The 288,358-nt window shown below is 36.7% G+C and overlaps 1 protein-coding gene across 1 annotated transcript; it reads left to right on the top strand.

Annotated features, from left to right (window-relative positions):
* Nucleotides 1-56,246: 56,246 nt before the first annotated feature.
* LOC145983682 (uncharacterized) lies at nucleotides 56,247-235,258 on the top strand. Its single transcript, XM_083116739.1, has 7 exons — nucleotides 56,247-56,277; nucleotides 57,395-57,511; nucleotides 115,787-115,836; nucleotides 141,041-141,083; nucleotides 193,553-193,585; nucleotides 222,831-222,955; nucleotides 232,143-235,258. The coding sequence occupies exons 1-6, from the start codon at nucleotides 56,247-56,249 to the stop codon at nucleotides 222,878-222,880; spliced, it is 324 nt and encodes a 107-aa protein (XP_082972865.1). The 3' UTR covers nucleotides 222,881-222,955; nucleotides 232,143-235,258.
* Nucleotides 235,259-288,358: the final 53,100 nt, after the last annotated feature.

Genomic DNA, 288,358 nt, shown 5'->3' with positions numbered 1-288,358 from the left:
AATTGCGAAATCATTTTCCGAAATCTGAATCTGGAAGAGAATCACCCCAATTCTGATACGACATTATACGGAATCCGACACACCTTCGTGTTGCTAGAGTAATACAGGATATAATTGTAAAGATTAGTGAGAATTCCAGGTAGGAATGTGTTCTGTATTTTTCACAGGGGGGGGGGCAAAGCATGCTCTTAGGGGGGGCAGTTTGACCCGTGTCGCTTTGGTGTGAAATCCTCGTATCGTTTGTCGCGTGTCGCTTTGGTGTAAAATCTCCTTGAGGAAACGGTGCAGTCAGAGCTTGTGTCCCTACTGTTCGAAAGGCTGCATTGATTTCCGACTGCTCGCTTTCAAGCGACATTTGTGGTTTGTCGCCTCCGTATGAAATATCTCTCAGGATACTATTTATATTCTAATAACATAGAAAAATAAACTCTAATACACAGTCCAAGACCTGACGTCCGGAATCACATTGCGATGTTTCTTCTTGTGTTACGCATGCTATTTATTTATTAATTGTATTTTACTTTTCTTTCCAAATTAATGCCATTTCGTGACTGCAAATCACTCCACAAATATAACTGTTTCCATCAATTCACTTACCGCCTTTCTACAGAAACAAATCTACACAATATATTCCAAAAACTAACTAAGCCGCATTACTTTCATAACAAAATTAGCACCTGGGTCGATCGCACTGCCATCTACTTGTCATCGTCTCGGGGAACCAGTTTCTTGGGTCGTTTTCCACACTACGTTATTCAAGGCGCTGTACCTAAACTTTTCTCTGGAAACACAATTTTATCAGCGCAGGACTGCATGTTATTGTTGTCGCGGCGCTTATCAACCCAGCCTGTTACTAGGGCTCGACATTGCATAGGAAAAGGGGTGGAGAGTGAAGGGAGGATAGATCACCACTTGGTTGAGGTATAGTCAGGTATAGTGGAGTTGCAGTTATTTGCATCAGTCAGTTGCTAGTGGGATCAAGCAGTGTCTGTTCCTGCCGTGCGTGTTGTGCAAATCTTTTAACGTGAAGAATACTGTTTATGCGTGTTCGCGTGTTTCTTGTGTTCAGCGATGTCTAGGATGTGTGTTAATTCACCAAACCTTTTCTGTTGTGTGTGTGGTGAGTTTACGACGAAGTCCCAAAGACATCCCATTTTCTCGCTTGTCAAAAAAGCGTACGAATTGTATTTTGAATTAAAGGTAGATGAGGGTAAGTGTTGGGCACCACAGAACTGTTGCTCACGTTGCTCCCGCTATTTAAGAGGTTGGTTGCATGGAACCCACCCATCTATGCCATTTGCCGTACCACAGTTGTGGAAGAAACCTAGAGACCACATAACGGATTGCTACTTTTGTTTAACGAAAGTAACAGGAATCTCAAGTAAATCAAAACACACAATTTCATATCCAAATTTGGAATCTGCAATGAGCCCAGTTCTGCATTCTGATTCTGTCCCAGTTCCAAAACCACCAGTGGAATGGACACTGGAAGATGAAACAGACGATGATAGTGATCACGAAGATCTTAATTACATGCCATCTACATAACAGCCCCAACCACAGCCATTGTCACAGGTAGAATTGAACGATCTTGTAAGAGATCAATATTTCAAAAAGGGAAGCAGAATCACTTGGGTCTCGTCTTAAAAAAAACAAAACTGCTACAACCAAACACTAGTATATCATTCCGTAAACGACAGATTGGTTGTTCCACTTTTTCTCGATGGCAGAGTCTGGTATATTGTAATGACATAAATGGGCCGCTTACAGAATTTGGAATGATTCACAATCCGAAAAAATGGCGCCTATTCATAGATTCCTCAAAAACTAGTCTCAAAGCTGTTCTCTTGCTTAACGGAAACGAGAAATCTTCGATATCAGTGACCCATTCCGTTCAGTTAAAAGAAACCTACGAGAACATGAGACTACTTCTGAAGTATATTGGCTATTCTAGCCACAAATGGAAAATCTGTAGTGATCAGAGTTCTGGGGCTTGTGCTGGGAATGCAGACTGGTTACACAAAATATTTGTTTTTTGTGTCACTGGGACAGTAGGGCAAGGAAAGACCATTATGTAGTGAAACAGTGTCTATTGAAAGCTTCAATCCGGCTGAAAAAAATGTGTCGCATGAACCCCTTGTTGACAAAGACAGGGGTTACCACCGCTCCATCTGAAATTGGGCTTCATGAAGAATTTTGTGAAAGCAATGGACAAAGTTGGCAGGGGTTTTCAATTTTTACTGTCCAAATTTCCTGCGACTAGTACTGAAAAATTAAAGAAGGTATTTTCAATGGGCCTCAGATTCCTTGCTTGATGAAAGACATAACCTTTGAAGAGTTGCTGACAGATACTGAGAATGCAGCTTGTCTTGCCTTCAAAGATGTATGCAACAATTTCTTGGGTAACGTCAGGTCTGACAATTACAGGGAACTGACGGAACACATGCTGGACTGTTACAAGGCTATGGGGTGCACATGTCTTTCAAAATACATTTCCTACATTCTCATTTGGATTTTTTCCTGCCTAATTTCGGAGATACGAGCGACCAACATGGTGAGCGATTTCACAAAGATATCGCTGACATGGAAAGACGATATATGGGAAGGTGGTCACCAAACCATTTGGCAGATTACTGTTGTACACTCCTACAAGAATTTTCACCATCCACCCATAAACTGAAAGTTTCCAGGACACGTTTCTAACTTGTAGGTACATTTGAAGCTTTTTGCAGCTTTCTCGTACTTTTTTTATGTTTTGTAATACAAACAATTAATATTGTTCCATGATCTGGTATTTAATCCAGCTATAGGATCCTCCTGTACTGTAATGAAGTAGTTTCCAAGTGTCGCGAAAGTTGCTACTTTGTTTTTCATGAATTACAATATATTGCTAACTATATGAAATGTAGGCTAAGTGGTACATGTGGCATATCTTTTCCAGAAAAATTGGTACGTGATGGAACATTCCTGATTTCATTTTCGTAATCAGCGTATTTGATTTAGAAAAGAACACCTTCTTTCATCTCGCGGCAAGACACAAACTAAATGTCGCGCGAATCTTTCGCGGACTCTAAATATCCTGTAAATTATGCAAAATTCGAAATTTTCTTCTATTTTGTACCAGTTTTGTGTGAAAAAACTGCATTTTGTGATAACATGTAACTTAATATTGTAGTGGTATTGTCGTCGTCTTGTAATCAAAGAGTCCCGGGTTCAATATCCAGTGGAGGCACATTTCACATTCGTTCGGATCTCACTTTAAACTGTAGGTCCAGTCCCGATTAGCTTATTTGTGCATAGAGTGGACTTAAAACAACAATTCAGTTCAAACAAATCATATTCTCATGTAATTCTTGAATATTTTAAAGCAAAAATCTTGGCAAATTGATGTATATAATTAAAGTGGAATTATTATTATTATTATTATTATTTTTATTATTTTGAACAACTTTTAATTATTACAGATTTCAAGCATCGGTATCGGTATCGGTGGGAATCGGTGAGAGTTTCAACATCGGTATCGGTATCGGTATCGGTTCAAAGTGGTATCGGCTCAGCCCTAAGAAGAAGTAGTACGGAAACATATACTGTCATTGCCTCACTTTTCACTTTAGTTACTGGAATGAAATAATACACAAGAAATTTAGAAATTTATGATTAGAAAGAAAATTGACTAACTTGAATGTATGCGTATTTCTATCCTAATTTTCTTGTTGGAAAGATTGAAATGAAAATTTACACCTTTTCCTGTGGATGAGTAAAGCATAAGAAAACTTATAGTTTTGTCAAGAGCACATTTCTAATATAATTTTTTATTCCCAATTTGCGTAGTGTACGTCGCCTTTTGACCTATCTAGTTTAATCTCAACGCATTTTTTTTTTTTTTTTGCGTAAGTTAGTTTTAGGCTCAGATTTGCTAATCGGGGTTGGATCTACAATTTAAAGTGTGTCGCAGTGGTTGGCACCTCGCGCTACGACGCCAGGGGTCCCAGGTTCGAATCCCCGCCTGGGCATTAATGATTGTGAGTGTCAATTCATCAGTTTCATCATATCATCACTCATTCCCATCTTCGCACATTAGCCAAAAGTGGCAAAAAAGCGAAGTAAAATAAAGCGAATCAATCAATTTAAATTGGGGACACAACTACTGTGCTATATTCTAAGATATGCATTCACCGAGTATCTAACCAAAGACCCCTTCAGGTTAAGTTTGACGATGAGGAATAATGATATTTTCATTCAAAGGAATTACTCGTGGTTTTATAGCGCGTTGCGCTAACCATTTCACCATAGAAGCCGACATGATAAAATTAGCAAATCGCGTATATTTTTACATTCTTTCATCGTTTTGGAGCTCTTGAATCGACAAAGTAACTTCCTTATTGTGACTTGAGAAGTGTTTTATGTGTGAACTGCGAACTGGAACTGAAGATTCACTACAAGAAGGCCTCGTCGGAGTCAGACGTCCGAGAAAAGGTTCACTACTTGACACTCTTACTAACATATTTTGTGCACAGCTCGTGTGAGATCTATCTATTTAAAATTTAACTTAATTTTAACATTATTTATTTCCAAATGCTTGTGTACTATTAGCAATAATAAGTGACTTACATTCCTACATAAACCCCTTATGAATCAAGTAATGATCCAATAAAAATGCAATTTAAATTAAATATGAAGGAGAAGCAATGATTATGTTCATATCGTTATTTTAATCTTCAAAAATTAAGGATCATTATTCAACGTCTCTTTGAAGAAATATGAATGAATAGATTAGGTTATTTTATATAGTTTTTCTGCCACTTTTGCTATTCGCGACCTTGGGCATCAGTGATAATATGATAAAATTGATGAAGGGACTCTCACAAAGAACACCCAGACCTGGATTCGAACCCGGGACCCTTGGCAATATATTGCACTTTAGTGTCCATTACGCACTGGAGGTCGGATAATACCAACTGTCCCCGTACAAATAAAATGAACTCAACGCCGTAAATGAGCAACACAATATCATAGATAAGCTCTTTCATAATTGTTGATATTGCACCTGATCATGTTTCGCATGCGATGCATACACATAGTTAATCGGTTTCAGAGTTTGATCTTCCCGTTAATTTGAATGCTGGAGTCGGTTTAACTTTCATAATGGAAAGTATTCTGTTGAAAGAGAGAGAGAGAGAGAGAGAGAGAGAGAGAGGAAGAAGTTTATCAGCAAATCGATGAAAGGAGCTGAGAGGATGCTGTAATTCCTTCACAGTCAGCGCATTAGCATCAATCCTGCCATTGTATTCTGTGCAACGATCTGATACCATTCTTCAAACCAACAACGCGAGATGAATTCAATAGTAGGAATGCACCATGGCTTGTATGACATATGACTACTTCCTCGCATGAACATCTAATAAGATATATAAAAAAGCACACTTGTTACAATTGGCAATGAAGAAGGTAGTTTTCTTGTTCAAGCTAATCTGAGAAACAAAAAAAATCCAGGATTCTAACCGAGGGGATGTTCGCCCCAATTTTATCTTCATCATTATCGTCTAAGTTCATTTCAATAAAAGTACACCATACAAGAACAAATTTAAAACAAAATTATATGGAATATTGTAAGGATCTTTATTTTCACCAGATTCTTTGCATTTAGCTCTAAAGGAAGATTGCAATAAATTCAGTTTGATGGTGTATTCGTCGATTAGGTTGATTGCTAGTAAATACAGTCGTCTGCAGAGAGTGATTGTAGAATGCTTCTTCGTCAATATGTAATCCTGAAACGTCTTTAAGCCAAGGACTATGTGCAGGGCTGTTCTTTCTGTAACTCGGGTAGACTGTCGACCGGTATTTCGTCAATAATTCCTCTGTATTTTCCGAAGGTTTCATGATTATTTAATCTCTTGATACATTTGTAAATTTGCTGAGACAGAAGATGGTTATTGAAAACCATCAAAAATTTCTGTACGCTAATGAAATGTTCTGATCACAATCTCTATTTATTTCCACTTCGATTTGAGGATACACCATAAGCGGATCTAGAATTTTATTCTGGAAGGGGCACAGAATTATGCTGTAAACGCATGGAAAGATATAACACTGAAAACATAATGTTCGGATTGTACCTCGCCTCCGTTCCCCTCCCGCTAAATTCGCCAAAGTACAAAGTAACCAAAAAAATATTATATAAATTAACAATGTACTTAAATAATAACAACCTGTGCTTAAATATCTGCACCAGTAATCCACACTATTCTACCATATTCGAAACAATAGTTTGGAATTACTAATTAATAGAGAGTAAACATAACAAAACAATACAGTAGCGTTTTCTTGCATTCAGTTAAGTTAGAAATTGCGGCGCACGGAATGGGACATCCATCCTGTGCTCGATCTGCAATGCCTAGAAATACTGAATTTGTAGTATCTGAGCCCAGATGATATAGCACAAGGGTTATGAACAATATCCAGTTCACGTTCCTCATGCACTGCGACTATGTGCAGTAATAAGCCTGGTGACATTATTCTGCATAATATGAAATTTCTCTATGTCCGAGATTCGGAGATGACCCCATGTCAGTGCCGTATATAGAAGTGTGAGACGTACCATAATGTATCCACACCTAAGCGACTCTTCAGTCCCAGTGTGGAATTTCGAAAAACTGGCTATGGACTTGGGCTTTGGCTGTCACAGTTGCTATATGCAGATGCAAGTTCAGTTTTCTGCCCAAACCAACTCCTAGATATGTAGATACAAGATCCATGTAGATGTAGAATTTTCGGTGGTTGTGTCAACGTGTGAACAAAACAGCCGCATTCTTAAGTGAATTATATATACTTCATGCGAACGTAAATGATACGAAAACGATCTGCATCCCACTGAACACACGTCTATGTCGCACCTATCGGAGTGCCAGTACGTACCATTTTCTCGTAAGAGGCTATCCAAAATATCCATTGCAATACTCAACTTATCCAGGACTGTCGTGGCACGGCTAATTAGCTGTAGACTAAACTTAACTTTCTAAATGAATTCCCGGAAATCGAATATTTCTTTAATGAAAGTCCAAATGTGCTTAATTTGCTGGCATCTTTTTAAAAATTTGCAGCGGTAACAAAACTCTGAGAAGTTGGCTCTAATTTGCGGTCTGGTTGCATAGTCAGGATTCATATTCATAAGATGATAAATCACTGTATTATACTCGTTCATAGTAAAAACAGTGAATGTTTAATTAAGTAGAAGTATGGTATAGACCTATTGTTGGATTAAGTCTAAGTGCCTTGAAATGTTGTGAGAGGGCATGGAAATTGATAAGACTGAACACATGTATGGGAGATGGTCCCAATCGATGGGTCTCCTGAATAGAATCTCGTGTGGTCGTATTGTCGATCTTATTACTAAGAGTATCCTAAGTTTAGGGTCCTGTGGTGCACTAACTTAATTATTCACCGAAAATGGTATTGGATGATACGAAGGTGGTGGGTGCCTTAGGCGTCTTCTTACTGAACCAAAAACCATCAGGAGCCTCACCAGATGAATATCCACTATTATGGAGCCTCTTATTAGGAGCACTAGATATAGATTCAGTCGTCTGGAGTGTGAGATCCGTAATATAAGGTCTTGTCTTGGTCTATGTTCCATACGAAAACGAACTAAAGGAATCGTGAAGTTATTCACGAGAACGAAACATTGGAGCAGTTGATCGTTGTCATATTTGTGGTCCATGTATGACGATGAATGTGCTCCGTCACCAGTCCGAGGTTGAAGGAATTTGGGAGCTTTAAGTTTTGTTTTTCCATTCCTGGAGTTCCGGAAAAGCGTTCAGCTAATCAGAAAACGTCTAAATTGGTACAGAACACCCCACACATATTACCTGTGTATACTGCGATTGCTCGGGTGTTGTACTTGTACCCCACGATTTTTGTCTTATCTCCGAAAGGAATAAGTTAAACTTTTTATATCTCGTCGTTCATCCATCGCGATTTCTCCCGCATACTCGAATCTGTGCTTTCGTCTTATTGCAATCCGTATACAATCTTTGGATTGTAGCCACATATTCAGGTCATTTATATGCAACAAGGTATCAATCACAATGGCAAAATCTGTCATCCACTTCGGATCCTTGCTTTGCATCAAATGCTGTATTTCGGTCCTTGAGTCGAAGACTATTTTAAGAACCTTTCATCTGCTTAACCAACGCACATTACCATAATAAACCACATCGCCGTGATCCGTTTCGCACTCTTGGGTCAAAACTCTTGGAATTGATGATGATTCAATCTTCTTGCCCTAAAAAAGTTGATGAAAGTCACAATAACTTTCTTGACATTTTCAAATCCAATAGTTTTGGCACATAAATTCTCCTGTTGGAGAATACAATGCTTTGGCTGGTAGATGGCAGCATCTTACAGTTCTCAATACCGCAGTATAGCTTCGTGGCCCGCGAGTGTCATTGAAATTGTTTTTGTGGCCCGCACTGTTTGACGAGTTGAAGGAAGACCCCCTGCTCTAGAGTCTATAATGACTCGCACGTTCAATGGACCTTCTCTCGTTTGATTTTTATCTTTGAGGCCACCAGAAGGTTATGACGTATCTTGGAAAGTCACCAGCATGGACTTTCAGAATTTTCGAATCCTTAGTGCTGTCGACACCATCACCCTCACATGGCTCAAAAAAATCCTATGTCGCGGGGTGTGGAAGCTTGCACGGAGTGATATATACGTGGAATGACATTTGCAAGGAAAAGTTTCTTTGCAAGTAAATATTTCCACGTAGAATCACATTTTAACACAATCTCTCACACTTTAACATTTCTCCCCATAAACAAATGTACATCTAGGAGATTAGTATATGATCTTTTCGGTTGATTGATTGATTGATTTAGTTTAGTTTACTTCGCGTTTTGTGCCTCTGGCTAATTTGCTAAGATGGGGATGAGTGATGAAATTGATGAATGGACATTCACAAACAACCAAGCCCAAGCGGGATTCGAACCCGGGACCCTTGGCGTCGCAGCGCGATGTGCTAACCACTCGGTCACAGGGTCCGGCATGATCTTCTCGAATTTATGAGCTAGCTGTATGGTATTTTCTTGCAACTTACATGAACTTCGAATCCATTCCTTTAAATCGGCTAATTTATTGAACATAGACTAGTAGTGGATATCGCAAGTACTTACAACAAACAGAGGACAATCTGTCACATAAAATGGCTACAAATTGTTGTTTTATTAGTCAAATTAGATATATTATACAATGAGAGTTCATACACATGTAAACCAGAACGACAGAATAAACATATACATGCGTATCCGTTGCATACGCTGTTCTTCTAGAAAAAAAAAGAAACAAGATACACAGACCATAGACTATGCACAGACTAACAAAACATCGTAGGCTACATGCAGTGTCTCATCTCTTGACTTTATGTGTGTCGTTGCTATATACCAACACACCTCCTCAATGACACAATAAAGTATGTAAGTTTAAATAATATTCAAGTTATATCAAAACCCATTAATCTACAAATTTCTTTTGTTTTTACACTTTGTAATGTTTTTTTCAAAATATCAGCAATCATAATATCTGTTGGACAATACTTTAGTATTATTTCATCATTGTGGACTAAATTTCAAACAAAATTATATTTTACATCAATATGCTTTGTTCTAGTGTTTACCTTTTCACGTTCAATCATTTTAATACAGCTTTGATTGTCTTCATACATTACGATTGGTTCAGTACAATCATCTTTCATTTCCTTGATTAATTGTTTAATCCACTTTGCTTCTTGACAGGCTTTCAAAACAGCAATATATTCTGCTTCCGTAGAAGATAAGATTACACATGTTTGTTTCTTACTCGCCCAACTTATTACTCTACCTTTGTATTTAAATAAGTATCCACTATTTGCTTTTCTATCATGTAAATCATTTCCTCAATCTGCATCTGCATACCCAATTAATTTACTATCTCCTTTTTCTTCTTTGCATCCAAGTTTTAGTTTGTACGACTTAGTCCCTTTCATATAACGTAGAACTCTCTTTACTTCAGTCCAGTCTAACTGTGTTGGCTGTGTAACCTTTTGACTCAATAATGATACACTTGGAGCTATATCTGGTCTTGAATTCACACATATGTATAATAATGCGCATATTGCTTTACGATAGTACTCATTATTTGTTAGTAAGTCTGATGTATTTACATTTTTCAAATATCCAGTGTCTATTGGAACTTTCGATGTCCTTGCATCTTCCAGTCTGAACCTTTTTATTAATTTCTCAATGTAGTTGGCTTGATGAATAAGAAATATTCCTTCTTCATTCCTTTCAATTTGTAATCCCAAATAATGATTTAGTTTCCGTAAATCCTTAACTTGAAATGTTTGGGACAAAAATTTCTCAATATCAGCAATTGAAGATTCATTTTCACTTGCAATCAATACATCATCAACATAAACTAATATATACACTAATTTTCCACTTATTTCTTTTGTGTACAAACAAAATTGACTCAAGTGTCTCATTTAACTTATGGTTCCATGATCTAGCAACTTGTTTCAAACCATAGATAGATTTCTTTAATTTGCAAACAAAATATTATTTAATTGGTTCTTCATAACCCTCTGGTTGTTTCATATACACTTCTTCTTGTAGTTCCCCATATAAAAATGCTGTTTTTATATCCAGATGCCTTACTTTCATCTTTCTTTCTCCTGCAATGGTAAGAAATACTCTCAGTGTTGTTTGTTTTGCTACAGGTGCAAATATCTTATCATAATCATCCCCAAACTTTTGTGAGTATCCTTGTGACAACTAACCTAGCTTTATAACGTGAAACTTTTCTTTCAGAATCTTCTTTTATTTTGTAAATCAACTTACTTCCTATTATCTTCTTTCCTGCTGGTAGTTGAACTAGATCCCATGTACCATTTTAATTCAGCGAGTACATTTCTTCTTCCATAGCATCCTTCCATTTTTCTTGGTTAGGTCCCGTAACTGCTTCTGCATATGATTTTGGTTCTTCTTCACATCTAGTAATACACTCTTCATTATTATCAATAACCACCTTTTGTTCAAATCTTGCTGGTAACTTCCCTTTTATAGAGCGTTCAGATCTCCTTATGGTTTCTGATATCGGTTCCTTCTTCTCTTCATGTTTCACTACAGCTTCTGTATTTGACAGTTCCACTTCAACTTCATGTTCAGTATCCTGTTCATTTTCATATTCACTTAAGTTTTCATTCTTTGAAACTGGAGTTGAATGGTTTGGAGTTTCAATAAATACATAAACCCGGTTAATGGTAATTCTATTTGTAGTTACCTCTAACAACCTATAACCTTTTGTATTTTCTTCATATCCCACCAATATAATTTCATTTGATTTTACATCCAACTTCCGTATTTTCTCCTTTGGTATTAAAGTATATGCAATACTTCCAAACACTTTTATATGTCCCACATATGGTAATTTACCATACCCTTTTTCATATGGAGTCCCATCAACAGATTTAGTTAATAAACGGTTTTGCAAATAATTAGCAGTGTTTACAGCTTCACCCCAATATCTATTATGCATTTTTGCATCAATCAGCATACATCTGGACATTTCCATTAAGCTACGATTTTTTTATTTCAGCCACACCATTTTGCTGAGGTGTATGAGGAACAGTCGTTTAATGTACAATCCCTTCTTGCTTAAAATATGTTTACAACTTTGATGTCATATATTCACCTCCCCTATCTGTACGTATTACCTTTGGTCTTTTATGAAATTTTATAGTTACAAATTTAACATATTCCTGTATCTTTTCTTCAACGATACTACATGTTACAGGCCCATTTCTCTCCTTTCCACACTTGCTATTGTCTGTGAAAAGATTCTAAAAAATATACTTCTGAAATTCACATCCCCTTACATTAACCCAGCACAACACGGCTTTCTTCCAAATTCTTCATGCCTTACCAATCTGTCTTCTATGCAATCCTATGCCATAAAAGCAATTACTAATCGTAATCAGTTGGATGTTGTGTACTTTGATCTGTCCAAAGCTTTTGATTCAGTAGATCACCATTATTTACTGCATAAATTAGCTAACAGATTTAATATAACTGGAAACACGTTAAAAATAGTGAAAGACTATCTAAGAAATAGACAGCAACGTGTTATACTTCCTGGAACTAATTCTAGCTGGCTTCCTGTTATATCTGGTGTGCCGCAAGGAAGCGTTCTTGGCCCTCTGTTATTTGTATTATATCTGGATGATCTCACAGACCTCTTTAATTCCCCCATCTCAAGCTGATGATTGCAAGATTATGAGAAAAATAAAACAGCCATCAGACATCCAACTTCTCCAAAATGACATAAATAGATTCTCTGAATGGTGCAAGCGATGGAAACTGACCATAAACCCTTCAAAATGCTCCTACATAACAATTTCATTGAAGCAAAACATCCTTGAAGGTAATTATACACTAACCGACATCACTCTAACAAAAGAAGCACAACACCGAGAACTAGGTATCCTCATAGATTCTAAACTAACTTTCGATAATCACATATCAACCATCACAAAGAGGCAATGCGTATGCTAGGCTTACTTTACAGATTCGCCGAAATAAATAACCCGAAAGCACATTCCATTTACTTCAAAACTTTTGTGTCCCCCATTCTAGAATACTGTTCACCCATCTGGAACATGGCTGCCCCTTCTCATACCTCCAAGATCGACAGTGTTCTCAGCTTTTTCCTCTCCATCGTTCGATATAGAGTGACACCTACCTAAGAGAAATCTGCTTATAAACGTAAACATAAATACTCCAGAATCACGTAGATACGTTGCAGATATGAAATTACTACATAAGATAATTAATGGAAACCTAAGATGCAACATCCCACTCCACGAACTCTCCCTCAGAGTGCCTAGACACAAAACACGGAGCAAGGAAACTTTCCACACTGCAACTCCAAGACTCTCACTCATTCAACGTTCACTATTTCATAGGCTACCAAATCAGTTCAATGTAATCTCAAACCAAACCGATATATTCAGTTCATATCCATCTTTTATCACCAACATAGAAAAAATTGTATATAAGTAATGCTTTTGTGAAACACATCTGTTTACCTTGGAACTGTTTCGACTTGTTTATGTTTATATTTATTTTTTGTTTATTTTATTTTATTTTATCTTGCTTCGTGTGTTCATTTTAACACTAGTGTACTGTTTTACTGTTGTTTCTTTCCGGTTTAAAATGGCTTCTGCTGTAGTGGAAATTTCAATAAATAAATAAATAAATAAATAAAACTTCATATTTACTTTTCAGCAAATACACTACTGTATACCTACTATAATCATCGATGAAAGTTAATACATACTTATTTCCACTTGGAGTTTCTGTTTGCATTGGATCACATACATCGGAATGAATTAATTCTAATATTTCTGAATATCTACTGTTAGTTATCTTGGGACAACTCTTACGAAACATTTTACCCTTTAGACACTCTTCACATGTTTTTGTCATTCTACATTCAGTTAAATGCATGCCCCCAATTAAGTTTCCTTCATTCATTTTTCTAATGTCTACAGGATTTCTGTGCCCTTACCTCCTGTGCCAAACATGAATACATTCATCATTCACCATGTGAACTGTTTGTGAAACTTGTTGCGGTCCAATATCAATACATAATTTATATAAATTATTATCTTGTTTTGCCACAGCAATAATCTTTTTACCTTTACATATTAAAAAATTGTTATTATTGAATTGAACATTCAAACCTTTTTCTACTAGCTTATGTACAGACAACAAACTACCGCATAATTCCGGTACAAACAATACAGATTTAACAGTAATCTCTTGATCATGTTCAGAATTAGTACATTTCAGAATGCCTTCTCCTAAACCTTCTGCATCCAATGTGCTTCCATCTGCTAAATGAACTTTACCTTTTAAATTTGAATCAATCAAGCACACTGAAAAATTGTTTGTTACTTGACATATGACAGGTAGCAGCAGAATCCACATTCCAATTTTGTGAACTTAGATTTCCTTCACTTGCTTTAAATCATACACAATCACAAACATTTTTCTCTTCTTCATCACTATCGTGATCATGCTTCATATAACTTCTCACTTTATTAACCTTATGAGCATTTCTTTGATATGCCTTGTACTTACCACAATTTCTTTTAAAATGACCTGGTAATTTACAAAAGTAACACACACCTTTGTTCTTTGAAGACATCGTTTTTAGTGCCACTTCCGGTTTATCACTGTAAGTACCTTGCACTTCCTTTCTTCGTTTATATTCCCCTATTAGCTTACCTTTAACAAGTTCAAGTGTCAAATCTTCTTCAGGTCGAGTTTCTAGTGCTGTAACAAAGGTTTGATAGGTGTCTGGTAGACTGCACAGCAACATTGCAACCACTAAATGTTCTGCAAAAACTTCACCTAAACCAGTAAGTTGATCCACAACATTCAGCATCAAGTTGATATGTTTTTCCATATCACCTCCTTCATCCAGTTGCATTCGACACAGTTTATTAAGTTAAAACACATTATTGGTCAGCGACGACATCTCATGATATTTCTTCAAAGCTTCCCAGCAACCTCTAGCTGATTCAAGTCGACGCACGTGCACGAGTTGATTATCTTCTAGTAACAATCCAATCGTTGCTTTAGCTTTTCCACCCTTCTTAATCCATCTGTATCTGGATCCCCGGATTTCTCACTAGTCACGACATCCCATAAATCTTCCTTTATTAATAACAGTTCTACCTTGTACTTCCAAGTCTGGTAGTTGCTATTATTCAACTTTGGAATCGCAAACTTCACAGTGCCATTTTGTGTAGATTCGTAATCCACTACGCGCCTTACATGTGCTTTTCAAAACTAAATCCGAACTTCACGCACATTATATCCATGACTGGGCCCATAACCTGTTGTTTTATTAGTCAAATTAGATATATTATAAATGAAAGTTCATACACATGTAAACCAGAACGACAGAATAAATATATACAAGATACAATATACACAGACCATAAACTATGCACAGACTAACAAAACATCGTAGGCTACATGCAGTGTCTCATCTCTTGACTTTATGTGTGTCGTTGCTACATACCAACACAAATATAGAACGTAGCACAAATCAAATCAAACATAAAAAGTTATGGAACAGAATACCGATCCGGAACAATGAAGTTCTGAGTGTATAACAAATTACAAGATAGTGAACTACATATACTATATGGGGATGGGTGTAATGTTGTTGCCTGCAAATGGCTTGAAAATAGCCAAGATTGTGTTAAAACGGGCTTAATCAACTTGTTTCTACTTCTGGAGGCAGCGAGGGCGCTCGTGCGGTGGGAATTTCCTCATACACAAGCAAAGAACATTGCCTCCTGCCTAGCTCATCACCTTCTCCCCGTCCTCTTACAACCTTGCAGTGCCGCTGCTCGCTCTGCAGTCCACGCGGGAGCGCTCTCCACAACTACAGCGGCTCGACCAGGTCTTTGTTAAAGATAGCTTTGTGTTATTTCTTACGTTCCAACAAATTGAAATTTCTTGAACGAAAGATTCGAGAAGAAGAATGAATATCCCTATAGCGCCGTTCTTCTGTCTTTAGCAACTCACAGCTTTGCGCAAGTGTCATAGTAGAGTGGCATTTGGACATTTGCATCAACGTCGGCGGTGGCCATGGGGAACAGGCTCACTAGTATGGTAAGTATCCGTTCTAACCAAACTTTTGACTCACCCTGTGCATACATATAGTTAGGAGCTGACTAGAACAGAAGTCGTCCAATAAATCTATAAACATGATTGAGTGATAGTTTTTCCTCTCGTAAATGAACAAGAACAGACAATGCAGTTGGCCATTGTCAAAGATAGATTTCGTTTGTTCGAGGCCTGTGTCATTTGCTGAGAGAACAATGACGTATTCGGAGACTGTTGTGTTCTCGGAGGTGATTAAATTCGATTGGCATACTGAATATAAAGTGTAAGCCAGTTGGGAGGAATCGAGAGATTGTCATCTGTCGGTTTCGAACTTCACGGACTGATTTAAATGCTATGAAAGGGAACACATTTATATGAGTAGCAACTAGACAAACATATGCTTAACCTTAGGAAGGTAAGTTATACCTTGGTTGAATTTGAGTGGTTTATGCGGCGTAATACTAATGAACGGATGCCACTCCTTGCCACAACAATGGTGTTGTGATAACACCCATCAGTGGCATGCCCAGGAGAGCTTGATGGGTGGGTATAACTAGAGCCAAGATTTTTTTCCGTTAACAGGTTGGTAGCCTTTATGGGTAGGTGTATGTTTCTGGGTGTTACAATGATTATAAGTTTATTCTCTTCTATATCGACTGTTCGACTGTTCTTAGTGCCCTTAAGGAATAAAACAAGTATTTAAAAAACTGACAAATAATATTTGAAGTGTGAAAATGTGTTTCTTTTTTCTTTTCTTCCTCTTTATTAATAAGGCGATGTTCAACTGCTGGCTGACTGCTATACCATTTAACCCTTGTCAGTATCTACATATATAATAAATTATAAAAAGGTAATACAATAACTAAATGACGTAATCTCCTTGTACTCAAGGGGTCCCGGGTTTGATACCCGGTGGAGGCACATAGTGGTTCCGATCCTTTTTTAAACAAAACTGTAGGTCCTGTCGCGATAAGCCTATCTGTACATAAAGTGGGCTTAAAACAACAATTCAATAAATTAATAACTGAAAGATAATACACACATAATTAAAAGTAAATAAATATACTTTAGAGCGATTAAGGTAATTCAATCTAACATATGTAGCTTTACATAAACACATTTATGTTTACAAGACATATACACATGAAAGAGTAAGTTATGATAATAATATTAATGCTATTTATGTGGTAGGGAGAAATAAAAACTTGAATTTTCTTGGTAGTATATCAGTTTTATGTTACTTATTTCGTGCTACTGTGCTTCTGCGCATTAGCATCTCTTAGTTTGTTTTCGAAACATTTGCCATTTATTGCTGATTTTAAATTGGTTGACAGTACATTCCTTGCTTTCGGGACCGATACTGAAAAAGATGGCTCATACATTGTGGTCGAATGGTTGGAAATATCAATTTCATCATTTCGGCGCGTTCTATGACCATGCAAGGAAGTAGTTTTCATATAAGTATACTGGTTTATGCTGATTTACACACAGGAAGGGATAGAACTCCCTCTGGCGGCTAGAGCTTACATCAAATCTTCAAATAACCTGAGAGTAAAGGACGATCGCATTATTCAAGTTATCGGAAATGTGCATACACGGCGGCTATGTGCTACTCCCGCCATTCAGTAGGAAGAAGGGTTGCTATACGTCCCGGAATGTTATCGTTTGTCCCGGTGTCCCGTAAAGTTACTTCGGGACGCACTAATGTCCCGGAATCGGGTGGGAAAGCAGAAATAATTAAGACTATACTTTCATTAACATTATTTCTATTTAAACATGTGGGTGTAATTTTAAAATTAACTCACTTTGTATGTAACCTATACACATAGAACTTGTCACATTGTTGATTGCATCCAGCATCCAGCATCCAAAATTATGATTTTCAGTACCACCATAGAAAAAAGTGTAATTTTTAGTTTTACAATTCCCTTCTCCTGGCCACCTAACTTCCTGGACAGCTACTACATCTAATTTATACTTAACTATCTCATTAACTGTACACTGAAATGCCCCAGGCCGGTAAAGACTCAGAACATTCCAGGTCCCTGGACTAAGGACAAGATCTACATTAGGAATAAGGATATTAAATTAGGCACCTGGAATGTTCTGAGTCTTTACCGGCCTGGGGCATTTCAGTGTACAGTTAATGAGATAGTTAAGTATAAATTAGATGTAGTAGCTGTCCAGGAAGTTAGGTGGCCAGGAGAAGGGAATTGTAAAACTAAAAATTACACTTTTTTCTATGGTGGTACTGAAAATCATAATTTTGGAACAGGCTTTTTCATAAATAATAGAATTATCTCGGCTCTTAAAACAGTAGAATTTATTAATGATAGGATATCATATGCAGTTTTACAGGGTAGGTGGTGTAAAATTATTTTAATAAACATACATGCACCAACGGAAGATAAAGATGATAATACTAAAGATGATTTTTATACAGAGTTAGAACAGGTCTTTGATAAATTTTCTCAGTATGATATGAAAATTCTGTTAGGTGACTGTAATGCACAGATTGGCAAAGAAGAGACATTTAAACCCACGATTGGTAAAGAAAGTCTTCATGAATTAAGTAATGATAATGGTATAAGATTGATCACTTTTGCAACCTCAAAGAATTTAATTGTGAAAAGTACCACTTTTAAACATAAAGATATCCATAAATATACCTGGTCTTCTCCAGATGGTAAAACTCATAATCAGATAGATCATATTCTCATTGATAAGAGAAGGCATACTAGTATAATTGACGTTCGTACACATAGAGGTGCTGACTGTGCCAGTGACCATTATTTAGTAATTGCTAAATTAAGAGAAAGACTCTCAGTGATAAATCATAAGCAACAAAATCTAAAAGTTCTAAAATTTGATACAGGAAAGTTTACTGATGAAAGAATTAAGAAAGATTACCAAATTAAACTGTCAAATAGATTTGATATTTTGCAGGATTTAAATGATGATGAAAATATAAATGAAACAGATGTAAATAAGAATTGGGAGCACATACGTAATGCAATAGAATCAGCAGCTAAAGAAAGTATAGGATACCATAAACCGAGAAAAAGTAAGCCATGGTTTGATAATGAATGTCATAATCTAATAGAAATAAGAAATCAGGCTAGACTTAGGTGGTTAAATAACTCTGATGATACAAATCTAAACAATTATAATAGAATAAAGCGAGAAGTTAACCACACGTTTAGAAGTAAAAAAAGAGATTACTTGAAAAGCAAAATTAACGAAATTGAAACAAACAGCAAAAATAAAAATATCAGAGATTTATATAAAGGTGTAAATGAGTTTAGAAAGGGGTGGCAACCTAAAGTAAACTTGATAAAAGATAAAGACGGTGATTTTCTAGCTGACCAAAGTGATATTCTAAATAGATGGAAGAACTACTTTAATGACCTTTTAAATGTCCATGTAGGAGATAAATCAGAAGTGAATGAAGTACACACAGCAGAACCTTTAGTTCCAGAACCTAACTTGACTGAAGTTAAAGATGCTATTAAAAGGCTAAAGAATAACAAAGCACCTGGCATTGATTTAATACCAGCTGAGTTAATTAAATATGGTGGAAATTCATTAATATATCAAATTCATAAATTAATTTGTTTAATATGGAATAAAGAAGAAATCCCTCAACAGTGGAAAGAATCCATAATTGTTCCTGTGTTTAAAAAAGGTGATAAAATGAACTGCAATAATTACCGTGGAATTTCTCTACTCTCAACAACATATAAAATATTATCTAACATTCTTTTAACAAGACTAACCCCATATGCTAATGAAATTATAGGTGATTATCAATGTGGATTTAAACGTAACAGATCAACTACAGATCAAATTTTTCACATCAGACAGACACTTGAAAAAAAGTGGGAATATAATCAAAATGTCCATCAGCTATTCATTGATTTTAAAAAAGCATATGATTCAGTCAAAAGAGATAAACTATATAATATATTAGTAGAGTTTGGAATACCTAAGAAGATTGTTAGGATGATAAAAGTATGCACCAGTGAAACAGAAAGTAAAATTCGTGTGGGTATTAATATGTCTGACAAATTTACAATTCATTATGGGTTAAAACAAGGAGATGCATTATCTCCATTGCTCTTTAATTTTGCCTTAGAATATGCTGTTAGGAAGGTAAAAGAAACTAAAGAAGGACTAAAATTAAATGGTGTGACTCAGTTATTAGCATATGCAGATGATGTAGACTTACTGGGGGATGATGTGAATACAATTAAGAATAATGCTAAAATATTTTTCAAAACTGCTAAAGAGATAGGTTTGGAAGTTAACAAAGAGAAAACTAAATATATGCTTACAGGCCGAAACCAAGTGTTAGGTAATAATCAAAATCTAATTATTGATAACAACTCGTTTGAACCAGTTTCCAAATTCAAATACTTAGGAGTAATATTAACAAATGAAAATTATATTAAAGAGGAAATAAAAAGTAGGCTTAATTCAGGAAATGCATGTTACTTCTCTCTTCATAAACTTTTGTCTTCTCGTTTAATATCTAAGAAACTAAAAGTTAAAATATACAAAACAGTAATTTTGCCTGTAGTATTATATGGATGTGAAACTTGGTCCCTTACATTGAAAGAGGAACATAAATTGAGAGTATTTGAAAATAAGATCCTTAGGAAAATCTTTGGACCTAAAAGAGATGAGGAGACAGGTGAGTGGAGAAGGTTACATAATTTAGAACTACATAATTTGTATTCGTGTCCAGATATTATTAGAATAATTAAATCAAGAAGACTTAGGTGGGCAGGCCATGTGGCACGAATGGGAGAGGAAAGAGGAGTTTACAGGATTCTTGTTGGGAAACCTGATGGTAAGAGACCTGTAGGAAGGCCAAGACGAAGATGGAGGGACAACGTTGAGATGGACCTAAGGGAAATCGGTAGGGATGGAAAAGAGTATATAGATCTTGCTCAAGATAGGGAAACATGGAAGGCCTGTGTTGCTGCAGCCATGAACCTTCGGGTTTAAGAAGGCTAGAGAGTTAGTTAGTTAGTAAGAACATAAATTAGCTTGAAAAATCCACATGAAGGAGCCGAAGAAGTCCGTCTACGTCTACTTAACGTAAATGTTCGTTACTTTTTAATTACATTCTTATCTATGAATCTAGTAGGTGTGTAAGGTACAAAATAGTTTTCTGAAAATTATTTTTAAGTCTTGAATTTTCGACTTTTGTTTCAAAAACGTGTCTTCTATAATCACGCTACAAGGCGGTTTTTATTTTCTTCTGCATCGTTGGAATCCTACCGCCCTTTCAGACGGAAACTTTCAGTGTATAGTCCATACTAACTTTGGTGTACAACATACCACCTTGTCGGGTTCAGGCTCCACACCAACAGGCTTGCGGTCGGGGCTGTCCCGGATTTTCACTTATGATTTAACATGGAATTTTGGCTTTTTTTTTATTAGTGCTTATTTTCAGTATTTTTGCAGTTTTATTGCATTTTTATCGTATTTATGTGTCAGAAAACTAATGAACGTAAAATCGATCTTATACTTCGGATCAATTGTAAAAGCAAACGGGCATAAGATGTTGGAAAACGCCTACACAAAGTCTTTAGGTGTAGTGTGTGTAGCTTTCAAGTAAAAACAAAAGTACTACAATAGCTTTTAATTGTTTCCCCCCTTAACTTCAATAGTTGAAACCATAAAATACTAGGCTATGTGGAATTATTGAATTACTTTGACAAGTATGGTGAATCGCTTGTATTTCACAAAAAATCCAAGCTTACATTGTAATATATAAACTACCTTTATTGTTTTTTTTTTTTTTAAAAAATAGGCCCTCTTCTTATAACTTTAAGGTCACTTTATAGGTCATTTTTAAAGAATGCTTAGCTCATCAAATCCAAGCCCTGATTATAGAGGAAAATGCATAAAGTGCAGTGATTAGAGGCAAGAGACTGAGGTGGATGATTCGCTCATTTTATATTTCAAACGTTCCGATGGGACGATAGCTTAATTTTAGAACAAAACAACGATTTGTTGTTAGTTTTAGACGAATAGGGAAGGACACCATTAATTCGGTCATGAGTAATTGTGGTTTGTTTGTTAAGTGTTTGCAGAGGATTTTAAGATAGCTAAGGAACGTGTTAAAATGTTTATGTGACACGTCTCGACCGCTATGTTTGAACAACAGTGGGAGGAAATTTTATTAAACACTAGCAGGTGTGTTGTATCGTTGGTGATATTTTAGTGGTTTATCTGTTCTGCTGAGCCTCTGTTCATAAGTGAACGTAAATATTATTTCAAACAAACAATAAATGCAGTTAGTTTCAGAACAGTTTAGATTTTTAAAGACAAGTTAACTTTAAAACACTTCAGCAAGCTTCATCATATTCCCAAATAGCTTCGTACAAAATGTATCATGCTTATGTAAATAGAGTCTCTTGGAAACGATGTAACAAGTATTATTTGAGAAAGTTAGAAGAGAGAATTTCAAAAGATTTTCTGCTTATTTTTTATTGGTTCATTTGCTTTATTTTACTTTGTTTTCTGCCATTTTTGGCTAATCGCGAAGATGTGGATGAAAGATGATAAGATGGCATTTGTGAAAATTTGTTGTCGTGTCCAAACATATATTGGACAGGTGAACACGAGCCTCGTAGAGTATACTGGCTGTGAGTCTAGACTTGGTGCATATACTTTGTGCATATGAGTCCAAACTTAGAACCTCGTTAGTTTCCAGAAATATGATTTGAAAACAATAAATGAAAATGATGTATACCTATTTATAAAATATGCTCCTGTTCCTTACAAAAATTATACGATATTTTGCATACACGGCAGAATGACGGTCATTAATATAATTTTTGGTGTTAAACTTTGGGTGAGAGATTTTTCAATTTAGGTTTCTCAGTATTCACAATGCGAAAAGTTAATGCCAATTTTATCCTCCTCTTTAGTGCCTATTATCGTATTTTTCTTGTAATTTTTTATGTATCTTTCGTGCGAAGCCTGATGTTAGTACATCAAAATACATAAATTCCCAACTAACGTCACCCTTTTAGACATCTAGATTGTGCTTGGGTCTCCGAGAGATGTAAGTCCCCGCCAAGTATTTGACGAAATGTCGGTCACATGAATCAGACGGCCAATGAAGTTTAATTATTTACTGCCTCAACCTGTCCGATTGGCTCTTCTGCTGGAGCATCTCGCGTAAGAGGAAAAAGTTGTATCTCAGGTACTATGATGGAAAAAGCTATCCATTAAACCAAAAGTTTGTTTGAAGTCCATTTTTTAAAAAAAAAATATAATCTAAATGCTAACACCCATCAATGCACAGAAGTTATTTAATTCCTGTACTACCTACACTATCTATACCTAATACCTAATAACGTAGCATAAACTATTGTAAATTAGCCTGTTTCTGAAACTCAATAAATGGGTTGGTATCTTTGTGTTCTTTTTCTTTTTCTTTCTTTTATGTATATGTGTATAATAATTATAAACAATAAAGGGCAAAAATAAAACGGGGGAACCGTATAACCCTTCGCGGAACTGACGCCCTGGATTTAAATATTCAGCCACCAGGGCATAAGCGCATGCCCCTGAATGTATGCGGGTGGAGGCTGGGCATATTCGGGGGCCCCCTCCTGAATTTAAGTCCATATTATTCTCAGGTAAACCAATCGGAACTGAACGTATAGTTCAGAACAACTATGCAATGTGCCTCCACCGGGGATTGAAGTCCACACTTAGCCTACTACCCACTAAGAACGACATATGTGGTAATGCTGTGGCCTTTGTAATTAAGTGGTACCTACATCGAACTCAGGACCCTGACCTCGCAGTACGGTACCTTAACCGATGCAGCACGAAGGCTGACACCTTGTAATCAAGAGGTTCGATCCCCGTTGCAGAAACATTGCGCATTGGTTCGGATTCCAATTTAAATTGCAGGTCCAGGTTCCGATTAGCCTATCTGACCATAAAATGAGCTTCAAAACATTCTTTGATATGGAAGCCTCAGGAATCCGTGTACGTTCACCTCAGTGTGCCAACCTAGTTGCTATCCATCCATCATTTCTGAATTGTACACTTGATCACAATTTTTTACAGAAAAAAATATTCCCATGGAGAGAGAGAGAGCAGACATGATGAAAGATTGCGAAATATTACCTGATAAATGTAAACAAAGGAACAAGGCCATTTCACTAGCTACCTGTTTCCTTGAGTTACTCTGTTGTTTATGATGTCTCCTGTCTTTTTTAAAATATACCTGCTGCTTGCTTGTCTTCGCGCACTCTGTAAACGCTGACCTTGAACCTGACACGCGTATCCGCCCAACTCTGGATCCCGGATTTCCCCTCGTCAGAGTAATGTTCAGTTTCTGGATTTCCTTTTATTTTTGTCATCATCACAACGCTTCTTTGCATAACAGCCTCGGTCCCAACAACATGCATTTTCCACCGATTATTCGATAATATCTATTCTATATAACAAATATCGCAAAGGGCATGCGAAATTTTAAAGTTCAGAACCATTAGTGTTATCGTTCCTGTCTTGTTTTACGTATTACTGTTTAAAAATTCATAAAACTTACTGGCATCCTAGTTGTCAAATATTGTTTTAAGTTCACTTTATCCCCAGAGAGGTTGATAGAGACTGGACCTACAGTTTTAAGTGAGATCTGACCGACTGTTCCACCGATGATCGAACCTGGAGCCCCTTGATCGCAAGGTGACAGCATCAACCTTCATTGTGTATCGGTTAGGGTACAAGATTGCGAGTTCGGGTCCTGACACCGAATCTGAGAATCTATTTAATCAAAATGTGAGTCATTCTCATCGTGGGATTGGAATACTATTGGAGAGCTCAGCGCCGCAATTGCACATCATTAGAACATTACAGTTATTAATCTAGTGCTGTTTCGCATATTTTATTTTAATTGATTGATTGATTTAGTTTATTTTACTTCGCGTTTTGTGCCTCTTGGCTAATTTGCGAAGATGGGGATGAGTGATGAAATGATGAAATTGATGAATGGATATTCACAAACAACCAAGCCCGAGAGGATTCGAACCCGGGACCCTTGGGTCGCAGCACGAAGTGATAACCACTCGGCCACAGGGTCCTGCATATTTCCTTTTAAAAGAATCAACTAATTACATTGTCTGTTGAAAAGTTTGTTCCCAGCTCCATTTCATGCACTAAGGGTCATCGGAAATGGAATGGACGTCTTGTATTTTTCCATTTTGTTGGATTGTTTTAATCAGTTAATAATGTTCCTTAAATTTATATCTATTAATGAAACTGTGTAATTTCGTTAAAATTTCTTGCATATATATATATATATATATATATATATATATATATATATATATATATATATATATATATATATATAACTATTTCTGACTTTTTATACCATCTTCAAACAATAAGAGAAATACAACATTCGTAAAATCTCACTTGTAAGATTGTTTGCTATATTTGCTATAAAATTAGTGGTATTATTTGCCGAGTCCCTATACATGGGAACGCAATGTTCGTCCTACATACTATTTTTTTTCCTCAAACAGACGGGTTCGATACGCGGTTGAGGCACATAGTGGTTCGGGTCCCACTTTAAACTGTAGGTCCAGTCCCAATTAGCCTTACTGTGCATAAAGTGGACTTAAAACACAAAATCAATCCTCAAACAGAGACAAACAATTTATCTTCATCAATATTTCTTCCCGTCATCTGAAGACACTGATGTATCATGCGGTGTAATTGTTTAAGGTATTTTTATACATTTTTTAGGTTAATCGCAATTAACCAATGATTAAATGAAAGAACAAAAGCAAAACAATGCCGGAGGGAAACTTGGAAGACGAGGTCATGGATCAAAAGTAATAAGTTAATAAGTTCAGGTAAGTTTTCAGTCTGGTCTGGAAGAATGCAAATTTAATATCAAAATTAATTGTATAAAACGATAGAGATAGCAACATTCTATAAAAGAAGAAACAAAATGAGAAAAGGAAATATAATATAAATTGATAAGCATTAATGTTTACTAGATATACTAGGAAATACACGAGTGTTGGTAGCAATGGAAGATATTTATCGCAGCAAAAGGAAAATCGTAATTAGATGATCTACCTTTTAAAATTACGATGTGTACCCTGAAACATATTGATTAACACACAGACTTAAATTATAACAATTTTACTAAGATGTGATGAAATGCTGCATTCTAATTTCTAAAAATGCTAATTCTAAGATGAACTTGATACTACACATGAAACTGCGCACTTTAGAGTCAACTGCGATGGTAATAATGGAAAGCAGCTTAACATGATCTTTTTTACGTCCTAAGGTTAACCCAATTTCAAATTTCGACCAATAACAATTCAGAATCACATTAAATGATCCAAATATTGAAGAATTATGCATCACTGACACAGATATGAGAATCTGATAAACTATGTTTTTACGTAAATGGGATAGTAACTGATCAAACTCTACTTACTGACAGGAATAAGATTTTATGATACCATGCACTTCTTTTGGTGATCATTTTCGGTGTGGCTGACAATTTTTTAACATTTAAAAATCACGAAAAGTGCTCATTTAGTAGGTGTCAGATTACATGTTTCTGTGCACAAAACATTCAAATATGCTCTTATGTTTGTTGTTTGATTTGGTGTTTGAAGTCCACTTTATGCACAGTAAGGCTAATCGGGACTGGACCTACGTGGGTATCGCCTATCGAACCCGGGACCCCTTGCATACAAGGCGACGACGCTACCACTGCGCCATCGGGGAGGCCCTCTTATGTTTGTTGTACAGAGACAAAATATGTCATGTTTTTGGTGTTGTCAGCTTAATGTGTCATAACTTACGTAACTTGGATTTCTGTCCGCCATATTGAAATGTGTTAACTGATTTCGTTATATTGAAAAATCTGACCATTTGACCCAGTTGTTTAACAACTACAAATATTTCAACTAAAAACGAAATTCACTGCAGTTACTGTACTGGCCATGACGTGGGTGATTTTCTTCCTTTCCACCCTCATCCCTCCTCAATATATTTAAGTCATTATTACCAAATTATAATTTAAGCCATTTCTAAGAACTGAAATGAGTTCCATTCCATAAGCTATACTATAACCATGTAGTGCAGACATAATTTTTGAAATATTAACAGAATTTACAACTTGCACAAAAAGGGGAATGTCGGATAGTAATTCGCCATCTTAAGCGGGTGTAGATCAAATGCGCCCAAATGCAATAGGAATGCATCCGTCCAAGATATAATAGTGGATATATATACAAATATAACCGTTACCGAGTACATTTTGAACGGCACATATATTCGTATTCTATACATCGAGGTAGGTTGATATAACTTGGTTCAGTTTTCAGACTCCACCATGAGGGTCTCTCCAATAGTGTATAGTTTCCTTCGAAATACGCTAATATTTGAATTTCAGTACTGAAAGATAGTTTACAAATGTATTTCAATGAGTGGACATTTTGAGCTGGATTAGTGGTTCAGTGAGCTAAAGCTTGGGTGTTTCTTTCTGTCGGTTATCCCCAAAATGTCATCAATTCAGGACTCATTCTCATCGTCGCGCTTAACAAAGAAAATTAGATAAGGAAATAAAGTTTCAATAGCAGAGTGCGGTACAAATATATAATCAGAAAATTGATATATTTTCTCCACTTGAGAAAATATTGTCAACGTACATAACACGTACGTACTTAAAATACTCTTTGATAGGGTCCAAGTTCGAAATTTTGTAAACTCAGAAGTAAAAAAAAAAAAAAAAAAATTAATGGAAAACAATTAAGAAGATATGCAGGTGGATACACTTTCCTCAATTGTTTTCCACTAGTTTATCCTCCATGTATCGATCTGAGTGACGGTTTTTTGTACAGCATCTTTGTGCCTAGGTGCTCAATAGCTTAAAATGTAGTCCAATGCCTATGGACTAAGGCTATATTCATCTCTACACCTTCTACAATGTAAATGATGAAGTGTCACCTCCTGGATTTTTCAAGGTTTAGTGGTTTCTCACTTTCTAGAGGTTAATTCTAACGGGAAAGAACCCTCAAATAACAGCACCATAAATGACGTCTTAGTCATTTATGGTATCGCATACACGGAAAACAACTTTCCACTTAACCTCTTGATAATTTCCACAGATAACTAACCCGGTTATGTTGTTGATTTCTCGAAACAAAAGCTAGTTCAAGAAGTATATATTGTTGTTGATGTCATGAATATAACTGTTTCCTGAATATATTCCATTCCAATGCGTACAGTTTCAGGTATATGTATGTATGCATGTACATATATACACATATTTGTGTAACCAGAGTACTTATATATATATATATATATATATATATATATATATATATATATATATATATATATATTATTAATTGATTTCACCTAAACAAAGAGCTTTGCGATTCTCTAGTTTATTCTGGCTGTTCCAATGAAGTTTCTAGGTGCGTTCAGTTCCTTCACATGCTTAGCTTTGGATATACACGTAGGGTCTTGTTTTTAGAAAGCACTCAAGTACCAAACTTTCCTTCTCGCAGTACACCATGGAAACAAATTTGTTTCAGGCTAAATAGGCTCTGATCGTATGTGTAGAGTGTGCCGTTTTTATTTCTGCCAAGTCCCCCTACACAACTTGTGATTTCATCATAGGCTTGGTAAATTTTAGTCCTCTTAAGCATTAGGTATTACTTCTTGATCTGCTTAAGAGTAGTTTTAAAATAACCTATGGTATTTTACTGAAGAAAACCTTCTCACGACGTTCTTCATGGTGTAAGTACTGTCCTCGCATAAAACGAAGAGCGGAAATAACTGAAGTTCTGACGGCCAAATATAATTTTAATATGAAATGAAACCAACTTAGCTGATCTTAAACATCCTTCTATGTACTTGCATGTCTTGATCGCTTTTAATCTCTTTTGGTTAAGACGAGGAGGGACAATTACGCACTAGTTGTGCATTAATTTCGATATTGTCGGATTGGGCACTGCTATTTAAAAAAGAGTTTAGTATGCAAGGGAGTATGAATTTCTCTCCATGTTGCAAGTGGAAACTGTTTTTCAAGTTGATTAGTAAGCTATACACGATGTTTGAAAAATATGATTAATAAGTATTTACAGAATCCCAAGTATTCCTTATGGGAAATCGACTTCAACTTCAAGTTACGGATAATCAAATGGGAGTTTCGACTTTTCCTACTACTATGACATAGTTCAATGTGTCCTTTTTCGGTCCACGTACTTTTCTACGTCATTGGAAGTAGAACGAATAAAATAATGGTCCCATAAACCTAATGCATTCCTCCTTGCCTCATACGGCCATCCTGGCAGTGTTGCCAAACCTGATGTACATAAAAGAGCTACATTTCACCATTAGAGCTAAAGATGACTTTCAAGGAGTTAGATTAACAAAGTCTGCATAAAGTGCCTCGTAGGGTAATTTTAGGTGCCAGAGGGGTGGGGGCACTGCTATTAACGTTAGCTTTAAAGCTAGGTAAAAAGGCGAGACATTAAGATATCATTCAACATATGAGGTGTAAGGGGTGACCTTTTGAGAAGGCACAAAAGTGTCAACCTCACATTCTTTTAGTACACACCGGTAACTGATTTTTGCAGGCCAACGAGACTCTGGCGTCTGGACCTACGTTCAGTAAGAAGATTTTAGTCGTCTGAGACAAATGTGTGTAAGGGTCTGGTCTCCGTACAATGTCACGGGTGCAAAATGACCTCCGTGTTGACGCACCCACAAATTTTATTTCAAGCATATAATTTAACATATGGAACGAATTATTTTATAATGTATTCCCGAAAACATGATCAGTGTGGAATGCCACGTAATTGTAGTGCTGGGCCTCCCCGATGGTGTAGTGGATGTCGACTTTGAATTCAAATGTTCTCTGGCGGAGTCATATTTCACAGTGGTTCGGATCCCACTTTAAACTGTAAACTAATTAGTCTATTTGAACATAGAATGTACTTTAGAAACTTTAACAAATTGTAGTGCTCCTTGAATTATATCAAGGTATAAGAGGTTAGTCTGACAAGGAAGGGACCGAAGTGTTGTCACACATTTTCGTTTTCTATGTAGTGAGTTGGATAGACGATATCGAAACATACGTACCACAAAATTTAGACCTCCTATGGACAATAAGCGAAGGAAGTATGAGCCTCGAAGTATAGACTCTATGAATAGTGACAAGAAAAGGATTTGCCTACATATTGATCAAGCCATCGGCTGAATGTTTTAGACAGACACGAAAATGGCTCCAGATTTTGTATGCATCGGTCAAGTATCTACTCTTCAGGGAATATTTTGTTCTCTCCTGTCTTGATGGTGATGGAGCATAAGAAGAACAATGTATTCTTCATTATCAACTAACGATGTAGTTCGTTAGAAGTGACACTTTACCTCCTTGTAGCGTTGTATCATCGCGGAAATTGTTATCAATTCCCTCAACAACAACCTTTTCTTTACTTCAAACATATAATTTTAATCTGTTCAATCGATTGATTGATTGCTTTAGTTTATATTATTTTTTTTATTCCACTTTTGGCTAATCGCGAAGATGAGGATGAATGGTGATCAGATGAGATGTATGCATCACAAACGTATAAGGACGACACAGAGGTTTTTCTATCTGCAGGTCTAGGCGCCAGATCCTTGTTAGCCTGCAAAATGCAGTCCAGAGTTTACTACCTAAAAGGGAGATTGACATTAGGGTATCTCTTGAAAGGACCACCTCTTACACTCCATAATCTGTTCGAAAACTACAGGTTCTTTCTTCGGCATTCCACTCAAATACCGAAGAAATCCGCTAACAACCAAAGGATCACAGTCTGTTTCATTGAGTATAATGAACATAACAGCTCGCACTCGCAACTAATATACAAATAAAACAATCGGTTCCCTATCTTGCCTTCTCTTCCTCCGATATCCGTGCTATTTCTAAGTGAAAATCCCTTCACGTTAACCAAACTTTTAGCTAATGGATATGCACATTTACGTAACTCTATAAATACACGTAATAACCCTATAAACATGGGCGTATATATAGTTCATGTAAGGGGGGGGGGTTCAACTTTTGGTATGATTAGGGTTGCTATATTTCGTAAGTGAAAATCCGGGACACTGCTGACCAGAAGCTTGTTGGGGAGTGTGTGTGTCTGTGGGGGGGGGGGGGGGGAGGAGTGCTGAACCCGACAAAGTTGTGTGTATGTACAGTGGGATCCATGAGTATTACCGTGCAAATTTTCCATCACTATGTTCGTCCACTTTATTTGACCCAATATGAGCTTCAGGAATTAAAAGAAAACTGAAAACAAGCTGTGGACAACTTCTGCACTCGCATGCATAAACACCTATTGCTTAAAAACACATAGGATGGAAGAAAAAAATTATGAAAATAGTCATGGACAATTTACACGGTAGTACTCATGAATCCAACTGTACATATCCATTATCATATTATTTCGAAATTTTAAACTTGCAATTTCTTTTCGGTGCCATAATGAACTAACCTGCTATTTCATAATGTCGAAACTTTATTTGAGAACTGCGGACTGAACAGTGTGGGCACCCAATCACTGACTGTTTACAGTAAACAGCTTACTATGCATTTCCAACTAAAATTCAGTGATGCTAGCAGACGGCGGCGATATCGTAAAGTCAAATATCTTTGCAGCATCTTCTTGTAACTCGATAACTCTTGCATCATCGAGAGGGAGCGGTTCAATGTGGAGTTAGATTGTTAAAATGAGTATTTTAATATTACGCACTTAATTTGAAGAAAGCATAGTCTTAATAATTTCTTCTTTCCCACCCGATTCCAGGACATTTGTGCATCCCGAAGAAACTATTCGGGACACCAGGACAAATTATATCATTCCGGGATTGTCCCGGAAAATCCGTGACGTATAGCAGACTTAATAATGAACAGGCTATCAAAATCCTATCTATCAACCAGGTCATCCAACATTTTGACACACTGTTCCAATGAATGAGGGATAGCCATTTCACATTTTTGGAATAAGTTCTTGCAATTTTGCAATGTGTTGAATGTGTTCAGAGAAATATGAGATCAATTCTACTACAGAATGGTCCAAGTACAACGAAGGTTTTACCTTGTAATAATCAATTGTGTTCTCAGCTGGTGCATTAGGCCTCCCCGATGGCGTAGTGGTACTTTTGTCGCCTTGTAATCAAGGGTTCGATACCCGGTGGAGGTACTTAGTGGTTTGGATCCCACTTTAAGCTGTAGGTCCAGTCCGAATTAGCCATACTGTTCATAAAAGTGGACTTGAAACACCAAATCAATCAAGCAGCTGGTGCATTATTCCTTGAGATTTGACGACTGGGTGTTCTAGGTCTCTTATTTCTTCATCATAGTGTCTAAGTACAGTATGTAACATTCTTATTCGTACACACGGATTTTCAAAGAAAATGCTTTAATATCTGAAAGGAAATACACTCTTTTGAGATTGTTTCTTTACAATTCAATAACTAATATCATTAGGAACATAAAATCTTACCCAAATTCTTTATAACCAATGACAATAATAAATTAAATGAAACTGAAAGAGAAACATGCCATTTTTGTACACTTAATAATAATAAAAAAGTATATTCAGAGCAAATTGACTGACAGTTCTAATACTTTGATACGTATCCTTTTTCTTTAATTACGGCTTGACACCTGTTCTTCATAGAATTAACCAGTTTCCGACATGTTTCAGAGCTTATTTTATTCCACTCGGCTTGCACAACAGATTTCAACTCTTGCTTGGACTTGACGCCTGCTTTATGGACTCGCCTCTTCAAAATTGCCCATAAATGCTCAATGGGATTTAAGTCTGGACTTTGAGCTGGAGTTTGTAGTAGTTTGGGCACATTCCATATTAGCCAATTCATGTTAACTCGCTCCTTGTGCTTACTGTCATTGTCTTGTTGGAATCTGTAGATAGGCGGCATGTCCATTTCTTGGGCACTCTGCTTTACATTGTTCTTCAATATGTCCAAATAGACAAATGCATCCATGATACCATCAATAAACTGGATGGTACCAACACCTTTGGACGACATACAGCCCCAAATCATTAATTACCCACCACCGTGTTTAACTGTTGGAACTGTGTTAATGTGATCATTGTCTTTATTTGATTTTCTCCAGATCCTATTTATCCCATCTGACCCGCATATATTAATCTTGGACTAGTCTAACCATATGACACTATCCCAAAATTCCTGGTCCTTGTGGATGTGCTCTTTCGCGAATGAAAGTCTATTCCTGCGATTCACCATATTTACATACGGCCTCTTTCGTGGTATTCTGCCATGATATCCATGCTTCCACAAGGCATATCGGACAGTTTGATCGGACATCATCTTGCCAGCAACATTTGCTACTAACCGTCGTAACTGAGGAACACTTATTCGGGGGTTTTCTCGCACTCTTTTTAAAATAAATCGTTTATCACGTTTATTCAACCGTCTCTCCTTTGGTTTTCTCGGCACATTCTGTGTTGAACTTTCCTCTCTAAATTTGTTTACTATGTATTGAACTGTGGAATGTGATTTATTGACTGTTTGTCCAATTTTTCTTGATTGATTGATTGATTGATTTTAGTTTATTTTACTTCGCGTTTTGTGCCTCTTGGCTAATTTGCGAAGATGGGGATGAATGATGAAATTATGAAATTGATGAATGGACATTCACAAACAACCAAGCCCGACCGGGATTCGAACCCGGGACCCTTGGCGTCGCAGCGCGATGTGCTAACCACTCGGCCACAGGGTCGGGCTCCAATTTTTCTTAACAAATAACCTCTAAAGGCCAAATTTATAATAACATCCTTCAGATCGGAACTAAGTTCCTTCACCTTGCCCATTTCGAACACGCTGATAGATAGACGATAGGCCTACAACAATACCTACGCCAGCGTTTCGCTTGACTGGGAGCGAGCCTGCATGTTCAAACTTGTTGCAAACTTCACGAAATCGCCCGAATAGCGGTGACGCTGTATGCGAGGAAGATTGAAACTCTTGCCTGTACGAATAACAATGTTGCATGAAACAGCGTGTTTTTCTCTTTCACACAAATTATATGATCTGTTTATACACTTTGAACATACATTTTTATTGACATTTGTTGGTGAAACCTTCATTAACATTAATTTCCAGGTACATATGAAAATGATTATATTTACTAGTAGATATGACATTTTTTTCTCGGAAATTCTATGTGTACGAATAACAATGTTATATACTGTAAGTAGTACGTAGTTTCTCTGCTTTTTAATAAATTTCATTAAAGTTCTCAGAACTCTCTCTTATTATTATTATTATTATTATTATTATTATTATTATTATTATTATTATTATCATCAATGTCTCTGTTAGAATACTGACATGTTCACAGTACTTGAACAGTTCATTTTGATGTGCGAAACATAATCTTGCACTGCATGAAAACAATTTGGTTAGTAGCCATATTGGAAAATGGCGGACAATGAATGTTTTCACGAAATAAGGGAAATATAATTCATAACAAGCTGAAATTTCCTGCACGAATTTTTATTCTTGTTTTCAGTGTTTCCAGAGAAGACAATGGTGAAGATGTCGATGATCAACATGACAACGATGAAAGCGAAGAACTCTTTGATTCAGTCATGTCTTTTGTGGTGTGTTACCTACAGGAGTGCATTACCATAGTGACAATCTGATTTAGTTTGTGAACAGAACGTTACACGTGAAAACAACAGCCTGCCTTATGAGACGGCAAATATTAAAAAAATATTGCCATGCCTTACATATCAAACCCATTTGCCAAATTCCAATCTGTTACAAGACAATTCCATTCTCATGCGAAATATTTAAATTACCCGCCGTGCTTCCAATATGGCGCCGTTACCTACCGCGTCAATGATCTGCAGAAAACGTAACATATTGTAATTGATGTTAGTCGAGTTAGAAGAAAGATATATATATATATATATATACAGGGTGGCTCAATAAGTCACTTAACACCCTCAGTACAAGGCTACTGCGGCATGGAATTTGAAATTGGCGATGACCAATCGTTATCTGGCCAAGGGGGAACCACATTAACGCCACCCACACGGTCGGCGGCCATCTTGATGTCCGCCATCTTGAATTCAACTTCAGAATTTTAAATGGGAAGGGGGTCGTGCGATATATCAAAATGGGCTAGAATTTCACGAGAAATGCAATGGTGAAGCTTTTTTTCGACGTATCTTTAACCAGTAAAAAGTTATGACTGAATTCTTGTACCAATTTGCCCCTTTTCGAGGTGTTAGAAAAATGCCTTAAAATTTGTTTAGCGCTTCGGTAATGCATCGAGACCAAAGTGACGTCTATGGAGAGACGTTCGCATGCCATTGCACATTATTTTAATCGGATACATCCATGAAGAGCTGTGCATTATGAATGGTTGTCGCGAACAATTGACAGTGTGACGCTTCCATTGAATTAAAAGTCCTTCACAGTGACAAGGCTAATGTTTATGTTCATAAGGAAGTTCATAAACAGAATATGTGACCCTTGTCATCTGATAACTAACTTTGGACAAAAACTGGTTCATAACGTTCCCATAAGTGTTCTGGTGTTCTTCCCTATTGAAAAACTCTGTAAAAAGTACCTTCTTCCATAAGCAAGGATGAAAAAAACTGTTTATTTAACAAATCCAAGTAGCCCTAAGCATTTAAGGTTCCGTTGATGGAAAATTGACTAACCAATCGTGTTCCACACAGCACGCCACACCATTAACTTACCAACACTAACCATTCAGCTTTGATCTGTCGAAAATGGGTTATCAGATAAAAATCATCGAATATTCTGTTTATGAACTTCCTTATGAACATAAACATTAGCCTTGTCACTGTGAAGGACTTTTAATTCAATGGAAGCGTCACACTGTAAATTGTTCTCGACAACCATTCATAATGCACAGCTCTTCATGGATGTATCCGATTAAAATAATGTGCAATGGCATGCGAACGTCTCTCCATAGACGTCACTTTGATCTCGATGCATTACCGAAGCGCTAAACAAATTTTAAGGCATTTTTCGAACACCTCGAAAAGGAGCAAATTGGTACAAGACTTCAGTCATAACTTTTTACTGGTTAAAGATACGTCGAAAAAACCTTCACCGTTGCATTTCTCGTGAAATTCTAGCCCATTTTGATATGTTGCACGACCCCCTTCCCATTTAAAATTTTGAAGTTGAATTCAAGATGGCGGACATCAAGATGGCCGCCGACCGTGTGGGTGGCGTTAATGTGGTTCCCCCTTGGCCAGATAACGATTGGTCATCACCATTTCCATGTTGCGCGCTGCAGTGGGCTTGTACTGGGGGTGTTAAGTGACTTATTGAGCCACCCTGTATATCCAACAGCAATATATTGTCAATTAATTCTTTAGTTAGTGAAATTTGGAATTTATCCCCCATTTTTCAATATGGCATACCTAACGGCAGGGTGATCGCCGGGTACTTTTGTTATGTTGTTACTAATGTCACTAGGATGTTATATACCAAATTTCAGGTTGTTATGAAATTATAGTTCATTTATTTCGTGAAAACATTCATTGTCCGCCATTTTCCTTGTTATTACTAATGTTACTAGGATGTATATACCAATTTTCAGCTTCTTATGAATTATAGTTCCCTTATTTCGTTAAAGAATTCATTGCCCTCCATTTTCCAATATGGCGGACTTAGCAAAAAGGTGATTGCCGGTGACTTTTGGTACGATTGTACAAATGTTACTAGGATGTTATATACCAAATTTCAGCTTCTTATGAATTATAGTTCGCTTATTTCGTGAAAACTTTCATTGTCCGCCATTTTCCAATATGGTGGACTTAGCGTACGGGTGATCGCCGGGGACTTTTGGTATGTTGTTATTAATGCTATAATGACGCTATGTACCACATTTAATCTTGTTATGAATTAGTTCCTTTATTTTTCCTATTTTGACTGCACTATAGAACAAGTGGGGATATTTCAACTGTGTTGATACTTTTCTGTCCATCTTATGTCAAATAACTTGAGAATGTTACGGTGTTTCCCTGATTTTCTTGCACTGCCTATTTAAAAGCCAAATTCCTTTAAGAAGACTCGAGGAGAAAAAATATAACTAATTTGACAGTCCCAATTGCAGTTTCTTATCATAGAAATTCCGAATCTATCAGGAAATTGCAGACATTTGGCCTGCAGTCAGATGTGGTGTGTGGAATTACATAATTTTCTTGTCATCCGTATCCCGTACTATACGTCTCTAATTTTTAGAAGATTAAAATAAGTGCGAAGAAATTTTTATGAACAAGCTGATAGAACAGGTAATCTGGTAATTTTACTGGACCTAGGGGGGAGGGGAGGGGGGACCCGTTGAAACCCCCCTTAAATACGCCCATGCCTATAAATATATATATTAATATATTTCAAATAAAGCCATCTCAGCGACCAAGCGCCTTGAGTGATCGACTCATGGTTAGACTTGAACCTAGTACCCGAAGGTACTAGGTTTCAAATTTAATCACAATTCATCCTCACCGTCATGATTAGCCAAGGGTGGCAGAAAGGAGACATAAAATTAAAAAAAATACACTTTAAATAAATTATTTTAATATTTGTAAAAGGGATATAAAATATTCGACACCACCCTAGTTATGATTAAGGCGAGGAGGAACAATTTCCTCGAGGTCTTTCTCGCTGGGTCAGCTGCCGATCACTGTTGCCAACTTCGCTCTTTTGGAGCCAGATCTGGCTCTTTCGTGCATTTGTTTTTCTGTGAACTGTGGCACCCGCCCTCTGCCCCACCATGATGCCACCACTGGCATCGGCCCATAAAGACCAACCTTTGCCATGAGTGTACATTTTGCATGTGACGTGATATTCATATATAGGCTGCGTCACCCACCCCTCTTTCCTCCCCAGGTATATTATAGCGCTATGGCTAAGGTGAAGATGACAATATTATTATCCGGGAATCCTTTATTTTCGATTTCATATGAACATCATTGGATTATTGAGACGGGTGATGCCGCCAAATATAGGCGGTGAAAACTAAGAATACATTTCCATCAGTACTATTCAGGGTCAAACATGTGGCATTTTCGGCTACCAATGATGCTCATACCAGTGTACAGCCTAAACGGTGCATGATACATTGAAAATGAAAACACTTTAGATTGAAACTTACCTATCTCCAACAACTTTCCCCTCTTTCCATTTTTCGCTATGTGCACTTATAACGGAGTTACCTATGGGACCGGACGTTTGAATCACCCTGTATTTATAATAACTGCGAATTTAAACATTAGATTCATGTACGTTAATTCAAACAATATTGTATTTAATTTCTGTTAGACTTTTACTTTTGAATATCAGGAATTTGTCTATCAAATTATGTTATCATGCATTTCTTAAACTACTCTCCCCTACCCTAAATCTAACATAACACTGGATCCCATTGGTGACCCATTTTCAAATTTTGTACAGTTATTGAGTAATAGTGTATGTATGAGATATAATTGTTTGAAAAATATTAAAGACCCGTTTTTGAGAAAATGGCTACCAAAGTTTTCTTCACACCACCTTCAATTGTTTTTCTTACCCTGACATAGGCATGCAATAACTCGTGTGAAAGAGCCCTTCAAGACCTTTCCAACGCTTTTTGAATCTCCTCTATAGGTGCTCTGATTGCCGAAATATTGCAATTTAAAGTTAACAAGATGTTGGAAAAAATTGTCAAAATCACACAGTTTGCAACACTGTAATTTCGGAATGCAAAGTTGTAGATCCCTATCTCTTGTTATTCTCCTACCTCATGTGGCCCTTTCAGTGTACCAAATTTAAAATGAATAAAGAAATGTAAGGTTGAGGACCTTGTTGATTTCAAATGGAATGACCCAATAACAAAAAATGCTTAAAAGGGTTTTCATACTTGCATGAGGACTATAAATAGGGGTTGAAAAATACAGGTCGCCCGTTCGCCATGGTGCCTGAAAATTTCCACCTGGCGACTGAATTTTTAAATTCAGTTCTAAAATTTCTTTTTTCGATATCGCTTATGGAAATTTCCATTACCTTTTTATTTTTAATAAGTAGTTAGTATGTGCTTTTTAATGTTTGTGCGTTTCCTATCACGTGTATCATTAAATCACAATAATAAACATGCCGTTATAAATTCTTGCACTGTTGTTGGCCGAATTTTATAATTTGCTGCGATATGGTTCAGGCATCATTGAGTTCTTGTTTGAAGTCCACTTTATGCACAGAACTGGACATACAGTTTAAAGTGGGATCCGAACCACTATGTGCCTCGACCGGGTATCGAACCTGGAACCCCTTCATTACAAGGCGACGACGTTACCACTACACCATCAGGGAGGCCCGTACAGTCAGTCTGTTGCATAGTCAGTTGAGCCTTCTTTAGGAAGGCCATTCCAGCACAATAGTTAATAACTTTTAATCCAATCTTGTATTAATTAACAAATTTAATGTTTTAAAATCACATTTCATAGCATTTCTTAGTTGGATTCATAGCTTTCTTACAGCCTTCATTTGAAAATATATATAGTATATATATGCTTGCTTCTGAGAAAAAAAGACTGAAGCCTGAATTATTTTTACTTTCGTCTGCCCCTGACTATAGATATTATAATGTGGTTTTGGATGAGTAGAGGTCAACGTTTCTTCGAAAAAAAAAAGTCATACTACGTACATTTTATAAAGGAACATTCGCTACCTCAAAAACGACCAAGGTTCTTTCCGGTACAATATAGTTCGGGGGAGAGGGGGCGGTTTACCTAGTAGGTTCAGTCCCAAAAAGCCCAGCTGTGCCTAAAATGCACAGAAATTACACTTTGCCAAAACTTTAGTACTTCTAAAACATATTGTTTAGTTAACATTTGTAGATCTTTGGAAAAAGCGGGCCCTATATAATATTGTAATGTTTCCCTGGCAGAGTTGACTTTAGTTCAGCTGATTTCGGCAATTGAGTCACCGAGATTTAAAACGGAAATATCATTATGATCTCATGTGGAATTATGCAAAGACAAAGTAAATAAATACATGACTAACAGACTTTCACAGCATCGAGGTTGGGGGTTGATTATTTCCACTTTCTTTATTGCAGACGGCCTAAGTGAAACCTCGGGAATAACAATGATGTTTGTGGTTGTCCTCTTTAAATTCATTCCATGTTCATCATCCGCCCTTTCGTTGAGGTCATCTATGCTTTTTATATACATTTTACTCGTTTTATCATGGTATATTACAACAACTTCAGAGTTTTTACAACTTACAAACGTGGACACGTATCACCGGGTCAAGATATAAATAAACACACTTCCTCTCCCTTGGAGGCAGACAGATTGCTACTCAATCAATAATACTACATTTATATACTAAACTTCTCAACGCACCTGTCTTTTGAAGTTTGCTAAGAGGCTTTTCGTTGGGTGACAACGGTTTGTCCCCCATTACTGTCTACTGGCTGCAGAATATCTTTGTATGTGCGAGAATGAAACCAAGACAGCGTTTTTCATCTGATAAAAGTTGGCTATTTCCAGCTGGAGTTCAAATGATTTGATGACATATCAAGGAATTAACTTACAAGTGTGAGGTGAACAGTACACCCAGTATGAGAATTGATATTCTAGTTAAGAATCACGACGATCGAGTATTTGAGTTTTTTTGTCCACTTCTTGCACATCTAAGCTAATCGGAACTGGACCTACAGTTTAAAGTGGGGTCCTATCCAATAATATGTACTTCCACCCGGGTATCGAAGCCGAGACCCCTTGATTACAAGGCTACGATATTACCACTACGCCATCGGGGAGCTTTTGATTGATTGATTGGTTTGGTTTATTTTACTTCGTTTTTCTGCAATTTTTAGCTAATCGCGAATATGAGGATGAGTGATGATATGATGAAATTGATGAAGGGCTTACAAAGAACACCCATCCATGCCTAGGTCAGGAATTGAACCCGGGATCCCTGGTATCGCAGTGCGCTTCAGACATACGTATCAAGCGAATAATTTCAACCTGATTTGTTTATTGATAGGTTATAGTAAATATCTTGTTTATTGCAATTGCAAAGCGAATATGGGCTTCCCTGATGGCAGAGTGGTAGAGTCTTCGCTTTGTAATCAAGGGGTCCCTGGTTCGATACCCATGGAGGCACATAGTAGTTTGGATCCTATCTTGTTTTCTTGTTTTCGAATATCATTGAGACCATCAAGCCAAAATAAATATCAATATATGAAAAATATGGCCTGACTGTGAAAATCCCTTTTGGATAGAAGAGACCGAATTTTGAACAGTGGAAAAGAACGCTCCTGAAGTGAGTCCCCTTAAATTTAGTACAATTAAAAACGGTAACGGCATGAATTGTAGTGATGTAAGCTTAAAAATAATACATAGAAAACTTTGGAATAAAATAAAATGTTTTCTGAATGTTAAGCACAATGTATTATTCCAAGAAAATTTTAAAAAGAAGCAAAGAACTTGAAAGCAAGAGGAAACTGGAAAAAATCAAAGGCATGTTACACAGAGTAATCTCAAATATAAATGTCTGTGATGGCTAGAATTTGGGCGAAAACGTCTCTGTGCTTGTTGCCCAACAACACAGGGGCCCACTGTAGGAACGGCGTGGAGGCTCACTTTATGAATACAAGCGGTTTTTTTTTCTTTTACTTCAAGCTAATTTTTTCTCATGCATTCCCGTCAATTACTTACCAATTACATGCAAATATATCTCTTATACTTAGAATTAAGTATGGAGAAGAAGTGACGCACGTACGTCTCAAGTGGCCGAAGTACAGCAATTTAACGTGGGAGTAATAAAAATTTCCACTGGCACAAATATGACTCAGGAGCTGACTGGAGAACAATAGACGCAGTAATCAACATGGATGCAAGTACTACATACGACAACACTAACGTAAACTGTCAGTTCTATGTATTGCCGCCAGTACCCCGTGGCGGAGTGGTTAGCACAGCGCGCTAAGGCACCAGGTGTCCCGGCTTTGAATCCCGGCCTGGGCATTGGTGTTCTTTGTGAATGTCCCTTCATCAATTTCATTATTTCATCACTCATCCCCATCTTTGCGATTAGCCAAAAGTGGCAGAAAGCAAAGTAAAGTAAACCAAGTAAATGAATCAATATTGACGCCAGATTACTGTGTATTTTAGAGAAGTAATACAGGGATTCTACTTTAAGGACCTGGGCCCACATTTGGAACACTTCCTCTATTATTAGAAAAATCTGTACCGAACTTGTGCCTCAGATTTTATTTGAACACATTACAGAAAGCTTTCCATGAAGTGAATGTCTCTCCCTGCTCGGTGATGACGTGTCCTGTGCTTTGTCTGCATTCTGCTGCGTATGGGAAAAAATCAGCGAAAAGTCAGTGAATGGATGGAATTTCAGTCCACCGCCGCACAATGAATAGTAGCCGGGAAGTGGCCAAGGTCGAGGGACGTTCAGGGGAGAATTCCTGTCGTTTCTGATTCTTTACGTGTAGTTCGTTGCATCAGGGCCGTAGGACGGAAACGCTACCGGCAGAGCCAATGGAGGAATAACTCGCCCAACTATTTGGTGTAATCGCGTGGCCCGTTTCGTATGTAGGCCGCCGCCTCTGTTTTTCAGCTGCTCTGGTTCTCAGTTTTCTGCCCCGAAACGGTGACGCGATGTGTTTCGCACAGTTCCTTTGTTTAAGTCTTTTTCGTGTTGTTTGGTGCACGCTGGTGACGAGGGTCCGGCATATTTCCATATTGGGCAAGTTTTCTCTTTCGCCGATTGGAAGTTTATCGATCCCTAAGCAAATTTTGTGTATTTCCACATCACAAGGAAGTTTTGTGGTCAACGTCACGCGCTGCGAAGGTAGAGGCCCTAGGTCCGAACCCTGGTCAAAGCATGAAACTATCGTTGCGTTTTCGCCATCATCAATTCACCGTTCATCCTCGTCGTCACAGATAAGACAGGAAGTAGAAAAGCAACGTAAAATAACCAGAACAGCAACAGTTTTACTTTGAACTCCACATATGAAACTCTAATTATTTTCAATGACATATGGTTATAAAATAAACTGAGTCAAACAATTCGAAATTAATGAGCTCCTCTCCTTTGATGATTATAATTTGCTGATGAAAAGGAGGTATCTGTGTAGTGTACCTTTTATACTTTGGTGTACAATTTAAATGTCGTTAAAAATTATGAAACTCTGCCTACTACTATAATTAAATTTATTCATATATTATTTATTTACTATACATGCAGCATATAGCATAGAATTGAATTGAAAAGTATATCGCCCAATACGTCTGTATCGTCACCCTTCTCCTTTGAACGGCCCTCCTCGATGTGTAGTGGCTAACACCGTCGCCTTGTAATTATTGTAATTAAGAGGTCCCGAGTTTGAAACCCGTTGAAGGCACATTGCACTCAACTTTAAAGTGTAGTCCAGTCCCAATTAGCCTGCATGAACATAATGTGGACACAACAACTACCGTTTCTTGTTGCTAAAACAAACTAGGACAGGACAGGTCACACTTATCCTCCCAACTCTCCTAGAACTTCCCGTGATATCGGTTGGCAGGGAAGAAGGGTTAGCTTCTAATCTTTGCGGATAGAATACTAAAGAAAAAAATACGTTAAAATAGGAGTGCTATGCCAAAAATTACGAAACTCATCCAACTTTTATCAGTACACGACATCCTTCAATTTGCTTATTTATGTTAAAATCAATTCAGCAGATGCACCGAACGTGTAATATAAAGAAAAAGTGATTGACAAGCAACTATTTAAATACATGTGAAGATGTTCAGCAATGGTAATCGTTAGTATACTTTGAAGTAATGAAGTGTTTCGGTACCATTGTCATTAGGTTTAATTCAAAGTAAACGGAATGGAAAGTACGCACAGAGGTCGACGGCCCGTTCGATATTGCGTACAGTGGTTACGTCGACGCAATCATCTGAAATCGTTGTTCGTGAATGTCTGCTAGAACTAATATACTTCCGCTCTTCAAGATATGCGCCCCAGAAGCTTCTTTGCAGATGGACTTAAAGATACACTGAGAGTATCTCAGCCATAACACGAGTTGTTTGGACTCAAAATATTTTCATTATAACTGAACTCATTCGTTCCATATTGTACTTACCACTAATTTTACTTCATATCTATGCATATCAAGGTGAAGACAATTTACAAGAATTATTTTACAGAAAGCAGTACGGCGTCTTGTGAACGTGTGCTAGATTCGATTCCGCTAAGGGTTTAGGGAAATTACAGGTGCATTGCTGATTAACTTACATGAAATTGATTTCATGGAATATTGACATTTTTCCTTTTACTATTTAAATCCAGAAAAATAGTAAAGAACTTGTTCACACAGTTTATAAAATTGATTAATGGATGGGTACAATGTGCCAGATGCAGACTTGGGTCTGGAAGATGCCAGTTATTCTCGAACCTATCGAACCTAGTTAAGTAGGTAATAAGAAGGAGAGATTTTGTAGTTTGCAAATGAAAGTAATGATGAAATTCCTGCATCTTAGAGAGGATGTAACAGTGGAGAAAACGAACAGATCCATGCATACATACTAAACGTACACTGAGAAATAATAAAAACATACTGTAGTGCTTATTTTCTTATATATATATATATATATATATATATATATATATATATATATATATATATATATGTATATATATATATATGTATATGGGGGATGAATAGAGAAATTTGCTCATTTCGATGCTTCGAATTTTGGAGAATGTCATTTTCTAACTTAATATATGTATGCAACCACGTGACAAATATTTGCAGTTGACACTGACATTTGTTTCTGTCAGATAGAGCAACATATGCCGTGATAGATGAGGGTTCACACGCATTTTGCAAAATCAAAGTTCCTGGCTTTCAAGGTATTGTTATAACTTTCCAGACTACGGTATAATAATTTAAATTGCTAATAAATAACAGTTATACTTCAACTTTGTAAGTTATTCAAATGAATCAAGTTTGTACAACATTTTTGAAAATAAATGAAAAATAAAATTAAAGAACTTATTTATAAGCAATATTACTCCAAAAGGAAGATTGTTGGGAAGAGAAAACGAAATGTGTTTTCGGTTATCAATTATTGCAAGCAAAAATAGTTTAATTCCCCTGACTTTTCCAGGTTATGAACGCTTTTAAAAATTTCCTGTGTTGTCAATGGCCTTCTCACTCCTAGCCTGCTTTTCCTGACTTCTCTAGTTGTCCAGGATTTTCAGGTCAGTGCGAACCCTGTACATGAATTATCTGAAGGGAACGGCTAAGATAGTCACTTCACTCTGGCAGTGTGTCTGCTGGCATTATATTGTTTCTATGGCGTACTTTCGATTTTAGAATCTTAATCGACAGTAAAAATAAATACCAGTGGCAACCAAAAATCTATTATATGAGGTTGCATACATGTGGGATAGAGAAATGCCATTTTCAACGGCTCGTAACAAGGACTTTTTCGCCTTGATGTCTTCTACGCACTGTGAAAGTCAGTGTTGTACGGTCACACCCTGTGTATTTATGTTCACGACAATTAGAAGTAGAATAGAAGAAAAGTTGCAGTAAAATTAATTCCGATTGACAGAATCTCGTAAACAATATTGTAATTTTCGGAAAAGTAGCAGTAATTGTTATAAGGGACATTTTTTTGCCAAAAAAATCTCTCGACGATTCTGCTGTAAAGTGGATTCCCCTATTTACATTATATTCATTAACCCTAAGCCATTGATTGGCAGAATAGACATCAGTTGCAGCCAAACCCTGTTGTTGGAGAAAGAAAACAAAGTAGTTTTATTATTATTATTATTATTATTATACTTCTGCTCAGTGGTAGCGATAAGGGACAACAGACCATGCGGCGCGGGTCCTGCTCAGGTGCGGGTGGAGAGCTAAATCCCTTATATTGTTAGTTTTGTGTTGCAGTCATTGAGTAACCTTTGTTCCCTCTATACAAGGAAACCATTCAATAATCGAGAGGTTCCTATTTGTTGAGTGTCAAGCAACTGTTTTTGACTCATAAAAAATTCAAACAATTTTAAAAATATACAGAATATCCTACATCAACAGTATAATGTGTATGGTGGCGCAAGAATCTTCCTTTATAGCAAGTAGAGTCTGAGCCGAGAAGAAAAAAGTCGGGACATGCATTAAAAGGAATGAACGTCCCGACCAAATTGAAACGTTTGATAACCTTGCATCTATGGTTATAAAACTAAAATTATCAAATATTACAGACTGCAGACTTTTGGAGCATGTCTCTCTCCAGAAACAACCCATTCATTTGTGCAAGGACAAAATCGAAATTATTGTAAAATTTGAAAAATCATCAACGCGATTTTCGTAGGTTTTACAGGTTCACATTAAATTTTTTCATAGCTCGAGAGAGAGGGGCATGGCCCCCATGCCATCCCCCTTGGGTACAGGGCTGATGGGGAGGCCAATAGCCTTAGACCTTAGCATAAAGGTCCAATTGGTACAGTGTACTTTAAAATGAAAATAGGGATTTATTAATATCATCTGCTTCAATTCAAGTATGATAAATAATACGAAGTCAATTTCTGGATAAGAAATGTGGTCCTGTAATTCATGATGGTTCTCTTTTGACTGTTGTTAGACTCAAAGTTTCATGTGTGAAGGCAATTAACAGTGATATCCTTTGTAATTTAACCAAGAAATCGATGCTTATTGTTTGTAATGACATCTTCATACAGGTATATTGAATTAGATGAATAAGAATAGACATATTTAAATGCACGACGCGCAAATATACACCGCAGATGACATCTTAATAGGAAAAATTGAATGCGAATATGATGTGGCATTTGAACGAAATGTACTGAAGTTCGAGTGAAAATTATCATAACCACATGGTAAGAATTTGCCTTAATTATACTGTTACTGGTAACTGCATTGTTCAACTAGAGGCTTATTTTTTTTTTTAGTTTGAATAATTGCATTCAGACGGGCATCTGCATATTAATTCACGTAAGTCAATGGGGAAAGCCCGAAGGACGCCATTTGTATTAGTCTGCGCTTATACTGCCGCCAAAGCATCAAATATAACCTCCATAGCAATGAACATCTTCGTTTCTTGTCTTTTGATGGGTATGTGTATGTGATTCTTCTTTGCAATATTCATACATCATTCGTCTTTGTGGACTGCTAACGTTTCATCTTCATCGCTTCATAATGTTTAAAGCATTTTAAAATAATTCTTATCATTCACACCCAATTGTTTCGACGTGCCTATTTTTTTTTATTTTGAGCTCCGGTCTGAGCATGTGTTTTTCTTTGTGAGTGTTTGTTCATTAATTTAATTTCATCATCATTGCGATTGGCCAGAAAAAGAATTGTGACACAATTTATTCCGTATGTAACGGATGCTGTTATGCTATTGCTATAACATGGATCATAATTACAAGTAATATGCTCTTAAATTGATCTCACCAATCATCTGTCATTCCTAAACACGAAGGATTATCGAAGCATCAATACAAGCCCTTCCACCTTTCCTCATCCTAAGCAAGGTGAAACTGATCTTGCTTATTTTCTTCCGATATATTGCTGCGGGAAGGCACCGGAAATGATTTTTTACTTCTGATGTTACCACTGCTCTTTTTATATAGTGATATGTGATCTGCAAATTTAGGTTTCTTATAATGGTAAGATTTGGTCTATGATAATACACCTAACTCGACATGTGTTATGTGACTTCTACCTGAAGATGAGAGTGACGTTAGCTCTCGAAAGCTTGGAATGCTTTCCGAAACTCACCTGGAGAGAATCTGTTCATCATTCGACGCCAGGAAAGCTTCAAGACTTACTACTAGTAGGCTAATTCAGCTTCCCAACTTAACAGCAATTATGAGTATGAATGATCAACTGATAAAATATATCAGAAAACACAATGCTAACCCAAGATTGATTGATTTAAAATTTTTGGATGCGTTGGCACCAGTGGCGTGCCCAAGGGGGGGGGGGTTGGTGGAGGTTATAACCCGTCCCTTTGGCTCAGTACTCCTAAAAAAAGGAACATGAAAGTTAGGAAAAGATGGCGAAATGAGGGCTGACTACCAGAAAAAGTGTACATAACCCCTCCTTTTCGAAAATTCTTGGCACGCCATTGGTTGGCACGTATGGCCATTCTGCACCCTTCAGTATATACGGGGAAAATCCTCTTATCTAAAACCCTTACCCAAGATTCAAACCCAGGGCAACTGACTTCTTTACACATTACGTTAATTACTACACCGCGGGGAATGGTTCCCAATAAAATAGAGTCTAGAAATGTAGTTCAAGGGAATATGCATACGACTGAACATCATAAAGCGATTATCTCGGTTGTTATGCGTGATTGTTGTCGACAGAGCATCGTAGTTTTTAGTGTCCATCGCAAGGGAGAGGTGCTGAGGTGGACTTGCTCCCTTTGAGAATTCATTTCATCTGTCACAAAACAAAACATTTGATCACAGGTGGTAGGGGTACTCTTTGTACTTAGCCGTGGTTTAAGTACGGTTTTTTGGCTGATTTGTTGAAATTAACGTTGCCACTGGATTAACAGCGAATAGGACGTACGGTGGACGGAAAAGGGACAATTAAGTGCAAGGATATGTCGGTGCTCTTCATTTAAGTTACGTTCTATCTCATGGAGAAATTAATTTAAATCATATTTAATTATTAAAATTTGTAGTAATGTCTCTTAATGCAGAATAATAAGGTGGAGTGCAAAATACAGAAAAGATAAGGAAATTTTAAGAAAGTTACAAATCGATAAGGATGGAAAAGATTGTGTTGTGTTGCTGCAGCCATAAACCTTCGGGTTTAAGAAGGCTAGATAGTTAGTTAGTTAGTTAGTTAATACACCAAATATTAGTGTGTTTTTAGATTACAATGGGAATCAAAGTTGAGTCTCGTAATAATATATCATAGAATTCGAAATTCGGACATGACTATAACACCTAACAGTACGGACAACAACGATTGTACGGGACTCCTCGACAGCACAGTGATAACGCTGTCGCCATGCAATCAAGGAGTTCCAGTTTGGTTCTCTTTCTAGAGCACATTGCACAGTAGTTGGTTCCACTTTAAACGTAAGCCCAGTCTTGATTAGCCTATCTGAGTATAAAGTGGACTTAATACAAACAAACTTTAACAACTTGCGTAAATAAATCTTCCGGGAGTAAACTATGGCATATATCACTAACATTAATAAAATCTATCAATATCCCAAATACAGATTAAAGATTTACCTACAGCCAAGTAAGAATTTCCAAGGTGGATTATCCGAAAAAGACTCTTGAAACTTACTACGAACAATTTTTGAAAAGGAAATGTTTATGTTAGAAATATATAGGATTTCTTATTACAATTTTGATATTAATACAACTATCATTAATATTTCCTACAACCTTAGGAGAACGTTCCGTATTTCTTCTGTGTGATTGATGAGGGCAATAACATGGATATTAATGTCATGGATTATTATTTTTTGGTCAGAAAAGTCAACGTTTCAGTGAAATTTGTTATTGATTCGAAGTGTAGTTATCGAATGCATGATCCAGCTACATAAAAGTTTCTCAACTTTGATTACGCATTGCATATTGCACCCAAAGAATTTTCTGGGTGTAAAGTCTGTTCATTTTAACTCTAGAACTTCCAGGAGGTTCAAAAATGTCCCGGGATCGGATGGGAAAGCATAAATCAAGATAATATTTTCATGAACATTATTTCTATGGAAATGTGTTGATGTAATTTTAAAATGATCATTTTATAAAACAATATAACCGTTCACCGATTCCTCTCAATAATACAAGAGTTCTCGAGTTACAAGAATGTGCTGCAAAGATCTTTGACTTCACGATGAAGCCGATCAATACACATGAAGACAACAATTTGTAATACTTCTATTTTATTCTGTTTGCAGTTCTGAATTTCAGCTGATTCTCTCCCATTGTGCATTCATTGCTCGGGCGCCTATGTGTTCAGTCTGCAGTTTTCAAATAAAGTTTTGACATTGTGAGGCAGCAGGTTAGTTAATTATGCCACCGAAAATGAAGTGCAAGTTTAATGATAGATTCCGAAACGAATTTTTATTTATTAAGTAGTGTAAAGAATATGATGACGGAACTGTCCATAATAATTATGGTGTACTTACATACTACTTTGTTGGGTCCAGCCCCCCCTCTCCAACAAGCTTCCGGTCAACAGCGTACCGGATTTTTACTTATAAAATATAGCAACCCTAGACTATCAATTCTTAAGAACAACTTCTGAACTAGTGTGGGTTAATATAAAACAGCCCTGCTATTACATTGAATCTCCAATGACCAAATCGAATTCCAGGTCGTAGAATAACGTAGAACTTCAATCAGTCAAACAAATATGGCGGTCATAAGGTCATTGCACATTGTCAAGACACTAATCAAAACAATTTTGATGTATTTTCCTAGCAAAGGCTTTTGGTAGTTTTCATTCGTTAGCTCTAGATGCAATGTCATTACACACCATTCGATGCACTAGCACGACTAAGAATTCTAATTGCAAAATTTGTTACGCCCAGTTTCATATTCCCTGCGGATAATCTATTTTAACTTCTCATGCTGAAAATGTGTTACCAATGAACTGTAAAATTAGTTTTATGATAATGTTTTCGCACTGGAAACGTTTACTCTTCTCCTTGACCGAATTGGCAATTGCAGTTTGCGGTCATGGTTATTCGTTCAGCGGTTCTCGTTGGTCTTGCTTAAATAAAGCTAACTTCTAATGCGGTGCAACTTCAGGGGGACCGAGCAGAAATTGAAATGACCTTTAGAACAGTGGTTTTCAAACAGCGGCCCACTGTCTCAAATATGTGACTCATATAAGCAAATCCGTTGACGAAAGTTTATTTTATTCACTTGGAGATGCAAAATTTCAAAGAATACCATTTTCTTCTCTGCTTCTCATTTTTTGTGGTGTTCATTGTTTGATTCCTTTCTTTCATGTTCCCTATTTTAAGAATGTGGAATTTAAGAAATTTTACTGACAGCAATGTTCTAGCTTCACTAATTCACCTGAATGTGGCGTCTCTTTTTGTCAGAATGTGCGATTCAAGAAAGTTATTAAAAAAAAACATAAACCAAAATGAATTAATCTGCTAATTGATACTCAGAATATTTGCACAGGAAAGCTCTAGAATACTCTGAATAAAATAATTGACATTCCTCTTTTTTAAAAGTTTGCCACACACATAAATTATTGGTTGCAATTCCACTATTTTCCAACTGTGTCATATTTCATACCACAAATAAAATGTTATGAAATACTCTTTACTCACACGTATTCTGATGAAACAATTTATTTTCGAATAAATGCAATTAATATTTTAATTTCACCTGTATATTAAAATAAAACACAGATAAAATACGATATATTTATGAAAATCCTGGCACTTTATCTTCACTCTAAATCAAAACTCATTAAAATCATCATACTGGTTTTCGAGATACTGAGTTTTGAAGAGATTTGATTTGATTTATTTTATTTTACTTCTCGTTTTGTGCCTCTTGGCTAATTTGCGAAGATGGGGATGAGTGATGAAATGATGAAATTTATGAATGGACATTCATAAACAACCATGCCCGAGCGGGATTCGAACCCGGGACCTTTGGCGTCGCAGCGAGATATGCTAACCACTCAGCCACAGGGTCCGGCTTTTGAAGAGATCGATGCAGAAATTACAAATGGCGTCAGCGTCATATCTACATTAGGCGAACATATGAATGGTGTAGATTCAATGTGCAAAGTATGCTGCTTTAATCCTGTATGCCCTAAAAGTAAATGACAACGGAATATATTTTTAGTTTACAATAACATCTCTTGAACATCTCACACTGTAAACATGAAAGAAAGGTCTTTGTGTAGAGAATATGATAACCTATATTTCCATTAGCTTTATATCATAAAGCACATAATTTATACATATATATATATACACACACACAATTATTTGTGCTCGAAGCCAACTTTTCGTTATGTATAATAATTAAGAACAAACTATTTCAAGCTTTCTCTTTTGATTAGTATTCATTAAATACTATCATTTAGCAAATTATGTGCTCTTGAACTTTGATTTTCTTAACTTTTTGTATACATTTTCCGTTTTCAAGACATATTTTGTTTTCATTTGCAACGTCATTTTTCGGAGCTGTTCTATAAAGATCGCGGCGAACCTACAGATCAGGAAGTGGTAGACTTTTAAAAATTGTCGGTATCCTCGAATATTTCTTATTCCGAATAAGTTGTTTTTTCGTGTTGTAATTAGTTACTTAGATAACGTTAATTTTACTAGACTATGAACCACTACGCTGTAAAGGCATTCCCTACATTTTGTATAAAGTGTATTTCTTTGAAAGAATTTCAGTCTATAGGCAACGCCTTTTTAGAAATCAAACCCACGAGATTTTCAGTAATACCTCTCGGCCTCTGTGGGCATCTTACAGAGCCAGAGGTCCCAGATTCGATACGTGTTAAGGCATAGATGCACAATTGTGTTTGCCCCATCATACAGTTACTCATTTTTTTTATATATATATAAAACCACGATTTAGTCAAGAGGTTGAAAAGTGACATAAAATTATAATAATAATAAAAAATAATATTTGTTCCACTTGCTTTTCTGTGGTTTACTTAGGTTAATGAAGGAAAATACTGGGGTGGTACCTTCAGCGAATTCACTGTCTCATGAACTTCTTTCTTTACCGACTTCATTGGCGGTGGTTAATACAGCGCGCTAAGACGAAAGGAGTCCAGGGTTCGAATCCCGGTTTGGGTATGGATGTTCTTTGTGAGTGTCCCCTCATCAGTTTTATCTTATCAACATTCGTCCTCATCGCGACGCAAAAAACAAAATCAAACATCCGCTTTTCTTCCTTTACTTCGAAACTTCCCAGACGTGGTTAATCTAATGAAGCATGTAAGTGACTAAGTGACTAAGTGATTACTTGAATCAACGTATCCACTTATCGAGGAATTCCTTCTACTAAGCAAAGAGTAGGCCTCCTGGTTCGAATTACTTGAATGGGGAATTTTTCGTTTGTTTTTACAGCTATTTTATTATCTTGCGATGTGTATCTTTGCGGTCTATATATATATATATATATACACACATAAACATGCCTGCAGCAATTGGAGATAAAATATCCCGTACGAAAACGATAATGGCATCTGGAGTGTAAAGATAATGACTGTTTCTGAAGATATCCAAATGCCACTCCCACTTCCAAGTAGTGGACTGCATTTTGAAGACTAACGAGGCTCTGGTGCCTCAATTCAGAGCCAGTATAATCAACTGTAGGGCTTGTGTTGTGTCCTGTCCATATGTGTTTGTTACTGTCAATCATCAATTTCATTTTATTGCCATTCATCCTCATCTTCGCGATTATCAAAAACTGGAAGAAGAGAGAAGTAAAGTAAAGCAAATCAATCCGTCAACGATAATGACATCTGAGGATTTATAAAGGATTAGTTCAGTCCATGATAACAACATAGCTAATTTGTACGTACCATTGGGTTAATGATGAGTGGGAGTTTTGATGAACTTATAGGACTTTGGCGACTTATACGATGGAAGATAACCGACAAAAGTGTATGGAAGTGTCCTGAACCTTGTTAGTAGCAATTATCTGGATGGATTGAATGATGCCATTAAAAAACCTCAGCTAGAATAGGTTAGTAATCTTTGAACGTAACTTTTACGCAACCAAGAATTTTCATATGGTTTTAAATTATCGACAGCATGTTATCAGTCCCTAAACTCCTCCCAAAACGCCTTCTTTTAACACTACAAAACAGAAAGGAAGAAACTTTAGGTACTGATTCAAATTGTAATTGTTTGCACGATTTGTAGTATAAATTGTTTAACGGAAGAACAGAAACCGAAAATAAAAGTGTATTGGCCCTCCTCGGTGGTCGAGTGTCTTGAATACTGCACACTCACGATCTCACCACCGATGGTCTCAGATTCTAGTGCTGACGGCGGCATGGGTGTTCTTTGTGAGCATCCCTTCATCAATATCATCTAATCATCATTCATCCTCATCGTCGCGAATATACAAAAAGTTGCAGAAAATCGTCTCTGGATGAGAACAATACAAACACGAAAAAGAATTTTGGAACCGGACGAAAAATTAGTTTTATGAAATGTACTTCTTGAATTAGCGATTTTCTGTACACATACATAATCAATTTTTCTACTTGTAAGGTAATAGCTTGAAACGAAAATAAATTTACGAAAGGATGTGCAAGGAGCAAAGTAAGATAGAGTAATTTTACCATCCCTAAATTATTTTCCCTCCATGGCTCGGGCCGAGGCTTAAATGCCCTCCATCTGAGCAAATCTCTTCCTACATATTTTTATTCCGTGTGAATTAATTCATGTCAGATAATGCCGGTAACATTAATCAATGTAGTTTTATAAATGAAGTAGTGTTTAAATGAAGTTTGAATTATGGATGGATTTTACAGTTTGAAAGATATTATATCATCATTCAATGTCGTGTGTACGATTCGTTTCAGTGGAATCTATTTTTCGTTTTTTAATCTTTTTTGCGATTTTTATGTATCTTCAATTCTTCCACTATACAATTTTACTGCAGTTGTAACTTACTTTGGACATTGATAATGTCAGGATAGTGTAATCAAGTATTTTTATTGCATGTTGTTCTTTCTACCACTTTTCGTGAAGAAGGGACACTCAAGAAAACCATACTCAGTCTAAGACTCGAATCATTTACCTTCTGTGGGGAGATTGCGAGGACAGTTCAAAACTCTCACCCACAAATGTGGCGTAGAGTGCCTTACAAAATGGACATTTTCATACAACACGTGATGATAAGCATAATATTATTTCTTGGTTCCGGGACATTTGTTCGGAACAAGTTCGATAACAAGCTTTTAATATATCATTGCAGCCCTCTAAAATGTATCTTCGTCAGGAATCGAAGTAAGGATGCCATTGAAACACTTAAATATTGGCTATCCTTTTCTTATTTAACTCTAGAATATCAAACCTTGTGTGAGAAACATAAACACAAAACCCTCATAAATTTTGCGACTCAATTTTATATTTTTTAAAACTCTACTTATAATTTTTATATTTGGTGCTATTAGTTTTTATTCTTATCATTTAGGAACATATATTTTGATAGATTTTTTATGGCCATTATTTACAAGAACTATATTTTCTTATGGGTCTTGGAGAAAAATTGAAAAAATAGGGTTTTTCATTTATTTTTAAAAAATTATTAAGAAACTTTTTGTTTCTTTGATAGTTAGTTAAATATTATAAAACGTACATAATACATTGTGATACTAATCCACAACCAATTTTACAAATAGAAATCAGTTAGGTACAAACTTGAATATTACAGTTTGAAAATATAGAATTTGGAAAACGCTATGCTTGTAAGAAGACAAGGAACCTTTGCAGGGCTAGGATGTATATTCAGTATGATTATGAGTATAATTCTTCTAGTCCTTTTCTAATCATGCCATTTTTTTGTTCTTCATGTTTATCTGCCCTGGGGTGGATACCGGGTGGAGACGCATAGAGTTAGGATCCCACTTTAAACTGTAGGTCCAGTCCCGATTAACTTTTCTGTGTAAAAAAATAAATAACAAACTCATCTATATCTGCCATGAGTTTCTGTTATCTTCCTTTCGGCAAACACATAAAAATATTATTTAAAACATAAGAATATACAAAGAAGCGTAAGAAACTTTCGTTGCCACAAAACCCTCGTAATAATTAAGACGTACCCTACCATACCAACGAACACGAACAGCGTAGACGATTGTCCGACTGTTGATGGCCTCGTTTTAAGAAGCTAGGAAGATACTAGGGCGGGGGATGTGCGAGGTAGCGTGGTTCACTCTAGACAACTACTTCGTTTGTGTGATATCGTAAAATTTACAAAGGTTTTGTGTTCTAGGGTTAATGTCGCTTTCTGTTAATGAGGATGTTAATGAGGAAGAGTGATTGCAGGAAGTAAATGACGGAACCCTAGGAACGATGTTGCCATGTGGACGTGATTTTTCCATTTTCACCATCCATCTTCATCGTCGCGATTAGACTAAAAAAGCAGCAAAACGACCTAAAATGAGAAAAAATTTAAAAAAACAACAACAAGGAACCCATTTCTTCTCCGAATACAAACCCAGACCTTTTGATTGCTCTCTTTCTCTCTCTCTCTCTCGGAGAGAGAGACAGACAGAGAGAGAGGGGGGGGGGAGATGCAAGTTCACAAGAAAAGTGCTTCACCGCCGATGAGACACCTTAATCACTATCGTTTCTATGGTTCGTTGATATAATTACCGTCACTTAATTTCACCATTCGTTTAACAACGACGGGAGGTGAGAGGTGGTAATGGAAGAAGCGTTCGTGGCCTTCATGAAAGGTACCAACCCAGCATTCGGACAGAGTGACTCAGAGAAACCAAAGAAATGGCTTCGGTAAGGATGTCCGTCCGTAAGATTTGAGCCTTCGACCTCCCGAATACGAGTCCGTAACCTTAACCACCATCGAGTCAGAAGTGCATCATACTTGTTGTTATTCTTGTTATAGCGACAATTAGAGCTAATGCTGAATTGAATGAAACGGCGAGAGAAGGGAGGGGGATAAAGAAAGAATCAGCCGGATAACCCTGACTTCGTAGTCAAATTATAGAGATACGCTTACACTATATTTTCAAGGTGGACAATTATGTATGTTACGAGTATATATACACACCGGTTGAAAAATTAAGTCAACTTCAGAGTGGGCAAAATACTGACTCGGTGTGGGCACCGCGCATCCTGCCTCCCTTTTCTATGGCCCTGCATCGTAGCACATTATGCTAAAAGAAGCTGGCGAGTTACTAGTGTAAAATATGCCAAAGTGGAACCAGAGGGAACATCTGGGTAGTTGAATGTTTAACGTCATTGTCCGGTAATTTAGGTTGGGTTTAAGTTGAAGCTGACCTAAACCATAGTCGTCCCGATGGATATCGCTGCAAAAACAAACTGAGAAACTTGAAAATCACTTGGGTGCTGGCTAGGGTAATCGTTTATTTTGCATCCATTTTTCACCGTCTTCTAGCTGTCATTGACCTAAATGAAAATATATGCCACTAAGAAACAAAAACAATGGAGGTATTTGTTGTTGAAGGCGATGAGTCACTGGCTCAACTATCAACACAATTTAAGGTAAGTAAGGTAATATTTTATTGCAGAACTGAATATTTTGCCAGCAAATCTGCAGCAAATTCCTTCTTCCCGTCTAATTGACATCACTGGTTTTGTTCCAATTGTTCCTCAAACCACGTGACCAGCGATGACGTCAGAGTAGTCTACTTCTTGCCGCTTCGCGGCCAGGTGGTGCGGTGGTAGTGAGGTAAATTGTCAGGGGAGGAGTGATTTCACGAGCAACGAACCCTGACAGGACGCTAATTCCATTTCCTCCGCTGCCTTGCTCATGACGTGTACAGGTGAGGGGGATTCTCTGCCAGGTATAGGAGAGGTGACATTCAACGATAGCAAGCCAACGAGTATGGAACACGCTTCCCATTGACTTGTTGCGACTAGCTGTTAGGAGTACACAGTTGGTCCCTCCCCTACCACCGAGGCTGACCGACTTCTTCACCCTGGGTCCAGGTAAGTGAACAAATCCAGCAGCCACAACAGTTAGTCTCGATCGTCCGCGACTATTGTGTAGAAAGTGATTCTTGAGAAACCGGTTGGTTGGCAGGTGTCGATGGATGGTTTTTACCAACCTGCCCAAAACACCGCACCCCTTTGTATGTATGTGGGCATGTTTGTTTTGCTTTTCAGGGTCTGAATTTAGACTTACTTCTCTTGCCGGCCACGTAGTACAAAACAAGACGACACGAATATATTTCGAAACCTGTAATAAACGACAGTTTTCTCAAGGCTCTTCAAGTTGCTTGATAATTACTTCTTCACGTGATTCAGATTTGCATGTTGGAGGTCAGCAAGAAATTTTTGTATATAACTGGATAACTATTAAAGGACATTTTATTCAGTTTATGCGGGAGAAAAATTCACCTTTTTTAATCAGTTTGTCGTAGTTGGTTCAGTGGCTAGTAATCTTGATTTTTGTTAATGTTTATCCAGTGCTTGCGCTTGAATTACTAAGCATTTTCGCAGATTCCAAGCAATTTTGTAAGTACAGAACCGCTTACATTCTGCTGACAACGCCTCAAATGTTTGTTTCATAATTAATTGACATATGATCACAGAGATTTGTACTTCCGTGTATGATGTATAAAATGTTTCATTTACAGAGCCCCAACCTTGTTTGTTTTTAAGTCCACTTTGCACAGAAAGGCTAATCGGGACTGGACCTACAGTTTAAACTGGGATCCGAACAACTATGTGCCTCCACCGCCCAACCTTGTAATGTCATTTCTATAGATCTAGAAAAACAGATGATTTGTAGTAAAACTTATAAAATTGAATTAGCCTAAAGTTATCATTCTTTCGTTACATGCAGTGTGGTGTTTGAAATAAAAAATCCAATGTAGGGGAGGGGGGGAGAGTTTCAACAAATTATTTCGATGCATACTGTATGGCATGCTCCCGAGGACTAAAAAGTTTGCAACAAGAGAAGGGGCGAGGGATTGCCTCTCATCCCACCTACAAATACCACCCTGTAAATGTAGGATGTATAGTCCCCTTTCTCTCGCAAACTTACTGTTAATTTGTTTGTTTAGCTGACCGAAAGCTATTTTCCTACTCTAAGGAAAAACATATAGGGTTATACCGGCAAAGACAACTGTCATCCGCTTTTTTCATAGCTAGTTCTTTCAATAATAATGAATGCTTTATTTTTTCTCATTGAAATTGATCTGTTAGCTAAAATTTCCTTTCCACAGATACCATCCACAAGCTCGTATATACTTACCTATTATGGCGAGGGAGTTTTTCGAAGAGGGGGCAAGCAACCCCCTCCCCAACACTTTCAGTTTAAAATTATCGTATTCCTGCAAAGATCTCTACCAGTCTTACTTGTAATTAGTCCTTTATACTAATTAACACAAATTATTCTGTCTGAAATCGAATTATATAATTTAATTACATCCATTCCCCATCCGGATAGTTTTTCGTTTTTTTATTTGTTTTTTTTTATCGAACATTTTGTTAATCGTGACGAGACGTGACGTTAAAAATGAAATCGTGAAAAATTAAAACGTGTATACTTTTAGGGTATTCACCCGAACTGAAAGGGAAAGACTTGAAAAAATTGTATTCAGGGTGAACGGCCTGAGGTTTGAACAAGCTACTTTCCGAGCGCAAGTCCGTTATCCAAACCACTCACCTGCCTCGAACACTGAAATCGTTTTGAGTGAATGCTTACTTACGTCTCCATAGCATTGGTTGAAAGCTATTTTTACGAGCAATGATGTGGTCATATTTAACAGTAGAATCTGTCAGCTTGTCTTTTGATATAACTGTACGTACATGCAAGGGGTTAGTTAATGCATTGCAAGAGTCTGACACATGCATTCAACTGGTCCGTAGCCAGAATTTTGTTCCTGGGGGCAGGGGAGCTCATCCCTAATCAGAAGCCCCCTCTGAATGCGTAAAAAGGGGGGTAGAAGCCCTGAAGATGAATTTCTTAGTATATTTCACTTTATGGTAAGGAAGTAAAAATAATTACCGCTATACACTATTTACATTAGAAATTTGTAGGATTTCGGGGAGAGCTTCAGCCCCCGTGCCCCTCCCCCGGCCACGTGTCTGCTCCTCCCCTTTCTTTCTCCCGTTAACTCGTTCAAGAAAATCGACAATTTGCAAATTTCCTTATAATTGACTATAAAGACAACTAAGTCATGTGCACACTCAATAAGCAGCACGTGTTTTTTTCCCCTCGTTGTTTACAAAATAGTTTTATATAAATATATATTTTTATGGATGACTTTATTCGGCCTTGTTTTTTATCGTCACACAGATCTAACCTCTGGTACCTAAGCCAACATTACGTGTCCCAGGGAGGGGGAAGGGTTATTGGAGCTTATAGTCCCTTCCTTCAAAAATATTACAAACATCAGGTAGATAGATCTAAATATGACCAAATAAAGAACGCTGACTGCCAAAATTGAAGCCTTCATTGGGATTTATTCCGCTCCCCCTACTTTATTTTTTCTAATGCACATCATATTTTATTAATTTCTTAATATTTTGATTTCATGGTTAGATGGGGTGCCCTGACACACACACACACATGTATACATAAAGCTTGCTTTTGGGCAGAAAACATACAATATATCAGTGGAAAATTCTTGAGACTTTCTTTACGTTATTAACTGCAATGATTGTGCATTATTATTCCGGTACACTTAAAACATTCTTCCGTTTCATTTCTTGATTACCTTCAAAATATTTTCAGTAAGTCATATTATGTTACATTAGACATTAATAGCCATTTCAGACCCCCTCGTTGTTGGCTTAATGGTCTCCATGTCTAGCATATATCCAGTTATTAGCCTGGATGAAGCAAGGGAAAGAAACAGAAAATATGATACCATTAGCAGACACAGGTCAGGGAACTTCGGACAAGGGACATGGAGGGCTGTATTGGCTTAGCCAGAGGGGACATCGGCAAGCAGTCAGGAGGGGCGCACCCTATTTTGTAGTATCAACAATTAGCCGACTCAGTTGGCAAGTGCCTTGTGTGGTCACCACGTCATCTTGCCACCCGTCTTGATCTCGAGTGTTCTTTCGTGTTTGTCCTTGCATCCATTTATTCTTATCATCATCCATTCTGTCGCGCTTAGCCTATGGATGTAGAAAAGAAGGAGAAAATTATATTTGTGGATTGAATTTCAGGAGAATTCTACCCTAAACATTTTGGAAAAAGTTTATGTTGAGAGTTTTCCATACGGGTCTTTCTGTTGTTTTTTTTAAATTACTTTGTTGTAATTTTTTTTAGGTTCTGACTATAGAACTTTATAAGAGGGTGTGTGGCTAACTTCCAATATAGGTGAGAATTCTATTGTCTTGTCTTTGCCGACGGGGTAGTGTTAATGGATAGCTTCCATTATTGTTGTTGTTAAAATAATAACAATAATAATATGCATATTTTTTATTTTTTGTTATTTTACGTCGTTTTTCTAACTTTTACGTTAATGATGACTAATGTATAAAAATGTCTTCCGGTAACATTACTGTTAGCTACAAAATGTATTTACTTCTTTATTGCTGTCCCTTTCAAACAATAAGGTTTATTTAATTCCCTTCACTGAAACCCACAGTAATCCGTCATATTTTCTTAGATTTGCTATAGTCATGTTCATTTTAAGCGTAAAGTGTTCATATTTTTGGAACAATTTTCAACACTATGAACTCAAATATTTACAAATTGTAAAAATATGCTTCCTAGCAGTTTTACTAGCGAAAACAGTCACTACTGTAATTTCGACTGATCTGCATGTAGGAATTGTTGCCCAAGAAGTGGGCTTAGCCGATCCGTTTATATTTTTGTGTGAATTCGGACAGGAATATGATTCCCCCGTTAACGACGCCTGTGATCTCAAAAGTTTCAATACACAATCTTACTTAAATTCTCTTATAAATTGGTTGCTATTTCCATGTCTAAAGGTGACATATCTAGTAGCATGCTGCTTGGTTACTGATAACAAGTTCAAATGGCCCAAAAGCTAATCATGAGGTGAAGCCGAGGGAGCAAATACCTCCTTTCTAAAATGGCCAATACGCCCCTGACATAGAGGCTTGCGGAATGAGGGTGAAATCCGATTCTATGTGCAAGTATCTGGAACCTCACTTCAGAAGTCAAAATCTGTTATTTCTGGACCATTATTAGGTACATTTGTTATAACCTAATTTTCACTTTCTTTTTTGACAGACAGGAGAGGGAGATTTCGGAATAAGTGTAGTTCCACTATAATTTCACTACGTATATTTGTAACCTGTTAGGTTATGTTGTAGCATTCAACGAATGAAAATAGCACATTATTAATATTTAAAGTTGTTGCATTTTGTAATCAAAAGGTACCAAGTTCCTTGAACATCAGGATAGCACGTAGTTTTAGTCTCAGTTTTTGCCATTTACTAGGTGTTCTGCCGCTGAGCACAATGTTTTCCGCGAAGAACGTTTTTGTTGCTTTCAGAAACAGTGGCGTCGCCCGAGGAGGGGGGGGGTTATACCTGCTCATTTTGACCCAAATTCCAGTTTTTAAAAGAAGCCAGATTCATGAACTAACTACCAAAGTAGGAAGCCACGATTCCCCTGTCGTTTCAGTTAATCCCCTAGGTAATTTCTGGACATCAAATATGCCTTGTTGTCTACCCTATGAAAATATTCTGACGTCGGTACTTTTCCAACCTGTGAATTTAGATATATTCTGAGGGATCTTACATTATTAACTAATCTCTTGTGCTGAGGATGAAACAAAAATTCTAAAGGCTGATAAGAGTTTATATTGTCTGTCATTACATCACTAATTCATAGATCTAAGACCTAACTGACTAATGCATTAGACTATTCCTGCATATGTGTGTGAATGTGTGTTTTTCCTGCCAAAACGCATTCCTAGAGCAACGCATGGTTCAAAATAAATTGTCTTATTTTTGAGAACTTCCAGAGCAATATTTATACATGCGGTGGATTTTCTTCCGATTTCGTAAAGGTGGTTGACTCTTCGATTTTATTCTTCAGCTCAATATAAAACTCCGATTCTACCCAACCAACTTCTTTACATTTTTTTTTCAAGTTGTGCTTATTTCCTCAACTCGAACGTCTTTCCACAAAGAATGATATGTTATTCAACTTTATTGAGGCTTAAGCGTTAAGAACTTCACCCAGCTTCTAATAGATGGATATCTGGGGGTAGGGGAGGCCGGAGCGTGGTACTCATCACATCATAATCACAAATGGTAGAGATTGTGAATGTGGGGCCCTACCTCCACTTTACCACATGTGTCTTCACGGCATGTTTCAGTGTCCAGGGGTAGCTTTATCTTTTGTCTTTATATATGACACGGAAGATGTAACTTCAAGCATGCTATTGTGAAGAATCTGTATTAGTTATATTTTACGTATGTTATTTTCACATCGCTCTGAGATCGTATCAATGAATATGAATGGCAAATTGATGAAATAGATGAAGTAACACACACAAATGCCTTATTATTCAGGATTCGAATAAAGAACCCTGGGTCTGCAGCGCCCTACTCCCTTCACCATGTTGGCTAGCTACAGCAATCACACACACATACAACCGGATGTGCTTTCTTGCTTGTTATTTTTTACATTTTACTGCTATACAAAAATGAATTTTCATTGTGTGATTCGTCGAGATTAACTCAAGAGGTAGAAACGTGACGTAAAATAGCCGAACTACAAAGAAAATGTTTCTTTATTACGTGATGTCTGAGAAACTGGAATTGTGAGTTTTAAAAAAGATTCTTAACTAAATTGGAGTCTCATGTTTGACAGGTTAGTTTCCTAGTCACAAAATGCCTTGGCTGTTATAGTTTTAATAGGGACTTTATGGTAAGTTTTGCATGCCGTTGTACGCAAATGAATACAGCAAACTTGGGCGTTCTTTGTTGATACAAGAACCTTCGTTGACTCTGTGCATTTACAGACTATAACAGTGCTCTGTTGGGCCTGCTGGTGGTGCTCTTCTTAGTCACGTATTAAGTTCGACGTCTCGTGGAATGCTTTTTGAGTGGCGTGCTGTTTTAGTACATACAAAATCATGAACATCGTAACGAAACACAGCGAACTTATACGCAAGAACATTCAAAGTGTCTGTAAACAAAATAATTGTAATGGATTATCATCAACCTCTTCGGTCTCTTCAGATACATTTTTACGCTTTAGAATTACCAGACTCTGCGTTGTATATACATGGTGTGGGGGAATTCCAGTATCTAAGAAGTAGAATCAGAGAGACCTTGGAAGTTTTATGTTTCAACTTGGTTTCAGCATTAATAGTTTCTTCCTCTGGCTTTACTATCCTCAGCCAGTCTCGATGCCGTTGCTTGGTCATTGGTCTTTTTCTTTTCCCGAAAAGTCAACAATATAGCTTAAAGACTCCGTGAGAATGTTCTTTCGATTGGGTCCATGAGCGAAAGTTGTCATAAGGTGTGCTGAGACGACTCTTCTCTGAAAATGTAAAAATACCCACATAAGTGAACTTCAGCGCCCTATATTATTTAAATACTGGAACTGCAAAGTGATTTCGCAATGCAGCGGTTGTCCTCCTCAATATGTGTACCTTTACTGGTATTCTCTCTTTACAACAATATAACGAATGTGTTTCTTTTAGTTCGTGGAATTGTTAAGTTCTACCATTGTTGCTGGAGTTTCCAATTATTAAAATGCATTTCAATGCTTCAGCTCGTTGCCTAATGAATTTGAATGCATTTCGGGCCCTCCACCAGCTTGGCTTGTGGTAATTACCATAGCATTTTTATGCCGTTAAATTCATCACTAGAGAAAAATAAATTGGTGAACCATAGAAACGCCAATTGAAGAAATAACAATTTTGGCGACTTCTTTTACACCCACAGTACTGTCGTGGAAGTTACAGAGGGAGAAGGGTGCCACACAGCAAATGACTATCGAATGGTGGGTAAATTTAAAATTGCAAATTTTTCTCAGTTAATCCAAAGATCTTATTATCTTGCAATTTCAGTTGTATTTCATTGCACATGCAATGTTCTCAGTGCCTAACTAAAGTGCTTTTAATAAACGGAACGAAGCAAGTGTGTTTGTGTTGACTAACTCCTCCATGTTTGTTTTGTAGGTCGCACCTAGCTTCTGTCACTGCGCGTGGATGAATCAGTAGAGCGCTAAGAGGAAAACAGTAATTTTGTTCCGAATGACGTAAGGCATCATTTTGTTCTCTAATTTGCCAAAACGTCTTTAAGGAACTTGTTTACCAACTGTGCCTCAGAGTATTAGTGATCAGAGCTATTTCGAGGTTGTTGATTTTCTGTTTTTCACAGGAGCAATTTATGATTTTCCTCACTTCACACCGTGGAATTTCTAAATTACCGATCTCGGTTTGAGACATAACTTTAATTGAGATGCACATTAAGAGCTGCCTTTTATGAGTTTCAGAAGCTTATTTTGTGAGATCGTAGGTTCGAGGCCAACGTCAATTGCACTGTCCTTTTCGCGGCGATTGTTCGAAAAATGCCTCGTACTGAAAGGCTAGGATTAACGATGGGCAGATTTTAATTTGAGTATTCAGTCTTAGCTTGACTTATACTCGAACGCATTCCCGAGAATATCGCTTCGATTTTAACTATAGTTTTCTCACACTGTGGTGTAGTGCAGCGATAAGTCGTCGGCCTGTAATCAAGGAATCACGGGTTCGAAACTCGGTGAAGGTACACAGAGGTTGAGTTTGCACTTTAGACTGTAGGTCAAGTCCCGATTAGCTTATCTGTGCCTAAAATGGACTTCAAACAGAAACGTAAACTGAAGTTCGCACTGCAGCGAATATTAACTACTTGCTGACTTTGAGGGCCTTCCCGGTGGCGTAGTGTTAACGTCGTCGCCTTGTAATCAAGGGTTCTTAATTCAAATTTTGCCTTCATGCTATACATTTCTTCTTTATCATTAATTGGTTTAAACTCTCTATAAGAATGCTGCATCTAGTTACGAAAATCAAAATCTGTGCATTAAAGGAATAAGAGAAGGTTGCTGTTGGTCTGGAGAGATAGTTCTACCAATAGTCTTCATGATACATTGTATACCTTCATCAGCCATCCGTTTCGTCAGGCTCAAGTGCCTTTGAACTTGAAGAGTTCTTCAGACCATTGTCTCGTCATCTTTCTGCTCTTTTGGGCTTTCATTTTATTTCTCTTGAGACCTCAGAGATGTTCCCTTCTCCTCTTGACATGTGACACTTTAATTCCCCTATTCAGTACTCTTCTCTTGTTATGTGGTTAATTACATATGATCATATGACATGTAAGTTAAATTGTGTGAGCTAGTGCATTTAGTTCGCATGAAGATCAGAAACGTATATTCGGTTAATACATACTCGTCTACTTAGTAGGAAATGATAAAGATGAGTTAATTCGTAAAGCAAACAGCACAATTTTCAGTGAAGTACATGCCCATTATCGTTTCTGAGCTAGGAAATTATGTTGGAGTATTTAAGATTTACAATTATTAGTAGATTACTTGATAATTTGTAATTGCAACTGTAAAGAAATGATTACGCCTTCCATACTATTAAAATTATGGAAGCTGTATTCAAGATTCTTACATGTTAGATCTTTGATTCGCATGCTCTATCATTCAGTCTTAAACTGTGTGCTCTGTTGTCTTCAGGCGTAGTAAATAATAATTGAAATATCCGAGTTAAAAAATTACCAAAAAATTATGGCAGTTAGTTTTTTATAATCTACATTATCATCTTAGCTAGTCTAAAGGTTCAGATGTTCTCGAATTGCGAAAAAAATTACGGAAAAAGAAAAACGTTCTTATTAGCGTAACGTGACGGAACAAATTATATGTCATGATGTGTTTAGGATAACACGTTCTGTATAAAGTAGAGTAACAAAGAAGCACTCTCTCCATTATAATGTAATGTGCAAATATGTATTCCGTAGTACAGTTATACTATTTCAATACATGAACTATGCTTTCCTGTTCTATCATCAAATTTTGAGTGATGGCTTCTAGCCCTGAGTGATGACATCTGACTCCAGACCAAGGAAGACGGAGGAATTGAAATAAAAGATAGACAGACTATTGTGATCCAACAGTATTGAATCAAGTTCGGCTCGACATTTTACTGGTTTCACCTCCCCTTAAGTGTCATAATTCAAATCTTTACATAGCCACTATTAATGAATCGCTAGAAAAAATATTATTAAACTAATCTTCTCGTTGCACGGCATTGAATTTTCATAGGACAATGATATGAATGCTGCTAAGGCCTCCTATATGTCTAACACTTTAGTGTACTCAGTAGACTAGATGGGAAAGGTTGTTCACTTGCTGTGCAACACCTGTTTCTTCGTAGACTAAAAATTTTCTTTCCGAATCCATTACAACACAATTCAGAGCCGAATGCACTCGAGACAGCTGGTTTGAGACTAGTTTTTCCACCTGCCTTCGCTGGGCTGCATTCAATGGCTTCTGCCTGATTGAGAAGGCGTTTTTGTGGAGTTGCCGGCAGGTGCTGATTCCGAGCATCATATGTAAAGGCATGATTTGGGCTACATTTGGCTACTGAGCACACGACATGTATTTCCATTTTTGATAACTATCTCGTTGCTATTGGCAATAATTATTCGCGGAATAAGACACAATAATTTTCTTTGCTGTTTCTTTCTTTCCTTTTTTTTGCGTTTAATACTCGCACTAGGGACTACCTATCTGTACTGTTAGCACGGAGAGATGAAGAGGGCACAAAGGAAAGATGAACAATACCAACCTTACATAAAGTTATTTACTTGAGAATTCCAGCGGACTTCATGTATTTTACGTAAAATTTAAATTTTGTACACTTTTCATTTTTCAATTTGGAAACTACTTAACTCCGCTTTGATCTGCTCAGTGCAGATATATTTGTGCTTCTGTCTTATACTTGATGGTCATCTTGTACTCCGGCGGAAGCTGCGAATTTATTAATGATAATTTATATCAAACATTAGAAGCACCGTTGAAAACACCCTTTCTTGGTTTACACTTTGCTGGTGTGCCTGCATACCTGACCACTGTCTGCTCGTTGAAGAGCAAGGAAAAAAGGTAAGCATTGGTGTGTATGAGCAAAATGTCGAATTATGGTGTATGGTATATTTGCTGTAATGTGTATTACATTGCAAAAGCAAGTCCGAATTTATTCATGTTTGTCTGTTCTCGTACAGATGGCGCGTTACGGAAATGGATTTATTCGTATGTGCATAACTGTAATACTAATGCATATTGCAAATTGAGGACGTGTGTCTGATTGAAGTTTTAACCGTTTTCTGTTATGCAATAATATCATCATAGTGTGAAATGAGTGTTGTATAGCGTTACTGCACAGCCAAATGGAAGTATATCAATTTGAAATTCAACATGTAATTACGTTATAAAAATGTTGTATTTTTTACATAATAACGTTCTTTAAAAGACATATTTTGAGCTGTCATATCCAACGACAGAAAATTTGAACAAAAATATTATTAACAAGAGAAATTAGTGCACCTCTAAAAACTGTAAGAAAAAAAAGTGAAGTACTGCTGTGCGTCTGTTCAGCAATGTATACGTATATTGCTTATGTTCCGGTTTAGTTCAGAAGTTTATTAGCTTAACTCTACCACAGAGGACATGTGCACTATATTTTAAAGTTATGTAATATATTACTTGGCCCTTAGATTGATAGATGAATACAGTTATTCACCAACTTAGCAATGACGTGCTTGGCTTCTCCTATCTTGTCTGAGGATTGCTGGTGAAGCCTGTTACAATCTCATCAGTTTTGCAATGAGAGAACTCGAAGTCTCAAAACATATTACACTAGTCCGTAGCATTTAACAAATGAGTTGACGTAGACTCAGTTAGGTTGATAGAGGGTAGGCAATAGAATAGTGAACATGAAGGAATAATCGACATTATTCCACATACGAAATGGTGCCTTCGTTCGTTCAAGATTTTGGCTTGAAGAGTAGAGGGTGAATGTGGCGGTAAAATAATGAAGTGGAAAATGTTCATACTAAAACAGAACGCATACGTGAGTCCTTTTACAGTGGTACCGGTGTACTTTATGGTTGAATCTCTGCCTGTTCTTTCCGTGTAGGTTCGTAAGTCACATTAGTAGTCCTTCCCAGACCTCAAACTTCTACAATGGCTTCATGCCTTGCTTCGTGAATTGTAATGTCTACTGAAGGCTGCTTCTGCATGCCAAAGGTCTTGCTCAGCAGCAACCAACAGCTGCCAAAGAAGTTTTTAGCCATGCTTTCAAATATCTAACTAAGTTTATTATAAAATGTCTACACATAATATTTTCTACAGATAACTTTTGGAGAGAAAACAGCATTAAAATATTTATTATTGAAAGGTACCGCATTTTTTAAAAAAGGAAGTTTTAGAATTTATGTATTCCAAACTAAATTTTCACATTTTTTCTTACTTATAAGAAAATATGATTAATAATAATAACAAATAACCCGTGGCGGAACAGCCCGTGAGGGCCAGGGCGTACCTACTAACTGCTGGCCTCACTCTCACATGCCTCAGCAGAGGTGGTCGATTATCTAACCACTTACTAGGTGACGTGGTCAGCACGACGTGGCCACAGGTCTCATACACTGGCTGGCCTAAATCTTAGGAGAAAAGGTGAGACTCGAACCAGCGCGCATCCCGTAGCCCGAGCCCAAAGCCTGACTGCATTAGATCGCACGGCCACGGTGCGGGACAAGATTCAATATTTGAGTTGCAGTATGACTCATTTGATGAAGATAGTTGAATGATTGGTTGAATTGGGTTATTTTACATAATTTTTCTTCCACTTTTGGCTAATTGCGACGATGAGGATGGTGATGATGAAATTGATGAAGGGACACTCAAAGAACACCCATGCCGAGATTCTAACCCGGGATTCCGGCGTCGTCGTAGCGCGCTGTTCTAACTACTCCGACACGGAGTTCGGCGATAGTTGAATGAGTTGAGATATATCTAAAGCAAACTTTCCACCCACAAGGATTTTCACTAATATCCGTAAATCTACCGAGAAATATAAAAAAGTTTGTAAAATAAAGAGAGATTAAAAACTTAGATTGCTGCAGAAATGAACCTTCAGATTTAGCAATATCAGAGAGTTTGTTAGTTAATTTCATAACCCCTTGGTCATATAATGTGACATAGACTATCATTATTTAACCCTGCCCAGTGTGCCACTTTACCTGATCGGGACTATACGAATAATACCCAATTCTAAATCACGATAGTTGTATCAAAATAAAACGAATCCTCCTTAAGTAGTTGGCCTGTTGATTTAAAAAACAAACATCACTTATTTGTAACGATTAAATGAACAGCCACATAAGCATAATCGGTCAGCGGAAGGAGTATACCATTAAAATACCATTTCACCATACGCCCGGAGTGACCAAGAAAAATCATTGGGTCATCCAACTGAAATTCCACTAAAATCTTAGCTGTTGTGTTAGATGCAACAATCTGTATCTGCATCAATCTATTAGCGAACTTGCGACATATCAAAGTACTGATTATACGTAATACTCATGATAAATATCCCGCAAATGCAACTCCAACTTGTTTATACACATTTTTCTAATGTACGCCTTCGAGAAGGAACAAATGTATGTGCAATATGGCATGTCATATGACCTTGTGCACCAGATACTTATCACGTAACCTATTTTCTCCTTAAAAATAGTAATTTACGTGCAGAAAAAGTGACACCTACGAGGCATAAAGTCAGTTGGAAAAAGCCTTGAAATGACATCCAATATTCGAAGCCTGTAGCAGCATGACTCTTTCAGTAGTGTTTTATTGCATATTTTTGCTAGTGACCTAGTTTTTAATCTTGTGGTAATGACGCTTTTAATACATCATGAGTATGGAATTTAATGTTACTAGTTTCCCTCCACTATCCATGAATAAATAATCTTCCAAACAAAAATATTGTTTCTTGAAGTTCTTGATTGTCCTTTAGGATGTCACTCGTTGGTCTTATGGAATCAAACTCTTATTCTTCACGATTAAATATAGCATTAAGCGATCAAGAAATGATTGCAAAATACAACTTTCACTTCAGTTTTAAATTACGACTAAGTAAATAAACCATCACAAATAAATACAAAAGATACAATACTTGGTCAATAGAAACTCTAAGATATGAGAATGTCGGCACTGTTTAGACACTCAGCACACACGGAAGAAAACATAGACATGTGGAATTTGCAATTGAAGGAGAATGTCCAAAGAATAACTAACATTGATAGTTCTGGCCGTGTTTCCAGTCTTTCTGCGCTGGTTAGTATCTTAGAATACGCGGAGTAAATGTGTCACAATTTATTATCCCAATTAGCCTTACTGTGCATGAAGTGGACTTAAAATACCAACTCAACTCTTTTGGGGGGTGCAAACATATTACTAATGAAGGAAATGATATTTGTTTCCAATGTCCGGCCCCACTATTTCGTTATTTAATTTTTGATAAACTAGTCAAAGTTTGTTACAAACCCACTTTATGTTCAGATATAGGTTCATCTGGCCCATACATTTAAAGTGAGATGCAAACTACCATATATATGCCCTCACCAAGAATCAAATCTATTCCTACTTGATTACAAGGTCGTAACATTAATTACTACACTGTTTGAGAGGCACTTGACCAACTAGTGTCCACTGACTCACACGAATGGGCGGAAATAAGTTTTTGTTGCATTTTCTGAAATGTATATTAATTCATTTTAACTGTGTGAACAGTGTATTGGAGTTTACTATTTAAGGAGTCGTTTCTCTGTTAAGATATATACTGCACCTTTTGTTTCTGCAAGATGAAAGGCTAAATTTTGTTTGTTCCAACTGGTACACGCAGGTTGTGTCTTTGTCTCCAACCGAGACGCATTACCCTTTCTTCAGTGTTTTTTTTCTGGCCCATCCGTCACGATATCCATCCAAGGACATATAATTATTGAATATTTGAACCTCAGCGACTCTCAGCACTGGGTTCTTCACTACGCTAAAACCTTGACTATGGCGCCTGACTCGGTACCGGAGGCGGTCGTCAAATTTTCCTGTTCCTGAAACCATATTTCAAATGGATCTAACGACACTGAATCTTTGGGCGCCGTAAAATATACAAGATTCTATAGTTTTGATTTTTATGTTTCCCTTTTGCTTTCTCCTGACGTCTAAGAAAAGAAAGGGATGCATGTTCGCAGTTTTTGTAATTAATTCTGCGACAGGTGGGACAAAGGTAGATCTTAACCGGTTTTCCGTAATTCATTTCATTCTGTCTTAACTAGCATCTGCTCCAATTTCATTGCCCTTGTACATTGCCACGAAGTACATACCTGGGTGTTCGTTTTTGCTTTTTGTTGATGGACTGAAATTTGAGGGAGATGTGTCTATTGCTTGACCTGATGTCTAGCTGGTGTTCACAATCTGAGAACTGTAGCATGTTGACCCTTTTTCTCACTCAACAATGGAAAAACTTCGTGATGGTGTCCTCTTCTACAGTCAATTCTGTGTCTTAGTATGCTTATGAAGCAATTCGATGATTTTTCTTCAAGGTTTTTCAGGTATTTCGATTTTGTCTCCTTTGGGTTTCATAACCTGATGACTGAAAGAAATGACTCATAGCAAGATTCTGAAATGTACGAAGTAAACGTGCTGCAGGTTAGGTTGTGCTCTAGAAATGTTGTTATTGTTGCCATTGGCTAAAATAAACTACGATTGCTTCATTTAATAAACGTATAATTTAATATTTGTACCATTAGTTTAACAACAACGGGAAGCTGAGTAGTACATGTGAGGAAATAGGATGGAAATGTCCGTTAGCTTCGTTAAAGGTGCCATCTACCACTCACCCGGAGAGATTGAATAATTAAGAGGAAAACCTCATAGGGTTGTCTGCTATAATACAATACAAATACGAATGGTAGCTAAATTCTTTAGTATGTTAATTTTCTCCTAAAACAAAACAAAACCAGATATGCATGCCTAAAGAGCGACAATCGGGGAGAAATCTACAGAGAAGAAGTTGGGAACATCAACAATAAGTATCGTATTGATATTTGGTTTTAATGTTGCTAATCTGCCTTTTTATTATGTGAAGCAACAAACGTAATTTCCTGACCGAAACTCGAACTCACAACATTCAGAGACGAGATTCTTGACCATCGAGGCGGCATTGCCATTTGCATAACTGTCCGTGGAGTATATTAGTATCTTTGATTCTAAAATTTTCTTACGTTAATGTTAATGATTGCCAATTATGAAAAAATCTTTGCATTATGTATGGAAGGGAAGTTAAACTGTCAACAATTCCCTCATTACGTATGCATTGTTAGATGATTTTTGAGTACTCTTAGGTTTTGTGGCAAGGCCATTGAAGTTGAAGGTTATGGCACAAGAGGTATTACAAGGAAAGAGGAAATTGTCTAATGTAAGCGTCACAAGATTTCGTAGTATTGAACGATGCGTGCTTTGTTGACAGTGACATGGTTCAATGGCCAGAAGGTGCGCATTGAGGAACAGCACACGAAATTGCCGCGGGCATGCAGCGAATGTGAGTGTGGTCAAACGAGCCGTTGCCTCCAAGCCAAAATAAGCATGCATTCGCCGAGGCAGACATCATAGTACAGTTACCATTCGTAACTTCCCGATTAAAACCTCAAACCGATGTAATTCTGAGAGAATATAGAGGAAACTGGTTTTGCCTCTTTGTTCGAGAAATTCCTGCACAAGCTTGTTCTGCAAAGAATGGAGCAGTGAATTTGATAGGAGAAAAAGAGCAGTTCAAGATGAAGGGCATTTCTCTCCAACTCATCGAGCACTGGAAGAACTTGAGGATATGTATGTAAGTTGATACTCGGAATGTAATGGTAATAGTCTATGGGCCAAGTGGCCAAAATCAAGAATTCGGTATAATTTGGGGGTACTAATTTTCCTTTATGCCACAGTTATATGGGTGTGTAAGGATACCAAAAAAACATGATTGCCATCTCAAAATGGTAGCTAATAGAAATGGGAGCCAATCCAAGATGGCGGATGTCGACATTTGACAAAACAATCATATCTCTGAAACTAATGGTCCGATTTCAATAATCTTTCTTTCAAATGAAAGTTTACGATGTGTTCTATATTTAATGTTATCTTAGATTTTTCGATAGGAGCAACCGTTAAGTTGTTAATCACAGATTAGTAAAGAAAAATGTAATTTTTACTATTCATTTTATGTTTATCATTAATTTATTATTAATCTAGGCATCTGAGATGAAAATGTCCCAAACAAAAATTGTAGCGTAAACGCTTACCTTTAATTTGACATATTACACTTGTTGGTTTTCATCTCATAATTCATATAAAACGAATGAATTATGCAGTGTGTGCACTCTGCAGCGAATTCTTCTAGCAGGATGTGCCCTTAGTCCTATTTAACTACACCTATTGTAACTGGTATTGACTATTGAATAGTATATTTCAGTTATATACATGCAATAACATTTAATAATAATAATAATAATTGTTATTGTTAGTATTGTTATAATAATTATTATCATTATTATTATCATCATCATCATCAGTTGTTGTTGTTGTGCATGCATTTTGTTTAAATGTTACCGATGTTCATGGAAGAATGTTATTGATTGATTGAAATTAAAATTTTGGATGTGTCAGCACCTAGGCTATTTGCAACCGTCACATTATACGGGATCAAGCCCCTTATACAACGTACACAAAAATCACCATGCGTGTCTCTAAAATCTCTTTACCCAGGGTATAAACCGAGGCTGTATTGGGGCACTCAGCAGCAAAACACAGGACAACATGCAACGATACTTAGCACATAGCGCTACGACGCCAGGGGTACCGGTTTCGAATGTCGGCCTGGGCATGGATGTTTGTGAGTGTCCATTCATCAGTTTCATCATATCATACCTCATCCCCATCTTCGCAAATTAGCCAAAAGTGACACATAAAGCAAAGTAAAATAAAGCAAATCAAGCAATCAACATGCAACCACACAAAGGTAGCATCCCCAATGGCTTAATGTAACGTCGTCACCTTGTAATCAAGGACTCCCGTGTTCGATACTCTGTGGAGGCACATAGTGGTTCGGATTCCACTTTAAACTGTAGGTTCACTTCGGATTGGCCTATCGGTGCATAAAATGGACTTAAAACAAAAACTCAAATCAAACAATCTTACAAAGGATTATGCTGGCCGTAAGTGCAATCGTCAGGGCCCAGTTGGCCTGCAAGATTGCAGTTCTCGATCCACCAAACGACATAAACAGTTTTGTACATTGCTGCCGTGAGCAGAATTTGTGATCGAGAAAAAAATGCATGATTTATCGGATGAAAAATTTCATGGTATGTATTGAGCCAATTTGACTAATATCAAGTCCCTAAGAAGACTAGAAGCAGATCATCCTACCACTTGTTTCCTTGAAGTACTTGCTCATCAAAGCATGCTGAAACACGCTTGAAACGGATACTCACAGATGATTATGTAGTATACATCAAGAATTCTGTATCGTGTGACAAATACAGCAAATAAAAGAGAATATGAAGACCAAAGGAAAGATTTACTGAAGTTACTGAGCTTAGAATTCATAAGAATCTGCATGGTACTGCAATTGAGAGAAGCGAGAAAAAATCATCGCATTCCAATTAAGGGAGATCCTAGCTGCAGAAGCATGTTATCATAAATCTTATTACTTTGCCTACACTAAATTCAGACCAGATAAACCCGAAAATATTGGTGAATGTAGTGAAGCAAGAAAATCGACTTGTAAAGAGCTATGGTATTTGATATTATCCAAGAATTCTTTGATTCGAGGGTTGAACCTCGAAGTTACTTTTTTTCAAAACTAATTTAAGTACAAGTGGTAGGATGATAATGATTAAATAAAGTCTGCCAAGAAAAGTTTCCGCTATAGCGTATACCAAGAATTTGGTTCCTCCTAAATTTATCCCAATTTTGTATTAGACAGGAAAATAATAATAATAATCGTTTATTTTAAGTGTTGAGCACAGTATGAAACCTAATACAGCACTAAGTCAAATACAAAAGTACAAAGTTACACGAATAAAATACATAAGCTGTAGAATAACATAACATAACAAGTTAGCATATTTACACTTCAAGTTACAGTTTTCAATGAGATCTATTATATCTCTGATACTAATAATTGTTTATTGTTATATAATATTGTGCAATTAACTGTGTATTGTTCTAATAATAATAATGATCATATTTATTGAAGTGAAGGTTCGATTAAACAACCACTATGTTATACAAAATTAAAAAAAATGAATACATATTTATAAATAATGAATTCTACTATAGTGTAAAATGTAACTAATTTTAAATGTGATCGTGAATGTCACCAATTAGCTTAGCGACTCCGAAAACTATGGATTCGACACTCTTCTAGGTCATTTGTGGCATTTTATTTTTCACCCCCTCTCACCTTCCATGCCGATAGGTGATGAACTTGGAGTTGAACCGCATTGGGAGTGTCACGAAAACTATGGATTCCATTTTCTATTAGCTACGACTTTGAGATGGCAATCATGGTTTTTTGGTATTCTTACACACCCATATAACTGTGGTATAAAGGAAAATTAGTACCCCCAAATTATACCGAATTCTTGGCTGGCCCATAGACTATAAGATAACCTAGAAATTTGTCTTAATATTACTATTTTATGATTTCCAGTAACGTACAGTTTTGGGTTGTAACAATACTATTAACTTCCAATTGCATCCTTACACCCCAGAAGTATCGGTGATTCTATCTGAAAAACACAGTGGCAGAAATCTGACATTTTATGAATATTTATAATTTCTTATCTGAAATTCCACTCAAAAAGTCCAAAACAAGATTGTCTTCATTTGTTTATTTGTCGAAGCAACTGGCTTCGAATATCTTCTTGGGCAAAATGGAAGATAAAATGTACAGAAGTGGACGGCGCAAGTTTCTGAATATGAAAAAGGATGTCCGGATATGATGTTAATCTCAAATTTTGGGTATAAACGAGTTTGGACCTCAGAGACCAAGTGGCAGCAAAATTCTGAGTACACTGTATGCTCAATGTGTAGTTGTTGTGCATACAGATTGTTTAATTTCTTTTTGAGTTTTCAGTTTAAATCTGAATGCCAGTAGACATCAGGAAATTGAGGGAGGGTGTGATTCAGTCATTTCTCATTTTTTGCAGAAATGACTTCATCCTCGGTGACACTGCAAAATGCCTCCGAGGCTTTGTGAAGCACCATACACATAGTTTATAGCGTCTAGTTGTGCTCCTGAACTATCATGCGTTCGTTGTCCCATCACTGATTTTTTCCCCTTCTACTTCACTGAGTTTTGCCTTGGAATTCATGCATTGTATATGTGGAGGAACTTGTTTCTACATATGATTTGCCCTTTCTAGTTGACGAAGTTAAATGACTTGTCATTTATTTATATTTAGAATAACAGTCACCTCTATGGTCGTGTTTTGAATTCATGATCACGCCATCGACGGTCCCACGTTCGAGTCCAGGTGTGAATGTGGGTGTTTCTGTGTGAGCGTCTCTTCATCCATTTCACGTAATCGTCATCGAGATTAGCCTTAATAGGCAGAAAAGCGACGTAAAATAAGAAAAACACATACAATAGAAGTAATTGAGAAAGTTCGGGGAACAGCTGAGAGTCTGAAGTTGACCAGCGACTTGATTGTTACAATGGTCAACAAAACAATATTTTAAGTTCGTTTTATCAGATTAGGGATACAAGTTGTTTTTGTTGAGTTGAGTTGAGTTGGTGTTTTAAGTCCACTTTATGCACAGTAAGGCTAATCGGGACTGGACCTACAGCTTAAAGTGGGATCCGAACCACTTGTACCTCCACCGGGCATCGAACCCGGGACCCCTTGATTACAAGGCGATGACGCTACCACTGCGCCATGGGGGAGGCAATTTGTTTTTGCATAGGCCTACTTTGCAATACTGTAATTAGATTTTATAATTAAATTTATTTACGTTTTTAACATTATTTTTTTTGTCTTTATGAAGATGCTGCTACTTAGCATAAAGTGTCAAGTTATAGTAAATATATATTGGATCTGGAAATGAACTAAGTAAATGCTAGAAGGTGCAGGTAATATTATTATTGTTTTTGTTGATCAGAAATTTACATTACATATGCTCTGGAGTAAACATGGCAGCTGAAAGGGACACAAAATCCTGTTAGTATTGTTTCTTTAGTTCGGGCTCAAGTTGAACTTCCAAGAATGCTGAAGGTCGCCCCCCTTTGTTTCCCTTTCTGCGTACTGGTTTTCCTGCAAAAGGTCAGCTGAAGTAGTCGCACTGCAGGTTGCGTGTTATCAGTTGAGTGGCAGCTAACTACGCAATACACTTCCCTTAACGTCGACAGTCAGTGCCCCTATTTGGGACACCACAATCAAACTAATTACGCAAGAACCCCTCCCTTCCATATGCACGTTAGTGTCCTTTTTTGGTTTGTTCTATGAAAATTCTAGAGTAGATTTAAACCATTTCAATCCAATTTTTCAAAATCATCAGCTTTTGATTGAGTGTTCATTATTTGTGGAAGGTATTTTCGACACATTACATTTCCACGTATGCTGCTGGCTCTTGTCGTGTAGTTGCTGGCATTACACGCCACGACGCAAGAGGCCATAGCTTCGAGTAAAAAGCTTGGTCACTTCACCAATTCATCACAAATGCTTATTGATGCGATTGTCCTAAAGGGAAGAAAAAAATACAAAAATATATGTCGATCTCGCTTGATAAAACATAAAATATAATGAAGAGAAATTTCACTCGGTAGTTTACTAGTTAGCTAGCAAGAATACATTTTACACGCAGATCAGGTGCTTAGCTATTGACTAATCAACTTGTAGATACTTTATGTCAGCTTCAGTAGTCAACACTTCCTTCGTAATAGGGATAGCGGGAATCACCAAATACCCACCCACCCCTTCGTATTTCATGTATTTGTATGTATGCAATGTATGACTATTTATCTTTCTTTTCACCCTCACTAATGTTCAATACCAGCTGACCTGCCTCTCCCTACATACTCCGAGTGTTCGCCACTGTTTGAGCTTAGGAGTTCTTAATCAAAATAGAAATAAACAAATTTACTCACACAATCACATGTTTTGTTCATTAATTATAGTCCACAATCAAATGAACAAACATTAAAACTCTGGATGAACCTATTTCATTTTGTGTGTACAATGCATTTTTCTGATTATCAGAAATAAATTGCCGTTGTTAGGAACTTACATCAAAACACTCTGAAATTCCTAATTCCTACAGCTTACGGCATCTATCCTGGAAAACAATCTTCTATCGTGCATTGCTTTTGATTTTTGCCAGTACTAACTTGTGCGTGTGTATATATATAAAAATAAAGAATATACCCTTTCGGCATTATAGTGCCAAAATGTAGGTCACACCTTTACTTACTTGATTCATGCACATAGAAACAAATTTTTAACTTTAATTTCTTTCAATGCTCGAAGCGATACTGAGGAAGATTGAAATAATGGGCATTCTTAATAGTACTAAGCAGTCTTATATTGGTCTGAATTATGACATTAATCTTACGAATGTGAGGTAAGATATTTCACAGTTGCACTGTTTCAAAGATACTTTGTCAGACAAATCAATTACTTTCATTAAAGATTCAAGCAGAGTTACAAACCAATCGCTGATATTTAGGCACCAATAACAAAGTGGCCAAACTCAGATTCAGAAGCCTAAAGGCAAATGCCAAAAGCATGTAAACGGGAAGTATTTGTACTAATTTTAGGACCACGTAAGATGAGATGAAATAATAATTACTACAAGCTGAATTAATTTAAATATCCCATTATATTTGCATTGCTACTACACTTGCAAGAGAAACTTTTGATCAGCATAATGCTTTGAAGACCTTCTGATATGTCACATTTCAATAGTTGACAGTGTGTAGATCATATCGAACTCACGTATAAAATTGATTGGCCAGAGAAATGTAAATGAAAGTGTCCAATAATATTAAATATACTATGCTATTTTAAGATTCACGGTAAGATGAAAATTTTCCACCATAGTAACTACATAAGGATCAGAATTGCATAGTAGTAAAAAGTAGCGACCTGATCGCTTATGCTAGGCGGCATACTGTCGACTACGGACAGTTTATTTCGAACCTGCATACATGTCTCTCCTGTCTAATTACGATTGGCATTTGATTCCATTCCCGATGGCGTAATGACAACGCAGTCGCCTTGTAATCAGTGGTCTCTGGTTCTAGTCCCAGTGGAGATACATTGCACAGTGATTCGGATCCTACTTTAAACAGTAACTCCAGTTCCGATCAGCCTATATATGCATAAAGTGGACCTAAGACACATTTTGCCGAACTTTTGTAACAGAGTAGTCCCAGGTAAGGATCATGACGTTCATTCATTCACAAAATAAGAATTTAAAAGTCAAATAAGTATTGATAATATGTTTTTTGTTGTTGTTTGGTTCGAGAACATTGAATGAAGACATTTTCGTGCTACACTTTGTTGAAAGATGTGCACATAAGTATACAAATTCTCCACCCCCCTCTTTCTTTGAGGACTCCCTTTCCCCTTCCTAGAAATTTATTATTTATATCTTTCAACGTAGACTCTTACAAGCTGCAAATTATTATGGCGTCTCTGCTGAATTGTTATGTCAAGGATATGGTCCAATAGTTTTCTCGCGGCCTGCCAGGTGAGAAATAGCGCTGCAGGCTCCTCGCCCGGCCGCTATGGCTGAGGGCTACAGGAAGTCCATCCACCCCGCGCTCCCTCCGCGTTCCTAATCACCATGCAATGAGCTCGTTACTTTTCCTTTGAACTTCCGGTCTCTAAACAAAGACTTGCTTCACTTCGCCGAGCTCATACACGCACACACACACGCGCGCGCGCGTACACGCACTGCCTGACACCCACTCACACTTAAGCAAGCATTATTTTCCGCGCACTCAACACAAAAAGTCACTATTTGTAGATGCAGGCATTTGCTTTCCTGCATTAGCACAGCAAGAACCTGTAACTTTCCGCAGGTTTGACTGGAATGGTGTGCCCTGAGAGTGATAAAAGGCGACTACTTCTTTCGGGAACCTATGCTCGAGCATAATCCTCCTAATGACCAAGCTGCTCTCATAAGAGCGCTTTGTGTTCACTGATTTACTTTTCCAAACATGAACAAAACTCACCGCATGCTCAATATTTCATAATAAAAGGGTGGGAAATAACAAACCATTATTTTTTTTAAAATTCCACCCTTTATTATAGAAAAATTTAGCAGACGTTAAAAGATTTGAACTTTGTCAATGTCGACAGCCAAGTCATTTAAGTTTCCTCTCCTTTCGAAAAAAACGCTGATATTCCTTGTCTGCTTACATGGACGACCGCAGGAATTTTTCCAGGGGTGGCAAAGGAGGCATATTTTCCCCCATAATAGTTATGCTCCCTCAAAAAAACACTGCTTCGGTCTGAAATTTTTATGATCCTTCAACACCCTTATAATAATTTACATAAATTACTGTGACTGAAATGAAATTATGTGTGAAATATATACTTTTTTAGATAGACATTCATTTTCTAGGGTGGAGGGCGTGGCTCCCCTTTCCCCCTTTCTGTACGTCCATTTCTGCTTATAATGCCTTCCAGAGAATTCACGAAATCTTATTGGCTACATAAGCCTATTAAATTATTGCGAATATCTAGGCAACAGCGTAAGCAAACCATACGAATATTCACGTGAATGCTCTACAAGCAATTCTAAGCAGATGTAATTTTTGATAATTTGAAATATCATAGTGGTTTGTCGAAAGGAGAGGAAATTTCTAAAACGGCTTTGCTGGCGTCGGCCAATATGCTAATTGGAACTGGACCTACAATCCTTTATGCATCAATTGTGGGACAATAATTATTACTTTCTTTCACTTCAGATCCAAGAAATGTAATATAAGCGTAGTTGAGCGCTCTCGTCTAAAATAAACACTTCTCCTATATGAAGAAATTAGAATGTAGAAATGCTCATTAATGTCGTCGCAGAGCAAGCTGTCCTTTTTCCCACAATTGACGCATGCGTTCAGGAGACGCCTTACGAAAACCGGAGAACGTATTCATAACTCACCTTTCTGATAAAATCCCTTCATCTTCATAGTTTTATATTTTTGTGTAATGTGTGTTCACCGTATTTGCCGACATGGTGGACAATTTTCGACCTTGCCACCGAAGCTCTCGGACTGAACATGTGTGTTCTTTATTAGTGCCCCCTCATCACCTCATCACTCATACTCGATAGTCAAAAATGGCAGAAAAGCGACTATAACTAACAGAAATACAAAATTTTCACCCTTTTATGTTAATCCCGACAATGAGGATGAATGATGATCAGGAAAAATATATACGCCTAAAGAGATATTAATATGTAATGGATGTCTCAATTTTTGGTTTCTTTTATGCTTTTCAAGCTTTAAGTCGACTTTGTGCACAGACAGGCTAATCGGGACTGGACCACAGTTTAAAGTAAGATCCGAACTACTATGTGCCTCCACCGGGTATCGAACCCGATACCTTTGGTTACAAGGAAACAACGTTATCACCATGCCATCGGGTAGGCATTCTCCGTATCTTTCTTACGAGTATTCAAACGTATGAATATCACAGATCAGTGAATAGGCAAGAAAGCTGTACTAGTTTTGATTAGTCTATTAATTCTGCCCATAGACTAGCCTACTTTTGACGAACTGCACATCCTAAAGCTGAGTACTGTAAATGTGCGTGTGTCTTAGCAAGTACAACTTGAAGACAGATTTTTTTCCCTTGTAAGCTTATGCCATAATGATAAAAATGCATAGTGAAATAAATACACGTAGCCGAACTTCTCGCAATTAGCCTGCTCAGTTTTAGGTGCATGCCCACCACGCAGCGAGATGCGTCAACCATTGCCACTTCCGTAGTGGCGTCGCAGAGGCGGAGTTTCCACAGTAAGTCTGTCTCCAGCCAATATGGCGTCCGTGTTGCCAGTCAATATCGCTCCGAAGCGATTTGCAGCCAGTCACGAAATTGCCTTTCGCTTCAGTTGCCAGGCATATTGTCGCCGTGCTCTCGTTTCTTCTCACGGGAAGTTCAATAAAACGAAGTGGAGCCTTTGGAACCTTTGAGGTCTCACCCATCAGAGTTACACTCGCAAAAGAGGAAGCTTAGAAATGTGTTTACCCAGAACGTTCGTGTTTTAATCTTAGTTTTATATATGTGCTTGATGAAGAAAATCCTTGTTTTTCAGTTCATAACGTGGGGGGATTGGAAGAAAAACAGTTGAACTGGAGCCAAGCATTTTTATAATTTTATTAAGTTTCAATAAAAATGGGACCGAGACACTATTTGTAGTTTTACATCGCTTTTCTACCTTTGTAGGATGATCACGACGAGGATGAATGATGAAGAAATTGATGAAGAGACTCGGAAAGAAACACTGTGCCCATGCCGAACCCGCAACCGTAAATATTCTTTTCTCTCTCTCAACATTTTCTCTTTCCTTTAATTTTTTTTACTCGCTCATTTCTTTCTATAGTCAGTCCTATACGCTTGTTGAAGTAATTGGTTTTTCGAGACTAGTCCCTCCCTCCTGGCTTCGATTCTCTACGGTAAACATTTTGTGGTTTGGATTCCACTTTAACCCTTAAACAAGCCAAGGTTGTTTACCGCGGTATTAACCTTAATGCCGGAACACTATTTCAGCTCGAAATTTTAAATTATGCCCTGCGGTAACTATGAATGCTGGAGTTACGAATCATGCCTCGATTTGTTCAGAATAGATACGGCTGTAAGGTTATGCTCATAGTGATCTCTTATGTTCTAAAATTTAAAAAGGAAGGAAGAAACTACGGGAAAACTAAATTTATACCAAAAATAAAAAAAAAAATCCTCCGTCCCAACTGTAGGGTTGTTGTTTTAAGTCCACTTCATGCACAGATAGGCTAATCTGGTCTCAACTGTAGGGTTGGAAACCATCACGTATTAGCTGCCATATTGTACACTCTCGTACAAAGAATTGGGCACTTGTCATTTTTTTTTTTTTTTTACTTTCCGAAAAGAAATAATTTTGAAGCCCGAAAACACACCTCGTATGTGGTAAATAAAATTTAATACCCCGGGAAGTAAGAGCAATATAGTTATGAATCGTGTATAGTTCTGTTCACCATAGACCAAGCTTTACTGTCGTTCTCACAAAGTGCTTACATGTTCCATTAAAAGAAGGTGATGAAGAAATTGGAAGAACTACTTTTTTCACAAAACAATTCAAAGAAAATACTGGTACTTGAGGGTTACAAACAGTACCTAAATACCGAATACTATTTACGATAGGTTTTCTACAATGAATACAAAGTTTTGTCACTTGTAAATTTTCCGATATATACAGTGAACTGCGTATTTGAAAGTTTGGGACTCCCTCACCCCTATTACGCCAGCGATGCAATTAGTCATGTTACGATTTAAACCTCATGAAACAAACCAAACATGAAACTTCTGATCATTACCTGAGGTATAGAATTCTCCCAAAGTCGCTATTTTATTACGTCACCTTCCGGGTCAATTAGTCCGGACTTTCCATTTTAAGAGATAAATTGTAAATCCAGTGCGATTAGCCTACCCGAGCCCTGAACATAGAATGACATACAAGAATGCTTACATCCTATCCCTGTATCGTTTCCAAATTCAAATTATGTTCCTACCGTATGAACCATTGTTTCGTCCCAATCTGTGATCTTACCCATCTTGATTAAATAATACGTGAAATATTTTTTTTCCAAGAATCAAGTTACTGACAAGGAATGATGCTTAAACTGATTTCTATGTGCGTTTCTTGCCTTTCAATTGTCAAAATGTAATTAAGATCTATTTGGAATATAAGCAGCGAACGTACGAATTTTCATATTTGCGAGTACATTTAGAGCTTTGAAATTTTGGACGGAAGGGAATTTTGGTATGGAACTGGACCTACAGTTTAAAGTGGAATCTGAACAACTGTTTATTGTGCCTCCAGCGGGGAAACAACCCGGGACCCCCTTGACAACGGTGTTACCAATACGCCATGGAGAAGGTCCTCTAGAAGGCGTAAGAATCAATCCTTTCGGATCGCTTGAACTCTCTGCATTGATTGTCTGAAGTAAACAATGCCAGGCAACTGTATTGCTCTCTTCGAGTTATTTTTAGTAGTGAGATGGAACGTTTGTCTTGTCGTTCATCGAATGCTTTGGTCACTATTGATTCAGTTTTGTTTATAGTTCATTAACGTAACATTGAAAAGCAGGTTGAACAATCCATCTGGGTGATAGAATTTGAAGCATTTTGTTTGCTGAATCGAACGAGTAACGAGATGTTCCTATTGATTAACATCAATGCTCCAGTTGCCCTCTTTCATGCATTTCCATCGTGATATCAGTTTTCAGTGAGTGAAAAGTGGTAAGTCTGTACGATAACTTTCCATCTACCTTTACTGAAGTTCGATTCTATTCCGTGCTGTTTCTCGCATCGCTACGACAGTCTATTCATCCGTCTTTACCAATCTCGAACCTGGTTCCTCAAAATGGATACAAGTTTACTATCTAAATAATTTATACTTAAACTGTTGACATTACGCATGATATGCTATATTCAAAACTTAAGTAGTATGGGAATAATAAAAAAAAGCCTGCTAATATGCGAAACTTGGTCCCTTACATTGAAAGAGGAACATAAATTAAGAGTATTTGAAAATAAAATCCTTCGAAAAATATTTGGACTTAAAAGGGATGAGAAGACAGGTGAATGGAGAAGTTACATAATTTAGAAGTACTTAATTTGTATTCATGTCCAGATATTATTAGAATGATTAAATCAAGAAGACGTAGGTGGTCAGGCCATGTGGCACGAATGGGAGAGAAAAGAGGAGTTTACAGGATTCTTGTTGGGAGGCCTGATGGTAAGAGACCTGTAGGAAGGCCAAGACGAAGATGGAGAGCTAACGTTGAGGTGGACCTAAAGGAAATCGGCAGGGATGGAAAAGAGTGGATAGATCTTGCTCAGGATAGGGACAAATGGAAGGCCTGTGTTGCTGCAGCGATAAACCTTCGGGTTTAAGAAGGCTAGAGAGTTAGTTAGTTAGTTAATATGTAACAATTTTCGTTAGGTTGGATAATTTTGTGACAGGAAAACCACACGTTGTATTTCAGATATTATTATATGTTTCATTTTTTAATTTTCCACCTCAATACGTAGCTATTTTATATATGTATAATAAGAATGTAATCTGATTCGTAATCATTTACATTTACAAAGTAGTCCAGTTTCTCATACTTGGATACAAATGTCTACCACAATTGTTTTCGCTGCACTTATTGATTTAACATGAAATTCTTTACTTATGATTACAGGAAACAATGAGATAGTTAATTTGTTATTTCATGCGTCTTCCTGAAAGTTCATCTTAAGCAGTTTCTAGCGCAGAAAAATTACGTTCGCTTCGTTATCAACCCGCCCATATAAGCTTGTACAACTAAAACCACTATTGCAGGAAGTCCTGGGCTCTGATAAGCTGGTTCCAGGTTCGATTACTGCCAGAGGCGTGGACTTTTTTCTACCTCGTTTGTCAATGGTAACCGGCAATGAGCGGTGACAAGGCGAGCGAAAATTCCATAGTAGTTAGACTCGATTCTCGGTAGGAAAGGAAGAAGAAAAAAATTCTGCAGAAGTACAAATCGCAAAAACAGGTTGACCAAGTCGTTGAATGAAACTAGTTCCACTAATGCGACCACGAAACTCCAAACGGTCATACGGGTCAGCGCGAAACAACAAAGAAGCTCGGTATCTTCGCGACAAAATTGCTACGTCTGCCCTGGTAGGTAGGAACCACACGAGATGCTGTTCCTTAAGACAGGTGGCATGTATGATGGTAATCTGTGACCTGTTGTGTAAGTTGTTCGGGGTAGGGTTGATGGGGAGCCAAGATCCTGCCTTTTTATTTCACTTTTGCAACCAGGCACTTCAAACAAAAAGCTGTGTTACATTCTATTTGTTCTTTCTGTATTTGTCAAACAGTGCATATCACGAGTAAGAAATATGAAATATAATTGATATGAAGAAATTGTAATCTGTTCGTGTGTTTCGTTCATTTTACGGCACATTAATACGATTTAGGTTGATCGTGGCAATGAGAATCGCTCCGATAGCAGAGTGGATATCAAAGCGGGGCCTCCCCGATGGCGCAGTGGTAGCGTCGTCGCCTTGTATTCAAGGGGTCCCGGGTTCGATACCCGGTGGAGGCACAAGTGGTTCGGATCCCACTTTAAACTGTAGGTCCAGTCCCGATTAGCCTAACTGTGCATAAAGTGGACTTAAAACAACATATCAATCAACCAATCAAACCTTATAATCAAAGCGACTAGAGTTCCATTCCTGGTTGGGACATATTTTAATTCTTTGTATCCTACTTTAAACTGTACGCCCAGACCAGATTAACCTGCCTGGATGTAAAGTAGATTTAAAAGTTTACCACGCTCGAAAAAGGCTGAATTATGGTTAAAAATATTTGAGAGAACAAACACACACTGTTCGGAATTGAACCTAGAACCTTCGAAGCACGGGAGACTGATAATGTAACGTTTTGGGCACAATTAAGAAACAAATGAGATACAGTATCGGCTTACATATCCAAGAAAGTTTGCCGTGGGATTTTAAGAGGTTTAAATTTTCTGGGACAAATTTTGTGAAAATATCTTTATGTTTGGAAGATAATGAAGAGATGAACATTGTAACCCCTCCCGCTTTACGTGCTACAATTTCAGTTAATACAACTTTTTCAGGTTGGTCGAACAATAAGGATGAATGATGAAATAGGTGAAAGAACAGACACAGTCTGGGAATCGAGCAGAGAACCTTCGAACATTCAATGCACTCTGATATCCTCCGAGACCAATTTATCTGAATTGAGAATAACACTGTTATTTTTTTTTTTAAAATGCAGTATCGCATTAGGCACAAGAAGCAAATGCTAGTTCCTTTCCCGTGACCATCTATGTATCCGCATGAGGGCCTCCCCGATGGCGAAGTGGTAGCGTCGTCGCCTTGTGATGAAGGGGTCACGGGTTCGATACCCGGAGGAGGCACATAGTGGTTCGGATCCCACTTTAAACTGTAGGTCCAGTTCCAATTAGCCTTACTGTGCATGAAGTGGACTTAAAACACGAATTCAATCAATGTATCCGCATGAGGTTTTTGTCACTGTTTTAATAATCCATGTATGTGAAAATTGTAAATGTGACGATAAACATGGAAACATTGTGCAACATATTTATGTTTATTCATTTTGTAATGGTGAGATATTACGACGTTGTGTCAATTGCTATTAATATTTGTAACGTCAACTTACATAGAAATGTAACGTTTGATGCATTGGTTATGCAGTGCGATGTAACGAGACATTTGTTTCTACTTGATCAGCACAACACCTAACTCATGGTGCACTTCCCACAGGGTTTGCATACAACTAAAACGACCGTGAAGACTTGCAACACCAGCAGACATCATACATGGCATGAAACAGCTGTACGTGTTTAGGTTTCACAATTGGAATGACTACAACTTAGCTTGCTGTTTTTTCCCGAGTGTTCGCCTGTCATTCTGTTGTACGAGGTAGACAGAAAAACGAGATGAAGTGTTTCTCATTGTGCCAGCATAATTATGAATAGATCTTCATTCATTGCTTTTTATATGTATGTTCTGTATATACACCTTACCTGTCCGCTACTTTCATATTATATATATATATATATATATATATATATATATATATATATACATAAACACATATATAATTGTGTACCTATGTTGTTTCGCGTCACTCATAATCATAACGATGAGAGATCGAATGGTAAATAACCACAGAATGATACCGGCATGTCAGTTTATGATCAGTGTGATATTTGAAAATTTTACAGTGGGGACGAAATTCTCGTAACTACTCTTGAAGCATAGGGGTATTGCATAAATTATCTATAAAGGTTCTCCCCCCACTCTCCAAGTTCCAAAAATTAGCAACCAAGGGGATGAATTGTCTCCTTTATACCCCTTCAAATACAGCCCTGCTTATGAAAATCATTAAACTGACATAAATTCATATTCGCTACTTTAAGATACTTCTCAAACGACTAATGATTTAATATTTCTTCTATGACGGTTGAGTTATTTCTTAACTCTTGAAAACAACAAAAGAAAACTCTGATAGTGTAATGGCTAACGCTATAGCCTTGTAAAGAAAGACACCTCAGTCTCAGGACTTACTCATCAGGTAAAATTTGTACGTGAGGATGTAACTTAGTCTGGCAACCCATTTTCCTGATGTTGGTTAGTTTCTTATGTACGGTCGCCGGCAATAAAATAGGGACACCTAGATCCTGATTAGTGTTGCCCACGAGACGAGACTTGGGCCTGTCTCGTCTCGTGGAAATGCTGTCTCGTCTCGAAAATATTCGTTTGTCTCATGACACATGGTCAATCTCGTCTCGTCTCGAATTTTTAAAAGCCTGTCCCGTCTCGTCCCTTGGACAACACGCGCTTCTCTGCAAGGTGTTATGTGTGTTGCCTAAATCTAAGGCGGTGTTAGAAGTTGCCATTAAAACTTTGCTATTAAAGTCCACTTATCGCCGTAGAGTGACTGCATACGTACAATTAGTTTATACAGAGATCCTATATTTCGAGATATAATACTAATGCTCTGTTGTCCGAGTATACCTCAGCAGCGAGTGCAGTTACCTCCAATGATGCACATCCGCTTCGTGTTTGCCACGCCCAAAATTCCCTAGGGATCCTCCCTTCTCCCGGAAATTAACCAGGAGTGTTCTTCCTCAGAGGAAGATGCGTTTCCTTTATATTCCCCGATAGAGGGTGAAGTAAAATACGAGATCATGAGAATGGCTGAGAAAAAGATCACTTAAATACCAAAGAAAAATTACACGTAGAGTATCAAGACAAGACGAGACGAGATTCGCACTATCTCGGTCTCGTCTATAGTTGTAAGTACCTGTCTCCTTCTCTGTCTCGTCTCGAATTGTAAATGCCCGTCTAGTCTCGATTTATAGACATCTCGTTGCAGCACAAACGTTCACAGCATAAGAAGGCATTAAGGTAAAAAAAAAAAAACTTTCCTAAATTGCGTATTTTCGTTTAACGCCTCATTTTGACACTGCAAACCCTCGAAAACGGAATTTTTATCCTGAAAATATATCCAACCGCGGAACACAGTTTCACAATCGTCACTAATGGATTGACTTTGTACTTACTGTAAACAAAATACATGACTACTGCATAAACATCAGGCAGATATTTGTTTAGTATGTCTGAAGCGAACAGTAAGGATATTTAGTTCAGATATTGTTGTCAGTATCGTAACAGAACGAGACCGAGATTCCCGGACACTAAGTCTTGGTCTCATCCTCAATTTGCCAGAGTTCGGTCACGTCTCGACAAGTCACGAAGAGTTTGGTCTGGTTCTAGCCTAGATTTTTACTAATCTATTGCGGTCTCTGTTTGTTCTTGTATTTCTACACAAGACGGAGACGAAACCAAGAGTTCTCTCGGTACCATCTGTAATTGTATATTATGTTGACAGAAAAGTATGAAACCCGATTGAATTACATAACATATTTTTTTTAGTATTAACCCTTATACTTTCCCACACTCTCCATTCACTGTACAATGAAATTTTCTCAAGGGGTAACGAATTTTCAGTAATGGGAAAATATGCTTCTATCGATCTAACAGGAAAGCGAAAAAGCATGGTAGAGTGCGTCAGAAAGCGTATGTGAAGTCAGAACGTGCAGTGTAGGTGTACATTGCAAATGAGAAGCATATGTAAATATATTTTGTTCAGAGTGTTTGGACGCCCTGCACAACATGGTAATGAACGTCATTGGTCTGAAATGTTAATTGCAACCTATATCTAACGACTAATAATAATTGAATTTGAATTTGAATTTAAAATTTTGGGAGCGTCAGCACTTAGGCTATTTTGCTCCCGTCACATTATACGGGGGCCAGCCCCTTATCATTACAAAGAACAACTCTAACGTTGCATAATTAAAAATCTTAAAATGTTCTGACTTCTGTTAAAAGCTGAGGCTATAAACGGGCACTCAGCACACACAAAGACAAAAAACAGGACAACACACACAATATTATACTGGCCATAGTGCCAGTCGCCAGAGCCTCGTTAGTCCTTAGTCCAGGGTGCACTACGTGGAAGTGAGGTTGACATTTGGGCGCCTACGTGGAAGGTACCCCTTACACCCCGACTAATAATAATAACCCGTGGCACAAAAATCAGAGAGGGCCAATTATATTTTCCCCTGTTTCCTTTTAATTAATAAGAAATATATAATTAAAAATCTCTTATATCATAGAAACCATGTCTGTCTATTTAGAATAAAGCCTTATCTGTATCTCCTGTCCTTTGCACCGTGAAGAAAGACTCCACAAATTCTTGAACTCAACCATAGTGAAGGTGATATGATTGATTGATTTGCTTTATTTTACTTCGCTTTTTGTGCCACTTATCGCTTATTGGCGAAGATTGGAATGAGTTATGATATGATGAAATTGATGAATGGACACTTACAAACATCCATGCCCAGGCCAGGATTCTAATCCGGGACCTCTGGCGTCGTAGCGCGATGTGCTAACCACTCCGGCACGGGAGCCGGCTGATCAGCACCATTGGGCACTCTCTCCCCTGGGAGGGATTGCCCCCAGATTTGAGAGGCTGGACGAACCCATGTAGTCACCTCATTGTCACCTGAGATCATCCAAACTTGGAATCGAAACCTGCTCTCCCACCTAGCAGCCAGATGCCCTAACGACTTGTCTACCGCGGCTCTGACTTAGTATAGTGATGTATAATCATAGGCGTAACTTGGCAGGAACACTCTCCCCACAAACTTTCCAGGTTTATTAAATTTTACATGTTAGGAGTATTTATTTTTAACCTTCTGAAACTTGAAGCTCATGTTCTGTCCCCATAAATTGATCGTCAGGTTACGCTGCTGTGTATAATCACTAAAAACAATTAATGCGGCATTTGTCAAGAAGAATAGGAGGCAATATGCACCAAGTTGGTACTTTTACTGCATGAAAAATTAAGTTTCACAGTTAATTTCTCATTTTTTCTGCGTAACGTATAACGTAATGTGTAACGTACTCTTATATCATGTATACTACGAATTGCAATATAATGTCTAGTACAACGTTGTAAATCGTCTTGTACCTCTTGTAGCCAGAGCGACCTGTTATTGTAATACGCATATGTTTAATTGCTACGTGTTGGAGTACTAACTCTTTAGCTTAGAAGTGTTTAAATCTAGGTTCGGGAAATTGCCCACTGAAGAAATAATTACATTTTTCTTTTTTCCTGCCTCATCACCTTGTCTGGAATTGTTTATGGTGGTATTTGAAAGAGTGTTCAAATTTTAAAGCTTCTATAAATGTTACATGCCTAACCAAGGCACTTTAATGGTGCTTTCAGTCTGGACAGCTTTTTGATTCATGTTGAATTTAAATGCAAGTAGCATGATGCACTCGTGCGCTCAGTAAGGAAGCAAATTGTGCAATTTCCTGGCGGAATGAAAAGAAGAAGATGGGCCCAGAGAAACACAAGCTGGCAAGTCGAATTGTTCTCCGGATGATCCGAAGAAAGCTTGCACTTTTTTGCAAGCCAACGAGCTTCCCTTGCATTGTGAAGAGGCAGACTATGGAAGAAGGCTGCAGAAGCATTTTCTTGCTCCATTCTTTGTGGCTGTTTCTTCCCTTTCTGTCTATCTGGTTTCCGTTGGGATGCCACGCTTCGCTGAGCAGGCACATCCTCCTGAAGGGTCATTGTTTGATCCACGCTGCGTCTCGACATGGTGGTTTAGCAGTGTCCCTTTCGAAATTCCTCCAACTTGTAAAACGTTTCCAAATATTATCTGAGAAAGCAGGCGTATTAGGCAGGTTTGTTTTTCCCTTAGTTTTAAATTCAAATGTGCCAGGGCATTGGACAAAGCACAGAATGGAAGGGACCGTTGGATAGTTTTCCTCCATATTTAGTAAAGATTTCTTTGTGAACAACGTGAAGCGAAACTAGTTTGGTCTCAAGAGGGTAATTTGAGTGTTATGAATGTGCGATGACCAACTGGGTTGGCAACATTTGTGTTTTTTAAAGCAACAAATAAAACAGTCTTTTCGTTTTAAACACGTTTTAAATGTTTTAAGCAGTGTTTTAATCAAGATCAAAAATGTTTAAACCAATAAAACATAATTTCAAGAAGACTTATTTTTTAAGAATAATGTTTGATAAGCTATATGTTAATCATGGAAGGAAGGACTGTGTTTCTAGTTTAATAAAGTAGACACTTGACTAACTTCTTAAAATACCTATTTATGCTACTTGTAAATCTCGCATGTAAGCTGTCCGAGAAGGTTCGACTATTCCACAGTAGTAGCTACTCTATTTTCCGAAATATCACATTTTATTGTGAATGAAACAAAGTACGTTGACATTAAGAACAATGTACGATAAGTGCGGAACAAAACTGTTTCAGCCATGTACTATTCAATTATAAAAGTGTTTCAAACTCTTGTAAAAAAATAGTCATGTGTCTACCAACAATAGGCAACTTGCTTAGAATGAGTGTTTCTATCAACCTTGAAGCCAATTCGCACAAGGAGTGTACATTGTTGAATGGATAAAGAGATTCTTCGCTTGATTCTCCTAGAACAAACATTACTCGTAAATTCAGAAGCCTACCGAAACTTGATTGGTCGGTACTCGTTCAGTGTACCTCCCTATTTTTTCCTTAACATACGTCGCTTTCTGCATCTATAGGCTAATCGTGACGATGAGGATAAATGATAAAATGGATATACGGACACTCGTAAATGAACGCCCGTATTCACACCAGGACCCGAACCTGGAACCTTCGGTGACGAGATCGTGAGTCCGGGACTCGCTGCGTTCTGAAACCGAGGCAACTTTCAGCGTACGTAGGTAATCTTATCTACTCTTACGAGTGTTTTCTATTAGCGTGGATATTTTACCTAGTTTTTCTATCGTTTTAGGTTGGTTGTGCCGTTGATAATGGATGAAATGGAAAGAGAACAAACAGGAAGAAACATCTTTACTTTAACCGAGAATTTAATTAGCAGCGCTCCTATGATTTTCCTTCGATACCAGTTTTCACGTAAATTTTGTCTGTAAGTTTTACGTGACGTTTTCAGTCGAATGTTAACATCTATCAGGAATTACCGTGATCATAGCTACCTTATCCAGGATTCTAACCTAGGGACTTTTGCTTCATGCGAGTAGAACGCCACCCGAACCACGCTATTTGATACAATGATCATTAAAAAATTAATAACTAGAGAGCACAAACAAGCGCGTGCCTTAATCGATTCGTACACGTTGTAAAAACTGAGAACAGAATAAGAGGTTAATACGAGTTATCATGATCCAAACCGCATGCTACAGCTTATTTCATAATTATAAAACATTTCATACCTTGTATTAACTATACCTGTTTGCAAGATGAGTTGTGGTTAGTATATGATTTGACAATGCGGTGGTCTTTGTTCGCTACCCTTCGACACGTGGCATCTGAGGATGAATGCTCTTGTTACTCATTCTCGGCGCGGTTGCTTCTATCCAATTTGACAGGTGTTTTTCAAAGCAATCCTCCCTGAAACCAGACTTGTCGTAAATTTGTCACCTGCTTAGAAAGAAGCTGGTCGCGTGTTGTAATAGTCTTTCTATTCAAGTCCATTGGTTGGTGGTTGATGGGTGGGCTCCCGCCACCCTGATCCGATCAGCCTATTCAACAGCGTTGTAAAGTTGGAAGGTGGCAGCCCATTACGGTTCGCTCTTGCTTTGCTGGTCAACTAATCCCCTGTTTTCCAGAGATCTTCCACCAGATTCTAGCCCCCTTTTTCATTCCCTTCTTATTCAATGAATGCAACCATTTCTGCTTGAAAACATCTCTAAGGGTTCCTTATTTTTTTCTTTCTTTCACTCCTCTTGTTCTGGATGATGTCAACCCTACATGCAGTTAATTATGTGTAGCAACAAATCTCCAAGATAGATGATACATTCTGCCAAATGGAACCGTGAGAGTGTTTATTTATAATACATAACATTTATTCATAAGGCTCGACTGGACCGTTGGCAGCCGTAAGGGCGATTTTTAAAAAAATGTTCCTCTTCATTCGAAAAACCGCTGTGATATTCCAAAATATGAAAAATTTCATACGCTTAGAATTCCTTGTAGAGCATTGATGTGAGTTTTCTTGTAGTTTGCTTTCGCTGTTATCTAGATATTCTCAAAAGTTTAGCGATTACTTAAATCTATTAAATTATTGATAATATCTACATAACATTGAAAGAAAACTACACGAAAATTTACATCAATGTTCTAGATGGAATTCCAAGCGTATGTAATTTTTCATATTTAGAATATCACAGCGGGTTTTCGAATGAAGAGGAAATTTTGAAAAAAATCGCCCTTACGGCTGCCAAAGGTCCAGTCGAGCCTTAAGAAGAAGCAGTCATGTTATTTTTAATGAAATGCTTGATCTATTATTAAATCTTTGAATGCCTTATCACATAACTATGATCAGATCACTGTTCGAACGGATTGGAGGACGGAAAAGCTCGGATATTTCTTTCTTCCCTGTGGGTTTTCTTTACCAACTTTCTTTTCCTTTCTACTTTTTCTTTACCGGCGAAAGAGCATTCCCCCTGAGAATATGTGTACTAACATATTTTATATTATTATTATTATTCAATGTAAAATTAATTTCAAGATGGGAGAGTAATAATGCCAGATCTTTGTGAAAAGAATGGCAATGCTGGCAACATAAGTTGCACAATATTGTACTGTAAAGACACAATTTTAATATAGTTGTATTAAGTAGGCCATAACACTTGAAATGTATCTAAATATGTAAATAGTGTGTATAATGTTTCTGAAGTTACGCCCGTCTACATTTTATTCACTTTGAACACTGTACACTTACGTTTTTGTTAAAAGACTGGATATTTATCACCTAGCGAGAGAACATTCCAACTCTGAACGGTTGAAACACCATTTAAGCTTGCTCGAGTTACTTGGTCAAAACTGCACAAACATATAATAATGCCACCATAAGGTAGTTTTATTTCATATGTATTCTCAACTATAGTTGATTTATATTTTATAAAACAAACAAATAACTATAATGTAAAATCAAGATAAATATCTAATGCAGCCACAAGAGTGACATTGCTAAATTACACGAAGATAAAAGCCCCCTTTGAAGAGTAATATGTTCTGCTTTCAGCAATGAAAATAATATTGTACGTATTAATTAATATTGGATAATAGTATTACTTTCTGAAATCTTGTAACTTAAGGTCATGACACATTTTGCTCATCTACACCATTTCTGAAAGTGCTTGGATTATTTTTTCCTCCCGTCTTGTTAATCAATGAGATTCGTTAACACCAGTATTTATCTTTTAATTGTCTGTTTTTTTTTAGTAAATTCATTTTAACCTACTACTTTTACTTCTAACATATTTTCACCTCATTAGGATGACTATCAACAGGTATCCTGGGATCTTCAACTTGCCCTAATATGTTCAAATGTTATTTCTTGCTCTGATCATTCTCCTGAAACCCCAACGGAATTGCAACTTTATATTACACGTGACCGGGGCGAGGTAGTGGAATGTAACAAGGATTGTGGCTAAACCAGACCGGATACCCAGCAAGAGATAGCGATGAATAGTGCTAGTCTTCGAGGCTTATTTCTCGGCTGCGAAACATGTCTTTTTTATATGGGTTTACCCACTGCAACATACTCTGTAACCGTTAGTTCTTTGTCTTTGAATGCTGTTGTGTTGCTGCTGAAATCTGTTAGCAAAAGTACCAAGTTTCTTTCAAACTTCAAACAGATAATGTGGAGTGCTACTTGTACAATCTGCTTTCCGCGTCCTTTACAGTGGCACCAAAATATTTTGCGTGGCTTTTCTACTTTGTATGCTATTCGTGATGATGATATTGGATGAAATGGATGAAAGTGTGTCCACAACTCATGCTGTCTGGCTTATTATAGAGACTTTGTGCTTTTGATACCAACAGACAAAATTAAGGTGGCTGCGTGTTCTTAAGTATCCATGCTCTTGACTCTTTCCTTGAATTATTTGTATGGACTATTTCTCGACAAGTATACGAAGTATGTGTTCTGGTGTCTAAATCAGATTTTATACCAAATAGGATTTAATATGTGACAGCCAAATAGGCTGTCACATTTTATACAATAGGCAAATATCCATAACATGTTCATTCATTTTCCGCAACGTAGGGTTCACGAACTAAAACAAAAGCAACGAATAAGTACCCTCTTCTCCAGCATAAGTTCAATTTCATTCCCTAAAACACAGAAGGAAAAGAAACGATACTTAGCTGTAATCTTTACGGCTTTACGAATTACCATATTAACTGTGGAAGAGTATTTACTTTAAAACGTTTTAGAAACAAGCAATAAACTGAAATTTTACATTGCATTTTCTGTAAATCGTTATAAGTTCCTATTTAAGTAATGTTATTGAATATTGGAATACTTTATTTGCATGCTTACTTTTTTTCTTTTCCCCTTTTTTTGCTTTTACATTCGATAGGAAAGCAAATTAGGTACTAACGAGGGTAATAATCCTTGACATTTGAGTGATTTTTTTAGGGGGTATTTTCGTCATTCACTGCTATGGTTACACGTCTTATTACCCCAACCCATTGATATAATATCAACTTTTTATGACAGAAACGCTTATTGTATAAAGTAACAAAGTTATATGTGCGAGGGAAGTTAGCAAATGGCAGATTAAGTGATTCATACATCAAATTATTTTTGGGGGCAAAAATGAAAGAAAATTACGAGGAAAAAATAAAATCCAGCAGAAACGTAAACACAAAGATTTGACCTGGCATGTTTGTTGATATGTACAGTCACCGACACTAAAAATGGAACACCTGTATCCTAAAATTCTCCCTTCCCTGCAATGCGTTCGTTATGTGTGTTGCCTAAATTTACGGCGATTAGTGGATTTTAATAGCAAATTTTCAATAGTAATTTCTACCACTGCCGTAGAGGAAGGCAACACACAATACGAATCGCGGGAAAGCGAGAGTATTTCAGTATATAGGTGTCCCATTTTTATTGCCGGTGACTGTACAACTGAACAAAATGCAAGTTCATATTTTAAAATAAACATGTTATGAAGATGCATATTATTTGTATTATTTTTATCTTACATTCGCTTTTATGTCCCTTTAGTCTATTCTTTGCGAGGGGGATGAATGGGTGATGAACACTCATGCCCAGATCAAGACTCGAAACCGGGACCTTCTGTGGCGGGATCTTGGGTCAACGATTCAACGTGTTCGACCACTAATGCAGCCATTTTGTTTTGCGTTAGAAGTTCCCAGTTTAGAAGCTGGTTCAGCTTTCATGCGAAATATATTCTACGCGTGCTCTTTTCATCATTAAGGTATCATGCGAAGTTCACTTCCAGCAGCTTTTGTCCAATACAGGTCTTCCTCCGAACGGAATTTCCCTGTATTGACTGTGAAATATTAATGGACATATTTTTCTTTGTTATGAAGCGAGGCTGTCAGCCTCCTGTTGAGCCACAGCCCGAACTTTATCTTCCTGGAGTGAAGCAGGCCACGGTCGAAGGGTGGAACAAATTGATTGCTGTTTGCGGCAAGACAAGGGCGAGGGAGGCTGGCTCATATTGTTCTCTCTCTGACCCTCACCTGAAACCCCTGAATGCAGTAACCGTAACAGTGATCAGATGATGATTATGATGACCATAATAGTGTCGAGGAAGGGCTTTCGCTTCAGGACTAATTATTAATGTATTGAAGGGAAAGTGTTCGTTCGACTACGATGAACAAGGCGTGTGTGAAAGATAATGCTGGGTTATTGTAAGGATTTCCTGTATAGATTTCATTCAGCTTGCTCACCTACGTGACATATGAAATTATGAGTTGTGCTACCATGAGTCTTTGCCGACAATGCTTGACCATAAAAGTTAATATGGCATCAGTATTGTAATTGCCACCTCTTTACATAAAGTATATGAAACTGGAATATTTGCAAAGTGTTCATTCTCATTTCTATTTCACTTTTCTCAATACAAAAAAAATCTACTGTTGTTCAGTTACACACAAACTTTAAAATAATAAAAGTTTTACATTTTGCCATTCCTGGCTAGTTTCCTTGAGTTTTTGAGTGAACTGAAAAGTGGTCTGTGAACAACTTGAAAAGCATTGCTTGAATATAACTTACCATTCAGCGTATACTATGTAAGGTAGTTTTTAACGAAGATAAATTGTAGCACTTAGCTTGATGTGGTGATAAAAAATTACTAATTTGCAAGTTACACGAATATCTTTCTGATAAGACATTCCTGATTTTGTCGTTTTGCAAGTGTGTTGGGGTGCATGCATTGCATATATTGTGGATATTTATGCGACGCCACCGTCTTTAAGACGGTCGAGAATGTTGGAGACAACTTTGACCTTGGCGACTACTAAATGTGTTGTGTGTGACAAGGCCTTTTATATTAACTTTTAGCCTTCTGTAGCATGTTTATGGCTACTGTTTACGAATAAGTTTGACGAAGCTGTAAACGCTTGTTTCTCAATGTTGCTTGTGAGGGAAAGGTTTACCGTGATCTTCTCGAAGTTCTTTGTAATGGGGAATTGTGGTTCATCTAAAGTGGTGGGTTGGGATTCCACGTTCAATATTGGCTAGCGAATTAGAGTTTGGCGCCATCCTGACGCTTGAATTCCAATTCACTCTGGCGTAACGGAAATTTTGTGAAGCTTGTTTTAAAAGCAACCGTGAAAGCTTTCAACCCTGGCAATCTTTCAACAAATGCTTTGCCTGCACCAAGATTTAATCTTTAATTACCCTAAAAAAATCGACATAAAAGCGTCTTATTGTTTAATTTTGTTTATTATGCAACATCAATTTAATCATATTTTTTCTCATTGATCAAGCACCAAATCTAATGAAATCTTGCTACATTTGGACCTACTTTGTAATGTATAAGCACCAGTTACAAGGATAATCTTCGAACATGTTTAGTTTTAATAGGATATTTTAAAAATTATTAAACCTTTAAGAACAGACAAAATACGGAGGATTTCATGGGTTTGATGAGTTTTTAATATTTTCGCACTTGTTTTTCTGGTATAGAAATAACAATAAATAAAGAAGAAATGCCAGAGGAATGGTTACATGGTATCATCTGTCCAATTTTTTAAAAAAGGACACAGGTTGCAGTGTAGTAACTACAGACCAATTACGCTTCTAAATGTCACATACAGAATCTTTGCAATTCTTCTACAAAATAGGATCTCTGAAATTACAGAAAATACACTAGGTGAATACCAAATGGGCTATAGACCAAATAGATCCACACTTGACAATATATTTATATTACGTCAAATATATGTATGAAAATTTTCATGAGCATAATATTGAACTGCATAATATATTTATCGATTTTATGCAAGCCTTTGACTCAGTAAATAGAAATTACTACATGTTTAAAGAAATTTAATGTCTCGAACAAATTAATAAGATTAACAAATTTGACCTTGCAAAATACCACAGCCAGAGTAAAAATAAATAACGACCTGAGTGAGAAATTTGTGATTAACAGAGGACTGAAACAAGGATATCCATTATCAGCAATTTAATTTAGCATAGTCATGGAGGCAATAATTCAGAAGCTGGAAATTAGAGGCAACATTTCAACAAGATTAATACAGATTTGTGCATTTGCAGATGACGTTGTAATTACTGCAATAACTAAGCAATCAATGGTTTACTCACTTGTGAAATTAAAGCAACAGGCAATGAAATATGGATTAATAGTGAATGAAAATAAGACAAAATATATTAGGTGTACAAGAAGAAGAATCCAAGAACAAAAAGCAGATATAGGTACAATGCAAATAGAGCAGGTTCAGTCATTTAAATATATGAGGCCAATAGTAAAAGGAAACAATTTAATCGAAGAAGAAATCAATGAAAGAATTGCAGCTGGAAATAGAGCATACTATTCAAATAAGAAGATATTCCAATCTAAACTAGTTTCCAGGAAAACAAAATTAAAACTGTACGAATCCATAACAAGACCTGTTGTTACATATGGCTGTGAAACCTGGGTGCTCAAAGAGAATATAATTCGGAAACTGATGATATTTGAAAGAAAAATATTAAGGAAAATATATGGCCAAACAAGACAGTCTAATGACATATGTCGAATAAAAACAAATTAAGAGCTTGATATATTAATAAAATATTAGAATATAAGAAGATACATCAAAGCTCAAAGACAGCTGGTTGGGTCACATTGAAAGAATGCCTGAAGAAAGAATTGTAAAGCAAATTTACAACTGGAAACCTATTGCTACAAGATCCCAAGGAAGGCCCAAGACCAAATGGATAGACGATGTTAGAAATGACATAAGATGCATGAAGATCCAGAACTGGGAAAAGTGTGTGTTGAATAGAGAAGAATGGAAGAATGTAATTTAGCAGGACAAAGCCCATAAAGAGCTGTAGCGCTTCAGAAGAAGAAGAAATAACAATCTGTAGGAAAAGGTAATTGTTTTGGTGTGATAATTTCAACAATTTACCCTTTGAAGCATACTAAGTGATTTTTTTTCTAGTACGTGATGTCATCCAATTTATTTACTTTCTCTGTGCAGAACTTCTGTTCACCGAATATCTTAAAGATTTTTTATGAATATCCTTGTAAACAATTCATTTTTGATCCTTTTTTCGATTAAAGTAAACTTGAATGCTATTTATTGAAAGTATATTTGACAGTAATTTTAGTGATATTTGTAGAACGGTCCACACTGGGACTGTGTTTTGCTTTTGATGAATTTCAAACATTTATTTGCGCCGACTGTAAAAACTCACATTGGCTTTAGCTCTAAAATGTCTGTTGGGTTAAACCATTTTTGAGTCAAAAAATTGCCAAAGCTAGCAAATATGTGTTAAGATAGGCTAATTGGGACTGAAAGACCGTTTAAAATGACACCCGAACGCAGGGGATAGATTGAACCTGAGACCCCTTGATTGCCACTTTTAAGTATTTAAAATCTACTCTGTACGTTAATTGACACCGCACTCTACACAATGTACCATTTAGTAAGGTGATATTTTGTCCAGCATAGACGATTTACGGATATCTAGTGTTAACGATTTTAATTTTACATCTATACAAAATGCTCAACTACACGTTTTACATGATTCATCACTGAAATTCACTATTTTGGGACGTTTTTTCACTGTGTGTACTATTTTTCGTGCTAATGCATTGCTAAAATATGCTTCTCGACAGTTAATGTACTATACGTTTTAATACATTTATGTATTCAAATTCCGTTTTTGCAAATTGACAGGCTACCTGTTAAATTTTAACGATAGAATATTGTGGAATTTAGGTAACTTTCTAACAGTGTGTCCGTGGCTGCTCGGAATCTCTGGGGAAAATACAGAGGTTGAGGTACACATATGTGCACTACAATACTGAACAGTAAAAGGGCATATTTGTACTCATAAGAACAACAGAAGGACTGACTCGCCTGTAACTTTGGCAGTGCAAGTAACGAGGGCGTAGGTGTTGCAGGTTATTTTGTTAGGGTTGTTGATCTTGAACAGATTTTCAAGGGAGAAGAGAGAAGGGACATAGAATGTGAACCATGCGAATGGTCTAACGACATCACGCAGCAGGGAGCTCATTTTTTCTTATTTCTTGTAATTTTGCGCCTGAAGACGTTGGTTGTGTCTTTGCGTGCAGCAGACGTTTCCAAGAAGCCTAGGACCGTGGCACAGTTGCGGCGATGCCTCTCCTTTGGAGGCTTCACTTCCTCAGCCGACAGACTGTGTGAAGCAGCTGCTGCGGCAGACACCCTTATGAGCATCTGTGTGATGAACGTCTACTTCAGTTGCATAAAAAGAGACAATGCGTAGTAATTCAAAGTATCGGAAGTACTTCGCAGCTGCGCATATTTTCCCCTTCCGCACATTCTAGCCCTTAACCTAAGGGCCATTGTGCCTTTAATAACTGGGAAGCGAAATCTTACATCAAGTTTCAAAAATAGATAGCCTTTTTGGTTTATGTGCATGATGAAATTTGAACACGATTAATAAATAATGCAGATATTTTATTTTTTCCTTAGTTGGTGCGAGAAAATGTATTATTTTTTTGTAATTGGATTCGGAAAAATATTTTCCTTTCAAGAGCCAAGAAATAATCTGCTGCTTACAAAACTTGGTTATTTATAGGGGTACTGTATTTCACTCATTCCTCGATTAAAGTGAACCCTCATACTAATTCCACCTCTATTTTGTTTCTTGTATATAATAGTAAATTGGTAAATAGTAAATCATATCTACCAGGTCTTGCCTTAAATTTCGTTTCCTGGAATGTAATAGATGGTTATACTAATTTGGTTGTTCATTCAACGAAACAAAATTAATAATTCCATAATTTGTAATTTCAAGCTGGTTTAGATGACTTGTAAAGTATGCAGAATTGCGTTTTGGCTCTATTTGCTCATGTTGAAGGCACGAATAAAGTATTCTGTACGTTTAACAAAATATCAGTCAATTCACAAATAACAAAATAATTAAATTATAAAATTTCAATTACAGACAAGTTTAAAATCTGTTACCAACCAGTCCCTAACTTTTCTTGTTGAATGTCACACGCAGCTGTATTTTCAGATGTGCGTTTCATTGACTTAACCGAGGAGAGCGAAAACGAACATTTATATACATTTGAATTCTGTAGCGAATGAGCTTCAATCAAATATTCTGCTGCCAAGCCCATGCAATAGCAAAACTTTTTATATTCCCTTTTAGTTCTTGTTATTGCAGCATTCCAACTGCCTCCACTTGCGAAACGACGATTCCTTAACTAGTTCACTGTTCCCTTTATTTCTTTTCTTCAATTCCTGTACTCCGAAATGCATTGTTCACAAGTGTGTTTGATGTGCTTATTTAGGAATGCTCCCATAATCTGGAGTTTTTCTCTTCTCATGTTGCCTGTGTAAATCGTTGAACGTATTTCACTTGGACTTTTATTGCGTAACATATGACCCACTAAAACTGTTCTCAATCACCTTGTTATGATTGGTTATTTGCCACTTATTACCCAAACCGTCATCAACCTCAAACGACGCATAACAGCTGTATTTCAAACCCCTCTGCCTACCGCAAAACATGAACTTAGTGATTTATACGTAAATATACCTGCGTAAATCATAGATGCCTATTTTACTATGAATGATGGTGGTTGCGTAGTTTCGTAATGTTATCCAACCAGTGATGTTCTTACAACTGAAAGTGCTCATGGACTCTTGGAGAGGATACTACCTCTTGCAATAGCTTTGCACATGTTTCACATGTCATGTCTACAGCGTAATAAATTAATGATTTCTACTCTACAACGTACTGGCTAATGATATCGTCTTATAATCAAGGACACCTGGACTAATTGGACTACCTTTTCTTGGTAGTTTTTCCATGTGCAAGTAATCGCAGAGCTCAGCTTATGGGATTTTAATATTACTCAAAGCGATTGAGTATCTCACTTCTTTGTACTGAACTCGTGAGTACAGTCACGGACACTTCCGGGTTGTAGACAGTCTATGGAAAGTTAATGTTATCGTTACATCCCAGAAGTATCCGTGACTGTACAATGACGTCGCACCACTTAGGCGATACTGTAATTTCAATGTCACTTTTACCAGCGAATTTCTCCATTGAAGATCAAATTCTAATAATTTGAAGCAAAGTAAGACATTTTCGTGTAATTTTGCGAATGACAAACTACTCTTTGAAATATATATATATATATATATATATATATATATATATATATATATATATATGAGGGCAGTTTATTAAGTTGACAGGATTTGAAAGCCTAGTTTTAAAGAGCATGCTGTTTCGGTGTCCGAGCGTGTTGATTGTTTAACTCGCGATCGCTCCTTGAAAGGTTCAGTGTTATAGTGTTATAGTACTGGTCACTAAATGAATGTTCCATTGCTGTTCTTTCCTTCATCATTCGTCCTCAGCTTTACGATTAACCTACAGAGGTAGGAAGCGACCAAACCTTATAAATAACCTGTGTAACATTAGAATACGCAGTATATCGTTTGGTTATGGGGTCTTTTACGATGACAAATGGTCTCATGAGTAGCATAACTTGCTTACACAAGCACTGCCCTTACCCGAGATTAATACTTATAAACAATTTAACATTTAACGTTCTTGTTAATATGTCCAGTATAGATAGATGACGCCGGTTGTTGAGCATAATGGCCATATTCCTGTTGCTAGTGAGTGGTGACTAACATTTGAGTTATCAGGATAGCATATGTTCAATCCGTTTTCTATTTAACACGTCCTCTGGAATAACAGTGATAGTTTATTGTTCCGGTATATTTAAATAACGTAATACTTACATTAATTCAACAAGATAGTGCTTTTTTCAGTTTAACAAGAAAACTGAAGGTCATCTCGCTTTTCTGTTACACACAAACGTCACAAGTTAATTCTTGTAATTGGGGAAGGAAATACAATTTAATATGTTAGAAAATACTTGCGAAATTTATCGTGCAGACAGTCTACTTTGTTGTTCATGGTTATGGAACAAAATCTCACACATTGAAGAACGTGAAATCTTCGTTATGTAACATACTGTGTGGAAGGGAAACGAACGTCATAATAGCACTGCTTTATTCGTTGATCGGACTACCGAGCATTAGAAGTCCATTTTTTTAGGATCTCTCGGTAGAATCCGTGATCTCGATATCTACGCTCTGCTCTAAGAATGTGACCACACCTAAAACCTGTTCGTGTTACTCCAAAGTTGCGTGCTCAGAACTAGAATCATTGGCAATTTGAGGGGCAAATTACCTAGATTGGTTGGGAAGAGCTAAGGAGCTGTTTCTCTATCCTACTCTTCTTCAGAAGAAGAAAGTAGCTAGGCGAGTCGGAAGCCTCCGTTTGAAACTGTTTTGCACCGCTATAGGTTATTTTGGCTCCGTTGTTCGTGACCTTCCTCTTCTTCCCCCACTTCTGACGTAATAGTCGGTTGAACGTTTTTTCGAATTCCAGAAAGGTGCAGACAAACCTTTCACTGTTCCTGAAAGTACTAAATTTATATCTGAATATTGTAGATTATTTTTACCTGGAAGGATGGCTTTTTATAATATATCCATTTTAATACTTGTAAACATTGATTGATTAATTTGGTTTAGTTTACTTAGATTTTCTGCCACTTTTGGCTAATCGCTAAGATGAGGATGAGTGATGATATGATATAACTAATGAAAGTACACCATGCCCAGACCGGGATTCTAACACGTGACCCCTGGCGTCGTAGCACGCTGTACTAACAACTCCGCCAAGGAGGTCGGCTACTGGTCGGTTACACATCGGAACCAGGTCAGAATTTCAATCAGGGATCAAGTCAATCAAAGGATACGAATAATTTATGGATGGGAAGCTGCACTACAACACGATAACGTTTCAATAAATGTAAATCGAGTCAGGATTTTGCAATTTGTACGCGAGCCGTTTTGAATTTATATCTAGATACGAACTACATAAACACTTATCCTTCACCAATCCCTAACAAATGGCAAAGTTTAGAGACACACCCTTTATGATATTGTCTGATATCTAGTTAGCTATGACGTAGTCCGCTAATTTCGTGTGTGAAGTTAGACATTTTAGTTTGATATGTATTTGGAAATAAAGGATTGTTTCTTGTTTGTGGGAAAAGTAATGTTGACTGTTGTTGATTAATTGACCTATTTGAATCAAACTTAATTTGGGTTATTTCAATGACTTTATTAGGTAATAATCACAAATATTGCCATGGCAATCAAGTGGTAGAATGTGAAAATAGTAAGTTCTGCCTAGTTTATGAATTACTAATCTAGTTTTTGAAACAACTCTCTTTTACTTCACTTATTCTGATGAAATATTACTTAAATTACATCTAAAATCCACCATCATAAATATAAGGTTTTTTCCTTCTCTTACAATCAATCTACTAATCGGCTCGACCCCTCCCCTCTCCCCATCCGTTGCAACGTCCGTGCTTACGAATAAATCATTGAAACGAATAATAACAAAACAAATGCATTAGAACATTACAACCCCCTTACACAAAACGTGGACTTTAATATAACTGTCTGTTCCGACTCTAGGTACAATTGAAAAGTTGGATGGTAATTTTAAACTTAGAAAAATATGTATAACATCTTTCACTTTTGAATTTTTTAAAATTTGAATATAAAATTTTGGGTGCGTCAGCATGTATACTATTTTGCACCCGTCACATTATACGGGGTCCAGCCCCTTACCATTACAAATAACAACTCTAGCGTTTCATAACTAAAATCTTAAAATATTGTTACTCCCGTTAAAAGCTGAGGCTGTAAAGGGGCACTCAGCACACATAAGGACAAAACACAGGATAACACAGAATTATACTGGTCATAGGGCCGGTCGCCAGAGCCTCGTTCGTCTGCAAAATGCAGTCCAGGGTAGTACTACGTTGAAGTGAGGTTAACAATTGGTTGTACTACGTGGAAGGTGACCCCTTACTTTCACTTTAGATGCTCCACATAACTGCTGGAGGTCGGCACCGGTTGGAGGAAAAAATAAACGAAACTGCTTTCCGGGTGACGCTCCCGGCACATTCATTTGTGCTGTACTAATCGCAATTCGGACGACGTACGTGAATCGAAAAATCCCCGTTCCTGAATCATCCTTGGAATGAGTGTCCAGGCCTTCATCGCTCCTTTTCTCCTTTCTGCCGTGTACCCAACCTACCTAACCTCTCGGTTTCATCCCATCGGAAGTGCAGAAGCCTGTTCTTGTCGGGTCGGTTGTTTCTCGCTGCAGGTGATGTTGCTTCCGTCTTAATTGATGTCAAAGAAGAAATTATTCTACGTGTCTGTGTATTTCTGTAACAAGTCTCTCTCAAGTTGACCTAAACATAAAGCTACTTCAGTCTTGTGCATTCTGCACATTTCTCTTATGGGAGTTCCCGATTTTCTATGTACATTAACCACATTTAGATATCTAATTCGACGTTTATGCATGACCTGCTATTGTGCCCAATATGAAAGATCATTTTAAGTTTTGAGTTGTTTAATCTGTAAAAACGAGATTGCCTCCCCGATGACGTAGTGGTAAAGTCGTCGCCTTGTAATCAAGGCGTCCTGGGTTGGATGGAGGCACAGGGTGGTTTGATCTCTCTATAAAATGCAGGTGCAGTCCCGATTAGCCTATCTGTGCGTAAAGTGGACTTCAACCTCAACTCACACACAACTCTGTAAAAATGTGATTGTCCACTTTAAATTGTAGGTCCAGTCCCGATTAGCCTTACAGTGCATAAAGTGGACTTAAAACACCAAATCAATCAATCAATCAATCAAATGTGATTGTCTGCGACGTTTACCGCTCCATGTGGTAATAATAGACACTTGTCTTTTATAAGTAAAGTCTTTTATGTGATACGTCACAGTGGCGTATACTCCATGTTACCGCGTTTATCACCGGTAAATCAACTTTTCTGATCTATTGTTAAGTATATTAAGCTTAAATATATGGAAAATTGCTTATTATATCAACATATTATACAAGCTTCTAAACCAGAATTTAAGTAAACTATTTGAACTACTGGCTTACATACGTCACTGATCGCCGGCCCCCGTGGCGGAGTGGTTAGCACATCGTGCTACGACGCGAATCCTGGCATGGGCATGGATATTTGTGAGTGTCCATTCATCAATTTCATCACATCATTACTCATCACCATATTCTCAAATTAGCCAAAAGTGGCAAAAAAGCGAAGTAAAATAAAGTAAATCAATCAATCAATCAATCAATACGTCACTGATCGTTGTATAACGCACCCATCTGACGACCGAGTTTTCTCCCTGGTTGTACAGTGAGGAGGACGAGGGAGCCGAAGAAAAAGTGGACGGGTGTTCACCGCTACGAACGGCGTTGGCAGAAGAAAACTACCCGTTTTGTGCCGCGCTTGGCAAAGGCAGTGTTGCTACGTGAAGGGAAATTTTCCTCGGTGCATTGAAATACAGGTCCAGTTTTAGGCAAAAGAGGGAAATTTTATGAAAAATATAGAAATTGCTGGAAAACTTGAAGTTGCTGGACTTCTGCTTTTGTTTTACTTGCATCCTTACATTTGTATTTTATTTCCATTATATCTAATTAATCTAGATGGAGTGTATAATATTTTATATATATATATATATATATATATATATATATATATATATATATAATAAATAACAATTGTTGCGGTAAACCAGGTCAAAGTTTCAGAATGCTGGCTGGGTGTGCTTAGTGTTTCTGAAGAATCGAAAATTCCGGTTTCACTTGAACGACCCTCGTATATAGGCGTTAAAGAAACGTACGAAAGATACACATCACTAGAAAGTTCTTTTAATGTAATTCTAACATTCTAATCCAGATAGCTCTGAGCTGTTCCATCGTTTACCTCAACACTGAGCAGTAGTTTAATGTCGAATACCCCTTTCAAGGAAAAAGTATCAAGAAGTAACAACAATAATAATCCAGTTACATAAATCTTGAAAAAAAAAACAAAAAACAACTTTTAGGTGGCGTTGTAAAGACTCGAACAGAAAACAGAAGCTTTGTGTTTTTGAAAAGTAGCATGTTTCCTTCAGAATATTCCGGAGGGAGAGCATTTTCCGACTTGTAACGCTTTATCCTTCACCTCTCCCTTCCCAAAGGCTATCTCTTTCGCTTAGTCACGACAGGGCTATGCGGGCTCTGCACTTTCCCCTCCCAAGCTAACATAACCGTCCGTTGGAAGGGGAAAAGGACAGGTAATTGCTCTCGGAACGCCTCGTGGCTTGGTTTGGTGGACTCCCCTCACTTCCAGTATTCCAAGAGGCACAGTATTTCATTATTTTAGTCCTTCCCTTCGCCAGTTGCTCGTGCTTTACACAAGCTTATGTCATTTTAGCTCAACAATGAATCGAACTTTCCACGAAAAAAAGACGTGAGGGCGCTGATTTTACTTTTATTTATTGACACATCCGATATTAACTGTGACAAAAGAATAAAAATTGCGCTGCACCAAAAACGAGCAACGAAAGAGTACTGAGAAAAATGTATACGTAATATGTAGAATCATCAAGTTCGGAATTATGTAATCTCGTGCCCATCAGAACCACTAAAATAATTGTGGTCTGCAACGACTTAAGATTTCTGTACTTCCCACACTCATACTGTCAGCCTCCATGGTGGCCGATTGATTGATTGATGTGGTTTATTTTACATTGCATTTCTGCCACTTTGGGCTAATCGCGAAAATAAGGAGACGAAGGGACAGTCACAAACACTCATGCCCGGGCCGGGATTCAAACCCGGGACCCCTGGCATGACCGAGTTTTTGTTTGAGCTTAAAGTTTACTTTTGTGCACAGATAGGCTAATTGGGACTAGATCTACAGTTTAATGTGGGATGCGAACCGTACCCTCACAGGGTACCCCTTTGATTACAAGGCAACGACGTTATCACTATGCCATCGGGGAAACCCCGCCTTGGTGGCCGAAAGCGTTGGGTTTTCACTCAAGATCTCGCCAACAAAGGTTCCTTGTTCGAGTCCTGCACTAAATACACATTAACTATCCGCGGCTAGAACGACAGAAAGAATCGAACCCACAATCTCATCATCTGAAGTGCCTGCTAAACGACAAATCTTATCACGAAGGTGTGACAAAACAGTTATTATGCATGTAAAACATTCTTTGTAGCTAATCAGTGGTGATTTATTCATTCTAGTTTTTGGACTTTTAACCACTGTTATTTTTTAAAAGATATACATACTTTCCGAGAACTAGAGAAATTACGCAAAAAACTAGGTAAAGCCCAGAGCCACATATGATTCCTCATTGCATGCCGTCAGTCCAATATCATACCGAAAGGCTTAAGACTGATCCCCCCCCCCCCCCCATCGGATCACCTAGGGCTATCCGTATTGCAGATAGGGCCAACCAGGCTCTAGTAAGGGAACGCATCAATTTTCACAGAATGAACAAAGAGAGACTTCTCTCTCAAATAAACCACATCAACAAGAATTTATTGCATTCTCTAGAAGATCAAGACTACAAACGAATAACAAAATCAGTCCAGAATACACAAAAGAAAGTTATTCACAAACAAAAGGAAAAATTCCAACTACTAACCAGACAAACAAACAGACAGACACAAGAAACCCCCCCACCAAACCACTGTTCAGAACCGTTCAAGCTACACATTGTCACAAGAAGAGGAAAGGGTACTAAGTAAAGGCTTCAACTTTGCTCTCCCACCCAAGAAATTACCTGTACTAGACATAATTGCCTCAGTAGAAAATGCCACTGCAAAAATGCAACCGGAACAAGCTGAGGAACTCAGATGGGAGATCAGAAAAGCCATCGAAAAACCACCACAGCTCTCACACAATAACATCACTCAACAGGAGATAACAGCCATCACAAACCTCAAAAAGAGCAGAGAGATTACAATACTCCCAGCAGGCAAAGGCAACTGCACAGTTGTACTCGACACAACAGCATACCAAGAAAAACTCAAACAGTTAGTTAACAATGATAGCTACACCCAACTAAAAAAAAGACCCTACTCCAACAATAGAAAGAAAGGTACAAGCAACTGTAAGAAAAATGAAGAAGACATACCTGAAAACATAAGAAAGAAAATCAATCCATATTACAGCAAACCTCCTCACATGTATGGACTACCAAAAATTCACAAAACAGACATACCACTTCGTCCTATCGTTAGCACTAGGGACTCACCATGCTACGACCTGGCAAAATGTCTACTACCAGCACTCAACCCCCTCGCAGGAAACACAACAACACACATAAAACACCACAGAACATTTCATTCAACGTATCCAAGGGATACAACTTACTGGACATGAAATTCTGGTCAGCTTTGACATAGTTAGCCTGTTCACCAACGTACCAATAAATGAAACATTGCAAATCATACAGGGGAAACTCCTAGAACGTGACACCACACTAGGAAATCTAAAACCCGAACAAATAATGGAAATGCTCAACCTCTGCTTGACCACTACATACTTCCAAATAGACGACATATTCTACCAACAGAAAGAAGGCATGGCCATGGGATCTCCTCTATCTTCTATAGTCAGCAATATCTATATGGAACATTTCGAAGAAATAGCTTTAACCACACACCACCTCAAACCGTCCACCTGGTTCAGGTACGTGGACGACACTTTTGTAGTCTGGTCACATGGGGAACACACGTTGCCCATCTTTCTGCAACACCTAAACAGCCTAAGACCCACAATCCAATTCACCATGGAACCTTTACCTGAGGCTGCTTTCCGTAAATTTATTTTACCGGTAAAGAAAGATTTATCAAAGGAAGTATTACATCGTTTATCGGAAATAATGGGAACATGGACTTAAAACACCAAATCAACAACAATCTATATTTCGAAGAAATTTACTTGCTTGATTGATTTGGTATTTTTAAGTTCATTTTATGTACAGTAAGGCTAATCGGGACTGGACCTACAGTTTAAAGTGTGATCCGAACCACTATGTGCCTCTACCGGGTATCGAACCCGGGACCCCTTGATTACAAGGCGAGGACGCTACTACTGCGCCATCGGGGAGGCCCCAGAAATTTACTTGCGTTTCTTCACAAATCATTCTCATATCAATCTCGAAAGCATTATCAGCAACATGTAAATCTAACCAGAATAAGCTATGGAACTCTTAACTTAACCAAATCTTTGTTTAGGAATGACAATGGAGGGGCATAAAACATACAACAAATATCTTACAAGTAGATGTTATTGTAGTACAGTACACAACTTAGACACAATCTTGAAAGCATATCAAGTGTTGTTGAACTTCTCGATTCAGAAAAGCCGATTGCACATGTCCATTAAACCTCCATTTTCACACCTTCTTTGTTCATAATAAAGATTTGTGACACTCAATAACAGATCGTAGAAAGAGTCATTATCTTTGACATCTGGAAAAGATTAACGTATGAGATTGTTGTATAGAAGTTAGTATTATATCACTACTAAGCCCCACAACACACCAGCATGGTTCAATTTCATGAAATGAAAAGATTCCATTCTTTTGTGTCTTCGTGTCAACGCCAATAAAACTAGATAACGAACTGCTACATAAAATTTCCCAACATTTTACAAATACGAAACTTTTAATATTAAAATATATTTTCATACATTATTGTTTCTACAGCGATGGTACAGTCTGTACGTCGTCTGACTGCGACGCGGGAGACATGGCTTCGATTCCCGGGATAAGCGATCTCAGGTGGGAATTTTTCAGACCATGCCCCTGGGCAGTCTCTGATAAAATCGGTACCTGGGATCAACCCTGGGGGAGTAAATGCGGTCAGAGCGAGCAGATGTACTGTAGCGTTATAAAAGAGGCGGCAGGGAGGGAGGAAACTAGGCACGATGCTTCGCTTCGACGGTCGCTTTTGTGCAGTGGGAAACCTGTGAACCTATTCTTAAGTAAGGGCCTCCCGTATGGCGCAGTGGTAGCGTCGTCACCTTGTAATCAAGGGGTACCTAGTTCGATTCCCGGTGGAGGCACATAGTGGTTCGGATCCCACTTTAAACTGTAGATCCAGTCCCGATTAGCCTTACTGTGCATAAAGTGGACTTAAAACACCGACTCAATCAATCGATTCTTAAGTAACAATGCAGCGTGTCTTTGCAATCATGTTAGAAGAAGCAGGATGCGGTTCCGTGAATAGGTGGGCGCCTTCCCCAACGGCTTTTAATAACTCCGAAGGCAAGCAGTCCTCCTACGCTCTGCTGCTTACTGGCCTTGAGGTGCAGTGTGCAGATGAGAAGCTCGCACAGCATGCAGCGCTATTTGACGTCCACAAGTGCAATCTAGGTGCTCAAGCCTGCTTTACTTTCACAGAAGTGTAAATTGTGTTAGATGCTTATATAACAATATAACATTGTTATATTTCCCTTGATTCCAATTTACATTCGAATATCATTTACACTGCGGAAGTCGACACGACCTTTGCCACAGGATTGCTGTTTCGATCAATCAAGATCTCTCATACCAGTTTTACCTTATGGGCACGTGTTTTCTCGTGTGTTCTGCCCTCTTATCAGAGATAAGCAAAGTTCGTGTTCAGTACCATATGATATTTTGAAGTGCTTACATGCAAATGGGCGAATGAAATGCTAGACGTAACTTGGCTTTTTTTCTCTGAATGTGCTTCACATGCAATGGAATGCAATACAAGCCTTCGTTTCCTAAATCGCGTTTGGCCTAAGCTGTCTTTCCCGGCGACCGGGGTCCGCGACAGTGGGTAGAGTCGGCTATTAAAATTACAGTTTTCATATTGTGTACTAACCTTGACTACAGAAGGTGTTGAAAATGATGTCCCTCTGCTGGAACACATTCCTGGCATCTCCGAAGGAAATTGGCATTTACACGTACAAGTTCGTCTACTGTAATTCTCCCGATTTCTCGTACAACACTCTCTTTTAACTCACGGATGGTGTGCGGATTGTCTTTGTATACTTTATAAATAAATAAAATTCGCAGGCTGACAAATCGGGGGACCTAGAGGGTTTTTGAAACACCCGTTTCTTGTGAGAGGCGGCGGATAGATTTCCAAGGAGACTGTTCTAACCTTTGTCCTATCTCATCGAGTTTTTCCTCAGTAAGTACTTTTGTGTTTTTCTTTCCACTTTTATTTAGAACTGAACCTGTTACTCTAAACTTTTTTACGAGGTTTAATATAGTGGTCCTATGTGGAACGAGAACACCAGGAAATTTTGTTGCAAAACGTCGTCGCACTTCTCCACAATTCCTCTTTCCGAAGTAACACTCGAAAAGATAAATCCTTTGTTGTAATGTAAACTTTTGTGGTGCCATATTAAGCCACAATCTTCAACACACGGACACGACACAACACAATTTCCGAGGGAGGATTATACTGGCGTCTGTCTGCAACATGAACAGAAAGGGAAAGAGAGCGAAAGCAGGGAGAGCGAAAAAAAAAACAGACTGTAGTGTGCGACTGTCGCGGACCCCGTTCACCGGGAAAGACAAGCGCTGACGCCGGGCCGCTTGCCGCCGAGTCTCGTAGCGAATGTCAGGGAATGCTCTGTAGTTAACTGTATAATGCATGTCAATTACATAGATGATTGTTTTTACCTTGCTTCATTTTTCTCATGCTGAATACTGTAAAAGTGTTTATGTATTTGTCGTGTTCTATTGAATCAATTCAAATTAAAAAAATAACTATGAATTTCAATCAATGATATGGTGCTACTATATTAACAATTCTTTCAATGCATTGGACAGATCTGTAGTATTTAAAAACAATAATTCTACAGCACTCTAAACAAATATGCAAGTGAGTTTCCACCAAAAGTAGCGCCAACAGGACACTCCTTTTGGTGTTAATGCAGAATTGGCGATGTGTCTTGTTACACGATTTGCTGTCAAACCACTACAATTTATGAGACCTCTTAGGAATTTTGTTACGCCAATTACGACCAGTTTTGGTGGAAACTCAGTTACATATATTTTTTAAGTGTGCGTATGTATTTAATTTAATGTACGTAATTATTCCACGAAATGAGAATGTTTGATTTAAACAACGTAAAGAATTATTTACCATTCAAGAATAAAGTGGACTAAAATTGGTAAACGCTGTAAGTGCCACAATAATTCAAACACTGTTTACCACGTTAAACTGTGAAATGTTCCATGCTTTATAATGTGATAAACGTAAAATGTGGCTGGTAGCTCTCTAAGTAGTTCAATGGGCGTGTAAAGAGGTCACTAATGTGCACGTTCTTACGGACTGATGTGCGGAACGATGCGATTTCACAACACTTTCGCTTTTGGCACTACAACGTTTACCACTTTTAATCCTCAAATATGTGTAATATTTTAAACTTTTAATTCTTTTTTACAGGAGGAAGTCTGCAACGGAACCTAGGAGTTGATTTTTTACTCTGTAATAATGTAAGTACTGTTATTGTTATTAATTTATCTCTGCCTTGCTTGTTTCTGGCCAGGTGGTCTGCACAGCACACTTCAAAACCAAATTGCCTTAGTTGGTATCCCTCACAAGCATGTCTGTTTGTTTGTTTGAATTGATATTTTAAGTCCATTTTATGCACTGATAGGCTAATCGGAACTGGACCTACAGTTTAAAGTGGGATCCGAACCACTGTGCTATGTGCCTCCGGGACCTACAAGCACGTCTGTGAATACCCTATCTTCGAATTCAACATTGTTATTATAATTTTCAATCATTGTTGTCATCACGGTGTTAAATGTAAACACACAAACATCTCAAACCATTTCTAAGTGTACAGTCGGCAGCAAAGATAATAAAATTGTAGGTAAGTTCCCAGCAACGTGTTCCTTCACTTCGTTTTATGCAGTGTGAAGTTCAAGAACAGAAACAAAAACAATGAAACTGCTCCAGCATCAGGACAAGATCGTTTCTTAAAAACACACAATACTATTTTAAAAATTAAAAGATAACGAGAGAGAGAGAGACAGAGAGAGACAGAGAGAGAGAGCGAGCAAGAGAGTAGCGATGGGCAATTTACTTACCATTATATTTAACGTCGACTGTTTTGTCAAAGTTATAAAATGTCCCATTTTATTACCTGTCATTAAAAAGTTTTTTCTCTTTCCATTTGTAGTTATTTGTAGTAAATTTAATTGCTTCTTGAAACTACTTGCTTTTGGCATCAGGCATTTTTATACTGCGCAGTATTCTACAAAGAAACGCATGGAAAATTTTCAATCCTTACTATTCATTCACTTCTGTGCATATACCATGTGCGTTTGCACAGAATTGACGAATTTATAAGCTAGCTATCTTCATTTTTCACATTTTCTTTCAAGTAGTTAAACTTGAAATTTGTTTATTTCACGGAAATTAAGACGGATGCAATAATGATGAATGAATGATCTCTTCGGACAACTCTCCTATAATAGTATAATGCTGTTACCCACACAGATTACACATTTTCCATTGGCATTTTGATTCACTCTTCTATCACTGGTGGTTTCGTGGAATGAAAAGGCTTGCTGAGGTACAGTCATCGAGATTGTAAAGATTCAATTGAAAGTTAATTAATTGTTAAAAGCCACAAGTGTACTTGACTAGATAAATCAAAAGATTTTTAACGGATACACTCTGTAAGGAAAAAATAGCGAAACTTGTTCGGATATGGTTTTCACAAGATTCATTAACCAACACCACCAGTTCTTTTCTATTTTCTTTTATTTTTTTATGTTTCAATGCAAGAGGCTCCCTCTGGTGCTACTCTGTTGCATGTTGGCGATGCGAACTTACCGCCTGCACAATGCACCTCAAAAGCAACAGGGTAGCACCAGAGGGAGCCTCTTGCATTGAAACATAAAAAATGAAAATAGAAAATAACTGGGGGTGTTGGATAAATGTTATCGTTTTCGCAAAACCACCTCCCGTTTCTTCTGCAATGATAGGAGGGAGTGAGAGAGAGACATCACATGACAAGAGGTTTTGCAACAAACGAACACGACCGACGATGCCTCCTGCCTCTCTCACTCCCTCCTATCCACTCCCTTGCAATGCTTCAGCACCCCTGCTCGTTCTACAGTTTACTAATGCATTCGAGAACGCTCCTTCACAAATATGGCTGGTGGACAAATCCTGCTTTTCTTATTGTTTTAATTCACTTCAAAATCTTGTGAGAACCATATCCAAGCAAGTGTCGCTATTTTTTCTTTACAGAGTGTAGTTCGGGTGTCTTTGTAGATGATTCTACGAAAGCATTGCGTACCACAATTGACCCTTGTTTAATTAATGTCAAACCTCTTTAGCTCGAGTACAACCCCCGACAAGAAAACATCAATATCATCTAACCCCCCAACCTGCATCTACAAATATGAAACAACTCTTTCTTTCACTTTAATGTAAAACAGCTTTAGCTTTAGCAAGTTAGTCTCAAAATTGCGAATGTTCCAGGCACTGAGATCGAGTCCTCAAAGGTGTAGTGTGGCCTTGCAATCAAGGTGTTCCGGGTTCGATTCCGGGTGAAGACACATTGCACTGTGGATCGAGTCTCACTGTAGGTCGGATCCAAGTTTGCCTATCTGATCATAGAGTGGACATACACATTTGCAAATAGACTTTCTAGATAGTATTAGCGCAACGTGTTGAAAAACCGTTGATGCTGGAATCGACTTCTTGAACACATGGGTCATTTCCTCAGTTCTTATCTTCGTGATTACCCAATAGAATACGAATGTAATGCAAAATGAACTGGAACACGAACGAAAGAAACGTTTACGTTCAAACGATGGTGCCTTCTTCCTGATACTATCTTACTGTTAAGAGTATTTACTTGCTTCCGTCTATGAACGATGGCGAAATGCTGTGTGTAAAAGCTGAAAGCAAAACCGTTATATGGGCAATACGATTTGCATTCGTTAAGAACTTCTCTGTAAAGGGTCTGACTCACCATTACTACGTTTCTGCCAACATCATTATTGAAGAAAGGTTTCAGGATTCTTCGTCGCACGCTTTACAAGCGTGCTTCACGACATTTGGTGTATTAGTTGCAAATTCTGCTCCGTAAGAACAGGGTAATTTCCCTTTAGCACATTTTTCTAGATTATATTTAAACATACATTGCGTTCAAAGGAAATATAAGAAATTTACTTCCAATTCTCTCTGTCTCTCTCTCTCTTTTCCCCTTCCTCCCTTGTTTCCCTCTATTCTCCTTCTCTCCTGCTCCTTCTGTCTCTTTATTTATCCCTCTCTCCTCCCTTCTCCCCTCTTTCGCTCTCTGTCTCTATTCTCCTTCTCCCTGCTCTTTATCTCTCTCTTCTCTTTCTCTCCACTTTCTCACTTTGCTCTTTATCTCTCTTTATTCTCTTTCTCTCCACTTTCTTACTTTTCTCTCTCTATTCTCCTTCTCCTGCTCTTTATCTCTCTCTCTCTCTTCTCTTCTATTTCTCTCCACTTTCTCACTTTTCTCTCTCTATTCTCCTTCTCCCTGTTCTTTATCTCTCTCTTCTCTTTTTCTCCACATTCTCACTTTTCTCTCTCTATTCTCCTTCTCCCTGCTCTTTATTTCTCTCTCTTCTCTTCTCTTTCTCACTTTTCTCTCTGTTCTTCTCTCCTACTATTTTCTGTTTCTTCATGTCTCTCTTTCTCTTCTTTTTCTCACTTTTCTCTCTCTGTTCTTCTCTCCTACTATTTTCTGTTTATTCATGTCTCTCTTTCTCTTCTCTTTCTCGCTTCTCTCTTCTCTCTCTCCTTTTCTTTCTTTAATCTCTCCATCGTATTTTCTCCCTTTCTCTCTCTGTGTTGTGTGGTGGTGTACGCCACTCCCTTAGTGTAGTAAATTTTAATAAAGCATCCCCCGCTAGGATAATTTAAATAGGCATCCTCTCACCTAGTCACTGTCTCCATGTTGATCCATTCAAGCATCCTATCCTAAGAATTTTTCAATTGGAGCACTGGTTGTAAAAGAGATTGTGTTTTTTTTAGATGCCTTCTTCCTTCTTCCACACTTTTTGCAAACATTCATCGTTATGAGTTTACACCGTAACACTCTCGGCAAGCATTCGAAACACTTTATATTCATTTTCAGGAAATATTTCTGACGCCATTTAATATGGTCAGTTGCGATCCAGACTAGTTTCTGTGGTGTGCCAGAAAGTAACTCAAAAAGTGCTTTCACTTCATAAGATAAGTGTTTGAAGATAAGTGTTTGTGTGCCCTCTTCGTCTAATTACAGAACAGGCTGCTGTGAGACAGTTGCGGCAGTTAATACGAAATCTTCTGGTTCTTACAACGAAAAGAAAATAATTTTAAAAGCTAAAAAGTCTCAGTGCTGAGTAGTTATTTCTTTCGAAGTGCGTTTTTCTTTGAGGGTCTCCAAACGACCGAGTTGGATAAGTGGCTTGTTCTTCTGTGCTCCGGATTACCTACCCCAAGTGAAGTTTTCCTGAGTTAGAAGGTAATTTCTGATAAGCTCTTTTGAGAAATACATCATCACCTTTCTTCTCATCTCATCTCATCTCATCTCTTCTCTTCTTATTCTTCTCTTCTCTTCTTTCTTCCTCACTGTTACAACTGTGGAACTCGATGTCATTGAAGAAACAAAACGACTCACGCCATTCCCTTAAGTAAACATGTTTGAAGTTACTGTACGATTACAACCTTTTTCTATTGGGAATGGTTCATGTACATGTATTCGTTCCACATATGTCCACCTTGAAGCGGTTAAAGGTAGCAACAAGAGAATACATTTTAAATCTCCTCACGTTGTTTAGGAGACAAATGTGAAGATCTAATTGCCTTCTTGTGCGATTAATGGCGTTTCAGAGAAAGCAAGATTTAAACTTAATTGATTTCCGGTTACTACCAGTCCGAATTATCGTACATTTTATGCACAAAGGGTAATTAAGATAAGTATTTTGTATTTTTATGTCTTACATCGCTGTTCGAACTCTCTAGGTTAATAACGATGACGAGGATGAATGATGAAATATATGGAACACAAAGGGACGGCCATGCACTGGCATTGGTTTAAACCTAGAACCTTCGGTGGATCAACCGCATTAGGAGTTGCTTATTGTCGTCAGATAAGTGTGGATTTAATTGTAGTTGACTGTAGTTCGCTGTGGTTATTCTGAAAAAAGTAAGATCTCAAACTACTAACTCTCTGGCATTCCTAAACTCACAAGGTTATTGCTGCAGCAACACGAGTCTCCTGTTTGTTCCCATCCTGGGACCCAGACCACCATTACCAATTCCCTCCAGGTCTATCTGTCATTCCATCCTCGTCTTGATCGTACTACAGGCCTATTATCACTTGGATTCCCAACAAGAATCGTGTCCGAAATTCTCTTGATTTCATTTTCCTGGTGATATCAGGGGATGATATTTTATTATAATGCAGCCTTCTGCACAAGCCTGTCTTTTCATCTCTTGTAGCTCCAACTACTTTCGTGCTCTTATATTTTCAAAAACTCTGAACATCCGTACAAAATTGGAACCAAATACAATCTCGGTGGTTGTAATAATCCAGTTGGGAGTCAGTGGAATTGTTACAACTCGGATTGCCCGTGACTGTACAAGGGAGGCTGCAATCATTACGAACACTATCATGAAAAATCCAAAATATTAACCAAAATATTAAGATCTAATTTATTTGAGAATCTACAATGGTTTTGTTGCATATCTCATTTCTAATATGCCATGTGTAGCTAATTATGTTATTGCAAAATATGGTAATTTCTCGCTTGTTGTCAGCGTTCAAAGTGATGAAAATGTAGATAGAGAAGGCGAGTTTCTCTTTTCACATGTTAGTATTTTTATGAAATAAATTCAATATTAAATTCGTAGTAAAAGTAAATTAAAATTCTTGCATTATAAAAGTATTACAGTTGCAAAGGTGTAATAATTAGGGCATATTTCTAAAAATCCTTCTTCCATTAAAATACTTAGCTGTGATTATGATTATAACATCATGTTTTCACTAATGGTTTGAGATGCCAGTAATGATAATATTTCTTTCCCTCCACAAAATTAAGTTTTACTGCAAACGTTTGGTTAAAAAATATTCACATAGAATGATAGAACATTTTCCTCAAGACTGGGAACAAATTTAGAAATCTAGAACTTGCCGGAGAGAACCTCAACAATTCAAAATTTTCTGGTTGAATATTAATTCTGACATACGCTGCACTAATTTTCGTGCCAAGCAGGAACTTCCATATATGGTTCTTGCAGTTGTCCGAAATCGCAACTGATACCATTATCCCAATGCATTTTTAGAATTGTACAGTTCAATAGTAGTGCTGCGTTTTTTCGGCACGCAAAAAGCAAGTCGTGCATTTTCTACGTCAAATATGCTATTGTGACATCAAAACTATTCATATTTCCTACCAAACATTTCTTATCCCATTTTTAATTTGTTAAGCATGCGAAATAATGGTAAAAGAGGAAATCACTTTGTGTTGAATGATAGCTGAAATGGAGAGGAAGCAATTCAGTGCCGTTCAGCACGCACGTATACTGTATATCATGCTCATCCGTTACAATATTTTCAACGGATGAGCATGGGTTGTGAAATTTTGCTTTGCATTATGATCAAGAAAGTATCACATGAAAAATACTACAAATTAATTTGTCCTCCAATATTATTAAATATTAAATTAAATAATATTATATTAAACACAAATAATTAAAATGAGAATGGGAAAGAGGAGAATAATATATTTATTTGAACTTGACAGTAAGGCCTCTAGGATCCTGGCAGAGGGATATAAAAGAGGGTAGACAAGAGTATCCTACGAAATATTAAATTGTTAATTTCAGTTATTTTACTGCGTATAGTAGCAGAGAAATGTATTGTTAACTTATAGGATGCCTATAAAGAATTGGGTTCCAGTCGGAAAGCACGTAATTATACGGAACCCAATATGACTCAGATTATTTGCGTTCTATAGTCTAATATAATTGATTTGATTCTCTTTTCTGCAACGTTTGGATAATCGCGAAAATGAGGATGAATGGTGATAAGTTGAAGGGACAATCACAAACACATAATGGCACAGCACAACACAAGCTCCACGGAGGATTGATTATACTGGCTCTGAGTTTAAGCGCCAGATCCTCGTTTGTCTGCAAAATGCAGTCCAGGATGTACTACCTGGAAGAGAGGTTGACATGTTGATGTCTCCACAAAGGGTTAAAGAGCCGTGCTCGTCTAGTCGGATCCCGGGTTCGAATCCCGGTTCGGACATGAATGTTTGTGTTTGTCCAAATGAGAATTCTGAGAATATAGAGAAACTTGGCACATGTTAAAATTTGAGAAGAACGTGAGAAACGGGGGATACTACAGATGAGAGGAATTATTTTATATCTTAAAAAAAGTCGGTAGGGCGTCTGACTGGCACGCGGTAGACCCGGGTTCGATTCCTTGGGTGGTTGATCTGAGGTCGGAATTTTTCCGGCCTTGTCCCCGCATAAAGCGGCTCTGTGGCTCAACCAACCTCAAATCAATGGAAATCCTGGAGGGTAAAGGCGGTCGGAGCGTGGTGCTGATCACATTACCTTCAAAATGGCCGCGAACGAGAATGTGTGGGTACCCAACCCCCACATCCCACGGTGCTGTATGCACGGGGAACTTTATCTTTTTACAAAGGGTTACCCCATACAACACAATTGGTACAACTGAATAACGGCTTATGGCTTCAAAAAGTATTAGTTTTTGGTAAAATATAGATATTAGAATACATCTAATTTCATATCATGTTGCTTATTAGAAACAGACATATCTAAAGAAACTGGGCACTTTTGTACCGAATTCCTATGCAAAATCATTGTACTTCATAAGAACAATAATCTCATTGGTCTGAACTTTGCAAACATTATTCCAAGTTAGGGAAAGATCGTAGAAGCTGAATGTAATTGCAAGATAATTTGTTCGAAAAGTCATTTTTGAAAAGTTAAGAAAAAATTGATAAGTAAATCACTGCTGTTTAGATCATAGAACGGTTTTGATAGAACTGTTCATCAAATGTCCCGACAAAACTTAGTTCACAAACAAGCTCGCCGACACTTGGAAAGATAACCACTTATTTCTGAAGTAATCTTTCCAACAATCTTAGAAAGTTATTGATGATTTGGTACAAGCATGAATCCTTTTGACTCTTTCGTGTATGAGAAGAGCAATCTTGCTTCTTCTCCGTAATACTGTTATCTCGCTCGGGTCGGATGACCTTTTCCGTATAAAATCCAATGACTTCCCCGAAGTTTTACAATAGCAACGAATTAACTTTTGTTTCGGGCAAATTGGTCGAAAGATTTTTGTCAAGATGACCTTACATTTTCGAGTGCATTGACCCGAAACTTAAAACAAAAAAAATAATAATAAGGTTTCTTAGAGTGAACCACGAATAAAAATGTTTCGATCATCTTCTGAGTGTCACAACCGCTGAATGGTTGGATATCTTCCCTCGTTAAGATAGATAAAGAAACCAGATAAATTCCTTACATCATACTTCGATTATTTTTAAATGGACGGAGGAAGATCATCTTTTGTATTTCTAAAATAATTTTGTGTGTACTTTACAATACAGTTAGAACAAATGGTGTAAAATGTTGATATGTAATTGATTAATGTGAAGCATTTTTTGGAAGGCTTGTCTGTTCCGTGGCTTGGGTTGTAAATGACATCGAATGCATAGTCAGTTTTACGTCTTAACATTTGTATGTACTTTTTCTTTTCTTTCAATTCTATGTAGCTTTTCTACCACTTTCGGCTAATCGTATCGACTCATAGCCCGAACATCAACCCACTGAAGAATCCTTAGCAAATAAGATTAGGAAAGTTTACTTTAAGTCCACTTTATGCTCAGATGGGCTAATCGGCATTAGTCCTAGAGTTGAAAGTTTGTTTCGAACTACTATGGAACACCCATCTACCAGAAATCAACCCCCCCCCCCCCATATCCCGGACTACAAGGCGACAGCGTTAGCATACACAATCGGGAAGACAAACGAAGGAGGCATGGAGTGAAGCTTCTATGCCAGATCTACTCTGCCAGCCACAATATGTCGCATCGTTCCTGTAATACTTCCACTTTCATCTGGGCGTTTGAGAATAATACCATTGGTAATACGGGATGTCAAGTGGCACAACAAAACCGCATTTCTCAAAGGAAAATCGCCCTGGAAAGAAAAAACACAATGACAAAATGTGCTTCGCAGATTCTGTGACTGGGAAATATTTCTCAATGCACTATGCAAATTAAAATATGCATTGGTAGTCGTTTAATGGATACTAGTCCAACTGCAATACTTCTTATTGCTGTAACAAAGAAACCGGTTTAGTTGCCAGTAAACGGAACTGATTTTATGTTTCTTCTTAGATGGGTTCGCTTATTTGACTTCACGTCCTTATTGGATTATATTGACTGACTGATTGATTGATTTAGTTTATTTTACTTCGCGTTTTGTGCCTCTTGGATAATTTGCGAAGATGGGGATGAGTGATGAAATTGATGAATGGACATTCACAAACAACCAAGTCCGAGCGAGATTCGAACCCGGAACCCTTGACGTCGCAGCGCGATATTGGATTATATAAGTACTTTCTCATACTATTATCGTACTTTCGAACGATGAAATGGCTTTAACATTTTCACCCCCCACAGACCTTGCCAATAACATTTTGCAGATAAATGACACTTTTTATTATTATATGGCCATCGTCTCAATTCTGATAGACATTTGGACAAATATCATTTTATTTTTCATATACCAGCTCTAATCTCTGGTTCTAATCTTACTTTTAAAGTATATAATTATGTATGTATACACACATACATATTTTGCGTACAATGTTTTCTTTAATACAATACAAGGGAAGATCTGGCACCTTAAGTATATTTCATTATCAGCACACATTGCGTGAGATATAAGAATTATTTCGAATTTCGGATTTGGAGAAAAATGATTGATTGAATTGTTGTTTTAAGTCCACTTTATGCACAGAAAGGCTAATCGGAACTGGGCCTACGTTTTAAAGTGGGATCCGAACCACTATGTGCCTCCACCGGGTATCGAACCTCGGACCCTTTGAGTACAAGGCAAGGACGTTACTATCACTCCATCGGGAAGGTAGAAAATTAGTTATCTACATTTGGCATGCAATGTTTTCTTTAATACAATACAGGGAAAGAACGTGCACTTTCAGCACATTTCAAATTTCGGATTTGAAGAAAATTGGTTAATATTCTTTGTTGACCACCAGGACTCACTATTATTGGAAGTCTTGCTTCCTTTTGAACTTATGGACAATGGTTCGTAACCCCCTAGTGAGGACTATATTAACATGGCACAAAATTTCCAAGTAACATTTTTATTCTAGCTTGTTTTACCGTTACTTTGGTAACGATGGTTGAACAAGTACAGCAAATAGTTAATGACAACTCCCGTCTTTGCGCTGGATTGAATCTTCGGGCTACAGGGGTTGCCTTAAAGTGTGTTATTATCATATGGGGAGACTTATTCAATATATACCCTCCCCCAGATTGCATTCTCTTGATTTCTATCATATGTAATTTCACTTTAGTACAAAACAAAGTAAACGTTTAGATTCAAGAGATCGGCCTTGTCTGGGAGTTAGTTTCTAGTCGGTCAAACAATTATATACTTTGATAGAAATGGTATGGTTAAATTTGAAGCATATAGTGTGTGGTATTTCAAGTGACGTGCAGCACAAGTCGCCACTCTCGCATTTGTCGATTTTCTTTTTCTGACACAGTATTGAACTTGCCCATGCGACTGAATTCACTCATCCATATTGAACAGTCAGACGATGTACACATATTTTTCTGTAAAGCTGTTAAACTTAAAGTGTATCATTCATGTTTATATTTATAGCATTTTACCGACCATGAAACACGTAACTGGAATTGATTTTACGTTACTTGCAACAGAGCTTGAATGAATTATATATATTACATACCTGATAGATCGTTACTTTCGATATTCTTCTGTTCATATGCGAACAAGTTGAGCCTGAGCTATTCAGAAATAGTCACAAGAGGAATTAGTCTTTATATGATTTTTAATGTTAACAATTTCAGTTGTGTGTATGCTTGGTGTAACTATTGGGAGTACGGAAATTTGGGAATAATTCAGGGGAAATCAAAATAAAGATTTGATGTAGGAAGAAATAAAGGTGTGGTCTCGCAATTACGAATTATGTTTAATTGCATTTGTATCTTCTAGGTAACCACGCGATAAGTGGGAAATATTGTAATATATAAAATAACAAGTTTCCAAATATTCCATACCTTTCAGGAAGTATTAGTAAGGCCTGTGAAGTTATATCAAATCCTTAATGTAAGAAGTTATTTCTGTTTTCGCATTGTCAGTGTGTCTCAAAACTTTTTCTAACTACTTACCATACTGCATAACAAAACAAGTTTCCTTCGATGCATAAAATTCAGAAAGCGTACGCCCCATTTCAACTGTAATCTTAGCACCATATGTTAGTAATAAGTACGACTTATTATTTCCAGTTCCTCGTACTTGTATACATCTATTTATAAATTATGACGTCTGACAACGTGGCAACTTAGTTCACACTATTGTGTAAGAGCCTGGAAAGAAGGATGTCGCCGTTATGTCGGGTCCCGCTACCCATCTGCAGATAATTGGTTTCCGTGGAAGCTAATGGACAGCGAGGAATCTTTGTATTTGAAACTTGATAGTCGAGTTAAGTTTGTAATTGATACCTAAAAAAACTTTGATTTATTCAATAATTATTTCAAAAATAATTCTGTCTACCTGCCTCCGCTTTTATGTCACTGTTGTATTTCAGGTAAGAATGCAAATCATATATTTGGGCATGGGTTTTCTTTGCTCCCCGAGTTTTGTAACTGACAACAAGGATTGTTGCATATTGTATGAGCAAATGCAGCATGACTTTTCTTTCGAAGCTACGTGAATTATTATTTTAATGTATGCATGCATATGTATGTCATTTTAAATAGTAGCAGCTGTGACTGTAATGTGTGTATGTGTACTGTAGTACCATTAACATTACATCACTGCCCCCTTTTTTCTATTGCCCTATTTTCTAACGTCGCTACCTTGTAAAAAAGGGGTTCCGTGTTCGATACCTGGTGGAAGCGTATTGCATAGTTGTTCGGACCCCGCTTTAAATCAAACTCATACTATTTTGTCCTATTTCTATTTTTCCTTATTTACTTGGGCATAAATCTATTGACGTGCATAAGAAGCAAACAGTCTTGTTCCTGGCATTCTCATACGATTTAAGGCAATCAAGCAAATGTGTTTATGCATAATACTTATACATAACGACTAAGTTAAAATTTAAGACTCACTTTCATATGCATACTGCAGAAATCTAGCCAACCAAATATTATGTATTCTGCTCACTTACTACTAATTGTTTTCATCGTATTTGAAAGTGAGACAGGTCGACATCCTTCATAAAATTGGAATTGTTAGTTGATGGCTACTAACCTTTATAATCAGGAAATCCAGGTTTCGATGCTGAATTGTGCCACTCAGTCTTTCTAACTCCAGCGCATATGAAACAAACCAAAATGTGTAACAGATGAGAAATGAATTGTGGTGACAAGTTTCACTTTTTACCTCCAAGGGATGTGTACCCCATAATATTTCACGTAAAATATTATGATTTCATTTCATTTATAACAATGCAGTTGATACTCCTCTCTCCTGCTAGAATGAATTTCATTACAAGGCCCTTTGATGCTGTATTAGCAGAGAATGGCTCGCTCACAAACGTGAGGAACTGTCCTGGTCTTTTGAAAAGAAAGACACGTGTTTTGGCGAGAGGGAAAAAGTTTCTGGACTGGATGTGCCCCAATCCAGGCAGGAAATTAGTATGGCCCGAGGATAATCGAGCTAGATTGCAGGGTAGGCGTCGTCGTCTGACCCGTTATTGGGCAGAGAAAATGGGCAAGTCAGTTCCACCAGGGACAGCAGTTGAGGCAAATATAAGACTCCAACTCCAAAGGAAGATACACCAGACAGGTAGAAGGTACAGCTGTTCCTACCATTTGGAACCTCACCTGCTGTCCAAAACTTCGTAGGCTTTTGTCCAAAATGTAATTCGCTCACTTTTCTAATTTGTCTCTAGGACATGCCGCTTTGACGAATAGTCAGATTTCACTTGCAAACATTTTTTGGACTCGAATTCGATTGGCATTCTTGGGATTCTACTCTTAGACATTTCTTCTTGCCCTGTGAATAAGAGACAAAAGTGTTGCAACTGTCCATTCGGCTCTGTAATGTATGAAATAAGTAACCTGCATGATAATTATATCAGCATTGCCATTCACACACTTGTATGCTAGCATGATTTAAAATTGTTTTAATTTCGTAACTTGATACTGCCAAAAGAAAAGTGGAGAAAAATGACTGTCTGCAAATTGTGTGCAGCTAGTTTTGTGATCGAATGTAGTTTAGAATAATCTGTGATCTTCTCAAAATGTAATAACAATTTTTGGTCCCTCTTTAGAAGCTTTCGAATTATGTTTGTAAACATTTTCACATTCATACATGATACAATTTGTTTTGCGAAATAATTCAATCCTGACCTGCTTTCAAGTATTTATTAAACTTAAAGGATTATCCACCCCCCAGTCACGATAATCTTTGGAGAATGTCAATAACCATGTTACTGAGCCTTAATGTACCTGAGCTTGAGAACCAAAACTAATGAGATTAAAAAAGCCTCCTGTATAATGTATGCCAAGGGTCCCGGGTTCGAATCCCGCTCGGGCTTGGTTGTTTGTGAATGTCCATTCATCAATTTCATCATTTCATCACTCATCCCCATCTTCGCAAATTAGCCAACAGCCACAAAACGCGAAGTAAAATAAACTCAATCAATCAATCAATCAATACTTGCATTCAAGTGGAATTGGATTCCTATCGTTGTTATTACAGTACTTTGTTTGTTGAAATGGCAATATTGAATTAATAACAGTATACGTAAGCATAGAAGACTTATTATAATGTCTTATTAACATGACCACCTGCCCAGTGACAATCTTCAAATTTTCTCTGTAAACGTATGTCTCGTATCGTACTTTGTGGTAAAAATTGAATCCTCACTTAGCACTTGCTAATCCTTATTTATATGCAGTAATCATTACTACTGATACTTTTACTACTGTTTTTGAACTTCTTCCTCTGTTTTGGTTTAATCCAAATTCCAAATATGTGCATGCAAAACTCTTGCCGTACTAGTACTTTCAAACAACCCGAGCGACGAGACTTTCGAGAACTACGATTCTCATGTCCAGACCAGTGTTGCCAACAGCACGAGAGAAAAACGGGCTAAATCGCACCCAAAATGGAGCTAAAATTCACATCCAAGGGGCTAGATTTACAAAGGTGCGGCTGCGCACTGAAAAAAAATCTGGTTCTTAATTCTTGGGTGTTTTGGTGCAAAATTTCTGAAACTCAAGAACCACAACTAATCAACTGTCAAGATGAGGGGCATACGCTCAAGTAAATTACATTTTCTTAATTTAAATAATTTATTTCCCCCGTAAATTGTGGTGCAGTAGATTACACAAAAGCATTTCACATTTTCGGCATATTCCTCTATATATATGCACACGTACACTCACACACACACACACGGCCGCACGCACAAACTAGTCTCTGGGCAAGCTTACTGTTACGAACGATTCGTCGATTCCGCACCGCACTTCTGTGAACTTTCAAGGACCAGATGCAATGCAACTGAACAAAGATTCGCATTTTCTGGAATCGACGTTATCCGTAATTCGCCTCGGGCTACACAGCATACCAAAACCAGAAACAAGGGGATAAAGTGACAATGTGCACTTGCTACCTGCTCCCCAGGAGGGTCGGTTAAGTGAATTCTTCTTTACAGTTTACTGAAATACCAAAAAACATTTCATTACTGAAAGGGCTAGATTTGTAGCAAGATTTCTCTCTGTAGGGCTAAAAAGCCCTTTGGGGCTTTTGCTGAATTTTGGGGCTGATTACGTACTCAAAAGGGCCAGTTCTGGCCCCAAAAGGGCCAACTTGGCAACACTGGTCCAGACCGATTCTGGCTCTCCCAACATACAGATACGCACTTTCTCTGTGTATCTCATTTTACGATCGTAACTAATAACAGCAATTTCAAGTGGCGTTGCCATTTCTATCAGTGGATATGCAAGGTTGCGTATCCCAAGTGGTGTTCAACTGCTTTGTTAACACGTGGATTTGCATGTTCGTCTGAGATGCAAAAATACTATCCAACGTTGATGTAATTATGGAATTGCTTTGTCCAAGGCAAGCGTGTTCTTCTGTTTTTAGAATTCTTTTTGGTTTCTTTTGTCCTCTAGTATTTTTTCCTGTGTGTTCTACTATCAAAGAAACCATTCTATCCTTTGTTTCAACTTTGCAATTGACTGTTACTCTGAAAAAAGCTTGTCATTATTGCTCAACCTGTACGCTGCTTACTTTAATCATCTCATCACAGAATCACTTTCCATTCGTAACTATTGTATGTTTCTACAATAGCAAACAGTATAATACAATCTTATGGTAAACAATACTTTTCCTACTACTTCCGCTTCACTCATCTATTTACGTATACTCTCACAAATACTTATATCATTTTCGTTTGTACGTAAATGCAAAATGACTGTATTTTAAGATAATTTGCGGAAACTTTCAGGTTATTCTACCAAATTATTTGCATGTCACTATTAATATTGTACATTTTCCATTAGTATCGTATTGGATTTTTCAATAACCAAATCGACGAAAATGTATCTTGAAATTATTTTTAATTCGCTCTAACAGGAACATTAACAATTGCCACCATATAATGTTATCGATATTATTTACTAAATGATTATCACGTGTTATTCCAGTTCACAGGATCGATTTCTGGCGGGACACATTTCAGTACATAATATTGCTTGATCCGATTAAATTCAGCAACAATTGTGGAGGATGCGTGGAAAATATGCTAATCCATAAAAATTACTTTCAATCTGTTCAATTCTTCGGCAGTGTTAACATTTTAAACATTTTGTCATATATTCCTACACAAAACAACAACTCTTACTATTTTTTGTAACTTTCCCACCAGTTATTCCGGGATTATTGTTCCTACCCACAGCATATCATTTTCTTTCCTTTTGTTTCTTTCGTCATGTAACCCTTGACCCAATCTCATTCTCATTATACCAACCTCGTCTGGGAAGGTAAGAGAAAATGCTTTTGCGACGTTGTCAATGTTACCACCAAAAGATTGTTTCAGCGCCTTGTCTTTCTCCCTGAAGGACATTTCATCTGCTTCAACATTCTTGCAGTAAGGAAATAAGTACTTTCTCACAGAACCATATTTCATGAGCTGTTTCAGGGTTTCCATATTTTTAGAGCAACGTCGTTGCAAAATGTAGTTATTTTTTAAAGAGATCCTATGAGATGAAAACCGCTGCAATAATTTCCTCGACGAACCAACCGGGTTAATTTCGGAAAACGTGTTGAATGAAATGGCATGTGTCTTGTGGAACAAAATGATAAATACCTTTAATTAAAAAAAAAATCAAAGGTTTGTGTTTAGAAATAAATGATGATGGAGCCAGAAATTTTGGCATACGCTACAGGTTTTCCCCTAAATCTTAGAAAAGACTCCACGATGGCATAGTGATAACGTCGTCGCCTTGTAATCAAAGGGTCCAGGGGTCGATACCCAGTGGAGGCACATAGTGCTTCGAATCCCACTATAAACTGTAGGTGCAGTCCCGGTTAGCCTGTCTGTGCATAAAATGGACTTCAAACAAAAAAACTGAAAACTACATCTTAAAAGTTTCCATGAGGTGATGCATATCATTGGACATCACCAGGTTTGGACTCCGTGTGAACAGATCAATAATATATGTAAATTTTTATGTATTGATATGATCAAAATTTCAGGCAAACAACTTGCAAACTTTGTCTACTTGATCATAGCCTAGTGGTGTGCTCCGGGATTTAGATTCAGATGTTGCAAGTAGGATAAATTGACTTTTAACTCGTTCTTATAAGGAGCAACTGTAAAATTGTTATTCTTACTATTGTATTTCAAGAATTGTAGCTGCAAATGCTTGTACTTTGCAATGCTGTTAAAAAATTCAGAATGACCATATCAACCTATGGTTATTTACCAACGTCATTTCCAGGACTTGAGCCTTCTGAGCGTATATGCCTGGGTTAACATTTCGCATTATATGCAAATTCACAGTATGCATGCGTTTAAATGTATTTCAAGAAACAAGACATATTAGAATGTGGGAACTCAATCTTTTCAGTGTGATATTTATTATTAATTTCGTATTTTTCTTCTTGTTCACGTAGACGTAGTACGTCGCAACGCCACAGGAATGTATTTTGATTTATCTGTTTGTTTGGGTTGGAAACATTTAGTAACCAGAAGTCATCCGATTCCAGAGTATTCAATAGCAATTTTAGAATACATAATGATAGTCTGAGAGAACACTTTTCGTCACAGTCTATTGGTTCTTGAGCTGTTCCTGTATGTACACGTTTCCCGTTGTGAAACGCTACCTCTACGTATATGCAAACTATAATTGCATGCCAATCTAATATGACCACTTAACGTTTTGCATTCTCTTGCAGAACCTGTAATTTGTTGATCGGATGATGCCTGCTACGCATATTTAGAACCTCGTTGTTCAACATTCATCGAGATTTGTAAATATGATTGATATTGTTTCTGTTAAGTGCGGCTAGAGATTTGGAATTATTATACCACTTGTGAGGAGTCAAATACCTGTGATGATAAAGTTCTCCAAGGTTTGAGAGTAGATCATTCTTCATATTCACCAAATCTTATTACAAAGTTCATTTTTTCTTGCTAAGGAAAGATTTGAATTTTATGGCATATGAATACTCATGCTATTTGGTATTTAAATCAAGAGTCATTGACCGCTTAGCTTCCAAAACATTGTAGAGAATAACGATTAAACAAAGAAAGGAAATAAGCACCAATGCGGAAGCGGAATGGATAGATGGTGGTGGCACGCACAATAATATCGATTTTTGAAGCTACTAATCTTCGTAACACTAAAAGTGTACCATTCATTCTTTCTGTGCATTAAACACTACCACGAGCTCTGTTATATATCTGAAAGCTAACGGAACATTCATGATTCTGTTGTAACATGGACAAAATTTCTACTAAAATGATGGGATTCATCGATATGCCACCTGTACAAAGACATAACCAATATGCAATTTAATCTTGTTACAAGCAGCTAATTAGGATCTCTTGTACTCTTGAAACCCATATATTCCCATTGGGTCGTTTTCGACCCATTGCACACTTCAATATTCTTTTGTTAACTGTTTATTTTGTTACTCATTTATCTTTCTTATTTATGAGTTGGAATTAATGTGCATACTATAATTTTCATAATTGTTCAAAGTGGATGCTGATTTTTCAAAATTATGACGTATGCAGTTGGCGTTGAATTTGGGAGCACACTGATCGTGGGGAAAGCTATAATACTATTGTCAAAATGAGATTAAGTGCAGTTTTATTTTCTCATAATTTATCAATTTTTTTTACTATATGATTCCTAAAGAATGCTAATTGCTGTTTTAAATTACAGTTTTGTGACATGTGTTCATTATCTCAAACAATTATGTGTTTTCATCAGGTGGGTCGTTTTTGACCCAATGGGAATATCGTTGTTAATGGAGTAAGCACATTTTATGTCTGGTCTTCTGGAATTCTTCACTTTATTTTACTATTTTTTTTTAGGTTTGTAAGGTTTGCATACATACTTTATACATTATATCAATTTATGCATAATAGACCGTGCAGTCTAATGCGTAATGCTTTGGGCTCTGGTTCGAGTCTCCTGGGGGGAGTGTAACAACTTTTCTCCTGAGATTTCGGACTGTGCATGGGACCAGTGGCCACCCACCATTGTGAGGAAATTGGAGAGCTATGAATGACAAGCGTAACATGCTCATGGAAACCTACAACAACGACTGGGGGTTCGTCGTGCTGACCACACGCACCCTATAACTGGTTGGATGATCTACCACATCGGGTGAGTGAGTAAGTAGGATCATGGGGAGTGAAGTCGGTAGGTGGGCCCGGGCCCTCAATGGACTATTGCGCCACCGGTTATTATTGTAATTTCCAAATTTATGAATTATTATTTTATTCAACTTGAAATATACCGTATACGTATTTTTGTAATTTTTTATCATGAAGAAAAAATCATGTTACTCACTTGTACAAGAACATGTGTTTGTTTCTCTTTACTGACAGACCTCTGTCGCTACGCTAGCTGAGATAATTTATCACTTTGAAGCGGAACCACAACATAGAGAAAATACTATTTTAATTTGTCCTCTTGACGCATGAGTGGAAACTGATACTGACAACTGATAATTTGTCTCGCCTCCCAAACTGATAAGTAGACGTTCATCTGCTGCTGGAAGGAGAGTACAAATCGAAATGCATGATGTTATTGGATTGAAAAATACCAACATAGGTGGTGTTGATCGATTAGACCTCAACTTGGAGTACTCTATACACTATATATGAACTATATGTACCTCAATAAGAGGTAAAATGTTGTACATTCCATTGATTTCTTGGGTGGTAGAGGTGGCTGTTGTAAATTCTGTTGCTAGCTCAACATGCAGGCTACAATGGAGATATGTTACAGTTTAGAAGAAGTGTTGCTACAGTGAACTTGGCAGGATATGGAATAACAAGAGATTCTTCGAGTAGGCTTTCCTCTGTAAGCACATCCCGAGAGCCACCATCTAGCATAAGGTGCTTCAGAATAAATCACATTATCAAAGAGAAGGATATTTCTCTACGATAAATGTTCTAAAAATTTTCACAAGAAGTAATGTACTCATGAATGCGAATTTAAGCACTGTTTTCGTCGCTCCATTAATATATCACCGCCGTCATCAAAAATTCCAACCACAAAGGGTGGAGCTGTTATAGCTCTTTCCTTAATGTCATCTTTCCTCACATTTATTCCACTTTTCCACATTCCAGTTTGCTTCTCTGTATGTTGTAATCTAAAATTAAAAGTAACATTGATTCCATTCTAATAAATTCGTTCCTTCTAGAGCACATTGCGTTGCTTCTCATAACTCTTGTTATTAAGGCCTCTTTGCTCGTAACCTTCCTTTGTCTTTATGTTTGTCGTGTGAAGAAGACCAATTACAAAACCTCTATAATCATAAATTTGTGTGTCCTGATAAGTCATATGCATATATCAAGGGATTACGTCAGTCTCTCTGGGGAGAATATATTGGATTTTGCCCTTTAACGCGTGTGCTTATGGGAATTATAACAGTCGAAAAGTAAGACGCTATATTTAATGTGATGAAACATTGAAATACACTGAAAGAATGAACGTTGAACGAGTTTCTCGAAGTAAGTACACAATAGTATCCATTCACTAAACTTTTCTTCATCTTGCTCAGATTGTAGTCAGATTCACTGACTTTTCTTTCGTGGTGTGTGCGTGTGCATCATATAATTGATGGAATGGCAGGGAACGCCTTGGAGCAACGAAAGCGAGAATTGATTATGTGGAATTCAATTGTACCAAATACAGTCAATAGAACCTGTTAGCTCAGGATACGAACGAGTACGTTACAGCACTTTGTAAGCAGTTCATCAGTATATGGAAGACGTTCCTGAATCTGGATTACGTGAAAAATCGTTGACTGATACCTTTACGTTTCCTGCCATGTCGCTATGTCGTCGCCCCCCCCCCTTAAATCGTGTTGGGAAAACTAAGTATTTGCGAATATTGGAGAGTACATTGTAAGCTATCTGGAACTGCTTACAGCTTGATCAGGAGAGATTACCCATGCTTATGTTGAGTATAGCTTACATATAAAAGTAAATATCATTCCATTACGATTAACAGGAATTAATAAAGTGAAGACAATTAATTTTTGATTCGCAATACAAATATACGTAGTGCTTAATTCTAGACATGTACATTACATGTCAACGAGCAGTAAAGAAGTTGTTTCTTCGGGTTTCAAAATGTGTTCAGAAAGAAAGACTTTGAAGGGAGAGTTCACTTAGGTAATACAAGTTAAAATAGGTGTGATTTTTAATTGTGAGATTAACATGGGTTCTAATGAATAGCGGGTATGGCAATTCTTAGGCGCATGTAACTATTTCCATTTTGACAAACATTTTTGTTCCCTGTTATCATTGTAATCGTGACGTTTTGGCAAGTATCAGGTTGGTAAGTCACTGGCATAATCACCTCATCTATCAAATTCAGTCGTGTGGTGATAATTAATTTCAATTAACATTTTGCAAAAACGTGACATCGTTAGAACTCTTACGATTAAACCTACCAACGAACATCTATGCTCCTTTTTCAATATATCGCATACTAAAATAGTTTCTCGCTTCAACGCGACGCTCTTTGTCTCGTCTGCAATACAATACACCCATTCATTACTTGAAAGCAAAAGGGCATGTGTACCCGTATTTTAGCTGGAATGGTAGCAGCGTAACAACTTTTATTTCTCTGACTGAAAATTTAATTGGGAATGACTAGTAGTTTAGCAGTTCACCTTGCCTCTGGCCCTGCGGCTCATTCGGGGCCCGTCATCAATGAAATCCTAAGGCCTCTTGGTGTACACGCACTCCTCAGGCACTGGACATTTTGTTGCGGTGCACCAATACAGTTACTATGATCTCGATTTTTTCTTTTGCAATAGACTCATCCTAAGAGCTTGGTAATTAAAATATTTTGTTCTCGTGAAATACAGGGACAGGTATAGTAGAATAACTAGGAACATAAATTCTTGACTAGTGTACATTGGAAATTAACAATCGGATACAGTGTGCAAACTTTTGTTAATTCCTGTAATAATAGGATATAATAACTTATATTTTAAACTCAATATGCTATCGTTCATATTTCTGTGGAATCTAAACTGATAGATTGTAATGTGTGTCGGGCCTTCCAGATAGTGTAGTGGTAACTCATAATCAAAGGTTCCCAGTATCGATTCCTCGATACCCAGTGGAAGGACATTGCATCGTGGTTAGGTTCCCACTTTAAAACTTCATGTACAGTAGCGATTAGCCTGTATGAACACGGTGGATTTAAAACACTATTGGCACGAAAATACTGTGGTAAAGAAATAGCGTGGAACATATCAGTTTTAAATTAACCGAAGTCGCCTATAACACACGCGATAGGTTTGGAGCTAGAAACTCCAATGTTACATTGCGAGGGTAGTACACTAGGAAGAGGTTAAATATTCCCCTGTTAGGGAGGACACCTGCAAAGATAATCCTCGATTCTGTTTTAACATTTGATATAAAACCTAGACTGGGCAGGTGGGGATAGACTCCGCATTAGACTTAATTGCCGTGGCAATTGATTGATTTGCTTTATTTTACTTTGCTTTTTGTGCCACATTTGGCTAATTTGTGAAGATGGGGATGAGTGATGACATGATGAAATTGATGAATTGACATTCACAAACATCCATGCCCAGGCCGAGATTCGATCCCAGGACGCCTGGGGTCGCAGCGCGAAATCCTAACCACTTCGCCACGGGGGCTGGCCCGTGGCAATTGAAAATTAGTATGTTCAGTGTAATTAGTTATTCTTAATGACTAGTTATTAGCATAACCCAGTAGACTTCTGTACAGAGACACACATCGCGCTACAATGCCAGGGTTCCGGGTTCGAATCCTGGCCTGGGCATGGATGTTTGTGAGTGTCTATTCATCAATTTCATCATATCATCACCCATCCCCATCTTCTCTATTTAGCCAAAAGTAGCACAAGAAGCGAAGTAAAATAAAGTAAATCAATCAATCAATCAATTCTGTAAAGACACACTCCCCTGATTGTTCATGGATTCTATGAATGACTTTGGAGCGTGGTGTTGATCGTACTATTAGCGTCCTAAGCTACTATTCTAATATCACGGAGAGCTTAGCTCGGAAATGTTTCCCTACGTTTTAGTAATTCATTCATCCGTCTAACACTGTAAAATATATATATTCTTCTTTATTGTTACCTGCTACGTGCATCATGCTCCTAAAGACTCTCATCCGATTACTATTAATTACATATTTGAATTTGATTACAGTATATTTATTTGCTTCAGCCCCGTCCTTTTCAGTCCATTTGAATCCACACTTGCTACTTTTTGATTAGTAATGTCCCTTGTGCGATGCAGCCTTTGCATCGCATCCATTACATGGGTGGGCAGACGTAAAGAAATTTGTTTTACAGATCGCCAGACATTAATTAATTTGTACTCTGATACCTGGCAGGTGCTGTTTGTTTGCGGAACTCGGTACAGCTCTTCTCCCTGTGTGATGGTCCCATCTTGTTTGCATGCACAACTAGGCAGCGGCGTTGCCACATTGCGAGGTGAGGGTCAAGGTACACCAACTGGCTCTCCTCACTTTGCCCGTAGCTGTTTTTCCGTGCAGGCGCTCCCGCGAAACATGAAGCACTTATTATAGCAACTGCCTACCACCACAAATCCAATTTCGCCTCGGACTTCTCTCTCCCGCCCGCCTTGTTCCTTCCAGGGTCATTTTCTGCTGTCTTTTTGTTCGTGTTTGGGTAAGCAGCTTCTCCCGGGGTCATTGCGAAGTGCAGCACGGATTTTACGGTAGAAGACATCTTCCAGTAAGTAACGTAGAAACTGGACATATATTTCAGTTTTCCACGAGAAACTCGCAGATTTGTACGTCGCCGCATTCGTTCGTTATGCTAGCGCAAGGTAACAGTGTTTCTTGACCATTCGTGGGTCTAAAGGTGAACTTAATACAATGTTGGCAGGTCAGGAATTTTTTTAGAGAGGCCCAGTGCTAAAATCATCCCGATTTCTGTTTCTGATCTGCGCTTCATCAGTGCTTTCTAGTTTCACTTATCAAATAGTGCAGTTACTCATCCATTTTAAAAAAAATATATATATTCATTTACACCTTGTCGTTTAGTATAAAGATGAAATCTTATAATTAAGACGAAACAGGTTGCGTTTATGCGAATGTTTCAATTTCTATTTCGGTACTTTATGTCGTTTCTCCGTGTCTTTGCATTAATCGCGACGATGGGAATAAACGATGAACTGATGAAATAGACGATTAAACAAACACAATTGCACACCTATGCCTTATCGACGAATAAAACTTGCTACCACGGACCTCGTAGCGCATTATGTTAACCACTCTGCCACAGAGGCCGGTGTAATTTTGTCCTCTTTATCCAGGCAAACGCCTAGATGAAATATGTATTTCTTATTTTTGTTATTTTACTCCGCCCTTCTTCTACTTTTGGGTAATCGCGACGATGAGAATGAGTGACGATTAGATGAAATAGATGAAGGGACACTCACAAAGAGTACCCATACCCAAGTCGGGACTCGAACACGGAAATTTTGGTGGTACCGGGTAGACACGACCATTGAAGATTGTTAATTTTTCTGCTTCATTATTTCCTATATCTGATTTTTCTATCATTTTACGTCTAGGAGCTATTAATGCACCCCCCTCGGTGTGTTAGAATCAAGATCCACGCCGTGAGGATCATTATATTATATTCTCATCGGTAGAGTTCAGATATCGGCCACACGACGGACGTTAATTAATTTGATATTGTATCGTAGTGTTATTGCTCTATGACCATCTACCTGTACCCAATATAAACTGAAACGTAAACGAAAAATCTGAAATATGTGTGTACACTACCTTTATGCTTTATTCGTGCACAATTTTCGTCAATAATTAAATACCGCGGTAATGGTAAATCCTACGTCCAGTTACACGTTGTTTCTTTTTTCACGTGGAGAACTTAAGAAAAATTAATTTCTCCTTTTAAATTCGCCTGAAACAATGTGATATGTATGTCCAAAATGCAGCATTCTAAATTTCCTACATTGTGGCATAAAAGCAAGACACGCGAGACACACAGTTATTCAGGGAGAAGTCAACCAACTCAAGACTGAATGTTGAAGATTTACTCTTTCCCAAAAATATATTGTCCTTTCTCTTTCGATTATTTTACGTCGCTTTTCTATCTCTTGGGTTCATCGCGATAAGAACGAAGGACGAACCACTGAAATTGATGATGAGATAGACAAACACAGCACGTGCCTGACCCAGGGTTTGAACTTGGAACATCCTGTTTCGTAGCGAATTACACTGACCACTCCACCACGGAGGCTGGTGCATTAATTCTTTCCTTCCACTGGCGTTATTCAAAGTGAATTTTCGAACCCGGTATCACATTTAACTTAAACTTGATAGTGACTACTTTGTACAGGTCAATGGAACTTTTGCATTTGTACCTCCAGTATTATGGGATCATATCCGCCCAATCAAAATGTGTAAATGCATGAGACTTATTGTCATGTTCAAATTTATGTACACCATCAGATATATATAAAATTAAAGTATTCAATAATGAATACTTTAATGAAGTTAAAATGCAAAAAGCGAACTGAGACATAATGAAACGCCAAGTGTTCTCGGTTTTTGTTGTTTTGTATTCGACTATGAATTATATTTGTCAGATATTTTCGTAAAATTCTATACATTTTCCTCTTCTTTTACAGGATTGTCTGCTGCAAACAGCACTACCTTATTTTCCACAAAAAGGTAAGATATAGATAATTTTTATTGCATTTGTAGTACACTACTTGTAACATGAGTAGAACATATATTGGAAAAGTAATTTGCTTACAATATGTTCTCTGCAAACATGAGAAATGAACATGCCAAGGCTCGTTTGGAACCAGGTCGAATGCACAAACAAAATTTGCATGACTAGAAGAAATAAGGGTCATAGTAATAAAATAAGAAAATACGAATTAGACTACTAATGCAATTGCAATACTAGTAATAAACCAATCAACCACAATAAACAATAGCAGTACAAAATGAAATTGTTTATTTCTTGTTCATCCTTTCTTTTTCCAAGGATAAAATGTTATTTAAAATAAATATGTAGTATTAAGACATTCCCGCCTAACTTAATGTCTCTGGACTAGATTCTTAATTCTAATCCAAGCAGCCAGTCGCTGCATACAGGAATGCTAATACGAGCTTCGCGTGCAATTCATGAGGTCCTCTCCGCCCCCTCCCTCTTAGTTACCTTCCTCCCACTCCGGCTGTTTCAATATGGCTTCCGTGGGACGATAAAAGCCAGAGATCCATTATATACCTAACTGTCAACTTTCCTCAACTTCCCTACATTTTCCGTTACGAAGACCCCCACCTTTTCTTTCTTCTTAGTGTATTCAGTCACGGAGAGACTTTGTTTAGTGTGTTTGTAAAAAAAAGATACCTTGTACGAAGATTCACCTGGTCTATGTGGTGCTTGGTTGTGAACGTTTAATGAAAGGTTAGTAATGTATTTACATCAATTTGCACAACGTAACCCGTTCAGTGTTTTCGGCTCACTCTCTTCATTTAATTTATTTGAAAAGTATAAACACAATGCTATATTAACTGCATTACAGTATGTTTAAAGTTTCCCTCATTTTGATTTTTAAATTGACATTAAGAATACGACTGTAGAATTCATTTGGAAATTTGGAAACATCTTGAGAGCAACTTGATCACTACTATTGTACATTGTACGGTAGCTGGGGCTGATCTTGTGGTCTCTCAAGCAACACGGAGGCTGGGGATGACCTAAGTTGGACACGACCTCCGTGAATGTATTAGTTAAAATCGTTCAGGAATGTATTCTCCGTTTAAACTGTGCCCTATTTTTCTGTGAATATGTTTTTCTAGATAGGGTAGAATCAGACATGACTTCAGTTAAATTAGAACTGGAAATAAGATGGCAAGAATTATATCCACGACTTGGAGAAGCAGTTTTCTTTTTTATGTATTCGAATTTAGCATCTTATGTATCTTATGTGCCTTAACTGTAGCACCCCCATTCAAAACGTCGTACAATTTCCAACACTGTCTAAAGTTACAATGTGAAGTGAGCTATATTTATTGGTATTTTGAACAAATAATGTGTAAGATACGCCTTGAAGCTTTCCTGACGAGTGATGATGAGAGCATACGTGGGATCTCGACCAGACAAGTTTAATCCTTAAAGATGAGAGTGATATTAACTCTCGAAAGCTCTGAAACCTTCCCAAAATTCACCTTATCGATATCCCGAGAAATTCCTTCATCAAGACGTAGAATGTCTGGTTAATGTGTAAGTAGCGGTAAGTTAAACAACATGTTTCATTTATGTGTAACTACGTTAAGTGAAATATATTTTTGTAGATTATAGAAATATGTAGATTAGTGTGGTTGCATCTATTTCTCTTAATAGAACACGAGACGGAATTCAGAATTCAACTTGATAACAGTGTTATACTATATAGAGTTGTTCTTATTTTATGGAAGTCTTATTTCTGTTTATGTGTTACGAGAATATGTGTAAGTTTTGGACGCTACGACTATGCCATTAAGAAACATCAATTTTTATTTGAAATAACGAAAGCACGCGTACTCATATACACAAAAAAATCTTCATGGGAGCCTAATGCGAGTACTCACGCAAAGACACGTGCATATTAGTGGTGGAAGAATCATTAGTGTCGCTGTCATAGTGCGGAACTGAGGTTGGCCACGCCCAGCTTAAACACGCCAATGGGCTGGGTCATCTTCAGCGAGCGCGAGTAAAGAATATACCTTGATAACCAACTCTCCTTCTGGTAATTAACGTGGTACCAAGTTTCTGGAAGCCCGTCGACTCGGAAAAAAGGAGTCATCGTCCTTTTAGGCTGGAAAAAGGTAATGCTCCTCCGGTTGGCGACAAGGTTCCCTCGGTACAAGCACAGGATATCCTGTCTCGAGACGTTCGCTGTGATAAACCACCTGAAACACTCGCATCAACTCGCCAGGTAAAATGTTCACGACGGGAACAAGAAAAATCACCAGAGGAAGAAATACAAATGATATCTGGAAAGTCAACCTTTATAACAATTAACTTGTGGAAGTAATTCCTATATAAAAGAATGCTACACTCTGTCTTCGTGTGGCGATTTTAGATCTTAATATTTAATATAATATTTGCATGGAGGAAAATAAAATCTTGATGTCACATGTTTTAATCCAAACAAGTGATTTATCCCTTGCCACACTGCAGAGAAATTCAACTAGATTTATTGGTGCATGTAATTCCGCGTTGGGAATCACTGAGTCATGTGACTAGGTTCAAATAGAACAACATAACACCTGATCAAAACATTCACAGCTTCATATGTTTGTATATCCTTATTGGTGAGTATGAATAGAAATTTGTAACTTAAACCGAAATTCCATACAACTATATTGAATTTATGCAACATTTTATGAACGTGGGATGAGTTTAAAATTATGGCATATCCATATGTTTTGTATGAGCTGCATCCCTCGCTATATTCGCAAAGCATTCGCGTGTAAATTGCAAACCCACTCCTTACCAGTTATAATAATGACCAACCCTTATTTGCACTGTTGCTGCATAATAACACCTTTCTTGTGAAGAAAAATCTCCATAGTTTCACATTGCTGACAGTCGCTCCCAGTTTTACGGCCAGAGGGCAGCACTCGTGTTGACTGATGCCAGCGAGTATGTAAATAGCAGCTTTGGTAATTGGTGGGTATTGATTCCTTTCTTCATCGATAGATGCCAGCAACGTACACGGCTCTTAATCTATTCTTCAACCTTGATCTATAGATGTCAGACATAGTTGAGCCTTGTAAAACTGGCTTGAACAGCTTCAAGTTTGTTTTAATATCTGACGTTACGTAAATATTTATTCCAAGCAGAAATTCAAAAAGCATCCACGTCAAATCCTGATCTCACATGTAAGCGAGGATTATTTTGAGTTATACTTTTGTCTTTTAATGGATTGTTAAATTTTATCTCTGTGTCACATTGGATTTTAAATCGTATTGAACTTGAGGTCTTAACGATCAACTACATATATTAGTGATAAAAATGGATCAAACGACTTTCGAGAAGATAACTTGCAATTTAGAGTTCTCGGTTCGATTGCAGGTGACAGGCCACACATTTTAGTGGTTCGGATCACCTCCAACTGGTTCTTTATATTAATGAAGGATGCGATTGAAAAATTTCCATGAGATGAATTTATTATTATTGTTGTTGTTTTTATAACTGAGAATTCCAAGAATGTAACAAAATTGCTGACTTAGCAGGAGTGTCGAACCTTCTACTCAAAAACCAGCTCGGGTTGGCCTAAAATTTTGCTGTGTTGTGCACCATTTGAAGTATAAATTATTGTTTTCAAAACGATATTTGAAAAATCACTTACAGTTTTAACCATTTTGACGAGAGTGACGTAAGATTCATTGCATCATTTGAGTGCAAGTTCAAGTTTTAGGTCTCGGCATTTCTTCCCCAGCTTCCGCTCCAATGCAAAGTGGCCGGTTGATCTGCTTCTGAAGCCCACTACTCCTGTCCCTGTAATAGAGTCCCGTAAAAATTTTAGTTATGATTTGTGTAACCAATGGATCCTAGTAGAATACATGTAGGAGAGTCAAAAAAACTTGGGTAGACATCACCATATTCTGGACCGGGTGTTTTAGACGCCATTTTCCAAAATGGCCGACAGCGACAATATTTTGCTTTTATTTCCGCTCCTGAAACCGTTAAAGTCATAATTTTGGTGTCTAAATATATGTTTTGAAGGGTGAGGAATCGAATAAAATGGTCCCTGAAGTTGTCTGGTTGTTATTTATTTCAGAAAAATATATATATAATAAAATAAAGCACACATCAAAAAAATTATATTCCAATGAAGCACACCTGATAATTATGAAAACTCTGAACTTAAATGTTTTTTACAAGTTATTGCAACAATCTGCATAATAATATGATAATTTCTTATTTTTCTCCTACACTATCTTTTACATTCTTCGCCGCATTTGCAATACTCAGTGCATGGTAAATATTTCATACGGCACTTACATCTACTAGTAGCACATGCTTTACAAGTACACTGTATTAGTAGCTCAGAAGGCATTTCATGAAGGCAGATATCAGGCTTTAGTACGCCATTTGCATCTTTTCACCATCCATAATCGGTTGGTTGCAGGGTTCCATCAGGAAAGTAGCTTCGTGAAAGTTTTAAGCATTTCTGCAGAACAAAAAAAAACATCTTCTCAAATGTCTATTTCTTATTGAGAAAGATGAGGGTGGTAGCTCAGATATGTGCTTCTGTTTGTGTAATGAATAACGAAGCTTATCAAATGTCTTATACTTAGAGGATGGATGTTTAACTTGAACACGATATTCCTCTGCTTTATCAAGTGCTTCTTCAGACAGAGTATTTTCTTCTGCAAATCCAATTAGTAATGTTTCTGGTGATGTTTTCAGTGAAGATGGCTTTGTTCCTATCTCGCTTGTAACATCACTACCTGTAACGATGTGTGCCTTAATTAAAGTGATGCAAAGCGTAGCTCCCAGTTATCTCCCCAGCGTGTGTAGAGGCACATAACGCAGTTTGTCACCCACTCCCACTTTAATCCACATTTCTTCCAATCCTTTCGTGAATAATTCAAATATATATCGAAGGACGAGAACAACTACATCAGTGTCATTAGATTATACTATGAGGCATTTTATGCCTGACTGAACAGCATGGAATATATGGAGTATCATTCTGGAATCTGCTTCTTCTACAAAAGGTCTGAAGGTCAGAGCAAATTCGAAGTTCCTTGTTCATAACTATGAAGGCATCTCTGGTATCATTGTCTCCTGTGATGGTTCCACTTATCACTGTAGTGGAGTTACTCGTTTTGGCATGTTCAATAAAACCGGTAGCAGCGGACAATTGAAGCAGCTGTTTGTTTTTACTTGAATACCAGAATCTGTCCATCTGTATAGGGATTAGTATCCCATTCGATTGACATCATTTCAATTGGATCAGCAGGTCTCCGTCTTTCTCTTTCACCTTCGTTTAGTGACTGCTCGATGTAGCTGTCAAATACAAAATCCACTCTTTTAGTTCCGTGGTATTGAGTTGCATTCATACATTAGTCCAGACTTTATCAAATATACTTTTAAAAGTTCCCATACACTTAGTTCTGAGTTGGCGAACTTGTAACATAAAATCAACTACGACAGCAGTATTCATGACTTCACGTTCTTGAAAACAGTAAATCAGTTGGATCTAGTTTTTTCTCCAATGTGAAATGTGAAACAGTAGATACTTTACAGGTTTGGTTGTGTAGCCATTATCATCTAATAACATATTAGTTGGCAGCAGATCATATTTCAAAATATCTTTCATTGTTTCTCCTCGTGCTTTAGCTATGTGTATACTTCTATCAGCTGCAGCAATATTATTCTTTTGGGAAGCAAGTGTTGTCTTTGATTTCGGAGCAGGCACTACGGTTTCACCCATCATTGTTGGGAGTCTTACCTTCGTGATGACACAAGAAAGTTTTGTAGTTTTCTTAATGAAACGTTCACTTCTGAATAGTTCATCAGTCTCTTCTTCACTTTCATCGGGCGGATAGCATCCTCTCTAGGTACACATTGTTTACTGATAAAATTATGAAGTTGGGTCTGGCTGGATGTTTCATATGGATTGCCTCTACTGTTCATAAATTCAAATACTGCATTCACAAACATTAACATCTTGGAACTCAAGTTTCCTGATAATTCATGACGAAGAGTTACCTCACTGTAACTGGTATCAACAGCACCAAGTATTTCTCGGAAACAGTTGCTTATTCCTAATACCTCGTGATATACCAACTCCCATTCAGTGACACACATTTGTTGCTTTGTTTGTCTAATTATTCCTTTAGAGCTCTTTCGAGATCGTTGGATAGTTTGCTCCAATTTCATGACCGGTGACACAGCACTAAATGATCGATTGGTTTGCCTCACTACAAAATGGCATGTTTGAAATTTCTGATACACTTCAGGATGCTGTTCCTCTAACCATCGCATTTCTCCAGATACCATGATGCATTCCTTAAATAGTTAATACTGTCAAATTCACAGAATATAGGTTGAAGGTTCTGAATATCTTGAAGGTGGCTATTCCAATCGCCATCTCTGTGAGACGCTATGAGAAATTTCAACAAGTTTACAAGGTAAAGGAATGTATCCTAGTATTGGCACATTTCGAACTTAGTGGCACATTCATTTAAAATTTCTGAAAGTCATTGTACAAAACTGCTAAGGTTGCTAAAAGTTCATTAAACTCTGTTGGGCTTGTTTTCACATTCTTAGTTGAAATACTTATTTTCAATTTCTGGGCTTGTTGAATGGTAATAGCATATTTTTCTTTGGGGTTACATTTCCAAAATGCTGACCATTTCATCTTCAATATAGCTTCTTTAAGAATCAATAAGCCCTTGAGCGATCTGACATAATGACTTCCATTCATTACTGATTCTGCAGTAACACCATTCCATTCATTACTGATTCTGCAGTAACACCAAACACTTTGCACTCAATAAGTGCATCCTTTGCACCATTGCCACACAGATATTTTTCAAAAATGTGCCGGACGATCTTTGCGCAATGGAAGTTTCCAATCATTGGAATGATGTCAGGAAACTCAGAAGGGCTACTCATCATAATATCAGCAATGACATGGAATACACCCTCATCTGAAAATACTGGTAAGGCTGATTGTTTTAAGTGTGAGCAAACATTCTGCAAACTTTTCAATGATAAGAAAACTGTAACATGTTCTGTAACTGGCCTGGGGATGAATGGAAGAAATTCCACCTGCATGAGAGGTGGTGTAGCTGTTGATACCAAAGCACGACATCCAGCCCATGTTGGAACAATTAGATCATCAGTTGTATCTTCAGGAATCCCGTGTTTAATTAAAGTGATTGCAAATAGTTTCAGCATGTATCTTTTCAGTGCTCTCATTACAGAGCAGGTCTTCCTTAACTTTGAAACTTTCATGAAAACATGGTTTGCTGTCTGGTCTCTTGTAATGTAGAACCCTTTGACATGGTAATTCCTTTCGTACGTAGCGACTTCGTTGAATAAGATTACTCTGAGATATCCTTAATTTGACTGGCAGTTTTGTTGGATCTGGACAAACAAATCTAAAGAAAAAAAGATTTTCTGAAATAAATAACAATCAGACAACTTCAGGAACCATTTTATTCGATTCCTCACCCTTCAAAACATATATTTAGACACCAAAATTATGACTTTAACTGTTTCAGGAGCGGAAATAAAAGCAAAATATTGTCGCTGCCGGCCATTTTGAAAAATGGCGTCTAAAACACCCGGTCCAGAATATGGTGATGTCTACCCAAGTTTTTCTGACTCTTCTACATGTATTCTACTAGGTTCCATTGGTTAGACAAATCATAACTAAAATTTTTACGGGACTCTATTACAGGGACTGGATTACACGTCACGTGCAGCGACGGCCAACCGTCCTGTTCCGACTGCCTCCATGCATGCATAAACACTCCTGGTCTGCTTGAGTTGCATCCTAATGTAAATTGACAATCAGGAAGTGGTTTATTTGTTATTTTTATACCTCGTTTCGACCGATGTGGATTACTTGAAGAAGCCAAACGCGTTTCTTATGAAAGGTAAACAGATGTAGTCAATGAGATGCGGATAAGTGAACACGTGCAACGAGCGTAACTTTCTTTTTTCTGCACCAACAAGCTCATTGATACATTTTTTCCCTTCCTGCGGCCTGCACAGGAGCTGTGTGATCACGGTCTAACCTTGTGGTTCCGGGTTCATTTCCACATCAGGGCATTGACAAGTTGTGTGGATCTTTCCTGAAATTGCATCTCTGGCAATTTATGGCTAAGATGGAGGCACATAGTGGTTCAGATCCCTCTTTAAATCGTAGGTCCAGTCCCGATTAGTTTATCTGTGCGTAAAGTGGTCTTCAAACAGCAACTCAACAACAATAACAATTTATGGCAAAGAGAGAAGATGCTACAATGACCCTGCTCTGATCAAGTCATAGGTTGTAGTGAGCACAGAGTGTGCTCCATTTTCGTATGAATCTAATGATTTCTCGTTGATATGTAGACCTTTATACGAACTGCAACGTACATACAAACGAGCATATTCGTACCTGCTCAATTTTTGAGAACGTCTACTTTTTTCATTCATAACTAAATGTGAGCACATGTTCACGATTGGAATCAATATTCACTGAACCTGTGTGAGAAGTTTTAAGTCTTGAGTTGGTGCTCAGTTTTATTCATACAACCCAATCCGATGAAGATCACAAATGCAACCTTCCTATTCACGAAGGTAAAGAAGCCCTCTGTGCACTGAACCGCACATATAATGGACTGCATTGCTAAAAATGATTAGGTAGTTCATGAGCACGTGCTCTAGAAGTGTGCATGTGCTCCCCTTTCGTTTGCTGAAATTTCTCCCTCATAAAATTTCCAAACTATCAACTTTTCATAGGTATATTTACATACGCGAGAGTGTCGAGAAGTGTGTATATATGTATATATATGAAGTGTGTATACATACTTGCATATATATGTGTGTGGGTGCGTGTATCGTATTTTTCATATATTTATTTAATTACATCCAAGTTTGGAAACATACTCACTACTGGAGCAGGCACTGAACCTTTTTTACACAAAACAGAGTACGTACTCCAATAGTACAAGTGCTCAGTTTTATTCATACGACCATTAATAAAGGAGGCCTCCCCGATGGCGCAGTGGTAGCGTCGCCGCCTTGTAATGAAGGGGTCCCGGGTTCGATACCCGGTGGAGGCACAAGTGGTTCGGATCCCACTTTAAACTGTAGGTCCAGTCCCGATTAGCCTTACTGTGCATAAAGTGGACTTAAAACACCAACTCAACTCAACTTAACGACCATTGATAATAATAATAATAATAATGTGTAGATGACTTATACTTGATCGGACACAAAATAAGCACCCTGAAGTAATAAGAGAAACAATGGCTTCTTAAACATAAAAATGTAAAAAGTAAACTTCATATCGAAATTTAACAGAAAGATTTAGTGAATCAAATACAAGTATGAAGAATACAGAGGAAAAACAAAGTCCACTCTTTATCTTTTTACAGTAATGCAATATGGACGTTTACTTTCGATACTGATCTATGGAAGGTTATGAGTAAATGTTCCTCAAAGTAGGCGTGTGGGGATGTAGTATACCACCCATAGAATAAAATGGTATCAAAATCTCAATTTTCACCAAAATTGGACGTTTATTGTTTTACCCCTGATCCTTCATGTGATAATTAGCCACAACATTTTGTTAAATTTTGAATGCGTTTTTGTACTGGGCACCGTTTTCATTATGTCGTCTGAATAGAGTTGATTTTGCCTATTCGAAATATCTATATAAACATGAATATTTCATTCAGTAGTAACTGTACCGGTTGAATTCATTATAGTAAATACTGTGGTGTGGAGTAGTGCGTAGATCTATAGTTTAATAATCATCACATCGTATATTGCGACACCTGTATTTCATGTTGAGAATCAAAGAATTCACCTTTTTCAATGCAGGTGAAAATGTTGGTTTTATATTGTCTGTAATATGACCGAGGTACAATGATTACATGTATCGGATGTTTTTAAGCTGACCATACGAAATCACATTTTTCGCATTGTTTCCTTCTTTCTATTTCGATGTCTCCTTTCCTTTCCTACTTCTTTGGTTATTCGCGAAGATGAGTACGAACGATTAACAGATGAAAGTGATGATGGGATAGACACAGTGACACACCCTTGTCATACCCATTGCTCGAATCTGGAACAGTACATTACCCTGACTAGGTGAAAATTTGAATAATAAAGAATCAAAAATGGAAGAAAGCTTTTGCTGAAGTCAGCAAATTATATATTCGCCATAAATTGCTAAAGAAAACCACGAATTACTTCTGCCTGAGTGGGCATCACTAGGTTTTAATGAGAAACTTTTCAAATCAGGCGTTATTTATTTGTACTTTTGTCCGTGTTCTTTCATTATCCGTATTCTTTCATTATAGGCGTAGAATATCAAGGAAGGTGATGCCAAATTACTGCACATTACTTTGAGCAATCTTGAACTGAAGATTACATGCGAGTAACATAATTCCTTTGCAAAACGAAGTCGGTAATGAAAATACGTATTCTGGTTATTTTACGTCAGTTTTGTACCTAAGTTTATCGCAACGATCAAGATAAATGATTAGATGAATTTGTTTAAAGAAAATACTCCAAGGAATGTCTATGCCCCATCCTGGAATCAAACTCAGAATCTTCGGAGTTGAGATCCACCTTCTACCATTGATAAAATTTGTTTTGCGTTTGCTACCTTGTGTGAAACTGTAAAAGTTGAGTACGTTTGAATTTTAATCTTGGATTGAGTTCACCGACTGATTATCAACTGCAAGAACCTAGAGGAAAATTCTTGGTGAAAATTTATTAAACGTGTAAATAGAATACAGCATAATCGTCCTCATTTCTCTAGTTCTCGAATTTTGAAAACAAGTATTATTTTACAGAACTGTCACACGTGTAAGGAAAAGGCATTTAATTCTAGCGTAGCGTAATTTTGACGCTGAAATCAACGATGCACAATGATAACACAATTTAAAGCTCAGCAAATGCGGATCTTTTCACAATGTGTGAGCCTAATAATTTTCTGCAATTTTGGAAGTTGATTAGGTAGTGCGGTCTCTGTTACTCAGGTTCCATTCTCAAGCATATTTTCATTGCACTTTGGATGGTAAAAAAAAAGATAATAATAAATAATAACTTTCCGTAGAAAAAGGATTGAGTGCTGGTGTCTTGTGTCCGAAATGCACCTTCGGTAATGCCCGACTTTCAGACGCGATTTTAGACCCATTCTTTGTGTCATGAAACGACGATATATTCTAAAATACTGGTTACGTTATTTTGAGAGCCCACGTCCTGCACATGATGAATCTTGGAAGCAGACCCACCTGGAGTCCCAGGGCTAATAATACTCTTCAGGCCACCCTATAACAATTTTAATTATAATCTTCAAGCGCAATTATGTCAGTTTGTAACGTAACTATGAACGTTATATATTTTCACATTTGTTTATCAACATTGTCCATTACGCCCTTAATAATTCTTCTACTCATTTGATTAATTTGATTTTTAAAATTATTGTGGATGCTTCAGAACTGAAGCTATTTGCACCCTTCACTCAATTTGTACTGCCAAATTTAGATTAAAATCTCTTTACTATAACGGCTTCTGAACTTACGAATAACATTGTATAACATATCTAAAAATTAAAATCATATACCATTTTGATAAAAGCTCAGTCCGTATAACGCCACTCGATCCAAATATGTACAAGACAACACAGAACTACATACAGGAATAGCTATACTGACAGTGGATCTATACGCCAGAGCTCCGTTAGCCCAAAGTAAGTATATAATATAGTTGAGAAAGTAGCGCAGTCTTCCCTCCCGAAGCTGAAAAAAGACGGTCGTGGGCGTTCCCAACCCTGACGTCACTCACGGGACAGAACTGACGCTGTCACAGACCTTTCCGCTTGTTATAGGATCTGCATTTGTGTGAAAGTGCCTTGTGTTTTCTTTTTCTGTAGCTCTTGTGTGATAGTGGAGAATTTTTTCAAGAACAATAACATTTCAGGAAAATGCCGCGCAATTGTGCTGTTGCTTTGTGCCCGAACAACGCAAGGAATACAGTAGGACAGGCACATATCTAAGCAAAAGTTTTCGGTTTAAGTTAGATAAAATAAATCAATCAAGATGGGGATCAGGTGGCTCGAGTCCCCTCAGGTAATTTTTCAGTTTACACTACATAAAATTAGGTTTTTATCTTCTTGAATAATGTGACGATAATTTAAGGAGATAAATACTTATGAAAGCAAGACGGAGAATTACCCTGTTGTTGATAATATTGCACGTAAACTTTACTTGAGCTTTCAGTGTCGTCGCAGTGAACTTTAGCACTATGTAGAGACTTGTCAGTATTTGGAAGCTGCACAACAAAGGTAGCTCCACACGTAGGGCGATTCGTTGTAATTTCTAATATCTGGAAGACGCGAGAGGGAATGTTCTTGAATAAGATTAGTCGAACTACTGGCAATATCTATGAATCGTTTATCTGCGGAACATTCTAGAATATAATGAGGATAAATATGCGTTAATTAGAACCATTCCTAAATAGATATATTTTGACCGGACCTTGGATCAAATGAGAAAAATTGCGATGTTTCTGACTTCATTGCCTTTTAAGTGTTCAATTCAAGGACTTGTTCATGATTTATTTGATCGTGTACAAGGCGCTTTACTTCAGTCTCCAATATGAAATCATAAAAAGTTCTGGGGACTTTATTTCAAAAAATGGTCAGTTGTCATTTAGCCATCTTTTCCTGTCTTTGACGTTCAAATGGGCTATGACTCCACCAACCTTCCCTTGGGCACATCACTGGAGATAAATAAGTAAGCATTTAACCATATTGGGAGACGAAACATTAGATGTGTTGGGAACGGAAGGGTTTTCACTGTGCATTAATTGTTTCGCGATCCAACTGTATTCTAGATTTAGGGGATAGTTTCTCCCCATTTTCTTGCCTCCACACTATGTCCTCTTAATGCTAAGCCTTGTCTATCAAGAGAAAGTAAACTTTCCTTGCAAACCCCCCAGTTTTAGAACCAAATTGCCACCACTGGCCTTAAACATAAAATACCCCTTAAAAAATGGTGTTCACCCACCTCTCCGAAAGGAATTCCTGGATACGTGCCTGGGTGTAAGCTATTTTTCGTTCCTAAAGGATCCGATTACGTGCAAGATGTGGGTTTCAAAGTGAAGAGATTAGATCCTGTTAACACCAAAACAGCGACAGTGTGCTCATCACATTTTCTGTATGCCGATTAATTACGGAACTTAAAAGCAGAACTGCTGAGTATTATTACCTGTAGACCGCAGCTTAATAGAAACGCTGTATCATGTTTAAATTTGCGTGGTTGTGTGGTAAATTGTAGTAGTGTTCAATAGCCAAATGGCATAATTGATCGGAGTTTACGTGCCAATAAACGTCAGATTCGAAAGCGAGCAGTGGACACACTTGAAGAGTAGTCTCCTCGCAAAAGAATGTGCATGGCACATAATTCAGAGACTTTGAGTACTGGAAATATACCCAATCTCTAACAAGATAGTGTGTTGGAAACTCTGAAAAAGAAATTAAAATGTGCCGAAGAACAAATAAAGAAACTGCAAACACTGCAGGATGAAAGTGCTAAAAAAGTAACTTTTGGATTATAAACATGAAGTTGTAATATCTCGGCCCCAGTGATTTATCCAACAACTTCGCCCTAACACCCCACACAATGTTTTAAAAAGGACAACTTTGTGGTAATTTTGGCTCTAAGTATAACTTTTCACCCCCATAAACACGAATTTACACCACTCAAATAGAAAATTCTGAACAAACCTCTCTTCTCCACCTCCGAAGCCGGCTTTCCCGCTTTTCATTACATGTAATTCTATTGATAGTTAACTTTCAGCTACACAGTTTACTAGATATAGTCTGCTCTATACATATACATTTATTTATATACACACGCCAGAACATTCATTCGATTTTATAACGAATTTATTTCCGAAAACACGGAAGAAGTATGATTTCCTATGCCGTTGCTGGTGCTCGTCTTTGACATGTCCCGTGGCTGACGTCAACCGTGGAGGTTTACGAATGGTTCCGAACTTTTCCGAATGCCAGACTGCACCTCCCTGCGTTAGCCTGCAATAATGTAGTTTCTGGGGAGCATTACAAGGAATAGATTGATATCTGAGTGAAGAAAAAGTCACATGGGCCTGACAATGGCGTAATGGTAACGCCGCGACATTGTAATCAAGGGTTCCCGGGTTTGATCCCGTTGAAGTCACATTGCACAGTGGTTCGGGTCCCACTTTAAACTGTAGGTCCAGCCAGATTAGTCTACCTAAGCATAAAGAAGACGTAAATTAAACTTTTTACAAAAAAAAAAAATGCCATCTATTTCACCCTTCCCCACACGTGAGCAGAAGAGAGCACCTGTACACAGATGACAAAACAAATTTCAAGATATCCCAGACAACATCCCTCTTTATTTCCATCTTCACATGATCTTCTTATAACTGAATGGCATGGCACCTTCATTGAAGCTACCTCCGATTTACCTTTTCGCATTTATTCCATCGTTCTCTTATTTACTTGTCGCGATTACCAACCGGTACAAATATGTGTCCTTAATTAAAAAGCAATGTTTTAATCCATAATTAGTAGTGAAAGAACATCAAACATTTGCGAAGATGGGAAGTGATGATGTGATGAAATTGATGAATGGACACCCAAACATCCATGGCCAGGCCGGGATTCGAACCAGGGACCCCTGGCGTCGCAGCACGATGTTCTAACCACTCCACCACCGAGGCCGGCAAGGAAAGAGTTAGATATGAAGTCCATACAGCAGAGCAGAGCCTTCCCAATGGCGAGGCGTAGCACTAACATACGTAGTTGCCTTATAATCAAGAGTCTCGAGTTAGATTCCCGGTGGGTCTAGATTGCACAGTGTTTCGGGTCCAACTTAAACTGTAGTTCCAGTGCCGATTAGCCTATTTGAACATTTAGTGGACTTTAAAAATTTAATTGAATTGACTTTATTGCTGGTCTACCATCTAATCCCATGCTGGTCTACCAATCAAACTTACAGCGAAGTGGCACAGTACCATCTGAAGGTACAAATATGCAACATGTACTTATCTTTCTTGCATTCGTCACTCTTGCAAAATTGCAATCGACTTGGTTAGATTTATCTCCCCTGACATCTCCTTAAAGCCATATAAGAATTTATAGCTTGAACTTATAATTCTAGTCGCTCTTGTATTGTGGAAATCGACACCTCTTCGATTTTTCAGTTGCTAATTTTCTTAAGCCTACTTTCTTGCCTTCTTAAAACACACTTTCGAATATCTCCCTTTACGTAAATTCAACTTCAACTTTTTATGCGTCGACCAAGTTGCAACACTGAACCGCAAGTTCTATTAGGAATATTAACGTTCTCTTTTCGTTCCCTCGTATGTAAATTGGTCTAATTTCAAACCTCTGAGCCATGCCCAAGGGCGTGAACCAGTTGCGAGTTCTCCTGCTACCTGCTTTCATGGTAAGCAGTGGTGGTATGTCAATAACTGTAATTCTATTCTGGACATTTTTCAGTTATCTGAATCCCGTTCTAAATCGTAGGCTGAGTCCCGATTAGCCTTCCTCTCCTACCGCTTAAGCTTTGTTATACTTTCCTTCAAGTTTTACTATGATATAATGTCAATGGTTGTATCATATCGTAACACTCACATACATTAACCATTTTCACATTGACACTACAAATTTTTACCTCTATGTTATAGGATGCGGAATTACCTAATATTCAATTTTTCTATTTTCCGTCCCTTTTATGTCACATTTGGCTAATAGTGAAGATTAGGATGAATGAAAATTTGATGAAATTAATGGACACTCATAAAGATACACCCATGCCCAGGCCATGGCTCGAATATGTAACATCGTTTGCTCAGATGTTGTAAACCTTTACAAATACCGTTTGAAGTGTGAAGAGCGTGTGCGAAAATGGAAACATTGCAGTAGTCCTGCAATGATCAGATGACTGTGCACAGCTCTGGCGGTTTAGATATGCGGATACAGTGAACCAGTAACTAGTTGTAAAGGGTATTGCAAAACACAGCTAAATACTTATCATTTGGTTCCTCTCTTTGCCCCTTCCTTTCTCCCTCAGCGCCTTTCACTTGCACAAAAAAGGGTTATGGGAGTCACCTGACCTTTCGACTTTCTAGCTGCCTGGGTGCAATGAGGTTGCTTCCTTGCAGCAGTGTCTCTGCTCAAATGTTCGTTCTTTCAGTATGAGCGAAATGCGTAAACCAGAGTAATGTTTGAAATGTATCGCAGTTATTCTTGGGCTGAGTATATTTTTCCCAACTGTCAAATTTTCACTACTGTACCACGACTGTTGATTTACTTTGCGCTAAGAGGCTAATCGGGACTGTATCTCAAAGTTCACATCCGTCGAAGATACCATTCCTGCATTCCGACCGGAGTGATTGAGGAAAAGTATGTGAATTATGTGATGCTTGATTTTTATTATATAACTTTCTCTATCCAAATATCATTGTAAAGTACTGCGTAAAATAACGAAAATTAAGAATCCAATTTTGTAACTGCCGGTAAAATCTACTCCAGCATCAATAAAGTTGCAAAATTTTATGGAAATTTAAAACGTTTTGTGTATATTTATTTTCTTTCTAAATTTTTAGCAATTTAATATTTTCCCTCTTTTAACCCTAGGAGTACCGCAGAAAAATATAGCATTTGGTACCATCTGGGTCTCTTAGACCCAGTATTAAAAATTGTGGAATTTACTTGGGAGAAGTAAAACAATAAACAGATTTGGATTTAGGAATATTTATTTTATGTGATTATGTTTTGATTTATTCATTTATTGCACTTTATTACGTTTTGTTACAATTACAGTTCTACTATATTCTGTTTTATTACATTGTCATTAGTTATTTTATTTATTTCAGTTTTGCTACGTATTCATATGTTTTATTACACTTTATTCAGTTTTGTAACATTTGTAACATTATTCTTTTGTTTTATTACAATTTTAATTTTAATTTTAATTGTTTCTGGTTTTATTACACTGGTACAAGATCTACTGCACAGTAGGCAATTTATTTACAAATCTATGCACTTCCCTCAAACAAAATGTGAATGTTGCATGCATACGGGTTTCTTACATTTTGTGCAGATGTGATTGGTTTTCTTATCTGCTATCCACTCGCAAATAGACCATCTCCTTCGCTTCTTCTGTATTGCTGGGGTGGAATACGATTCGGATCAGCAGAGGGTGAAGCACCAGCGATGTGAGCAAGCTGTTTCTCTTGTTCGATAAGGAACAGTCGACGCTTGTGTGATTTTCCACTGTAGTAGTCCCCATTCAGTGACACCCACACAACAAAAGCGTTGAGGGCACTGATATCTATCATATTGTAGAAGATCACCATTGGCCATTTTCTTGTCATTCTCTTCACAGAATAGCAACGAGCCATTTGGTCCATAGTATCGACTCCTGCCTTGGTGCTACTGTAAGAGAGGATGATGACCTCTGGCTTTCTCAATGAGTTGCTCTCATCGATGTTGCCTTTGGAGTGCACGGTGCTGAGAACAACCACTACTTTGCCCTTTTTGGAACAGTAGGATGAAATCCTTCTGAAATCCAAATACTGTGGTATGGGGGTCACGTCCTTTGGTTGTGACAAATAGGAAAATAGTTTCAGGGCAACGAGCGCCATTTCCCCAGCGCCATCTACATATTCAAATGGAAAATATCAGTGGGTCTCAAAGACCCAGTTGGTACCAGTTGGTATTATATTCTGTAGAAGTCTACTGGCAAACTCAAACACGAAGATAATCTCAACACTTAATCTTCACCGAAACTACAACAAAGTCACATGACCTCATAGTCCCTGCAAAATTCCTTGCAAAAGTATAGACATATGAATTCAGTTATGGGTCTCAGAGACCCGGTTGGTACTCGGAGGGTTAGAAAAGCACAATCATCTTACCGGTGAAATTAGTTCGATCTGGCGATCAAGGCCATGCATGATGGAGCCAGTATGCCTTTTGAGAAGATACGTGAAGGAATGGAAAATTACGAAAAGTAATTTTATTCCTTTGAATTAAGATTATTTTTAAAGTAATTTTCATATATATGTATAATGTGTGTGTGTAATATGTTGATCAAGAACAACCATGGAGGTTTGGGAGTAGAAACCAAGTCCACGTACTTAAATTGTTCCATATTCTTCCGTGTAGATATTCCTGAAGAAGTAAACTAACAGCTAAGTAAATGATACGAATTAAAACAGTACGTGATTTTTTGCTGCGTCATATCTTAAAAATATTCAGATTTTCTTTACATTCGGTCCGCTTTATTAATACATATTTTAAACAAGTAATTTGTAACTGAATTATTTTTTAACTTCCGTTAAATTTTAGTTGTAATAGAAAAGAGAAGTCTCTGATTTCATATTTTCTGTATGGAACAGGAAAAAGAAAACACGGGCCACGTTCTCACTGCACCATTTTCTCCTAGGTATTGATCACTGCAGGTCCCGACTGGGCGTGGTTTCCCCTTTTACTGGGCTCCCTTATTGGCCGCACGAAAATCTCTCTCTCTACCAAGTCTTTTCCGTCTCTCCCTCCCCCGTTCGGTTTACCTCGGTCGACCTCGAATGATCTGGCAACTCTGCAATGTGTTGCAGAGGCCGTGTGAGGTCACGGGGAGCCAATGGTGTGGCGAGAAGGTGGAGCAGGAACCATGCACTCGTGTATTGATCCACACGAATTCCAACGCATGCACCAACCATGGGTCCTCATAGAAGGGAAGTTCTGAATCATGCAATAAATGAAAGATCCTACAGAATATTTTAATAAACTTCGGTGATGATGTAAACTGACAGTCATTTCGCATAAAAACAAATAAAGTATACCTTTTTTAAAATTTTCGGAAGTCCAGATCCGTTTTACCCTCTCTCTCGTAAAGCATGTCATATCCTGAACTCTAGGCAACCGAACTAACTCTATTGTGTTTCCCGGTTGCGGACATGTTAGGAGCGCGATAACCTTCCTATCCGTTTGAAGAACGCACCAAAATTGCGAACGTTTCGCTTTTCTGACTAAGACAGGAAAGAGACAAATTCTTTCTACAATTTCACCAGTCAGCGAATTCTAGAAGCATAGTTTTCTAGTACTCCTGAAGCAGCAGCCAGACATGTTGACTTCCCTCAATGGCGGGCATTGTCTTGTATTCAAGTAATCCTCTCTGTGCATGAAGTGCACTTGAAACAAAATTTTCCAAGTCTGTTCACTACACGATGCATGTATTAATAATAATATTTGCATTCGGTTAGTGTCATCTGGTAGTTAGGTAGCGTTATAATCAAGAGGTCCTTGTTTCCATTTCCATCAGAATTGTCCCCATGAGCCTCTGTGTAAAATTTTAAAACATGGTCTTATAATTGTACCGTTTTCATAATTTGGTAAGCAACGGTATTTGTATTATTGACATAGTATTTGTTACAGTTGGCATTATTATTGTCATGCCACGCAGAAGTAACATGTGAATGTTCATGTGAGGTACCAGAGTCATCTAAGACTAAATGCAAAGTATTCACCAATGCTAACAACTGAAACACAAGTAAGAAAAATGTCAACCATTTTAAATATGACAACGCTAGCGGCTTGTAGAAGAGAGAAAAATGAACGCCCGTGTAATATCTTGTTTCTCGTCGCAATATAATACTGGTCCTTCCACCTACCCGCAGGTGTTGAAGGTATTGCAACTCTTCAGAGAAGAATTTCATGGCTCTAGGTTGAAGTCTTCTAGGTGCCATAAACTGCAACTTGCGAAGAAGATTCGATCCTCTCAAGAACCATTATTTCTTCTGTGTGTGTGTTGTCTGAAATCTCTCTTCATTTTTCCCATGTTGCTATGATATTCATTAATTTACATTTTTCTTAATTACTTTGCAAAAATCAATTGCAGTGAGGTCAGGTAGGGAAATTTATTATGACTCTTAAAGGTGAAGTTAATGAACAGAGGTTAATCGAGACTACTGGACCTAGAGTTTTAAGCGAGACAAGGACTATTGAAATTCGAGTCCTCACCAAAATAGAACTTTCCAGAGATTTTTTTTAGAGCTAAGTGATTACTAAAGTTTACTAAACATTATCATAGTATCAGTATCCATTGTCCCTTGTATCGGGCTTCGTAGACATTAGCCCGCCAGATCTACTGGAAATGAAATCTCGAATCGCTTGGACAAGGGGAAAGAGTGGTGCCCTTTTCAGCTGCGCACGAACCCATTTGTTTACATGTAGTTGATAAAGGAAAGGAAAGCTTAATTTTGAAAATGGAAGTGTGTATCGTGTTTCAGATTAAATTATACATTTGCTTTTCAGGAATCGTACCATTTATATCTCGTCCACTTAATTTAACTTGGGACAGTTTTTTTTGTGTGTGTGTAATTTTAGTGCCCCACATAGCCTAATGGTTACTGCCCTCATCTGTGCTGTCAGCTGCTCAGGAGTGAGCCAAGATATTTCGTGCCGACGACAGAATCGACTTTCAGATAACGTGTCACCAAATACGAGCAGCCTGACGGGCGTCGTTTATTATTTGTACATAATGTATAAACACTATACATTTCTGTAATCATTACTGAGAGCATTTATCTTCATTTTTCAACCCGATGGTAACCTCGGCATTATACATTTTAGAGAAGAAATAACTTTATAAGAAGTGAAAATCTAGTGTTTTCAATCGGCGCAATGAACAAGCGAGCCATGCTGGGGTGCCCACCTTTGAATTAAAATAAATTCTAAATCGTATCAAGCGTGTTATTATAGATAAAAATACCATTTCCAATTTCATGTAGACGCAGTAGAAGAAATGAGATATTGAATAATTAAGATAACGTGACTTTTCCGTACTTTGCCGGACAGGAAAATCTTAAGGAATAGTTTTCTCTAAAGTCTACTTCTTGCATAGATAGCCTGATCGGAACTGCATCTAAGTCTAAAAATTTAATCAGAAATGCTGAAATCTGTCCCCATCGAGAATCGAACTCTGGATCCCCCGATAACGTTAGCCACTGCACACTCTGTAAGACTAATTTGTCTTGTCATATATTTTGTTTGGAAGCCTGCAATTGCTAGCTATTCTACAGCGCTATCCTATATCGATATACACGCAAGATAACCCTACTCAGAAGCAAATTTAACGGGTCTAAACAGATTTCCCCATTGGTGAGGAGACTATTAAATGTCAATTGAATATTCTCTTTTCTCGAAATATAGGAGGCTATTAATACTAAATTTTAAGGTAAAAGTGTCCTAGTTTTCTGTTAAATGATTATTTTTAATGAAATGTCATACGTCCCAATTTCATATCTAGTTGTTAGGGAGTTATATTTAATGTAGCTTTCGCACATCGCGCTACGACGCCAGTGGTCCCGGGTTCGAATCCTGGCCTGGGCTTGGATGTTTGTGAGTGTCCATTCATCAATTTCATCATATCATCACTCATCCTCATCTTCGGAAATTAGCCACAAGTGGCACAAGAAGCGAAGTAAAGTAAAGCAATTCAATCAATCAATGAATTTAATGTAGCTTTCATTTTGATTGAATTTATATTGTAATCTCTGTGGAGAAACAATGAAAATTTAAAAATAAGCTCAGTGCTTTAGTGCTTCACCATACGATTTATCTTGTCGCGAGTGTACACTGTTGCCAGAGAACTATGCAACGCTGTAACGCCAGGATCTGTATTGCAGTGCCTCGCCTCTGGCGATCAATGTTACCTGCCAAGTAATAACACGTCGCATTCGCACTGGTACTTGAAACATACATTTTTCATTGATTTGAACAATCACGTTTGAATGGACCCGGCGAGGTGTAGTACCTTTGTTTCGGCGCTGTCTTACCGCGAAGTCGACAGTCGCTATTCTCTTCGGGTGCCAGTCACGTGACGTGAACAAATGCCGATAGAAGCGCCGCAGTGGCCACCAGGTGAAACCCCCACACAAGTCCATGGGATGATGAACGGAACCCACGTGCGAACCGATTCACCTGATATAACGCAAGCTGGCAGCGACGCATGCGCAAGGCAGGTGTCAAAAGCCGGGCAGAGGCAGCTGCCAGTCCTATTGCATATCGACGTAACGTTTTCAGAGAAACACAAAGATCGTGAATTAGTTGGGCTCGGTATCTCCAAGTTCTGCGCTTCGTGTCCCTAGAAGAAGCCTTTCTAGGATCGAAAAGCAACGTCCGAGGTAAGTGTTGAATATGTGTTGTTTATTCACATAAGCAAGTACGTGGTGTGGCAGTTATTTTATTTCCGCTTTTTAGTGACACATGGATTGTAATATTCAAATTAGCTACCCAGTTTTTTTGTTTTTGTGCAACGATGACCTCGACTTCGTTTACGTTAATGCATTCCTAACGATTAATGTTTCGTATTTTATTGGCACGAGTCATGCGATATCTAAATATAACGTATGTAAATTCCTGTCCAACGTTTTGCATTTCTCGTCGTCAAGTAGAACTTGCGTGAGCAAGAATAGCGGGTAAGTTGATGATGTTGATATTTTCATGAAGGTGATCAAATACGAATGACGCTACTTTTGCCATTACGTCACTGTTAACGTCATGAAGAATTCTCAGTTTGCCGCAGCTGACGTAATAATTTGTAAGCGATATCGGCAATCGACTGCCTCGCACACCAATCGAGAAAACGAATAAATGCAATATTATTATCTACGCCAACAGTTTGAGTTATCCGTTGTTGTTACTCGAGAATGCCCTTTCTTTCTTTGCGAAATAGTTTTAACTATCTAAATTGTAGTGGCATTTTGTTGCACACACATACAGTGTGTACAGAGATAATTTGAAATAGCTAAGATATTTTATTGATGTGGAAAGATTCTGTAAATCTATTACACGATGATAAGATACTGAATGTAATGTTCATTCAGTGTTGGACGGCAGGAAAATACTTTATAAATTTCTTCCTGAATGATTTTCTTGCACTTAGCTCCCCTAAATATCATGAATTCTGACAATGCAACGGGTATTTCTTTTCTTATAATATGTGGCAATTTCGTTATATACAACATTTACCATTATTCTGAGTCCATGATTGCAATGCGTTATATTTGTCTTGTAATTTGTTTGTGCCTCGTGTGAAAAGTCATGTCTCAACATGATTCCACTGCATAACTAAAAAAAAGGTCAATTGAATGAACGGTAGAAGCCTATTGATTCTTGTGCTATGAATATTCTTTAAATGACTAGCGTGACGTGCTTTAAGGCTAATATAGGCCTGATGGCCATTTTCTGTCAAATCAGCTTTAGAAACTGTTTAGGCAGCCATATTATAATGGCAGCAGCGCCTTGCCTGAAGACTAGAACAAGAGGCTAGTTCGTACTGCTCGTGTTACTTAACATTGTGCACTGTAGAAGAGCCTATTAAAATCTATGTTGACGTTATAAAGCGATTCAAAGTACGTTCCTTTGTTCTTACGGAAAGCTCTCTAGCCATGTTTCTTTCCATCTGGACATTATATATATATTCACCATAGGTTATCGGGTTGAATGTTTTATTTTTAGTTTTGTATGTATAAGATAAATCGGCCCACAGTCACTTTTAATTGACAAAATAATTACTATTTATTTGGTATTTCACATTATGTAATTCTGCCATTGGATAAACAGTGGTGATAAGAATGCAGATACTTTTGTAGTGAGCTCTGCTCTGCCTTTGGTGCGTTTTCTTTGTAATTAAGAAATTACCAGACAGCATAATGTTGGTATGGCTGAAAATAATATTGATACATATAGGTAGGCCATTTATCCACACACTCCAAGCCCCCATCCAATTTCCTCAACACCTAAAACGTTTCACAAAGGACCAACGTACGGTAATTTTCCTCTAAATTTAACATTACACCCCCCTAAACACGAGCTCACACCCCCAGATGGAAATTATGAATAAACCCCTAATATATAATAAAAGAATCGCCCCCGACAACGACCACATTGTATGGTCTTTTGGTTTTCATTTAACGCTATGAAACCAACAAATATACGACAGACTCAAATTCAGGACTACGAAGTACCTGTGATAATATTATCTTCCTGGCTTGTTGAGGTCATTACTCTTGAGGAGTCAAGGTTTTCACTGTTTATGCCCTGGGGAATCTTTCGCTTCCCGCTACGGACAAAGTGCCAGTGCAATTGAATTGCAAAAAGTCGTCACGATCATCGTAATTGCTTGTATGGACCATTCAAGACTATCCAAAATTATCACATTGCTTAATATTTTTTCTCCCGTGCTAATTCACTCGAATAATCAATTCTTAACGTGCGATATATGTGGAAAATACGTTGTTATTGTCGTATAGCGTAAGAATATCTCGCAGTAAGTAAGGATTTTAAAATTTAATCCGCTTCTCTCCTGTTATATGTTATTTCAAATAATTGTTTTCCAGTAATAGTTATTTTTCTATTCCCTACTTGAACCATTTTCTTCACAAAATAATTTTCTCAAAAGACCACATAATTAATGTAGGTACAACAATATTTTCATATGTGGGAACATTTCCGCAGATTTTAAAATTGAAGTTCATAAGCACTATGATGTAGTTTCTAACAATGTACTGCAATGCAAAACTTTCAGAGGTAGAGCATAATGTTTTTTGTGCTTGTTCCATCAGCCACTTCGTAAATTAATCTTAGTCGTCGTCTTAATTAACTCGTGAAAAATGATGAAAATATATTTTTTTTATCATTTCTCAATTTCAATATATTTCTCAGATTCACGTGATATTTCCGAAGGAAGAGGTTAGAGTTTAAGAAAGATAATTTCTTTCCTACTCATAAAATAGGGAAGTGATCCATCGGGTTTGGCACATACAGGATGTATCGTATAAAGTGGGAGTTGCATTTTTGGCCGCGGAGGAATTCTGTTAACAAAATCTCTCAAAAAACCTGGTCGAGATAAAAAAAAAATGAACACTGGCTGTTAAGAACAGCAGTAAACAGAGAACCTTGGAGAAGAAAACGGGCGATAACTGAATTTGAGAGAGGACTTGTTTGGGGCCACAGAAACATTTATATTTTTGAGGGTCCCTTGTAGAATTTCCCTTAGTACACATAAAATCATTTTTGTTCTTGTTGGTGGATACTCTGTATAGTTGTAGGTTTTGCGCTGTTGCTTTCTGCATTTCTGTGCGTTAAATTATAAATTAAGTGTACCCATAATATTGTCTACGGCTGTAAATCAGTACGGACGAAATTTCAGTCCCATATATATCAGGGAACTTCGTCTCTTAAATATTTACAATTCATCCCTTAGGGTCATCTCAGTGGATTTATTCGTTAAATTTTGGGTTAGAATCCAGGCGTGGATATGAGGGCGTTTGTTCCCCCTTCTATTTCATCTCATCATCGTCAGCTTTGCGATTAAATTAAAAGAGGTAGAAAACAGCATACAAATAAGAAAAATGAAGACCAAGGATATCACCCTTCATTTCTGTCACATTGGCATATTCATTTATTTTAAAAGCTGAAAGAAAACAAATACAAATGAACAAGCCCGTAATGGCAAGTTCAAAGTTATGTGATATTTAACTTCCACTTATGGCACAAAGTTTGGAAATACCATCCGCTGGAATATTCAAATGCCAGATGCTGAGATGATTGACACGTTACTTGATTTGTTGATTACTATGTTGACATACGAAAATGCATTAACAGTAACACAGTATATTTCCTCTACATAACACTTTTATAATGAAATCCGTCATTGTTTGCCATTATTATGAATTGTTATTATGTCTTCAACTAGAATTAAATTAGCGACTGTTCCCACAAAATGTATCGCCTTGATGTTAATCAATAATGTCTATAATCAAATAAGGCGTTTCTAGTTCTGGCTCTTGTGTAAGGCAATAGGAGGATTCATAATGAGAAGACAATTATGTCGAAGTAAAGGCTTGCAAAGGTTCGTGTACTGAAGTAATTCGAACCCATAACCTCCCGAATTAGTGCCCTACTCATATACTTAAATTACATAGCAACTAATATTAACTGTATCAATCCGTCAGCTATCTGTAATACTTCAGAGCATGAAATACATTGGTTCCCTCCAAATGAAAGCAGAGTGGAAGAAAAACTTTTAAGACATTCCTATGCTGACTTTGTATTAGATTCGCGTTATTTTTTTTTCTTTCCTACAGCTGGTTATTTTACATCCCATATTTTTACCGAGTCTGCAGTATTTAAATTGGTTGTCTTAAATATTAGACCATTTCATGCTATTCCTCGCATATGGGGTATTTAATAGAGCAATTTCACGTGGGAATAGATTATTACATTGAAATCTGTAAAGATATATTTCAAGCAGTCAATCCATCACCATGCTTATTTTTGTCCTTTCGTTACTCGTGGACATGTTCAGATTACTCTTGTGACCAACTGAATCCTATTAAACTTGAATTATATCTATGTATAAGGTCAAAGTGATGTTCGAATCTTATACGAAACTTACAGATGAATTAGCACCGTTAGCATGGATGCACAAAAATGTTAACATTATATTTGCCAATATAAATAAATTGTTTGAACTTAAGGTCATATTATTCTCTGCAGTTTGTATTTAATACTAGAATACTAGATATTATTATCTACTGGAATCTTTCATTTAATTAATTGTATTACTCCAATTGAAATTGAAAACACAGTACTTGCGATGGTTAGTTTCTGTAAAAATAATTTTGAATATCTTTAATTGAATTCGTACTTTGATGATTAACTTTGTCATTGTCGAAGTACTCTGATTTCTGTGTCGTTGTTTGCGTCCTCTTAAAATTTAGTTTTTTCTATTCGAAAAATCCTTTCTATTTTGTTTATTTAAGTCATTTTTCTACCTCATCGTCACAATGAATGTTGAACTGATGAAATTATGATCAGACAAATACAATGATACATCCATGCCTAACCAAGTGGTTCGAACCTAGGACCGCTGACTTCACTGCGGAGGTCGGTAAGATTTTTGAAGATGTATAAAGTACTCTGTGGTTTACTTTAATGTCACGTTGTATATACGTATGTAAAGGAATGAAGCTGGAGCATAGTAATGAAGAACACTTGGTTTCATTGGTTCAAATGGATGATGAATTAATGATTATGGTAATTGAATTAAATGAAATAGTATATTACGAATGTGAAAGGATTTTAAAGTTCAATATTTGGGGAGCACTGTTTATCATACAGTTTATATTCAATGGTTAGCTAGCTTGTGTTGGGTAATAAAGTTTTCGTTTATTCTTCAGAAGCTACTCAGGAACTGATTTGACAGTTTAGGCAGACGCTTTCCTGTAATCCAAAGTTACTATTATAACTACTGCCAAATTGCTGTGTTGAAATAGGCTCCCTTCCTAATACTCGATAAGCAAAAAGTGAAAAGAAAAAAAGTGGAATTGTCTTGTTTGTGGCCACGGCAACTGACAGATGACTGCAGTAGGTGAATTGAAAGAATACCTGGCCGGGGAGCTCCAGAGGAAACAGACTTTACAGCTGACCCCATGGGCTTGCAGACACCTGGCATGCGGTGCTTTGGAGGACCTGCGGGTAAGGCAGCTGGCGCGGTTCGTTTCCTGCCTCTGGTCTGTGCTCTCGAGTACCAGACAAATTTCCAAGTCTGGAGACAAGGCGGTGTAGGATTCAGACACTGAACCGTAAACTAATAATGCAAAATAAAATTTTCAATGAGTGTTCCACTGATTAGACCAACGCTGTGTTCACCTCAAAATATGCGTTTGCAAAAAGTAAACTTGACAGGGAAAAATCTCTGGACCTGGGAAACTTACGTATTTCATAAATTTAATATCCGGAAATAGTGCATTGCTTTAGTTTACTTTCAAAAGCTGTAATTTGTTTGGTTATATCATGAATTATTCTTTCGTGAAAATAACCTTATTTGGAAATTCTTCAGCTTATTCGGATCCTACTCTAAAAGTTCTCGGGGTATTTTTCTTGCCTAGTTCAGTCTAGTAAATAGATTGATTGATTTTATTTATATTATTTCGCTTTTCTGCGAGTTTTGGCGAATCGCGAAGATTATGATGAGTGATGATATGATGAAATTGATGAATGGACACAAATAACACCCATGCTCAAGCCGGGATTCGAACCCAGTACCGCTCACGTCGTAGCGCGCTGTGATAACTTATCCGCTACTGAGGCCAGCCTAGTAAATAGAGCAAGAAGAAGAATGTTATTGAGATGGTGACACCATCATACTTGAGAATGTGCACGAAACTTCAGAATCACACATTATATGTGTCTTCATGACATGGTTTTAAGCAAGAACACTGTTTCGTTGGCCGTGCGCATTGAATGCTTGACTCATGATCTCGCTTCCTAAGGATCTTGAAAACGGGGGTGGGGGGTGAGTCAGTGAGAGTGAGTGAGTCAGAGTGTCTCTGTGTCACTTCACGAATTTAATCTAATCATCATCATTCTCGTAAATAAGTAGAGCAATGTAAAGTATGCGAAATAAAATGTCGAAATACAAATATAAAACAAGAATATTTATTTTAACATTACAATAATCGGCATATCTTTAGTTCTCCAGACTTTTTTAAGTGATGGTTCCAAACGAAGTACAAGGTGCGTATGTTATGTGCCAAAGCAAGACAATAATTAGTTATGAACTGCTTTTCGCTGCAGTCTTCGTTGGTTTTGACGTCATAATCACTTTGTATGACGAGGCAAAAATATGACGTTAGCGACTAATCTTCGCTACTACACTCGTTCTTTGCTAAGGCAGAATAAAAGAGTAGTCTATGTTTGCCTTGCAAGAGAACCTAATATTTTATGTTTTCTTTTTATTTTCTCTTTGTTATTCTTCTCTCGAAAATTCATACTGTCAGGCTAACATTGTTATTAAGAGCGTTGCGATTTGCAATGAGATGTTCCAGCTTATAATTATCATTTTTTTCAACACGTACTACTTTCTCTTAGTCTGCAAAAGACAACGCCTTGTATTTCCAAATATTTTATGTGATTGTGACCACCAGTGTTGCTAATGTTCACCCTTCTATCTTCACCGTGTTACACTGTTGGAAGTTACAGTAAATTTTGCAATATTCTACCGTTAAAATTTAACAGTCTCTCTTTTAATATTTTTTTAAAAAATTACGTAACTCTTTTTTATTCACATTTAATTATTTTATCATGCAAAAAGATAGATAATGTTCATAAATTGCAGTGGAGTGCGCCATAAATATATTTTTTTAAAAACTAAACTTCAAAATTAGATTAACTGTGTAATGACCGTTGATACTTTAAAAACAGTAATGGCAATTTTTATGGTACTTGAATGGCAGCGGAATGTGGCGGTCTTAGATCCTCATTTCACCAGTCAACTGTTTACAGTGTAGGCTTGCATTACATGCTGTGCACGAGCGAAGGCTTCTAGTGTAATCCAAAATTTGGGAGGGGCCTCTTCGATGGCGTACCCCACTTTAAACTGTAGGTCATTCCCGATTAGCCAATCTGTGCATGAAGTGGACTTAAAACAAAGACTCAGTAAAATTTAGGAAAGAGATTTTCTGAAGAATAGGAAGGGGAATTTCTTGAAATTACCTGTGAATGCCTTGCAGTACAAAACAAATCGTAAAAACTGGAATGAAATTCCTTTATGTACAGTGGTGAATGCATTTGGCTGTTTTGTTTGCGATGTGCGTGCACAATGAAAAATGTGAAATGTTAAACAGGAACCCGTCGGCACTCTTCAGCCAGTACTCTTCGTATTTGAGTAGCACCTTTGGGTCGTATGTGACTGTGAGAAACCCGAGAATTGAATGAGAAGCTTACAGCCTCCTGAATAAATTACAATAGGTATTAAGAAAAAAATGTTTCTTTATGTAGTGTGCCCCTCAAAGCAATTCTCTTTCGTGCATAGCCACTGAACAGTTAGTTGCCTTCGCTAATTGTTGGAATAGTGTTTCTTGTAATTGTCTGAATGTTAGTGACAGTAGTTCTTTATTAGCGTGCAATCTCAATTAGACAATATTCATTTTCTTGTTCACTATATTCCTATTCTGTCTACGTCTTAAGAAAGAACCACTTCTAACGTCTCAACAAAACGAGCTAAAAAAATTCCCCTCTTAAAAGGTCGTGTTAGCATTTGGGCTTGTTGACTATTAGAGATAGTTTTGTCTCTTATATCTTTAAAATTTAGTACTTGAATAGCATAGAACTTATATGAACTCTGTATATCCGTCTGATATTGAATGTTGTAAAGTTTCATAGTGTCCAAGTAGTAAATGTTACATAGTAGTTGAAAAACTATCTCTGATAGTCACTAGAGCAATGTGGAAATTTTCATAAAGTGCATCAGACAATGGATAATCCCAAATTAAGATTGCAAATTTTAAAATATTTTCTATTTAAACGCATTAAATCGCATTTAAACTAACCCATCCTCGTGATTAGCGTGTGTGACGAATACGTTCAACCCATATTTTTTAACTCTTGTGTTTGAAATTGTCCTGTGTGAATGCATGCATAGGAACCAGAAATTGTAGATGTCCTTGTTACTTCGTTAATTTAAGCAACAGGACTTGTTCTGTGTCAAATCAATTTAATTATGGTACACTGATATACCAGTTCGTTAAATCTGATATGCGATAGACGACGTATGTGTGGGTGGCAAACATTTAATATGCTACTGGTTTCAGTGCCAATGCTTTTTTTCAGAGTGGGATTGTTGTTTTTAATAGCAAAGAAATATGTGTCGTTACACACGAAGTTTACGATTATTAATAAAAATAATACATTAAATGTGTTTCGTATCTGATTGTAAAGTTGTGCCAATGGTTCGTAAAAAGTTAAAACCAGATGTATGTGCTTTTTATGTACATAGGCTAATATACACGTTCACCTAACGGTGCAAACTTCAGATGAAATTTGTGGATCTTGCAACACGTTGAGCCATAAATACTGAGTAAGAAGAATACTTGCGAAGGGGATTCAGTTAGTACAATATGACGCTGCAATTTATATTTTCGGTAACTGCATATTGTTCCTGCGTACAATTGTTAACTTTTTATTAATACAAAATTGGCTCGTAGAAAATTACTGTTGTTTTCGTTTTAAATTGGGGGATTGATTAAAAATATATACTTTACATTAATTAATTATTTTCTTACATACATTCAATGAATTTCAATATCCTCTGTATATATGTCATTGAAAGTGAACATTTTCAATCACATGATAGTTCTGCAAACATATATGTGTAAGCAATGTGCTACAAATGTTCGACTCCAACTTAGATTTATGTACCTTACTTAGTAAAAGTTAAAAAGATGTGCGCTGAATACAAAATCTGTTTATCCCTAGAGGTTGGGAGAAAGGGGGACGGCCATTTTCCTTGGCTCAGGGTGTAGAAAATGGTGTTACTGAAATAAGTAGCATGAGATCCCCCCACCGATGTCTGCCCAACGATCAGATTTCCAGGTAATAGACACGTACTCTCCCCAGAGGGAGAGCCGACCTCCGTGACGGAGCGGTTATGACAACATGCTACGAGGTCCTGAGTTCGAATCCTGACCTGAGGATGAGTGTTCTCATTCTCATCGTCGCGATTAGGCAAAAGTAGAAGAAAAGCAACGCTAAATAACTAATACCCAGAGGGAGAGTAAGGAGATTGTTCTTGGTATTGTGTTGTTGCAAAAGTAGCACCAGCCGGCCTCCGTGGTGGAGTGGTTAGCACAGAGTGGGGTCCCGGATTCGAATTCCGGTCTGGGCATGGGTGTTCGTTCCGACTGTCCCTTCATCAGTTTCATCATATCGTCACTCATCCTCATCTTCGCGATTAGCCAAACATGGCAGAAATTCGAAGTAAAATAAACTCAATCAAACAATCTGCACTATTTTCCCCTCTCCTGCCTATTTACCGACCAATTGACAAATAACTTGGATTATGCTCTGTACATAGTAAAGGTTAAAAATCAGTGAAAATTAATTTTTATAATTGTCAGTCTATCTTGACCCACAACCAGTACAAAAATAAAATTATGTGTATTCAATATAATAAGCATGAAATTACCTTGCCCCCTTCCACCCACCCACCACCTTTCCCCGAGAGAGAGAGAGAGAGAGAGAGAGAGAGAGAGAGAGAGAGAGAGAGAGAGAGCTCCACCCACGAATATGGCGACGGTAGCTAGAGATGGATATAAAGTGAAGCTAATACGTTAAATAATAAGTCTTAGGAAGCTGTCTGAAAATTGTTATCTTATTCGGAACATTTTTCAGCAACTGGCCGCCATTTTCCCATGTTGATGGATTTGCAGATGAAATGAGTTGAGTTAAATATGAAGTTTATATTATGCTGTTCCCCCAATTTTAACTCAATCGGAACACATTTCACTACTTTCCCTAATTTGCTGGCAGTGGCTAGAGATGAATGTACATATAGTCCAGCTAATATGTCAAAAGACAAGTCTAGAAAACTCTTTCGGAATACTTTTCAACGCTGTTTAATTCGATTGTACATTCTGCTTTTTTCAACACGGTACCATATTCGCCAGGGCTAGTATATTTAATGTCATGCTTCCAGGAAACTATGTGTCAAGTTTCATCTCTGCCATTTTATCCCATTAGTTTGTCTAATTTGCCTGTACTAGTGTATTCACCGTTTCGAAAATACATCGCACCTTTTATTTCTTCCTCTTTCCTTTGTTATTTCATTAGTCAATACTAGGAGCTTTGCGTACTGTTTTTTCTCAAAGAAGCTTTGTTGTACCACGCAAGTACTTAGATTGGAATCCCCTATCAAGAAAAATATAATTTAAATAGGACGAAACGAGGGAATAGACACTCTACTAATGAATTGTAACATGGAGCTTCTTTCTTAGGTATAGAGGATGGAAATTGACTTCTGTAAGGTACGGCGCGTCGTTTCTATTGCCACTTTGACTTGGCAGTTAGAACGTAAGTGAGACTGATAGGCTCTTGATAGGGAATCCATATCTGCTCCTGCTCCATAGTTACATTGCAACACATCTGGAAGTGGACTCACTGCAATGCAACCAATACGTGGTTAAAAATAAGATCCGTAAAGATACAAATAGAATGGTAATCTGGAAGCACACATCTTGTAAATGACATTTAATTAGTCGAAATTAGATCTTTTGACTCGAGTGAAGGATAATGATGTGAGGCCTTTCCTACCTTTTTTACCTCAAGAATTTATTGAAAATTGCTCAGAATTAAACCCAATAACTGAAAGTGGATTTCTCTCACGAATATCCCACAAAGTGCTAGAAGTCTTAAATTTCCTGAAATTTAATAATTTCTATGAGGTAGATACCTTCAGAATTTCTCCGTGGAGCAGTAGCTCTTGGACGTCCAAGACTTAGCTTAGACGTTTCTTGATGGTATGGTTTCGGGGAACATAAAATAAAGATACTTTTAACAAAGAACGGATTCAATGCTTAATTTATAAATTAATAAATAAATAAATTTAGATTATGTATAAACTTTATTTTGTTAGAAAATGCTACTTTTAATGTTCAATATATTACATTTTTCTGTAACATTTTTTTGTAATAACCATCAACCCCTCCCTGATAATTGTGACTTATCATAAAAATAATTAATTGATAGTTTTTCAAAATAATTGTTCTGCTGTTTTTGGTAGTTTAAAATATGGAACAAATTCCAATGTTTAAAGCTTCAAGGGATGGAATGTAATTAACAATCCTTTTTGATATTTTTTCATTGTTCTTGTGTTGCAAAGGACTAGTGTAACTTGCATCTTGGTTTGAGGCTTCTATTTTTATGTATTTTTGAAATGAACTTATTGTGAATTAAGGATCAGCGTCAGTTAATCGTAAATCAACGAATCTGATTGTGTGGAAAGAATTGCAGCACTCTGAAATTAGATTTGCACTGCTCCCGAGTGAGCACCTATTAATTATGCAAGTTTGAGTCTGGACCGGTTTGTGGATGAACACTGCCATGTCAAGGATGCATGTTCTTTGTATGCTTGAGGAATAGAATAATGTAGTCATTAGAGGTTATAAATGTCACAAACATACTTCAAACCAGTACTTTGGTGCCTCCAGCTGTCACATATCTTCTGCAGCCACACATTTTGATTTCGCATCCAGTAGTTTGAACATCAATGTCATTCGTATGAAGAATCTCCCCCGTTGGAGGCGTTACACACAAATGTCGGAGTAACTAGTTGCAAGGTAACAATTCTTCTTAACTCAGATTCTCAAAAATGTGCTGACGTGCAAAGTAAGCAAATATTTTTCTTCGCGAGCATATTCTATTCTGTCTTGTTAAGCGATTAACTTTCTCCTCTTGCAACCTGAACCGAAACGACAAAAAAAGAAATACTGAATCCTTCATGTGTCAATACATTAAACGTTAATTAGATTTTGAAGTGAAGACTAAAATTGGTAAACGCTGTAAGTGCCACAAGAATTCAAACATCGTTTTCCACGTTAAACTGTGAAATGTGCCATGCTTTATAATGTGGTAAACGTGAAATGTGGCTGGTAGTCCTCCAAGTAGTTCAAAGGGCGTGTAAAGAGGTCACTAGTGTGCACGTTCTTACGGGCTGATGTGCGGAACGATGCGATTTTCCGACACTTTCGCTTTTGGCACTTGCAACGTTTACCACTTTTAGTCCTCAAGTCACCAAAGGCAACTTTAGATAAGGTAACTTAATTTCAGCACATTGCCATGAATACTTTCAAATATCTGCAAGAAATAAGTGTTAAATAACAATATCGGACAATAATTTTACAGATAAATTTTGAGTAAAGCAGGCAGTGCACGATTTTTTGTAGTCATTAAAATGTGTTGCCATCATCAATATATGATTACCTGCGTAGTTCTGTACACTTCATCAACACAAATACTCAAATTCCCGTTTTTTCTTGTTACTACTATTTCCAGGGCCCTCCAGTAATGTTAACTTTTAATGCAAATATTGTGTAATAGATATGCTGCAAACAGGCCGTAGGCAGAATTTTATTTCGGGAGATCATCCCTTATCAGCAGCCGCCATCTGAAGGTGAAAAATGGGGGTATAAGCCCTGAAGATCAATTTCTCAGCATACTTTAATTTATTGTACGAGATGTATAATCTTTCTTAGAAACTTAAATTAATTACCACCATTTAAATTAGATATTCGTAGGATTTTGGTAGGTCTTCATCCCCCCGAGCCCCCCCCCCCCTGGCTACATGCTTGGTTGCAAATGATGATGTGTTGATACTTTTGTGTGCAGCACAAAATAGTTTCTGTCTTTGCGCTATGTTTCTTCCGCTCTGTATTTTGGCGAAATCTTTTTTTTTTAATATTGAATTGGAAGAGCTGTTATATATATATATATATATTTTAAAAAATATGGTGTATATTTATAACAAATATGAAAGTGAATATTTTCACTCATAGTAATCAGTCACTTATTTTTCAATAACGATGTAGAAACAATTGCGAGAATAAATTTTTGTTAAGAATATAACCAATACCATGTGCACCTACGATTAGTTTTCAACAGATAAGGTAACATTTCAATAATTTTAAAATTGTATTTTATTAAGCCCGCGTGCTAATAACTATACTTCAAAACCAATAAAATGAATATTAAATTCTCATTCAACCAGATTGTTATTTTGTTCTCTGCAAATTTTTAAAATTTGCTTTATGCTTATATTTTTTTGTATAATTCATTTAAAAAAATCATGGGTATCAATTCTGCATCTTTGCAGCAAGTTGAATAAATACAGAGAACACAGAAATGAAGTGCTCTGAGGTTATTTATGAAACTGCATTTATGCACTTCAATACACGAAATCGACTGATTTTCAATAGTTGCAAAATGCCATATGCTTTATGTCATATTAAGGTATTTGCACTTACAAGGACAGTTTCTGCATCAGAAAGACAAATGAAAAGTAACCTACTGGATGAAGGAGTGTATCTTTCCAGAATCCAGCCACTGTAAGGTAGTTACGCTGTAAAGGACTTAACATTGTCTTCTTTTTTATGTTTCACAAAATATCAGTAGTTTCTATCTTGGTGCCTGTGAGCAGCTTCGCCTTATGTATCCTGTTTTTGATTATACGTCAGTGAATATTCAAAAGATGGAATGGTGTGAAAGCGTCTTACTATTTCCCCACGTCTAATTTTTCTAACACATTTCCATTGTGTCGAAAAGTATGTGAGCATCTTGCATGCTATGTTATTTCAAATAACACAAACTGTTTCATGTATGCAGTTTCGTTTCCTGCACATTATCTTTTGTTAAAAATGTCGCCAGCCTTGTCCATAACTGTATTGTTCTTTGTATCCTACTTTTTTTATGTGCGGAAAATTCCAGACATTGTCAAAACACGATTCTTCAGCTGTGCACAAACACTTTGACGTGGATTGTTCATCGAATATTCTTCCCAGTAAAATCACTATGTTGAGCGTACTTTGCAGCAGTAGTTCCCATACCTCTTGACGTTTTATTACAGGTTTCGTGAATAAAACGTGTCTGATAAGTAACTGGCTTCCTTGGCGAGGAAGGATGTTTAAGTAAAAAATTATATGCATTATGTTAACGTGTCAGCGGTCATAGTCTGGGCGTTGAACTGTTTGTTCTTATACTTATCTATACTTGTTTTGGATTCACATAATATCTCGTGTTTTGATCAAAGTAGATTAATTAAATGTCATAAATGAATGGGAAGTTTTCATTCTATGTCCTCATTCAGTTCCTGGCAACTAAATTCCAGATTCCGTGTTGGTGTATCATTTACAGCAATACAATTCTCATACAGTGTTCCACAGTTACTACAATCTAAACAGAAAAAAATAAGCTGTAATCGAAACTCCTAATCAAAAAGCAAAATCCAATTTTTGAAGTTATTAAAAAAAGTTTAAAAAAGTTAAAATACCGAGAACTCTCACCAAATTTTTGTGTCGTTGATTGCCTTTCCTTCTCAACATAGGCAGTAATTTACGGATTCCTAAACATGAAATCTCTTCACCCGGCATGATGATGGTGCTTATAAAGCTCTAAATGTTCAACAATTACCATTATATATAAATGCTATAAGAGGAGAATCATGTTTTTTATCTGAGCAAAATAGGATGTCACCCCTAACAGTTTCCCAGCCTCTCATACAAGTATTGCTCATGCAAGCATTGGGTGTCTGAGAGGAAGACGTGTCGCTGCTTATTGGTTACCAAATGTTATGCAATAATACCTGTTGAATTTTAATTTGCGGATTATTTATTGTTTCATGGTTTTGGTACCGAATATAAAGTGTAGGATTGATGGTAATAATATTTCCGAAGTATACAAGCGACCATTTTCCAGATCTTTTTAGTCCACAACATAGGCACGTGCGGCTATAAATCATCAAATAAGATTCTTGTATTGCTTCTGGTAATGTAGATATGAACGTTTCAGGCTTTTTGGTTTCAGTTCTAAGTCCACTTTATGCACATGTAGGCTAATCGTGAATAGACCTATCAGTTTAAAATGCCTCTGGCGGGTAACTAACCCGGGACCCCTTGATTACAAGGTGACGACGTTACCACTACGCCATCGGGGAGTACATATGTACGTACTCACAACATTATTTCATACTGTCAGTGCCTCCCGGTCTTCTTCCCAACTCTCACTCGAATAATCACCTAACAAACTTATCTTGATACGGGTAATTAACATTTACATAGAATATCTGCACTATTTCGTACTATTTCTGCAATAGGTGACAAGTATTACAGGGAAGTGATATCAGCGGATTCAACTTGAAATGTTGTTGATACCTGCAAGGGAAGATTTCGGATTTGAACCTTCTTTCCTCATATCAAGAAACTGAAACTGTTTTGAAAGGGCCTGTTCCTAACTTTCTGAATAAGCCAATTGCATAAGTTGAGACATCCTCACTTTCCCCGGAACGAATTACTTACTCCTTCTTCGTGTTCATCGTTTCTGTGAGGTCTCCATCACGGTTCTCACAAAATAACTTCAAACAAAATGCTTTTTGTAATTCTTGCTACAAGAAAGCAGTACTCAAGATTGCTGAGTTCCAGCTGGTCTTAAATTACTTCATATAGTAGAATTAGAAAATTGTCGAACCTTTTGTTAAATTTTCATTTCTGTAGTGACGTTCTATCGAGATTTCACACTTTTCTTTAGACAGGAAAATTGACTTGTCAGGAAAGAACCTTCGACCGCCGTCCATTAAAGAAAAGGCAAGAACCTACACGGAACGAAGTAACTAAAAGAGCCGCTATGGCAGAATCACTGCAGTAGAGGAATTTACAAATGCCGTTTCTTTGCACTCAAATAGCCTCTCAGCCAATGAAATCAGCGAAACTTGAACTGCCATACAAGTTGTTGCGGTGATATTGCTCAAAAACTTTTTCAGTTTTGAAGAAAGGAACATAGTGGCAGATTCAAAGTATTTTTACTGCCGTACGTTGAGAGTGTTTTAAGAACATAAATATGTGTATCTGAATAGTGCTTCACGTAAGTATTATTCTGTGATGAAACCGTGCCATTTGGTGACCTTTCTTTTACACAAAATATTCAGCCAGTTGAAAATTGTTAGACTGGGAAATTTCACCAACTGACTAAAGGCTGTGGACACATAAGAAGCTGTTAGACACCAGTTGAGTACATGTTATAATATTTCTCAGGGACAATTTCTTTGAATTATGCAACGTACTCTCCAGTAGCATGTTTGAAGAGAATAAAAGTTACCCGGACTCGCCATGACCTTCTGCTCTTAATCATTACCTCACTTCCGTTCTCTGAGGCAAGGGACAAGATCTTCCCAGGCGTGGAATTGCCCGAGGAAGATTGTTGGAGACAGAACAATTCTGCAATATACGTATATATATATATATATATATATATATATATATATATATATATATATATATATTTCTTTCTGCAAATGCCGCTGTAAAACTGCTTACAGAAGGTTGTTCGTACAGTGGAAAAGTTCACTCTTCTTGTGTAGTGTTTCTTTTTAATGACGTTTGACTGTTCGATACAGGTTACTTGTGTGATAGCTGATTTTCATACTTTTTTTCATTTGCTATATTTGGAACTGACATAATGCTACAGGCTTCACCAAAACCTCTTTCTTCTCGTCAGTTATTGTATTGTTAGTATCGTAATAATAAACTAATGAAACTTGTTTGAGCTGGGCTGAATAGTTGAAATTCCGGTTTCTGCTAGGTAGTCAAGTGATCATTCCTGCTTCTTGTGACCATATAATGCTCAGCTTTATGTTGATTAGCACACAGAATTGTATTTTGAATTGCATTACAATGATATGACAAACTGACCTCTAGTATTTAGAATCGTAACATGATGATAGATCGTGGCCTGGATATAACGATCCACACATTCTCTCTCCTTTCCGTAGATCACTGCCCTCCTTTTCTTCACAGGGTTTCAAGCAGATACTCATTGACTGACTGATCTCCATAACAGTACAGAATCCATACCAACTATTATCACTACATAAATTTCACAATAATTATAGAATGTGTCTCATTGCTATAATTCCCGTTTGACTATAAGTTTTTGTAGCGTCGACGAAAATCCATAATAATTGTGGAATAGTAAAACACGTAGAATTTTCCCAACAATTGCCAAAAAAGCCAAAGTGTGCTTTATGATCGATATGCAGATCACTATGAGTTATTCTACGATTGCACTGAAGTAAAGTGCAATTGTAACCATTGAAATTCATTAAAAAAATACTTACCTTCTTTATTTAATTCGACTGACAAGGTCGTAGAAACTGTGGATCTTGGATTGACGAAATATGGTTCTCATATAAGTTTGCCCGATCCTAAATACTTCAATAATTTCAATAAGTTAGTTTCTCGTGCTGTAACTATCTTACACACCCGTTAGTGTAAAACAAAATGTACTTTCAACTGAATCGTACTTGGTTTCGATTGATGATTTAATGCATGAAGTGAAGTCCATATGTTATGATCCTTGTGTCTATGTGCAAATTAGAACAAAATGTACATTAAGTAATATTTTGGAATTGCCCTTCTATCATTGAAAGAGGACAGCCAACATAGTCTATTACGTATACTACAAATACGTTTATTATGTCGCATTAGTATGCCAACACTCCAATTTAATAGAAAGTTAAGGTAAAGTTTCCGTTGTCCTTTGCACTATGCTTTGAGGCATATATAGGAGGATGTGGAGGCAGGGTCCCACACATTATTTGATCTCGGTCAATTTTGGACGTGATGTGATCAGCACGACGCTCCGACCGCCTATACTCTCAGGTGTCTATTTATTTGAGGCTGGGCGAGCCCCAGAGCTGATTTATGCTTGGAGAAAGCTGGAAAAATTCCGACCTTAGATCACCCAGCCATGGAATCGGAACTCGGGTCTCGAGCATGACAGTCAGACTCCCTACCACCTTTTTTTATTTTTAAAGGAAACCCCTAAGCGGTAGTTTCCCCCGTTATTCTCCTTCTCAGATTTTATCACACGTATCAGTTTTTAATCAATTATCTGTTTTTCCCATTGAGGACAAACACAAACATCCATATCTTAACAGGGATTCGAACCCGAGACCTCTGGCATCGTAGCGCACTGCGCTTACAACTCCGCCACGGAGGTCGACACTGACTAGACCACCGCTGCTCCATGAATCTAATAGCCCGACCCTGTGGCCGAGTGGTTAGCACATCGCGCTGCGACGCCAAGAGTCCCGGGTTCGAATCCCGGTCGGGCTTGGTTGTTTGTGAATGTCCATTCATCAATTTCATCATTTCATCACTCATCACCATCTTCGCAAATTAGCCAAGAGGCACAAAACGCGAAGTAAAATAGACTAAATCAATCAATCAACCATGAATCTAATAACATGATGGAAAATATTTTCATTTAGAACTTAATTATAATGGTGCAGTGCCATAAACTACTTAATTTTAGCTAACTAGCGATATTTTACATACATTTTGTGTAATTTATATGTATGAAATAATTGGATAAGTGGAATATATTTCACCAAAGAAACTATATAGCAATATGACTGTTCGATGCGTACGAGGACTGTACACTTGAAAACGATCAGATGTTCATGAATATATGATTTTTTTATGTTTGCTGCTTTGCATCAAACACACACTTTCTTATTTTGTGCTAGCATGCAGTTTTATAAAATGGCATGCTCTGAAGTAAATATTTAGTATACAGTTCTGTATTTCGAGAAAGATTCCAAATTTAACATTCTAAATCAAGTAAATTTAAGAAAGATCGAATGTGAAACTCTTTGACAGCAACTGATCAGAAAGATCGCTAATTATACATACGTACCTCATTAGTTTTGAAAGGCGGCATTTGATTATATATTGCGCGGGACTTGGGCAGTTCATCCATACCTTCGTCATCGCGGTTATTGTGAAGGTAGTAAACCGTATAGTTAAGTAAACGTTAAAGACAAACATGGGAGTAGACTGTAGCGAAACATGTTGCATTAACAATGACAATTATCTCAGTATGGTATATAGTCTGACAATGGAATGCAAATACTATTTGATTTAACTTGTCAGTTTTATGAGGTTAAACTAAATGCAAACTCGTTTTACTCAGTACGATTTAGTAGCTTCTTTGGCACGTGCAGTATTATTTGCCTGAACATATTATCTGAAATGACAGTTGTCTTGTAATTTTGCTAATATTAGCAAAATAATGATAACGAATGTTTATACAGGGTAAGAACATCGAGCATAGGCTTAACAAGTTGAGAAGAAATAAATGAAATTAGCATTTTCAATATTCCCGTAGATCATTAAAACAAGCCTCAAATAAAGTGGACTCTCTTGTAGTGATGCTCAGAACTCTCAACTATTGTGTGCATAAAATGTAGCTGTACGATTTTGTTCGTTGTTGTTATACCACTCTCTAAATAAAAATGTTACGTCAGTTAGAAGAATCCTAATGAATAACACATTCATTGTTCTTATTCCATTCCTAGTCAAATATGCCTTACTAAAATAATAGATTCATCTATCAGAGAGCTTGATTAACACAAATGTCCCCTCAGATCGTATTCCCATGCATTTGTAATCTGTAAATTAACCAACACCCTTGCTAAAAGAAAAATCACCTTGTCGTTGACAGTAACTTAGTTCCACTGTTACTTATTTGTCTTTCGTATGTGCTTTGAACACTGTGCTTTTGAACATGCAATATTGTTTCTTTGGCGTATTTAAAGGGTACTATATGGTACTATAGGGCATGAATCTCCCGCGGAGTATCAGTACGAGAAAATCATAATTGCTTACTTACAAATTCCAATCTTGTCAAGTACTCCCCCATATTATAATGGATGTCATCATGTACAACTGCAATGCAATGTTGGAATTTGCAGATTAAATCGTAGTGTACCACTTGTTGATGAAATTATGTGCTAAAGGTCAGCTAGAATATTTATAATAAAATAGGTTTGACTGTGATTGGAGTACGTAATATACACCAACAGCAGAACGGAGTGTAATGAATAATGTGTGTAGAAACTATTGGAAATTTTCAACCATCTGTATCTATAAGATTTTTTTTTTTTTTTTTTATTTAGTTTATTTTACTTCGCGTTTTGTGCCTCTTGGCTAATTTGCGAAGATGGGGATGAGTGATGAAATGATGAAATTGATGAATGGACATTCACAAACATCCAAGCCCGACCGGGATTCGAACCCGGGACCCTTGTATCTATAAGAATTAGAATGTTCTAAATCCCTTTTTTTTTGTGAAATGTTAGTCTTTGCGTTGATGAACAAAGCTATCTGTCGGGGTATTTTATATTTTCTATGAATAACGGTTACTTGGGTTAATTTCAAATTTATTGTATGAACCAAAATTACATATTTTCTGTGTTGAATGAGTTTCGTTTAAATAATGTATTTACTTCTAAATATAGGTGTTACATATATTTCATAAAACACTGGCATATTTCGACCAGCCAATTAGTTTAATATTGAATTTTCAGATAATTTATGAATCAGCTTGAAAGGGTTATTAGTATCATGAAGTAAGGAACCTGAAACTAAGGAGGAAACGTACTGCTATTAAAATTAAGCACTGAATATTATTATTTCCCTTAGACAAGCGGAATATCACATTTATTGTTAATTTTACTCGTCGTTACAACAAAAGCAATGATTGGCGTTACATTAAACCCAACTAAGTGGATCGAACGCTGACATCTCTGGCACTTAAAATCCTGACACTGCTTGAAGATTGACATCAGTCAGCAACTAGGAGGAACAAATTTAAGCTAGTTCTCAGTCCCAAGATAAACTAAAAATCATGGGTAACTAACCTTTCTATTCACCGAGAAATCGCATGAAGGGAACGAACGAGGTCATAGGGTCATTCCCCTTTCCGGGTGACCGATAGAACTTCATGGTCGTGAGCGTGAAGGATTTTTCCCTCTTAACCACAGAAATTGTTGGGTTTTTCCGTTTGTCCATAACAGAAGCTAAAACTTTACGATCCCTAAAAATAGTTCTTCTGTTCAACTTCATGCATTGTACCTACTTGCTTACTTTGCGCATTATTTAATTGGATTTATTAGATTTTTTTTGAAGGAAGTTCATTTTGAAAGGTAGGTTGTTTTCACTTTAGATCAGAAATTGTGACAACGCGGTAGATTGGATTTGTTCGAGTTCATAAAAATTGATCAGTGTCAAATGCTGGTCAAGCGATCGTAGGGGAGTGTCCAATTTTAAGTCTCACAATGATTTAGATCCAACCAATCAAATATCATGCAATGGTGAAGATGAGTGACACGCGTTGTGTCAGCGGTTGAACACATTCAGAAGATTTATATGCTGATGCCATTCAAAAATTCAAAGAAAATCATTTTACTATCGATTTTCCCTGGAGTTTTTACTTTTCCATTCTCGTCTAGCAGTTTACGCTACTATATTCTAAAGTCTGAATTTGCTTCGAGAAAAAAGAAAAGGGTGAAGTGGGTGACTTCAAAATCGTTGCATATAAATGCATGCAAACTACAGCACTATAAATTTGTATCGCAGTTAGACTGGCATATTTGAACATACTTAGAGAAGTTCGCCACGTGTTAACATGATGTCTTCTTTTAAAATAGTTGTTGCGACAAGCATATGCAATCAGAAAACCACTCCATTGAAGTGTGATACGGTTAACTGTTCTCCTCAGTTTATAATTTCTCTTTGATCGTTCATCATGTATGAATGGATTTTATATTTTCCACAATTTCTTCCATGTCTGTTAACAATACGGTGCATATACCCCTACACCAGCAAATCTCCTTCAGCTGCCAATAGTGCAGCCTACTGGGTAGTAAGAATCGTAGCAACACAGCCAGTAGTGCCGGTATTTTCCCCCCAGACGGAGAGAGAGGTTACTGTTTGGATTGTATTTTAGTGTATTTTGTATTTTTATGCTTCTGTAGGATAATTGTAAAGATAAGGATGAATGATGACTTGAGCCTGGAACTTGCGGTGGCGACATCGTGAGTCTACTGCTCAACGCGCTTGGCTATCGAGGTAGACAATTCTCTACCAGTCAAAAATTATTATCATCGTTATTCCGACAATGTCTCTATATATAATTGTTCTGTGGCTCACCCAGCCTCGAATGAATGGCTATCTGGGGACAATTCTAGGTATAAAGGCGACCGGGACGTGGTGTTGATCACACCACCTCCAGCATGTCCGTGATTGAGAATATGAGGGGCTCTACTCTCACACCCCCTACGTGTCATCACGGCACAGTGTATTGAATTTAAGCTTCAAGAATTAGGATCTACCTGCCTTAAAAATGACAATACGCAGGTAATAGTTATACCTTTTATAATTGAGAATAATTATAATTACTATGTTTTGCTAAATGAAACGTGTTTTCATTGTGTAGAATATATGCCTATGCCTGAATTAAGTCCATACTGGCCAAACATATAAAGTTTTTCCTTCAAGTTTCGTGTAGAGCACCTCTGTAATTTTACGGATGAATACCGAACAACAATCCTTCCTACATTAGTTGACTAATGAAAGGAAGTGCCATTCCTCTCTCCTTTCGTGTAACTACAGTAAGTTACAAACCTATGTGGAATTGACTTTCATATTTTATTTGATTGTGAAATGCTAAGTAGACGGTGAGAATATGGCCTTCTACAACTTATTAAATCATGAGGGTGAGCATTCCCTGTATCTTCTCGAGAAAGTAACAATATTGACGTATATTACCTTTCCTACATCGTTGATCTTGAGAAAATATATTTCATAAAACGTGACAGAGTTTCGTGTTATTAGTCGTACGCTCTAATTAAGGAAAGAATTCAGGTAATCGAAAGATTGTAAAAGCTTCACTAAAATCATGCAGAAAAATCTCAAGACTTGCCGACATACGTAGATAATAAAACATCGTGATTTATTTCTTTCGTGTAGCTCTGTATGTAAAGTTCTTTTTATTTTATTTTTTATTGATTAATTCTTGTTTGACTGTGGCCTCCCTCTTTTCACCGCTACAGGTTAATGCTGTATTACCAGAACGAATGTACTTAATGTTTAGTTCTAATTGGAAACTGTTATTGTTTGAAGGCTTGTGACTGAAAGGCACTCCTTCAAACTTCTTCAGTGTTTAACCCTTAACCGGTGACGACCCATTTTGTGTCGCAGACAGTGACGTGGAGTCTCACAGACTCCTGTATAATAGTTTGACACCTATTAAGCCTGGTTCTTTTCTGATATAAACAGCAATTGCTAAGGTCTTTTCTTACTTATTCATGAATATGTTCTGCGCTAATTTGATAAAAAATAGTAACAAGTGCATTTGTGACATAGTATACTGTAAGGAGAGGTCATTGAAAAAGAACCAAATTTAGGCAAAGAATTTTTTTATATATCAAATAATCAAGAAGGATAAGAAAAGTAAACATTGAGATCCTGTTAGACTAATCAAAGAACGACTTATTTTTTGAAAAAAAAAAACAACTATAATGTCAAGTATGACAAAAACCACAATACATAAAAATTAACAAGAAAAGTTAGTCTTTTTTTTTTCATCAGACTCTTTGCAAATTTTGTAACTGCAAATCAAACAAATTGGCTTCTTGCACTCACAATCAAGAAGGATAAGAAAAGTAAACATTGAGATCCTGTTAGACTAAACAAATAACAACTTATTTTTAGGAAAAACAAAACTATAATGTCAAGCATGACAAAAACTTTCTATTTCACAGTCGGAATCACTACCTTCATCACTGTCTTCAGATTCTAGGTGTTATACCAATCCAGAGTTACTTCCTCAAAGCCAGGATCCGTTACACGAACGCTACGTGTCGTACTTGCTCTAGAAATCATTCTAAATTAACCAAAAGCAGATGCAACCGATTCGCAAAACATTACGTTAACGGTGACGTGCAGTCTCACAGACTCCGACGTGCTGTTTTCGTCAAAACTACTGAATGAACACTGCCGCTAATAACATGTAGACCGACTATCCCCACTCCTAGGAAGGTACTACGTCACATATTGCCGCCAGTGAAACAGTTTAAGAGTTATTGAATCTCCCAGACTCCACGTCACCGGTTACGGATTAACGTTCAGGAATATAAATATAACTCAAGGATATTTCAGTGGGAGAAAGAATATAATTTTTTCAAAAATTCTGCTCTTACTTACGTTCAATTGCTTTTCTAGCACAAAAGCTTTTTCATTGTTCATTTAAGTTGTTAGAGATAAACATAATTCAAATCCTGCGTAATTTTACTTTCCCAGAGATTTTACTAAGTTACTATTTTTTAAGTTCCAAATTTGGAACAGACCACACCGCAAATATTTTAGTACAGTCATGGACACTGCCGGCTTGTAATGAATACATTGACTTTCAATGGAATCATTACAAGCCGGCAGTGTCCGTGACTGTACATATGTAGGCTGTGCTAGTCAGATAATCGAGGGGTTGTGGGCAACATATCAGACGTGTTACACAAAGCGCAAATAATAATATTGACGTTTGTTTTGTGAACACCTTATAGTACAGAAGCTAGTTCACGTTTTTTCGTTCTTGTGATGTTCATTCATCGGTCCTGCATTGATCAGATTTTAACCAAAGTGTGAAATGTGTTTTACTCATTATGTACTGCGTTGGGCAACCAGTCGAGCAAGTTTGTCAATTTGGGTTGCATATGCAAGAGGATATTTGCAATTTAACTTTATTTTCACTTTTTTATTTATATTATTTCACGTGGTGAAGATGAATGATGAACTGAAGAAATAGATAAGGTGACATCCATGCTTTACCCAGGGTTTGAACCCGGAACCTGTGGCTTTGTAGGGCGTCACATTGACCACTCCACCGGTAATTGAATCTTTTATATGGATAGCATATATAATCAATTAACAGCAAAGATTATTAAGATGATTTTATACATTTTGTCTGCGGGAGGACTGACATCAACCCAAGTTTCAAATCAAGCGTTTACGAGGTTGGAGTGTTGAAATATGTGTGTGTGTGGGTGAGAGAGAGAGAGAGAGAGAGAGAGAGGGAGAGGGAGAGATGCGATGTAATACGTTACTACGTGTCATAACACTACGTGTGCTAGTGTTGGAAAAAAATAATTTTGTTGAATGCAGTTATTTATTGTAAAGGTAGAAAAAATAGTTTGAGGAAGGTGATTGGATGTTTGAAGGTGACTTTGCATTTGAATGTTTGCAAATGTTCTGTTTGCTTTGTATAAAAACATGTTAGGAGTAATGTGTGCGCATGGCAATTGACGTCTGTTATCCTAGAAGCTAATAAATTGGCTTCATGTGAAAATCATTGTATTTAAAGTCACTGAAGCTATGTGTAAAGATTGTGAGACTCATTGTCTCTTGGGCATTACAAGTGTGTTGTAGAAATCTTCACAGAGAATTTCCCATGGTACACAAGATTCTCATGGAAAATTCCTGCGGCAGATCTATCATCGACTTTGTAATCTTTGTTTTGCGAATTTAACATGGACAAAGAAGCTGTGGCATCTGGAAATAATTCCTGCAATGTCCAAATATTAAAAAGAATTTGATCGAATGTACTTCTTAGCAGAATGAGATGGAGGGTCATTTATTTAGTACATAGTGGTAAAACTTTATTTACCATATTTGAAACCATAAATTTGAATGTGTTAACTGCAACGTGATTTGTTTGATTCCACCAATACTGTGTAATTTGCTTTTCAAATTGAATTTATTTAGATTAATTACTTTGCCATTTTGATTGAAATCTCATATCAATTGACAGCTTCTCAAATTCATTTGATAGTGACAGATATCTATAAGCAGGAAATATTTTTAAACTCGAACAGACATTACATGGTATACACACACTTTTTGCTGCTTGATCCCATCAAAATTAGTACACCAGACTAATGAGAATGATGAGATGGAAATGTAAAGAATGGTGATTAGAGAATATTTTAAAGGGACACGCGCAGAAATTGTTCTAGTAGTTGAGGAATTAACAATCAACAGATGTCGACCGATGTCTAGTGAGAGGACAGATTTGAATGTCAGTGAAAGTCATGAGTTGTTCCTTATCAAGAACTGTCCAATTAACATTAATTGTTTATCAATAGCTGTCCAATTAACATTAATTGTTCATCAAGAACTGTAAAATTAAACAATACTTAAAGAAGTGGCCTCAGATTCAAACTTTCCCTGTGTGGTTTTAAAAAGCGTCTCTGTTCATAAGACGATCATTGAAGAGAAAAATTAAAGGTATAGTTACCGCCGATATCATTTTGTTTCTATTACCAATTGCCAATGCTCCATTAGCCCGCAACCATTACTGTTTACAGGCCACAGAGTGAGTAACAGTGTCTGACAATTGAGTGGTATTTCGAAAGACAGTTCATATCGCATGTCAGTACTAGGTTTGGAATTTGAGTTTAATAAGCATTGTATATTTATGACCTCACAATTCACTTACCAATTCTGAACATGGTATATCTATAGGATGTAATACCGAGCTTTAATTCACGTGGAAACAAATATTTTGCATTTTTATTAAAATATGTATTTATTAATATCTAGATATAAATATAGTAAATATAGATATTCCCATGAAAGTTTTATATATTGGAACGTTTTATTAATTTTAACAACGATTGCTCAAGAAAAGCGAATTTTCACTTTGTTTAATTTAGCTGAGTGTGATTGTTACTTATGTTGTAGGAAGCGAGGGAATTTGCCTATTTTGATCCATGAAGACTTGCAGGCTTTAATGAGAGCAGTTGCACCTTCAAATGCAACAGTAAGCGCTTGTTGCTGAATTTAAATGTGGCATAAACAAGCTACCTTACACCTCAACATCTGATGAGATGGATGAAGTTCACGACATAGTGATACATAATCGGCGCCGCATTACCAGGTCAGTTTCTGAGGCTTTGAGTTTGAGTTTTTCGTTTGAAGTCTACTGTATGCACAGATAGGCTAATTGGGACTGGACCTACATTTTAAGTAGGATCCGAACCACTATGTGCCTCCACCGTGTCTGAGGTTTTGATGATATCCCACGAATGTGTTCAGCACATTCTCAGTAAGGTTGTCGGCATGAATATGATCTCATCACGCTGGATCCCGAGGTTGTTATCAGTTGAAAAGCAACAAAGAGTGAAACTGTCCTAACAGTTCAAATTGCTTTTTTTAACGATTGGTAACTGTATATGAGACATGGGTCCACTACTTTAAGTCCGAGTTCAAAGAACAAAATAAACAGTGGAAACACCCCAGCTCTCCCATACACTGAAAAATCGGTGGCAACAGCTGGGAAGGTGATGGCATCCATTTTCTAAGATTCCAAAGGTGATTGATTGGTTAATTGATTCTCTGCACAAGAGTGAAACCGTAATGGGAATATATACTATGCCTATTTTCTAAAACACACTCAGGGACGTAATAAAAAAGGTGAGGAGTGCTGAGGAAAGTTCTGTTGCTCCATGCCAATAACTCAAGCATAAACTCACGCTTCCGTTATTGCATGGCCAAAGTGCACAAGGGTGGCTTTCAATATGTTCCACGTTTCTCACTCGATGTGGCTCCCTCGGGCCTCTTTCCTAAATTAGAAAGAAAAAAAAACACGTAGCTGGAAGCGGATTTGCCACAAATAATGACGTCATGGAATCTATGAAAGACTATTTACACATGCAAAACAGAACAAAGAAAGGTCAACTGGTTTATGGTATATTGGTATGAAGGATTAATGATGATATTCACCCGAATTTCATCCCCCTCCAACTTCTATTTCATGGTCAGGCTCAAAATTTTATAATCGCCTCTTTATTTAGGGCGTTCGTTTCTGCTGATAGAGCGAACTTTTCAGAGTGGACAGAACATTCTGAAATGCTAACATATAAACTAGTACACAAGTAGTCTCTGTATGAGAATATAAACTGCAAAACTACGCTGATAAAACGCTGGTGTTCAAGCGACACAGACAGTTTAACGTTTAACTTCAGTGGTGCTGATTGCAACTAAATATCTGTATTCTTGTAACACCACTGAGGTTAAACGTTGACCGAAAAGTGGTGTGGAACTCTTGGAACCACTGTCTGTGTCGCTTCAGCACAATTTATTTACAGTGTACTTACTATGTGTGGATATGTAAATACGTGAAAGATATGTTATTGCATTTTTTTACCATTATTAAAACATATGTAGAGCATTTTTTAGCTCTTGAAAATAAAATATTTTCCACATTTGTAGCACCGAAGAATCATTGCCCTGATCATAACCATTGGTTATTCTGGTATTTATTTTCGATTCGAAGAAGTTACTAATTTTAGCCTTCATTCTCCAGGGGAGGCTATAGTTCATGTTGTCTCCTTTTCAATTTGGAGACAAGGCACAAGTCGACGAGCATGAATATCGCAGAAAGTATGAACAATTAATCATTGAATTTTGACTTGCTTTTGTGTTTTCACGACAACGCTCAAAATTCGGTTCTGTTTGTGAAGTGGCAGACGGCGCCGGTAATGGCATGGTAGAAGAAGGGAAGGAGAGCAGTTTAACTTAATGTCACAGGTCGCTACCCGTAGTAATGACTCAGGAAGATAGTGGTTAGAGATGTGGCCTCAAGTGTGTCGAGTTACGAAGTATATCGAAGTCTGGCGCCGTAACAAAAAGAAAAAAAAATCTGCCACTAACTCATTGACTTTGACATCCATATTAGGGATTTTTGCTTTGTTCTGAGTTAACCGGGCCGTAAGTATAAGGTGTAGTACGAAAATATAATTGTGGATATTAGATTCATATTATGGCAGAAATTGCAGTTCGCTGTGATGCATTTATTTCAATTAGAAAAGCGAAATGATAGGTCCTCTCTTGAGTTTGTTCCGTCTAAGGACGCAGATTGCACAAGCATAGGTCATGTAACTGACTGTCGAAATTTAGAATATCTCCTAAGAATTACACTGCAAAAATACGTAATCCGCTTGCATGTTTAAACGATATTCTTTTTTAAACTTGTGTTCTTTCTTTGACAATTTTGTTTATCTCATCGATTGGCCACTGAATCCTCAGCGAGTACATATTTGCCTCGTTTTTTACTTTGTATATTTCCTTTTAGCTCTATTCAAATGCCCTTTTCCCCCCTCTTCTGTGCACTTACACTTTTCTTACAATCGTAATATAGCAATTATTTTTTTTTGAGGACGTACTTTGAATATAGTGTTAGGTCTTTGAGATTATTATTTTTATTAACAAGCACCAATCAGAGACCAGTTTTCCTTTTAGTGCCTACCCTCGTATTGTGTGATTGATGCACATAGTCAAAGTGCTGACGTGTCCAACAGAATTTGAATCGGCAACCAAAGCTGTATTCAAGATAAGAATTGCAATTTAGGAAAGTCGTATCGTATTTCACCTTAGTAATTCACAAGTAGATGGAAATTACTTGACACACATGTGAACTACTATATCATAGCTACGTTTTGATGCACGTTGCATATTCGTAGTTTAAATAAAATTGGGGAAATAAAAATCAGTCCAGTGCACTGAATTTAGCTTCAAATTATCTTACAGTTTCAAGTTCTTGTTCTCATTTATATTTTTATGATCATAATAATTTGCATAATTTGCACCTACCCTTAAAATAAATTAATGTATTCCGAATAAATGAACAATCGGCAGTTTGAATCGGTATCTTTCTGAATTGTCCGAATATTTTATGAAGAATACTGATGGCACTAGATAAAAATAATAATAATAATTAAGTGACGACAATGAAATGTAGTGGATTCTAGTTTTTATTCTTTATATCTCCAGTATTTTCTTAAATGTGAACCTTTTTGTAACAATTATAAACTTACAATTTCTTGCTGGTTTAATTTCAAACTATTCAATACAAATTAAATGTGTCTAATTATAGTAAATTTTCTTCCTGCAGATTCCATGACGATATGCGTTTTAAGCTGCACTGGTAAGTTGAGACTATCACGTTCTATTCTTTTAAAATTTTGGAACTGAGAATCCGTAACTTTTTAAAAAGTAGTTTTATTAAAATACTTTAAGAATGTAAGTCAGAAACAAATTTATGGTCTTGGTTTGAAGTATTTCGGGTAAAATGTGTGCATATCATTTTATCAGGCTTCATTTGCAAATGGCATAACTTGAAAAATAGCACTGAATATGCATACGGTAGCTTGCATGTGATTAATTTCACCAGAGTCGCAAAATTCAAACTACAATTGTCTGAATAAAAATTGTCTGAAAAAAATATACGAGTCACGCAATAGGAACATTTCGCATGGAAACCACTCACCATGAAACTTAACACTAGAATAAACTTTCATTGTATACAACGACCTGTCTATCTTGTTATAGAGCCACGTGCGTTTTCTCCACACTGACGGAAACAGAACATGTTTCTATAACATGCGAAACAATATCGAGACATTTATTTTATTCAGACTATTTTCTCGTTCTAAATATCACATCTAACAAGGGAGCAGCGAGAGAATCCAAATTTGCGTTCATTTGAGTTCCTGCAAGTTAATGCATTAAACTCGGAGGAAAGTCAGCGATCTTGCTGATTAATTCAGTAGGTGGAGCAGGAATTGCGGACTGCTAAAGCGAGGAACTTCGTAGCTGTTACTTCAGCTCCACCCTTCACTGTTTCATTTACTAATTCTTCAGAAAATGCCGACTGAGCGGAATCACGCATACTGTCACTAATCAGGGTAGATGTGAACACTGCGTACCCCATTCGTAATTCCTATGCTTTCTCTTTGCCCACTTTTTATCTCCGGATATTTTGTAGCAGAAGTGCAGAAGTGAGTTGACTATGCAAGAAGAAATTTATTCTTTCCGAATTCTTACGATTGAGCTTTTCATAGTGCAATTAGTGGATATAATATGTGTTAATGTAGGCGATTTACGACTTAAGTTCCTAAGCTTAAAATACAGGATTAGGAAACACTAATTTCCTATTGCTATTTTAACGCACTTTTCCTCCTGTGGAAACTCATTATGAGAGTATTGCAGCTATCCTTGAATGAGGTGCTCTACTATAGCCATGTCTGTAGATCATTTTTTTATTTAAAAAAACTGCCAAATATCACTGATGCAGTTCGAAATGTAATAATTATTAACTTCTCAACATTCTTTTAATGAAAGTAAGTTAGAATTCCTGATCTTTTTCACTCTCGAGACGTTCATTGAATGTGCCAATGTATATTGTTTGTGTATATTCTAAAAATATGCTCCAAAATTTTTCACTCACCTGCTTCCGAGAAGAATTAAACATGTCCAACGATTGAATATTATGTAATTCGTTGGTAAATGTGCTTTCTTCAGTTATTGTTAGGAAATATATTATTTTCTTGAACTATCTAAGTACTGTTCATGGCCATTGAATGTTGTTTGTAACGGGATTCGTTCGTAGTAAATGCAACCAAGAAGGAAAAAAAAACATCTAAGGATCATATTTAAATGAAATTTATAATTGCTGCCTCATTCCCATAAAGGATATTTGATATTTTCTAGTTTCTAATAACATGTGATGTTTTCAGAAATTAAACCTAGAATCGCGGGTGCAAACGTTTGTGCAAGTAACTTTTATTGTACAGTATTTATCTACAGTAGTGTGGAATTTGGTCTCATTTATCCTAGTTTTAACATTTTTCATTGTGTACAGTTTAACTCAAACTACGATTGGAAAACTTTCATATGGAAAAATGTACGATATCAGAACAGAGGAAACTAAAATGTATATGTATCGCAAAGCATACGGAATTTTTTGAAAGGTATACTTAGAATGTATGTGGCGAGAATATTAAAAAACAAAACAAAAAAGAACATTCCAGCCGAGACGTTGTGTTCAAAGATTCAGTTAGCTATATATTATTCTTTCCTGTGTATTTGGACGTGTAAATTTAATAAAGTTGAAAAAATAGGAGCAAAGTGTCTAAAAGCAAAATCTTGAGTTTTAATCGAAAAAGCATCTAGAGAACCATTGATAGGGGTGGGAACCTTTGATTCACGTCCATACCAAGTAACACGCTGTTAGCAAGTCGATTTCGAATTTCGAAATGCCATATTCTATTCGTACCGTAGCAGTACAGTAGTAGGTGAATATCTACATTCAGAAATCGAATTATTGTTTCACTCCTTTCCTAATTAGCGGAGTAGGGTAATGAACGCCATTCCGCATTCACCCGTGGAGTAAATTAAAAATGTATTCACGTTGAGGAAAGGAGACTGGTAGGGAGCTTTTTAATATCTATCGCATTAAAGCGAGTTATAATCTGGAGCAAATAATGGTAATTTCAATGTTTAAAACTGGAACGGAGTGTATTTACCCCGCTTCCACGACCAGTGATGAGACTTTTTCGCTTGTTCTTTTCTTTCTTTTTCCAAAGAATAGATGTGTGTACATCACGGATTCAGAAAGCCATACCTGTTTTCTTATCAAGGTAAGATCTGTACTGGGATACTAACGTGTTGCTAGCATGGCGTGCGTGCAGTTTCATCTGCTTTTAATGACGATTGTGTTCCTTGAGCCAGAGAAGACACGACACGAGACCTCATTTGCGACTTCCTCTGTTTCTGCCTACGGAGCCCCCTCCCCTCCGACCCTGCACCACATTATTCCAGTCGCTGAGCTGGGTTTCATGGTGTTGTGATCCAAACGTGACGTCTGCACCTGCTGTGTCGTTGCCTGCCTCGATGGATGGTTACTGTTCTGTGACGGTTGCAACTCCTCGCTATCACGTACAGCTTTTCCCAAGCTTTAGGAAGGAAGAAGCGTTCCGGTGACTCCGGCGTCGCGGTGCCGTGCGTCGGCATTGCCGCCACCACCCGAAGTCGTTGGCCGACCAAGTGCCGAAGAGGTTCTTTGTCACGACATCAACTTGTCGTTGGATCACGCCGTTCTGCAAACCTCACTGATGTAAAACCCGGCCCAAGATGTCGTTAGTCGTCCCGCTTTTTGCCCATGCTGCGGCCCTGTGTATCGTCGGCAAAGCGTGGCGGACAGGGCTTTGTGTGAGTCGTGCGCAACGAAGCACATCCCCGGCTTCACTCAAAGGCTCTGGCAAAACTGAGCTCAGTCGGTTTGTAGATTCCAAGGTGACCACCCAGTGAATTGCATCATTCTCTTGTGCTCACTACTCTTAATGGCACTGGAAGAATTCACGGGGTGTTTTATATAAGCCCGTGGTTCTTCGGTGCTGTGAAGAGTATGCGGCTTAGCTACGATGGACTTTGGGCAACAGCGACTTCTGCAAGAAACTCGCCGTACAGCAAGGAACCATGGAACAGGATAGAAGATTGATCTTTGTTGCAGTAACCGACAACGGCCATACACTTAGGCTTATTTCGGCCTAGCTGCGATTTGCGTTTGGTTTGCGAGTTATATTTTAATTTATTTTATCTTTTCTTTCCTTCACTTTCTATTTTAGCTGTAAGGTACATTGCAACATAGTAGTTAATTTGTTCATGTCAAAGGTTAAGGTAGGAAGAAGGTGAGTTTCTCGTGTGAACGTTAATGCAATTACTCTAACCTCTCGATCATGTAATCACGCAAGTAGCATGCAGGACATGATGAATCTCTTGTAAGAATTCAGTTAAGACGTCATATCATTGGCCAACCACCTATAGAGTTATTGAAATCTTGCATGTGAGCTTCGGTGAGAAACATTACATGTAAATTCTGTAGGTTCTGGACAAAATATGTAATGTAGTCTCTGTGCTATATATACTTGACAATCTGTACGCCAATGTCTCTAACATTGTGTGCACTCAAAGTTCCATAGTGCAACCTTCTTTAACGTAGCTACTAGTTTTTCTCCTTACTTACAGGTACCCTGAAATGTACTTTAAGAACTAATGGGACTACGTTGCAGTTTTTTTTAAGTGAATGGTAGTAAGAAACCAATGATTGTTTCCTTCTGGTATTTTTATTTCATGTTTTTCTCGCTTTTCTCTGCGGCAAACTTCAAAGAGATTCAGATGCCTTGGTATGTAGTGTTACTTGTAATCAATTTTCTTATTTGTCATGAAACTGCGATAGGTAGCTTAAGAAGCATTCCAAGCAGTATCGGGGTTTTGAATTTTTTAATTTATTGTTAATGTAATTATTTTTTTCTTGCAAATCGCCTAACTAATTGTGTACTGTTTTAAGGTGACAATTCAGAGCTGCACTGAGTAAAATACTTTGGTACGGGCAGCCCTTGTACGATTAGCTTAGGTGTTTTTAATTGTTGAAATAAGGTTGATTCAGAATTTATACTGGTAAAGATGGTTGTGTAAAACTATAGCAACAAGCTACCACATTGACACTAAGATTTTTAAGTGTGTTGTGTGTATAAAAAAAATTCGGCATATTTATTCAAGGGATATATTATTTTCGTTTTGTATGTGTATGCACGTCAGAAATGTAGTATCATATTTAGCAATATAATAATTAGATTTATTCTAGTAGCGGTGTTATGAAAAGTATATCTTGCTCATAAATCACCGAAGAGAAAACCGTATTAATTACCTTTGCGTTAGTAATGTAAATGTCACCATTTATCAAATTGCTGAATCCTGGATATTCGATTTTTATGAATTAAATATGTAGAATACGTATCCAACTTCTTTGGAAATCAGCTTTCTTTAGGTGAAACATTCTAGGTGTTCGTAGTTGTGAGTTTAGCGTTTTTGTTAGTTGGTTGCAACCACGTTTATACACTTATTACCTAGACTTTCTTTCTAGATTGTCGATTTCTACTTCTTGAATTTTCTAAATCTTTCACACCTGGAAATTTAATCTTTGTTTTATTTTAGATGAAACTTAATTGCCAGCTGTCATTTGGGTTGAGGAGTTACTTATCGAACAAATGAAGAGAGTATTTTGCCAAATAAAATTTTATGTACACAGAGCATTTAGAAGAAAATTGACATTACTGTAATTAGCAAGTGCATTTAGTGACGCATAATTCTGATTGTTTACTGAGACACTAGCTGAAAGGAAAAGTAATAAGGAAGTAGACAAGAGTCAGAAATGAACGTAGTTTATTGCCGCTACACATGCTTGGGTATGTTTTTAAGTCTACTTCATGCACAGAAAGGATACTCGTGGCTAGATCTACAGTTTAAAATGGACCCGAATAACTATGTGCCTCGACCAGGTATGGAACTCGGAACCTCTAGATTATAAGGCGACGGCTTTACCACGTCGCCAACGGGCGCCCTCCGGTATGCCATTTATTTAAGCATTTGCTTAGAGATACTAAGTAAAAGGCAGAGCAAAATTTAGTCTGTGAATTCGGCAGTTTTTAAATGTTTTTAGATATTTTTATTGCGTCTTTTATTTCTTTCGGTCACTAACTAGAAATCAGGATACCATTTATTCGACCTAATATACACATGTGACAAACATACTGATGTTTCCATGGTTTCTCAACACGAGAGAATTATCAAGTTTTTAATTTTGGCCCTTTTAAAGGAAACATGTTAGGAATATTGTTGGGTTAACGTAGAAAAAGGTATTGCCATATTTGTTACCTTTGTAAAAAAATATTAACTTTCGTTGATATTCTGAAATGCTATCATTTTCATATTTTCCCTAACATACGACGCGTCTTTTTGTGTGTGTTTGTGAGTTTGTTGTTAGAGAGAAAGCGAGAGAGGTCGTTGTTTTTATTTAAAATGTTAATGTGTTAAATCCTGTTGTTCTTGCAGCGCTCAAATCTTACCCTATTAAGTGCTAAATGCGCCTTTTCTCTTAAGTTTGTCCTCACTAATACACTGTGTCTTTCATCTCTTCTGTGTTCTCCGTTTTCTCGAGAATTAGGTTGCTAGGTTTGAATCATTGGCCAAGAGTGAACCGGCTAGTAGACTCCGTAAGCGATTGACCTTTAAAATTCCGAATCTATCTTGCGGTCTTCTGTTGGGCAACGTGTATTCAGTACATACTCTTTTATCACACTGCTTCATAGCAATACTGAATACAGTAGATAGTCTTTTATCATACTGCTTTATGGCAACTAGAATATACCGATAGAAAGGTAGGTAGGTTATGATGGAATTGCATCCAGAAGAGCGAAACTTCAAATCATTATGCAAGTCATCCATACTAGCAACTTATTTTTCATATTTTCACTCCTGGAATCTTGACGAGTCTGGCAAGTTACTTTTATCAATAACCGTGTTCTCAAATCTTCATCTTTCTATTTTTATAATCGCTCTTACTAATGATAGAAAATGCTTCACATAACTCAAAACAATAACTAATTGCTAGCATGGCAAATCAACACCAGTAATGTTGTTGATATTGCATTTCTTTACCAGCCTTTATAGTCTTCGGGAATGTAAATGAACTAGAACAATGAACTGCCTCATACTTGATTCCCACGAATTGAATGAGTGGAATATTCCATTCAAACTGAAGTTCTGCCGGGATAGATACGTTATCCGCTCCTTTAATTTGGTGATTCGGCAATGAGTAGCTATGGTAGTACAGTACGACGCAATCTGTAGTGCATCAGGTTCACATGACATGATTGTATTATTCTATTAATATTTTTTCCTATTTTGTCCAACCTTTGCTCGAAAGTACCCCATGATCTTTAATGCAATATAATCGCATGGTTATTTAATAGCGACGAGGATGAATGGTATTTAATAAAATAACAGCAAAACCATATATATATATATATATATATATATATATATATATATATATATATATATATATAAGGAACAAAATGTGATATCATGCCACGATTATTTTTCTCATAGAGAAATTTGTACGTGGTGACAATTTTCCTAAATTTGTCCCTCTTTTTGCTGTAAGCCCATTTTATGAACAGATGGGTTTATCATGATTGCATCCACAATTTTACGTGCCATCTCAAACACTGAACTGTGCTCCACCTGAAATCGAACTCTGCACCCCCTTGATTGAAAAACAATAGCTAGAAGAATGTTTGTAAGGTGGTGAATCACACAGATTTTACTTTCAGGTAATTCCCATAATTTACTGTTCTAATACATTTGAAACACTGCAATGGTCAACATTTCTACGTAACAAATTTCTCACACTCGCCTCATCTTACTCTATTTAGAGTTTTTGTACGACGCAGAAATATCCTTGAACTAAATTTTTAAATTTCTAGCATTGTTACCTGCATTTCTTTTGGATTATACCAACTAAGAACGCTTTAAACGCTTTTCTTCCTTTCCTCGAGTACCATTGCCATAACTTTTGAATTTAAAATAATAAGCAAGTCATCTGCATATAACGACCTCTCATTAATGCAATCCCTACTTTAATTTCGCGAGTCAAGAAGCAGTCCTTCATTATAGCTACTTTATGCGTGCATATATATGTAGAACGTTGGTGCAAATTTACATACCAGTTTAAGTGCAGTTTCCGCGACGACAGTCGGATGTGTCTGTTCCTACTGCTTTTATATTAATATTAATACCAACCGTCTAGGGCACTCAGCAATGATCCCTAGCTGTGAAGAGTTGAAGTATTTTACCACTTACGGAACATACTCTCCTTCCGTATAAAATGAAGGGGAACATTTATCATGGAATAACATTAAATTTTTCATCTCTCGACTTGCAACACTCTGTGGTGCTCGGGTAGATTACTTTCCAATTCCACTAGTTTTTGTTTTCCTTGATGTATAGAACAGGTGTCTTGCCAGGGAGAAGTTATAGTGTCCAAGAAGATAAGAGCCAAGTAAATTAATTTAAGTTGCAGAAAGATTGTTGCTACTTTTCACTATTTTCTAAAATGTAACTACAACTCTTTGATGAGAGACGTCTTTTCTTTTATTGGCTGAGCTATCTATTTCCGGAATTTCACCGTACAAGGATCTGTTACTTCCTGAACTTCTAACGCAGGTATCATTCAGTTTTCTCCTTCCGTTATGTGAATGTTTTTATATGTGGGTTAAGTTTTCAAAACGCTTCTCTCCATTTAAAATGTTTATTTACATTTACATTACATCTGAATCTTGTCACGTTTTAAATTACGTATTTTTTCTTGAAATATGGTCAGTATTGAGAAGAGGAAAATTTAACTATATAGCTAGTATAAAACGTGCTTCTCACAGTGCTCGGAAGTTTCGGTATGCGTGAGATACTATCCGCCAGTTAAAATTTGTGTAGAGCATCCACTCCCCACTTATCCCCGAATTCTACCAAGCGCCCCCCCTTTCCCTTCACAGTTGCTAATTTCCACTTCGAGCACTGGCTACACAAATACTATAAAACTCGAATAATATCAATATTCACAAGAAAATACAGAATTTATTCTAGTATTAAATAGTGAATTTAATGATATAGGGAAAACTATATCAAATAGACACAAGATTAGCGCGGGCATTTCCGGTTGTAGTTTGATTCTTGAAACTTGGGCGATTTGATCCAATATATTCTTCAATGGGAAGTGGTCAGTGTAACACGAAACGAAGCCAGATATCCCAGGTTTGAACTCTGTTTAAATGTGTCATTTTGTTTGTTCTATCAACCATTTTATCAACATCATCGTCGCGATTAACCCAATAGGTTGAAAAACAACGGTGAAAACGAAAATAAGATATTTTCTTCAGTGGGAGCGCCAGCAAAGATTTCGAATCTCCTAAAGAGAGTAAGAGCCCCACCTTCATTAGAAGGTAGAGCAACACTTCGAAGCGTGCTTTGTGTGTGGTTTTAGCACGCCCTCAACGGAGTGGAGCGACATTTTTGCATGTCGCACAAGCACGAAAGAGCGTTTGTTCCCAAGGAAACGCCGAGGTGACTCGTATCGCGACCGCAGTAGGAAAGTGCGTGCAGCAAACCATAGCTGCCATGAGAATTTCCGTTGGAAAAGAAAAATGGCTTTTAAGGCTGCCATGTTACTTTTGACGGGGTTGTATCGAAAAATTAATTCCATGCTTGAAGGATTGTGTGCCATCTTTTCTTGAACCGAAACAAAACTTTTAAATATATCGTTAGCGGATCTAAGAATGACTTCTGTAAAAGTTAATTACTTACTTGCTGTTGACATCTGGTTTGGTACATGCACCAATAACCGATTATTCTTTGCTTGTTATGAAAATCGTCTTAATGGAATCAAATGGTAAATTTCGTTTTAATAAAGTACAGCAGTAAGACCATATTCGTTTCCAACATGTTAAAACAATTGTGGTTACTGTTGGTAGTGCCTCCCAATTACCTGTAATCCTTAAAATTATCGGTAAAATTCATTCCCGCGCATATAAACATACATAAATTATCACCTCAAGGCTGTCGTCTTGTTACGACTTCCCGAATTGTATATCCAGTCCCGATTACCTTTCTTGTACAAACTGAACTTCAAAATCGGGTTTAGACAAACATTATTTTCATCTTGTCCAGGGTATACAATATAATTTATAGTAATTGAAATCTCGACTGGCAGTTGCTTCCTTAGGCTGTGGTTATCTCTAATAAATACCGCGGGAACATCCTGGCTTTGATCACAAATTTAGATATGCCGAATATTTTAATTCCCTTCTCAAAAAAGAAGTGCAAGATTCTCTGTTTTCAATACCTTTGTTGGTGTGGCCTTGCATATTATACCCCTTTTTAGTAGGCCTACAGCTAAAGTGCAAATTCCTTCAGGTGTCCCTAGACCTTTGGCCTACGTCAGCAAAGACTGCTTCAAAACTTGCTCTTCTTTCAAAAAGTTACTATATTGCAATTTTGAAATATTACATCTGTTTATATTTCCTTGTAGAGCATTCGTGTGAATCTTCGTATAGTATGCATTTATATGCATTTATAGTATGCGTTGTCTTTGTATCTGTAATGGAAAATAGGCTTACGTGCCACGAATACAGAGACAGCAGCGAAAGTAAACCAAGTGAAGGTTCACTCGAATGGTCTAGGAGGAATTCTAAATAGATGTAATTTTTCAGAATTTGGTATTTGATAACTTATTTATTTGAGGAAAATTTTCGAAAATCTCTTTGCTGAAAGAGGTAAAGGTCCCTCGGCACCTTAAACTTGGCCAGCCAAGCTTCTAGCGTGTGTTGAACTGTAATAAAATGTTGCTGTTGTCGTTCATGTGCAAACAATTCTTCATTGGTGATCTGAGATTGCCATATCCAAGGATATGTGATTTCAAACGTTGTTAGGTTGGTTGAATATCCAATATGGGAGTAATAAGAGTAGTAGTACCCTTTCCCTGAGCAAATTCACCAATCACGGATCAGAGTTTAAGTGCTTTGTTTTTCGCTCAGAGGTAACTAGAAAGTGCTCCAAAGAATGGAAGAAGCTTGGAGCTCATGAGGTATACATTGATATTTTTATCCCTGAAGTGACTCGCTGACAAGTACATTGCACTTGGTTCCAATGAGGAAGAATTTCCATTAGGTATGTGCGTGACTTGAGGCGACGTCACGTCTGCTTGTACAGCTTCCTGCAATCGATGAGCTAGAACTCGTAACCAATGATTGCATCCTCGTACTTCACCACAGCGCAAGAAATGGTCTAGTTCCTCCTTTACACGTGATCACTCATATCAGTTTTTCAATTGAAGTTTTTTACCATAGTAAACTTGAAACACAATAAGTTCCATGTAAACAGTTGGAGGCTTTTATTTATTTATTTATTTATTTTTACAGTTTTAACACAATTCTCTTAATCAATTGCTGCAAATATATATCATAAAGAAATTCTGCTAGTTTGACAATAACGCTTTTGCATAATTTACTCGCATTGAGCGTGCTCATAAACTGTGAAAAATAATAGCTACACTCAAAAAACGTTCGAAATATGTGCGAATATAAATGAAAGAAACTAAAAAGCTCCACAGAGTGAAATATGTTTTTCAGAAACAGTGCACCTTTTTCAGTTTCAGCAGTTTATGGCGCAATCATTTCCAGGAAAGTATACGTTCACCTCGGCCGCATGAAAAATCATACAGATCATTACAATATATCTATTAATTTTAATGATTTTTCTATTATAAATATATCACTGTATTTATCTCTGTCTTTTGTATAGTTATATTTCCAATAAGGTGTCACGACGTAACTTATTTCACTATGTAAGCAGAAAATCGAATCATAATGAGTGGTCTAAAAAGGTACTTATTTTTCTTTTTAAGAAATGGTTTGAATACAAAGAAAGTGTTACAATAGTTGAAGTCCGTAAAAGTTATATTGTATCTTCCTTCCAACATTAACTATCAGATACCAATTATTAGCCTTGGGTTCATTCATGATATAGTCTTAGTAAAAGGATTAATAAAAAGTAAAATCTTACGTAGGATTTACACTCTTGTAAATCTTGGTTTAGAGCAAAAGAACAGTTAAAGCTGAAAAAAAATTACAATCATTGTTAAGCAAAACGTTTGTTTAAAAAAACTTCAGGCGTGCTGTATTGAAAATTTATTTTCACATATTTCTTGCTCCAGGTGGTTTCTGTCAAACTTCAATAATTTTAACTATGTTTATCTTAAAGACTCTTCAGCCCTATGGTCACTGATACTAAGTTACATCTAATTTAGAATAAATCGGGGAACTCAATAATTATGAATAGACATTTTATGATCAACAATAGAATGTAAGTGTTAGTTTTTACTTGTAAATGTGCGTTTCTTCTCTTGTATCCGTTCGAAATGTAGAAAAAAAAAAAAAAAATATTACTAAAAATTGTCACTTCTGAACCTGAAAGTGAAACAGAATGAGAATGACTAAGCTTGTTAATTATTTCACTCTAATGAAACATTATAATTTATGTAATACAGGTTTCATCTTGTATTAACTCATATGCTTTTATTTGTGATTCTTAAGTGTTGCTAACAAGATGTGTACACGTAATAAATGAAAATTACTTGCCTGTTGTAATATTTTAATAAAGTTTTTTAAAATTATACTTTCTGTAACATAACTACTATGTTGTCAAATATTTCAAATACTTCATTAATTTAATACGTTTGCAGCACATGAAGAATGCGTGCACCTTGGATGATTCTTAAGTACTTAAAGCATACTTCAAACGTTTACGCTAAATATACTATTGTGCTTGTGTAAGCATGGAAAAAATAACTCTGCTTACATTTTTCTCACATATCAATTGCATAGTCGGATCCATAATGGACATACCGAATTTGCAACCTAAACGAGAATTACAGTTAAAAAATGTAACTAGAAATGGTTACCGTACATTCGAAGTAAGACGTTTTTGTATTTAACAGCGGAATAAACACCCCACAATTGTCCTTCTCGTCACTCGAACTACTATATTGGAAATTGTAATTTTTTTGATGTGGTATATTTGAGTGAAATTTGAGTTCTCTGTCCGTTAACTTTCCCTTTTGGTTCAGGAATATTCAAGAACTCTTTACGATGATCGTGCCTGTATGACTCGAACCTTTTTTTATGATCCTAAGTTGGTCATTTATGTATTACATGTAGTCTATCTGCTGTTTGGCGAATGCATTGACTGGGTCCTTCCCGATAGCATATTGGTAACGTCATATAATAAGGGATTCCAGGTTCGACTCCTTCAATTTCATCTAATCATCGCTCATCCTCATCGTCGGGGTTAGCCAAAATGGAGAAAATGTGCGAAGATGAGCGATTATTAGATTGAATTGACTAGGGACACTCGCAAATAACACCTAGGCCCAGGCCGGAAGGCGCTCGGCCATTGTACGACTATGTAAAAATGAAAATATTTATTTGATTATTCTATGTTTGAGGCTAATAATAAGTTCATATACGTATTTCAGCTGTACTTTTCTTAACACTACATTACAGTACATTGAGTCAGATGGTTTCTTCTGATTGTAGTAATTTATTGCTCTTCCCAGAATCTTGATTTTTGCAAAATTCGCCCCTTTTGCATACATCGCTGACGTTTTCTTAGGGAGCAGAGAAAAAAGTTTTGAAACAAAAATAATGTTACTATAAACAAGGTTACTCGTTGCAATTATATACAAAACTTTCTAGACAGATTCCTATGTTGAATGTTATTTATAACTTGCTTGAGATGCTTTTAGGTATATTATTGTTCCGCCTCAGCAAGTAAAACAGAGCTAAAAGTAGTCAACTCCTTTTGCTCCAAGATGATTCTGTGAACTCGATACAAGTGATACAAAACTCAAATTTGTCACAAGTGCAGTGTGGCCATTAAGTAATATAAGAAACATTAACAATCCAACAACTTACTTGTAAGAAAATTGAAGGGTTTAGTGAGGAGTAGTTATTAATTGCAACGTATAACAAGTACTCTTAGATCCACTTGGCTATAATGCCTTGTACTCGAATCATCTGTAGAATCAATCGCGATCTTTGCCAGTAACCTACGGTGATGCTGGTTTAATACATGACGTGGCTTCGTAACAGGATTTATGGAGGATTTCCTGTTTCCTCGTTCTACTCGTTTTGTCACCTAACTTGCCTTCTCCGCAGTGGATGGATGACCAAACCCATCAGCAACCTCAGGAGCATCGTTATCCCATTGCTGCTGGCACTTGACGAAGTTATCTCTTTATTCACTTTTAAACACATACTTAACCTTTTTGAGTTTGTTGGAAGAATTGTTAGTGTAATTTTGTTTCTTTGTTCAGTGATTATTTTTACGAGTGTAATGAAAAAATACTGCCATGTAAGGAAGAAACAATAAATTGATTGATTGATTGATTTGCTTCATTTTACTTCGCTTTTTGTGCCACTTTTGGCTGATTTGCGAAGATGGGGATGGGTGATGATATGATGAAATTGATGAATGGACACTCACAAACATCCATGCCCAGGCCGGGTTTCGAACCCCGGACTCGAACCCGGGACCCCTGGCGTCGTAGTGCGATGTGCTAACCACTCCGCCACTGGGGCCGGCGAAACAATAAATTGATTGTAAGCATTGTCAACATTTACATTTACTTACGGAGGATACTTTAAATTGCAGTAACTTATTTCGACAGTTTCAGTTCGTGTTCAAGTTTGTAGTTTTCTAGAATTTTATCTACGCTGGGTATGTGTGACGCACGAATCACTTCTGCCTGCGTAAGCAAAATTACCGATATGTTATTTGTGTTTTTCAGCGCCACGGAAACCTTTTTCTTGCAGTATCCTGACGCGTTCGTTGTCGTAGAGTGAAAAACAAAGAAAGTAACTGCGGCTTTTCTTCTGCGCACGTAGCACGTTGCTACGTGAATCACTCCCAACTTTTCGTGATGACTTTGTTATGAGTAATCCACACCAAACTAACGCCTGCGGTGAGTATTTTTGGTTTCTCACACACGGCAAGAAGTTCTTTTTCTGTATTTTTCCTGCCTACAGTTCTTGCACCTGCCAGCGGATTAGGAACGGTTGTACCCCACACTGTTTACCTTAACGTAGCCTCCTTGTGAGAAAAAGACGGCCAAAATTCTCTCGACATGCTGCTTCACTGGGAATGTGTCCTTAATTGTTTTCAGAGCTCTCGAGAAGCGAGTTTCCCGACGGTTGAGTACCTTTTCAGCTGAAATGTGCTCTTCGAGGAATTTATCTTAGGCTTCTCTTTGAGGTATAGCTAATATAAAATTTTCTTCCGATGCTGCTATAGTCAGCCAGCATGCGAATAAACTTATTTTTTTCGGGGGGAGGGGTTTCTACTACTGAATTCAGGGGTAAACAGGGAATTCTTATATTTACTGGGAAATGGAAAGTTTTGGGGGGAAATAAATTGACTTACTAGTGAGTATTATTATTAAAAGTAACTAGCAAACAGTAAAAATAATATAAAAATCATTTATGGAACTTTCAGTTTCTCACATTTTTATTTTTACATACGTTACCAGTCTTAGAACAGAATAGAATAGAAAATAATTTTTATTTGTTACAGTCTTCTAGTCCTACAACAAACGTAGGTTTTTTATAGACGCAACATTTAAATTAAATTAACATTTTTCGGATAGTAACATATAAAGTTTCAGAAATATTCCATCAACTCAGTATTCTTGTGCAATAATTTAATGCGAGAATGAGGACACAAGAAACCTTGAAATGATGTATAATTTCCCATATCCTATATGTGTGTGAGAGAGAGAGAGGCAGACAAGACAAAATCATTTTTGTCTGGTTTTTTTTTTTTTTTTTTTTTTTTTTTTTTTTTTTTTTTTTTTTTTGCTCCCTCAGCACGAACACTGAAGAATCTGCACAGACGTTCTTCCTGTTGTTGTAACATTTACTTCGTAGTTTTATTCTCGACGCATTTACCTGTCTGTGGAAATTAACATCCGTATCTGAAAATTAAAATCTGTATCTGAGAAACGGCATAATCTTTCATTTTTTCTTAATTTTTACTACTACTACTCTCTCTCTCTCACACACACACACACATACATAATTGGCGTTTTGCAATTTACTGTCGGTGTTGGATGTTCTTAATAGTGCTGTTTCAGTAGTGTGAAACCAAACAAAAACATCGAAAATTCCCTTTTTTCGGAGGTAAGTGAAAAACTAGACTTTTGGCCCTGAAATGAATGAAGTTCATAATTTTGAACAAAATTGTAAAACATTTCGGTAGGCAACAGTTCGTTATATCGGAGACACATTTCTTCATTTTTACAGAAGAAAGTACTTACGGAAATTAGTTTGTCTAAGGTTTACAACGTTTGTCGAGGTATTTTCTTTCATCGTGGAATATATTTGACCGGGAAATCATGTATGTTTCAAGACAAATATCTCACCGACGCACAATTGCCATTATTTTCATTTGCCTCCTGTACCTAAACCGGATGCAGCGTACGTTTCATGACGTAACCCCCTGTCAGTGTTTCCAAACCCTTTTTCTCACTATGCTTGCCTAACCTAACCAAACCTAACCTAACCTTATCGGAAATTGTTCGTGGGGCTATCCGTGAATGGTTCGTGGGGCTATCCGTCAGCTACCCGTGCATAATGTACAATTTCCACCTGTGACGAACACATAGTAGGTATTTTTCGGTGAAAAAGGTTGGAAACACTGCATACCCACAATGTGAGTCAAGATGTGGCCGCCATATTGTGTGTTCCGGAAACGAAGAAAGGAATAAAAAAAAATCACTCTGTATGTGAAAAATTGTGTTTGTTTTCGTGTAAAAAGCATAGTGGTACCTTGAACTATGTTCCGAAATACACAATTGGTAAGTACGAACCATGCGAAACACAAAATATCCGATTTTAATGTGTCTCCGATATAACGAACTGTTACCAAAATTTCTAAGGTGGAGCGAAAACGAATATTTTAGGTTAATGATTTGGATTAGATTATCAACTTATATTTTCAATTTTCCTTATTTAGCGTAGTTCTTTCTGGAATTTCATGCCACTTTGGCAAATCACCACGATGTGGATGAGTGATGGAAGAAATTGATGAAGGAACGATCACAAAGAACACCTAGGAGGACCTGCAATGCAGGTCAGGCAACTCGAACCCGGGAATTTCTGCGGCGAAATCGGAAGTCGCCACCGAGCCGGCTACTTTATCAACTAAATATATATTTAAAAATCGAAAATAAATATTGTTTTTTAGATATTCCGAAAAAAACAACAACTAGAATGCGAGAAGAGAAAATGCCTAATAGAAATTCCCTAATTTTTACACCTAAACAAAATCGCGTGTCTTGAGAGAGTGTGCTATACTTTTGTGATGGTCTTCTACTTGCAGAATGTGGCATATTTGGCTGTCGTTGATCTCTTGAAATAATAATAACAACAGTAATATAGAAAGCTTAGTGTGTCCTAGACAATGCATCCACAAACACTGTTATGGATTGTTGGAAGTTTGAATTGGAGCCAGGTTTAAGTTTCCGGACCTCAACTTGTTAATCTTTTCACCGGCTTGCACAATGGGTTGTGTTCCTTCCGGCTGCCAACCAGTAGTTCATCTTTCTAGCTGAATGCCCCAGGAAAATGGAGTCGAGTGGCGTGCACCTTCGGCTGCTTTCAACCTGTCCGAGCGACGGTGCAAAGGAGAAACGTTGCAACGTCCCCCTGTGGGATATTTCTACAACCGACAACCCCCATAATGGTTTCACTGACCTTGAAGGCGGGCAACAATTATTCCAATTATCCAAGTTTTGAACCTAGGTTCAGCGTTTTCAAGTTACACGAGCAGGCTTTTTTTTCTTTAAACTTCACAGATCAGAGTGTGGTTAATTCGCGTTTTATATCTCCATTCTTCAAGATCGTTTCGCACCAAAGTCTTTTTTGTGTGATATTTTTTTTTCAGAGTCGGCAACTTCAGTCATACAGAAGATTTTTTTTCCTTTCTTAAAAATGAGCAGTTCCGAATATTTGTGGTTTCGGTGTTGATTAAGTTCATTATAGTGCACTTCGTCATACAGTCCATGGCACGCATTCACCGAAACGTCATTGTAACGAGCAAATCCTCCACGAGGAAACGAGATAAGGATCGAGCAATAGGTGAACAAGCGCACTCATGAAAGGATACGAACGCTCCGGAACGACGGAGGGGGGTGCTACGACCTCGAAACACCGCTGTTTCCGGTTAGGTCACCCATGAAGAGACCCCGAAATGGTAGGGGTGGGGGGAGTTGCTTTTTGGAACAATCATCCCACTCCACACCTACACACATTCTCACGGATCACGAAAAAAATTCCTCGTCGATGGGAGCTAAGTCCATTTCGTGTCGTTTCGTCGTCATTGTAAGAGAAGTAATAACATGAGAACATTTTTTCAGCGTACCGAAATGACCTTTGTTCCCCCTTTTCTCTTTCCCACTTATTTCAGTGTACATACGTTGATATAAGACGTTTATTATAATTTTTATAATTACTTCCTGTTCTTGTGTGATAACACAATAAGATATGCCGAATTTTTTTTCACATGTTAATGAATCCTACGCGTTCATCAACCCTGCGTGATTTTATGCGCTTGAACTGTAAATTAGGGTTGGGTGATCATTCATGAGTTTTGAGAAGGGAAACCGCAATTCATCATCCGAACTTGGTTAAGCGCACATATGGCTTGCGGTGAAAATAAATTAGTTGGTTACTTAAGTGGTTTGTTGAGCAATTCAGTATCCATGTTTACCCATCAAGATTGGGAATTCCGGAATTATACAATTATGTTAGCATTATTTTGCACCAGTTTTTTTTTATAAATTGAATAAAGGTCTGTTTTATATGTTAATGATTTTTGGATGATTATGAAATTCATTTATGTTTACATAAAGTACATGTTATATATGTTATATCAATTCCCTAGTAAAAATGCTGTGAGTAAAAATTGAACATGATGGAGAATTATTCTTGTAAACGAAAGAGCAAACTGTGTCATGGTAGTTAGCATAACGCACTACGATGCTAGGTGTTCTAGACAATGTTCTAAATTAGCGGTCCCAAGTATTAAAATGCAACTATATTTTTTAGTTTGGCGTTCAGCTTAATCAGGTCGCTAATTGTGGCGACTATGCAATTCGGATCCTTGTAAACATGATTAAAAATTGGCCATATTCAAATCGGAATCCTTCTTAAGTTGCCACGAAATAGTGTCCCTGTTCAAAAATATCCTATTCCTATGGGATGGGACCCTTTTGTAAAAATAGACCAGATCAATAAACTACAGACGAATTATAACTTCCACTGATTTTGCCACATGTCATATTAATGGCTCTCAGTCATGGAGTTGTCCCTTGTTTTGTTTACGTTATAAAATTATACATAGAAAAATATATAACAATCGTAATTGTTCATGTACACCGAATTTCTATAAGTATATGCAACCGTACTATTTTGACAATTATGAAATCTGTAAATGATGATAGTTTTATTTTTAATCAAAGGTTTGATACCCGGTGGAGACATATAGGACCCACTTTAAACTGCAGGCCCAGTCCCGATTAGCCTATCTGTGCATGAAGTTGAATAAAAGAAAACAAACTCACCCGATGGCGCAGTGGTAGCGTTGTTGCCTTGTAATCAAGGGGTCCCGGGTTCGATACCCGGTGGAGGCACAAGTGGTTCGGATCCCACTTTGAATTGTAGGTTCAGTCCTGATTAGCCTTACTGTGCATAAAGTGGACTTAAAACAACAAATTAATTAAAAATTAATGTTTTATATATACTCGTTTCATGAAGCGTCTGGCGTTTTTATTCTGTACTTATCAAGCTAAGAAAAATAGCGCACATTACTTACCAAAAATAGAACTCCAATATGATGGCTTTGATTGCATGTGAACTTCCAACTGGGATTTAATCATCTTAAATATTAAACTTTTGTTGATTAATTGCTATTGATTTCGCAAATTATCAAAGCGTATACACAAACACACACACACACAGAGTGAGTGAGAGAGAGAGAGAGAGAGAGAGAGAGAGAGAGAGAGAGAGATTTTGTTTCGTCAAAATGCTCCTTCTGTTCTTAACGAGATTTCCTTGACTTCGTTTTGTATTTGCGATTGCATTTTAAATATATACGACTTGCACAGTACGACCCGTACTGTAATTTAGCTTATAAATGGAAATATGTGCGAATCATTATGTATTATTTGTAGTTGATGTAGATTATATAAATATCTTGAGGTTCTTTTTCACCAACGTAGATTCTTTTCAACTTGCTGCAATCATCATGCCATCAGTTAGCTTAGGAATGATCATTAGGCTATGCTGGTCTTTCCTCGGTGGTGTTGTCTTTTTGCTTGACCTCCGACGTGAACTTTGACATGACCTCTCTTTGTTGCCAAGATACATTTTAGGTAACAGTTTCAATTATGCCGAGGGAGAACAACGTTTGTTATTGCTACATCAATAAATACCCTCTAATTGTTATTTGGTAAATTTTATTTAGTAGATTTGAACATTTTACTTGTTGCAGCTTACCATTTAGTAAATAAAACGTACGATTAAAAATTACACATAAAAACCCGTAGTGTTCTCCAACGAATATTTTTCGATAATATAAAGTGTAGATAATTTGATGGAATCAACTTCGAAAAAGTTATTCTACAATCTAACCTGTCAGTTACTTTCAATACGTTTAGATATTTTTTATGCGATTTGATTTTCTAGTGTTAAAATTTCAATCTGAATAAGGTGAAAAGTGATTGTTTCAGTTTAATTTCTGATGCTTTCACTGTTATACCTGGCTAATGAGACCTATAAAACTTGCTATACAAACTTTCATCTCATGTTAAACAAGATCTCGATCGTTTTGTTCCATGTTGTTAACTGTTGATAATTACTTTAAATGATTGATTGTATGGAGTTCGAATATGTGAAAAACAATTTCGACATCTTAGTGAATCCAGTATTTTCAAAAAGAAGGCAAAACGGAATTTCTGACTGGAGCATGAAACTTAACTTTACTACCCTCAGTTCCAATTTATGAAAAATAAATCTGTAAATACTTGGAAAGACAAACGAGCCGATTTCAATGACGTAGAAAATCGTCGATCCGTCGACGTTGTACAGCTTTGACCGCAGGAATGAAATTGATCATAGAGACTTGATTGTCGGGAAATTTTGCATCTAACTGCAATTAATTGAATTTGTACTGGACAAGTATGCAGTAGATCATTATGTATTCACACTTATTTATGTTAGTTCTTGATTCCAGAATATGCTGGTATACTTATTCTTAGATCGTATCCATGACCACTAGTCAGCGTGATTCCTAAAATGTAGGCGTAACAAATGTATTTTTCAAATCTTGCAGGAGCCTGTTTTCGGAGGATCCACGTGATCCAAGAACATCGCCTGGGATAACCGTTATTAATATGAATTCTCTAAGTGTCTTGTTTAGAACGTAAGTCGGAAGGAAGGAAAAGCGCCAGTGTGCCAAGATCGGTTGTACTTAACGCTTCTATGTAAATTGTGCAGTTTACTTTGACTTTAACGTTCTTCCTTCCACACGTCAACTTGTCTTCATTACGTATGTTGTAGGTCTGCATCTCCGTGCTAGGAATATTTGTTTTAAACCCAGATCATTGACCTTCAATAGTGTACTTCATTTTTGAAGGACATGTAGAAACTAAAAAAAATATAAACCAGATATACAATTTTTGCAAATAGCATTTTCCCGCAATTTAGAGGTTCCGTTAGAACAAATCAACATTTTGAAACAAGAATTACGTTAGGCTATTCGCTTAGCATATCGGTTATCGTGAACGCGTTAGTTCACGTGTGTTGAGTTCATTGTCAGAACTTTTCTTTTTATAAATTCTACCCATTCAGGATATTGATGACAGAAGCTTGATTGATTTTGAAATTTTTTAAAATAGGAAATACGAACACATACAGTGAAACGTATTGGGTGTTTTCAGTGGCTTCTATATGTGTGTATTATTCAAGTTTGTTTTTGATCTGTTTTGCTATAGTTAACAAGAATTATCCAACGATTGCTTCCGTCGTTGTTACTGTACATTGTTTTTTTTATTATACTTCATTAAATTCTGAAGGTATTCGGTTACTTGTTTTGGTTACGTCATTTAACATTTTCTATAAGTTTTTTTTATTGATCAACATGAGACCAAAATGTTGTCAGTTCGATTTAACTTATAAATATTGGAAGTGTCAGAACCCATCATATATAATAATTTCAGGATTCATATTAATTTAGTAGACTAATATAGTCTACGTTCTATAGCGTTACTAATAAATGTCCTTGATTCAATTTTCAAACAATTAGGTCACATTCAAGTTGTATTACTCAAGAAGAGTAAAATTAGGTGTAAATAAATGCTGCAACTTATTTGTGTGTGTGCGCGTATGTACGTGGATGCAATTTTGAACTAATTGTGGAAACAAAAGATATAAATAAGTTAATTGCAGAAAATACAATAAACTGGTCAAAATATAATATATTAAGAACCAGGAACTTGTTTTGTATGTCCCCATAACCTTGGAATTTAGTATTATGTACGTAAAAGCAACTTACAAATACACTTTATAAATTGTAGGATCTAGTTAGCTAAATAAAAAAAAAATGTGTTCATTATATTTTTGGCCGTATGTATGTATGCCTTTTAGTACATCATGTGTCGTATTATAGTATATTTGGAATAATGTTACGAGGAGCATAAGGAGCAATCTTGAACGTGGATTTGAAGTTAGCTTGGGCTTAACTCTTTCAACATGAGAAATATGCCAGAATGGCCCAGTTGGCAACCGGGGTTTCACGGTCGACTGGTAGACCAAAAAGGCAAAGATAAACAGGGATGCTTTCTGCCAATCTTCATGGTTATCTTTTCAGGGCGTAAGACGATCGTTATGGGCTTCATCGGATGCCTGTGATTTATCTTTCTCTTGTTGCACACTTACACTTTCCGCCCATTATAGAGAAAAATAATTAGGGCGCGTGGATTTAATAAAGGAAATTCAAAATCTCGGCACTCTTCGTTTCTTGAAAGTCTTCAGGCCTAACAAGCATTAATTATGTGATGGAGATTTGGAGATCGTTCTTGGGTTCCATGTATTGGAAAATTTATCTTGGCAATATCGAAAAAGCAGTAGAAGGTGATGAAAATAAAAGTATACGCGCGTATACCATCTCTGGATGCACCAAGTATTAATCGACATTGGTACGATGTAGCAACAATTTGAAACCAATCAACATTTGCATTCATATCACAGTGACCACCATTGATCTACACGTTCAGGGGGTCCGGGTTCGAATCCCGGTCTGTGCGTGGGAGATCCTTGCGAGTGTCTCCTCATCAAATTCATCATATCATCTCATCGTCGTGATTAGCCAAACGTGGCAGAACATTTGGGGTATTGGGGGGGGGTTCAAATTTCCAAGAAATGCCCGTTAAATAGTAGTATAAAAATAAATAATATAAAATTACCTTTCTTTGCCAACCTCCTTAATAGTACAATATGTAAATCACGAAACTCCCCATTTTTTTTATCAATATATGGAGTAGAATCATCTGACGAGTACATTTTAGTGAAACCGTTTCTTAAAATTTATACCCACTCAGATACTTAAAGTATAGTACATTAGCTCTCATGTGAAGAAAGTGAAAGCTATTTCGAATTAGCACTACAAGTGACGGGGAAAATGCCTTCACAAATTAAAGTTTTTGCATTTCACAAGGAGTGTGCGGTACCCCAAAATTTTTATACTTGGATCGGGAAGATATTCTCCCCATCACGATTCCGATTTCGGGATAGCCTACTTAACTGCTGGGAAATTGCAAATGATTCTGCATTAAAAGAAAGTATTAATGCGTAGAAAATTTATTCGAAATATCTGTTCTTCATTCAAAATATACAAAAACGATCACTTCGTTGAGAAAAAATGTGTAGCGTTCCAGATTTCTACTTACATACGTATATTATATGTATGTTAGGAATTATCAGTGCTAAAACATAAGAATAATAATATATGTATGTGTGTAGCCTATGCATTATGACAATGCATATGGTCAGTTGTTATGGCAATGCATATGGTTATAATATACGTACATACTGTATATGCCGTTTTTGAAAATTACGATCAAACCTTGTCCCCTCACCGGAAAGTTTGTCAGAGTTACTGTCGGTAGAAAGTGTAATAAAACCTGACCTGCTCCTCCTTTGCAGGATTTTACTAATTATCAAGGATATTTTCTGAATATCCACAGCAGAACGGAGTGGACCTCAAATACACGGGAAATCTTTGATATTCTTGTGAAGATATAAAGTTTTCAGATATTTCATGAATATATGAAAAGCATAAATGTTTCTAGCCGATGTTCGAACTCCTTGGACACAAGGAACAAAGAAATGGAGGCTTTTTGAAAACTTCACGTCCTTCGTTAAGGTAAAATTTCAGTTCAGAACTTTGGGTACCCTTTGGTAGGGCTAAACATCAGCAGCCAGAGTTCAACAAACTCTGCAATCTCTTTCGTGACCGCTTTCAGAAAGCAAAAGAAGATAACGAATCAATACCTCGTAAGAAAAGGATATGGGTAGGTGTAAGTTCACGTAGGGTTGCCGAATAAAAGAGTAAGAAAAACTAAACATTAATAAAACACACCGATCACAAAGGTTGATATTCTATTATTTTATTTTAAGAAATGCACTAAAATTTAACAATAAATAATAGTTTATTTAAAATCATAGACGGCAGCTTTATGAGGTTCATATCAATTTTGGTCACAACCCCACTTCCAGCCGCCAATATTTATTGGTACACCATTTCAAATGTCGTATCTTGGAAAACTCAATTTATCTTATCAAGTGGCTTTCCTAAGATATTTTTAAATACATTGTTAGACTCGTGATTAATAAGAAACACTCTTTGTAGATGCTGGTTCGAAGCGTTTTAATTCGAATTGCTCGACTCGAGTACACCTTCTGATTTAAAAGTTTCACTGTACACACCGTTGCAGATTGAATGCACATACATTTATAAATATTGGATAGCATATGAAACAGAGAAACACTGTGGGTACAACATAAGAATGAAAGTCTCCAGTCTTACGAAAATATCCTATCCTAAAATGTTAGTCTTCGTTCAGTTGGTAAAAGCGTTTTAAGCATGTCCACTTTGTTGCTGATACATTCAATTACACATGAAATTGCTCTGAACTTTCATCGGCTTGAAAATGCTTCCTTTTTTCCCCCGTGCGCAAGTCTACGACGAAGAAAATTTATCTAACAATTTACGGCTTAATTCAACTTCTAAAATATAAATTATTAGTACAATTTTACAGTTTTAAAGAATAGAACTTTCGAATCGAATTGTTTATATTTTCTATGTATTTTATTTTTATTGAGTATGGATCATTCTTTTACATTGCAATATTAGTCCTGGCTGTCTAACCTACCTAACCTACTGCGTTGGATAGTCAGGACTGATGTGTCAATGTAAGAAGATGATTTATACTCAATAAAAATAAAATACATAGAAAGTACAAACAATTCAATTCGAAAGTTCTATTCTCTAAAACTATGAAATCGTCTCTTAGTCCTGCCTATCCGGCTAACTTTGGGAGGGTAATCAAGGCAGCCCACTAATGAATATTCCACCTCCCTTCTTGTACTCCAATCGGGCTGTCGCTTTTTCATGCTCACCTAGAAAAGGTATCATATTGCACATAAAGACTGCCCTTTGTAAAGATTTTCCCACTCATTTTTCTCCAATTCGACTCTACTTGACTGAAACTTAACTGAATTTAGTGCACATACAGACCAGGTTATTTCATTCTTGGATGACCACTCCAAGAGAAGGGAGGAATATCGTTGATTTTCTCAACAACAACCTGTCTCACACATTTTATCACAGCCGGTAAAATATATCCTTGCATCCTACGTATGCCGCTTTGTTCGCGCTCTCGTAAAATATTGCGATAAGTCACAGTGCCCAAAGAGTTTTCTGAATGGAACAATCAGGTAAGGAAACAATGCAAGGAAGCATGGTACATTAATTACTTCCTATGACCGCCTGTTTTAAGATGGCGTTCTTGTCAGAACTAATTGCATGGTTGTTCCAAGTGATCTGGACTAATTTCTCTTCGAAATGTGCAGATTACTTACTGCACTTAGTTGAAAGGAACTTCAGTGGCGATATAGACATTATAACCAAATAGATAATAGGTTATTGTATACATCTAATATGCATAAATTACCCTCATGGTTATTTTGTTGCCGTAGGAGGCTTGTTTACAAGTAGATGTCTTGACGTAATTCGTGATTTGAAATATCTTTTATTTACAGAAAGTTCTACTTTTCTTAGAAAGGCGTTCTAAGAATTATCTTGGAATTTTTTGAAATAATTGTGTTATTGTTATTTTTCCTTTTCTCTGTGCCGGCCCCCGTGGCGGAGTGGTTTGCACATCACGCTACGACGCCAGGGGGTCCCGGGTTCGAATCCTGGCCTGGGTGTCCATCGGTGTCCTTCTTCTGCTCTGGGACTCACCCAATCTCCTATAGCTAAGCGGGTACTTGAGGCGACTCTGGGATGTCCTTCCTCCACACTCTCTACGTGCCTTCATGACAAAATACAATAGACAGCTGACAACTTCACTTCTAATTCGCAAAACACAAGCCAGCTTGGTAGCCTTTAAATGGTCGCCTTTTGATCTTGCCACAAAGTCCCCGGGTTGAAGTCCAGGCGAGGGTATGGGTGTTACTTTCAAATGCCCCTTCATCAATTTCACCTAATCATCACTGCAACGTAAAATAACAAAACACAAACGAGATACGAAACTGAAATCCACCTAATTCTAAGGCGATGACCTTTGCCATTCCTCCACTTACTTCTGCAACGTACACATATTTTATCTTATGTAGTATATACTCTAATGTATTGCCCATTAAAATGTAAACTGATTATTGTCATAATTTGTGTGTACACAGGGGGATTACAAAGTCACTATACATTTCTGCATAAACAAGTTTTATTACACAATATGCGTATAATATTTATTACACAATTTCATAGATTTTTCATATATGGTATTTGTTGGCTCTATTACATTTAGTTTGAAACAAATATATACTGAAACAAATATCGCAGTAGGACCCAAAATCGATATAAGTGAACGTGATCAAGGTCAAGGCTCAGCTGCCAGCGATCCACCACGGCCCGAACACACTCTCCAATATAGCAGGTGTAATCTTGTGCCATCTTCATCTCGTGCACCTAAGACTCGATACACCCCCAGAAAAAAAGGTCCAAGAGGTGTCAGGTCGGGTGATCGGGGGAGGAGGGGGGAGGGGGATCAAAGCTGTAGCGAGGCATCGCCCGCACCTGTTCATACTTCATTCCACACAGATGCTCACAAACAACGGCTGTTCTTTTTTCTATTGTTAACATTGTTTCACATCACCTGCAAAAGAAATGTGTTGTCAAGTTATTATTAAAATGTATATTGACTTTATAATCACCCTTTATATTAAATTTGTATTTCGATGATTCTATATCCGGAAAAATAATACTTTTCGTCCTTAAGATGGGGCAGAATATTTGCTAGAAATGGGGAAAACGAAAGATAAAACTATTATTATTAAAACATATTTTACTTTTAAACAAGTATTTAAAGTAGTGATGTATGAGATTTACGTTCAGTATGAATACCATTAACAAGCAATTTTACTATCACCTAGCCTACATATCAGGATTCGAACACGCAATGCGCCACGTTCACGCTGCAACACTGGCTTAAAAAATAGTTACTTTAACCTTCATTCGACATAGCGATGAGTATCAAGGAAACAATTTCTAAAGCATATAAAAAAGGAGAAATGGCTAATCATAGGGAGGAAGTGTCGATGAGTTGAGGATTTCCGGGACATCAAAATACTACGTTGGTCAGCTGATACCTTTATTTTTTATGTAAAAAATGGAAACCAGTTTAGAACGATGGTATTTTACTAGTAGTCCTGGCAGTTTTTTTGTGTGTTACCAATACTTTTTCAAACTATATTGTTTTTTGGTATTTCTCGAAAACTTTACGCAATTATCATGAATGCATGTTCATATACTTTTTTCATATATCATAATTGTTGGCACTATTACATTAGTAAAAACTCTTCCAGGTTCGATATTGGCCTCCGATCCAGAAAGGCTCGAATAACAATTCGAATCGACGCGTCGACTGTCACTCCATTCATTTAGCGGGCTGGTACTCCCCGATGCCGTAGTTGTAAGGTCGTCGCCTTGTAATCAATGGGTCCCGGGTTCGATACCCAGTGAAGGCACATAGTGGTTCGGATCCCATTTTAAACTGCTGGTACAGTCCCGATGAGCCTTACTGTGCTAAATCGATCAATCATTTAGCAGGCCGTTCGATTGAAAAATTCTCGCTTAACGAAGTTTTGTTTCTTAAGTTTTGTAATCAGTCATAATTCTTCACTTTCAAAGATTATATTTGTGTATAACTTAATGCATATTTTATTATGTGAATTGAACCTGCTTTATTTTCAGATATCATTGTTAGGACTGTTTAACTGTTTGTTACTGATCCTCAAATTGGGATAATAAAATCGGTGATCTTCTGACGCTTGTCCTCTCTGATTATTGAAACAAATATGTATGTATGAGTCGGTGATCATGCCTTTTATGTGCTAACATAATTTAAAATTATGCTTCATACTTGATAAGGAAAATATATTTTCAACTTTCACCAATTCGGCTCGTGACCGCTGTTGTAGTGTACCAAGGTGTACGTACATTGAAACACCATACCATATTCATTCATTCCTTTGCCCCTTAGCCTCTAACTCTTTTGGTGTGCATTCATGTATGACCTTTTTTTAATAATCTGTCATCACGTTGACATTTTCTTTTAAAGTCTGTTCTTTAGCAAGTTGAGAACATAATCTGAGCCTTCTCTTCTCTTAACGTCAATCAAGCTTCACGTTATTTGATAAATACAGGGAACTTAACGGTCGTGCCATGAAAGCAGATAAAGGAGGTTAGAAGTTATTCTCGACTGTAGCTAGAATCCTTTTAGTAAGTCACCTTTAGGTTTAGGGCAAGACAACCTCTGAGAAATTCGTCACATCTCTGAGAATTAAATCAAAATTGAAAGTCGCTAACCTCTTGTTTCCAGTAAAGGAGCAAGTCGGAAGTTAACGATAATGAAAACTTGGAAGCTAGTATCCATGATTTATATCGGCATCGTGCATTTATATGCACTGAGCCGCAGAGCTCCAGCCGATGTCGACCTCCGTGGCAGAGTGGTTAGCGCTGCTCCGCTAGGGTTCCCGGCTGCGAATCCTGGGTAAGACATGAATGTTTAGTTTTGTTTCTCCTGAATGGATTGAGTAAAATTGATAAGAGAAAGAGCATGGTAGGAGATACTGCCACTTAGGGGGTTTTCATTAAGAAAAAAAAGGTCGATAGAACATGTGATGGGTGATTTCAGGTGAGATTTTTTCTAGCAATGTCCCTGTATGAAATGGCTCTGTGGCTCACACTGCCTTTAATAAATGGATACCTGTGGGCAACCCTAGGGTGATAAAGCAGCCGGAGCGTGGTGCTCATCACATCATCTCCACTTATAGTTGAGATTGTAAATGTAAGAGATCCTACCTCCAAGTCACTCCCCCACGTTCTTGACGGCACGTTTTCAATATGCAGGGAGTAGGGTACAATATGAGATCAGTTTCTACAACTGAAACATTCATATAGCATTACATTCTGAATGTATAGACTATTGCTGAATTTTATGTAAAATAGGAAATTGCATTCTACAGCTTAATATACATGCGTAATTTTTGCTAAAAATATCTGCTCACATCTGAATTATGGTATGGTGTCTTCTTTTGCAGGTACTGCAAAAATCATCACTTCGGAAGGATTCGAAGAACCAACAGACTAAATCCTATCCCTGCTCAAGTCATCTCCAGAAGAGAAACTGTGCATGGAATTTCTCAATACGGAAGATGTTTTACAGGTATGAGAAAATAATGAAAGCATCGTTTAGTTAGAACTGGTGAGCAAAATGTTTGGTATTTGCATTGATGAATCATACTTTTAACCAATTAAACATTATGTGGTATTGGTTGCATTTGATAATGTGGGAAGGTAATATGTATATATACACAGCGTGTCCGGAAAGTAACTGTGCAGTGCAGTGAGGAAATAAAAATAAGAGAAGAACGTGTAAAAAAGTGATAAATTGGGAAAGACATTGCACTGGGAGAGTGAGAGAGACTAGTACGATGATGTGAGTCCCAGATGACGTTACTGAGGATTGGTTCCAACAAGACGGGGCTACTCCACACACGGCTGGGGCATCACTCCGTTTTTTGGAAGATGTTTTTGGTGATCGCATAATCTTCCGTGGACTCTGGCCTGCTAGGTCTCCAGACCTCACTCCCCCGGATTTTTTTCTGTGGAGCTCACTCAAGGGACGGGTATACGAAAACAATCCTCACACACTGGCGGAGCTGCAGAGAGCCATTACCCAGCACATTGGACAGATAACTCCAGCAACCCTCCATAAAGTGTTTAACAATATGCAGGTCGTGTGCAGACATGTTTTCAAGTCGGAGGAGGACATTTCCAGCATCTCCTGCACTGCCGTAAGTACAACTTCAAATTCACTTCAACATTTCCACTGCACAGTTACTTTCCGGACACGCTGTATATCTGCCTTTGTTGATTGTATACCATTTGTAATGTTTGTTATGTTAGTAATCATGGGATTGTTATTGACAACCTTAGAGATTTTTGAATGTCTTTACTTTCTCAATCACCTTAGAAAGGCAATTTCCACTCAGAATAGCATGGTCCTATTTTATCATATTCTGGAATAGCCACAGTGTAACTGTAGTGTATCTTATTTAATTAATGTGGAACAGTCTACCTTTTCACAGCAATCTGCCATGCCATTATGTTGCTAACCATGTTGTGGTCTGTCTGTCGTGAAAACTTTCGCAACAGATGACCAGCACACAGTAGCCACAGTGAACCGAATAACCCCAACACCCCCCACATTTCAACACACTTATTCCATTCAGATGGATAAATTTCTGCAGTAAGTGTGTGGTAATATTGGGTTGATGCACAAGTTCGTAGAGTTTTTTTTCACCGTGGCAAAAGTATTTTTATTTGATACTAATTTGAGATGAACAATAGACATAAATTAATCAGTAATATATTTTCCTTCATTGTCTATGACTGCCTACCAACGCTGCTGGGGCAGTTTTCTGAAGAAATCATCTCATTCGGGGTTAAAAGCGTTGTCAAGCCAAATTTGAAGAGCATTTTCGTCACCAAAGGAGCTTCCTTGAAGATGATGGATTGAGAGCTGAAAGGTAGCAATCCGAGGGCGCACGATCGGGGGAGTAAGGAGGATGTGGAATACAGTGGCGTATACTTGGTTAAAAACCTGGGCTATCGCACCATATCATAGTGTTCTAATGGACAAAAATTTGCTGGTGGAGATGTTTTTTTAGCTCATTTGGGGTGAGGGGTTGAAGTGATGTGACATTGTGATTAACAATATATACCTCATACATAAAATATGGAAATGTACACTATGTCAGTAAGGAGAGAATTTCATTCTTATTTGCATAAATAAATGGCCCATATTGTGAAATTTATGTAGTCTTATATACGAGAATAAATATTAAACTTCTACCTACCTATTTTCAGAATTTGAAGTTCGAGGCCTCCTTATTGGCCCAGAGGTAACGTCGTTGCCTTGAAACTAAGGGGTCCCGGGTTCGATACATGGTGGTTCGGATGCCACTTTAACTGTAGGTCCGATCCCATTAGCTTATCTGTGCATAAAGTGGACATAAAAGAAACATCCACAACGATTTGGAGCTTATTGTCATACGTAAGTCGAATAGACAGCTTATGTCCCTCATTTCAGTTCACTACACAACACAGCACGTATCATACCTTCACAAAAATACAATTCACTCGCTACTGTATTCACACGCTGCCTCTAAATAAATTCCACTCGACGCGATCTATATTAGAACTGGTCCTTGTCATTTCGGCAATTTTTAGATGCACTCATAAACCATTTCCGATCAGCCAACAATTTTCACCTCCCCACTGTAACTCCAATTGTTTGAAGGTCAACGACTTCTTTTTCAACTCGACTGGAAGCGTTGAATGATGTTCTTGCTGTTGCCATATGCAACACTTTCCCCTTGCCTGCGATAATTTTTCCCTGTTGCAGGCAAATGTTCGAATGGGGCAAGTACTTAAAATCATACGAGTTTCGTTGCATCATTTTTCATTTGTCGGTTAATTTCACAATAAAAATTAAATTAGAAGCTGAAGGGCCAGAAAAAGCCCACTTTATGTTAAACCAATACAATATATTGTAGGCATTAACCTATCTTGATTTAGTGTTGAATGCTCATGCTCAGCAATAATAAAGTGAAATGTTCGAGGAACAAAAAAGTAGTTGAATACTCAATTTGATGAACCTAGAACATTATTTCGAAAAATAACGAATCCGGGACCACTTGATTAGCCATGGTACAATCGTAACACAATATCCCAATCTGTAAATTAACCTTTATCAGGCAAATGTACTACCAAACCACCTCGGTGACCGAGGGCGGTAGGTAATCAACTCAGCGATCTCGCCGCCGAAGGTTTAGGGTTCGATTCCCGTCTGGCCATTTAATCACCATTCATCCTTCATCATTCAGCCAAAAGTAACATAAAAGCTACGCAAAAGTACAAAAAAATACAGAAAAAAATACCTTTTTCTAAGTACGAATCCTTGACCTCTGTGGACCCTTTCCTGTTCTCTGACAGTTTATTATTTTTTTATGTGGTGAAATTGATAACCTATGTGGAGACCACTGAGGTCCTCCTATAATTGTAACTCACTGAAAATGGAAATCCCTCTCTCCTTGCTTATGGCCTTCACTTTTGCCCTTTGTAGCTGCGTTCATATCTTGCAGTTAGCAAGGACATTTAATTCATCTCTTTACACTACTCCCGTCCTGACTTTACTACTATATTATTAATTTCACTGTGGTTAAGCCAAAATGTACCTAGAAGTGCAAGTGTAATTTAGATATGAACATATGTAAAATACAAAATGATTTTAGATAACGAGCAACTTTTGACGAGAACAATAGACCAGGCGTAGCAAACTCATTTTCAGAAATTCGCCAAATTCTCTCTCCTTCATTCATGTTCCCTTTATGCGCGAACGCATAAACTGAAATGTTTGCATTAAATCTTCTGTTATTTTGGTGCCAACACACACTAATTATGAAGATGTAGCTGTTCAACTTTTAACGACACTTCTCTTTCCAGCAAGTTTCTAAGCATGTTTTCTTTGACAAAAATGCTGTTTGTATATACATTTTTTTTGTATTCTCGCTTTTCTTTTCCATTGTACTTTCACTACCCTGGTTTCCAAACAGGATTAGCACAAAGGGGAGCCAATATGGGCCGCGGGGCACCAAAAATCAGGCTGGCCCACCCTGTCAGAATGTAATAATTTCGCGATTGTGAGAGTGTATAGATATCGATGACGTACGCTTTTTTTTGAAAATGTGGCCCATCCAAAACTTTGACAGTGGCCCACCAACACCACCAAATTGCTTCCACAACATGTAAGGTTCTAAAGTATTGTAGCATTTGTTGTGCAACGTTTTCCACGACATTAATAGTCGAAGATAAGGTCATTGATTATTTACCTCACGGTTTGGATAAAAAAAAATGGATCGGACAGACCCAGGGAGCCAAGGAAACGCCAGTACTTCGGACACCCCCAACTGCAATGAACCTGACCGACTATCGATTAGCCTGCACAGCACCTCTGTAACATGGCGGACCTGGACTTCTGCTATCAAGGCAGACGAAAGTTCGAACGTGATTGTTGGACGTGGCTTTTTCTCTAATCGCAAGAGACTTCATGGTTCACGGAATTTTGTTCTTTGCGGCCGATAGCAGTGACTCAGTTGAAAACACTGCAAGGTATTTTAACCAATTCGGTTCAAAGCCCTCTATTTTCTTTTATTTTCGTTCTTTTTTTCCTGAGGGCCTTCTTTTCCACAGCTTTTCACGACTAAAAAGAAAATGTCTCGAGCAGCTCTTTCAAGAACAGTTAAACAAACAAACGAGAAGACTTTCTTTGTCGTAATAAGCCACGAAGAATCAAGTGTTCTTTCACATTACGTAAATAATTCAAATTTTAACAGAAAGTTAAATTGCATGAGCTATTATCTACAAACACTAATAATAGGATTCAAGGTAAGACTGAACTGCTTCCCCCACGATGAGGGCATCAAAATTTCATAGCATTTATGGAGGACATAAAAGTTCTAACTTTTCCGTGTGTTGAACTGTGCCTAAAGATTATACCTTCCCAGTGCTATTTTTGTCATTCGCGTCTGATTTCCACGCGGGAGACCTGGATTTGATTCTTGGGATGATTTAAGGTGGTAATTTTTCCAGCAATAATTCTGTATGGAACAGCTCTGGGGTTCACCCAGCATCTGATAAATGGGCACCTGGCGGTAACGCTGGGGGCTAAAGGCGACCGGAGCGTGGTGCTAATCACCCAGTGCAAAAATTATAACATTTTGGAATGTGTCCTAGTTACAAACAAGAATAAGAAGCATTGAATTCATGTACTATACGCATAGGAGAAGCAATTAGATGACGTTTTGTCCTGTTCCGTATCTGATACTGAACGACAAAAGTTACTGTAGAGCATGTTGCAGATACCTATGACCGATAATAACGATTAGATATAATCTGGTATTCACTTTGTGCATAGCTTGAATGATAGATATATTCACAGCCTTATTCAGATGACTCTTGTGGGTTATGAATACTCAGAAATTTGACGACAGTGTCCGTGACTGTACATAAATATTGGTATAGGACTTCGAACAAAATTATTGAATTAAGTAAGCAAGTTTAAAACTACCAAAATATCGAATAAAATTATCAGTAATTCCACCCATGTTTCATTATCGGCTCAAAATCATCATATATAGGGTCATCATTTGTATTTATATTAGAATATGGAAAATGCGCGTGTGAATTTAACTTTGGTTGTTTTCCGTAGCTTTTTTAATTGACTTGACACATGTATACTCCAATAGAGCGTATTCTTAATCATCCTTGCTTATAAAACGATAACACCGGCCTCCGTGATCATCATAACATGCTAAGAAGCCAGAGGTCCAATGTTCGAACCCTTGATAAAGAATGAATGTGTCATTATATTTGTCAGCTCATCTATTTCATCATTCATTCACATCGCCACGATGAACCCAAGAGGTAAAAAAGAGACACGAATTAAGTAGAAAAAAACAAGGTATTAATGAAGACTTTTAGCCATGGGTGCTTCTTCTTTTCTAAATATGATTTATGTCCCTCCACAATCATTGGTGATATGATACTTGCCACATAACAATTCAGTTATTCATAGAATTATTAAATAATAATGCATGACATCGCATATTTATGCTCTACCGGTTTTCTTAACCCTTCAAGGTGAAATATTCTTGAAGGTACATCGGTGTCAGTCACTGTCACCTTCTCAAATAAGATATCAAGTGTCACGAACAGAAAACACAGCATGGAAATTGGCCATTTTCACACGACTCAGCTGCGTGGAATAATTTGTTTCTTTACCTCCTTTTCCATTCATAAAATTTGATGTAGACTGCTTTTGTCTATAATGAGCCTGTGCTAGAATTCTCCCTAGGTAAGGAATTTGTTTTCTCTATTATTTCATTAGTCCATTCAAAGAGTAGAAAGAACAACGTTATGTATGAAATAATACGATGTATAAAAATGAGTTTTAAATCTTTTCAGTTACTTCTTTCAAATTAATTAACACTTTATGTTAGAATTTTGTAGTAAACTCGGCTCCTCAGATCGGTTCGACATTCATACTATATATTCAAACATGTTTTTCTCTTCTTTTACAGAATATTTGAGATTTAAACATAGTAGTGAGGTTCGAAAATTAGTTTCGGGGTTTTCGTTGGAAATAATTGAAGATACTGAGTATTTCGACTTCCACATTGGAGAATAAACTTTGTAATGAAAACTCTTGTTAACTATAATATCTTGGGTTTTTACCGCGAATGTTGTGTGCGATAAGCAAGGGTTTTGTTGTATGGTTTTATATGTATGTTATTTTACGGAGCTTTTCTGCCACTTCAGGCTAATCGCTAGAATATAGATGACTGATGATTAGATTAAATTGATGAAGGGTTACTCGCAAATAACGTTCTTGCTCAGGATCGAGCCCGAAGCTTTTGGTGAGTCAACACTCATAATATTGAATATGCATAAATAATATTTTAAATGTTTGTACTATCGTGGCAGGTAAGAGCGTTTGTGAAGGTAGCTGTTACCCTGCAATGATTAACATGTTTCCAATAAAGTGATATATGATTTAATTAACATTTTTAAAGTCCATATATGACCTCCCACCAAGTATTATGGGCTGGTCATTCCCACTTCCTCTTCTCGCTGTAGGCACATGGCGTTCTGTTAGAAATGCGTGGCAGCTTCCCTCAATTTTCGACGTTGCCTATTCTCATGTAATATCATGCGTGAATTGTGCGTTGGTGGCATTTGTCTGGAGTCCGAGGCTCGGTGATTCCTCTCAGCCGACTGGCAGCTCTGCGTTTCCACCGGGTGACATTCACGGTCCGTTGCAGCCGGCAACTGAGGATAAAGCAGATTAGTTCTTTGGTCTCGAGTTTATGGGGTACAGTTCTGGTTCCTTCTATATTATATCTGCAAAATTGCACGCACGCACAAGAGGAAAAGTCTATAGTGTGTCAGGTTCCCAGGGAGAATTCATGTCTATTTATTTTGTTATTGAAATAAAATGCAAATGGATACTTCTATGTAAATCCGTTCTCCTACTGAGCTATTTGTTGAATAAGTATTCTAAACGGTACTTTTCTCCACAAAATATATCTTTAATAATAATATTACATTTATTTATTAAGCGGGTGAGGTTCAGCCTATAGGCTGCTCTGCCACCTAACCCTTGTTTTTGTTGTTTTTCTTAACACTCTATTGTCACTGTAAGAGTTATGCAAAGATGAATTGCGCGAAAATGCGCCAAAGAAACAAACAAGTAGGATTAAATCTTCCATTCCAATAATAACTAAAGAGGATCCATACAAAGGTTTGATTTGAAGTTTTCTAGTAGTGCCCGCTTTCTTCCCATTTTTTTTTATTATAGCTGTGGGTGTTTTTCTTTCATACCAACGACAAACTGTTCCTTAAAGAACTGAAAAATGGTCTTTAACTCTTGATGAACTTTTCATGTGATTTGAATATTAATAACGAGAACGAGACAATCTTGTTATGTGGGTAAGTTTGATTCCATCAAACTGCATGATGAAAATCAATAGTTTGTCCATAGTGCGTCACGCTGTTCACCTTACTACCTTCAAACTAGTCTACGGAGTTGGAAGTACTTTATGCGTCACAAAGAAGAGCCTTGCACGACATAAGGATAACCTTTGAATTAACACTTTTCTTTTACTAATTTATTTATTTTCGCATTCCTACCAAGTTCGTCATAAGCGATTATGGGAAAAGCAAAAACATCACATACCCGGAGTTCTAATCCACGACATTTGGTTACATTAACCGCTCTAGACCAAGGACAGTGAAGACAAGGTTTTTCTGAATTAGGGTGAATCTGTTGTTCGCAAGTAACAGAATTTCAGGTTCCACTTGAAATTGTGCAATATCTAAGAATACCACGTCGCTCTGCAGAACTCGTTGTCTATTGGATTCTGTTCTTGAATATACAATTACATAATTTGTTGCTTGTTCAAGTTACATAAATACATGCCAAAATTTTAACCTATCATAATTTAGTTTTCTCTAAAAAAAATCATCCAAGAGTTTTCATTCGTAATATTTGCATTGAAATCCTACTATAATCTCGGGCTTCAGCTGTTTTTTGACTGGTTACTATGAACCGCCGGGCTTCTTTTTTCTCGTATTATGCTGTCATTAATAATCCTAAGTTCAAATAAGATGGTAAGTTGACTAGCGTGACACACTATGGACAAACTATTGTTTGTTGATTTCAGAGCAGTGTCATAATTTAATCGACTGTCAATATTAATGTCACTTTTGTATGCTCTGAAGTACTGCAATCGTGTTTGTATGCTTTCGTCAGTAATTTCCAACTTCTTGTGAAGAGTGTTCTCCAACCCTGTTGCTTTCGGAAATGTAAAAGTCGGCCGATGGGCCGTTGCGAGTCCTCTAAATGTTGTTATTATAAAAGCGTTTGTTCTTGGGTGTGTGTTTTACGATTGCCAAATTACAGCAGGCTCTTCTGAATTCTCCCTCTTGTATTTCTAAGCAGATGCAGTTCCATGGGGCTGCCTCCAATTTTCCCACTTCCGAACATTTTAATGGCAAAGAATACCTCGTGGCATATGAAAGGTGTGAAATGACCGGCGTCGACAGACTTGATATTCGTAGACTATCCTTCGAGGTTAAGTAACATATTCTTTCAAAGCACTAAAATGCTAAAATTGAAACATGGTTAAAAGTGATCCCAATAAGATAAAAATCGTAAACGTTTGAGGTTTAATGAAGGTTATATCTTGTGTGTGTGCACATTTTCATATGTGTAGATAAAAATATATGCATGTGTGATTGTAGCTGACATAATAACAGGAATGTATAATCATGTAACGTCTACATTTCTATCTATTGTAAAGCTTTAATGGTAGCAGTTTTGAGAAAGCTTCAAATGTTTCCCATCCTCGCCTCGTACCTTTTAACATCCAACTTTATTTTTTCCCTGCATATTTCAACATGTGATATAAAATAACACGAATAAATAAAAAAAATACTCTGTATCAACAGCAATATCTAATATTTAACGTAAAAATTACAGGGCAAGGCGGCATGAATTATATCACACAATGCCATGAAATTTACAATTTTAAGTTTCTTTTAAAATATGCTTTATCAAATTGGTAGGGTTTCTAAGTATATATCATACAAACAACTCAGAAAAAGGTATTTTACAGATCATTATAAAAGTTCCTATGTAACAGATTATTCCCCGTTACTAGTATCCAGCACACATGCTTCATAACAAATTGAATATATAAATTTATATGTCTTTATCTTTCTTGCAGATGCGCACTGAGAATTGTCAGGATGCAGATCCTTTTCGAAGAAAACATTTCAGTATTTGATGTTGTTCTTGGCACTGGAAGAATTCACAGATATGTTTTAAATCGTGGATTTCCTGGTGCCAAAGATAACGTCTAGATTAGACATCATGAAACTTATTGAAGTACTCTGGATTGGATTTTTTTCTGGTAAAAATAATTTATAGTGTTGACATATCCCAGCATTCTCACAGGGTTGGAGTAAATATTAGAAACGGTTGTTCCGCTCTGTAAGGAACTTGGGAGTAATGTCAGTTATTTCTGCAAGAGAAAATTAATATTCTGTATGAAGAAATGTCAAGTATTGCTAAAGTAATTAATTATATCAATGTTCTACTGTCAAAAACGACAACATTTATCCTCTTTTAATTGTCACTTTAGTTAAAAGCATTCTTGTACTTACTTATACAATCAACTTATTTCATTGTAATTTGTCATCTACGGTTAAATTAGATATCTTAATTCAAGCAAATGTCAGTTTCTATTTTTTAAACTTGATTGTGAGTGTATATTTCATTATGTTTATCTTAATTCAAGTAAATGTCAAGTTTCTATTTCTTGAACTTGATTGTGAGTGTATACCTGTATTTCATTGTGTTAAATTTGACTAATTAAAAACGTGAACGTCATGTAAAAATTCCTCTAACAGAACGCTTTCTACATTCATATTGGTAAAATGAAATTAAGGGTATTTTTATAATATATGAATTATCGTAAATGATACTATGTGCTTACGTTTCCAACATACAAGTATCGTCATGTTAGCAATTGGTAAGTAAGACGGTTTTATAAAGAATAACTATTACTTTTGGCCAAAAAGTTAACATTACCTGAGAAAAGTTTAAATTCCTTGATTTCATTTAATTAAACCTAGAAGTTTGTGTTTAAATCACTGAATTTCGGTGAGCATTTTGTGAATGCCTCGTAATTTCTACATCCTCTTGTTAATTCTTGTTTTATTAGTGATTTAAGAAAATGCTGTATGTAAATGTTTTATGTCTCTTATAAATAAATTTTCATGTTAAATTTTCAAACCTCTTTAATCATCAGCAAGTACCATTACAATTATAATCTATGGATTTGCTACGCATGCTATAATTTATGAATTGTATGAAGTTTGGCCTTCTGTCAAAATCACATTAAAATTTAAGCAGATACGAATCTTTTATGTTTTCTATTAACATTTTTGCCTTGTCTTAATGTTACACAATCTTTTCACATTATTCTTTATCATCTCAGCTATCTTCTCATCCTTGCATGTTACACATGACACGTCATCAATATTTGAACATGCTTCAAAGCAAGTAGTGTTATGTTTGTTTAATGTGTCCACAGCTATTTAAAATTTTCTATTTCTCACATAGAACACTAAGTTAGGCTTCTCATGCTATATATGATCAACTGAAAAACATAATAGCACACTGTGCTACTTCTCATTATAATGCTATCAAAATTGGTGTATAACTAGTAGGTGAATGAATACACGCTCTTTCTAGATTCAGTGAAGATTTATAAACACGGTGTACAAAGAAAATAGAAATAAATTAATGTTTTTATATGTATTAAAATATCTTACGCCACAGGTATAAATAGTTATAAATTGATTGTGTTTTGGTATCAATATAGTTTCTATAAGATTTCATGTAGAGCTTAGTTAAAATTTAAAAAAACACTAACTTGTATAAGAATACGTTGGTTGCCATGAAGCTTAGAGATTTGCACTATCTTGAGCTTGAACGAAATTTGGGATTGTACTCTGTTTAAGATAGTAAAATGTATATATACTCTGCCCCGGGTATCTCTGGAGCAAGCGAACGAAAACAAGTCTCTGCGCAAGTAGTGAAGCGAGGCAGAAATGGGGGGAGGGGGATCGAGTGGGCAGAGCGAAGCAGTACATGCTGTTTGAAGGCTGGTAACTGCAGTCGATCCAACCCCCCCTTCAAGCAATACCGTCCCCCCTCACGTATTCATTGGTGGAGCCGCCATATCGACAAAACAAGCAGACAATGCCTTTGATTCCATTCGTATTCAATATCATATTTCAGCATTGGGAAGTACGAGTAACATCAAACCTGCTATTGAAATAGCATTAGAAGTATTTTGTATTAACTCTTTTGTTCATGCTCACAAATGATTTACGATTATGTTCATTACGTATTTAATTGAGCATTGAAAGAAAATATTAGCAATGTTTGAGTTCATCATGCTATGAAACATTTTGCTCTCTGAACTAATATGAACATTAACATAGATTCGCAGCAGCTTTATTTAAAAAAATGAAGAAAAAACTAAGCAAGTTACAATTACTCACTTTGAATAGATAATAAAACTACAGTTATAGTTAGTTGAAAAGTAACTGGAAACTGCTGTTATAGTTAGGTAGAGGAGTGCAATTTTTTCTCTCACATAATTTAATAAGACATATTGTGGACTCATACAGACACACAGGTGGGAAATTCAAAACATTTTCCTCATATCAGTCAAAATTTGTACTTTTCTGAAATAATAATAAAAGAAGTGTATAGATCATTAATTTCTGGTATATCAATAAACCGACTAAAACAATTGGGATAATTTTAATTTCATCAAGCTAATATCTGAGAGTACTTTTTGTTCACAAAATCTTATGGTCACAGCTTTAACATTTTCTTTATTAGATATTGACAAAATTCGCTTCATTTAAGAAGGTTGTTTTTAATTATCTTGCGCAAAATCATTGTCGATACTAACAATTATTATGATATTCTATTTGGGTAGATGCCATGTGTGGAAACGACTTCATAGTTAAGGTTACACAGATAGACGGAAAGACAAAACCATTGTAAAGGGAACTTTTACCCATCTTTGCTGGGTGCATTAAAAATAATTCTCTCTGCTACAAGTAATTTAACTTTCTGAGAGATAATCATATTAGAGGTTTAAATGTAAAGAGCATAAATACACCTACATTTTCTCATAATTGACATCATATGGTTTCATATAATGTAATAAATTATAATATAATGAATTGCAGTGGTTTTAATTCTCTGTTTTGAAAATTATTCTTATGCTGTTCTTTCTGCAAGAATGTATAATGTAAACCATACTTAACAGTAAAATAAATATGTATCAAATTTCAATTGTTTTTATTTAGCTTTTTTATTATTAAGGAAGTAATGATTATTAATGTTCCATGACTTTTTCAATGGTAGTTATATTGCTGAGAGTACTTCTTAGCACCAAATGACTAGATGCTATTTTGTATTGCCCTTCCCGATGGCATAATGCTAATGTAGTCGCCTTGTAATCAGGGGGTCCTAGGTTCTACATCTGGTGGAGACACCTAGTTTTACGGATTCTCCTTTGAACTGTTAGTCCAGTCACAATTAGCGTCAAATGAATCAAATGGAAAGAAAAATCGTAAAACCATTTTGTATGAAACTTCTTACGAGATTGTAAATAAGTTTTAAAGTTTTGTTGTTTGAGAATAATTATTGTTTCAAATATTGCATTGGTAGGTAACTTACAGTATAAAATTTTTAGCAATTCAACTACTTAGTATGAATTGTTCTTTTAAGTCCACTTTATGCACAGAAATGCTAAACGGGACTGTACTACTGTGCCATGTGCCTCCACCGGATTTCAACTACTTAGATAATACTAGCTTGATAGTTATATATAAAAATAGATAAAATTGATAAAGTTATACCTGTGAATTGCACCATGACAGGATGCACTTAGTGGTTGGAGGAAGGGAAGGAAAATATAATAATTTCCCAACTACCCCAGTGAATTCGTCAATCTTGGGTTTTTCTGCTCTCTAGAACACACACATGGTCTGCCAAATTCACAGGTTTTAAATATGTAAGTATTTTCCAATCTGTTAAATGTATATATTTAATTTATATTATTAGTGCTGGTAACAACATAAGCCAAACTACAGCACTGTGGTCATATGGTAAATCTTAATGTGAGGTACCAATTACATAATGTTAGAGTCACTTATTAAAGGCAATGTTGTTTGTTTTTTTGTAAGAAATTATTGGTACACAATTGAGTGTTACACTCAATAAAATACACATGTAAAACATATATAAACATTGAACGTGCATAATATGAACCCGCTAGAAAGTGAAAAACACACTCTCAGTGATTGTTTAATTTACTTACATTATGAACCAGTTTGTAAAGAATATCATTTAATGGTCCATTCATCATAAATTTTTCATTATGTCCATAATTGTCAAGGACTCCGGACCCCCCCAGAAAGACATAGCAAGTACTAAAATTAAATAATGAAAATATACTTCTTTATCTTTTCTTATATAATCGATGTTATTCTCCCTGGTTTGAATCCTGACCTGTGCATTGGTGTTCTTTGTGAGTGTCCCTTCATCAACTTCATCATATCATCACTCATTCCCATCTTCGCAATTAGCCAAAAGTGGCAGAAAAGCGAAATAAAATAAACAAAGTAACAAAATCAATCAATTGATGGTTACATATTTCCGTCAAACTTATTGGAACCCAAAGATTATATTCGTATAATATGACCTTCAAGAACAATGTCAAAGAATATTTATTCAGACTACTAATGGTCATAAAATATTAATCAAGAATTTTATTTTTCGTCAACTGGATCTAGCAGTGTTATTTGGTTATTCAATTAATATTCAATTCTTTATTTATTTGACATAAATTTCTTTGCCAGGGCAAAGAAACGTAACTACACGTAAGCTAGATAATGAATGTGTTCTGTTATATTTCTATATTTATACCGTCTTTTTACCTATTCATGTAATAATAACATAAAAATATTAATTAATTTACATATTTTAATTAATATTACTTTATCATAATTATAATATTATTATTTTAATTTAAACATTCATACTATTATTATTATTATTATTATTATTATTATTATTATTATTATTATTTTTGAGACACTTCATTCGGACCCCCCCCCCCGAAGTAGATTTCTAGATACGTGCCTCATAGTTGTATAAAGGCACCTTAAGAGATATCAGATTTGATAATTGCGTACAGTCATAATTTCCAAAAATAATATTGCTTATTTATTTATTTGATAAATAATAGATGACAGACGGTCTCTGTGGCAGAGTGGTTAGCACAACGCACTACGATGCCAGGTGTCCCGGGGTTCGAATTCCGGTCTGGGCATGGGTGTTTTTTGTAAGTGTCCCTTTATCAATTTCATCATGTCATCACTCATTTTCATCTTTGCGATTAGCCAAAAAGTCACAGAAAAGCGAAGTAAAATAAACGAAATCAGTCAATCAATAATAAATGACAGGCTTCTCAATTTAAAGATGATAATTTAATAAATGAAAATTTTGCGAACTTGCACTTTGTAAATTATACTTAAGCTGCTTTATTTTATGAAACTAGGGGGAAAATTTTATTATAGATCAGAAAAATGTATGTTTTTAATTTCTTTACCGTATCCCCCCACTATGGAACTTGTGAAGTCCAGTGGATTAATGTGCAATATCATGGAAAGAGGAAGTACACTATATTAAGTTACATAGTTACAGCCTCGATCCCAGCGGGACTTCCTAGCCGGAAAAAGTGATAAAAGCACCCCATACTCTCTTGGATACCAATCTTAATGTCCGTGTGTGAATTTCATATTCCCTAGTAAAGAGGAATATGCTAATTCATCAGTCACCGTGTATGCTAGCTACATCCTGTGTGGTCTGTTCAGTACAAAATTAAATGTTTTCGAAAAAGAAAATATCCATCTTTGTCCAATAGAAGAAAATGAAACTATTTTTTAATGTAAATACTTAAGTGTCACATATTGTGTTCTGTGATTTTGTTCACTGTCTTGTATGTGTTAACGAAACTTTATCCCTTGTGTTCCTTAGGTATCAACAACGCTCTTGAAAAACGTACTTTGTTAACAATTCTACACCAAATTCTTGTGGACATTTTCCACACATTTTGTCATATAATGACACTGATGCAAGAAAAAGCGGAATATTTTTGAAGTTAAAACATGGGCAGATTAAAGATGTGAGGGACAATTGCTCTCCCTTCAAGAGATGCCTTCCTGAGGCACCTAATACTAACAATAAATATTTAATGAATATATTGCATGAGCGGGTGGTGGCTTAAAAATGTGATCCACTCCTCCAAGGTCAATCCATCAGGTCAAGAACTTAATAAATTCGACAAATCTATACAGTACAGACAAATGTTGAAGAACAGACACATGTTCACAGGTTGAAGAACAAGCACGTTACAGCACAGATCACCTTACAATCAGTATGAACTCATAACTAATAAGGCAACCTCAGGTGGACGGTATGTCCTCGCATGGGGTTCGTAAAGGTCTGAGTAAATGTTACGAGTTTTTCCAGAAAATTAGAGAAAATTGGGCGGTAAGTTATTAAATAAGCAGATTTAAAATTTGAATGTGTTCCACGACTCGCTAGCGGTAACAAGTTTTCTTAGCCCATGACTCACAAGCTTGACTTTCGGCTTTTCTTTGTTTCGTATGCAAAGTATTTTCAAAAAAACATACGCGTCACCAGGAGCGGATTTAGATGGAGGTTGGGTGGCTGCAGCCCCAGGCTGAAAAGAAATGCCACTGAACAAATATTGCTTTGGAAAAGGCCACAAAGTTAAAAAAAATCATTTTTTTTAAATGTGGTAAAAATATTTTTATAAATATAATAGGTCATCTGATTTATCTTATTACATATTTACTTATCCTAAAAGTTACACCTGAAATTGTATTTCATGTGAGGGACTCACGATGATGTTAATCCTGAGCCTAAACACACACGCGCGCGCAGAAATTTTTATCGTTTTTATTAATATTATAATTTTTTTATTATATAAACCTTCTGAATATAAAATCAATATTTCCAGATCGTCAAAGACAAAGTATTAGCACTGTGAGCCTACAGTTCAAGGAAAAGCCACTTCCAAATTTCTAGGCTTACGTTCTCCACGACTATGTAAGAAAGCTCTTTCCGAAACGTATACTTGTGTGTAAATAATTTTTCGATCTACTCTTATGGTTATTATTGTAAAAATAAGAGAATTAAAATAAATTGTATTTTATTAATTGTAATAAAATATCCTTGATGAACAGCTTTAAATAAGTATTTGATGCTTGATTTGATTTCATTGATTTAGTTTATTTTACTTCGCGTTTTGTGCCTCTTGGCTAATTTGCGAAGATGGGGATGAGTGATGAAATGATGAAATTGATGAATGGACATTCACAAACAACCAAGCCCGACCGGGATTCGAACCCGGGACCCTTGGCCTCGCAGCGCGATGTGCTGACCACTCGGCAACAGGGTCGGCCAAGTATTTGATGCAAGTGCCCCCATAAATTTCCTGGGGCTTAGAGAAAATTTCATTCTGATATAAAATCCCTCCAAATTATTTATTAATAAAACTTTGCATGTAGATCACAATCGCTTTCATCTTTTTAGCTAATACGCATATACTAAGTCGACTTCCGTGGCGGAGTGGTTAACACAGAACTCCACGACGCCATAGTTTACGTGGGTCCCGGGTTCGATACCCGCTGGAGACACGTGGTGGTTCGGATCCCACTTTAAACTGTAGACTGTAGACTTAAAACACGAATTCAATCAAGCAATCTAAACCATGGGTTACGGGTTTGAATCCCGACCTAGACATGAGTAGTCTTTGTGAGTGTGCCTTCATCAATTTCAATCATTCTCGTCGTTGTGATTAGCTAAAAATGATAAAATGACGTAAAACAACGTAATTCAATTATTAACACACATACTCTGTCCCGGGAATCTCTGGAGCGAGCGAACTTGTCTCTGCGCAAGTAGTGTCTCGAGAGGGCTCGACCAATGAACACGTGAGAGGGAATGGGATTGAGTGAAGGGAAAAGTGACTGCAAGTATCAGTCTTTGCAGCAGCGCGTACTGCTTTGCTCTGCCCACTCGCTCTCCCCTGTTATGGGCGGACCTTGCTCCAGAGTACAGAAAACAATATATACCCCTAGATGTGTGTATCCAAATTTGTCCCACCCTACCAAACATGTTATCCTAGCTACGACATTGCTTTAGGTTTTCCTTGAGGTAAAACCTGTGCCCGTAATAAAATAGGTCCGTGGTAAATGAAAGGTTATATATCGCTGCACTTAAGATGTTTGCAATATTGCTAAGTGTTTATTTTGTTTAAACAGTTGTTGATAAAAATTCAGCATCTAAGAATTGGTCTGGCTTGAGTTGGTGTTTTAAGTCCACTTTGAACACAGTAAGGCTAATCGGGACTGGACCTACAGTTTAAAGTGGGATCCGAACCACTATGTATCGAACCCTGGACCCCTTGATTACAAGGCGACGACGCTACCACTGCGCCATCGGGGAGGCCAGCATCTATGAATGTCTGTTAAATAGTGCAATAGGGATATCGAGGGGCATGTAACCGGGGCGTCGGGCTACGAGGAGCGTCAAATTAACGTTTGTCTTGCAGCCAGAATTCATTTAACAGATGATTATGTAGTCATTTTTAAACAATCTTTTCTGTAATTGCTGCAAACTTCAAATACTCGACATTTAGTTACCTTTAGAGACAGGAAACATGAACAGCAAGAATGGAAATCATTAACACCGATCATATATGAGTGTAAACCATCTTTTGGCAACTCATATCAGTGTGTTTTAACATACTGTATTTTTAAACATGTGGAGAATCAAGCTGAATAATAACAGCGATGTAGAAATCCGAAGGAATAGTGTTGAGTTAATTTTGAGTCCGTCGAATTTTCCACACATTAGTTGTGCTCCTATAGAAGCCCAATAGTGTGAACATCTTCATGTAATACTCAAATTGAGTTTTTGGAAAGTATCTCTAGCATTTTTTATGAATAGAAAGCAAAAAATATATATTTTGTTATAATTGCCAAAGGCCCTGGAATTGTTGAAGAATGGGTTGCCGCAAGTAACTGATGAAAACTGAAAGTATAGCTTTCGGCATTCAAAGCTGTATAAACTAAATGTGATTTTTAGTGACAAGCGTTCTTTAAAACTAATCTTAATTTTTCATTACCTATTGTCTGCCATAGTCTTAGCCTGTTCAAATAAAACGTTTCGAGAGAGATCTTCTATTGCCTTCAAGTGAACTAAATTATATTTTTGCCTCTTTTATCGATGATGGGAGTTGGATGGATTTGTGATTTACGGACAATCCAGTAATATAGATTCGATCTGTAAAATATATGTAAAAGTAGCAAAATATTCACCCGAGAGAAGTTTTCTCTCAATACGTTGTATAGAATGTAGAGTAGACACTAATTTAAAATGCTGAGTTCAGATTGCACGCTTACATGTAGCCTGAAGTCAATGTAGCTACGATTTTTGCAGAGGCCGTGAATTTCTTATGGCAATACAACATAGTTATTAAATCTATGTTTCAAACAATGAATGGTGCAGAAAGCATCATCTCGATCTCATCTCGAAATTCGAGTCGAGAACGGAGACTTATTGAGGCTCTTGGTTGCCTTGTAATCAAGGGGTTCTGATCAGTGGCGTCTCCTGACCCTGAACTTCAGGCGTTGACAAGGAAGGAAAGTTAACCCCTCCCCCTCTCCTTTCTGTGAACCATTATTACAAATTTTCTCCGTACCTTTTTGGTGTAATTTTATAAATATTTAGAAAAACATTAAATTACATAAATTATTTTAAATGAAGTAAATACTTCATTTAAAGTATTAATATATTTGAAGAGTAAGGAGAAAATTAATATGTTCAATGTCTGGGCAATTAATTTATCCCCACACTTATATTTATCCATTATTTCAGTCACGTGACTAAAAAGAGCTCCTGCAGTTTTATCGGCGCTCATGTCATGAAATCCAAGAAATCTTTCAATGACTTTTTTCTGTGAGGCCGAAAAAAAAAACGTAACACTGTTGACACCTGAGATTTTTTGCTAATGTCTGATGTTTCAAGGAACATGATAGCCATGATAGCTGTGTTTGGAATTTCATTGTAAATTTCATATCTCAGAAAATCCGAAACTGAATTTATTAATTATTTAGAATGCCTGCCGAAGTACCGCGAAAAACTGTAGAATTTAATAAATGTTCTTTTAATGAGGGATCGAACTCGGCTCTTGCAATAAGGAATTCCATGTAATTGCCCTTATTGAGAGATGCTGCATTTTCCTCATGGCCTCGGAATGGCAGTTCTTGCTTTGCTAAATAGCAGACGGCGTTAATCAATCTCTTTAATATTTCCCTGTTCTTTTTTACTTTTTCATTGTGTAGTTCTATTTCAGCTTTTCGTTGCGTATCCAAAAGAACGTCAATTCTAGTAGGGGTGGCAACAAAACTACTAAATTTAAAGAAATTATAAAGATGCAATTCAGACTCGCTGTGTTTTCTCACTGCAGGATTGAGATGATTCAAATCCGCATACCCTTTATAATTCCAAACACCTTTCTTAATCTAGAATAATAAACATGTCCAACAGTAAAATTTATTCACCACATCACACCCGCAAAGCCAGTTTGAAATTTCATAGAGTTCTTTTCGAAAATGTCTCTCAAAACCTTTTCCAGCACCACTTTTTCCTTTAACACATGTTGACATCGTGAGATTCGGACATGATCGACCATTGTCAATCACTTGTTTCTTCTCTGAATACGAAAGCGAAGAAAATGAATTATTTAAATACTTTTGCACAACACTTTCACTATTCTCCATCTTAAAATAATCACATCACTTCACACCACATGTTTAAAAAATATTGCATAACAATCAGGAGCAAAACAACGTGGAACGCGATGCGAATGAAAGCCAAATCGTTGGGAACAAATACAACGCCTCGAGAAGGTAACCATGCTAGTGGGTGGCAGGGTGCGCATGCGCGGTCATCCTATGTTGTGGCAATGGCAAGACGTTGTATTTCCTCTCCAACGTCCTGGCAGTGCGGGACCGATCTGCCTGCCTGACAACCACTGCGCGCTGCGCCGCGTTCGAAAACTACCGGGCGCTCGAAACTGACAATTGAAGAAAAACGATCAAAATCGTAATTTATAAGAGTACAGATACTTTCTTCTTTATTTCATTTTCCTTTGGCCGTTGACACACGACTTACACACCCAGAGAAATCGCCACTGGTTCTGATCCGAGGAGCAGGAAAATGGATAGCACAGTGATTGGGATCCCACTTTAAACCGTAAGTCAAGTATCAATTAGACTATCTTAGCCTAGCGTGGGATTATTAAACAAAGTTTTGATGGTTTCGTTCTCGTTTGAGACTGCGGTATGATAATTGAAAACTTAACTAAACCAAATTTCCTATCTACTATACGACTTCTTCAGACATACTAACCGAATATCTACCTAATTATTTATGCAGAGGTACCTGAACCCAATATGGCCTATCTAAGGTTTGGGATTGTTTCTAATGATGTACAAAGTCAAAAAGGTAAAACTAATCACAAGATTCAAACGAGGGAACATTTCTTGACGTTTACTGAAAATTGTAGTCGGCTCTAAATAATAACATGGGTGCAGGGAAAAGTTTGTTAAAAAGTAATGCCTAGTCATATATTTTGTCCTTTCACATCCAAGAATGCAACAGAAATTTTAATGAAAATACTACAATGTTATTTTTATAGGTAGATAAGTATATTGACATGCTTATGGTTTTATTTATACAACGACATAATGAGATTACACAAAGAAATACATTGTTTACAAACCAATAAAGAAGGAAGTTACGTGTCATAACTTGTCACCAGAAGACCATGGATTACACATGACAGTTTGGGCAAATAAAAGTCCTTCATCATCGTTAGTGACTCCCACATACTCTGCGTGAACATAAAAGTAACATATGCCACATTTGCGCAAGTTTTTCACGATATATTCCTATGTACGACATATTGAATCTACTTTACATACTAGTATTCGTTTTTCCTTCATTTTAAACTGAACTTTAGATTAAAGTCTAAACGAAGTACATTGTTGTAAAGTACAAGTTATGAGCTATCATAATATGGACTAGAGATATAAGCACATATCGCTGAGAAGAAGTAGTAAGTAATAACTTCCATATGCAATATTGGATCACGCAGAGCACTGTCACGAGGTGTAGTTATTTCGCTTCTTTGTCCTCAAGCTACTGCACTGTAGGTACAGCCATCAGGTTCAATCATGTCATTTGGACAGTCTAAATGACATACTAACGTCATCTGTTGAATTAACCTTGTAACTACTTGGAAGCAGCAAATGGACCATATTGGGTACGAGGCCATATTGGGTTCAGGTACCTTATTTTCTTTACAGTAATTAAAAAGTCAATCCATTAGTGGCAATTGTGAAAGTGTGCTGCGTGGTTACGTATATTCAGGACAACATTTCATTTTTCGAGGATTTGTAGCGTCGAAACAAGACAGGATAAGTTTGTAAAGAAAAGTTGTTTGATTTAATGACCTATCAATACTGTGAAATTTTGCGCAGTGACAAGTTGTGCATGCTTTTTTACATAATTTGAAGACAAGACGAGCCCGAGATGAAACCGAGACTTGCTCTTCAAGACCAAGATGGATGTTTATTAATCAGAGCAAGACCGACATTGAGATCAGCATTTTATCTCTAGACGAAACCGAGAACTATACAGGAATTCATAACTCGGCAGGAGAGACATATTCTCTGTGAAATCTTGTTTTGTCTTGTCTCGATACCATCCCTGGTTCACATCCTCAAAGGTGGGTATTATTGCAAAAACAAATATGCTTAATCAAGAATATAAGAAAAAATTGTGGATGCTTTGTAAATCTTGAGAATGAACCGCACCTTGAGAGAAGTTATCAAATCAGATTCTGGATCACTGGAACAAATATTGGAAAATTAAATTTATTTATTGAAGAAAATTCCAGAGAGAACACACATTAACCATTTTACACTCAAATAAGCAATAATAAAAAGCAAATAAAATGGTACAACACAAAAGAATTAACAGAAACAAATTTAAGATGGCATAATGTGAGGAATGGATAACGTCACATTATGAGGGATGGCTGAAAACCAGGCACATTTTATGGGGGAAGTAAGCACATTTTCTAGTGGATCAATATATTGGGTGTGGGAATTTATAGACTCTACAGCCGTTTTTTTACTTTCTCTTTGAACATTGGTAAGAATTGACAGAATTCATCTAAACTTCGAAATCGATTTTACCCTTGCATGGAGTAGCTAAGAACTTCAAGCTACATAGTGACATTTAAGTTATATCCATGTAGAAACCGATACAAGCTACATAGTTATTTATTGAAAAACATTAGAAACCAACTGTCTTTTGGAAGTTGAATTTTTTTAATATCACGCACTGCCATTATATTCTAGCATGAAAGAATGTTCCTGTTTCGTTTACAAGGGTAAAATCCGTATCCCAATCGTACAACAGCTCTGACTCACTTTATTGTCTCTTGTAAATATAAGTTGATACAAATATTCTTAAAGAGCCTCGTGAGTCGGTGATTAATCACATCTATCTACATCCCTCAAGATCAGTCCAAGAAAAAAAAACTGATATAAAAGATTAATTTGTGATCATTTTAGTGCTAAATTAACCATTAGCCCCAACATTGGAAGTTCACCATAAATTCCAGTATGTATCAACACAGTTTGTCACACACACGAATTGTTTCCACTTGACACGAAAAAGTATCTTCAGTGTCATGTTATTGTATTTATGTAATCAAGAAACCAGTAAGATTCCTTCCTTATACATACATATATATATATATATATATATGTAAATTCTAAATACATACACGCAAGGAAGGCTTATTTGTATACAAAAGGGAATGCACTCATGGGGGTGAGATAGCTAGATTTTTGCCTTTCTTGCAATGACAATCGTCGTGACCGACATTCAATTCTTAAATCTAAAATAACTTAAGCAGATCATGTGATTGATATTCATGATTTATATTTATTTTCCCTGCCTCTGCTCATATGTAATTAAATTGCCATATTGGTATAGCATTTATTATGGGACAATAATCAATTGTTTAATTACGTGGGTGACACTAAAAGTTTTTAGATGCGGCAACACTGATTGCAGCAATACATTGTCTCTAGGATATGTTGAAGTTAGTAGTCTATGCTGCAGAATTTATAGTTGTTAATTGTTGTCTGCCAGAAATTAGTCAATTATTGTCGTGTGTGTACAGTAAAATGGATTTAACACGGAAGCACTTCAGAGCAATGATTTTTTACGACTTTCGAGCAGGTTTAACGCAGCAGCAATGTTATGAAAGGCTCCGAAATGCATTTCAGGCGGAAGCCCCATGCCGTGCGACTGTGTTTAATTGGTTTTTAGAATTTCGACGTGGACGTCAGAAACTCAGTGATGAATTACGTGATGGTGACAGCAACTTCTCAAGAAAACGTCGACAGAGTGCGTCGCATGATAGAGGAGGATAACCGGGTGACATATGCAGTTATTAGTGCAGCACTGGGTATTGGTATGAGTCAGGTTCAAACGATCCTGCATGACCGCCTTGGTGTCAGGAAGCTTTGTGCCAGATGGATCCCACACCATCTTACTCAGGAGCAAAAGCAGGCACGGGTCACATGGTGCATGAAAATGCTGGACAAATTTAACCAAGGACAATCAAATGCAGTGTATGACATCGTAACAGGTGACGAAACTTGGGTGTACTGTTATGAACCCGAGAGCAAACGACAGTCGACGCAGTGGATCTTCCCGGATGAAGACCCACCAACAAAAGTCAGGAAGGGACGAAGTGTTGGCAAACAAATGGTTGCCACTTTCTTCAGTCGGACGGGCCATATTGCAACAGTGCCGCTACAGGGACGTCGGACCGTTAATGCTGAATGGTACACTACGGTTTGTTTACCGGAGATCGTACGGAAAGTTCGTGAAAAACGCCCACGAAGTCGCGTTATTGTGCATCAAGACAATGCGCGCAGCCATACAGCAGTACGAACAATTGAATTCTTCAAAGCCTCCAACATCGAAGAAATGACTCATCCTCCTTACAGTCCCGACCTCGCCCCTTGTGATTTCTTCCTGTTCCCTAAAATCAAGGATACATTACGAGGTTCTTCATTTCCTACTCCCGAGGAGGCAGTCACCGCCTTCGTTCAGTGCATTCAAGAGGTGCCTGCAGATGTGTGGTCCCAGTGCTTTCACACTTGGTTTGAGCGGATGAACAAGTGTATCAACTGTCATGGAGAATACTTTGAAAAATTATAGCATTCATACTTTTGGTCTCCAGTGTTTTACTTGCGCGTGTCTAAAAACTTTTAGTGTGACCTATCGTATTAGCAAAGTAGCATTCACAGAACTTACGTTCTACATGTAATGTTTATTGCACCGTGCCATGAAAACAAATAGAAGGTGCGAAGTCGGCTCTTCACGCATTCTCGATTTCGGCCATTGTGGAGGTGATGTGAACAGCACCACACTTGTTTGTCCCCAAGCCATTGATGAGAGGCTGGGTAAGGCCTAGAATCACTAAGAAAGGGGCTTGATTCGAAAATGCCATCAACCACCACTGGAATCTAGTGGGCAGTTTATTTGGCTTCTAATGGAAATATTAATTCTAAGAATCTGTTACACGTATATGGCATGAATGTTTCATGCTGTTATTTTAATTAAGTTAATATAATTTAATTCATTCATTCATCATCGTGATTAACCTGCGGAGATGATAGAGTTAAATTTTAAGAAAAGCAATCAATAGTATTTATATTTCTTTTCCTTAATCTACCTGACTTCAACTTCAAATTCGTAGTCGCAAGCGCTGACCCTCTGTGTCCGAATATTACAACACCCTTTCTCCAAGATCTCAATAATATTCCAATAAATGTTGCAAATTTTCATGAACTGGATTTCAGATTTCCATTTTCTTCACTTTGACGTGTTACGTCTTTTTCAAGACATTTGAAGAAATGGGAGATATGACCCCAGCACTACCTTTGGATACGCTATTGTAGAAATCATACATATACTCAAATAGAATGTCGTACGTTATCGCCAAAATGTACAGTGCAAACTCAGAGGAAAGGTTCGTATAGAGTAATTTGCCAAGGACTCCTTTAAAAATACGCGATTTTCTTACTGATCTATTCTGTAATTTACCCTCTGTAAGGAGTGTATAATGTATCAACGTAATCTTCAGGATCTTAGTTTTACAGACATGTATGTACGATATACATTACAATCTTGTTTCGCAACGCTGCCACCGTTTTCAAAGTTACGCCTTTGCAATCCAGCCCAATATTTGATTACACAGTGGAAGCGATTATGACTGGACTCAGTCCTGCTTTGCTGTCTACTAGTGAAATCAGCAAGGCAACCAATCATGGATCCATGGTAAAATATGTTTTATGGTAGTTATATAGCACATTTTGGTGGGTAGCATCTTCTCCAATAATTCTTATTATAATATTTAGACTGGTAAGTTAGTTTCTTGTTGGTTAAAGTAATTTTGTACCTCTGTATGCTGAGACAGAGTTGAAGTGTCAGAGTTTCTAGGCCACTATTTTCTATGAAGATGCTGTGTATTTGTCCCCCTTTATCTAGAATTATTGACACATATAAATGCATACAAAATATAAAAGTTTATATAACTGTTAAAACCTCTGTTTGTAAAATTTATTTTATTTATTAATTTCTACTACATTTGTGTTCTTATTTTTTTTCTTATTTCAAGTAGATTTTTGCTTCTGTAAACCAATAGCAAGGGTGAGGATGAATGTTAAGTAGAAGAAAAATTGTTACAGGGACACCCATAAAGAAACGCCAATGACCAGTCTGGAACTCAATCTGGCTCAAACTCCAGACATTGGATGTTTCTACTTGCTGATGTCAGTTAGTTTCTTGTTGGTTAAAGTAATTTTGTACCTCTGTATGCTGAGACAGAGTTGAAGTGTCAGAGTTTCTAGGCCACTATTTTCTATGAAGATGCTGTGTATTTGTCCCCCTTTATCTAGAATTATTGACACATATAAATGCATACAAAATATAAAAGTTTATATAACTGTTAAAACCTCTGTTTGTAAAATTTATTTTATTTATTAATTTCTACTACATTTGTGTTCTTATTTTTTTCTTATTTCAAGTAGATTTTTGCTTCTGTAAACCAATAGCAAGGGTGAGGATGAATGTTAATTAGAAGAAAAATTGTTACAGGGACACCCATAAAGAAACGCCAATGACCAGTCTGGAACTCAATCTGGCTCAAACTCCAGACATTGGATGTTTCTACTTGCTGATGTCTAAAAATACCAAGTATATCTGCACTTTTGTAATAAGAAAATATAATTAATAAATTAAGACATTCTTATGAGTTATGGGATTATAAAGAGAAAAAGTAAGATATGTTGGGGCCCATGGTGAGAGGGGGCAATCAGATTCTTGGGAGCCCGGGTTCCCCAGCCCCCCTATTTTGGCACCCATGACAGAGATTACCTACATATGATATGTAGCTTCAAATGATTTTTTCAGAACCCGACCCCCGAGACCAGCCCTCTCTGACTATTGAAGTCCAAATAGAACACTAAGATTCAGCATCACCATCATCAGTCAGGGGACCCACCTTACTGTTGGAAAGTAGGCTAATAAGTGAGCAGCTGAGGCCGGGCTGATCTGGGATTGGCGCCCCAGGGGGTGGGTAGCCGCTCCTCGGTGGAATTGTGTTTATTGTATAACCCGAAGAGTTTTAATGTGTGGGTGATTAAGCCATTAGTCGATATATTTTGAACTTTTAATTGTTTGTCTCTGGGAAGTACTTGATATTGTCCTTTGTCAAGAATAAGGAGTTCCAATGGAAGGAACCAGGTGGATTAGGCGAGCAGTAACCGATCTGAATTACACGTGATGATTGGTGGGTATAGACGAGGATAGGACATTTTTTGTTTATGTCTGTTTGTGTATTTGAAATAATGTTCAACTTAAAGAATAAGAATGGAAAGGAAAAGATGCTTGCCATCAATAGAAACCCCAGCTTCCAAGAGGAAAGTGGAAGATTCGCAAAGTGTGACTTTTGAGGGGGACCAAATGGAGGATGATACACTACTAAGTGATGGTTCTCTCATGTCTTACTTAACATAATTAATTATGGTTGTATTGCTATGGAAATCTCTCGGTTTCAGCGAAAATCTTGGTTACTTATATTACAACTACAGTAAGATCTCTGCTGAGTACGAAAATCTTACCACAATATACGAGGTTAGTAAGGCACTACATGAGGAAATAAATAGGGAAAAAGAATATCTTAAAGATGAAATCAAGAACTTTAAACATCAAGAAATGCAAGAAAAACAGGCATGTATCACATATGCCGAGAAATTACGACAAGAACCTACTCAACCTATTCAACATAGTATTCCAAAGCCATCAAAACCAGTAAAACCAACAATCTTTATCAAGGCACCTAATAAAACCTCAAAAGAGATTCAGACAATCATAACAAGAACATTGTACCAATCAGAGATAAAATCAGGATAATTAATATGCGCTCCAGTAAAAATACACTTATAGTAGAAACAGCAACAAATCAGGAACTAGAGAAAATTCTGGAAAACCCAACACTTATATCTAATGGCTTAGTGATGGAACAAACCCCGAAAAGAAATCCACAGGTTATCTTGTATAATGTACCAAAATCATATCAGGATGAGGAAATATTAGATGAAATATATAGCATCTTAATTATGGGGAAAGTATGACTAAAGAGGAGATGCTTTACAACCTAAGAATAAAGTTCAAAACTGGAAAACGCAATGAACATGACTGTCATGTGGTTTTAGAGACATCTCCGATAATGAGAAATGATCTAATTCGAACTTAAACTTTAATGTCATTAGAGTTAAAGATTATATATCACTACCAAGATGTTATAGCTGCGGGGACTACGGTCATATTAGTAAATATTGTTCGAATGAGAAAGTTTGTAGAAAGTGTGGAGAAAGTCATGATGTTCAAGATTGTGATAAAGCAAACATCAGAATATGTATCCCGTGCAAAAAACGAAGTAGGAATTGTCATGTTGAGTATTTTCCTACTTACAGGGATCTATACGACCGATTGCTATCAAGGATCGACTATGAATAATAAACCACAATCTTTTGAAAGTAACACAACACAGAAGTTGCGAGTGATCCAAATGAATGCTCAGGGATCGCAAATAAATAGCATCTGAGGAGCTATATTCCTATATTAATAACAACAAAGTATAACGCTCTAATACAAGAGCCATATTATGCCAGAGGAAAATTTCCAGGAATACCATTTTATATGAAAACAATATCAATGACAGAAAATCCGAAAGATCTAACTATAATAGCTAATAATTATATCAAGAATACTTGGCTAAAGCAATATTCAACCTCTCATTGTATTGTCACTGAGATAAGCTTCATAGTAGTTCAATGGATACTGACTAATCTATATTGTCAATTTAGAGATCCGTTAGATCCATATATTCAACTTATTCAAAAACCTGTAAATGATCTGTCACGTAAAAAAAATACTATTGGTAATGGATACTAATGCTAAATCCCGTTTGTGGTTTATCAAGATTACGGACTACAAAGGTGTTGAAATTTAAGATTTTATAGCAAGCAACAATTTATATATTGTGAATAGGAAATCCAATACACCTACATTCTGTAACAGCTCTGGTGGAAGCTCAAATATTGATCTGACTTCAACTAATTGCCAAGGACGGACATATGTAGACAACTAGTGGGTTATAGGAGGCTTGACCTCCTGCGACCACAGTTTGATAGGATGGAACATCTCCATTAATAAGAACAGAATCAATAACAGTCATAGGACCATTAAATTGAAAAGACAATGGACACCAAAAGAACAGATACAGTTAAGAAATGAAATAGAACTACAATTGATAGATAAAATAAATATGGAGAATAACTTAGAGCATAATATCCAGCTTCTTACGGATATCTTGTCCCAAGCAACTAAGACTAATGAAGGAAAGTTGAGCAATGAAAAGAAAAAAATCTGGCCTCCATATATCCTTAAAAGGAAAACGCAAACAAATAGACTACGAAAACTTTACCGACACGCGAAGACTGACCGAGACAGAATCTATTTTCTTGAAAAATATCGGTCGTCAAAATGGAATGGTAGTACAAAAATTTAGTAAAACAGTACAAAGTTAAAAGTTGGGCAACTTTTGTACAGAGTGAACTTAAGAATAATCCGTGGAGCTTATCCTACAAGCTGATTGCAAATAAGATTAGACCAGATTTAGGTCTAACAACATTAAAACGATCTAACGACACTTACACTGAGTCTTGGAAAGACTCAGTCCTGCTACTTTTGGAAAATCTGCTTCCTGATGATATGGACACTATTGAGTTGGAACCACAAAAGACAACGACGAAAATTGTAAATGAGGATATAAAAATGATACCTTTTGCCATTGAGGAAATAGCTGTTATTATAGACCAGCTGAAATGTAAAAAAGCTACTGGACCCGATGGGATACCCAATGGAGTAATAAAAAATTGTAAAAATCTACTTCTGAATGTTCTCCAAGATATTACGTCGTTCGGAAAGTAAGTTCCACCATGCAATAAAATGAAAAATATAAATAGTAATAACATGACCTTTATAGGAGTGAGAATATATACATGGTACAACATTCACACATAATCGCCATAAGAATTCAAGCACGCATCACAGCGAGATACCAAGTTCGTTATACCCCTATCATAGAACGTTTCCGCCTGAATGGAGAACCATTGGGAAACTGCAAGTTTCAGTTCCTCGTCAGTACCATAATGTTTTCCAGCAAGGAATGCCTCAAGGTGGAGGAACAAATTAAAATCAGACGGGGCAAGATCAGGACTGTAAAGGGGGTGTGGTAGTTTTTTCCCAATGGAAGGTGGTCGTCAGGAGTTCCTGAGTTGCATTTGCCACATGGGGACGAGTATTGTCGTGGAGGAGAATGACACCCCGACCCAACGGTTACACAATTTGCGAAATTTCAAATTCACTGTCACAATTTCATACAACACAGTTCTGGAGATTTTTGGAAACTCTAATGACAGCTCAGACAAAGTGAATCGTCTGTTCTCCCTAATCTGCTCTTCCACTAAACGAACCAAATTGGGATTCACAACAGACAGTTGACCACTTCGTTCTTCATCATGAACACTAACCAGTCCACCACGAAACTGTCTCGCCCATCTTCTTACCATTGAAGCACTCATTATTCCTTCTCCATACACCTCACAAATCTGACGGTGGATCTCCGCAGCTGGAACATTACGTGCATCCGGAAAACGGATCACGGACCGCACCTCACACGTGGCGGGAGTTTGGATTGTCCGAAACATAACAACAACAATGCATTACTGTCCTGACCAACTTGCCTCAGACTGACGTCTGCACTTAATCAAGGTTGTGGCTACACAAGGCGCATGCACATTCATACTTCCCCGCTTGCAGCACCACGGTATTTATCAGTGGAACTTACTTTACGAACGACGTAATATATACAATCAATGTATTCCTGATAAATGGAAGTTTGCAAGAACTGCAATAATTATTAAGGATAACAAAAGAGATCCATCTGTAATTAAATCCTATAGACCCATATGTCTCTTGGACAACATGGGGAAAATCTTGGAAAAATTAATTGCGAAAAGACTCGCAGAAAGATTAGCGCTATCAGACACTTCAAATCGACAATTTGGATTCACCCCTAATAGATCAACAGAGGATGCACTAAATGATGTTATTGGGGAAATCCAGAGTAGCACCCATAAGTATGTTATAGCCATCACATTGGATATGAGTGGTGCATTTGATAATGTCTGGTGGCCCAATGTTTTTTCTATGTTTTAAGGATATTAAGGGAACACCATATACCTAGGCCGGTATATGACATATTAAAATACTACCTACATAATAGAGAAGTCTATAATGAATGGGGAGAGGAAACATTCACCAAGAGGATTAGTAAAGGTTGTCCCCAGGGTTCAGTTTTGGGCTCGACCTTGTGGAACATCTCCATGGAACCCCTTTTACAGAAACTAAACATATCTGAAGATGTTAAGTGTGTTACCGCATATACGGATGATATTATAATACTGGTCGAGTCGAATAATAGAAGAGAGCTAGAAATCAAGGCCAATGCAGCTCTTAAGATTGTACAAGTTTGGACTGAGGAATCCAAAATGAAGATTGCGAGTGAAAAATCTAATATAATCCTATTAAAAGGGAAAATGATGAGAACTCCCATAGTACGTTTAAATAACAATAGCATACCATCTGCTAAGAACATTAAATATCTTGGGACCCATCTTGGAGAACAACTTAATCTAAATAAACACATTACGATCATTAGTCAGTGCCTGAAGTGGAAACTCATATGTGGAAGTGGCTCTTTAAAGTGGAACTGTTTCAACAAGAAGAAATAGGAAGTGAATAGTGAATGTGCAACGCATTCGATTTGTAATTGCTTGATCCAATCTAAGGTGACTAATATTTGTATTAGAACTGAAGGACCTAATAGTTCGGTACAAGCTTCCCTCATAGACCTAACGAGACCAAAACTTCATTGATAGGAATACAACAGATCTTTATCCTTGGAGATAGTGCTTCGAATCGAGGACGAGCTTCAGTAAGAAGAAAGAAGAAGAAGCCAGTGTTCCTTACACTCTATTTAAACTTTAATGATAGCTCTCTAATGGTATTACTCTTCTCTTCTAAGCAGACTTATGATCCTTGATTCTACTATTGAATGAATGTACGTATATTAAATCATGAAAACCTATTGGGTCTAAGGACCCTTCTTACATTGACATCTTTTCACCTTCATCTTGATTTCAATTCTATCTTCAATTGTTGTCTTTCATCTTTCATCACTCGTTAAGAATATGCCACCAGATGAAGATGGACATATTAAAGAAGAAAGAAGAAGAAGCATTGGGCAAGAAGCTGAAAAATGTAACGCCCCTTAATTGAGTAGCCTTAAGATCCACGGATCTTCTCTCTGATATTTAATATCCTCCATATATTATTCTTATTTAATTCCACTTGCCTTTTTATATTTACTCTAAAAGTTTTATTTAGTTTTATCTCCTATTATTGTTCTCTCTTCTGGGTCTAAGGACCCTATGCGTTGAGTATTATCTTATTTTACAAATATTTATATATCTCTTGCATATCGTTGTATTGTCTTAAATTTATTATCTCAAATCCGACTGGAACATAGGAAAAGTAAACACTGCTTGGTCTCATCTTCAGGTACCAAGGTTCTCTAGAAACTCTCTTACTTCCTTCTCCAACCCTGAAGTCAAATCCTAATCCTATAAGCATATCCTTTCCTTTAGGACACAAAGATCTCAGACGTCGATGGCCATGATGGCACTCAACGTTGAATAAGTATAATTCTGAGATAGAGGGTGAAGATAGAGAGAGTGGAGAGTGGAGGTTGGAGGTTCTCACCCCCCTCCCCTATTCCTATTCCTATGCAACTTCAATAAATTTCTGTGTAAAACGTTTACATGTTGGTTATTTAATATCGCTTTTCTGCTTCTTCTAAGTTAATCGCAACAGTAGAATTAATAGTGATTAGATGAAATAGATGAATGCAAATATCCTGGCCGAGACAATATCAGTCTCAGGAGTTTAAATCGTGTGTAAGACGTCAAAAGAGCGCGGCTTATGTCTAACATTGAATCAACAATATCTGTAACAGTCCGTGTAGGATTTCTGTCTGGGTAAGTTGGAGTGAGACAATGGTGTACTTGAAAAATATACGTAGAATTCGTTACAACTCAGAAGTGTCCGTGACTGTACACATGAACACAGTGTCTTTAAATTCCAGCCTGAGAAAGAAAGTTGCTGGGTCCGAATTCGATTCGATACATTTGTAGCTATACTTATGTCTGTGTTCGTGTTCTGCCTATCTTCATCGTCGCGATTAACGTTCGGAGGTAGAAAGGCAATATAAAAAAATAGGAAAACCAAATTTTCGACTTCAAGAACAGCGAAACAGGAGCATTAAAAAGAAACAGATTAATAAACAAAGTAAAAGATATCCAAGAGGTGCCTGAAGACGGAAAAATACGAGGCAAGACAGATCTGTATAAAAGACAACAGATGGACAGGAAGAACGTCAGACTGGTATGCGGGAAATGAATAGGGGGAAAAGAAAGAAAGCACCCACCAGATGGTTTAACCCTTTCGATAAAATTTAATGTACGTTCTGTAAAACAAGAACTAAGACCAGGAGTGCGGGAAGCTTTACGACCTGCATCTGTGGACAAACCAGGGAGGAAAACAATGAGAGGGAAAACATGCACTTCCATGCTTTCCTTATAATCGAACTCAGGACGGTTGATTTTGCAGCGTGATGCCTGAATAGACTTTTGAAGTAATGGAGTGAGTAATTGTTGATATGTTAAATGTTCCATAGTGTTGACTAAGCAGTTACTTCATGCTGTAAATATTTGTTCACCCTCTCTCATCTCTCGCTCTAGATTTTTTCTTTCTGTTGAATCGAAATCTATACAGTGTGATCTACGTAAAGCAGGCATCCACCGGGGTATACTAATGTCTACCGATTCGACTTCATTATATTGTTCACATGGCACAGTGGTCCGTATTTCACTTTAAACTGTAGGTCCAGTCCCCATTAGTCTTTTTGTGCATAGAGTGGACTTAAAACAACAAATTAATCAATCAAACCCACGATCTCAATTTCTACCATTTTGCGCACTGTTCTACATGCAAATGCGTAGAGGATTTACATAGTCGTGGACTTAAAACAACAAATTACACAATCATTCTATTGTGTGGGTATGTTCACACGTGACATGGAAGTAAAATTGCATGTGTGTGTGTGTCTTTTGAAATATTTTCTTGGGCCGACGTACGTGGCGGAGAGGTTATCACAGTCTGCTACGATGCCAAGGGTCCCGGTTCGATTCCTGGTCTGGGCATGGGTGTTCTTTATGAGCGTCTCTTCATCAATTTCACCATATCATCACTCATCTTCGACATTAGCCAAACGTCACAGAAAAGTATAACAGTTCTATCAGGTATAGACCAAAGAGGCACAATATTTAGTAAAAAATGCCAGTTTTTTGCATGCGCTGATGGTAAAGCGATTGTAACAAATCAAAGAAAAGGATAAAATAACTATATCAAGAATTAGAGAGAAGAGCAGAAAGACTGGGGCTAATATTACACTAAATAAATAAACTAAATGTATAACTACATCAGCATCAAGAGCCAGAAGACAGCCACAAAATTTGAATGTAGGAGAAAATATATTTGAGGGTGTAAGCAGTTTTAAACACATGGTAAATCTTGTTAACAGCAAAGCTCAATTGATACGACTATTAAAGAAAAAATATAAACTGGAAATAAAGCCTACTTTGCTAACTTAAGCATGATTATAGACAAACTAATTAGTAAGTCTTAAAAAATCCAGATACATAAAACTTCAATACGACCAACCATTACTTACGAAGCAGAAACCTGGTAAATACTCAATGGGATGGATTGAGAGAAAATTACTACGAAAGTTCTATGGCCCAATTATACAGAATGCAATGTGCAAACTACGCTGTGATGAGGTATTAAGGGAGAAGATGCAGTAAAATTTTTAAAATCTAGAAAGTTGCAATGTCTGAGTCATGTTGAAAGAATGGACGAAATTGTAATGCACAAAATGTTAAAGAGTGCAAAAATATATTCATCTAGGAATCAGGCACGTATCTAAAAATATGTTTCGGGGGGTCCGAACTAAGTGTCTCAGGAATAATAATAATAATAATAATAATAATGTTTAAATTAAAATAATTATATTAAATCAAATTAATACTAATCACAATACATAAATTAATATTAAATTATTATTACACGAATAGGTAAAAATACAGTATAAGAATAGAGATGTAACAGCTTGTTACATTATAGCTTGAAGTTAAGATCAGAATAATGTACATAAAAGGAAGTGCTCTGGCAATGAATTTAATGTCAAATAGATGAATAATTGAATATTTATCGAATAACAAAAATGATGTTACATGTAATTACAAGTAAGTTTCTGATTAATATTTTATGCATATTATTTTGAGTAGTAGTGTACATAAATCTTCTTTGTAATGTCATTCAAAGCCGTATGATCCCAATATAATCCTTGCCTTCTAAAAAGTTCAGAGGAAGTTAATAACCATAGATTATGCAACAGTAGGGTAAACGGTGCGTTTTAGATCACCCCCGAAATTTTAGTTTACTTTTATTGTGTATACCTATACAGTAATATACTCAAAATCAAACTTTGACTGTTACAAAAATGACACAATACAAGCGCAAAAAAAAGTCAAAGCTCAAATTCCAATTTTCATAGTGCAAAATTGCTAATTTTCGAAAATCCCTCTATAACTTTTGCTAAAATTTTATTTTTCAATAATTAAAGCGAAGTGCTAAGTTAAAAGTAAGTGCTAAGTTACTTCCGGTCCACTTCCGGTCCACTTCCGGTTTACTTCCGGTCCACTTCCGGTTTACTTCCGGTCCACTTCCGGTCTACTTCCGGAACTTGTTTGTGTGTACAATGCTTTTTGCACTTGGTTATCATCACCTAACATGTTATTAATTGTTTTTTAAAATTAATTACAAATGAAAACTAATAATTAATATTATCTAAAGTTACTAATTAATATTATACAATTAATTGATATAATTTTTTTGTTCTTGTTGCTAGTGTTGGGTAATTATAGTTGTTGCAAAATATACCTCTCGCGTATGACAGTTTCTGAGTTTCGTTGGGTATATATAGACGAATCGAAATTTTACTTGTTATGTTAAATTGTATGTTAGGGTACATGGTAAGAAAAATCATTGTATATTAGAGCGCTCTTTTAATGATTTGCCTATAACTGCATACAGGCAGCCGTAAATTTAGCATAAAATATCCTGATCCTGTTTCTTCTAACATGTGCTACGTTTGTTGGGGTGGGATCATTGGGGGAAATGTGATTCTCCCATGATGTCATCTGACTTACTAGCAAATGCGATACAAAGAACAGGTGTGTATGTGGCTTACTAGGATTAGGCTCATGGTAATGAGGTCCTAGTAGCTGAAACGTTGTCGGGGTATTTTGCAAAAAATTTCCTTAAACAGTTAACAAATATAATATTTTTTTTTAATTCAGACATTAGATAGATTTTACAAATATATTTAAAAAAATACATTAGGTAATTGTAACTTCTACAACTCGTCGCAAAAATATACCTAAAATTTTATTGTTTTAAGAAGAATAATCCTAAAAAAAATATTTTATATATATAAAACCCAAATTATAAAAATATAGATATAAACCAAAAGTTTACTGAGATATAATTGAGATTATAAATACAAATATTTTGCTATTTTCAATTATTATTTGAGAATTAGAAGTTGAGAGAAGAGATTTATTAAATAATTAATTTACCTAAAATTTTATTGTTTTGACAAGAATCCTAAAAAAATATTTTGTATATATAAAACCCAAATTATAAAAATATAGATATAAAACCCAATTATAAAATATAGATATAAAACCCAATTATAACAAAATGAATAATCAAATTAAAAATCCAAACCAAGATATTTTATATCATGTTGTATATAATACAACACATGTAGATAATGAAGAATTAGATATTCCAAATTTTCTAGCTAAACTTAAACCTAAATTTAAAAATTTAATTTGTGATAAACTTAGACAATATTCTCTTAAATTATATTGTATTTTATCATCAAATTATATTAATCCTGGTAATAAAATAGAAAAATTTTATCATCAGACTCATGTGTTAAAATTATACTATAATGATACTAATAATTTAGATAATATTTATGATAGAATTTGTGAAGAACTTAAGTTACAACAACAACAGTTCGAAAAACAAGATTCAGGTTGGTCTCTTTGTGATACAAACCATGAACTTGAATTGAAAATAGCAAAAAATGCCCCTTTTGGAGGATCTGGTTATATTAAATTACCTAAAGTGATCAGAAACAAATTAGCTGTATTAAATATTCAAAATAATGATAATAAATGTTTCCTCTGGTGCATCATAGCATATTTTCATCCAGTTAAAATTAATAAATATCGTGTCTCCCATTATGAAAAATTTGAAACAGAATTTAAAAAATACATGTCAGGAATAAAATATCCAGTACAAATCTCAGATATTGAGAAATTTGAAAAGCAATATCAACAATACAATAAAAAATAATAAATGTTCATGTTTATGGTTATGATATAAATAATAATATTTATCCACTCAGACACCATCCACCATCTGCTGATGCACATATCATAAGATTATTATATGTTACAGAGAGAAATAAGAAACACTATTGTCTCATACAAAATCTAACAAAATTGGTGCATAATCAAATAACATTAAATCGTCTTAAAATTGCTATATGTGATAGATGCCTCTCAATATTTTATGGAAGAGGTGACAAATCATGTGAACAGCAATTAGAGGAACATATTGAAAAATGTTATTATTATCCTCATGCAACTTACAAATTTCCATCCAAGAGTATAAAATTTTCTAATTATGAATCGCTGGTACAACATCCATTTGTAATCTATGCTGATTTTGAAACAATACAGATACCGATGCAAACATGTCTTCCCGATCCAAATGAATCATATACAACAAATATAGCTAACCATGAATCTTGTGGTTTTGTACTAAAATTAGTAAAAACTTATGAAGAAAATAATCCACAACAATTATTTATTTATAGAGGTAAAAATGCATCTCGAATATTTATTGAAAAACTTAGAGAGTGGGTAAAAGATTTTGCTCCAATTTTATATAATACAAAATTGATGAATAAACTTACACCAGAACAACATCAGAAACATTATGATACCAAACAATGCAAATATTGTAAAAATAATTTTAATTTATTTAATCCAAAAATTAAACACCATAACCATTTTAATGGAGAATATATTGAAACAATTTGCAATTCATGTAACTTGAAAATAAAGAAACCAAATTTTATTCCAGTATTTATTCATAATTTACAAAATTTTGTTGCACATTTATTTATCAAAGAATTAGGATATGATACAGAAAATATTAATATTATACCACGCAGTAAAGATAAATATATTACCATAGAAAAAACTACTAGATTAGAAAATGGACAAATAATTAAACTTAGGTTTCTAGATTCATATCAGTTTCTATCTAGTAGTTTGGCAAATCTGGTGAAACAATTATCCGATGATGAATTTATTCACACAAGAAAATATTTTAATAATGTTAATATGGAATTGCTAAAAAGGAAAGGAGTTTACCCCTATCAATACATGGATAGTTTTGATAAATTTAATGAGACACAGTTACCACCAAAAAATAAATTTTATAACCATCTTCAGGATGAAGAATGTAGTGAAATAGATTATCAATATGCACAGACAATTTGGAATACATTAAATTGTAAAACAATGGGAGATTATCATGATATCTATTTAAAACTGGATGGTCTTTTGTTAGCCGATGTGTTCGAGATTTTTCGAAATCGTTGTTTCAAGAAATACAATTTGGATCCTGTTTTTATGTATACAACACCTGGTTTATCCTGGCAAGCTATGCTTTTAAATACAGAGGTTGAAATTGGTCTCGTTACCGATATCGAACAGTTCATGTTTGTTGAATCTGGTAAGCGTGGTGGTATAGTCCAGTGTCCTTTAAGATATGCAAAAGCAAATAATAAATATTTGTCTAGAAATTATAATGCTAATAAAAAATTTAAATATATTTTATATATTGACATGAACAATTTATATGGTTATGTCATCAATCAATCACTACCAATTGGCAATTACGAATGGATGACAGATACAGAACTTGAAGACAAAGATTTCTTAAAGTGGTCTGAAGATCATGCAAAAGGTTGTCTACTGGAAGTTGATTTGGAATATCCATCACATCTACATGACCGACACCATGGTTTTGCTATGGCACCAGTTTCTCAAAAAGTACCAGGTACAGAGGAAACAAAATTGATATTATCATTTGAAAATAAAAATAATTATGTACTTCATTATCGACTGTTACAGTATTATTTGAAACATGGTATGAAATTAACAAAAATCCATAAAGGGTTAAAATTTGATCAAGAAAGATGGTTAGCTCAATATATTGAGAAAAATACAAATAATCGAATACAAACAAATTCTAAAGTTGAAAAAAATCTTTATAAATTAATGAGTAATTCCATATATGGAAAATGTTTAGAGAACAAAAGAAATCGAGTGAGGTGTAATTTGGTGTCAGACCGAAAAAAACTTCTGAAACTTATTGCCGACCCCACATATAAAAGTTTTACAAAAATTACTAATAATCTAACTCTTATTGAAAGATCCAACACTAATATAATGTGTGATGCACCGATAGCTGTGCAGTTTTAGAATTATCAAAATTGGAAATGTATAAATTTCATTATGATGTTATGAAAGCTAAATACAAAAATAGAATTAAAGTAGCTTATATGGATACTGATAGTTTTGTATATGAGATAGAAACAAATAATTTATACAATGACTTGTTCTCTCTAAATAAATATTTTGATTTTAGCAATTATCCAGAAAATCATCCATTATACAATATTGAAAACCAGATGATCCCTGGGAAAATGAAAGATGAGGCAGCAGGGTCCATAATATCAGAATTTGCCGGACTCAGATCGAAAATGTATTGCATGAAAATGGATGGGGAAGAAAAAGAAATTAAAAAAGCTAAGGGTGTAAAACAGGCATGTACAAGAAAACTTGCAATAGATGATTTCAAACAATGTTTAAAAAATAAAAAATAAAAAATATACATGCCTGCCTACCATCTTACTAGTAAATTAGATGGTGTTTATACTACAATAGAAAATAAAGTAGCTCTCGATGGGAATGATAATAAATTGCAAGTATTAGATTGCAATATCCATACTAGAGAATATGGACACTGTAATACATTAAAAATTTGTTTTAAATGTTATAAATTCAAAAATTAACATAAATATTACAATTTAAAATTATTTTATTCTATTATATTTTTATTAAAAGTATTCTATAAATTTAAAAATTAATGCAAATATTACATAATTTATTTTATATAATCAATATATTTTTTTAATTTTTTAAATTTTTTATTTTTTTTAATTTTTTAATTTTTTTAATTTTTTTTAATTTTTTAATTTTTTTAAATTTTTTTAAAATTTTTTTTAATTTTTTTTTTAAAAATTTTTTTTTTTTAATAATACAGCAACCTAACACTGTTAAAATTGTTCTATCACTCTTTCATTTTTTACATCATATATGTATGATTTCTCCACAATTAAAATTGCACTACATATGGTATTTTCAGGTAATGATTCATGAAATTCACATATTAACTTAATATTAGTTCGATCATTGATAACCACCAATTTTCTTTTTGATGCATTTATTAAAAACATAGGTCTGTGAACTATGAACTCGTCTGGGTTATAATACATATCCATATTTCCTTCAGTTACTCTTTTAAATGCAGAATATGCTTCATATAATTTTAAATAATCTTGTTCTGTAATATTTAAATTGTAATTTTCACGTGGGAATACCTCATTCCTACCATTCTTAAGATATATATTTTTAATTTTACAGTTATCAAATTTGCTGCTATCTTTTTCCTGATTGTCATCTCTTCCTGTCTGAAACAATACGGCTACAAATTCTGGCATGTCATATTGTAGAGATTGGAACTGATTAGTAATGTCGTACTCGAAAAATTTACCCTCTACAGGTTTCTGTATGCATTGATATGTATAAAATTGTATTGGAATTTGAGGATTTTTCAAAATGTTGGATTTGTACTTCAGAGCATAATTCGATTCATATTCGACTATAGGCATGCGTAACTCCATAGACTGGATCACACATTTTGCAACTTCGGGTAAACTAGCGTCGTTGGCTGTTCCATCTGCATTTAAATTTTTTTATCTCATTATAGCATTATGATAATTGGGTGATCTGCGAAATATGATGCTTAAACCATCTTTCCACATAATTTCTTTATAATCGGAGAGAAAACCAAATAGCAATCTCATGGGGAACAGTACTGTGTGACTTTTTGTCATAATTTTTGTTCCAGCTTCGAATCCACCTATTTTATAATATACACTTTCTGATTTTGATAATTTTAATGTTGCCACAGTAGTGGATGTAATTCCAGGACAATCAATTCTGTCAATCACTGTACCATGTTTCCTGACTTCAATTTGTGAGAACAAGAATGGAACAAAATTGTCTATAAGTTTTATATTAGCCCCCGGGAGGGGATATTCTTCACCATTACTTTTCTTGACGATGTCAAATTTTATATACAGATCGGATTTATGAGGATGAATAAAACCATCGCCTATAGTTATGTCAAATTGAATGTCCTTATTCGGTTCATTTAGGTTAGCAAATGTCCTTCTGTTTGGAGGGAATGACTGTAACTCATAACTTTCGATATTTTCCATTGGTGTTTATTTATATAATTTTTTATATATTAATTTCTATTATTGCAGTGGTATTAGCACCGGCAAAATCGACTATCTCGTTTTTCTCATTTGTAATTCTTATCTCTATGTAATTAACTTTATCATAGTAAACAGGAAAATAGATTGGTGAGATTGGGGAATAGAAAATATGTTCCATAAATTCAGAATTCGGTTTAAATGTAGCAATAATACCTGTTTCCTTGTGAGTACCAATTGAATTTTTTTCGGCTTTGATAATCATTCCTTTAGCAATATTACAGTGAACATTCAACGTCTCGATAGCAAGGAATTTCGGTATAAATTTACCTATGTGTCTAGTACCAGGTTCTAATTTTGAATTGTTCTCAAATCCTAGAAGTTCACCCATGTTAGATAGATCTACTGTTTCATTGGTGGATACAATCTCCACTCTGTGTGTTACAGAATTTTGAGAGAGTAGTACAGTATTAGGAAGTTCTGATTGTAGAGTAGATAAATTATATTGTCCAGGAGGAATAATAATTTTCTCGTTACCTACTAATATAGTATTGTTGTATGATGTTACATTCGGAATCAGATACATGCTGTAGAATGCTCTCAGAGCTATAGATTTTGGATATATAATATCATCGTGGAGATGCAGTTCCAAGATCGAAGTTTCACTAGAAAGATGAAAAATTCCCATACTTTATGTATAATACTGCTTTCTGAAAATCTTGTAATTTTATGTGTGGTATTTTATTTAATATTCTTAGCATCGTAATACAAATATGGCCACATATAATTTGATCAAAATCTTGTATGCGCTGGTCGTTGTAATAAATATTACAATATTTTAAATAATTAACTATTTCTCTAGGTGGTCTCCCTCCAAAAGAATCGAAAATAAAAGCATTGTTGTTTTGTTTATAATAACAGATCCAGTGGGTACCAATATTTTCGGACTTATCCAAATTGACCACACCACATTCTCAAGAGTGACTATTTTTAGGGAGAGAATCTGAGATGAAAACTCCTCTGAAATGTTGAATTTTAAATATTTTAACTAAAGATTCAATGTCTTGGTTCGTGAGCGGCTTTTCTTTTTTTTAAATTTTCTGAGTACTCTGGATTTCACACTACTACCCCCTCGTAGGGGGCTCTCCATAGCCAGATTATGGCGTTTTTGTTCCTCTAATTCGGCTTTATTTTTTTTCGAATCGAGTACAGTTTTTGCAATAGCAGCACTGCCACCAGCTAAACTTCCCACGGCACCCAAAGCAGCTAGGATAGCAGGAATGCTAAATATGAATCCACCACTATGTGCTTTTTTTCTTATATTTTGCAATCGTTTTAATTGTGGTGTACTAAGTAATAACTTCATCCCATTTCCTTTGGATATACATTGTTTTTTTTTCTCCTGTTGTTTTTTAGTTAAAGTTGAATTTACAATTTTTAAATTTTTGAGATCCCGATATGGAATTTGATATACTACTCCTTTCGGTTTCATATTTTTTTAAAATTATTTTTAAGGGTATTTATTTATATATTAACAAACTAAATTACTAACTAAAATTAACTAATTCTCTACAAACCCCACCCTAATTTTTGTTTTGTGTTCATAGCAATTGTTGTACCCAATGCTGCTATTTTCTCACCCAAAGAAGCATCTCTACTGGTTAATCTTCCAAATGCTGCATGCTCCAATTTTTGATCGGCTGCATGACGATTGTCGAGGTATGTGTGTGTATTGTATGCAATATCATGATCTTTACAAGCGGCATCAAGTTGATTAATTCCCCTATCTCCTCTTTCTAATCGTTTATCAAGTTTGGTGCCCGGACCACAGTACTGGTAACCAGGTACATGTAATTCGAATGGAAGTTTATTTATAATATCATTAACCAAACCTCGACCTTCTGATACATTCCAGAATTTAGGAGGTAGAGTATTGATAATTTTAATTAAGTATCCTATACCTTTTGGATCATTTACAATAAAATTGGCTAATTTATCACTGATCATGTTTACAATACCTATTTTTTCATTATAGAAATTATTGTTCCCAGCATTTTCTTCTCCGGCTATAACCAGCAATCTATCTATGAGTTTTCTCACATCATCCACCCAGACAAACTCTTTAGGTAGAGTATTATATTGTTTGATACCACTACCGGTTTTAAGTTGGTTCCAGATCGGTTTAATTAGATTTTTGTATTTGTCGCCACTGCTCGATTTAACTCTTTTCTGACTGGCATCATTATTTTGGTATAGAGCATCGGACAATATCAAAATTTCGGAGTAACTCTGGTAATCTTCATCTGTGTAATCTTTAGGGTGTTTCTTGGTAATTAGTTCCCACAACCCTATAGTTCCCGGGTATCTCGACCAACTATTTCTTTCACCCAAATTTATTTTCACATCATCGCCTTGAAATGTTACTCTAGATTTCCCAATTTTCCATACTACACCTTCATTTGGTTCCACGGTCGGATACAATCCAAACACTTCATCTTTTTCAAATTTTCCAGTACTTAGGTAATCTCTTGCCAGAGGACCCAACTCAATTTTCTCAGGTTCACCTATAGTTTTAATAGGCGGCTGTTGGAGTGTTAGGGGAGTATGGATACTAGATAATGGTGTAGGAGGAAAATCTGCATAATTTTTAGCAGTAAGAGGTACCAATTCATTTATGAGATTTTTATTTTGTTCTGTGACACCTTTAATTTCTTTACCAAGACCACTCATTGCATCTATAATTGGTTGATCTTGACGTTTGTGTTGTTCATAGAATCCTCGATTTTCTGATTTCCAACCTTTGAATCGTTTGGTGAGGTACTCACGTAATTTAGAATTGTCTTCTATTTTGTGTTTTGTCATTTTTTTTGATTAGAGGTTATTTTTATAACGTTTTAACGTTTTTTATATCGATTTAACATTCATGAAATCGTTGATTTTGTTTCTATATTTTCCATTGTTAGGTTTTCTAGTCATGTCGATTGTAACAAATCCAAAATCATAATCGTTCCAACAGGATGAACAAAATTTGGAAAATTGGTCGTAATTTAAATCTCCCCCCACATAATCATCATGAACATGTTTAAGGTTAGTGTGATCTTGACGAAACAAACATATTAAATTTGAATTATCCCTCAGTAACTGTTTGGGAATCTTAGAATATGTTTGAGCCAAATAAAAACAATCTATTCCTCTGTGTCGACCTTGAGTGAAGAAATTTCGAATTAAATTTTGATTTTCCAGAATCACATCATCGAATACCACAACAGAATTTTCTAAACAGTGGTGGAGAGGTTTAATTTCTGATCCAAATGTGGCTATACCCAGTCCTTTATACAATTTCATGAGTTGCTGGTATTTTGGTTGTTCTAAACTTTTTGAGAATACATACAGGTGCCTATTTTTCCAGTCTAACCAATTAGGCGCAAGCAAGAAATTATCTACCAGCAGTGTAGTTTTACCACAACCGGATGGGCCTACAATGAGACACCTAATATTGTCTGGTAACAACTCACCATTTTTTTTACTAGTTTCTACTAACTCTGGCAAACGTTGCACAACGTTCCAAGTTGGTATCATAGAATCACCTGGTTTGCCTCTATCCAACTTTTTTCTGGCAATCCTAGCCATTTTACATACAATTTGTTATTCTTTTTCTTTAATATTTTTTCAATAAGATATGTATCTGGATATTTTGTTTTACTGAGTTCCTCTTCATAAAATCTTCCTTTCAGTATTTTATTATAATTATCTTTTAATATATAAGTATACCTGTTGCCTGGTAAAACTCGAACCACTGTAAACAATTCGGTGCTCCAATTTTTTGTGTAACTTTTCTCAAATAAATGCTTAAATTTACTAACTCGCACCTTATCTCCTATTTTAAATCTGGGTTTCTCTGTTGTGTATTTATACTTATGACAGTAAACAGTAGAAATCAATCGTTGTTCATCAGATTTAGTTACCTCGGCAGGTTTCATATGTATGGTTCTATGCATGGAATTATTGTAATTATGTACTAGGTCAGGTAAAATTTCTACCCATTTATAGTTACCCTGTAGAGTAAATTGTTTCCACATGAGATTTTTTAATGTTCTGTTGAATCGTTCTACTATACTTGCTTTAAGATCACTGTATGTAGAATAATGTTTAATATTATGTTGATTCATTAATTTGGTAAATGTGGAATTGTAAAATTCTTTTCCTCTATCTGTGTGCAAATAATTCGGTATCCTACCTTGCTCGAAAATAAATTTGAAAGCTTCAGCGACACAAGTTGCTGTTTTAGATTTTATAGGAATTGCCCATGCATATTTGCTAAATGTATCTATCACGGTAAGTAAATATTTGTAACCATGATTTATCTTATGTAAATTTTTTAAAACCCCCGTAGACATTTCTATCAGATCACCCTCCCACAGATCATCTATGCTTTTTGTTACCACAGATAATCGTTTGTAATTACGACGGGCTGGTCTGTGTAATTCATTAACTATACCTTGTCTAGACATCTAGTACGAAGAGAAAATATTACATAAAATGGATTAACCTCAGGGTATAATTGTCTTATGTCAAAAATTAATTTATCACCAGTTTCAATATTAAAAAGCGATAATTGTTCATCCTCATGTATTTTATATTTGTTGGCAGATTCATCCCAGTATGCTATAGGTATTTGAACTGCTTTGTGTATACCATCTTTTCTTATTATAGTAAATTTGGGAACTTCGACATGTTTTATATTATTTAGAAATCTAAACTTCAAAAATCTAAGTTGGCCATCAACAAAAAATTCGTGTGCCTGTGCGTACGGGTATAATTTGTAAACATTACCTGCATTAACATATGTCCAGTGCCCTCGAGTGTTTGGAATACTTTGTAACCTAACAATTTCCATAGAATAAAACTGACGAGAATCTGCATCGTCTAATCTGCTTAATACCGGTTCCAGGTGTTCGCTGATAGTACGAACCAACTCATCGTAACCCGGTTTAATTTTCACATCCACATATACCTGTTTGAATTGTTCTTTCAAATCATGCAATTGATTGGCGAAATTCGATAAGTTCGATTCTTGTGCTGCTTCAATGGTGCTAATTTGCACCTTAATGTTCGAGATAATCTGCTGTAAACTTTCTACTAGTTTCAATTTCGAACTCTGGCTAGCGAGATCGTGTACTTGATTTCTGATGTCCATAAATAATAAGTTTAGTTCATTGATTATTTGGTTGGTGGGAAGATTAGCAACAGTTTCTTTGATTTGTGCAATTTCAGCCTGAATATTTTTAATATCTTCAGATTTGAGTATTCGATTTACTGCTCTCTTCATGGCTCTTATTTCCTGTGAAGTAGGCAACCCTGCTACAGTATTCTGAAGTGTGGTCAGAGTTAATTTTACAGCATCCAGTTCGGTTGCAGATGCAACAGTTTTCAAAATTTCTTGCAGTTGGGTTATGTCATCTTGAGTAGGCGTAGATTGCTGCAGTGTTTCTAACTTATTCTGTATGTCATCTATGAGATGGTGGAAATTTGATAATTCAGATTCGGTATTGAGATTTTCTAATTTAGCAACTTGTTGTTGTACTAGGGCTAAAGTTTCGGTGATACCTGGCAATTTTGATTCCAGAGTTTCCTGTACAGTAATTAATTCATTTTTCATAGTTTTAAGAGTATCTTCGATGTGAGCTATGGTTGCTTGTATCTTACCAAAATCCTCAAAAGTTTCCAGCTGCAATTTAATGTTTGTTACACTACGAGCAATGGCATTGAGTTCAGTAGATGAAGGCAAATTATCAATAAAATCTTCCAATGTTTGAAGTTTGGTTTGAACTTCGGTTATGGCTGAATGCAGTTCATCTGTCTGCAGTTCTATTTTAATATTTTCCAGTGTAGGAATCTCGAAAGATTGAACCTGTTCTCGTAATTTGGTAATACTTGCATTTACTTGTTCAAATTCCTCTTGAGTTTTGATACCCTGAATAATGGTTTGCAGTTCGGTGCGAATACTATTCGCTTGCTCGTTTAATTGCTGTTTCAATTGTTCGGTATTGGTTATCTGCATTTGTCGAAATTTATCGAGTTCATTTTTTAATTTGGCTACACTTTCCTCCAAGTTTTGAAGATTGTCTATTGAGGCTAAATTCGTATATTTTTCCAGTAGAGATTTGAGTTCTCCATCAATTTTCACTATGGGGTCAATCAGTTGAGTTTGAAGATTTGTGATTTCTGCTTGTATATTCACATTTAATGAATTTTGTAAAATTAATAAATCTGATTTAAGTTTTTTTAGACGTTCATCTAATCTAGCAATATCATTGGAATTATCCGGTATTTCCTGTCTTCTCCTGTTCCCAAATATGTCCATAATATATTTGTTATTTTATTTATTTATTTATTATTATTATTTTGTTTTTGGTATTTTATATATTTCATAAATTCATAGATTCATAGATTATTCTTATTTCGATGAAGAGAGGAATTAATTTATTATACTCCCCAATTGTTTCAGCATACAGGAATTCACCTGCTTGCACTTCGTATGTTGTGTCGGGACTAATTGCATTATGCTTAATTCTATACAAATTCCGACCTATGTGTACAAGTGCTGCATTGGATGGAGAGATACTTATTTGCATTTTCCCACTGACAGGAATTTTATATGATGGTTTGTTATTATTGAATACATGTAATTGTTTCCCTGTCTCTTCATCAACTTGGTACCAGATACTATTTAGATGAATGATGACCAAACTTCTCAGTTTACTAAGAATATTTTTTATAATATCCATGTTGACTGGAATTTTCTCTATTTGTTGAATATGTTGTTTTTTAAACCCAAACACATTCATTGGCATAATTAGAAAATATTTATATGGTTATTTTATTAATATATTTGCATAAAATATGTTGAGGTTTAGGATTCTTCTCAAAACTATAAAATTTTAGATAATTAATTATTTTAACAAACCTAACAGTATAAGAAATAAAAATTAGTACACATATGGTGATATAGAGATTTACAAATACAGGATCTTCGGTTCAGATCTGAACCGAATAGATGCTGGGGTATTTTGCTAAAATTTGTAATAATTTATTAGTAAACCGAAAGTAAACCGGAAGTGGACCGGAAGTAGACCGGAAGTGGACCGGAAGTAGACCGGAAGTGGACCGGAAGTGGACCGGAAGTAACTTAGCACTTACTTTTAACTTAGCACTTCGCTTTAATTATTAAAAAATAAAATTTTAGCAAAAGTTATAGAGGGATTTTCGAAAATTAGCAATTTTGCACTATGAAAATTGGAATTTGAGCTTTGACTTTTTTTTTTGCGCTTGTATTGTGTCATTTTTGTAACAGTAAAAGTTTGATTTTGAGTATATTACTGTATAGGTATACACAATAAAAGTAAACTAAAATTTCGGGGGTGTTCTAAAACGCACCGTTCTCACTACTTGCAACAAATGCTAATATTTTCATTACTTAATTTTAGTACTTGGTAAGTCTTTCAGGGGATCTAGACTCGTGCCCCCCCCCCAAACACGTCCTTCCGGTCCTTCAAAGCCGTATGATCCCAACATAGTCCTCGTCTTCCAATAAGGTCAGAGGAAATTATACAACAAATGCTAAATGAGTATATTTTCATTTAATTTTCGTACTTAATAAGTCTTTAGGGTGGGGAGGGGGGTCCGGACCCCCTAAATACGTCCTTCGTGTCCTTCAAAGCTGTATGATCCCAACATAATCCTTGTCTTCCAATAAGTTGAGAGGAAGTTATACAACAAACGCTAAACGAATATATTTTCATTATTTAATTTTAGTACTTGATAAGTCTTTGGGGGGGGGGGGGTACGCTATGTTTTTAAGTTTCTTAAGTCGTTTTTGTCAAGATGCCACCTTTGATTTTAAGCAAGGTACATATGTATAGCAGTCGTTATCAATCACCCTAGATACGTGCTTCCCTGTGCCAATGGCGTGCTACATTGATGTACAGCAGGAACAATTAATCTTCAACCACGTCAATTCGCATGTTCTGCAATCGCAAAATATGTTGTGCTCTTGTGTAGAAAACCATTGGAGACGTAAGTTTTACACACAAAGTAAGTGTATTAATTAAAGCAATAAAGTTCATAAAAGCTGTCGCCTGAAACGAAGGTCTAGCTTCTTTAAATGCAGAAAGACACCAGAGATTTTATTCGTTTATATTAGTAATAGAAATTGCATAAATTAATTACATTTTAATGAGTTGTCAAATTAATTTGTATTAGCCTACGTAATCTAATCCCACGATCACAAAACTTCCACGATGGAACAATGGTAACGTCGTCGCCTTGTAAACAAGGGGTCCCGAGTTCGATGCACATGGCACAGCGGTTCGGATCCCACTTTTAACTATAGGTCCAGTCCCGATTAGCCTCTTTGTGCATAGAGTGGACTTAAAACAACAAATTAATCAATCAAACCCACGATCTCAATTTCTACCATTTTGCGCACTGTTCTACATGCAAATGCGTAGAGGAATAAATAGTCGTAAAAACAATCATGTGTCTTTAGCCCCCCCATGATGGAGTTGTGGTCATACACCATACCGATACCTTGTAATCAAAGAGTCTCAGCAACAATATCCAGTGAAGGCACGTTGCACTGTGGTTCGGATATTTTCAACCATAGTTCCAGTCCCAATCTGAGCATAAAGTTGACTTTGTCAAGAACAATTATGTGACTTGGTGCTTTGCCTTGGGCGCTCGTGGAACAAAACCCTGCCCTGTATGACGCCAGGATTGCTATAGGTTTTTTCTACTCTTACGGCGGGCGGCCCTCATGCTGGCAAGAGCAGTGGAGAGCGGGGAATACACCGTAGATCAACCAGACATCAGCGGTGGCGCCGAGAGTTACAAGGTCGAGGAGGGGAGGTGCAGCGAGCACCTCATTCTACAGGCTGCTGCGTTTCTTATCTCGCTGGATTGGTCGCTTCCCCGCTTCACACTTCCCTTGCCAGCATGTAGGGTGCCCGTCGTAAGGGTAGAAAATACCAATAGAGACAACCGTACACTGTGGACCTCAGGCTACTTACGTTTCGTGGGTTAGTATTTACATGCTGTGAGCTAGTTCGTAAATTGTGCAGTTAGCTTGTGGGTGGGGAGTTTCCATAACGGAACTGCTACACTCTATCCCAATAATCTGTGGAGCAAGGCCGGGCATAGCAGCAGTGAAGGGGGGGGGGGGGATCGAGTAGGCAGAGCGAAACAGTACACGCAGCTGCGAAGGCTGGTAACTGCAGTCGCTTCCCCTCCACACAATCCAGTTCCCTCTCACGTGTTCATTGGTGGAGCCAATGCTCCAGAGATACCCAGGGCAGAGTATCAGTATTGAGTGCTACGAAATCATGGAACTTACTAACACCATCTAGTGTTTGAGATTCGAAGCATCACCCATGTAAACGCCAGCTTGAAGTCCAGATGAACTGTGGATCTGAGGTTATAACACATTAATTTGAAAACTAATTAAAATGTAATTAATTTATGCAATTTCTATTTCTAATATCAATCTCTGGTGTTTTTCTGCATTTAAAGCAGCTAGACCTTAGCTTCAGGAGAATGATCTCGCCAGCATACATTCAACACCCGCTAACACCCCCCAATTTTGTTTCATAAAGGCCAAATTTATGGTAATTGTGGATCTAAATTTATACTTACACATCCCAAAATAGAAACTTACAGCCACCCGATCAAAAATTCTAGATAAACTGATCGCCATAAGCTTAGGTTGAAAGAATCTCAAAAAAACAAAGATTTGACTCCAATATTTCATTAGTCATGTACACATTTATACATAAGTAATTGCGTAATTTCAACTGATTAAATTCTTATTGTGGTTCTTTAACTTCGTACATGAAACCAATTGTCGGGGATTGACTCAAGTAATTCAATAAGTCGAAAATCCTATGCAGCACACTTTTTAACTTGGTAACGTATTTTCAGTTTTTCTAAGTCTGCATTCACCGAAGTAACGTGGGCTGCAGGTAAAAAGGCACGAAATATAACGAATCAATAAATAAATGTGCTTCAGGAAACACGTTGCACTAACGTGAGGTGGGGTCGCCGAGTCCACACGCGACCTAAATTTGTCTTCAGCGGTGGGGAAAAGGCAAATGGTCACGAGATGAATATTACAAGCAACGATCCTTTCGCCTTGCCATGGAGGGAGGAGTAAAACAGCATGAGAACTCGAAGAACAATCTGCCAGAGTTGAATATATTTTCATTCCAATATGTCACATTTCTAGCAATGCTCCACAAAATTAAGTTCCGATTATCGTTTTGTCGGTCCGATTTTCTAACATGCGAAACGACATCCTTAGCAAGAACTGTAAAAAAAATTTAACAGCCATATCATTTATCATATATTATAATTCACTTTCATATTATTTAATGTTCCGGGTTCGAATTCCGTCCTAGACATGGGTGTTCTTTTTGAGTGTTCCTTTATCAATATCATCATATCATCACTCATCCTCATTGTCGCGATTAGTCGCAGTATATACAAACTGACAATACACAAAAGCAATATCAAGAGAATAGAATACAATAACATGCTGTACTGCAACCCTTACGTTCAAATGCAATTATTAAAATAAGCGTGTCCTATTTTAAAAGTGCCTCCTCTGTTGTACTAAGAATCATTTATGAAAATTATGGGTATATCATCATTATCATCATCAATATTCTACAATCAATGGAAATTTTTTGCAGTAGTATATTTCGTATATTTAATGAATATACAGGGTGTCATTTTAATGGCGCCCACGGACCACGGAAACGTATAGAGGACATCAAAACAAACAACTTTTTTCAGTAACATTTTTCTCGTTGGAGCGTCGTTTCGGCGCTACAGTCGTTCAAAAAAGCCCGTTTTGCCGCCTGAATGCTGGCAACCACACACAACATTTGATTGCATTTGTGACGTCATATCCCGTCGTGAAGCGATGCGTTACAGGGTTGCCAGGAACACACATATTCTGTGAAAAATGATATAGCTACAATCAGCCACATTATGTACCGTAAAACAAAACGAGAAAACACGTTCTGTAACCTAACAGGAAGTAAACAAACGATACGAAAAATGGTAGAAAGAAAATAGAATTCAAGTGGAAGTGGTCATATCGAATTTTGTATCAGCTTGCATGTCAAATATTTGCAAATCTAGTTACCAAGTTGGCATCTACAATTTAGTCTATCCACTTCGTCCTTCTGATACTAGTTGTCTGTGACACACTGAACAGATGACAAAATAGAAATGAAACAACTCAAAATTCCAAAGGTAAGCAACACGTAATATAGTGTATATTCAGGGGATTATGAGGAAAGTGGCAAAAATGGTTGAAAATACAGGGATATAAGTAGTAGTAAAAAAACTCTCCGACGACTGTGTTTATCTACGCACCGGATACACACGTAATAGTTTGCAACTCTGAACAGGGCAGTATATTTGCTACTGATTCATCATTAGATTGTGGTTGTACGTGTTTTAGCCGTAATGTAACAACGTGAACCTCAGATACTTCCGTTATCAGCACAAAGTACCACAAGGCATCTGGACACAAACCTGTAGATATCAACCTTGCAACGAGATTTGCAAATATAATTGACATGTAGCTGGGCGTAAACAGCCACATGTATGTTGTAAGTACAATAAAAGTTATTGTTGTTGATATTTGACATGTAGGCTGAGACAAAATCCGATATTGACTCTTCATTTTCAATATGTTTTTACCATTTCTCATATCGTTGGTTCACTTCCCCTGAGATGACTGCTGATCTTCTGGCTGGTAGGCTATGATGTTCGGTTGACTGGACGCGTTTCTCGCTTCGATTTACAGCTAATAATGTGGTTGGAAGTTTGTCATTTTTCACAAAATTTGTGTGTTCCTTGCAACCCTACCGTGCGATGTTTCGCCGCAGGAAATGACGTCACAGATACGATCAAATGTTGTGTTGGGTTGCCAGCATCCAGGCGGCAAAACGGTCTTTTTTGAACGGCTGTAGCGTCGAATTGACGCACCAACGTGAAAAATGTTACTGAGAAAAGTTGTTTGTTTTGATGTCCTCTACACGAATCTGTGGTCCGTGGGCGCCATTAAAATGACACCCTGTATAATCCAAAGCTGACGGAAACGTGATCTCCCCGTAACATTTCGTATACCCTCTAAATATTTAGGACTACAACACTGGTTACATCATAATCCCGAATGAGACAATAAAATACATTTGGGGTTACTTCCGTCGTTTACGATTCGGAAATAAAAGCTTTATTTTTCCGTAGGATACCGATTTATATCGACTTAATTTCACTACCGAGATGTTTATATTACATTTTACGACGAATAAACTGACACCCTATCACAAAGTTATATATGAGATTCAGATAACTTGTAATTTAAAAACCCGCATCAGCTGGGAACAATGTAAATTTGGTAGATTCAAATTGCAATTTGAAAGTTCTTCAAGAGAACAAACGACACTTGAAGTTCAAGATAAAAATAATCAACTTGTTAAAAAGAGTTAGGAAAATTTCAACTGTTCTAATTTTAAGATACTACATAACCTAAATTTCATTTATTATTTTACATTCCTCATAATTTCTAACAATAGTTGTACATTTTTTCACGTGTATTTTACTTCGGAAAATGGCAGTAGCACCATGAATCGAGTACTGAGTGCACTGCCATCTGTTGAGAATATTTGCATTACCTTTGATATGGCGACTTAGGAGCTACAAGAAAGCACTGTGTTTGGAATCTGGTCTAGTTGTCTTAATCCCAGAGTATCTATTTAAGGCAGGCTCGTACCAAAGGAGGGGGCAAGGGGGCAATGTTCCCCTACCCAAACGTTGAAATATTTTAATGTGAACCTGTAAAAAAGCCTACGAAAATAAATTGACGGTTTATCAGATTTTGCAAGAATTTCGATTTTGTCCTTGCATAAATAAATGGCTTGTTTGTTGAGAGACGTAGGCTACCATCGACCTCTCCGATGGCGTAGTGGTACCGTCTTCGCCATGTAATCAAAGGGTCCGGGGTTCGATACCCGGTGGAGGTGCATAGTGGTTTGGATCCTACTTTAAACTGTAGGTCCAGTCACAAGTAGCCTCTTTGTGCATAAAAGTGGACTTAAAACACTAAACACTAAACACCAGGTCCGCCGTTAGGAAGCGCGAGGCCCTGTGCGAACTATACCCGCGAGGCTCTTATATTTATAAAAATGAAAATGTATACACCTTCAATTTCTCGTAAAATTGTACACTAAAACCAACATAGCTATTAATATTGCATACGACGACGAATAGCCTACCTCCGTGGGTGTGTGGGTGTGTTGTGTGTGTGTTGTCTTGTGTTTTGTCTTTATATGTGCTGAGTGCCTTTTTACAGCCTCAACTTTTAACCAAGGTAAGAATATTTTAATCCTCAGAGACATGTTTTATTTTTGTTATGATAAGGGGCTGGGCCCTGTATACTGTGACGGGTGCAAAATAGCCTAAGTGCTGACGCACCCAAAATGTTTAACTCAAATTCAAAATTCAACCATTTAGTGCTTCGGACATAGCTCATAGTACATATGTACTATTTTTTTTAATTTTTAAAGAAAGTTTTAAACAACTTCCTTTATGTGTATGCATGGGTGTTCGGAGGGGCAAGAAAGGGCGTAATTTGCGCTATAAAGCACTGATGATTACTAGGGAAAGGATTTTGAGGCGCAAAATTATGGTCGGGAAAGGAAAAAAGGTTCTAAAAATGTTTTCAGAAAGGTGCAAAAAATGGTGCTAATAAAATGCCTTTATTTAATGCTCACTTTTTCTGCTCCTTCCGTATATAATGCGCGCTAACCGCATAGAGAACTGTAGTTCTGCCAGATAGGTTTCGTTGAAGTTTGTATTTTCTCTCGAGGGTTTTGCTATAGAGCGACCACAAGGAAGAGAACCTTCGGCGAAAAGTCTTTGCGCAACTTCCCTTTCTTCCGTTCAACTCGGGCCATAAGGAAGCATGCTCCACTCTGCCCCTCCCCGCCACCCGGATGTGAGGTGCACAGGAGTCGTGGGTGTGCGCAGGCTTTTTGCTTGTGGTTCCACTATACATTATCTTGGGAACTATTGGGGCTGCAATGATTATATTATACAATTAGCTCTCATTCTGCTCTACAAAATGAGACTATAGGATATTATGCAGCTGCTCAAGAAGTGTGAAAATCATTTATTTTTCTGTCCAATTTTTTAACAAAACATGAAAGAAAAGGAAGGAAAAATGTGCTTAAGAGTTGGTAAAACGGGGATAAATGTGCTAATCTCAGGACAAGGTCCAAAAAGGTGCTTGATTTCATGTCCTAAAATACATATATCAAACGATCGCTATGAAAAGAACTATATTTTTGGAAAGGTGCTGCACCTTAAAATCAGTTCCCTAATAATTGTAAGGTAATATATGAAACTGGTAATTTTCTTATCCATCGAAATTATGAAATTCGTTAACTTAATTACAGCAGTAAATGTGTAACGCGTCGCTGCTAAGGCTTATTATTGCACTCATAAGTCACACCAACCCAGTAGCGGTTCGTGCTTAAAATATTTAGTGGTTCTTCAAACCTAAGAAATAAAAATTAAATAAAATTACGTCCTCAGGAATTTAAAGAGGGAGTTTTGATTTTCTGCTTTAGTAGCTAATGCTATAATTCAATGCCCTCCGCTATTTTATTTCTTTTTAGAGAAGTTTTGTCAGAGGAGGGGGTTATGATCTCCGTCATCCCACACCAAATCTAAGCGAGCACTGTATGAATAAGTATTGCAGCTGTAAGGTCCATATATACACCGCATTCATTTTACTGTAAGCACGCGTACGACACTTCAAATAAACTGAGATCACAAATACAGACCTACATTATTCATTAAATCTGTCTGTGAACCACAATAAAGAAAACCGGACCGCGTACATTTACATTAACACATTTAGAAGAACGACACAGAGTATTCATCAATAAATAAAACAATCCAGTTGGAAGATTTGGAAGATTGTAGGAGCGGTGCGGGAGAAGCTCTAACCTGAATGAAGTGTTGCAAAATGTCTTGGTCATCTTATCATTTACAAAACTTCGGATTACGTCACAGCACTTCGCGTCAAGTGAAGGTAAAAACAGTACTCGGACTCATAGTTATTTTATTTTCAGACTTTTCTAAAAATTAATATATTAAATATTATATAGCATAAACAAATGCACATAGATTATTAATGTCCAGGTTCAACTCCTCCCTCCCCCCAAATCCTCAGTATTATATTGGTTGTCAATTGTAAATATTGGTTATTTCCAGAACTACAATTTTAATGCAGTTTTATGACTCACAATTTCATGATTTTAAGTATCACATCAAGTGTTGTACCACTTTTGGCTCGTTCCACAGTTTCCAGGATTACTTGACGTTGTAGAAACGAGAGATTTTATATGATTATTTTCTATTTATTTCTAATTGTCTCCTGCATTAAATCATATGATTTTACTTTTTATTAACGCCGCTTTCCTTCCACTTTTGAATAATTTTAACAATACTGTCAATAACACTAAATATAAATACTTGGAAAAGCACTTTGAAGCCAGCGCTACTTACATTGAGTAATTTTGTCTTTTTCTGGAGTTGTTTCTACCTGCCCACTCGATTTTTCTTTTTAGTTTTTGTTTTAAGTCCAACTTGAGCACGGATAGGCTAATCGGGACTGGACCTGAAATTAAAGTGGGATTCAAACAACTATGTGCCTCCACCGGGTATTGAACCAGCGACCCCTATATTACAAGGTAACCACGTTAGTAAAGCGTTGTGAGGGAGGCTCCTGCCTACTCGTTGATACGTCACCACATTTCTCACAAGAACATTCTGCACAAATTCTTGATTTAGCATAATTTGCATCAAGGTGGTTTTGCACTCATATCTTCACATATTTCTGACGCTTAAATGATGAAGTGCTGGGCCTTCTCGATATTTTGTCCTCGATCACTTGAAAACAGAAGTATTTGACAGTAATAAGCTCACTGGACTAAGGGCCTAATTAGATAAATAAGTATAAACGAAACGAAAGTAGAAAGTATACGCACTGTAGCAGAAGGTATACGCTAATGAGTAAGGTCAACCAGAGGGTATACGGTGTATACAGCCGTATACCTTCGACTACAGCCCTGGGTGTAACTCCTAATAAATATTATTGTATCATTCGGGATTATGATAAAGTGGTGTGACGGGTGTCATTTTGTTCTCCCTGTTTTGTAGTACGCAGAAACTGAGTGGAAGAAGATGGAGGGGCGAAACTTTTCAACATTCTTTAAAAAATATATTTTGTGTGTGATAGTGATTTTTATGGAAGTGTGAATCACTTTCGTTCTAGGGCTTTCGTAGAATACAATTTGTGATTCTTAGCTAGAAATATTGAGAAAGCCGCCATATTTAGAAAAGTGTCCATTAACCATCAAAAGGAAAGCAACACTTTTTTAAAGTTGGAAACTCATAATGTGATAAAAGCTATAAGTATATTCAAGTGTATGGAATTGAATTATGAACAAAATAATTTAATGCTTTGCCATTGACTGTCCTGGGTTCGAATCCCGGCCTGGACATGGACATTCTCTGTGAGTGTCACTTCATCAATCGTTTCATTGTCTGTGAACCACAGTTTCTATCACTGCCACCGAGTATATGAAAAGCAGTACGTGACGTGTTGCTGTATATTTTGCTCCTGAATGGCAAAATGTGTTGCAACCCAACACACATTTATTTCAATGTTGTATACATGAAAGAGGGTAATTAGAATGCAATGTTGTACATACATAAATACGTTCTTGCTCTTGCATGTGTCGATTGGAGACAAGGTGAGAGGAAGTGAAATATTATGAGATAGATTATAGAATAAAGAGGAAATGATAGAGAAATAGAGACGTGCCATCATTATTTCTGCTCCCCTCTACAAATATATCTAGCGACGCCTCTTCTGATAAGGGATGAGCCTAACCTCTGAAATAAAATCCTGTCTACAGGCCTGAAAGAAACCTTAATTTGTTGTTGTTTCTTATCTACCTAGGTAGTAGATTTCTGTATGTAAGGTTGCACAAATTTGCTGCATTTTAGCACAGATATATTGCTGATCTACCTCGTATATTTTTAACTTTGAGTTAGTTCCGTCAGCCCCCTTGACATTAAGTAATACTATTTTGTATGATTTGTTTGCAGAGAAGAGTGAAAATGTTGACAGCACATATTATTTTACTCACAATTTAGTTAAGGATAAATTCACAGAACATGAACAGCCGCTATTACATTCGTTCATCTTGTTTATGAGCCGAAGTCTAAGTAGCGGTAAGTATTTAGAAGATTATCTAGACTTTAGAAAGGTCTTCCATAGAGGAGCTTCTTTATCTGTACCTTCACTGCCCCTGTTGCGGTCTCTCGTTTAGACAGAAATCTGTGACTTTGACACGTCATTATCCATATTCGTTCCACATCTGCGACAAAGTCAACAGCTCCAAAGTTTTGGAAACGAAGGGGAGTTTTATTGCTTCGGCAGGGGGTGGAATGTACGGTAGGCACTATAATTGATTATTGAGCATTTTTACTGGATGATATAAATATCGGTATATCAAAAGTAGTATGAAATGTGTAGTAAGGGGTGATGCAGTCAAATAACACTTCAAGAGATGTTTTAAAATATATATTTAAAAATGTGGTATTTGTATGATATTTCTAAATTTTATGTTTTATAGTAATTTAATAAGCCCCCGCCCAAACACGCACAAACATAGTTTATCTTCATTGAATATTGCTAAACGTTTGGAAAATGGACTTTTTTTTACGAAGCCCTCCCTGATAATCCGTGAGCCCCCTCTGCAGATTAATTCTAGCTACGGGCCTGCTGCAAAGGCCTTTCTACCCATCTGCCTGCGAACTGAGGCCATTGCCGAACTTCTCCTCAATTGGTAACCTTACTGGTGTGGTAAGCCTACACAGAGATATTGAATTTTCATTTGCAGAGAAATTTCTGTAAACTTTAGGCTGACAGAGGGTAAGACACTACTTCTCTTCACTGGTGCAAGTGTGTAGAGGAGGCACCATCTTTAAAATAACAAAAATGGCGTTTTGAAGTTCAATTGATTAGTGTTGCAGCCTTGAGGTCGTTTTGTAAATAACAGTTTATACCTGATGCAAATATGAGCTGTATACAGTCTGCCCTACAATTTTCATTTGACTCTTCTAATATTACTGGAACTTGCAGTTAATATTAAAGCTGTTACTATTTATGAGTGTACTATTTACACCAAGAAACGAACGTTGTACATACGTGAACGTAATTCCCCTGAACAATGCACAGATTGGCAAAGAAGAGACATTTAAACCCACGATTGGTAAAAAAAGTCTTCATGAATTAAGTAATGATAATGGTATAAGATTGATTACTTTTGCAACCTCAAAGAATTTAATTGTGAAAAGTGCCACTTTTTAACATAAAGATATCCATAAATATACCTGGTCTTCTCCAGATGGTAAAACTCATAATCAGATAGATCATATTCTCATTGATAAGAGAAGGCATACTAGTATAATTGACGTTCGTACACATAGAGGTGCTGACTGTGCCAGTGACCATTATTTAGTAATTGCTAAATTAAGAGAAAGACTCTCAGTGATAAATCATCAGCAACAAAATCTAAAAGTTCTAAAATTTGATACAGGAAAGTTTACTGATGAAAGAATTAAGAAAGATTACCAAATTAAACTGTCAAATAGATTTGATATTTTCCAGGATTTAAATGATGATGAAAATATAAATGAAACAGACGTAAATAAGAATTGGGAGCACATACGCAATGCAATAGAATCAGCAGCTAAAGAAAGTATAGGATACTATAAACCGAGAAAAAGTAAGCCATGGTTTGATAATGAATGTCATAATCTAATAGAAATAAGAAATCAGGCTAGACTTAGGTGGTTAAATAACTCTGATGATACAAATCTAAACAATTATAATAGAATAAAGCGAGAAGTTAACCGCACGTTTAGAAGTAAAAAAAGAGATTACTTGAAAAGCAAAATTAACGAAATTGAAACAAACAGCAAAAAACAAAAATATCAGAGATTTATATAAAGGTGTAAATGAGTTTAGAAAGGGGTGGGAACCTAAAGTAAACTTGATAAAAGATAAAGACGGTGATTTTCTAGCTGACCCAAGCGATATTCTAAATAGATGGAAGAACTACTTTAATGACCTTTTAAATGTCCATGTAGGAGATATTTCAGAAGTAAATGAAGTCCACACAGCAGAACCTTTAGTTCCAGAACCTAACTTGACTGAAGTTAAAGATGCTATTAAAAGGCTAAAGAATAACAAAGCACCTGGCATTGTTTTAATACCAGCTGAGTTAATTAAATATGGTGGAAATTCGTTAATATGTCAAAATCATAAATTAATTTGTTTAATATGGAATAAAGAAGAAATACCTCAACAGTGGAAAGAATCCATAATTCTTCCTGTGCTTAAAAAAGGTGATAAAATGAACTGCAATAATTACCGTGGAATTACTCTACTCTCAACAACATATAAAATATTATCTAACATTCTTTTAACAAGACTAACCCCATATGCTAATGAAATTATAGGTGATTATCAATGTGGATTTAAACATAACAGATCAACTACAGATCAAATTTTTCACATCAGACAAACACTTGAAAAAAAGTGCGAATATAATCAAAATGTCCATCAGCTATTCATTGATTTCAAAAAAAGCATATGATTCGGTCAAAAGAGATAAATTATATAATATATTATTAGAGTTTGGAATACCTAAGAAGCTTGTTAGTATGATAAAAATATGCACCAGTGAAACAGAAAGTAAAATTCGTGTGGGTATTAATATGTCTGACAAATTTACAATTCATGATGGGTTAAAACAAGGAGATGCATTATCTCCATTGCTCTTTAATTTTGCCTTAGAATATGCTGTTAGGAAGGTAAAAGAAACTAAAGAAGGACTAAAATTAAATGGTGTGACTCAGTTGTTAGCATATGCAGATGATGTAGATTTACTGGGGGATGATGTGAATACAATTAAGAATAATGCTAAAATATTTTTCAAAACTGCTAAAGAGATAGGTTTGGAAGTTAACAAAGAGAAAACTAAATATATGCTTACAGGCCGAAACCAAGTGTTAGGTAATAATCAAAATCTAATTATTGATAACAACTCGTTTGAACCAGTTTCCAAATTCAAATACTTAGGAGTAATATTAACAAATGAAAATGATATTAAAGAGGAAATAAAAAGTAGGCTTAATTCAGGAAATGCATGTTACTTCTCTCTTCATAAACTTTTGTCTTCTCGTTTAATATCTAAGAAACTGAAAGTTAAAATATACAAAACAGTAATTTTGCCTTTAGTATTATATGGATGTGAAACATGGTCCCTTACATTGAAAGAGGAACATAAATTGAGAGTATTTGAAAATAAGTTCCTTAGGAAAATCTTTGGACCTAAAAGGGATGAGGAGACAGGTGAGTGGAGAAGGTTACATAATTTAGAACTACATAATTTGTATTCATGTCCAGATATTATTATAATAATTAAATCAAGAAGACTTAGGTGGGCAGGCCATGTGGCACGAATGGGAGAGGAAAGAGGAGTTTACAGGATTCTTGTTGGGAAACCTGATGGTAAGAGACCTGTAGGAAGGCCAAGACGAAGATGGAGGGACAACGTTGAGATGGACCTAAGGGAAATCGGTAGGGATGGAAAAGAGTATATAGAACTTGCTCAAGATAGGGAAAGATGGAAGGCCTGTGTTGCTGCAGCCATGAACCTTCGGGTTTAAGAAGGCTAGGGAGTTAGTTAGTTAGTTAGTTAGAGTTTGTCACAACCAGCCTCTGCAACAACCAACCAAACCTGCCTACTAAGGAGATTCCAGACCGAGGAGACAAGCAACGCATGCCGCTTGAGAACGAGCCAATCAGCAGTAACGTTTTACACCGTAGCGGCATAACAGGCCGCACAAGCCTGAGCTTGATTGGTGAAATTCTCAAGAGACATGTGTCGCCTGTCGCTTCGGTGCGAATTCTCCCTCAGCTGTTAACGTTAAAACTTTATCAAGTTCTTTTTTTTATGGCGGTGCCAGTTGACAGTTTTAGATCGTGATTTCTCAGGTCAACTATTTACAGTGTAGTGCCGGGTTGCCCGAGTCCCTCTGTCGAAGCAAATATGCCCCTGATTACAATCAAACATGAGATTAAATATTGTTTACCTGCATTTCAGGCTCATCTTTACACATAAATAAGAATAACCTAATTTCCTTGTAAGTTATCTTTCTTCTGGCTTTACTCTCTTTTAAGTGTCAATGTCTAAGTTTTAACTACTAACTGCCATGGAGTACAGAAAAAAAATATAAAGTGGTCGAACGACAAACTTCTTATGGATTGGCCCAGCGGTGAATTTGCCCACTGCAATTTTAATGTAATTCAGAAAAGTGCCTGTAGGTGGCAGGAATGTGACTCTGAACAGCTCTCTCGCTTATGTAGGAACTGTACGCTGGCGCCATGGTGGTGAAAGTAACAAATAACTAGGAGTACGTTGGATCAGCCTTAAAATGTAACGTAAGAGACTGGCTAAAAAATGACATTTGATGATAGAAATATGGAAAGAGGAATTGTTTAGGAGAAAATAGTACCGAAGAAACAACATTCCATGTATGTGTTGCCAAAATGTTGTAGAATGTACCAGAAAATTTGGACGTTTCGCGGTGTTCTTCGCAGACCTTTTTCAATATGTAGTAAAATTAGCGAAAAACACTTAAGATCATGTAGAATTCTATATTGCAACTTAGTATGAATGAAAATATCTTTAGTAAGTAATTTAATCCAATTATAAGTAGGGACATGAAATTTTCGTTTTAACGATAACACCGAAAAGTTGAGGAAAGAAAAATAAAGTGCTTAAAAGGTATTTGGGTAGGTTAAGGAAGCTAGTTTTCGGTGTTTCGGAATCGCGAAATACCGCAAATTTTGCAATTTTTCATAATAACCCCGAATTTTCCATTTTAACGCGAAAAACGCCTCGAAATATGAAATATAAACTGGGAATAACATTTCTTCTGCTCAAAAAAAACTACCTGAATCACTATTAGATCTTTCATTTCTAGTCTAGCTGGTGAAAGTTCGATTCAATGGAGATTGTCACGATTCATTTATTGCAGTTATTGCAGTTTCATGACTCGTCCTGAAAAAGAATTCGCTGGGGGATCTTCCCAGAACGGAAGTTTCACAGGAACGGGAAAATTTTCATTTGTGTTGCAGGAGTTAGGGTTAGGGGGCGTGTACATGTTTGCGTACACAAAACGGTATTTTGAGGTCGCAGACGATTTTTTTTACATTATTAGGGAAATGTGATACGTATGACTCGGTTCAAAGATTTCGGTTATATCATTCAATAAACATTTCATATTTAGTGGCTGATGAGTTGAAATAATTTTCCAAATGGCCATTTCTCACAAAGGTAAGTCATAAATTTATTACTTTTCTCAATAAAACTAAAATTTGTCACAATTTTTCAGAACTGAAACAACGTGAATATTTTAAGCATAGAGGGAACAGTAAAAATAACACCGAATTTAAACCGCGAAAAATAACACCGAATTACAGAAAAAATAACGTCGAAATTTAGAGAAAAATAAAACGAAAACTTCACGTCCCTAATTATAAGTGATTTCGTGCATCAATTAAAGCTTCACCACTTTATGGCTAGTGTTCAAAATTATTAATATAATTACAATATGATTTACTTTTTTTAACTTCGTTTTTGGTTCCACTTTTGGCTAATTTGCGAAGATGGGAATGAGTGATGATATGATGAAATTGATGAATGGACACTCACAAATATCCATGCCCAGGCCAGGATTCAAGCCCGGGACCCCTAGCGTCATAGCGCGATGTTCTAACCACTCCGCCACGGGGGCCGGCTAATATTAAAAAGAAAAGTTCTCTACTATAGGCCATACGATACAATATTTGAGTCGTTTCAGTTACATTCCTCCTGACCAAGGACGTTTTTCAAAACTGCGGCTAAATTTTACAGCTTATCAGAGTGCACGCGTACATTTTTTAACAAATTCTTCAGGTTTAAATATGAAGAAATACTCTGGACTGTACGTTAGCAACAAGAAGGCATCAACCAAATGTTTTACTAGAATCAGAGCCAGCCCTAAGAAGGGGCAACGCGGGCACTCACCTTATGTCTCGCGCTTCTGGGAGCCCCGCCAGATGAAAATAATTGTTTGTGTACGGTTTATTAGTCGTTTATAGGACGTTGGTCTTTTCAAGTGAGCAACTAATCTCATTTTTCCTGTCTTCAGGGATTGTTTTGACATACTTAAGAACATCCAAAATTACTCAAATCATATTCTAAACAGAGTAAGTACTACATAAAAGTTGTGTTCAAATATTTCAATCACTATTAGTTTAATTATAGAATTAAATTATGAAGTGAACATATCGTTTTGCATGAAACAATGTGAATTCACTACACACTCAAAATTGAGGACTAAAAGTGGTAAACGTTGTAAGTGCCAAAAGC

The sequence above is a fragment of the Lepisma saccharinum genome, chromosome 2 (genome assembly GCF_977018435.1).
Source record: "Lepisma saccharinum chromosome 2, izLepSacc3.1, whole genome shotgun sequence".
In the NCBI taxonomy this organism is placed as follows: domain Eukaryota; kingdom Metazoa; phylum Arthropoda; class Insecta; order Zygentoma; family Lepismatidae; genus Lepisma; species Lepisma saccharinum.
This window is presented reverse-complemented; position numbering and strand designations above follow the sequence as displayed.

Coding starts and splice junctions, on each gene's coding strand:
- LOC145983682 (XM_083116739.1), top strand. CDS start 56,247: ATGGAAGAAGCGTTCGTGGCCTTCATGAAAG. Junction 56,278..57,394: donor GTTCGTGGCCTTCATGAAAG/GTACCAACCCAG, acceptor ATTCAACGATAG/CAAGCCAACGAGTATGGAAC. Junction 141,084..193,552: donor ACCTTATTTTCCACAAAAAG/GTAAGATATAGA, acceptor TTCTTCCTGCAG/ATTCCATGACGATATGCGTT.